Here is a 206,524-nt window from a genome sequence, read left to right on the forward strand (position 1 = left end):
AATACTCACACATGATATACCTGTGTTTGCACATTCATTTAACCTAATCATAAATTTTATTTAATGTCATTAAGGCTAAAAAAAGCATGGTAGATATCCTTGTAATGCTGTATTCTTCCAACAGTTGTGTCAAGAAAAAAATTAGATATCAAGAGAAAGGACTGTTATTTAAAATGAAACATTATATACATACTGCGGAGGACAGGAAGTAGAATAATCAAATAATAAGGGTGAGAGAATCAATTATACAAAACTAAAAAAGAAAAGAAATTTAGGGCATTAACACATTCTGCAAGTATAATGTCTGACAGTAACACTAACATAAAGTTATTAAGGATAAAAATGCACAAAGACCCTCAAAGATCTGAGCAAACAAACTCCACAGATGGATATTTTCAGGTCTAACATCCACTTCACTTTGAGGCAGCTCGACAGCTCAGGTTGCCGCACAGACAGAGAGTAGAAAAAAAGGTGGAATATTTCTTTAAGTGAGATGTAATGAGACCCTGTGGTGTCTAAAGTGAGAGGTGCAGCGCTGCTGTTGGTCAGAGGAGTCTTCTGATACAGATCAATGAAAACAACTGAGACCAGTGGAGCCAGAGACTCCCTGCTGATTCAATTTACCATCTCTGTAATTCACATGATCATGCTGCCTCTCAGCCAACACACACACACACACACACACACACACACACACATGCACGCACACAATGGTGCAATGTTTTGAAGGCAAACACACACAAATATGGTTAAGAGTGGCAGTCTATTGTCATGACTTGAATGGATGTAAAACACAAGTGCACCAAAATGTAATCATCAATAAATAAAATTAACTCAACTTCGCTTTGACTTGGACTGGGACTCAAATGGAGCAGGAGCTCAGTCCATAGGGACTTGGCTTGGGAATTGGAGGGTTGCTACTTCAAGTCCCTGTCTGGACCAAGTATGGAGCGAGGACTGTTAGCTGGAGCCCTTGAACAAGGCACTGAAGCCTCAACTGCTCAGAGTGCAGCTCCCTCACTCTGGGATCTCTCCATTTAATGCATGTACAGTATAAGTCCTGTTCGTGCATGTGTGTGTATTTCAGGTCTGTGTATGTGTGACAACAGAGTGGAAAAAAATTGAATTCCCCCCCAGGGATTAATAAAGTATACCTTCCTTTTCTTCTTCATACAGGGTCCAAACAACCTGAGATCATGCAGACAGGTGAGCCTGAAAACAAGGGGTGTGTCCTGTTTCACTAAAAATCCATCCTTCTTCCTTCCCCTACCTCCTCCTTTCCTTCATCTACATCAAACTGGAACAACCATTGTTAAAAAGAGGAGGTGGTCTGCAACACCGCGTATCACCCACCTACAATGCAGTCTTGGGAGCCCTCCCCAGATGACTTAACACCCATTTACACCTGATGGCGGGATGGGCCAATGACTCACATGTGACCTCAACGACTCCGTAAGGGTCTTGGATGAGAGGTGCAATGTCTTCAAGAAACTCAAGCAAGTGCAGTTGCCTACGATATAGCACTTAAGATCTTTTCCTTTGGCTTCAGCACTGTCACTTTATCATGCAAATCTATCACCAGACAGGTACATCAAAATTAGACAATTCTGCAAAACCCCAGATTACATTTAGTGACAATGTTTAAGGAAATGTTGTGGGTATGGCAATAACTTCTGGTTAGTGTATGATCAGGGTAAGTCAACTCAAGTGAGAAAGATCAGATGGCTTTCCTCTTACTAACACAGCCAGCTGTGTTTCTTGAAACACACAACCTTATTAACCCATGTAATAACATTCTCAAAAATTGTGAAATTTCACGTTTATGTTTGAAGCTTGTATATGCTCACGTGTCACTCTTATTCTCCTGCTCACTTATTCTTATATTATTGATTTTAAGATTCTTTGGAAGTCCATTTCCACATCAGAGAGAGAGAAAGATATGACATCCGTTTAATGGCACTAAAGGATTACAGCACACCAACATCACTTTATCCTGTTGATAAACAATATTCACAATTTGGATTAATTTTTTTGAAAAACGTTTTTGATTCTTTTGATCTGAGGACCCTTACGGACCAAAGGAATATGAATAGCTTACTGGGTAATCAAGGAATGGACACACATTTCTCTTGTTTACCGTGCTGGTACATCTCAGTACATTTCTGTTTTCTTTGTTAATCACTGTTTCAGTAAAATTAACTCAACGACTGAATTGTGGAGAATCTAACTGAGCTAACAATATGTAGCATCTCCATACTGACAAAAGTTTCAATATTCATATTTGTATGTGCAATCAAAGCGGCTAACTAATGTGAGCTCAAGAAGCCAAAAACCCGCTTTTATACACCCAAAGAACTTCTATAAAAATTAACTGCTTGGCAACAGGGCCGGGCGTCTAATTGAGATAGGCGTTGATTTGTCAAACTATGTAGCCACACTGGGCTAGTAAAAGGGACTGGGCCTTTAAAATGAAGTTTTACAGTGTGCATGTATGTCATTATTTTATCTTATGTTTAATACTAACTTATTATATTTGAGAAGGTTTCTCATTATTTTGAGATAATAAATCATAATTTTAATAAAGTGTCTCTTTATAATGACTTAAAGGATCTTAATTCGTCATACTGGCAAAAATTGGCTTCCATAAAATTCAGACACAAATAAAGAAAAAGTTGGTACTGAAGAATCTGTGTCTGTGATTGCTGTATTAAGAACTTGAATTGTTTGTTGAACCTGCGTTATTTGGCTCCTTGGAGGGAAATGCAGCAAGCCATGAACACTACACTGACATAGTAACACCTTATAAAGTTGACAAGGTGGTGGCGGATAATAGTGTCTTATTTACACATCAAGCAGGCATGGAACAATATTATCATGTATTTGGAATTATTTTTTGGTCCATCTGATGAATGTAAGTCCAATATTAACTCTACTTTTAGCTCTGGTTCTCCCTGAGGTAAAATATCTGGCTCTTCAGTTGATAAATGCACCACTATGTTCACCAGCTTGGTGCCAACTGTGCCTGCTGTTTGTTGAGTTTTCTTCATAGCTGCCTGCTGTGGCTGCTCAGGAAGGCGACAGTGGACTTCAATAGTAAAGTTTCAGGCTGGAGAAGGAAAACAATGAGCTGGAAGATGCTAAAATGCTGTGTAGAGCTGAGAGGAACTGAACAGTCGATTCTCTGTGGTCATATTGCACGTAGCCATTTAATCCACTGTTAATATATACCTATTGATCAGAGCGGCTTTAGGTTTGTGATATGGCCACTTCATCTGTAAAAGATGCAGATTTGTGATGGCATGTTCCGTTCACATTCAGGTCTGTCAGTGAGCAGTCTAAGAATAAAAATAAACCAAAATGATAAGACATGCTTTCACAGAACATGTGCCTCTAACGCTGAGTGCAAACAACCCTCTGAAACTGTAACACATGCATCTTGCAGTTTCACTTCTGACTGCGTAAATGTCAATAAAAAACTATAATAGCCTTCATATAAAAATACAAGCAGAGTAGAGTCTCCATTCAATCAGTCCAGCATCAATTATTCATGACTGCTCCTGTCGGCTGTGCTGCTCTTGGGATCGATGCCTCTGTAATGTGGACTGATACGAGCCCCTGGTCGAGTCCTGGCTGCAGCAGGTTAATGGGCCGACTTGATTTCACCCACTGCAGGAGGCACTTCCTGGATAAAACTCTGCGCCACACCCCACTAACACACTCACACACACTCATGGTAAGTTGGTGCAGCAGATATGAGCAGGCTTCATGTGTGTTTATAGTGTAGACTGTACACAGAATATCTGTAAGGTCCGAGCTTGGTGCTCAGCTCTGCTGCTGCTCACCATCTGTTTCCGTTACTGGAGTCAGACGATATCATTTTGGGAAAGAGCTTAGGGGCTCAAGTGGCACAAGGAAGTGACAGTCTTAAAAGATCACAGAATAATCACCGCATTCAGAAAGAACAAGAATTTAAGGGATTATTTAGTCAAAGCCAAGGTCAAGCCCCTGGTAATGCCAAAACCAAGGGGCTATGGGGAATTTCATACACAACAAATCTGGCTACACAGCAAAGCCAATAATAATGTTTTTAAAACTACGGCCTGAGGAAGCCCTCATACCAAAAACTGTGTTGATTTAATCACCTGTTTAAAATGTGGTACACAGTATGTCGGGGAAACCGGAAATACTCTACTACAAAGGTTCACCCAACACCATTACAAGATTATGCGACAAAAGGAGACCCACAATTCTTTGGTCAGCCATTTTTAAATTCAAGGATGGCCATCGGTGCCACAGTCATCCAAAGTGATCCAAACTGGCTGAAAGAGTCTGGATATCTAAATTAGAGACAATGTACCCCAGAGGCTTCTTGAGCCATAAGTAAGCCTGCCTCAGCGGAGGACAGTGACGGCCAGTGCATTGAATTTCAATTCCAATTTCTGATTTCCATACAACCACGTCGGTCACGTGTTCCTACCCTCTGACCCTGTTTACCTCTGGGTGTTAACATTTGTTTTGGGTGATCAGATCACAAATCCTAAATGTCCTTAAAGTCTCCACTCAAAAATGTGTCTTGATTATTGTTACATGTACTGTACTTCATTTGTATTACTCCACTCTGTGAGTAACTATTAGTGGTCTGTTGTATTAATGTTTAATTGGATCGATGCAATTACAGTGCAGCAATTAAGGCTGTGACGGAAGGAAACAAAAGATTAGTAGATTTTTCTTTCCTGTTTTTTTTTTTTTTTTTTAATCATGCTTTAACTTCATGCTGCTTTTGATAAATTAAGTCTTCCGCTTCAGATCAAGTGTCTTTCTCTCGCTGGTTCACCGGACTCTGTGTGTTTCTCTGTGTGTTTTCCTGTTTGTGTGTGTTTGTGTGTGTTTTCCTCCGATCCATTATTCTTCCCAATCAATTTGTGCCGTCGTTCAATGAAGAGGCTGAATGTTTCATGGAGAGTGCGGTAAATGCTGAGTTTCTGAGAATCTGTGAATGACTTGATGGAAGTGTTGCCTAGTAACACTTATCCTTCTCTGATGTAATCGGATTACATGGTGTGTACAGCTGATGATGCAGCAGATGGCTCTTGCAAGATCTGACATGGCCTGCATAAAAAAAAGTTTTGATTTTAAACACCGTTTGTTGTTGTGTGGTTTCATGTTTCGTGGTGTTTCATTTGTGCAACTTTAAGTCCTTCTGCAGAAGATTCCACATATGAGGAGCTGCAAGTGTAAATGCTCGCTTGCCAAACTCTGTACGTGCCCTGTTCTGAGAATGGAGAGCAGAGACATTTTTTTTATTGTTCTTTTTGCTTAATGTACACACATAAATATGCTGCAAGTAGGCCAAGAATAGCTTCGTGAACAAGAGAATGCTAATGAAGATGTTAGCATATAGCACAAAGCACTTTACCTAAGTGCAGCCTCACAGAGCCTCTAGCAAAGATGTAGACGCTGAAGTTTTGTTTTACTTCAAACACTTACATGTCAGAAATTGAGGACCAGATCTAATGGATAAATCATATGAAATCAGGGGTCAGTTTTATCACTTAAACCACTATTTTCTTTGCTCTTCTTCTTTCTTGCTCATTGGTTCCTGATTTCAGTTTTGACTGAACACTTTGAAGGAGCCAAAGTGAGAAGAGACAAAATTTTAATTTGGATTACCCCTGGGGCCTTCAGCCAAAGTTTAGTTTCAGTTTCTTTACTACTTTTTTTTTTTTGGAGGCAGATAAACTGATCTGGTAGTTTGCCAGAACACGTGGCATTATCATCCTGCCGGGCTGCGTGATAATGTGAAGAGCATTAAATATTCAGTTAAGAGGAAGTTGAGTGTCACTACATTATCTGAGATGTCAGGCATTTATTGATGACTATCCTTTATCTGTTAGGGCTTAGAGGACACACACAACATAAAACCACTGGGAGTAATATTATTTGTCTGATAGATGTAGTCTATTTGTTTCATGAATTATAGATCTCCCAAAATGTCGTCCACGCTGCGTGCATGACATCACCTTGACAGATGAGCCCTCTCAGCAGCACTTGCTGGAAGTTTTAACTGGGAAACTCAAAGGTTATTCAATCAATAAGTGGAGCTTTTTAAAATGCTTGGTTGTTTCCTCTACTGGGCTGAATGGTTAATTAGAGAGATTCTGATACGCCGAAGCGGGTGGTGTGTGCAGGCTGCTCGTAAACCTAAGGAGTACAATCTGTTTGTAGTTTGGCATCCTGCACAGACAGACAAACAGATTTAAAGCTCCCCATGAAATGTGCTTTGATGCTTTAAGTTAAGACATGGGCTGCTGATGAAATTAAAACAACTTAAATCTGTGTGTAGAAATAGAATTACAGGCGGAAATAATTCACTTTGAGAATAAAAAAGCACTCTCTGGCTGCTCTGCTTATCTTTTTCTCTTTCTTTTGGGAGATTGAATCTGTCAATGAATGTGTAAAGGAAATGTAGAAGAAAAAAGAGGATGTCTCAGTACCATTAACCTGAAACAAACCTCCCCTTACACCCCTCCCTCCCCTCTCCCAGCTCAAACCCTCTCAACCCTCCACCTCCCTCTCTCCCTCTTCATTCATTCATTCATTCATTCAGACCCGGCCCTGACAGAAGAGGAAACTGCTGCCCCCTCAGGGATTTGGCATCATAATTATATAGGAAGCGGAACAGTCTGCTGTCTGTTAGAGCTGGAGCTGGCTGCAGGCAGGTCACACATGTCCGCTAATGTGCAGTGGCCATAACATGGATGTGGATGTCTGACACTGTTTGGAAGGTAAGATAATCTTCTGCATTAATCTTCAAAGAGTTAATTACAAGTGATTACGAGCATGTGAGGTTAAACCTCCTGCTGCTGCTCACAGGCTGCTCACTTCCATTACATTATTATTCTCAGAGACCATCTCTGCAAACTGCTGCCATCTATCACTGTATGACTGAAGTGTTGAAACTGTAGCCCTGTAGGCAATTTAAGAAAACTTTCCTCTTGAAGCATCTCATGAATGAAGCATGAAATGTTGTCTGGGTACATGTTAAATCTATTTTAGTGTTTGTTTTTTCTATTTTCATCTGCAGGCTGTTTCTGAACTCTGCAGTTTAAATTTGATTTCTTGCCACTGGAGATGATCAGGAAAAAAACTCCACATCAGCCTGTTAGTCTTGTACCAAGTAATTAGATAGCAGTCCTGCACACACAGATTAAAGGAAATCCTGGAAGTGTTCTTTTTTTAGTTGTGGTGTAACTTAAAAGAATCAGATAAATACATTTTTAAGAAGAGGTTAAAAAAATGTCAGGATAAGGAGTCCATCATTGATTTGAAGAGTTATGTTTATAGCACCATTAAGGTCCCAACTAAAATGCATTCACGAGATCAGGAAGAAAAGGACTTTGCAAAGCCTTACAGAAGTAGGATATCATGGCATCTAGCGGTGAGGATTGCAGATTGCAACCAGCTGAAACTTCTCCTGTGAGCCAAACGTTAACTCACGGTTGTCCTCATTGTTCAAGAGGTCTGTACCAGGAGCTGAATTATCTGCAGAGGTGTCTTCCTCTCCTAAAGAAACAGACCTGGTGATTTAAACTGATAAAAACACCGAACAAAGCAGTTTTCACGTTTCTCTCAGACACTATATGGCATGTCCAAGATGGGCCACTAGCCTAGCACCTGCTAATGTGTGCTGAACTTTTTTCTTTTATAATTTCAAATCCAGATGTTCAGTAGGTTTTTACAGGGAGCTGAATTATCTACTGAGGTCTCCTCTTCTTCAAACGACAGACATGGGGTCTCATTTATAAAACAGTGTGTAGGATCCGTACTAAAAATGAATAGTTGGACTAAAGCCAAAAATGGCGCGTGTCAAAAACTACTCAACAATTTTTACAATCATCCTTCCACCTCTTCATCCAGAGGAACCCTCTTGTTGTGAGGCGACAGTGCTAACCACCCCACCACCATGCCGCCCCTGAATAAATCAGTTTTACATTAAATTTTAAATTAAAGTTTTTCCAATGCTGCTCATCACAGAGGGGCTGTGAGCTACAGTGCCCGATGCCAAACGTGAACAGCCCTATCTAGAGCCAGTGTTTTTCCTGGCTACTGTAGAAACATGGCGGTACAACATGGCCGTCTCGATAAACGAGGACCCACTCCTTATGTAGATATAAATGGCTCATTCAAAGGTAACAAAAACACAATGATTCTTAATTTTCAGGTGATTATAAACTAATGAAAACATACATTTTGTATTATATTCCATTTCTGCCAATATATGCTCCTAAATCCTAAATACTGACCCGTTAAAAAATCGTGAAAAATCTGAATTGATTTGAAGAGTTGGAGAACTCTTAAAGGGTGGTTTATGGCACCATTTAGTTCCCGACTTAAATTGTTCTAAAGAGATCACAGAGTGGACTTTGCAAAGTCTTAAATGATATTTACTGATACTTTTGTGCTCTCTGTGGTGAAAAAACAACATAGAAGTTGTTCCTTTTATCAATGGGGCTTTGTACACTGCTCTATTAAAAGCAACTTTTTGATAATAGATGACATATTGTTTCACAGATGATTTGAGACATGGCCCTGAAATACAGTTATGACAAAGACGTCTGTTTTTTAATGCATAACAGAGTAAGAAGAGGAAGCAGCCATGTCAGAGAAGAAGCCACGAGGTTCCGACACACGTCCCAAAAGTGGCCTCCGCAGCTGGAGTGCAGACAGTTATGTCTGGCGGGGGAAGAAACGCTCCCGGAGCTCTCGAAACGGGTCAAGTCCTGGAGGGCTCGAGATGGAGGGGACAGAGGAGCTGGGTGTACGATCAACATCCTGTCCAAGGCGGCGCAGAGAGAGAAAGTGTAGTTGCAACACTCTTGGGGAAGCATTGACATCTGCAGACATTGATGTAGTGTGTCGGAAGGCCTTGACCCGCCGCTCTCTAAGGCAGAAGTTCCAGGATGCTGTGGGCCAGTGTTTTCCACTGCGCTCTCACCATCACCACCATCATCATCACCACCATGCATCGGGCTCCTCGCGACCCTTCTCAGTGCTGTTCTGGACCAAACGCAAGATCCATGTCTCAGAGCTCATGCAGGACAAGTGTCCTTTCTCGCCCAAGTCTGAACTGGCCCGATGTTGGCACCTTATAAAAAATCAGGCTACCCACTCAAATGCCCTCAAGCACATGGAGGCTCCCCTCAAACCCAGTGTCTCCTCCTCCTCTACCTCCCCACCACAGACGCCTCTCTCCTGGGATGACATCTGCTGCTCTCCTGGAACTGGAGGCACTAATCTGGAGGACTGGGACCCTTCTTGTCCTCATGGGGGAGCAGAGGGCAGCTGTGGCCACACTGACTACATCCTGGTACCGGATCTCCTCCAGATCAACAACAGCTCCTGTTACTGGGGTGTGTTGAACCGCTTTGAGGCAGAGGAGCTCCTGGAGGGCAAACCAGAGGGAACATTTTTGCTCCGAGACTCTGCTCAGGATGAGTTCCTCTTCTCAGTCAGCTTCCGTCGCTACAGCCGCTCCCTGCACGCACGCATTGAGCAGAACGAAAAGCGTTTCAGCTTTGATGTGCGTGACCCGTGCATGTACCGGGATCCCAGTGTGACAGGACTACTGCGACACTACAGTGACCCGGCCACCTGCCTCTTCTTTGAGCCCCTTTTATCCCGACCGCTTCCAAGGACCTTCCCTTTCACCCTGCAGCACCTGTGCAGGGCTGTGATCTGCAGCCACACCACCTACCAGGGCATTGACAACCTGCTGCTGCCACCTCAGCTCAGGGACTACCTCCGACAGTATCACATTAAGTGTGGTGGAGCTTGCGCTGTGTGACAGCCCAAAGCCGGATCATGGAAGGCAAAGACCGGACAAGCCAAGGCAGGTTCTCTTGGCATGAGGCAAGAATTGCCACTGAATTCGAGTAACTTTGCAAATCTCTGATGTCTACAAGGTGCAGAACTGGAGAGGTCTATTGTCAAGAGAAAGAACAACTAAATACACAAAGCCTTCTCTAAAGGTCTGAGTCCTGTAAGAACACATGGAGGTAATGTTTCCTCCTTAAGGGCTGGTTTGAAGCTTCCGGCCACCTTGACAGCTACTGGAGTCAAGTCAAGACTTACTGTGCACATATAATTAAGCAAACATGCCCTTGAACATTTGCCTTAATACCCTTTATGGAGTAAGGATCCCCACCAAGAAAACAACATCACTAAGACCACTTGAAATACTGACTCTTAAAGTTGGAGCACTACCCTACTGACTTCAATCTAATCAGAGTTGTCTTATGCGGGTATCTAGTACCTCTAGTGTCCACTAGAGGAATGGCACCTTCCATGGTTTCTTGGTTGAAACCTCCTTTCATGTAGACTGTGGTGCGTTACTTTAGGCCTCATCCTCACACCCAGTGCTGTCAAAGTTGCGAGGCACAGCGACTCCAACTGCATCTAGTAATATCCAGACAATATTAATCCCTCATTAACTCTCCAATTAAACATTTTTGGACCCTTTCCCTCATTGTTGTGAAATAGTACAGAGTGGTCCTTTCATATCACTGTTGTAGTAACTAATTGCAAAATTCAAATCACATCTACTTTCAAAGACTTTGTGTAAAGACAGTTTGTTTTACCTGATGACGAGAGGACTGTTTTCATCTACAACACAAAATGGATTAAATCAGTGTGGGTGAGAGAAAGACATACAAAGTGACAGAAACAGACATTATTGATTGTGTGGTACAAACACTGTAGACGTCACAAACGTCACCCCCTTATGCCTTTCAACAGTTTGTCTTAACAACCATGATTGTCAGTTCTTATGAAGAGGACTTGAAGTCATTCTTCTCTGCAGCCACAAGATGGCGGCACAGCTGCATTGATTCACCTGTCTTTTTTTAGTCAGTTCAGCTGCTTCTTTACTGTTAAGTCTTGGCAGAAACTCCTCTGTAAATTGGTATTTTAACATCAGTTTTGCCTCGACAGTTTACGCATTGGAGCTACGGTGGCCCTGAAGGCTCAATGCAACACAAGAAACACAAACACAGACAAAATACATACAAACTGTATACAGAAATGCTACAAGTTGTAGTACAGAATACAACAGAATGTTTGGCCAAACTTTACATATTTGATTGTACTCACAGGCTGGGGGTAATGAACGGGCTACAACATTTGTTTCTTCCTCTTTGTATAATTTTTACCAACACAGCAGAACAATAATAACACATTCCAGCTGAGGAATACAATAACATCTATTCACTGATTAGCACAAGGTACTCACTCTCTCTTGTGTATCACTCATACCTGTCCCCACAAAACAAGGGCAGGTAGGAACCAATTCGGGAACATAATGATTCTACATAAACACCGTACACAAAAATAAAAATGAAACAATATACAAAGTACTATAAATGACAGTAGCTCAATAATGCTGAATGTAATTACTGCTTAAATATAGGTAATGTACCCATTAATAAATAACACAGTAACTTCAGTAATTAAAATAACACAAAAATGTAATATGAATATAAATATAGTTAATTTCTATAACAAAAACAGTTTCCATTTTGTTCTGTGTGACTTACAACATTTCTGAATTGTCAGTGTTTTTTTTCTTATAAATGCTGCACATGTTGTAAAAGTGATGAGGTTTTCTTGATTTTCTTGTTTTTCGCTCTGCTTTTGTTGTCTTAAGTTTCAGTGCTTTGAGTTGCCACCATACAGAGAGGAGTTCAGTTCACTATAGGACCAAGCAGAAGTCTCAGTCTTCCCCCTCCAGGCACATGTTGTATTCACCACACTGATATACAAACCAATAAATGCCCTTTACACTGCCTCTGTTGTACGACTGTGTCTCAGGTTTTTTTTGTCACTCTCTGTGCCAATTTAATGGTGCAGCTCAAGTCATGCTTATCCATCTATGCCTGCTCATGCTGCAGCCGTGGGCTCGTGTCACAGTCAGACAAGCTAATGGTATGGAAAATGCCGCTTTTGAAGTATCGCTCTGAAAACAATTCATCCCGCTCTCTGCAAAGGACACCTCTAAATGTCAACGCTTGAGCAGAGCAAATGGAGAGATAAGGACATGAAAAAGACAATTTCTCCCCCATAAGTGGGGGGGATTCAGATTTTCTCAGTTGATTCATGTGTCATTCAGCCTCTCTCCAACAAGCAGTGTAAAAGAAAAAAAAATCTGCCCCTGAGGTGACTTGTTTGAATACAAAACAGTGCATGAAATATTCATCATACAGCCATTAGGTTTTCAGGCATGACAAGTTTGTCTTTTCTTCAGCACTTGTCATACAAATATCAACATTTTACTCCTACATGCTCGAGTAAATTGGCCGTTCTGTTGTTCCTTTTTTCCATTTTGTGTTTTCTATCCATCAGAGTTCTCTATTTGCAGTTGTTGCCAATTAAATTCTTAGTTTTTAGGCTGGTAAATTCTTCCATAATATAAAGGTTTTCCATTTTTAAGGGTGGGTCAGGCTAAATGGCTGTGTATTTCTTTGTTAAAAGAAATTAGATTTACCCGAAACAAAGTATATTAGTCCTGCTTAAAGGAGAATACCATGACATATGAAGGTCAGATAACAAGTCATAACAGAAAATCTAAACCAGAAGGTGTGGAGTTTGAAAGACTTGCAGATTTTTCAGGTATGCTCTACATCAGTGGTTCTCAACTGGTCCAGCCATGGGGTCCAGATTTCTCCTTAGTCATTAGGTTAGGGTCCACACAGTTTGATATATTCTGTGTCATACTTGCGTTTGGCCATGTCGTCAAGCTAGTTTGCTGTCTCTGTTAAGCACCTGTCTGTTATTCACTCACTCTACAGCAGGAAATGGTACTTAAAAATAAAAGCTCTGTGCTGGAAATGTATTGTACTCCAAAATAAAGCGTGTTTTTTACAAACTTGACACGTTTTGCAAGTCATTTGTGGTCCATTCAGGATGGACCTGCAAACCACTTTTGCACCACGACCCACACTACATTTATGTTGCATGATGGGAAATGTAAGGATATTTGAGCCTCAGCTGCTTCGATATTTTTAACTATTAAAAAAAGTCCCCCAGCTTTATCAAAGGTCAGTACTAAATTGCAACATTGACAATGAGGAACGCTTGTCAGATTTACGCCACAGACAAAGTCTATTTTTGCTTTTGATCTCTCCATCTGTGTACATGTCAACGCTCAGTCAATGGACAGAGTTCAGGAGCCACATCTATTGATTTTCCTGAACCATATACATGAAATATTAATGTTGTCTTGTATGATCCAGTTAGCCAGCATCATTTTTCAGCACCTCAAACACCAACGTCTTGTGTTACATTAGATCCAGGATACATTTGATATCTAAATCTGAGAAATGAAACACTGGTTTTTACGTTTTGAGTTCATCCAGGACGACTTACAGTCACGTGCAGCCTAAAACACACACATCAGGTCTGTTGTACATGTCCTAATTCTTACACACACTGTTGTATTTCAGTGGTGTGATATTTAGACACCCAGCTGCCTGCCAACAGAGCACTTCCTGTTGCACTAATCAAAGCCTCCCCTGAGAAGCCATTCAAACAGGTGAGTGGAGATTCAGTCAGGTGGTGGCAGGTTGTCTTTGGCAGCCAAGAGGTGCATACAGAGCTTATAAATAATCAAATAATTAAAAGCATGAGTGAATGAACTTAACTTTCTGTTTCATTTAGGTGCTTTGCAATGTAAAAAGTGGTCTGAAATATATGATTTGAGCCCCAGTTGGAGTTAATGTGAGAATGAAGGAATATTAATCAAACCTCAAATAGTTGTTTTTAATGCAGATACACTGAATCTAACTTTTCATACATTTGTATTATTAAAACAAATGAATAACACAATTACTATTCCTACTTTGTCAGACAGAGTACGATGATGGAAGTCAATAAAGTTGCGCCAGAAAACCTACTATGCTACTACAAGAGCTTGAATTGGGACATTTTGCAAATATTGTACCTTTTTACTTCACTATATTTATCTGACCACTTTACTTTACATTAGAATAAGCTCCACATTTACCAGCTGAAACCCAATGAGGACCAACCGAGATTTCAGTGTTAATTTCTAGTTGAAAACTGGTGGATATTGAACATCTAAGATCTCTTTTCACCCTCTTTTCAACCAGCTAAAATGCAGTTACAGCATCAATGTGTCAAAATGACAACTTTGTTTAATTATTTTGATGATTTGTTCAGATGTATGTTAAAGGAGAGGTGATACTGATTGGTGTGTAAGGTATTTCTCCAAATTCATATTGTACAGGTAGATGAAATGTGGTTCACAAAAATAGGTAATTTCAATGCATTTAATGGTTCACATAAAATGTCTGTACATTCTACTTAAGTAGAAAGTTAACTTTAAATTGACATTAATTCATCACTAATTACCATACAGTAATCTAATATACATGAGTCTGAAGCAGACCGTACTTTAACTTTTGGTACTTCAAACTTTTACTAATTAAAAAAATATTATTTCTATGTTGGTTTTATATACTTTTATTATTTTTATTTTACTTTCTCTACTTATCTGTACTAAACCTGGCTGTACTAGTACTCCGGCAACATCTGAATTTTCCCACTGGGGATCAATAAAGGTTTATAGATAGACAGTAGAATTTTGATTGCATGAGTTTTACTTGTAACAGAGTATTTTTACCCTGAAGAATTCATACTAGTAATTAAATATGCTTTTAACTGGTTTTACACTGGTAACTTGTATTCTTACTCTTACCTTTACATAGTTGTAAGAGCGTACAATCAATTGCACCAATTCATTGGAAGAGAAGAATAATTTTCATAATGACTCCATCAAACAAACATCTAAATAAGTAAATATTAGCTTCTGACATGGATTTATAGTTTGTTACAAATTTAATACACTCAAAATAGCATTAAATTGAAATTAAAAACAACTTTTAAAAAGGCATTTAATTAAGGATTTTAGGTTATGACTATAAAATTCCCTGGTAAGATTAAAAAAAGATAACAATGGTTCACAATTTGTTATCATCATATTTAAAATACTTGATAATAATCCAGCCGTGCCTTTTATGACATTCGCTTCCTGCCTCTGACGTGAGAGGAGCTACGTCCGTTGCGTCATGACGTAGCTGGCGGGAGTCGTGACGCAGCGGTTCCTTGTTTTTGACGCAGCGCGGGAGATTCAGGAGAAGAGGATCGACTCAGTGGAGACAGTCAGTCAGCCGGGGAAGTTGTAAGTTGTCATATTAAATCTTTTCTGGAGTCATAACTAGTTAGATAACCTCCTTGTTTAGTCCGAGTTGAACGTGTCAAACCGGAAACACCGTTCATCGATCCATCCGTTGAGTTTGAAATAGCGTAAGTTAGCTAATGACACAGGCTGTATTGTTAGCGTTAGCCCAACTGTTCTGCTAACTGACAACCAGTGATGTGATAATAACTCTGCAGACGATAACTGTTTAAGGTTCACGTACCTTCATGTGTTCGTATGTTTCTGCCTGTCAGTGTGGTGCTTTGTGAAGATGCCGTGTGAGAGGAAGCCGATCCGCTTCGTCCACTCGGAGGGACACACCGAGGTCTGCTTCGATGACTCTGGGAGGTAAGTCAGACATTACAATGCAGGACTGTCACACTCATTTGAGTTCAGGGGCCACATACAGCCCAGTTTGATCTCAAGTGGGCCGGACCAGTAAAACCAGTGCATAATAACCCATAAATAACAACTCCTACAAAGTACATTGATAAATCATCAAGAAAATCAAGAAAAACACATGAGCAAATTCAACAGCATGTCTCAGTGTTTCCACATTCAGTCAGTCTACAACTCACTTTCAGTACATGTGCATTTTTTTTCATAATTGTCCACTAAAGTGAAGCTATTGAAGATGCAGGTGAAGTCATCCCCTGCCTTACAAACCATTTACAGTCTAAAGTTTTGTCAGTGCATTTGCAACAGGGTTTCACTAATATTGTTTTAAGATAGAAGTCTGAACCAGATTCTTTTGTATGAAGCTGCTGGTTGACAATATTTTGCACAATATTCAGTATCTTTAAATACGACCACAGTGAGTATTCATTGTTGTTTCAGCCTGTGCACTGCAAAAACTCAAAATCTTACCAAGAATATTTGTCTCATTTCTTGTCAAAATGTCTTATTTAGGCAAAACAAATCTCATTACACTTAAAATAAGACGTCACCTAAAAAGTAACTCATTACACTTAAAATAAGACTCATCACCTAAAAAGTAACTCATTACACTTAAAATAAGACTCATCACCTAAAAAGTAACTCATTACACTTAAAATAAGACACGTCACCTAAAAAGTAACTCATTACACTTAAAATAAGACACATCACCTAAAAAGTAACTCATTACACTTAAAATAAGACTCATCACCTAAAAAGTAACTCATTACACTTAAAATAAGACACATCATCTAAAAAGTAACTCATTACACATCTACATGGACATGGAGTAAGTTTTTTTTTTGCTTGTAAGAAGAAAAAAACACTTACTCAATGGACACATTTTTCTACTTATTCCAAGTGAAAAATTTGCTTGAAACAAGTGAAAACGTCTAAAAACAAATTACTTTACATGTGATGAGTCTTACTTTAAGTGTAATGAGATTTGTTTTGACTAGAAATGAGACATTTTGTCTAGAAATAAGACAAATATTCTTGGTAAGATATTGCAGTGTGACGCAGTATTTTACATAAAGTATCTGCTCAGTGTTTAACCTGCTGCTGACACCTCTCAGCCTTCACATGAGCATCAATATCAGGAGTACAAAGTCATCTACTTGGCCAGATTGGACCCTTTGGTGGGCTGGTCCTGGCCCCCAGGCAGTATGTTTGACACCCCTGTTATAATGGCTTAATTTATTGTTTACAGTAGTGGAACGATACTAAGTAAATTTACTCAACCACTGTACATACATGCAATTTTGAGGTACTTGTACTTAAGTATTTTCATTTCCTGCTACTGTATACTTCATCTTCACCACACTGTTTATTTGATAACTTAAATTACTTTGCAGATTCTGATTAATAATACAAAATATAATCAATAAATAAATTATAATTTATTATTAGAGGTTAAGGTAAGATAATGCTTTATTGGTCCAGGGGGTAGATACACAAGCTACACATACACAAGCAGAATTTAAAGGAACTAAAATTAGGTCCACCTTAGCTGCAAAATTAAAGATGAACAACAAGAACACCTTAATGCATCAATAATTATAATCCTGTTGTACAATATATGTTAGTCTAAAATACTTTAAGTGTATTTGATGCTAATACTTTTGTACTTTTACCACAGTGAAACTTTTAATGCAGGAAGTTTACTTGTAATAGATTATTTCTACACTATGCTACTGCTATTTCAAGTTAAGCAAAGGACCTCCAGTGTCACCTCTTTACTGTTTGGGAGCACTAACATTGAGATAAATGGGATCTGACACACACTGGAACTCATTTGTCATGTCATGCTCATTCATCACCGTCTCTTTTACAGTATTATTGTTTACTTAACTTAGAAATTCTTATGTTGTGAAAAGACAAAATAATCAGTTGGGGGCTTTGCTACTTTTCCTTCTGCTTCACAATATTGCCCAAATCTGACCACGATGAAATTGTCCTCAGGTTCATTGTAACCTGCGGGAACGATGGAGACGTTCGTATATTTGAGGGTCTGGATGATGACGATCCAAAGTTCATCGCCGTCGGGGAAAAGGCGTACTCTTTTGCACTCAAGGTTGGTCTTCTGTCTTGTGGTTGTTTTGGGATCTTGTGATGTATGATTGATTTCTTAGAGATTTATTGTAATGAATTAGCCGTCAGTGTAGGATTGAGGTGTTTTCTTTTCCCTTCACAGAACGGCAAGCTGGTGACAGCAAGCTCCAACAACACAGTGCAGATCCACACGTTTCCTGACGGTGATCCCGATGGCATCCTGACCCGGTTCACCACCAACGCCACACATGTGACCTTCAACAGCAGCGGCTCCAGAGTTGCTGCCGGATCCAGGTATGATCACCTCAGTAAAACAGAACTGGAAGCAGGAGGAATGTGATTGCGTTGCTTCGTCCAAAGCTGGAAAGATTAATCGATTAGCACCTCTAATATTCGCTAATAGTTAAAGGCTAAAGTGAACAGATGCATATTTAGCTTTCTTTTAAATATATTTAGCAAGCTGGCTTCCCTGATATCTACAGGTAGTGTGTTCCGTAGCTTTGGGGCATAATTGACAAAGGCTGCATCATGAATGCTTAGCTAACCAGCTGCTTTCTGACTGTAGCATCACAGTTATGATTCAGACGTGAGAGTTGTATCAATTTTTTCACCTAACTCCCAACAAATATCTATCTTATCACACCTTTTGAGAGCAGAATGTCACACAGTGCTTCACAGAAGAAATAAGGAACCAACCTATAAACAGGCATAAATACAGTCTCAGGAAAGTCAAAACACCACAGAGATGAAAAGGCCTTTACATACTAGGGGGCATTTTTCTTGTGCAATTAATTGGCATGCCACGTTGTGTGTAATGACAGCTGCTCTGGTACCATTGGAGAACCTCACTGATGTGATACAGTAGGTGAAATTGCACTTTCTTTACCGTATTTCACATTGACAGGTCTAATGAGTGTTGGAGGGGCACAAGTGTCGATATGCAAACACATGTTTAAGGGCGTTTCTACATCTGTTTACAGAGAACTGTGGGTGTTGAAATGACTTATGCATGTGCACCCAGTGCTGCAATGATCAAGACTTACAAAACAGAATCAGGTGTACGCACAGCTTTATAAATCTGACCAAAAAAATGCATATTTCTTTTTTTGTGTGTACACATAGTTTGAGCCATGAATCTACACATTATTCATCTGGCCCCTGGTTGGTGTTAACACAGGCTCCACCCATATGGACCATGATCCTGTGGGAAAACAAATCACATTTTAAAGATATATTCAGTTATGAAGATGTCCAGTTGACTGAACAGACCCGTCGGTTCATCCTGATATTTTGTTCTCACCAGTGATCCCAGAGAGCTGGAAGATGAGCAGATGTCACTTTGACTCAGTCAAACGATGCACGTTGGTTCCGCTCTGGCTTCTCCTGTGGTGGCTGGTGAAGCTGTCGTGCGTAATGCGTCCTGTGTTCAGTATACTATGACTAAACCAGACTGTGATCTCATTAGGTTCAGTGTTGTTGTTCCAGTACAGAATGAGCCGCACGCAGCAGTGTACCTGAATGATATTTCCGCCTCACAGACGGAGCAGAACTTTGGATTGCCTCATGATTAGTCCTGATTGAAGATAAACGTCTGTTTGCTGCCAGAATTGATTTTCCCTAAATGGGTTTATCACAGCATCCAAAGCACAGAGCATGGTGCCCTATTGATGCTGCTATTTTCACACTGGTAATTTCTGTTGAGATATTGATTGTAAAAAATTCAGGCATCTGAGGCAGTTAGGGCGAATTTGGCATCTGTGTTGTGGCGGACGTCGGAGGAAATCAGGATTATTTTGTTCCTTTCATTCATTGATTTAACAATTTGCGCTCGTGTTGGTTAACAGCTGATGTTTCCCCCGTCGCTGCTCGCTGGCAGTCGGTCACGTGTGAGCACAGATTGCCTACATGTGCCTGTTTTCATATATTTATTGTTATTTATTTTTCCGTTTTTATCTAGTGACTTCATGGTGAAGGTGGTGGAGGTGTCAGACAGCAGCCAGCAGAAGACACTGCGGGGCCACGAGGCGCCCGTGCTCAGTGTCGCCTTTGACCCCAAAGATGACTTCCTGGTGGGTAAACCTTTTTCTGTCAGGTGTCAGAAATGCAACACTGAGGTTGCTAGCTGATTGTGTGCTGATGACTAGTATCCACAGTAGTGTCTACTATTGTTGTCACATGTTATTTGACCTGAGCCAACTTGATCAACCTGGATGTCAACAAATACAAAACTTTATCTGCTCTCCTTGTCAGGCATCCGCCAGCTGTGACGGCTCCGTCGTGGTGTGGAATATTGAGGAGCAGGTACGTCGGTGTTTTAGCACCTCAAACTGAAGATTTTCTCAACACAACCTTTGTTTTATTTGTAAAACTTAATATGCTGATCTGCTTTGTGCCCTTTTAGTCTCAGCTGATCAGTTGGCCTCTGCTGCAGAAGACCAACGACGTCAGTAATGCAAAGTCCCTGTGTCGGCTGGCCTGGCAGCCCGGGACGGCAAAGGTCAGTGACATGAGTCTTTGGGCCTGATGTTGATGATTGCATCCCCATTTCATCAGCGCTTCCCCAGTGCAAACCACATGCGTCTGTGCTCAGTTTTTAGCGGTTCCCGTGGAGACGAAGGTGCACCTGTACGAGCGAGGGTCCTGGGATCATGTCAGCACTCTGTCCGATGATCTGCTGACTCAGGTGAGGTCTAGCTGAACATATACTGTGTACATCATCTTGATTAAAGGCCAGTGTGCACTGCTGACACTTGAAGTTGAAAACTGTGTGTCCACTAACGGGCTGTGTCAGAAATATAGAACCAAAACTTGACCCACAAATACAAACCAGCTGTTCAAAACACAGTATAACATGATACAGAACACACTGGTGAGCTAGCATAATGCTAACACTAAAGAGCATATTGACCTCAAACTCATTTTGTCTGTCTTGAGATTTCTCGATGCACAGAAATGCTGCGGCTGTGACCAAAGAGCCGTTTATTGTTCCATTTTCAAGACATAAGAGTGGCGCAGATGTGTCCCAGTCTATCAACTCACCATCTGACTCGCCTCAGATAGTGTGCGAATTTTATTAGACTCCTCACACAGTGTGTACGAGCAATAAGGACACAATCAGACCTTTTAACACTGTCTCCTTTCAGATCTGTTATATTGTTCTAAAGTGGCATTTTTATTTATCAGAGGATTATGAGAGCTCTCAACATGCTTTTTATGATCTTTTTATTCAATACCAAACACATAATTTAATTTCTTGTCACTGCAATACTAATCTCTGTATGTCTGTATGTAACTTGTGGCTCCTGGAAAGTTTCCTTTCAGCAAAATCTTTGTAAATATCAAAAGGTGCTTCGTCCGATCGTCAAATATTTAACAAAGTTAGTATAAAGGTGATTTTTATGTTGTCCCCTGGACTGTTCTGACTTTGTTTTTGCTGGAAGCGACGAGGTGTTGCCTGTTACAACATTATGAGCTTGTACCTCGTGAACTCACTGAACCACAACCTACTGTTGCCGCTGTATTAAATGACTTGGACTCATGCCAGAGCTCATTTGGTGTCGATGGCCTGCTCAGTGTGAAGTAACATTTCACACTGAATTCACTTTGTTCTCATTACCTCCTTTTTTTTTCCTGTTCCCTGTTCCCTTATCATCCTTTATCTGATGTTCAGACATGAGATGCATGAATTTGCTCTGCAGCCTTTCGTCTGATGTAAATTTTCAGGCTAAGTAACTGATACAATCTGAAGGCACTGAAATGACGACTTGTTTGAAATCATCAGCAGTCTGTCAGTGCTTCATTTTGAAATTGTTTCTCCACCCTGTTTTCCCTGCAGCTCATCAACGTGGTGGCCTGGTCTCCATGTGGGCGGTTCCTGGCAGCTGGCAGCGTCGGGGGTTCACTGACGGTGTGGGACGTTAACAGCAAGCTGTGTGTGGAAAGGTATGCAACAAGAACGAGTGCACAAGTTAAGAACAAATTCAAATGTCTGTATTTTGTGATGTTTGTTGAGATTTAAAGCTATAGTGTGTAACTTCTGTCGCCTCCCAGCGGATAATGCCTAATTACAATTAATAGGCCGGCGGCACTTCCATGTACACAGAGTAACACTCGCCAGCCGCCACACACCGTACACAGAGTAACACTCGCCAGTCGCCACACACCGTACACAGAGTAACACTCGCCAGCCGCCACACACCGTACACAGAGTAACACTCGCCAGTCGCCACACACCATGTACACAGAGTAACACTCGCCAGCCGCCACACACCGTACACAGAGTAACACTCGCCAGCCGCCACACACCGTACACAGAGTAACACTCGCCAGTCGCCACACACCGTACACAGAGTAACACTCGCCAGCCGCCACACACCGTACACAGAGTAACACTCGCCAGTCGCCACACACCGTACACAGAGTAACACTCGCCAGTCGCCACACACCATGTACACAGAGTAACACTCGCTTCACACCGTATACACAATGCTACACAATGTGGCGAACACCAGGCTGCTAACATTACATTACGTTCATAGCACCATTTCCAAGAAAATAATAAAGTACTAGGTCCAGTACATGTAACAGCAACACATACTACTCATAATATAATTATAAACCAAGTCACTTACTTATCCAACAGCAGCAAGGCAACATCCGTGTCTGCCCTCAGCCCAATTTCTTCCTTCAGGGCTCTCCACCGAGGAAAAGCGACGCCAATACAAATCCTTGTTTGCCTTCTCCGTCGGTCACTTTCCTTCTTTGCTAATAGACCTTCAGCCGAACGTCCAGGCTTTTTCTTTGTGGTAGGATCCACTTCTGACCTGTGTCTCGGCTGCTTCTCCACCATGTTGCTTTCTCTTTCTACCTGCGCTCTACCTCTTGCTGTGACACTCTCTGCTCTTCCTCCCCCTCCCTTCTTGTTGTGAGGAAGCATTTCCTGTGCGCCAGTGCGAGAATGACGCCTTTCAACACGCAAACTAAAAATGATATATATTGAAAAATACCGCGAGATGTTAGAGGAGCTGATCGGCTTAATCAGCATTGTGTCATCTCCTCTAGTAGTGGCTTGGGTGAAACGGACATTTACGGACCTGTAGAAGTTACGCACTATAGCTTTAAAGGTTGAAATTTGAACTGAATTGAGATATTTTAAGCGCAGTTTAGACCAAAGATTCGCAATGAAACAAAGCCCTTTTAGAATGTTGCAGCGGGGTGAACTGGCCGGTCTGAGCTCAACTCAAGCTGGCTGATGGCAAATACTAACTGCCGCCATTAAGATGAACAGCTAAACTTTAGGAGCAGTAGACGTTCAGGATCACTACAGTTGACGTTGTTTCGTCTCTGCTGCAGGCAGAAGCATGAGAAGGGCTTCACAGTGTGTGGTTTGGCCTGGCATCCGTCAGGCAGCCAGCTCGTCTACACAGACACAGAAGGCGGCCTGTGCCTGCTGGACGGACTCCACACCTCCACATCCAGCACCAACACCACCAAAGTAACCCTCAAATATTACACGTGATATAAATGTTTTCTCCAGCTCAAAAATACCAACTGCAGGGTGGTGATACGTAAGAGGTGGAAAGTATCTCATGGCTTTTTCAGCCTCTCTTCTCTTTTGTGTCACGTTGATGCTAATTAACTGCGTCACCGGACTCTCAGCAGGCACCGGCCAAAAAAACAGCCGGAGATTACGACGACCTGTTTGATGAAGACGATGACAGACTCATGGACGAAGGGCTGAGTGACACCAACTCGCCGGTTAAGAAACCCGTCACCGGGGACGAAGACGATGATGATGATTTCCTCATGCCTGCAACTGGGCGGGTGAGGAACAGAGGGGCGATCCTGGATGATGAGAACTCATTGGGTGAGTGACAGAAGGGTTCAGAGTGAGGGAGGATGAAGATGGGTGATGGATTTAAGTTAAAAAACAACATGAAGTTTGTTTTTAAGATGTCAGGCTGCCCCAGACTAACAGGAAAATTATCAGTGCTTTGTTATAGATTTTTTAAATCTGTGGAAGTTTGGTTGATAAAAAACTCAGTGGGTCTCATCCATGAAACGTGAGCCAAACAAATTTGTGTGTAATCTGGCATTCATCAATATGTTAGTAGCTCCAATCTTTTCATAGGTACAGTTGGAGGGAGACAATGTGGTTTTACACCAGACTTGTTGTTAAACTGAATGGTGGGTTATTGCAGACATTAGACTAGCTGCATTAAGATGTCATGTCGAACCATTTTCATTTAACTTTTGAATGGTTCTTACAACAGAGGACACTCGGGAATCTAACCTCTGGTTGCCCGTACCTACTGTCCAGTTTAACTTCTGCTGCCTTGTTGGGTGTTTTATAGTCTGAGTGTACAGTTCAGATGAATGGAGAGTAGGTGGACTTAACAATTTTTTTTAGTGATTCCATCTTTGTCTTTTATTCAGACACTGGATCACTGAAGCTCGGTCAGGACAGATTCGGGGACAATGATGACACAGGCAGCACCGTGGGTCCTGCAGCTGCCCCGCTGGTGCCCCTGCGTCCTGTCTATGAGGGGCCCATGCCAACACCTCCCCAGAAGGCCTTTCAGCCAGGATCCACCCCTGCACACCTCACACACCGCTTCATGGTAGACTCAAATAAATGCTGCTGGAATCATTTTATATTGTTGTATGACCCAAAAGACTCACTATAGATGAAACTTTACCATTCTGTCTCAGATGTGGAACTCGGTGGGAATCATTCGAGGCTACAATGATGAACAGGACAACGCCATCGATGTGGAGTTTCACGACACAGCTGTGCATCACGCCATGCACCTCACTAACTCGCTGGGTCACACCATGGCTGATCTGTCGCAGGAGGCCGCGTTGCTGGCCTGCCCCGGCACAGACGAGCTTGCCAGGTAAACCTCCCTCCACCCTGTTTGTGTTTCTTTTGGAAATTCCTGCAGTACATCTTTCAACCTGCTCCTTCTGTCCTCTCAGTAAGCTTCAGTGCCTCCACTTCTCGTCATGGGACACTAACAAGGAGTGGATGGTGGACCTGCCGAAGGGCGAGGATGCGAAGGCAGTCTGTCTGGGTCAGGGCTGGGCGGCGGTTGCCACCAGTGCGCTGATGCTCAGACTCTTCTCCATCGGCGGAGTCCAGAGAGAAATCTTCAGCCTGCCGGGGAACGTGGTCTGCATGGCCGCACATGGAGAGCAGCTGCTCATTGTCTACCATCGAGGTTAGACACACACACACACACACACACACACACACACACTCACACCTCTGTGGTATATACCCTGTATGACTGCTGTGTTGAGCTCCTCCTGTGCTGCATTACTCACAGTTTCTTCTGTCATCTTCAAGCTTTGACGAAGCCTCACATTGGTGCATGTGTCTCATTTTATGTCATCAGCTCCTGGTTTTGACGGGGAGCAGGCTCTGGGTGTCCAGCTGCTGCAGTTCGGTCGAAGGAAGAGGCAGCTCATCCACGGGGAACCTCTCCCACTGTCTCACAAATCCCACCTGTCCTGGCTCGGATTCACTGCAGAGGGTTAGTCTTACTGAACTCTGAAAACACCTCTCTGACTTGTTTTTACATATTAAATGAGCAGAAGCAAATATTCCTCACAGAAGTCGCATCTGCCTCTGACTGCACCCACATCTTTGGATTTGTAACATGACAACCTGGTTACATTTTGCCTTTTTTAGGTACCCCTTGCTATGTGGATTCAGAGGGGGTGGTCCGGATGCTGAACCGCTCCCTGGGCAACACATGGACGCCAGTGTGTAACACCAGAGAGACCTGCAAAAGCAAATCAGACCACTACTGGGTGGTCGGAGTACACGAGAACCCTCAGCAGCTCAGGTGAACTCTCTTCTCCACCACTTTTTTCTGTCGTCCTGTCACCTGAGACTTTTACATCTGAGCTGGTTATATGTCGTCTTCTCTTTGAAATATTGAAGTTGGAGTTAGGAAGGAGACAGGCAAACTTTTAGGGTCTGTCTGATTTAAAGACGGCTCAAAAACTAATACAGGACATGCAGGGGATGACATGCAGCAAGGTGCCTTGGGCTGGAATTAAACACACTACAGCAAGGACACTGCCTTTGTACATGGGACGCCCGCTCTCACCACTGAGCTACTGGAACATTAAAGCATATAAACAGGTTCTAGTAGAAATCAAAAATGCAACTATCACCCTGAAAATAAGCATAATAGGTCCCTTTTAAGTACAGTTCCCACTTTCCAGGTAGCTGTTGGTTTTTTCTTTAAACCATGAGCATAAATGTGCAGATTTGAAACTTGCTTGATGGATAATAGGAGAGAATATTTTATTTGGTATGGACGGGAAAAGCTGTGAAATCAGAGATTTGAGAATTAGCTGCTGAAAAAGACCACATGAGGACAAGTAAACTGAAAGCCAAACTCACATTTTGAAGACACACAAAAACAAAACTTGTGGGGAAAAATATGTGAATGTGCTTTAGCTTTCGTAAAGTTGCTGTTCAGCACCTGAACGCACCAGCAGGGACTTCTCTGTTCACAGCGTGATGGTAGCAGCAACAAAACCAGCAGCCAAACTTCAACAGATGGATCAACTCACACAGCAAAGTTTGGGTTTACATCAAAAGACAGCAGGACAATATCTGCATTTAACTTTGGGGATCAATAACATTAAATCTTAAATCTGGTCCATGGTCAGCAGGATAAAACCAGTGTGATGTTTTGATTGTCGTGGCCCTGATCCCTGGAGGATTACTCAAGTTCTTGCTGGTTAATCATTATGTTTCTGATGTTGTTTGTCTTTCCCTGAATCCAGTCTGTTCTTGTCCTGCCAGGTGTATTCCATGTAAAGGCTCCAGGTATCCTCCCACTCTGCCCAGACCTGCTGTGGCCATCCTGCCCTTCAAGCTGCCTCTGTGTCAGACGTCCACAGAGAAAGGACAAATGGAGGTAAACACACCTGAGATGGCCTGCTTTGATCAGACACTGACACAGCAACAGGGTTTCACTCAGACGTTTAGTAGTGGCAGAGCACAGCCAAAGAATAATTAACTACTTCACTAAATATATGCTAAAATATTTACATTAGGGGTGGGCAGTGTGGCCCTGAAATAATATCACGATATGTCAGGGTATTTTTGAGATGACGATATTCTCGCCGATATGATCAATTAGTAAAAATTAATGTTGTATTAATTTAAGAACATAGAATTACAATAAAATATAGTTGATATAGTTTCACAGTTTGCTTCAAATATTCAGTAAAAACTAAACAAACATGATCTCTCATTTCTTTAGTTTGTGAACAACAGTAACTCAGAGTGAGATTCAGATTCTGTTACAATATTAATAGATCAACTAAATAAAATCTACCACAAATTACACATTTAAACAGCTTCCAAATACAATCAATGTCCCCTGGGGTCTATATATATATAAATCAACAGGTGATTTCCTTCTTTTAGTAAAATCCTAAATGACTGAGTTGTTCTTTTGTTTTTCACCTGGACCTTTATGCTCTGCCATTTCTCCTCTAATCATCACGCTGTAACCTGTGATAGGCTGTCACGTATATGTAGTTTTTGTCGAGCGACAAGCGTCACGTAGGTTTACATTACCAAAGGTTTATGACAAAATCGCTTGACGACACCGACTCCGTGTGTGCACAGCGAGAGAGGAGAGGGAGAGACGCTGTGCTGCTGCCAGAGGAGCCGCTGAATGAGTTCCCTCTGAGCGGTAACTCACTAAAAGAGTCTGAGAAGTCCGGGGCTGTTCATAAAACATTCAGGACGCCACAGTTTATTCCACACTATTGAAGCTGCTCCTCTTTTTGGAACCACTGCGGAGTCTGTAATGATATTGCTTTCAGTCATGCTTATTGTTGCTGTGGGTAACAGTATGACGTCAATATATATGTATATTATAGAACGTAGGTGTGACTTTACATTTAAATTTACTAATGGGTTTCTGAATTGCTGGTCCAACTTAATCAAGATGTGTCACATTTTCAGGCCCTCCAATATAGTTACTGTTAATATTGAACTGTCTTTTAGATCAGTGGTTCCCAACTGGTGGTCATGGTCCAACAGTGGCTCGCTGGTCCCTTGTTAATGGACCGCAAGTGACTGGCAAACATGTCAAGTTTGTAAAAAACACACTTTATTTTTAAGTACAGTGAATTTCCAGCACAGAGCTTTTATTTTGAAGTGCTGTTTCCTGCTGTAGAGTGAGAAGTAAAGGACAGCTTTTTGACAACATGGCCAAACGCAAGTATGACGCTGAATGTATTAAACTGTGTGGACCTTGAACTAATGGCTAAGGGGAAATCTGGACCCCGTGGCTGGACCAGTTGGGAACCACTGTTTTAGATGCCATAAAGTAATCCAATCCTCTGTCAGAACAACATGCCTGATGTGGCACATAAAGGGGTAAACACTTGTCTGTAATGTAAGTTGGAAGTACTCAGTCTGTGTCCTCCTCTGTCGTCCTCCAGGAGCAGTTCTTGCGTTCAGTCCTCTTCCACAACCACTACAGCTTCCTGTCGTCCAGTGGCTACGAGATAGACGAGGACGGACAGAGTCAGTCCCAGAAGGAGCAGCAGGAGCTGCTCATGAAGATGTTTGCAGTGAGTGTGACAGCCTGACACTCAGTTTATGTTATGATCATTGGTTTAGGAGTGTGTCTCGTCGTCTGCAGTTGTTTGGACTAGTGTTGCATGGTATACTGGTACCAACGGTAGACTTACACCACTTAGTACACCACGGTACATATGATACCATAATGTTGGAGTACCGTAGTACTACGGTACCTCATGGAACCACTACTGTGGGATAAGTTCAAAATCCAATCGCAAGAGGGTGAGCCGTCCAATAACGGTGCGCGCTGGCCACCTGGCACTCTAGATGCTGCTGCAGTGGTTTGTTTTCCAGTGACATTTCAGGTGTTAGCTAAGCTATTGAGTATCTTTGAGCAGTGAAAGTTATTATTTATTTCCTTTCACTTGTAGGCTAGATTTGTTTATATCAGCTACAGTGATTTGTTTTCCACAGAGCTCTACGGTGCATTTGCAACTAAAAATAGTTTTGTGCGAGCAAAAGAAATCATTCAGGAGCACGCTGTGCGAGTACAGATTTCAACCAGCAGCAGAAACGAAAGGCGAATCCTGCCGGTTGTGGGTTGAACGGGGGTCACAGACAGGAATACAGCGGAGCACTATGGCCACCGCACTGGCGACGAGAAGCCCGGCTCCAGGTCCAATAATGTCCTCTTTGTTGGCGTCATGACTGCCCAGAAGTACCTGAACAGCCGAGTTGTGGCGGCACACAGGTATGTGACGTGTCAGAGGAGAAACGAGCCGTTCACATTTCTCTTTTTGTGGCAGGTAACGGTCCACAAACCTCACCGCACTTTAGGGACTGTTCTTTACTTATGAAGGGACTGTTCTTTACTTGTCAGGGGAGGAGGGTGGCTGGTTGATTTTTATTTTATTTATTTATTATGTTTTGATTCCCCCTATGTTAATCACTTATTGATGCTGTTTTTGAAGTATGAATAAGTCAATAAGTAATTTATTCCATTGAAATATCATTGATGTATTATAGAAAAGTGATTTATCTTTTTATAAATGACAAAAGGCACATCTGCCTCATTTTTGCTGTGGTATCGTGATACTACTCAGAACCATGATACTTTCACTGGTATCGTACCGTGGGTCCCAATTTTGGTACCGTGACAACGCTAGTTCGGACTCTCCTGATGACTGAAATTAATCAACTTCTGTTTTCTTCCAGCTGTCCTGTAAGCTGGAGAGAGAGTTTCGCTGTGTGGAGCTGGCGGAGCTCATGACCCAGAATGTGGTGACTCTGGCCATTCGATACGCGTCCCGATCCAGACGCATGGCCCTCGCCCAGCGGCTCAGTGAGATCGCCCTGGAGAAAGCCAACCAGATCCAGGAGGAAGAGCAAGAGGAGCAGGAGGAGGAGCCAGAATACACCAGCGCCAGACGGCCCTCTGGGTAACGCCAAAATGCATCTCTCCCTTTTGTCCTAGTAAATTATTGCAGCCATTAAGGTTTTACACCAGACTCACATGTACTTACAAGACTTAACTTTGTACCACTGTGGCAGTCTTTTACGAGGTACTGGTTTTGGCCAGTGTGCGAGCCAGTGTCTGTACTCAGTGTGCTGTGAGTGAAGAACCTCAGCACGTGCTTCTGTAGCTGCATTCTTCCAGTTAATCTGTCATCTATATCTTATCAATAATTGAAGATCAAGATCAAGTCAATAGTTTTGAAACTCCAGTTTTTGTGTAAAGTTGCCAATGAAAAATATGGTGTATTAGATATGGTATTTACTGTGGATATCGTCATCTGATCTCAAAGATCGGTATTCAAGGCAGTTTCAGCTTATTGTGATCAGCTGTTCTGAGCTATATAGAGCTTGATCTGATGTAGGAGCTAAGCGCCACCCGCTGGGAAATTCTACACACCATACACGACAGCAAAACACAGCATGAGACTGTTGTTTATGTTGTTTACAGAAGTTATGTGTACTTGTGTCATTTTAGAGTCTCTTCAATTTTGCTGTTATCTATGGCACAATGTGTTTCAACACCCTGCTTGGAAGAGAGACAGACAGCGGTGCAGAGCCTACGACAGCCACACTCACTACACCACTGCAGGCGCAACAAGAGTCCCCGCATGCAAAAAGCCAATAGGAGTAGTTCATTTATGTAATCTATGTACATGATGTAAAAAGTTAACACTTAGTGGAACACAATTCATTCAGGTAATTCAGGCAAAGGACGCACCAAAGAAGCAAACGCTGTAAAATACTTTCTTAAAGTGATCAAGTGAGATGGAGAGGTTTTTTTCTACTCTATGATTATGTAAAAAGAAAAAAGGTAAAGAAACAGTTTGGATTCAGGAATTTCTTTCTTAATGTATTGCAGAGCTTTTGTCAAGCGCATACATTGAATTGGTTTTAACCCTTTGAAACTCGGAGTGACTTCACTTTTCTTGTACTGCTTTCAGACACCTTTTGGAAGTATTTAAACCTTTAAATCCTGAACACATTGGTGTGATATCTTTAAAAAACATGGGAACAAAGGCATTGAGCAACTCAGTAAGAATTGCCCCTTAAATTGCAGGAATAAAAATAGATTTGAAATTTGTTTTTGTTTTTTTAAAGGGATGTTTTTAACCTTCTTACTTTTTCTTTTTTTTGTCTTTTGTTTTATTAATTTTCTTGTTTTAATTTTCTGTTTTTACTAATTTCTTGGTGATTTTTTTGCATCATTCCTTCTTTCGTTGCTCATCACCTTCGTCCCATGTTCTTAAAAGAAATCAAGCCAAGCTGCTCAGGTTTCAAAGGGTTAATAACCTTAGGTACTTTAATATATGCACTGTGCAGCTGTATGATCCAGGAAAATGGAAGTATCGGACTGGGACGTGGTGTCAGCAGATACTCCGTATTAAATGACCTGGATTTGGGACCAGAAAAACTTGATTGGAAATCCCTATTAGCTGTAGCTGTTATTTCCATGTGTGAAATACATATTCTTTAAGCATTTAAGTAAGAACTACCATCGTATCGACTCCATAATAGCAGATATTCAATATTAAAGGGGCCAAAAAACTTTGATCGGGGCATCCCTGATTGTAGATAGAATCGCAGAGCATGTGAAAGATGTGCCCTCTTGTATTTGCTCTAGTAAAGGGGAAGAGAGTGTGATTCACAAGTGTGTTATTTGGACAGGTATGGCCAGAGTGAGGTCACAGCAGGACGTCACAGCAACAGACGTTATCAGGAGGAGGAAGAGGAGCAAGGAGAAGAGCTCAGGGAGGATGAAGAGGAGGATGGGCAGGAGATGGAGATGGAGGAGGCAGCAGAAACCAGAAAACGTCAGTTCCACTTCAGCTCTCTTTACACGTCATGTTCTCAGCACACGATGTCGGTGACTGCAGTGTCTCATGTTCTTGTCTCGTACTTCAGGTGTGAATCCGTTTGCTAAAGAAGCAGATTCACCTGTGACGCCATCTCTGACACCAAGTGAGTGAACACCAGCAGTCCATATATTAAATGTTAACGGTAGAATTGTGTCAGTATAATTGCTGTTGAGCGTTCCACCATACAGATGTGATTAAAATATAGTTAATCTAAACTGGCATCTGATGTCGTTTCTCTTTTTGCAGTTGGCAAAGTAGGACGTGCAAATCCTTTCAAGGTAAGTAAATGTTTTGACAGTTGTTCCGTCCGATTTCTCTAATTAATCAGAAGTGAATATGCAAAAAGAGTTTGTGAGATCAAGAGAGACTCGCATGTTAAGGGGAAGAGTGATCAAGGTTTTGATGGAATACACACAGGTCCTCGGATCAGGGAAGCCCTCGCCTTCGTCGGGTCAGCCTCGAGTGACAAACATCCTGGACAACATGACAACCATTAGGAAGCCATCTCCACTCAGCGGATCTGCAGGGAAACAAAGCAAAGGCCCCGTCCTCAAACCGCTGGCCCCAAGGCCCAAAACAAAGGTATGAATATCTAAGTTTCCAATGTGTCTTATCTGTTTAATACTTTTTGTTAATATTACTTTGGGGTATTTTATTTCCTTCAGTGTGTGTGTGTGTGTGTATGTGTCTGCCCGCAGCTAATGCTCGCAAACTACTGGACCAGACAGTCTGATATTTTCTTTGCACATATATGACTGTATGCTCAAGGTCCTCTCGTGGTTGCTGTGACTCACAGTTGTTGAAACATCTGTTTTATTGACTGTTTTATACCGTCATGAACTGCTGACTCCTCACTCCTGGTAACCGGCCAGTAGGGGCCACAAGTTTTCAGGAAATCAGCTTGGCTAAAACAACAAACCTTACTGTCTGTTGCAGGCCAAATTTTGGCCTTTGTCGTGGCTCGAAAACTGGCATCTATAAAAAAGTTTGATCCCATTTTGAACCGCAGCATCTGCAGATTATTTCCGTACCAGATATATTATAAACCACTAAAGTTAGGCACAACTCGAGATAAATATATCTCCATTTTTCTTTTACTTCACCACCATCTTGACTGTAAGGATGCCGGGAGGGACAGTTTAATCGGGTACAGCTGTGCTGCTTACCAGCTTTAAACCGATTTAAATTGGAAAACAGTTCAACAGATAGCAACGTGCAATTCGTGCAGGTATGTTGCCAGACTCAAGTATAAAACTGCAGCTATTTACTTACATACATACCTATAATTTCTCTAGACTCAGTCCACCTTGCTGCAGATGACTGGCACAAAGACGGCCAGTAAGAAGTCTCAGGAGAACACGGAGCCGGCTGTGGATCAGCAGAAACAACCAGACGTCCCACCTCCAGCTCCACCTGCAGACAACACTGAAAACCAGAGGTGAAAGAAAGAATCATAAACCCTGTGTGTGATGTTACTTTAATGGAAGCTGTAAGTTAGATTAACTTGGTTGTTGTTGACTGCGTCTGTTCAGACCGAAGACGGGCTTCCAGCTGTGGCTAGAGGAGAACAGAAAGAATATCACAGCGGACCACCCAGACCTGGAAGAGACTGATATCATCAAAGAGGCAATGGGACGCTTCAGGACGCTGACAGCAGAGGAGCGACTGGTAAGAAACACTAAGGGGGAGCAGAGAGGAGGGTTGGGGTCATGTGAAGAGATCACATGTGTGATTGTGTCCCAGAAAACTTGTAACTGAGCTCAGAAAGTCCAGAAAAAATGACCAATTTGAGCAAACCTAGTGCAACCTCACAGCCACATGCCACTAAATCCTACACACACACACCCCCTCCACCCAGAGCCCTTGGCCCTCCCTCCCTATAAAAGGCTACAGCCAGTGAGCAATGGCAGCACGTATTTTCAAAGCGAAATGGCAGAGAGCGGAATGAAACGTTCATCTGAAGACGACCAGGATCTGACATTACCTCTTAAGAAACAACGGTTGTTGGCGAAGAAGTTGTCGGATAAAGAAGGGGACAGAACTCGGATTAACATTGGCCTTGCATTTCCAAATTTCCAAGGTGTAGAGCACTGCAAGAGCTAAAGGGGCTACAATCTGACTCGGAGCTAGCTCTTCTTCTCCTGGACAGGTACAACATAAAGTCAAATGTCTGTTTTAATTAGTGTTACAGTAACGTTAAGCACATGTCGCTATGTCGATTCAATTAAATTTAATGTTACAATCGTAGCATGGGTTAATGTCCGGAGCTTGAGTTATTAGCGGCTCGGTCCCAGCAATGGGTCAGGTGTTACGGTTGTGTTAGGTGAGTAGCCCGGCAGCCCAGCTAACATTTGCAGTTAGCATTGTAAAATGTAGCCCGTCGGGCAGCCTGGCGACTGTGTTTAGCTATTCCCCTGCCTACTTCAATGATGATGGTACCTGTAATAAATGTAATATATTTGCTGAGAGGCTCAGTGACAAGAAGAGCTGGTAGAAGCGCTCCATAGCTGTAAGTTAGCCTGGCGGGCTCACGGCTCCGGAGAAGGGTAGGGACGTTAGCGTGGCAGCCGAGTAGTGCTAACGCTAACAGGAAAGCAGGGAAATAGCTAAACACAGCAGAGACTGAGAGTGAGTGAAAGACATCGCTAACTGCTAAACTAAGTTGGCTGTTTAGGTTTTATTTCCTCACCCTTGTAGCGAGTGAATCTGCCTGTAGTGAAACCGGGGCTAACCGGTGCTTCCTCCTCAGGCTCCACTTCACTCAGCTGCCAGCACAGCCAGTTAGCCTCCGCTAGCTTCCCAGCTAACGTTAGCACCGAGCCCTGGTTTGTTATTCAGGTTAATGTGGGAAGAAGCAGCGGGTATATCGGGCAGCTGAGTGAAGTGGAGCCTGCGGAAGAAACACCGGGATCGTCTGGATGTGATAGTCCGTGGAGATGCTGCGGTGCTCGGCTGCACAGACGAGGCGAGTGGGGTGGGGGGTGGAGAGCAGAGGTAGAGGGAGGTGTGGCTCATGACACACTTTGTTTTGGTCTACAGGCAGTGCACAACAGCGAACCTAGCGGTGAAACGATTTCGCCTTTTGCCCCTTTAAAATTTGACCTCAAGCCTTTAACAGAATGGCTGCTACAGGAGAGAGGAGCCGTTTTATTCAAAATGTTCTGTAGTCCTGGATTAATGATATAAATACATATTGAAAATGGATTTTTAGCCAACTGATCAAAACCACAAATTCACCAAATGACAATATAATGAAGTAATAGCATATGATATCACAGCGTTCTTTATCTTCTCCCTCAGAGGAGATGCAGGTGTGTGTACAGCAGTCAGGTGTTTTCAGTTCATGCTGCCTTTGTCTAGTTTGCCCTGAAGAGCAAATTGACCAGTGAACCCATCAATTAGACTCTGAGAGACAGTGGTGATTATCAGCTGCAGATCCTCACTGTGCAACACCAAGACACTCCACGCTCATCTCTGCGCTCACATGTTTGGGTCAAATTCTCTTATATCTCTTAAGTTACAGTTCTATATGTTTTATATTAATAGTCACACATGACGATACCACAAGAGAACAGCAGTTTTGATAGCAGATTAAAAAATTAAACAGACTTCGGATAAATATCTCAGGTTACTGTTGGACTGTCCATCAGTATTTAACCCCGTATTAAAGGTATAGAAAATTTTGGCATTGAGTTGTTTGTGAGTTTTGTTCTGATGTCAGAGGGACAGTTTTTATTAGTCACTGTGTTTAAATGCACTTAAATAACCTGCTGTAACAGGGTTACTGCAGTACATGTAAATCTGATTTCCTGTATAACCTGGTTTATTGTGTGCATGTAAACGTCCTGAGTGACGTCATTAAAATGACTAATGTGCTACAAATTTATTAGTCAACCGAAACCCTAACAACCAGTTGACAAACAGGGTTCTCTCACATCCGACCACTTTATAAACCTCATCCCAGAAACTGAATCTCATTGTGTAACTGCACTAACGAGCACAAGCCTGAAGACCCAAAAAAAAAAGCCCTCTGATGAACCTGGTTGGGACTTTATCACTAGATTTCTACTAATCAGCATTGATGGCATATGGCAGCTATTGATTGACTGATTATTGAATTTTAAAGGCTGATATAATAGTGATTGTTTGGAGCAGGAAAAGGCAGATAGCTCAGTAAATGGCAGAAGTCCACACCCCCAACAAGGGGTTTTAATTTGTAAAAAGACGTCACAGACTCACTAACTTTCGTGTTTATAGGGCTACACCCGCTGTTGTGGTTCAACCTCAAAGTTCATGTAAATACATATTAAAATTGGACACACTCACACAGCAGAAGGGAGCTGCTTTCTCTGAAGCTTAGAGTATCATAAAACTTGCTAGTGGTCATGTGACCTGCAGGCAGCAGAGAGGACAGGAGGACTGATACTGACTGATGTCTGTTACTTATTCTTTATAAACTTCACTCTGTGTTGTGATTTTAGAAATGTGATTTATTTTATTGACATTTTAGATTTGTTTTCAGCCAGATATTGAGTTTATATTGTGACTTTGCTGTTTTAATATTACTGTTTGTCCTCTAGAAATAGCATTTAGCTTTAAAATGTTCAGTTGTATTCCTGCTCTGAATTTATTTTTCTTTTAATAATTCCTTTTAAAATTTACAGTATCAGTTCTCTGAGAATTTCTTTCACGTACTAGCAAAAACTAGTATCTGAAATATTCCCTATCAAATCAAATTGAATTGGAAAGTAAATCGAATCGGGACCTTGTGAATCGAAAACAAATCGTTCCAGGAGATCAGTGGCGATACCCAGCCCTACACACCAATACATCATACAATAAATTGCTCGACCTCTAGCTGCGACTGAATCTATCAGCAGTAGTGACAGTGTTTAAAGCTGTGATGGAGCTGACTGAAACTCGTCTTTTCGACCACAAACACTGGTGCTCTACACCTGAACACGCCTGTAAGAAAGAAAAAAGAATCTCACAGTTTCACTGAAACATATTCACATTTTCAAAACCAGTTTCCACCATCAGCTGTGGTCAGTCGATAGGTGAATAAACGAGGGCGAGTGTGTCAGTAACAACACACCCACCACACAAGTGCTAATAGACGTCAATCTGTGCGTCTGTATAGTAGACTGGTCCTGACCCTGCATACATCAAGACTCTCAGCAGAGAGCTGGATGACACTCGACAGAAACAGAGAAAGAAAGGAAGTGGATGTGAGGCGGAGGAGCGGGGGAGGGGAGGAGGGACGCCTGTTGCCTGGGAACCCTGTTGAGTGTGTTTTGGCAGCGAGGGCACAAAGCATTGATCTTATGATAATACTGTGTGAGAGACAGTGAGCTGGTCAGTCTGCAGGAGAAATGTGTGTGGTGACACAACGTTTGGTTTTAGATGTTTTCTTCTTAAAAAATGATTCATCACTTTTATTTTAATTCAAAGTCGGGGGGGGGGGGGGGCAATATGAAGAAAATCCAATATCATGTATATTTTTGACCAAATACCTTGATATTGAGACGATATTGTAGGGTTGACTGTTGGTGCTTTTACAAAATATTTACACACTGAGATTTTTGATAATTAATCATCAGTAATGTGGAGATAATGTCTGAGTGGGTAAAGACAAATAACAGAAGCTACAACAGTCTCATAAGTTCATAAAATTATATCAGTTTTCTGTAATGCAGCCTTTAAAACTAGGAGAACACAATACGATATTCAAAATCTGACATGATACCCAAACTATTCTCATGTAAGGATATCAATATAATATTAATAAATCGAACACAACAAAAGTGCAGTTTGGTGGAAATGTAACCTCAGGTTCTGACGACATGTTATGTGGCTTGTTTTTAGGATTTTAAAGAGCATTGTGGTATTTTGGGGCGTTAATGTTCATTACTTTTGCACTTTATATTTGCTGGATTGTACAGTGGATGAAAAATGACCAAGATATCGATAAATAAATACATGACTGTATGAAAAAATACAAGAATAAATACATGTATAAATGAATACAGAAATAAATAAACAAGGCATAAATAGATACAGGAATAAATAAATATATAGTTGTGCAACAGTGTGGAAATACATTTTACACATTAATTTAAGAAGAATGATCAATTATTGAAGTTCATTTATTTTTGCATTTATCTATTTATTCCCTTTCTTTTTTACGACACATCTATTTATTTGTTGATTTATTCCTGAATTTATTTATTTATTGATACTTAGGTCATTTTTTGTTTTGGGCTGGATATTGTTTAAAAATTACCATACCAGTAGCAACACCAATACCAATACAGATACCAACAGAGTATTTTATTCAATACCTTTTTTTCCTATTTTATCGGATACCCATCATGTAAATGAAAGTATTTTCAGTTGTGTAAAATGCCGCCAGACGCCACAGACATGAAGTGTAGTTGTAACTTAAACCATTTTGGCGGGATCACGGCTCTGCTAACTTGAATAGCAATAAAATGATTCCATCTTGTGGCTGTAATAGACTTTCCAAATGTTATCAGACTGAATGGATCAAATCCTGATAGTAAAACAAGTCATTTCACGGGTGTTGTGACACTCAAAAAATGTATCCACTGCTTTACAGACGTCTCTTTCACAATGTAAGTCTATGGGAAAAGGTCTGTTTGGGCCATTGGCATCATGTGATGGGCTTGGAAGATGTAATTCCACTGTCCTGGCGCACTTTTCAGGGGCATGGCGAAAGAATTGCTCCCTAACACCTTCTAGTGGACATGAACTCCTTAAATTTGCTTGTTTTATCTGACCTATAATCCAAAACCCAAGTATATTTAATTCATGATTGTATAAAATGGGGAAGAGCAGCAAATAACCACATGTGAGGAGCCAAAACCAGATAATTTTCTTTTAATGAATGACCTAAATTCAGGTATCATAATTCTTGACTGATTTTCCATCCATCACTTAATAGATTTGAGTGTGTCATCACTAATCCTGCCATCGTGGCCTCTGATTCTTTGTACTGGACTTCCTGATCTGATTTCCATCTTCTAACTGTGACCTGTAGCAACTCCCAGACACCAGCGCAGCCTGCTGCAAATTATTTGTTGTAATTGAAATGAAATTCAGTAACTGGCTGAAGCTTTGACCTGCAGCAATGGAAAGTGTGTGTGTGTGTGTGTGTGTGTGTGTGTGTGTGTCCTAATGACATAATTCTGTCCACATACAGTAAAATGACATTTGAATAGCGAGATGTAAGAGCTCGCAGCATCTACCAGCTCTGTAATGGTGGTGTTTGTTTCAGTGTGTGTTTGCGTGTTTGAATATGCATGGGGTTAATGGGCACTGCTTCATCGGGCACTGGAGGTGAAGAGTGTGTGTGTTTATGTGTGTGTGTGGCCTGTGTTGCTGCCAGTCCACTCACCAGGCCTGATGATTCATCCTGGCTCCATTACGTCCAGGAAAGCGCCTCCTTTTGTCTCGGCTCGGAGAGAAAGAGGGTAAAAAAATAAAAGCATGAGGAGGGAAAAGAGGCAGCAGCCTGTCAGTAGTGATTATACATGACAGGATGCAATTTCAAGCTGCACGCCTGAGTGAGTGAGTGAGTGTGTGTGTGTGTGTGTGTGTGTGTGTGTGTTCAGTCATCATCATGTAGGTGTTTGGAGCCTTAATTGAAACTGAAGAACAATACGATTTCAGTTTGTCCTGTTCAGTAATTAACACGTGCATTTCATGTCTTTTTTCTTTTCCATTTTGCTTAGTCGTGGACGGAAAGAGCAAAAGGCCAAAGTGGAGACGCAGCAGATCTGAAGAAGAGGAAGAGAGCTGAAGGAGGAGGTGCAGAAAATGAAAATGGACAGGCGGAAGCAGATGAAAACAGTGCCAAGAAGAAGAAATCTTTGGATCCCTCCTCCAAGCTGTTGGCCTTTGCTTTTAACAAAAACTAAATATTCTGAGAGTTGTTGTTTGTGTGTTCTGGTGCTGATGACGGCGTCGTCCTGTTAAATGTGTTTGCTGTGTTGATAAATATGTTCTCTGAACTTTGAGGCACTTAATCAGAACATTCAAAGCCCTTAAAATGCCTCCAGAGTTGGTGATGGATCAGTGATGTTCATCCATTGTCACTTGTTTTGTGTCTTTTTACATTTGTAACATTTCTAAAAACCCTTTACTGTATTTTATAAATTGAATAAATGTAAATGTTTGTTAGCTCACACTTTTAGTCTTTGATTTCCTTTTCGTGACATCGACTTCACTCACGTGAAGCAGTGAAAAGGGAGAATGCACAGTTGTGGACTCTTCCAAGGATGAGTCTGGTGTTACCGTTAACAAAACAAACCTGTTAGTCCGAATCTCAATACTTTCTGATTTTTCTCTGTGGCTCTCAGCCCATTGGTTTCTACTGAAGACTTTACAAAATGGCTCACAAATATATAGTTTCATTAAAAAAAAGTCAGTGATTTCCTAAAACAGCTGGTCACTGCAGTTTTTATCAAATATGAGCAAACAGTGCATTTGTCAGGGACTATTTTCAGCAGTGGTGTTAAATTCCTCTGACGAGTGATGATGCTCTCAGTCCCGCTCTGATGTGTCGCTGTATTTGCTTTGCAACGACTCCCAATCTGTTTTCCGCCACATTGCCTGCCTTATACTTGTGTTACTTTCGGTAACAGTCCCACCTCGTCGTCGGTCCAAACTAAGAAAACTGGCCGTAGTTTTTAACCACCTCTGTAGTGTTTTCTGAAACTCTGAAACTCAGCAACCAAGCGCAGAGTAGACAGTCTGTTTGTACAGGCAACAGAAAGGTGTTACACACACAGCTTGCGAGTCCTCAAAATGTATCAGTCTCCTTGTATTTTTTTCGGACATGAGTCATGAGTTGTTTTCATTTACAAATTGTTTCATTTGAAGGATTTTTTAGTGGCCTGGGGAGTGTAAAATATGCAGTTTTTGTAGGAAAAAAGCAAAATTACAAATGTTATTTTTCGCTTTTCTTGCCCAGACTTTTCATCATCACTGTTAAAAATCTCCATCTTATCAAGTCATTTCTAGAAGTGAGTATCTGTGACTTGAACAAACAGGAAGAGAGCAGGTTGCTGCTTCAGAGTGAAGAGTGAAAGCTGATTTTTTTTTTAAATTACTAGTAATGGAACACATTGATTTAGATAGAAAACATTAAATATCCTCACTGTACTGTAGTAATAATAATAATAATAGCTTTTTGTAGAGCACTTTTCAAGCTGAAAGCACAAAAGTGACACTGATAAAACATGAGCATATACATACGCCTACACCAACATATACACTTAAACACATATATACCTGTAAGCATGCCCACATATACACATGGCTGCAGATACATACACTCCTATACACACAATAAGTCTATCAACTGTTAGGAAAGTAAGTTTTGAGACGAGATTTAAAGACACGAACAGAGTCAGCTGATCTTTCCAAAGCTGAGGAGCAAGAACTGAAAAGTCTTTAATTAACCTGGACTCTGGAACACTTAGATGACCCAGACTAGCAGACCTGAGGGGCCTGTTTGGGCGGTACTCCCAGATTTCACTTCTTTTAAGAGCGTAATACAACAAGGACTAAAAAACAGCAGTAAGAGGAAGAAAGTTTAAATGATGAGGATGTTTCATAAAAAGTTACGTCATGGGAAGTGTGAAAGATGAAAACCTAGGGTATCTCAGCCTCTGCTGCTTTGACTCTAAAATGTCTTTGTGTGTGAGCAGGAATTTGAGTTTCTGGTACTTTACTCAAGTATTTCCATTCTGAGACTTTCTGCTTTTCCTTCACTGCACCTCAGAGGTAAACATTGTACTTTTTTATTCTCCACTACATTTATCTGATGCTGCATCACAGATAAGATTTGACACAAAAAGCATATGATACAAAGGCATTTAATATGATGCATTATTGGTGATTTAAAATACCAGATAATATATAAAGTAGTTTAAATTTACTTTAACAAGGTCTTTCTACAGCTACAGAAGTATTCTTCCAACACAGGCTACATTATAAACATGACTTCATCCTCAGCTCCTCATCCTCAGAGGATCCCGTCTGTGCAAAAAGACAGTGGTGGAATGTAACTTTCAGTTTTGCAAGTCAATATTGCACTTTATACTGTGACACATGTATTTCATAACTTTACTCACTGATTCAGATTATTGATGAAAAGATTTAAACGAATAAATTATGGTGTAATATAGGTTAAACAACCCTGCAGTAGCTACAGTATCTCACATAAGTGAGTACACTCCTCCCATTTTTGGAAATATTTCATTATATCTTTTCATGGGACAACACTATAGAAATGACACTTTGATATAACTTAAAGTAGTCGGTGTACAGCTTGTATAGTAGTATAGATTTACCTTCCTCTGAAAATTACTCAAAACACAGCCATCAGCATCTAAACAGCTGGCAACATAAGTGAGTACACCCCACAGTGAACATGTCCAAATTGTGCCTAAAGTGTCAATATTTTGTGTGCCATCCATTATCATCTAGCACTGCCTTAACCCTTTTGGGCATGGAATTCACCAGAGCTCACAGGTTGCTTCAGGAATCCTCTCCCACTCCTCCATGATGACATCATGGAGCAGATGGATGTGAAGACACCTTGCACTACCCCACCTTCAGCTTGAGGATGGCCCACAGGTGCACAGGTGAGTTTAGGGCTGGATACATACTTGGCCAGTCCATCACCTTCACCTTCAGCTTCCTCAGCAAGGCGGTTGTCATCTACTAGGTGTGTTTTGGGTCATTATCATGTTGGAAAACTGCATTGCGGCTCAGTTTCTGAAGAGGGACGATCATGCTCTGCTAGGAATTCATGTTTCACTAAATGAACCGAGCTCCCCAGAGTTGGCAGCACTCATGCAGCCCCAAACCATGATGCTGCCACCACTATACTTGACTGTAGACAAAGGACAGTTGTGTTGGTGCTCTTCACCAAGCTTCACACATGCTGAAAGAGCACCAACACAACTGTCCCTGTCCCATGACAAGATATAATGAAATATTTGCAAAAATGGGAGGGGTGTACTCACTTATGTGAGATACTGTATGTAAAGTAATTGAAATCATTTTAATTTAGAAATAAGAATAAATAGCAACATGGTGTTAAATTAAAAGGAAAAAAATAGACAAAAAGGTTCTAGGCTGATGATTCTTAAGCCTGTTATGTTTTTTACTCTGCATTTTCTCATAAATAACTCATTTGCTTCCAATGATACAATATAATAATTTTAATTATACAATAATAATTATAATAATTATTCCCTAACCTTGTTTATATATCTGTTTACCACCTCATGAGCACATTAATGCATCAATAATTAGCCTTTAGTCAGGTTAATTTTGAAATGTAATAGGTTACACATTATTAGTTACCCTGTTAAAAATGGTATGGGTAATGTAACTATTTTAATTAAGTAATGTAACTTATTACAGTTGATTACTTTTTTCATTACTTTTCTTATAAATGTTTTAAACTGTGCAATAAGTCCTAGAAATGTTTAATTTAAACCGGGAGGTGTAAACCTGACACCAGTTTTATTAAAAGTTTTTCAGTATAAAATATATGTATATATATATATATATATATGTATATATATACATATATATATATATATATATATATATATATATATAGATAGATAGATAGATAGATGTAATCCCTTTGTGGTCACCAACATTTTAATCAGTAACTATAATTTAATATACTTATTTTTTCTAAGTAACTGTAACTGACATATAACTAGTTACTCATCAACACAGTTTATAATCCAATTCTGAAATAGGCCATTCTGCAAAATGAGTACTTTTATTTTTGGTACTATAGCTATATTTTGATGCTGATTCTTGTAGACTTTAAGTGAGATGGAGTGCAGACCTGTTACTTGTAACAGATAAGTGATATTTCTTTCTCTGATAGTACTTGGACTGACATGAACTGTTGTCTCCCCCATAGACACTCTCCATATACCTCACATTAATGCACATCTTGCACGTACATCCTTTACTGTAATCTTCTGCACATCCTGCACAAAACTGTACAGTGAATTTATTTTGAAACAGCTATATTGTAGATATTAAGGAACAGTCATATTTTTATTGTAGTTTTTCTGTCTATATTTATGTTCCTGTTGCCTTTTAATATCTTTATTGTGTGTTTGCTCTATGAAACACAAACCAAAGCAGATTCCTGGTCAGTGAATACATGCTCATAAATCTTATTCTGAATCAACTTCGACCACTTGTGGAGGAGATGTTGGCCCCGCCCCTTGGAGCCTGCTAGCCAATAGGATGTGTCCTTGGATTATCCTGCTGTTATAAAGACTGGGATGCCGAGGCTGAAAGAGGAGCGCGCACTTTAACTAAAAACAGAAGTGATCCGTGAAAGAGGAGCAGAAACTGATCCAACAAGTGCTCAGCTGACAGGAAACACACGGTGAACACAGCACAACAAGTGATGGAGCACTCCAAACAGACACAGTACGGCTCTAACGACAAGAAAGACACCGGGGACAGCGGCTCCGTGATGAACGGACACTTTGACGGGATGGTGAAGCGGCCGGCCGGCGGCACCGTGCGCGCCGCCGCTCCTCAGCCTCCGCCGGGCGCCGAGTCCAGCTCGCACCGGCCCGTGATGGAGAGCTGGAGGGAGGAGCGCACCAGGAGCGTGGAGGACAACGAGATGAGCCTGCCGTCCCTGGCCGCGGCTTACACCACCATCCTGCGGGGGCTCGGGGAGGACCCCCAGCGGCAGGGGCTCCTCAAAACCCCCTGGAGGGCCGCCACCGCCATGCAGTTCTTCACCAAGGGCTACCAGGAGAAAATTATCGGTGAGTTTGTAAATCCACAAAGCCGCTCAGAGGCGCTTGGGATTTGTCCTGCGGTCAACAGGTGGCAGCTAAAGGAGGGTCAGCGCCTCCCAAAAATCACTTTACACCCTTTTCATCCTGGGAAAACACTTTTATATGGTCTGATGTGAGGGTAGATGGAAACTCTTTAAACTGACCTGATGGATGTATAGGAATAAGTACTTCCCTTTTTACACTACTTTATTTCAGTGGGAAACAGTGTACCTTTCCATCCACTAAATTCATCTGACAGCTCTAGTTTCTTAGTGCATTTAGATTTTCCATGTCAGATGATCAGTTTAAGAGGGAAGAAGCATTAATCATCATCAATATCATAAAATATGTCTGGTAATCTGGTATAAAAATGATTTAAAACCAGGGTGAGATTTGATTAGACGTTGAACCATAATCCTGTTTAAAATAAGCACAGGTCAGAGTATCTAAAGATTTGAAGCATTGGTACTTGGAGTACTGGAGTATTTCCATTTTCAGAGACTGTCTCCATCTATGCATTTTAGCAGCTGAGGGAGGAGTATTCAGGCTCTTTACTTGGGTAAAAGTACCACCAGAAAGTACCAAAAGTAAAAGTACTCACATACAGACAGAATAATATTATCATATATTGTAAAACTGGATTATAGATAGTGATGACGTAACATAAAAGCAGCATTTTATCTGGTTGTGGAGCTGATTTTAACTGTGTTATATATGTTACAATAGTTTACTTTATATGTTTGCAGAGTAATATCTGCCAAATAAATGTAGTGACACGTCATGAAAGTGGTGAAGCAGAATCATACAGTGGCGTAAAATACCTAACAGTTGTACTTATGTGCACTACTTGAGTAGAAGTACTTAGTTACTTCCAACCACTACATTTCAGAGATAAGTATTGCACTTATGAGCCAGAGGCTGAACAATGACATCACACAAAAAACAGTAAAACAGACATTAAGTGCAAAACAGGCATCTTTTATTTTGATATATAGAGATATATTTCCTTTAAAATAGTGCAGGGTAGTATACTGGTTCATTATGTAATGGTTTAATGAGCTCCTTCCTATGTTGTGTCATATTGTGGGGCCAAGCAAACCCTGTAGTAATCAAAGCCTTCTGTGTGTATATGACAACATTAAAATGTTTTTATGGGTATTTTATGTACTCTTGACAGTAGAATAAGCGACTATAAACCTGTGTGAAGGTCCAATCATAAGAAAAAAGATACAAAGTTTTGGTCTACTGCCTGTACGGCTTTTACATTAAAATCATGCACGTAAAAAAACGCTCGGCATCTGTTAAACTGTAAGAATATCAAAGCAAATTTAACCTTTTGAACCTTGATTAAGGATCATTACATCCCGACAGCTGTGACGCCACACACACACTGTGTCTCTGCTGCTGCTGGATGATGCTCATAATGAAATGAAACAACTCGTCTTTTATGGCTCCTCTGTTACGTCAAGTGCAGATATTGTAGCTGTGTTGTGTCAAGCTGAAACGATTAATCGATTAGCGGATCTGCAGAAATTAAGGTGCTTCTATTTGAATAATCAATTATTGTTTAAGTCATTCAGGCAAATATGAGGAACAGCTTCTCTGGTGTGATGATTTCTCTGTTTTAAATTATAGTAAACTGAATTTTTTGGACTTTGGATCGCTGGTCGGACAAAATGAGCAGTTTTAAGACGTCACTTTGGGCCTCAGGAAATTGCATTTTCTGACATTTTATAGACTAAATTAATAATTTAAGAGACAATATCCAGATGAATCCATAAAAGAATCAACATTAGTTGCAGCTCTGACCTTGTGCATCATTTTATACATATTTCTCCACAATTCTACAAAAGAAACTTTACGACCTGTTTTAAACGTGTGTTTGAACAGTCTAATGATGCAGCAGAAATACAGTGATTAACATCTGATCTCGAGCAGCCGAACACAGCTCTGACATGGAAATCTTTCCTGCATGCCACCCTGTGTTTTCCTCTTGCTTTCATTTTGTGATATTTGATCAGGTGGGTTTAACTGGTCTGCTTGTTGGCTGTGAATCGAGTTGAGAGGGTGAAAGTCCCACACATTAAAATGAGATCGATTTGCCCAAACAGAGCTGTTGCACAGCTGGCAAAACCTGCCTTTCGGAGGTATCTGTGAAATGTATCTGTTGTTCCTTGGGCTCACGTTTGATCCTGCCACACCGGCCGGACTCCTGCTCCGCAGAGTCACATCCAGAGGGGGTTTTGCTGAGTCACCTGCAGCTGTAGAGGGGTTTTGTACGCAATATCAGAGTCCACATGGGCCGGCTTTTCCACGCTATGGCAAGCTGGAGTGGCTGGTGTCGAGGATCTGCCCCCCGTCCTCTCTCTGTGCCTCCTCCAGAACTCCATCTGGAGGTAGTTTGGCTGTTGTGGGTGTTGTTTTGTGTGATCATGTTAAGGAAAGGAATGCAGTGGAGGAAGAGACGAAATATGAAGAGCACCCAGTAATAAAAGGAGATGGTGATTCATGTTTTCACACAGTTACGACCTGACGACTACCACTTTGTTCTTATCCCTGAGCAGCATCTGATGGAGGGTTGTGAAGAGCATGATGATGTACATATATATGTTGCTCTGCAGGCAGTGGCGGTGCTCTGTCTGTCTGCTGATTGGCTGTCGCAGGAGACTCCCCTTTGACTTGCTGGAAAGCAGAGAACACAAAAAACACATGTAGTTTTCAGTGCTGGATGTTTGTGGAGAGTTAAAGCATTTTTAGTGAGTGTCACACTGTTTGATCAGTGTGTGCACGTGTGTGTGTGTAGGTCATGAGTTCAGCTTTCATCACAACATGAGCCTAAAATCCTCTTGTTGTCGAGCACATGACCAACGCAACTGTAATGAGGGAAAGTTATGCAAAGTTTAAACAGGAATTCTAAGCCCGTGATGAGAGAAGTAAAGGATACTTCACTGCAAACCTCCGGGTGTGCTCATATGACATCAGAGAATGTCACAACCTGTCTAGCCAAGCTGTTAACTCAATGACATCACACGTGTGCCACCAAAGCGACTGTCACCAGACTCCACAATAAATGGAAACATACAGGTAAATGTACATGATACAGAGTAGCAGGCCTGTGGTAACGCAGACACACGACGTAACTGTGCGGGAATGTTTATGTGCTTGGCGACATTTCAGTCCCAGTCAAACTGTACAACGGTTTGTGTGGGCGGAGCCAAATAAATCATTCAGTAAGCAAACAAATCATAATTGGTTGTCACTTAACTGTAACTCATAGATGTCACTTGTATATCATCACAGCTGTGATACAGTACACCAGCACTCCCTCTGGTGTGATATTGCTGATATATATGTGTATTTTTTTTTTTTTTTTTGTCTGAAGTTTGGGATGGATGAACTGATCTCCAAAAGGAATTAAGTCAAAGATGAAACATGCTTTTCAACACGTTAGGCATGACTGGTATGTTATTTTTGTTTTGTACAATTTAAGAGTGGAAAAAAAAAACGAAAGGAGCACCATGCAAAAGTTTGGGCACCCGATGACATTTGAACTCTCAGACAACTTTTACCAGGGTCTCAGACCTTAATTAGCTTGTTAGGACTCTAGCTTGTTCACAGTCACCATTAGGAAAGGCCAGGTGATACAAAATTCAAAGCTTTATAAATATTCTGACTCTTGAAACCTTGTCCCAACAATCAGCAGCCATGAGCTCCTCTAAACAGCTGCCTAGCACTCTGAACACTAAAATAACCGATGCCCACAAAGCAGGAGAAGACTATAAGAAGATAGCAAAGTGTTTTCAGGGAGCTGTTTCCTCAGTTCGTAATGTCATTAAGAACTTAGTCCACACCCATTGAGTGCACAGTTGCCCACGTACAGTTTCACATGGTGTGTGTTTGGGATACAGGTCATAGGAAATTGCAGATTAAATAGTCAACTGAACTAGGCTTGTGCCGATTTCCGGTTTAACCGGTTTGGTCCGGTTTAAGAGTTCCACATGGTTTAATTCACGTCAACCGGATAAACTGGAGGAGAGAAGAAGAAAAAAAAAAAAGCTTTTCACATCGGCGGCGTGTCAAGGGACTATATTCAACTTATCTTGCGTTGTAACATGCATTATGACAACTTAATAAGGTTTGTTTGTTTATAAATGAAGTGGAGGAGCCTACAAGTGTTTTGTTTAGTTTGTCTCAGAGGCTTCCTCCGCAGCTTCGCTCCACTTAGCTGTCTGCTGCTGCTGCCAGAGATCAAATTTCATTGGGGGCGGGGAAAAGTGCGTGGGAGTCAGCAGTCATTCAGTTTGTTGCCCTAGTAACCTGTTTCCACTGAAGAAGTTCCTTGTACTATTTGGGGGGCTGGAACTACTGCAGGAACGTCCTCTCGCTTGGCCCTCTCAACCGCTGTGTCTCCACTGAGAGAGCGGAGTCAGAGGAAGGTTCCTTGGTGTCCTTCTGCGTCTTCTTGTTCTTCTTGTGTAACCTTGTGTGTATTGGCAGTTAATACAGCATTACCGCCACCTAGTGGATTGGATTACACCTATAATGGGCTTCTATTGGGAAAAATAGTTCAAATGCGACCCCCAGTGGTAAAATTAGCTATATAATTCGATATATCGGTTCGGTTAGATATTTGGCTTTAAATCAAACCAGTTGGAAAATTTTCAAACCGGCACAAGCCTAAACTGAACCCATTAAGAAGAGCAATGTATTCAGACAGAGCTTTTGTGAATTTGATAGTACGATTGCTTTATTGAAAGTACAGTAGTACCATTGCCAATAGTGGGATAGTTAGTGGGCTAAAACTGTACATTAGTAGTTGAGGTAGCACGTTGAAAGGCAGATAGTTAAAGTATTTATATGTCGTATTGACTTAAAAGTGGGGCGCACTGGTAGTTCACATGGGAAAGGTGCGGCTAGCCCTTGTTGCAGCAGTGGGGGTTGGAATCCAGCCTTCGTTCTTTGCTGCATGTCTTCCTTGCTCTCTCTCTCTCTCCCATCCTTCTTGTCATGCTTCACTGTCCTGTCAAATATAGGCCTAGATATAGGCCTAGATAAAAAAAATTAGCTCTCTGGCGCCCCCATTTTGTTTGATGTGTGGTCATATGCCTACAAAGTTGCGTGGTGATGGGTGAAACCCTTGAGATGTCATACACCTTTATGTGATGAGCCACGCCCTCCGCAATATTCATTGCCTTATAGAAGCTCAGTTTTAGTAAGTTTTCCAACTTTTGCCAAGAGGGAACTTTAGATATTGGTCCTTAGATTATGTTCACCGAGTTTCATGCAGATCGCTCAAACTTCCTCAGAAAACATGGATTTTAAGTGTTTTTCAAAAAATTCAAAATGGTGGAAAATCTATATAATCAGAAGTTATGGGTTCTTGGCGCAAATTTTTTCTTCATGAGGAGAGGCATCTCTGCGCAAAGTTTCATGTCTCTATGACATACAGGGCATGAGATATGCCCATTCAAAGTTTGTAATTTCAATTGGTTGCTATAGCGCCCCCCCCTTTGGCCAATTGATGTAATATTGCTTCATTCATGCTCTTGATTGGTCAGAATTTCCATGTGGGAAAAATCCAGGAAGTAAAGCAAACGTTGAAGAAGAGTACACTTGCAAGACAAATGTGACACTTTCTAATGTCACAATGGAGGGACAACTACGCAGGTTGATTTTAGCGCTGCTCATCGTGGACTATATTGCTGTCATTGTTCATTTTAGTCAAACCATACAGTTTGAAAACGAGGCGCGGCTCCAACTATAAAGCACTGTTTTGATGCATTGGATGTGCTGAATGTGCATATTAAGGCAGTACAGGAGGAGGTGCACATTAATAATCCTCCAGGACTGTAACATGCTCATGTTTAACCCAAACAATGTGTCATGTGACTGCAGTTGGTTCAGATCCAGGTCGGAACACCTTCTCACCATAAATGAACTGCACCAGGGTGTGTTTGGCATCAGAGTGCGTTTGCTGTGTTCACACCTGCCCAAATGAACTGTACTTAGGGGGCAAACGAACTTGAGCTTGATTGAACCGAACCAAACAGGGCAGGTGTGAAAGCACTCTTAGCTGGCTACGAAAGTGTTTAGAAGGTGCGATGCTTGCCAAAGGGGGCGATACACAGTACTGACTATGCAGGGTGCCCAAAATTTTGCTTCAGGCCCTTTTTCTTTTGAAGACTGAACTGTTGATTCAAGTCCCCAAAATTCCATAAAAGGGTGATTTTTGATTTTGGGCTACATAAATAAAACTGACTTGGCTACATGGACTATAGTAGTCTAACATAACCAACCTCTCCATGCTAATGTAGAGGTTGTACATCTGTGCTCATGTACATAAATATGAATGAGGAACAAACAGTTTCCAGTCAGCGGTCCCGAGCTGTACAAGATAACGGCTGTAAAGGTTTCTGCAGACGTTCGTGTTCCTGTCAAGATGAACTGTTGTGACCTTACAGGTAACAGTAATGTCACTGTTTAATTATTACATATTTAAACAAGACACGAGTTGTAATTACAAACCAGTTTCCACAATTCAAACACAGAAACATCCTGCCCTTAAAAGGTCTTTACAACTATGCCATGTAATTTGTTAACACTGACTGATAATCTTCAGCTGATTGGGTGGTTGCCTAGTAACACACGTACATGCATATACACATACACACACAAACCCTGATGTAGCCTCTAACCAAAAGGCATCAGAGAGCATCAGGGAGTCGGATTCAGTCAGTAAATGTCTTTTTAAATAAACAGGGGGAAAAAAGACAATTTCCTGAAACTCAGCAGATCAGAAAATGCCATAAATACTGAATATTATGGGATGTGAAACTGGGATATATATTTAAATTTTTCTGTCTTTTTTTTTTTTTAGATTATATTTGGCATCTCTGCTTTATTTGATAGTGTGAGAGATAGACAGAAAAGGCAGGAGAGACAGGGGATGACCTGCAGCATAGGGCCAAACCCGGGACCTGAACTCGGGACCTGAACCCAGTGAAGACTCGGCCTTAAATGGTGTCCCCTCCCCTATAGTTGTGTCATGGTTGTTGTTGTTGTTGTTGTTGTTGTTGTTCATATAAAGTCAGGGATGTACAGAAGTGACTCATGAATACAGCCCAGGGTTAAGACTATGTATAGGAAATGTGTGTGTGTGTGTGTGCAAGCAGGAGAGAGAAAGACACACACACACTTCTTGCTGCCTAAACAATAAATGAATAACGTTGTTTATTTAGTCATTCAGTCAGCTGTTTCCTGCTTCATTCAGAACGTGTCAACATGTGACCTCTTCACTCTCTCTCTCTCTCTCTCTCTCTCTCACTCTCTCTCACACACACACACACACACACACACACACAGAGGAGCACTATTGAATGAAGAGCTGATGATGAGTAACACTGTCATTACCTGATAACTGCCTCTTCTTTCTGTCACCCAGGGCGTCTCAAACTGGCAGCCCACACCAGCTGCCCTTTATCTTTTATTTAGTTAAGGCTGACTTAAGGTTATTTTCCTTCAGGGTGTGTGTGTGTATGTGTATGTATGCATGAGATGCCACTGTCACTGTAACTGATGTTCAGAAGCTGCAATGAGAGGGAGTATAATGCTTCTTTATTGTAAGAACTTGGGTTTTATTTTGTACTTTTGACCATAATGACATTTTCCTCGCCAAGTTAAAGGGGCTGCAACTAAAGATTATTAATTCAAGTGGCTCTAAATTGTATTTTACTAATGGGACAGTGTTAAGGAGGACATATTATGCTCATTTTCAGGTTCATTGTTGTATTTAAGGTTTTCTTCCAGAAAATGTTTACAGGATTTAATGGTCAAAAAACATTTTATTCTTCCTCATACTGTTTATGCTGGAACCACTGTATTTACCCTCTATCTGAAATGCTCAGTTTTAGCATCTGCCCCACTCCTGAAAAAGCCCAGTCTGCTCTGATTGGTCAGTGTTTCCAGATCTTCCGCATTTCAACATCTCTAAAGTGTCATTGCAGCCAGAGAATGACTGCAACAGAGAACAGCTGCACTTTCAACCATTATAAAAAATGTTCCAGCAGGAATCTGATCCGAAATCGAGGAGAAATAACATCAGCAAGTTCACATGTTTCCCTGACGTTAGCATGTAGCTGCATTTAGCAGTGTAGGCTAAGTAAAGTAATCACTTGCAGTAGCATAGCATAATGTGCAATGTTCATAATGCACGGTGCAAAGTGCCACACATTTCTACAGCATAAAATTTGGTTATTGAAAAATGTGACGATTTCAGTGGCTCCGATAAACTACATGCATTATTTTTTGGACAGGGTTTAACCTTATAGATTAAATTGTGCTCAATTTTGTGTCCTACGTTTAGACTACTCAACCAATCGAAACCTCTCTTTGAATATCAGGGAAATTAGTCGTCAGTACAGTCCCTATACACTACCTGCTCAGGAGCAAACATAGTGGAGCATTTAGAAGCTAAAAAGCCAGATGTTTCACTCAATAGTTGGTGGAGACCAAACACAGAGCTAAAAGAGAGAGAATATTGGACTTAAATCCATCATGTGTAAATAACCTAGCAAGTTCACCATATCAACTTATAAGGTGATTTTATGTCAATCTTGTGACCACAAAATCAGTTACCTCCAGTCCAAAACTCAATGATATTCACTATATTATCCCATGTAAGATGGAAAAAGGAGCAGATCTTTGCAGTTGAGAAGCTGGAACCAGAGTGTGTGGCATTTTTGCTTGACAAATGACTTTAATGATTGTCACAATATCTGTTGTTTAATTAGTTCAGGTTAAGATCTGGAAGCACAACATCTATAAAATCAAAGTCCAATGAGACAACGAACAACAGCAGTCAAAAGATCTCGTTCTAAACAAACCTCCAGGTTACTGAGATGCCAGAATGATAAAGATGACAGGTAATTTTCCCCACATCAGGTGTGTGATTGTCTGACCACCTGCGATTTTTGGCTGTTGGAGTTTGTTGCAGCGGTTGCCGAACCCCAGATCAAGTTATTAGCAGCAAAGTCTTTCTTTCACTTTAACTTTGTTCTTGATTACAAAACTTCAAAAACAGGATTACCACTTTATTACAGTGTTAACCTGAAGGCAAACGGCATCCAGAATCCTTTTGTTTGTGAGGTTAATAAGGTTTATAGTGTGTCCAGAAGCTGATTAAACTTTGGTGTCGATCCAACAAATAGACTTTAGAGAGATGCAATTCTGGAAGCAAGAATGTTCAGAATTTAAAAATGTCTGACTGCCCCCCAGTAGCAGTATCAAAAAAGGCAGACAGCAGACCTGATGCAGTTGTTTCCAAATGTCTTTTGAAGAGGTTAGGTGTGCCACAAGATTCGTTTATCTACATTTTTTTTTTACCACGCAAGTGCTGTGTCTCTCAGCAGTGTCGGTAAGTCGGCCCACCAGTTTAGCTCAGACTTATCAACTATAGGACAGGCAGATATTCATGATCTTCAGAGGATGGATCCCACTGACATTAGTAATCCTTAGTGATACTTTTCTAACTGTAAACAAGTAGTTTTGTTGCCTAAACCTAACCCTCAACCACTTACACAAGTCACATCACATTACTAATGTCAACCACGATTGTTTCCTATCCATATATCAAGTAGTTTTGTCGCCTAAACCTAACTGCCAATCCCTTCTTACCACTGTGTTTGTGCCACGTAAAGCTGGGTGTTCTGTTAGCGACATGTGCGATCTTTTCCTAACCATAACCAAGCAAATTTGTTGTCTAAACCTAACCACTGTCTCCTTCTTACTACTGACCCCTTATGCGTCAGGACACAACTTTAAAGGCTGCTTGCCAGTATCATTTTATTAACGCACTGGGCTTCTGGCCAAGCAGCAAAATATGACGAGTAGAGATAAGATTGTGATGACTATCTCAACATTTACCGATGAGATATTTTCTTAATATTTGGCACAGACTAGACTCACAAGTCAGTCTTTAGACGCTTTGCTTAACTAAAGACTGATGACTTTCTCCCTGATTTTGTGTTTAGATGGGTGGATACAATTTCAGAGTTTAAAAAAACTCCCTACGTTGCAGCACCAATAGTAAATCCGCAGGGCGGTCCTTCGGTGGCGCGCTCGTAGTCCAACTAGAAACACGTGTAGCGGTACAAAATGGCTTAAGTTGCTGTAAGTCCTTCACTTCCACAATCTTGTAGACTGAGCACACGTTTGATAAAACGGAGTTAAATCTCTCGGCATCCATTTTCAAGCTCTCTGTGTGTTTGTTTCCTTGCAGACGAGAAAAGGGGCACATTTCCGGGAGGGCGTGTCCTTTTCAAAAATGCAAGAGGCATTGCTTTGTTGCCGGCAGTTTTTGCCGGTGTGTTAAACACACTTTAGAAAAGAGTGTCCCCAGACTATCAGAAGGTGGAGATCTCTGATTGTCTGGTGGCGAGACTAGGCACAGACAGTCATGGTTCCAAGAAAACAAATCATAATGACTTTAGTGATTGGATTTAACTCTAGTGCTACTCTGAGGTTGAAATATGTGGTTTGCAGTCTTATTATATGTTTCAGACATTAACATTCCATCAGTTCTTCATCAGTATGAAGAACTATAATAACTGTTCACGTAAGTTTTCCACAGTTTGGTTTAGGTCCAAGTTCCTGCAAAACTAATGACATCAACCGCCAGCTAAACTTTGTGTTTTGAGGTGACAAAATGTTAGCAAGCTAACATTGACGTTAGCATTTAGCTCAAAGCACCACTGTGTCTGTAGCTTCACAGCACAGTTAGCATGGCTGTAGACTCTGTTTTATAATATGTAATTACATTTAAAAAACAAGGCTGAATGTGCATTAATAACAGGTTTACATTATATTTTAAAGCATGTCAAATTTTAAAATGCAACCAGGATGAAAACAGCTAACATTGTAACACAACAGTGTGAGTGTTAATCTGCATGGCAGTGAGGAGCAGCAGCTATCAGAACAATCAGTGGAAAGATTTATTGCCGTAAATGGAGCTAAAATGATAACTGATACAGCTGAGTGCTTAACACATCTGAGGTCGAACCTGAGGTGTCAAAGAAAAGCCTTCGACTTCTGGTTTCTCCTGCAGACGTGAAGGTAGATGTCCCAAAACAGAGCACCTCATCTGCAGAGAGAAAGCTGTCAAGTAAGATCAAGAGACATCATGAGACAAAACGCCAATATGTGTGTGTTGGTGGGAAAGATCTTCATGATGAACGGTGACATCGTTCATCATCGTGACTCTGCGTCATAATCAGACAAAACAAAAATGGACAAAAAAAAGAGACTGAATGTGTTAAACGATATCTGTCATTTACACACACACAGAGTCATTCAATAAGCAGCAGAGACTGAAGCAACAAGTCTGCTCCCTGATGTTCCTGTGACACCCCCCGCCCCAACCCCACCACCTCGTTCCCTCCAACAGATAGCCAGTCAGGAAATTAAAAAATGCCGTGCTGAGAGCGAGAGGCGTCTGCGTCGTCACAAACAGATAAAGCGGTTTATTGAACCCACGGCAACTGAAAAATGCAATAAAGCAACAACAGGAAGGAGCGTATGGAAGCAGAGCTATAATTAGACAGCAGTGTTTGTCAAAGAGAAACACCAGTGTTGACGATAAAAAGCTGTGGATCAACGGTGGAGGTGAACTGGGCGTCCCTGGTGGTCTCCAGCTGTCTGTCTGTGAGGGGACAGAAATGGATGCAGGATGATTTTTATATATATTTTATAAAAATCCTGAAGTAAACTCTCACAAAGGACAGAACAAGGCATAAATACAGCACATAAACAAACAGTAGAATACATTTATAGTAAATAAACAACCTCTAATTAATCTGTAAATGATTCCGAAAAGAAAAAAAGTTGATCAAATTAATTAACAAATGCAGTAAATGGACTAAGGTGAAATAAATTAATACAGGAAGACAATGTGGTAGCCAAGTTAGAAGAACTTGTTCCTCTTTTTGGGAATTACAGGAGATTCTTCCCTTTGATTTAATCTCTCCTCCATTTTGTTTTCTCCGCAGACGTGCTCAACGACGCCATCTTCGATGAAGACCACGACGAGATGGTGATTGTCAAAGACATCGACATGTTCTCCATGTGTGAACATCATTTGGTGCCCATCTTTGGCAGGGTGAGCACAGACACGTCTTCCTCCTCTGGTTTAGGAAGGTGGTAGTTGTTCATTTAAAGGTCCAGTATGTAGGATTTAGAAGATTCAAAAGTATGTTTTCATTAATTTATAATCACCTGAAAATAAGAATAGCTTTTGTTACCTTAGATTGAGCCATTTAGAGCAGGTCCTCTTCCACGAAGTCCGCCATGTTGCTGTACAGTAGCCCAGAACGGACAAACCAAACATTGGCGTTTAGAAAGGGCCATTCATGTTTACACATTTGCCCCCAAAGAAGTTTCTGTGCATTGCAATCTGCACCTTCACCACTAGATGCCACTAAATCCTACACACTGGACCTTTAAAATCATTAGTTATTAACTAATGATGAGCTACTCTATCACATTTGATTAGGACTTATTCGAGAGCCAACCATTAACTAATGGTTAGCTTCTTATTCGTTCCTCATTATTTCCTTTAGCCATTAATACTTACCTAATTATTAACTTATGATTAGCTACTGTATGACATTTGATTGGTTTGTAACTCATTCATTCCTTATTAGTTCCATAGTAACTCCTCATTTTTTGTGCTACCAAGAGTTACCAGGAAAACTACTTCAAGTTAAATTAAATTAAATTAAATTAAATAATGGAACTGCCCTTTAAGGACTTTTGAAAACTGTTGCTTTTATATTTTAACCATCAAAAACAAACCCTTGGCAAAGGCAGAATGTTGAACTTAAGTATATAAGCAACTGATTTAGCAACTGTATTTTATTTTTTATTGTGAATGTTTAGAACATGTATAAACAAGAACAAAAACAAGACATAACTACACACAACAGGCCCCCAGACCCACTGACATACGATTAAAAAAAAGACAAAACAATAAAAGGTCGTCATAGAAATAATTCCTATACATGATCCAGATGTATCTCCAGTGTCTATATCCACTGTAACAGAATCGTCAGTATATTGTCACAGTCTGGATGTATAATGATTTTAAAAAGCTTAAATAAACTTTGTATCAGCCCTCACTCAATTGAGCTGCACGGTGCTGGGCTCAGGCCCTCATGCCCCCCTCATGGAGTCTGTTTCTGACAGTGTGGTCAGAAACATGCACACCAGTAGCCTGCTGGAGGTCATTTTGTAGGGCTCTGGCAGTGCTCCTCCTGTTCCTCCTCACACAAAGGAGCAGATACTGGTCCTGCTGCTGGGTTGATGCCCCTCTACGGTCCTGTCCAGCTCTCCTCATGTAACGGCCGGTCTCCTGGTGTCTCCTCAAATCTCTTGAGACTGTGCCAGGAGACACGGCAAAGCTTCTTGTGACTGCACATATTGATGTGCCATCCTGGAGGAGCTGGACGACCTGTGCAGCCTGATTGGGCTACAGGTACCGCCTCATGCTACCAGTAGTGACAAGGACACTAGCAGAAGACCAAACTAGAGAAGAATCAGTGAGGAAGGATAAGGAGAGAGCAACTGTCTGTGGACACCACATGTAAAACCGTTCCCTTTTTGGGGGGGTTGTCTTGCTTTGCCTCTCCAGTGCACCTGTTGTCACTTTCATTTGCACCAAAGCAGCTGAAACTGATTCACAATCACTTGTGCTTCCTAAATGGACAGATTGATATCCCTGAAGTTAAACTGAGAGCAGTGTACATAAACACTACTTTATTGCAGCCGAGCAGCTTTGCTTTCTGGTATAACCAATAAAGGGGATTTTTTTCTAAAGAAAGCTGCAAATCTTCATAATCTAATACAAAGAGTCAGAGACTTCAGAACATAGTAAGAGATGTGTATCTTAAAAAGCCTTTATCTGGAGGCCACTGGTCTAAACAACAGAGAACATGAGAAACAATCAGATTAGCTGAGATCTGTTTATCGTGCGTTTGTTCTGTTGGTTTTAGCCTCCTCCGCCTCCTCCTCGTCCCTGCTGCTGCTTTGACATCATTACTCTCCACTAACAAACCTGATTGGCCTCTTCCCTCTTTCTGATTCTTCTTTCTCTGCTCCCCCATCCCTCCTCCTTCGCCTACAGGTGCATGTCGTTTAACACAATAGTAGCTGGCAGCTGATCCGTTTCCACCGGTGTAAATGGGCTCTGATGACAGCAGTGAATCACACAGACTCTCACCACACCTCCTGCGTTTGTGTGTGTGTGTGGTGGCCATCAGGTGCTGTTTGTGTCCCTAAACCACCTCCCTCCCCTCGTCACCGTCAGCAGCGTTGCCTCTTATCCAGCCTCTGTCATCTCCCTGTGTGTCTGTTGTGTCTCTCAGTGACTCACCACACAGGGAGAGAGACCTCCTCCTCCTCCTCCTCCACATCCTCCTCTATTGTTGGTCAGACAGCGTGCAGGTAGCCACCGGCTGTTTGATAAAGTGTCTCAGTGTCTGCCGCACAAGAGAAGTTTATTACAGCCTGTCTGTATCAACCCTTGAAGATAAAGTACACTGCAAAAAAAAATATTTGGTGTCATGTTCAGCCTCTGAAAGTCCCATAAACTGGTATCAGTATCAGTGGGATGTATTTCCTGGTGAAACAGGTCATTGAAGGGCCACTCTAAAAGTGTAAGTTAGGAACTTTTCAGCCAAGACCGTGTTTTCCAACAGTTTTTTAACTGATCCAGCACTGAGCGAGAGGGCTGCAGCTGGCAGCAACTAGACAGGTTGACATCTCCCTGCTCCTGTTTGCCATTAACAGGCTCAGATTGATTTTATAAGTGTCTAAGAAAAGGTTTGTCTCTGTGGGGGTCCTTTTCATAATGTCAAAGAGTACGATCCTTTGTGTTTTTTCAAAAAAAGACCCAAAGAAAACAAGTGTTCCAGCAGCCATCTTGCTACCACTGTGAGTTCCCCCAGCACAGATGCACAGACTCAGCACTCCGTTTGAACTACTGCCCACTTCACAACAACAAAATCAATCTTCAGCATGGTTCTGTAGCTGCCCGGCTCCTCCAGCATATGTCTCCCAGTCCAATCAGTTTCAACCAAAAACTCAGGCAGTCTCCTTCTCCTTCTTCGGGGCAGCAGTTCTCAATAGCCAGTACACTACTGCATTAAAAAGGGAGAAATGTAATCAGAGCAAACCAGCAGCAGCTGTGTCAATCAACTCACCTGGTACTACTCTCATGAGCCATTCCCCCACACCCGTCCCCTGCAGCTGACGACTAACCACACCCACCTCCACAGTCCCCCTGTCCTCTACCACTGTTTGATGTTTTTTCTGGTTGCCAAGAGCTGAAAAATGTTCAACCTGGGGAAAATGCTGCACTCATCACTGCAGTCCAATCGTAGTGGAAGAAAGGTAGGACAAATAGCCTACCACAAAGATAAACCATCACATCCTCCAACATGTACAAGGGCTGAACAACAACAACCTTGGAGGGGATATTAATAGTTGGCCACGTAGAACACCTGGTCTGTCCTCTCTCCCTGCGTGTTCCAGCCTTCCCTTCATCCAGAGCAGGTCCTCTACCTTGTGCCAACATTTTTACTTCCACGGATATTCCATTTTGTAGCAACCAGACGCAGCCAAAGCGCCGTAGCAGAATAAATGCTGCACCTCCAAAGTGCTCTCAAGCAGCTCTCCGCTGGGCGTTTTCAGAAGACCGTCTTGTATCTCCAGCTTGGAAAAATGCTTTGATGGACGCACAGCCTTCTGAAAGTAACACCAGTGATTGTCCGACCAATAGGACTTTTGATCAGACAAGAGCGTGTCAACCAACCAATCGATCAAACGACCAGGAGTTGTCAGCCCTACTAATGAACCGGGCTGCTAAATGATTCACTTTTTTTAGCAGCTAGTTGCAAACTTTGTCTGTCAGCTGTTTGGTGCTGAACAGGTAGTGTACAGTAGGTGTATCAGATGCTTGTTAACTGGAAACGAACAGTAAATGTGCCTTAAAACCAAAGCTACCATCTAAAAATGGCTACAATTAAAGATTCCTCTCATGCTTTATTATACATTTTTTCTTTGCTCCATTGTCGCTGCCAGTGTGTGCCAGTAAACGTGAATAACGTGAGCAGATAAGTGAACAACCAGCTGTGACAGTCGGTCTGTTTGATGTTGATATGTCAGAGAGGGAGGAAACTGGAAGGAAAAGAGATCTTTGCACGCTTGTTGCCGCTGCCCTTTCTCTCGTCTCGTCAACAAATTGCGTCTGACATTTGAGTGGAGCGCACATGTGTGTGTGTGTATGCGTGTGTGTATGTGAGTGTGTTGCCTGCAGACATCCACAGCAGTGATTCTCCAGCTGATGACTCCGTCTTTTCGTTCTCTCTCGTCTGTTGTTCGTCCACCTGCTCTGCTCTCAGCATTGGCTTCTGCTACCTTCTCTTTGGGTTCTGACATATTAAAACCAACATGTGACAAACCCTCACGTTATACCACAAGAGCTAAAAACTCAAAGCAGTGGCTCCCAAGCTTTTCGCTTAAGAGACTCCCCGTTTCCATCGAGCAGTACGGTACTGTTCAGTTCAGTACGCTTTTTTCCATTTCCACTGTGAAAAGTTGTGGATGGTACCAATAGAATCGTTCCGTACTGTCCCCATGTTTGGTCCCCCCTCTGCTGGGGTACCTAGCACACAGTCTGATTGGTCAGTAGAGGACGGTCACTCTGCTCAGGGCTGAGTTGTGGCTGGTTTTGAGGCTCATGTAACCACTGTTCATACTGTGGAGAATTTTATTAGTAAACTGTAACTATAAAATGAAAGGATGTTTTGCAATCTGAGAAAAATACTTAATTCACTGGGCCGACTGCCGGCAACTTTTAAGGTGGAACGGTAACTTGAAATGTTACTCAATGCATGAGTTGACGTTGTGAATCCATCAGCACACCTTAAATTTCACTGTGACAACTTTGACCATTACTTTAGTTTTTATATGACATACAATTTTACTAATGAGTGGATCTTCAAGTGTTTATATATATTAATTTCGACCAGATTATGTGAAATGCATATATTCCAGTCCTCACTCTGAGAAAAAAAAAAAAAAGCGCTGTGGAGCGTCGTTCCTGTGGGCTCTGGCAACACTAAACCCCTGAGCTTGCCTTAGAAGGACTAAATGCACAAACTCGCTATTTTTAAATATCCCATGGAGAGAGACTCTCACTGCAGCCTGTTTTATTTTGTTCTGAAAATGTCGGCGTGCAGCCTCGTTCTGCGGACGATAAACGAGGTGCAGACTGATAAAGGAGGAAATACAGTGAGTGCTGGACGGAGCAGTGAGTGACAACAACCCCGCCCACATTTAAGAGTACTGTTTGCAGTGGAAACGCTAGGGTCTAGGTACCATGTCTGATGGGTTACTTTTGGCTCCAAAGGTACCATACTGAAAGTGTTTCTTAGCAGCCTTAGTGCTTAGTGTGTTTGTAAAAGTCACAGAGGTTCACAACTGTGGCAGTGTACAAATTCATCTGCTTAATTACTGCATAACCTGTCTCATCTTAAGCAGTGATGCTGCTTAACATTTTATGTGAGCTTGGATCAGATGAGTTGTGCAACAGAGTTTACACCAATAAAACAAGTTTATCTAAAATATTTGACCTTGAATTTTCAACCGTCTGCAGGTTCACATCGGTTACCTCCCCAACAAGAGAGTTCTGGGCCTCAGCAAGCTGGCCAGGTGAGTCAATTTACTCTAATTATGTGTGTGTGTGCGAGAGAGAGAGTGAGCGCTAGTGTGTATTTAAGCTGATTATTAAATGGTGAGTGTGTGTGTGTTTGTGTGTGTACTGGCGTAGAATCTGATCCCACTGACCCCAATACCTTCAGGCTTATCACACTAACACCCTTAACTAACCCGGGACTCGACATGCACACTCTCATTGTGATGAGAACAACTGAAACATTCACATTTTTTAAAACAAAAATAAAGCTCCTGTGAATTGTTTTCCTCTGCTGCACACTGGGTGGCGCTAATTTTAAAGCCTTTAAAATTTGGTTTCTTTCCTTCACGATCTGAGAGGAAGCAAAGAAATACTGCACGGCTACAGGAGTGTTCCAAGGGAAAAGGTGGTTTTATTCAACCTGGGTCTTATTTTAGTAGTTTTTTGGGTGAGATCAGGCGACATGACAGAAGGCAAACGGTAAAATGATCATTGAGACTGTCTGCTGTAAATGTCGCTCACAGTTTACAGACTTACTTCCTGGTTGCTATCATTTCTTAGCACTGACGGTTAATTTAAAGACAAATCCACTCTGCTCATTTTCAGGTTAACTTTCAAATAAATTGATTTTGACATCCATCCATTTTTATATGCTCATCCGGGGCTGGGTCACGGGGGCAGCAGGCAGAGCAAGGTACTCAAGACATCCCTCTCCCCAGCAACACTTTCTAGCTCCTCCAGGGGACCTGAGGCATTCCCAGGCCAGATGAGATATATAATCCCTCCAGCATGTTCTGGGTCTGCCCTGGGGCCTCCTACCAGTGGGAGGCGCCCAGGAGACATCCTGATCAGATGCCTGAACCACCTCAACTGGCTTCTTTCAACGCGAAGTAGCAGTGGCTCTACTCCGAACTCCCTCCATGTTTCTGAGCTCCTCACATGATGTCTGAGGCCTCGGCTTGTATCCAAGATCTCATTCTTTTGGTCACTACCCAAAGCTCGTGACCATGGGTGAGGGTTGGGACATTAACAGTCGGATGGAGACTCCTTTCCATCACCCTAGAATGAACTTTCCCAGGTGGCTGAGCAGTGTGGTACCCCGATAATTAGAACACACTCTTTGGTCCCCTTTTTAAGAATTGCCACCCTAATATTGTGGAGGGATTTGCGTGTCCCTGTGATCCTAGGAGCTGTTTTTTCTAGAGCAAATAGTTCCTAGTTGAGTCCTCCAAAGCTTTCAATTTACTGGTCCATCTACGTCCCAGCCCTCACCTATGGTCATGAGCTCTGGGTAGTGACCAAAAGAGTGAGATCGTGGATACAAGCTGCCGAAATGAGTTTCCTCCGTGGGGTGGCTGGGCTCAGCCTTAGAGATAGGGTAAGGAGCTCGGACATTCAGAGGGAGCTCAGAGTAGAACCGCTGCTCCTTTGCGTCGAAAGAGGTCAGTTGAGGTGGTTTGGGCATCTGATCAGGATGCCTCCTGGGCGCCTTCTGTTTGAAGTGTTCCAGGCACATTGCACTGATAGGAGGCCTCGGGGCAGACCCAGAACACACTGGAGGGATTACATATCTCGTCTGGCCTGGGAACACCTTGAAGTCCCCCAGGAGGAGCTGGAAAGCGTTGCTGGGGAGAGGGATATCTGGGGTGCTTTGCTTGGCCTGCTGCCCCTGCGACCCGGCCCCAGATAAGCAGATGAAAATGGATGGATGGATGGATGAGTCCTCCAAGGCAAAATGGTCCCAGAGGAGGGGCCAGACTAAGAGCGATTCAAGAACCCTGATGACACGGCTACAACACAGCTTGAGTACCTCGCCTTTTACCTGGAAAGCGGGGCCCCTCTCTGGAGCAGTCCCATGGGCCCCCATCCTGCAGGGATAGGCATGTTCAGGTGCAAAGTGTGCTGGGCAACAGGCAGGGGTGGGATCCCAGGCGTGCCGACCCCTGGCATTGCAGACTGGTTCAGATACTCTGGATGAATTGTTGACTTGATTTTCATCTCACTGCTCATTCTTGAATCTTTCCTTTGAGATGAATCTACTTAGTATTTATTGTTGTGAAGAGCTTCATAATCTTTTTTACATCATCTCAATTTGTAAAAACAAATACCTAAAATTACATTAATACAGTGACACACAAAATAAAACACCTACAGTGCCTGAGTATGTACATGAACACAGTCTTTCTTTCTAATGGGGTGGAAAGTGTTAACTAACCAAGGGCACAGTTTTTTCCCCACACATAGAAAAGGAAGAATATACTGTAAAGTCCCTGTGACTTTGATGGGATCAACAAATCCATCTTTAAATTTAGAGCCAGGAAAAAAAATACATGTACATCTGTATGTTTATAGATACATGCAAATATGTGCAGAAAAAATGTTAATTGTGAACCAGGTGAGAGTGGACTTAATCGCACGACTCTGGAGACAGTTGAGGTAAAATAACTGTAACCAACAACTCTTCACTGGTCAAAAGGCAAAATCCAAAAAAACTAAGAATAGGACACTGGGAAACGAAAGGCGGAAACACTAGACACACAAGGAGCTAAGACGAACTGGCAGTGAGAGGAAACAAGTCACACACTAAATACTGTGGTGAGGGGAAGGATAACGAGATACAGGTGAGACTAATCAGGGCGGGACTGACAATCAGACACAGGTGAGGTCATCAAAAGGGAGGAAACACACAGGGGCAGGAAGTGAAGTGATCTGAAATTAATTTCTGTTCAAGACATTTTTAAAAACAAAGTTCACCTCCATTTTCATTTTCCTGTCACACCTTCAAATCAAAGTCCACATGACTGACTGGATGAAGAACATTTTCTTTTCTCTGAAGCAGCTTTTGCTTTCTCCCAGCTGCAGCATCTTGCCTCTCCTTCATGTACATACAGCACGTTCAGCCTCTCCTCGTGCTGTACGTTTGTTCTTGTGACATTTTCTCGGAGGTGGACGAGGGCGAATTTGTCCTAAGAGGTTTTGCTCACAGAGAAGAGCAACAGGTCGAAGGTGAAGACCGGGTCGTTTCTGCACATCTGTTCATTTCCCCTCTGCTCCCTCGTCACATCAGGAAATAGCTTTAAAATGACAGTTTTTTTTCGTTAATGCTTTCTGTTGTGTGTTGCCTTCAAATGGGGTTGGGTTTACCTTGTTCATGAATCCACTTTTGGTGCTGTAGTGAGTGTATGAGGTAGCGGGACAGTGTATGTGTGACTGGGCCAAAATAAACTACAGTGTGTGTGTGTTTGTGGTAATGAAGCACATGTCACCTCGTGCAGCAGTGTGGCTCATTGATGTGTTGTCAACAGTTTGTGGACAGAGACGGAGCTCTGTGGCACCGAGGAATAACTTGTCCCTCTTTCTTTCCCCCTTCAGGATCGTTGAAATCTACAGTCGTCGACTACAAGGTACCGAGTTAAAGTCTGCTGTTACATAAACACAGACTTTCATTTTACTCTGTCATTCTGCATGTTTGTTCTGGCAGACCTGGTACATGTTTGTCCATCTGTCTGTGCGTCCACAGTTCAGGAGAGGTTGACCAAACAAATTGCTGTGGCAATCACCGAGGCGCTGCAGCCCACCGGGGTCGGTGTGGTCATTGAGGCAACGTACGTATGTTTAACTGAACACGTCGAGTTCCTTTCCTTCACCTCATTTCCCCTCTCTTCTCCTTCCATCTCCTCGCCTCCTTTCCTTTTCTTTTCCTTTTCTTTTACCTCATCTTTCTGTTCTTCTTCTTTTTATTCTTTTATCACTTTTACCTCTATTCTTGTGTCATCATGGTACTGGAATTTCTAACTCTGATAAAATACCTCGAAAAAGATTGATATTTGATACCATTTTAGATACTATGGGAAGAAATTGACATTGAAAACTTAGATACCGGCGTATCAGAGCTGTAGAATATGTGTACTGAAACAGTTTCAAATATTAAGAATCGTTATACATTAGTAAATATATCTTTGACACGACTCTGTTCCGTTACTTCGATTTTCAACACCTCATTTCCTTTTTATTCTAAATAAAATTTAAACTCAAAACTTTTGTTTTAACTACCACTTTTAAAAGGTTTAAGTTAAAAATCTAAGACTTTTTATGCACACAATTAATATATTTCTCTCACATTTCGGTCACAAGTTGTGTCAGTGAGCACTTCTCCTTTTCCAAGACAGTCCATCCACCTGACAGGTGTGGCATATCATGGTGCTGATTAAACAGCATCATTACTACACTGGTGTGCCAGTGATCCTGGGAGCTCCAGGGTTTTGTCCAGAGCAAATAGTTCCTGGTAGAGTCCTCCGAGGCAGCGTGGTCCCAGGGGAGGGGCCAGACTTAGAGCAATTCAAGAACCTCAATGACACGGCTACAGCAGAGCTTGAGTGCCTTGTCTGGTACTTGGAAATCAGGCCCCCTTTCTGGAGCCAGACCTCGGGGGGAGCTGGCCGGCCTTAGGTCATGGATAATAAATTACATGGAGCTTCTGTCCTGTTGGCCCACCACCCGCCTCTGGATTGTTAAAATAAAAGGACACTCTAAAAAGTGCAGTTTGATCACACAACACGAGGCCACAAGTGTCTCATGTTTTTAGGGAGTGTGTTAACTGGCATGCTGGCTGCAGGAACGTCCACCAGAGATGTTGCCCTCTTCATTTCCTTACCATAAGCTGTCACAGCCGGGCAAGAGAGCCACCTAGAGTATGGGAGGAGGGTCGTCACAAAGCCTTCGCCAATGTAATTTCCATGCATTTGGCATGGCACACCAGCTCAGGATCTCCACATCCAGTGTCTTCACCTGCAAGATCATCTAAGACCAGCCACCCAAACAGCTGATGCAATAATTGGTTTGCACAACCAAAAAATGTCTGCACAAACCATCAGAAACCGTCTCAGGGAAGCTCATCAGCATGCTCATTGCCCTCACCAGGGTCTTGGCACAACAGCAGTTCATCACCGTAACCAACTAGTGCAGTTGGATTTATGCCTAATTCCATAAAACCACATTGGAGACATCTTATGGTAGTGAACTGAACATTTAGTTTACAGGCAACAGCTCTGGTCGACGTTCCTGCAGTCAGCATGCCAGTGACACACTCTTAAAACTTGAGACGTCTGTCATCGTGTTGTGTGATCAAGTGGCCTTTAATTGTGACTACCCCAAGACACAGCTGTGTAGTAACGATGCTGTTTAATCAGCACCTTGATATGCCGCACCTGTCAGGTGGATGGATTGTCTCGGGAAAGGAAACATGCTCACGAACACTGACTTTAATAAATATCTAACAACAGTTTGAGGGCCATATTTCTATTGACTACATGTAAAATGTCTCGGATCTTTAACTTAAATCTGTGAAAAACAAAAGCGCAACAGTCAGTATATTCAGTCACTCTTTCCAGTTACATCTCCTTCCCCTCACCTCCCTTCTCTTTCTTTCTCCTTCCTGCTCCTTTTTATTTCTTAATGTAATTTTCTCTTTATTTTTATCTTTTTATCGTCACTTCATTTCCTGTCGTTTTAACTCCGCTCTCTTCCTCCCTGCAGTCACATGTGTATGGTGATGCGAGGCGTTCAGAAGATGAACAGTAAAACCGTCACCAGCACCATGTTGGGAGTTTTCAGGGAAGACCCAAAAACCCGCGACGAGTTTCTGACACTGATTAGGAGCTGAGGAGGATGAAGCTCTTCCTCTTCCTCCACCTCCTCCTCCTCCTCCTGTTGCCTGGGGTTACCTCCACCTGCACGGACCAGCCACCGTGCCATCTGTGTGTGTGTGTGTGTGTGTGTGTGTGAGAGAGAGAGAGAAGAGTGTGTGTGTGTTTCCATCTCACCAAAGGCAGTGACAGAGTGCTTACTGTGTTTTCAGTCAACCTCTTTTTATTAGTCAGGTGAGGTCGAGTGTTGCCGTGGTGATTTCTGTGTCAGAGGCCGCGGACTGACATGTTGTTTGCTTTTGTGCGACTGAACAGACTTTACCCCTGTTTGTTCGCGTGAGTTGTACGTGTGTGCATCAATCAAATATTAGTCGTTGGCCCTGAAAGGAGAGTTTAACAGAAAGATAAAATTAATTCACAAAAACCCAATTATTAGTCTTTTGCATTTTGAGATCACATTATTTTAGTTGAAAGGCCCTTTATACACAGTTTGACACAAATAAATAACACACAAAAAAATGAATAATTTGCAGGCAAAATGAAAACCAGCATCAGGTTTACAGTAATAATTTGTTTTTAAGCGGAGTGATGTAAAATATCTGCACAGAACAGTCTGATTTTTTGAACAATACTGTAAATGTGGGACTTAAAAACAGAGATTCTTATAAATAACTTGAGATATATTCAGGAAACATGACGAGGCTAAAGGCGGAAACTATGAATTAAAAAACTGAACATTGAATTTAAAAAATAATGCAAGTGTTTCATCTGAGACTATTTCACAAAGCATTTTCAGCTCCCAAGTCAGAGAAAAGTGTTTATTCACCCTTTTTAAACAGAGATCTCGCAATACTGCCGAGAAGAAGATTCACCATGACACCGTTATAATGCTGCCCCGGTTTTTGACTTTAGATAGCGTGCTGACTCTGCAGAAAAATGCAGTTTGTAACACATTAAATAATCAGTTGCTTTATGTAGAATCATCAGATTACTGGATAAAGATTTGTTTCTTCGACTAGAAATAAAATTCTTAGCATCAACATGCAGATGGTGTTTGATACCAGAAACAAAATAAATAGGATGACTGAGAGAAGACACACTGAGATTTAATAACTGCTGATTATAAGGAACATCTAAAGCTGAAACGATTAGTTGATTGATAGAAAATTACTTGCAGCCATTTAATAATTAAGTCATTGTTTAGGTCATTTGTCAAGGAAACATGTCAAACATTTACAGCTCCTGAATTTTAACTTTTTTATGTTATTTAAATAAAATATCTTTAGGTTTCAGCCTGTTTGAAGATACTTTGGGGCCTTTTTCACTTTTTTTTAGACTAAACAACTTTTTTAATAATTGATTTAAAAACACTGAAAAATAAACTGACTATGAAAATAATTGTTGGCTGCAGCCCTAGATAGAAGTTCTCCCCTATAGCAGATCCATTTCTTTTAAATCTTTTCACACGTGTGTAACACTCTGTCACACCTCAGAAACCTCAGATTACAAACATCTTTTCCTTTTATTCAGGACTTTTTGTTCAGCTGAGATTCTGTCAATTTAAAACTAGAATTAAAGAATTAAATGTTTTTATTACAAATATTTAGAGGTTCAGTGTGTAAGATTTAGGGGAATTTAGTGGCACCTAGCGCCACGAGGAGGACTGCAGATTGTAACAAGCTGAAACTTCTCCCGGTTAGGAATCCTTCAGCGTTTATTGTTCAGTCAGTTCAGTGTTTTACTGGGAGCTGAATTATCCATAGAGGTCTTGTCCTCTCCAAAACAAACAGACCCAGTGATTCAAACCAGTGAAGAACAAAGAGTAAAGCAATTTGACGTTACAAATCAGTGTCACTATAACGCTGTTTGGCATCCTGGAGACGGGCGGCTCACCCACCACCTGCTAATATGAGCTCACCTTTTTTCAGATGCAGAAATCGGTTTCACAAACATCCTTGAGTCTTTTCCTTAACGTTTCCTTAAAATGTTTACTTAACAATTTAAGGTTTTCTCCTCATCTTGGTTCTTGTCCTTAAGGAATTGCTTCAAGTTTGTTAAACTGTTGGACCTTAGCAGCCAAAGTAGGACGGACAACGGGAAAGGCCTGTCTAGAGCCTGTGCTATGTTTGTCCGTTCTGGGCTACCATAGAAACATAGCAGTGCAACATGGCAATCTCCATATGCAAGAACCCATTCCCTATTAGATATGAATTGCTCATTCTAAGGTAACGAAAACACAATGATTCTTATTATCAGGTGATTAAATACTAAAGAAATCATGCTTATATTATAGAATAGAATAGAATAGAATAAGTCTTTATTGTCCACCAGGGTGGAAAATTGTCTTCGGCTCACCAAAATACAGGACGTAGCATAACATAACACATAACAGAGCTAAAATATGAACAAAGCCAAAACACAAGGTAAAAATTCATATAGATAATAGAATTATATTCAATTTCTGCCAATATGTCCGCCTAAATCCTAAACACTGAACCTTTAAATATAAAACATCGTGGAACATTTGCCGCAAAATCATCAGGGTAAAATAAGCAAAACGCATCTGAGAATAAACAGTATTTAGCATCTTATTATTATTAATATTGTTATAAGATCCTGAGCGAGGGTCTGCCTGTACGTGCCAACTCGCCTCTCAATTAAAACCAAAAGATGACTTCACAGTGACGTGACGAGGCAGCCGGAGAGATGCTGAGCTGCAGACTCACCGTCTGAAAACAAACTGATTCTTTTTATTTCCATGAGAGGCAAATTAAATGTGTGTATGTGTGTGTGTGTGTATGTTAATGTGTGTGTGTTCCTCACAGTTTTCATCCCAGCAGATGAACAGTGTGGAGATAAGTGTGTGTGTGTTGTTTAGTGACTTTGTGTTACTCGTGTAGCATTTTTTTTTTTTTTGCATAATGTCCCCAGACAGATTTTGGGAGGTTTTAACTTGTGAAATGTGCTGATGGGAGTTATGTGTGTGTGTGTGTGTGTGTGTGTGTTGGAGGGAAGATGAACACTGACAAACGGCTCTGATGATGTTGTTTTTGTGGCCTTGTTGAGAAGGACGGCCTGTTGTTTGGCCTCTTCACCATCATTGTCACTTTATGTACTGTTTTCATTTCAGATACTTTTTAATCAAAGAAAATAAAACTCTATGTGACAACGATGACCGAGTGTTTCTGACTGTTTCTTCACAGCACACATGAATGACATGTATCCTCACTTCATTTAAAACTGACTCCTGTTATCCTGACTCACTCCAAGATGGCTGCCCCCACACTGCGTTAGCATTTTTGTTGTATTACAAATGTTAAGATTTCCATACAATGTTAGCAATAGTGGCTTTGACGGTAATTTGTTGACACTTCAGTAGGTGTTTTCGAAATCTATCAGAAATTCCAGATATTTCAGACTCTACAGCTAAAAAGCCTGATGTGATCACAGTATAAACATGTTAGTGAGCACACGTTCAGAACCAGTATCAGGGACATAATCAAACCTTGCCTTTAATCAAACCCGCTGTATTAAGGACACAACCTTTGTTCGTGGGGCTATCACTCAACCAGATGAGCTATGGGGGGCAGTGTTGTTTCACCTTTGATTTAAAAATACTTCCACCAAATAAAAAAAACACATCTTGTGATGTTGACTTGGAATTTTTACCTAAATACATGTTTGTTTTGTTATTGGTCTCCAAGCAAGTCCTAATTTGGCTTAAAAAAGTTGTTATTAATGTAACATGATGCGTCTCGTGTTGTTTGTCATGTATGAATGTCATGTAACATAATACGTTACCTTATTGAAATATTGACTTTTGGTTTTACATGGGACACAAACACTGGTCTCCTGGATGACAGTCCTGTGTTTGTTTGACCCATCCACCTATCCTCCGTCCCACCCCAACTGTTCATGTTTCTTGTGCTTTTTCTTAACAAAAATGGTACAAAAAAATAGAGCTTTACATCGATTTTGTCAGAAGCGTTGAATTAGTGAAGGCTCTTGGTGTTCGTAATGTGTTTTAGTTATGCTCTTTATACTATGTCACCTGACTCCCTCCATTGCTCCTGTTGTATCAGTAATGCCACTAAAGGCCGCTGCATAACCATAAACATAAATATGGGCCAACCATATTACCGCAGAGAAAGAAGTGTGCACCCTACGCTAGCTCACTGGGCTAGCTAACCTTGGCTAGCTGCAGGGTTTCTGTGAAGTGCTGTAAAGTTAAGTTAATTCTAAACACACATTAAACATGGCTTAATAGTGACAGTTTCAATAACAAGTACAAAAATCAGCTTCACTATAACTCATTCACAGACAAAGCATTTGTCTCCCAATAAATACAAAAAGCTAACGTTATTAACACAAGCCTATGGCATTTTACATTGTAGAAATTAGCCTAGCAACAAGCGGAGATTTCCTCTATTCATATGAAGCCAGAGACAACAGCAACATTTAACAAAGGTAACGTTACAAAATTATGTTCCATTACAACTCACGAGGCTCACCGACAAAACAACTGTCTTATACTAAACACGTTTTCCAAACAAAGATAGCATGCTAATGTTATTAGCACAAGCTTACGGCATTTTACATTGTATGAATTAGCCTAGCGACTAGTAGAGATTTGAAAATGCTATTTTGTCGAGGCTAAATTGTCTTGACAATTTATTGTTTCTTATCTGTCAAATTAAAGTAAATAAAAGCTTAGTTTCCACTGAGCTTACAAAGATAGACAGGAGGTCTTCAGTAGAAAAAAATAGTTCCTACATGAAACTGTTCCCAACAAGGTCTGTGGATTATTTTGAGTAACCGGGTCATGATTTCTGGACAGAGACATTGCTGTTGAGTTTTTCAAATGTAAATATCATCTAGTTCATCTACATTGAAGAGAAGGCAGACATCTCTACAGCTGATATCTCCAACACTCAGCAACTCAACAAAGAAATCTAGACTGATAAAAAGCACTACAGGTAAGAGGAAGTATGTTTGATTTGGGGGTGTACTGTCCCGTTAAGATAAGAATAAGCTACCTAGCATCATAATAAGTAGTTAAAGTAAGCCCCTTCTTTCCAGCTGTCCATTTCAGAATATTATATCACTCAATGATGAACACATTAATTCATCATTGAGTGATATAATATTCTGAAATGGATCATTCTGCACAAGCACTTTTACTTTTGGTGCTTTAGGGATATTTTGATGCTAATTGTTACAACCTGGCTCTTAGGCTGCAACAAGAATGGGAGATGGGACAAGTTTACAAAGAGTTACAAGCTTATTTATTTTCAAAATAATGTTGAATAACCGAATAAATGTGAAAGTAATCAGTCATGTCTGCATGTGTGGAAATGTCTGTAGAGAAAGCAAAAGAAAAAGGGAAGAAGATGTCTGCTGGAAGGTGGTAAGCGTTTATATCATGAAGCACACTGGCCCAGGTGTGGCTCATGAGGTAAATGACGACCCTCCACCTTGACCCGCATCCTGAAAGATAAAGAGCAGCCAGGAAAACCGTCACACCTAGTGGCGAGGAGGGGTTGTCTCAGATTTTCAACGCATTTTAATCTACCTTTACTCTTCTGGTGAGCACTGAGCTGTAACATGGTGCCAGTGTTCATGAAGTTGGTCTTTCAGCAGGTAAGAAGTTTCCTGTTTGTGTTTATGTTGAAAATAGCGTCTCTATCCTTTAACGAAAAAGAAGAGGATGATGTTACCTTCGTACCTGCTGACTGAAGGTTGGTGCTCAAACCTCTTAACTCTGGAGCCATGCAGCCTTCTGAAACGCACTCTGGAAAATGTAGAAAACCATAAACTAAAAGTGGGAGAAGACAAAACTGGTTCCAAAAGTGGGGCCCACAGCTGGTTTTAGCCCCGGGGCCAATTATAGGGTTAATCTGGCCCTGAGCCCAGAGTGAACAGCAGAGAGGTGGAGCAGATGAGCTGGATGTCTGACAGAGGCATGACTCAGCAGCTCGAGCTTTATGGTTTTGTAACATCAGGTTCATGCATTTAGTTTACCATCATCTCACAGCAGCAGTGAGGCTCTGGGTCTCAATCTGCTTCACCATGTAAAGAGTGTGTTCAACTCTCTAGACTAAATAAGCAGTTTAACAAAAATTTTAAAGTGTGTTTGTGTCTGAAGTATTCTGTTGTAATGGCTAATGATTATTAGATCTGAGCAAGGTTTTCATTAAAGTTGGTTTAGTTACAATTCAGGGCCTCCAAATATTTTTTAAGGTGCGACTTCAATTGCAGGTTTTCTTTCCCATGATGTGAAACAAAGGCATTGAAGTGAAATCTGTTGATCTCCCACAACTGAATTAAGTGCAACATTTTAATCTAAAAAAGATAAAATAAAAACTGTCAAGGCTGTCGAAGCCTGCTTGAATCCTGTTTTACCGACTAACTTTGAATCGCACACACACACAGACACACACAGAGACACACTGGAGGAGTTACAACTTTTCTTTATGTATAACGGGGGCATGCCAAGTCACAGCATTCTGGTACGTCGCCACAAAATTACAGCAAGACACATTGAAAAACACTTGAATGTTTTCACACACTCACTCACTCACTCACTCACACACTCATTCACACATTTTTTGTACAGACCAGAATAATTCATAACTTCATATCAGCATTAAGAAGTACCTATAGAGTACAGAAACAACAGACCGAGTTCACCGCCGCAGGCCTCGTTCAAACCACACGCCTCGACGCTCAATTCAGATTAAACTTTGTGTTTGAATGTTCACGTTTAGTCTTTGAAAGCAGCAGAAATCAGATATGAAGCTGCTTTAATTAGTGACTGCAAAGGTTTAGCAGCTAAAATACATGTAAGTTTCTTTTGAAAATGACTTAAACTTGAACTTGCTCGCTTTCAGCTTCTCCAATGTGAGGATCTGCTGCTTTTTCTTGTCTTATATTGGACAGTTGTTCAATAAAAGACATCACCTGACAGACATTTCACACTATTTTTTTATCTTTTATAGGGCAAAGGATTAATTATTATCAGCAGATTAATTAATGATGATAATAACTGTTAGACGTGGCTCTATATTTGTCAATGATCATCCCAAATAAGGACTTAACAATCACTGTGGGATGATGTTGCAGGCTGCAGCTAAATTTAGAGAGTCTCCACAAATACAAACTAAATTAATGATCTTTAGTTTTTTTGTCCTCCGTGGACGTCAACTGTATCAAACACAAGTGAATATATCTTACACAGTGATCAGTTTTGAGGGCAGGGACAGTTTGGTTGGGGGGTTGGGGTTGGAATCTGAATTAGGACGCCTGTGGCCGCAGTGTGAACGTGACCCGACACAGCTGTTTCATCCTGTAACATTACAGTCTTTAGAGTCTATATAAAACCATTTACATTTGGGGTGAATGTCTCGAGTACAAAAAAGGCACTGCCATTTGTTATTCTAAATATGACTTTCCCAGCCTTGTGCATGCAGTTTTTAAAATATAAATTACACTTTTTTTTTTAACCCCCCCACCCCAAATTTTCTCCTTTTCTTTTTTCTGCATTTTCTTCAATTTTTTGTCTTTTTTGTGTTTTTTTATTATTAAACATACAATATTCTTTTGTCAAATATATACGTAAGCCTGCAGTCAATACAGGACATCGGCTCTTTGATAAAATAAAACTAAATGAAATAAAGGAGCACAGTCAAGCGGTAACACTTTGTTACAGAATGGATGCTGCGGAATTTACAAAAACAAAACAAAACAAAAAAAATAGTCTTGGCATCCCATATCGACATAAACTGACTAAACTGCAGAATCTATGACAAAAATAAAAGATACAAAACAGCATATATGTCTCGACTTAAAGTACATTAAATGTTTTTTTGGAATATCAAGGCGTTATCTAACTGTTAATACTGCAGTGTGCACAGCGTTAGAAGCACTCCTGGACACCCACAGAGCTGATATGCATTTAGAAAAAAAAAACAAAAAAACACACACACAAAAAAAAAATAAAGCATTTGGTTTGAAGAGATGTGTAACAATCCAGACCTCAGAGCTGTAACCTTCCACTGCCCCGTCACAGGTATGTTCTGTGTTCACACGGATGTCTCTTTGACCCAGAGATGCTGCAGGAAACTGGAGGCCTGTTGCGTTGTTTTGAACTCAAACATGTGACTCTGCTCTGCTACGTCACTGAGAAAAATCACATAAACTTCAGGTTATTCAAACGCCGTCAGTCACAGACTAGAGCTAATGTTTTTATGCAATACTGAAAGAAATCTCCTGAACCTTTGTGTCAAGACCTTTATAACTCAAACATGGCAAAGTGATATGAACGTAAATAACAATGCGGCAAAAATACTACAGTTTCAATAATCCCTTTGATTACATCACTGACTGCAGGTTTGTGTTTGAAAGATAAGTCTGATCATAGTCTAGATTTTTCTCGATGTAAACAAATTCCATAGAAAGACCAAAACCAAAATGTATTTAACAAATAATGTTTATGTATATAATCCTCATATATCATTTTCTTCTGTGCCATAGACCTCCATCTTTGTCCCAAAGACACATCAGTGAGACACACCTCTGCACTGAGTGACATGTTCCTTCATTACCACGAACCCACACCGTCCTGCTGACACATATCCTCACTACCGCCTCAAATGTGGATTAATCCACCACTGAAAATAGTCCCCAACAAAGGCACTGTTTCCTCCTGCTTGGTGCACGGTGCTTGCAAACTAAACATTTGCACTTGTAAAGACTTATCGTATCGACAGACGGACTAACACACTGTTGAATTTGGTCTTTTCGTGGAATTTGTTGACAGTAAGAAAAATATAACTAATGCCAGTCTCATTCTTTAAACTAACACACATTCAAACCTGCAGTCGCCACCTCTCCCATCAGGACCATACAGTTAGGTGGTAACACACCCACAGCACCAAGTTCAGACTCCAGATCAGTATGGACAGTCTACTTCCTGGCCTGCCACAGACTACAACAACAACCCCGCCGTTTTGTTTGCTGACACCTCCTCTGACGTGAATTCTGTAACCGAACATGACTCGATGTATCTGTGACGGACCGGCTGCTGCTCTCGGCTGTGCTCCGACAGCGAAGCTTCACAAGAGAAAAAAAAAAAAAAATCTCAACATGACACTGATAGATACAAACACGATTATAGTTCAACAACAGCAACAACAAAACATAAAAAGAAAAACAAAGTCAACAATAACTATGTTAATATTTGAGATGTACGTATGGTCACCAGCCATAACATGTTAATACATATGGTACTTTAAATAATAATACACCTAAATGAGTAAAAGTATCACCTCTGCAAAAATTATGAAAAAAAAAAAAAAAAAAAAAAAAGAATAAATAATTGTATCTACTTTAAGTACTGATTCATATGGCAGTGACACTGAAACAGTCTATGATTAGACACGATGCTGCTTCTCAGCGAGGAGCATCAGAAAAAAAAAAGACGTTTAAAGGTGTAACATCAGTTCATGTCACATTCAGGCTTTGGTGGAATCTTCATCTTCATTCACAAACGTACGCACGACGTCTGCTTGGCTCTTATACACTCAAAGTATAAGAGCAGAAAACGTCACGAACGACACACACTTTATCTGTGGTGTGTGTGTACTGATCCACACTGCAGTTTCAAGCTGCCATCATTGAGTCTGAAGCCACATACAGCCAGTCATAAGGCAGTTTGGGCTCCAGGTGTCACAATAAGGCACCATCATAGATTTCTGCATGTTTTAGTCCCTTTAATATAGATCACACACTGAATGCATCACTGCTGTCTGTTTTTAAAGAGTACTGTAGTGTTATATAGATTCTATGTTTGTCCAGGCTTGTAGGCAGCCAGTGGTTTCTGTTATGGTACGAAACTGAGGTTGCACAAACCTGAAGCTTGCTTGAGAAGCTAGCTTCCCAAATTAAAATACAGTTATTCATCTGTAGGTGCAGATCTTTTAAAAAGGCTGCACTACAGGGCGCCCCAGTAGCTCATGTAGAATAGCTCATACCATTAAGGTTTAGTCCATACTGCAATGGCATGGGTTCGATTGCAGCTCTGTACCCTGCGTTTCCTGTCTCTCTACAGCTTTCACTATCAAATAAAGGCAAAATGCCCCAAAAAACCCAATCAAACAAGTTAAAGAAAGGTTGCTGTGATGGATTAACATTTCTAGGAGATGTTCTGACCATACCAGTTCATTTTAATACCATGACAAAATTACTGGAAGCTTGTCTAGAGATAGATAAGATAAAAATAGCTGGCTGTGAGATTGTAGTAAATGGGCTAAAACATGCACAAACACCGGTGTGGTCCTTAAACTGTGTATGACATGATAACAGAAAAGTGTTCTCAACTCCAACATCTCACCATCAGTCAAACAGAAATCATTTCAGGTCAATGAGAGGCGTCAGGAGCTGTCTCGCATCGCCACCTGTCGTGATTCTACCGCTTGACTCTAGTCCGTCCACCGACGCTGAAGCTCTGCAGTCGAGAGCCAGCGTCAGTCTCATCTCTTCAACCTGCTCCGTTTGATCCGACTCCAAAGCACAAAACCGTCGCTTGAGCCTTGAACATTTGGATTTTAGTGTATCACATTATCTCATTAAGTGCAGGATACAAAAGGAAGCACTATAGAATTGCAACAAACTAATGAAAGAAACTAAACAATAATAATCAATAACCCTCGATGATGACTGCTCAGAGTCAGGACTCTCGGCACACGTGCTCAGATGAAAGCAGCACAGCGGGGAGTTTCCTAACCAGCTTATTTCGATATACATCTTTTCTTATAAAGTCTGTATCCCAGACACAATAAACTGAGGATAAATATTAAGACACAGAATAACCATGAGATTCAGAAAATAAATTCCATGTAGGCCTGCACTGACGGGGCAGACAGAAGACCATGTTACAGGGGTGATCTTTGAGAGCTCCCCAAATAATACTCATAAATGATTTTTCAATGATCCGCCTGTGTGTCCATGGACTTCAGCGTCTGCCCTGCCATGACTGTGTTTGGCCAGCAGGTGGAGGTAAGAGCTAATGAGACAATCTCTGGGAAAACTACCCTTCATGGATTGACAGTGTGTGATTTCTCCAATGTTGCAACACGGTCCGAGTGGAAACCAGATCGACCTCCTGTTTTTTTTTTCCTGCCATCTTTCACACATTTCACAATCTTCCTTTCCTCCAAGAAAGATATTTAGTTGTAACATGCAGCTTTAGCATATCACCCTGCTTTAGAAAAAACATAACTAAACCCAGTATCTGAACATGCAGACAGATCCCACTGACGACATAAATCTCCCATTTACGTGTATAAAAAAACCCCTACATTTTCAATGTATCGTGCCTACAAAGGCTCTGAATTCAAAGAGTTCATACAGTACATGCTGTGGATAAACAATATGTAACTGACCGGTGCGTAACTCACTTCCTCCTACACTCACTCACATGAACAGACTCGCAACATGATCAGACATGACATCATCTTCCTCTGTCATCTTCGGCTGATCAAAGGTCCTGCCTCTGATGTCTTTCTCCTTTAAACATCCGCTTCCCTTTCCGGTATCACCTCAGTTTGATTCTTTCTTCGTCTACTTTCTGTGTCTTTCTCCACTTCCTCCCTCTGACCCCTCTTCACACGTCTGCTCTACCTCCTCCTCCTCTCTGTCACTCTCCTCTCTCTTGGTAAAGCCAACACCTCTTCATTGTTGGCTGCTAAAATAAAGAATAAGCACGTTGGTTGTAAACTAGCGTGATGGCTACTCGTGGGACGTAAAGCTGGTAGACAGCCAAGGCTTTACAGATTACACAATTCATACCTGAAATTCATACATGTTTCTGTACCCTTTGAAAGTAGCATCATTATGTAAACAATAAATACATACAATACAAATAAATGATTTTTTTTTGCCACCCAATACTGAGCAAGAGGCATCCCGAGCTCTACAAGCGTCCTCGCTGGACGCCCAGTCCTCGCTGAAAACACTCAAGGAAATCCCAAACTTCCTTCTGCCTCCCTCTAACTGCTTGTCTCGTCTTGTTTTTGGGTCTGAGGTACTGTTATGGATTTGAAAGATGCCACGAGTGGTGGTCGATGTGCGGGGACCAGAGGGTGTCGGAGAGGGAAAGGGCCTCAGTCTCACTGGGCCCTGATCCACAGGCCGTCTCCCTTCTGCTGGGCTGCAGTGCTGCTTCTGTCCTCCCCGGTTAGGGAGGGGGCGCTGTTCACACACTGTCCAGGCCGTGTTCAATGCTTTTCTCTCTCCTTACCCAGATGCAGGTGACTGTGAGCATGCTGGCGGAGCAGGAAGTGTGTTTTTCCGACCCGATGGACGGTGCCAGTGTGATAGCTTGTGTTAGCCGTTTGGTGGTCGGCTCTCTTGTGTTTCTTGGATCCTGCCCCGATCCTTTGGTTGAGCTCTACCATTGGCTACAGGGAGAGGGGACAGGAGGGCTGGTGACCTCGAGGTGACTTATCATGAGAGAGCCTCGTGAACCCGCGCTGTCCTACTGCTCTCACTCAGGTCCTCATTTCATATTGTTGATGTGCGGTCGGCACCGTCTAGAGCAGAGAAGAAAAGGCATCAGAGTTTAGCTTCATCAGCATCCTCAGACAGAGTTAGGGTTAACACAGTGGGGATGTAGTTTCAGGGGTTCTGATGAAGATAAAATCTAACAGTGAACAGTAAGATACAGCCATGAGTCCTCAAGCTCCTAACACTAACCCTCACTGCTACTATGTCTTTCACCTGGTGCTTTTTTGTAACCCTGAAAAGAAAAAAACGGATCCAGGGATGGATTTCAGATCTTGTGTCTATTTTGCTCTACAACTACAGTATATCCTAAACCCAGATTGGCGTGGTTTTTGCATCATAGCACTGTCCGGCGAGCTCCCTGACTGCCTAAGCCTGTGCTCTGACTGCACATTCATACTTTACATGTAAACCTGTGTACACCTTTGTAACAATGCAAAACAAAAATCCTGAATTGTTTTGGCTGATGAAAATGAGAAGTTGGACTGAGTGGCAAAGTATCGGCTCATTTTATTTCTAAAGCTCAGAAAGTTAGGCAAACTATACTGAATAAAACATGCCACAAGTATGAAGGCATACAGAATGTACTATTGATTTTTTTCTATTTGTATATTTGGTTTCACGCCTATAACAGACTGCCTTATAAGCCTGTTTGGGCTGCAAGATACCCCCCATCCCATCTGAGTAGATTTTTGTGAGTGGACATAATTTAACCCATCCAAATGTCAATATATCCATCCATCCATTTTCAACTGCTCACTCGGGGTCATATTGCGGGGGCAGCAGGCTGAGAAAGGTACTTCAGACACCCCACTCCCCAGCAATGCTTTTCCACTTGTCCTGGGGGATCCCGAGGTGTTCCCAGGCCAGATGAGATATATAATCCCTCCAGTGTGTTCTGGGTCTGCCTTGGGGCCTCCTACCAGTTGGACATGCTCGGAGAATCTCTACAGGCCCTGACACAATAAGTCGACAGTTTGCCGTCTGTCAATGTTGGGTGGTTGGTAAGTGTCGTCGCCCTACTTTTTGTGGCATGTCCCCCAGCGTTGGCCATGGTCAGTGTTTTTTTCAGCTGATTCAGCATGTTCAATCGGCATAGGAGACAGCGGAGCTCGTCAGTGAATGAAATCACTCTGATTGGTGGTGCAGCTCAAAACACGAGAAGAGAAACAGAAGTGAGGAAAGTAAACAAACAGCTAAAGTCAAGAGGGAGTGAGATCAAAAACTAACCTGTTTTATAAGATACGATTATATTTCTTTGGCTATTAAGCTATCTAGCAGAATCATTTAGTAATGGTTTGTGTTGTTCACTGCTGCACGGTAAATATGTTTTGTTCTTTTAACATTTGATTGTGTTGTTAATGCCCTAAATGCCTAACTAGCATCAAGACGGTCTTACGGTTTTTCTTTTTGAAGAACAAATACAGACTACTACTGTCTGCTGATATAGAGTTACTTCCTCTCACGCAGGCATAGACAGTACCTGCTTGTTGGCTGGTGGCTGTAGTTGGTTTTTGTTCGCCGCTAGTTTGTTGATGACGGTTTGGTGTGTCTGGGCCTTAACGCTCTAACGGGAGGCGCCCAGGAGGAAACCTGATCAGAAGTTTGCACCACCTCAACTGGCCCTTTTTGACACAAAGGAGCAGCAGCTCAACTCTGAGCTCCCTCCGCATGTCTGAGCTCCTCACCCTATCTCTATGTCAATATATTTTAGCTCTATTTATTTGTAAATATTTTCCAGGAAACGTTATGATGCTCAATTCGAGAATTTATTGGAGGTCAGGTAACAGTTATATAAAATCTGCAGGGAAGTCTAAAGTTAGTCACAGTTGCAGCCGTACCAGCAGTACAAGGAGCAAAAATCTAGGAGTAAATTGATAATCAAAAACTCATCTCTGAAGTTACAGTTAAGCATGAGGCCTCCTGCAGGTTTAATCTTGGTGTTGAGGCAAAAATAAGGTTAGTTTTTACATTATGGTTTTACTAGTGTATCCAGAAAGTGCCATGATGACCCAATGTGCACTGATGAGAACACTGTGTGATGCTGGACGTTAGGCACCATCCTCGGGTTTTTAAGGAGTTCTTTTTAACTACAGAGAGAGAGGCAGCATTTAGCTTTTATGCCCATCTGTCTTCAGAACAGATTCCCTGCTACTCCTCCAAACTTGCTATAAGGTTTATTTAAAAAAAAAAAAAGAAGCAATTTCAACCACATTTGTCATTCATTTTACTTCTCACATTTATTAACTGTAATTCCCTGTCGACTGCTCTTAAGTCATCTTAGCCTTCTTCTTAATGACTGACTACATTTTTCCTAACCATGTTTCTAATGCTCTTTGGGCAACAGAGTCATTATTATAAGCACTTTATAAATAAAATCTCATGCGATTTGAAGACTAGTAGTGATCAGCTGTTTGTAGAGAAGGCCTGAAGCGTTTTCTGACTTGGTGAACAGTGAGGGGCCAGAGCCCACACTGACATGGTGAGAGAACAACACATCTGTAAAAATACTGATAGAGCCTTTCAGAGGAAAACAACAGTCTGACAGCTGTTGCCTCTGGTGTGGCTGAAGAGGAAAATGTTATCAAACTACACACGAGTGGACAATTTTATTCCATCATGATAGTGAGAGGGCAGGTTAATGTCACTGTGAGCTCTTGTTGAATAACTGAGCAAAATACAGACTATACTGTATAAAAATGTCAACGTCTATTCCTTATACCCATAAAACATTGTGTTTTGGGTCCTTTCCTGTAGCTGGTTCAGATTCAGTTACCAAGTTATGTTTCTGAAGCTTGCCACAGCCGGCTGGGTGTTTGGGTGCGAGAATAGAAAAAGGCGAAACTCTGATTAAGGAGTTTCTCCAGTTAAATGCACTCTTTCGTTCTGCTCTCCACCTAACACACAACCTATTCCTAACACACACACACACACACACACACACACACACACAAAGCAGCACTTGTCCACCGTTCTGCGCAGAGCACTGAGGCCCACTGTCTTCACCTCAGACGAGTTTTGGGATGGGGGGAGTTGGCACTGACTTTAACCCAGACTGAAATTCACTGTACATGGGAATATTCTGCACGAGCCAGGTCACCTACTGACTGACTTGACTGATGTCCACTACAGTATAATGCTGACAGATTTAAACGTGCAAGTGCTTTTAATGACTTTTAAGTCATTTAATTATGTTTCCCATCCATACCAAATGCCAAAAAAATGCTTCTATCTCATCAAGTGAATAATCTGTCTTATTTGGTGTCCTTATCAGATCTTATAACAACACGTCTGAGATTAACAATGGCACATCATTTCCCAAGAGCTAGTCCAAACTAAACATTAAACCAGTCTTTACAAAAATCAAATAGTTTTCAAAAGTTCAATTTTTAATAGTTGTATTTAGGTTTTTTCTCTGACTCCTCCCATTTTATTTCCCTCCTGAGCTGAACTCATCTCGGCTTTTGACAGAATCACTGTCAGATTTCAAACTTGGTGAGTTTTGGACCTATTTGACCAGACTGGACCAACAAATACGACACATCTGAAAACCGTTCGTTGGGCTCCAACCAGTCTGGAGTTATCGATGAGCCAAAATCTCGAGGCTTTAATCTGTTCACACAGCAGGATAATTGACTGAGTGCTGGAATGGACCAGTCAGATCAGTGTCAAGATCAAGAGAAGTGACCTGGCCTGACCGTTGGCTCATCAACTCACTGGCTGATGTGAGTTTTGGACACTTTGGTGTTTGCATTTGGCTTTAAACATAACACAAGTTCTGGTCGAGTCAGATCCAACTGCTGGCCTTTAGAGAAGCTTCCATGACTGAAGCTGTAGGAATGGTGTCCTGCTTACATGTTTATGTTTGGATATGTCAAAGTTATACTCAGATAAGCCTGTAAGACCAGAGTATGCAAGCTGGGTTATTTTAAAAACACAAGACGATACTGCGCCATATAAACTCTATACAATGTTTCTGGAGGCTGTCAGCTACCTATGCAGTGCTGCCAACAACAGCTCTACCTAAACATTGTGATACAACATTTGAATTAATAAGAACTGGGGTGACTTGAGGACAAGCCAAGAGTGCCACAAGAGTTTTTAGAAACTTTATATTGTGCATTTTTAACAATGTTGTGGCTATGACTGGATGACCGTCAGAGCTGAAATCAGCTGTATTCTGTGAGCCATGTGGTTGAAGAGGGAAAATGTGTCAAATGTGGCAATTGTGCCAAAGAATTTAGGAGACAAAACATGCCTCTTTAGTCGGCCAAGATAATGAGTACCTCAAGTGACTACCAGAGGTTAATAAAAAACAGAATCAAGGCATTGAGGTTTCAATTTATGGTTTAGCTAAGTTTCTATTTCTTTGTCTGACTGACTAAAATAGGTCTTTTACTTAATATTGATGCTAATTGAACTTTCGCTAAGCCCCGCCCCTTTGTGATGGGCTGACAAGCTGTTGGACTAACTAACTGCACTCCCTGAAGAAATATTATCTTATTTTTGGACAAATGAAACAGTGATTCCAGAGAGAAGCAGACAGAGGGGTCTACAGTCTGTGTTTGAAGGATATATCCAGGATGTCAAACTGACTCAACAGCAACAACAGGTTAAAAAGACAAAGATAGTTAGAAGCTAAAGCCGAACTATAGGCTACAGATCACAGTGTAAAAGTGAACCACCACATCACTGCTGATCGCCACACAAGACAATGAATATAAAGGGAAACTTTGCTGATATTGAACCAGCTGTGTGGCATCGCAGTGTGCAGATGAACGGTGTTTGGCTTTGCCCCCGTGCTGCTGCCAGCACCTGGACCTCTGCCGCCAGACAGGCAGGAATCTCCGGGGGAAGTCAAACAACGTTCATCTGTGCACAATGTGATGACACACAGCTGGTTGAATATCAGCAAAGTTTCCCTGCTTCCCTTCACTGGTTCCTGTACAGCAGCGTCGGTCTTTGTTTCACTGTTATAATCACTACAAAGCAAAAGCAGCATGTGTATACATTCAGTAGGCTACATTTTCAGTAGCTAGCTAGCTAACCCTACACTTTTCAGGGTTTGATTTTGGTTTTGGAACAGGGAAGAAATGTATATCTTTTTCCAACCTCTCCAGGTAACAAGTATCATTAATACACGACGTGCCCCAGGCACAACATTTAGCTCCAAATCTGCAAAACCAGCCTGCAAATGAAGGAAATCTGAAACGATTGCATTAGATTGCATTAGCTGTGTTGTTGTCGGACCCTGGTCGGAGCTGGCCCGATGCTACGTTATGACTGGCTAGTCTGCGTCCGGGGGCGGGATTTAGTGAAGGGTCAATTCATATACTAGTATGTCACATATTATATATAAAAAATGGGTGGAAAAAAAATCACCATAATAGATTGAAAATCAATGTAATGCTGCCTTTAAAACCAGCCAAAAACACAGATATCTTCAATCTATGGTGATATCTAGTCTCACATATCAATATATTGTCTAGCCCAGTATGGGGATATACGCTTGTTTTTGTTCATAATTCTCGTCTTTCATTCTTGACGACAAAATAAAGAAATCAAATGCACAAAACAGCTTTAAAATCAAACAGCGCCACTGCAGAAACCGAAGTGGATTCATTCTCAACAGCTGAGATAATTCAGCCGGTGCAGAGAAGACAGACAATGATATCTGCAGTGAACATCACTGCCAGACAGTCATCAGAAACCTGGTTGATATGATAATCATGTACATAGGGATTTGAATAACCACATTACTCCATGATCCACTTAAACATCACATCCTGAATATGTCCAAAGGCAGTATAGTGTTCATGTAATGTAAGAGCGAGACTGACTGACAGGAGGGCTGCACTGCATGCTCCTGAACCATGCTTAATTTCTGGAGCAACTGTATCTTTGATTCTTACGTTTAATGGAATAATTATTAGGATTAATTAAAAACTGTGCCTTACCTGCCAAGGCATGCTCTGTCATACTCAGACACAGAGACTCAAGGCGATTGTTGATGTCTGGCTCTGTCACCGGTAACTGAAGATCTGTACAGGAACAAAAACATCAGTGATTAAATTATAGTCATATCAAACAGATAATGTGAATAAAATGTCCTGGTGATGAGGGTCACAGCAGGTATGGTTGATCCTCTCAGAAGAAGGAAATTATGTACAATATCAGTGCCAAATAGTTTCTCATGTTTTGACAAGCTGCATAAAATTTATTTAATGACTTCACACATCTGAGTCAGAGGCCTTTGATCAAAATCAAACGGAATCATAATAATGCTCAAACTTCTTTTCTTGCCTTATTTGTTTTAATAAATTGGCGTCAGATGACAAGTTGGCAAAGAAGCAGAGAAATGAATTCAGATCAGTCCACTGGGACAATGCCGTCCACTCAACCAGAGTGCAGCCTCAATAATCAGATTATACCACACTGTTAACCCCAGCACTGAGACACATGCTACATCAAAACAATGACTGCAGGGGCATGGCGTCTTTTGTCACTTTGAGTGACTGTGTGTGTGTGTGTGTGTGTGTGTGTGTGTGAAGGTGTGGAGACTAGATTGAGGACAAAATTAAATTCACTAATTCAAAATAACATGAAATGTAAGTGATATTTTTTGCTTTTAACTGCATGGTAATATGAAATATTACTATGATAATCTCTCCCTCTAACTGTCATCTCTGTCTTAAAGTCCTCCTAGTAAACACATACTTTTGCATTTAAAAACTGATAATACTGTATGGTGTGTTCAAGTAGCACTGTTTAGAAACAAAACACTGTAGGAGGATTAGTTTTTTTATTTAATGTAAAGCTGAATATCGTTTTGTTTTTGACTGTGGGTTAAACATTAACCAAGCAGCAACCTTGGCTAAAGAATGAAGCCAGCAAGGAAATGCTAAAAACTGCAGTTCATCAAATGGCCACTTCAGGCTGGCCCCAAAAGCATGTCACTCCCCACAGACCCCCCAAGTTAAAATGCCCAACTTTACAGCAGAAATAAACATGTTTACGATCTGGTACAAAAATTTGTTTTGGTCTCCATCACTAATTTCCCCCTTCATGACAACTGTATGCATGATCAATTTTTATTAAACTCACTCGTTTACATTTTATTAAGGCTTAAAGTTACGCATATTTAACGGTGCTTTGAGTGAGTGAGCTTAGGAGTCAGATCCAGCCCTCACTCCTCCACAGCTCTGCCCTCTTGTCAAAATATGGTTACTTTTGGCTCTATTTCCAAGATGGCGACAGTTCAAATGCCAAACTCAAGCCTTGCAAACGGGAGTCCCCAAGCCATTGGGTGATGTCCATTATTTATATAGTCTTTGGACAAGATAAGCAGTATTAAGACGTCACCTTGAGCTTCACACTTCGCAGACTAAGCAATTAACTGAGAAAATAACTGGCAGATTAATCAATTCTGAAAATAATCCCTAATTACAGCCCTCACATCATTAAACCAGTATAGTGATTTAATTATCAGACATACTGCACATCCTGTTGCTACAGTTACTCACTTCCAAGTTTATAAATAGTAACGTTATTTGGATTATGTTAAAGGTTCAGGGTGTAAGATTGAGGGGGATTTAGTGACAACTAACCGCAAAGACTGCAGACTGCAACAAGCTGAAGCTTCTCCTGGCTGGGACTTCTTCAGTGTTTATTGTTCAAGAGGTTTTTTTTTACAGTGAGACAAATTATCTGCAGAGGTCTCTCCCTCAAAACAAAATGAACCAGGTGATTAAAGTAGTAAATAAAGCATTTTCACTTTACAAATCAATTTTTCTCTGATGCTTTTTGGCACGTAGCAGACGGGTGGCTTGCATACTCCATGCTAATGTGCGTTCATCCTTTTTTTCCTGATAACTGAAAGTGTGCTCGCCTTATTTCTGATCCAGGCGTTAAGGAGTTTTTACCATGAGCCAAATTATCTGTAGAAGTATCTTCCTCTCCAAAAGAAATGGTTCCGGTCATTTGAAACAGTATAAACATTGAATAAAGCAATTTCACATACAAATGAGTGTTTCTCCACGTTGTTCAGCATGTTGGCGATGGGCAACTCTCGCACCACAGGTTATAAATCAACATTTTTTCGACACTGCTTGTCACAGATAGAGTTCTAACTATGGTGGCTGATGCGAAAGGCCCTGTCTAGAGGCTGTTTGACTGTTCTGGGCTACTGTAGAAACATGGCAGTGCAACATAGCATGCTCCGTATACAAGGACCCGCTCCCTATGTAGATATAAACAACTCACTCTAAGGCCCTCTATACACTGTGCGATTTTAGCAATCTTACAAGACTACTGCATGACACACTGTGAGACGTGGTTCTAATATACTTTGGTACGACGTCAAGTTTGATGTGTGCAGATTGTACGATGGCTGTTTACTACTGAATCGCAGGTAACGACGTGCGTCAATATGCAACGTCATCAGCGCGCACCGCATCAGTGTACGTCATCCATCTGCGCCACCGTAGGTAGCTTGCTCACCTGGAAGTTGCAGTTCCTCCACAATTGCCTTCAATGCAGCAGGAGGAAACATCAAAGAAACAAGGCTTCTGCTGCCACAGCTCCACCAAACTTTCCTCTTTCTGGGAGTTCCACAGACTTCTTTTTGTTCGTTTTACCTCCACGGCAAGCGATCATTTGTTTGGGTTTAGTGCCGGTGTCGCGGTGACCATTGCGTCATTTCGTGCTGCATTGCTATTGGTTGATTAGTAGACGTAGGTCGTAGCAGCTGTCACACTGTGAGATAGTCATCCTAAATTTCTGACACCGTCAAAATTTTATCTCAGGTTATCTTTGGTCGCAAGACGTTGACAATGGCCGTCCTTGAACCTGCCTCACAGTGCGACGTAAGACCACTGTTTTAGAGCCACGACCAAAGACATCGTTGTTTCTCCCACGATGGTCATCTTTCGTCTGGGACAGCCCCAAATCGCACAGTGTATACCCATAACGTAACTTAAGGTAGCTCATTATGTTTAATTTCTACCAATAAACCCCCCTCAATCCTACACACTGGAAAAACTATAATATTATCAAAGGATTCTCATCACAAAAATATAACTTTAAGGCCCCCTTTATTTTTCTCTAACTCTTAGGTGCTGGTTGCTGTCTCGGCCTAAAGTGTGAGCAAGGTGGAGACTGTTTTGTGGAGGGTTGGGCTGAGGTTTGAGAGGGGAGCGTGTGTGTGTTGAGGGGTAAAGGTGGGGGGTTGTATTTGGGCCACAGTACAGCCTAGCAACCCCTTCCAGCCATTTAGTCCTTAGCTGAGTCTTCAACACAGGCCGGGCGGTGAAAATCCCTTGTGGCCAGAGAGAAAAGCTTAGTTAGGCCCAGTAGTCCACACTGGACTATTTATAGGCTCCAAATCCGCCCCCCACATCCCTCCACCCCCGTACACACAGACTCACAGCGACACAAACACACACTAAAGTAAACTATACACACACTTGTTCCTTCATCCCCTCATTTTCTCTGCTGTGTCTCACTTAATAAGTCTCTTTATACATCTGTTGGCAGAGAGAAAGAAAGATCGCGCATACGTGCAGTCAGTGTGTGTGTGTGTGTGTGTGTGTGTGTGTGTGTGTGTGTGTGTGTGTGTGTGTGTGAAAGAAAGTGTGGGGGGTGTCTAGCCTTTCAAATCAGTTGCTCTGGCCGAGACCCAGCTACAGCCACCCTTGAGGGTGACTGCTATGAGTGCATGACTCTGCAGAGTTGTTTAAGAAGCAGAGATGGAGGGATGAGAGAGAAAGAGGGAGGGGAAGTTAAGAAAGAGAACGAGTCAGGGAGAGAAGGAAGGGAAGGAAAGTGGGCCAGGGAGCCATGTCCTCGCTGCACAAAGAGCCTCATTGTAAGACTCCTCTGACTCTTTCCTCCCTCCCTGCCTCTATCTCTTCCTCTCTCACATACAGTCTCCACTCTCCCTCCAACTTCCCTCCTGCTTTTTTAAAATCTGTTTTTCCTCTTCATTCTAAAAAGAGAACATTTCTAGTGTGTGTGTGTGTGTGTGTGTGTGTGTGTGTGTTTGTGTCTATGTGTGTGTGTGTGTGACAAGAGCAGAGGAAGTCCCAGCTTGTCCTATTACTGTCCATTGTTCCTGTGGGACAAAGTCCAGTCAGCAGAGGCTACTACAGGTCACTCAGCCTGGCGCCGATGGTCACCGTGACCCAACCCTGTGTGAACACTGAGCTGGGGCCTTTCAGGGCGAGACCAGGCTAAAAATGATCTCCATTACCAAGGATGACTTCCTCATGTTTAGATGCAATTTTGTTTATTTTATGTTGAGATGATGCCTCGTCTTGCATGAAGACCAATATTGTCAATTCATAAGAACCGATGTAACCGATATAACCGTCGAAATTCAACACTTTGGTTGACACTTTCATCTGACCAGAACAGGTCAGCTGCAGAGTGGTTTGTGTGTCTGAGGTAAAACGAGACAAGGACTTTAATATTTAATGTTTATTTCAAATATTTACACTTTTAGACCTAAAACCACTGAATGAACACCAAAATGGGTCATAACCCAGCCCAAACATGCCAATACTGTCAGGTCTGAATTTTAAAAAGAGAAGATGATGAAAAAATAAATTAAAATTGACAGTAAGACACTATGGGATACATCACTGCCTTTAAAAGAAGATTTAAGTGTTAAAGGGGGAAAAACTGTTACTGCAAATTTCGGCGGTGTGTCTCATTTCAGATGTTGAAGCAAAAATTTGTCGATAATAAATAGAGAATAAAAAAAAACACTGATTATAAGTATAAACTGGTCACAATAAACAACTCTGAGGATGTTTTCCTATGATTCTTACCTGCTTGTTGGAACATGACCATGGTTTGTGGTGTGGTGTGAACCGGCAGGGAGCGGGTCCTCTGCACGGAGCTGTGGGTCCGACTGGGCATGCTGTTGCTTCCTCCGGGGTTGGCAAACCAGAGACCCTGAGGAGAATATTTAAACAACAGCATTAAATTAACCTCTTGAACATGCAATCTCTGTAGGACTATTACTACTACTACTGTCATTAATATGCTTCAACACTAGTGTTCACTGACAGAACAGTAAGACATACAATTTCTGCTTCTGCTCTCAAAATGAACTAAACTATATAATAATAATATACAAATTCTGCTTGATAACATTTGTAAAATATATCAACATATCAATTGTAAAATGTATCAACTTATCCTGAAGGAGTCACTAAATTATGTAGCTGAGACTTTTAAACTTTTCTATTTTTAAATGTAACTTTTGTTTAAACTGAAGACCAATTCTGTTTTTCTAAAACAGAAATCATCATCAAAATCAATATTTTTCTAGGGTGCATGGTGTATGTTGAATGTTCCTTTATGAACAAATAAAGTTAAACACGATATAGTTTTGGGCTGCATGTAGACTTTAACTTTTGTTACACAGACCAGTCACGATGATTACATTATCAACTTATGGTACTATATGGACACATAAAGTCAATCGTTTTTTTGACCTCAATATTGCCTGTTGTGTTTACATGCCTGTTTGTTTAACATTAAGAATGTCACCAACATTTTAGCCAACATGATGCCAGATCATAACAAGACTTCAGCGCTGCAATACCATCTTTTTTTTCTTCCTTCCTCACCTTCTTGCACAAGTCCGAAGAAAAATAAAACAACACATTAAAGACGACACATCCTATTTTACCAGTAGCCTGCAGCTGCAATTTTAGAGTGAAAGAGGCTCAGTCCTGATAATCGCTAGCTTGCACATCCCCAGCAACAAGCCAAAACCTCCATAGTTTGTACTTTTAACCCTCCAACAACTTCATCTTCCACTCCTTATATCCACCAGCAAACCACCCAGCTTCCGTCCTCAGCCACCAGCGTGTGAATGGGTAAACATGACTCATAGTGTAAAAAGCGCTTTAACCGGTCAAATGACTAGAAAGGCGCTATACAAGTGCAGGTCCAACACCTCAAGTAGGTGGGAAATCTAAAACCTTAGAGAACATAACAAAAGGGTAACCATTTTTCCCGTCTTTCTCAAAGACAATAGTATCTTTAATTTCAATTATATCTGGGACAATATACCATCCAACAAAAGCAATTATCGTGACAGGCCTATTGTTACACAGTTGTAATGTACCACGGACAACATAATAATATATCATTATTCGATGCACAAATTTCATGTTCAAAGATCCTCCTCCGTACATTCATTCCCTGCATCACTGCTTTCACACATTGCTGAAACTTTCACTGATCAAAGAGGAAAATGAAATATGCAAGCTTGAAAGAAGTTGGGTGAAAGATCAAGGCCGCAGCTTCTTCAACATTTTCTCTCCCCACGCTCCTGTCTGGATGTCTGGCCCACACCTAATGACAGTCTCAGACACTCACCACATGAATTCCTCCCTGTAACCTGCCTATTATACCCCCAACACCACTAACCCCCCACCAACCCGCCCCCCCCAACACCTCCCCTCGCAGCCCTTCAGTGCCACGGGCCAGGGAAAAACAGGAAATGCCTGTGCACTGTTCTCACTGCCTCTCTCACTCTCATACACACTCATATAAACTCTCTCGTTGCCCCTCCTCCTCCAACACCACAGCTACCTCTCCCAAACTATGACTCATATATTTCCCTCCCACCCTCCTCCTTCTTCTTTCTCTCTCTCTACACATCCACACTACAGTCCCACACAAGAAGGTCCAGCGTGAGGAGGAGGAACTGAGGTATTTCCTCCCATTGTAAGGGATGAGAGAGAGAGAGAGAGAAGGAGAGAGGTTTCCAATGAACTGGGTCAGCCCAGACCAAAGTGTGCCAGGATGGGCCTGCAACAGCTCCACAGCTCCTCCTGTTTCAGTGTTCGGCACTGACGCAGGGCCTCTGGTATGTGGGGTGACCTGCCTACGAGTTCCATCCACCTCACTTCATTCGCCAAACACCACCGCTGCTCCTCATCCTCACCCCACATTTTTTTTGTCATGGAATAAAAAGTCTATTTCAGGCAGGATACGTGCTGAAGAAGGAATTCTGCTGCCCAGGTCATTGTAAACATCCTGGAATGTATTATTACGCATTTCAAAATCTTCCTCTGTGCAGTCACGAACACCACTGCCATTCAGCATTCCAGTCACTTCACACACCATGATACCATTAGCTCAGCTCTCATTTTTAATAAGAGAATTTTAATTAACAGGCCTTTTAGGAAATAATCTGAACTATCCAGCCTCATCTCATGTCTTTGACCACATCTACTGATACTAGATTAAGTAATAACACTAAATATAAAACTGATGGAGCATATTAATTAGGTTTGAAAATCTCTCAAGATGACCGCTACTCCTCCCACAGTCCAAAGATATGCAGGCTAAGTGAATTGGTGACTCTAAAATGTCCGTAGGTGTGAATGTGAGCGTGAATGTTCTCTGTTTGTCAGCCCTGCGATAGTCTTGCGACCTGTCCAGGGTGAACCCCGCCTCTCGCTCAATGTCAGCTGGGATAGGTTCCAGCCCCCCTGCGACCCCCAACAGGATAAGTGGTTACAAAAAATGAATACATTAATGTATAGTAAAGAAAAACTACTAAATAGGAACACTCTCTGGACACTGAAAGGCTCATCATACCTCTCTCCATACTGTCCACCCTGTAATCTAACTCCCTGTTCTCCCTGCTGGTTTACGCTCACCTCTCCTGTCTGGTTGCTGGTTTCACTCACCTGTCTCCCCTGCTTGGGACCGGTGGGTGTGCTGCTGGAGCTGCGAGGTGTGGGTCCCAGCAGCCCCCCGCTGCCCAGCAGGCCCAGCCTGGCACCTGGCAAGCTCCTGGAGGGCATCTGAAACTGGCGAAGGCTCCTCCTGGCCGACACGCCCCCCGTGCCCCCAACACAGCCAGCGGTGGGGAGAGAGTTGGACTGGCCGAAGCGGCTGCAACAGGACGAGACAAAAAGTAAGATACAGGAAAGCACAGGCAGATGATGACAGGTGTTGAAATTGTATTAATAAAAGAGCAGTTAAGCATTCACCAAGGTTCACAGTAAGGTAAATAGGAGCAAGATAAGTTAAATATATACTCAAATCTTTATTAAAAAAGAAGAAAACAAAGTCAGACATTTTAATAACAAGCAGTGGACATTTTTTTTGCACAACGCCCATCACCACTGCAATTTTTCCTCTGGTTTGGTGAAGCTGTGGTGTTCGGGAGGGGAATGATAATTGTCCTGAACAAAGCTGAACTTGCAGTAATGATTAAAAAAAAAAAAAAAAAAAAAAACCTTTTCAATTTTTAATCCATTTAAGATTAAATTATCATATTCATTTGAATTTTATCTTTACTTTAGCAAAATCTGCCCACTGACTAAAAAACTACTGAATAAATCTTTCTCTAATTTACTTCCATAGAAGCAGAATGAGAGTAGAACTGACACTCCCATTCAAATTAATGTAGCAGGATGATCAAAGCAACGGCTATTTTTTATGTGTACCATTTCAATTGCAACTGTTGTCGCAGGCTAACTTCCATTTAAACTTCCGTATGAACAAACTGACCCCAACCGTAAACTCACCGAGGTGAGGTTTTGCAGTAGTGACCAAACGAACAGTGGAGTAGAAACATTACATTTTCAAACAAGCGATCTGTTACTTTTAAAATATTACAGCGAGTGTTATTTAGCTGGATGTTTAGTTAACATTAATTGCATATGTGTTGAAATACGATGCAACGTTACCTTTGTCTATGTTTAACCTTTTATAATTGTATACATGTCAAGAGGAAGCAGTGAACTTTATTAAAATTTCAATTATATTCTAACCTTTTCTAACATTTCCCACTCATTTCATCATTTAAAGCCAGAAATCTGTGTCTTTTCTGATTGAGATTTTCTGCTTCTTTTATTAAAGTGACTTTGATTAATAGTGTTTTCATCACAGGCAGTGAAACCCAGGAAATGAAAGCCACCGCATGTCTGTACGTTTACCTCCTCTGCGGCCGGTACCCTGCAATGTCAAGGAGGGTTTTCCTCGGAATGGACCGGAACAGCCTCTGGACCTGTTGTTTCCATGACAACAGCCTCTTCTTCTGTGTCTCAGTGAAGGACTGACAGGGAGGGGGGAGGGGAGAACAGAGAGTACGAATCGTGGATGAAATGAAGCACGGCGAAGGATTTTCAGGTACATTGTGTCGCAAAAAATGACCCAAAGTCTGCTTCACATGGGAGTAAATCTAAAACCTGGTACTGCACGAAGTCTACAATATCACAATGAAACAGACAGGCACAGAGTGGTCTGGGTGAGAGCATTTTTAAAGATATTTTTTTGGGCATTTTTGCCTTTATAGATAGGACAGTTAAGCATGAAGGGCGGAGAGAGAGAGGGGTAATGACATGCAGCAAAGGGCCACAGGCTAGAGTCGAACCCGGGCCGCTGCGGCAACAGCCTTGTACATGGGGCGCCTGCTCTATCCACTAAGCCACCGACACCCTGAGCATTCCTCTTTTAACTAGCAGAACTCATCTATGATCTGTGGTATTTCATTTTACTGACACACAACTCAAATTATTGAGTTGATGAATTCTGTCTAAATTTCAATTCTGTGAAAGTTTCTGCAGGGGGCTGAAATGTTAATAATTCAGCTGAAGAAAATTAAGATATTTTGCATATCACTACCCGGGAGGCAGTTCCACGTATGTACATATTTGCTGTATTTAGAATAGACCTATTACATGTTTACCAAATATTACGTGCCGAATCACGGATGCATTAGTGATTATTAGTAGAAAAGCTCTCTTAGGATTTTTTTAAAAAATTAATTAAACTTAAATACATATTATTTGACCATCATTTTGTGCATAGTCATTTCAGGAAGAAGTCAAAACTTAGAACACTGAAAAACATAACTTTGATAATAGGCTATTTACATACAGACATGTTGGCTATTTGAAATTTAAATTCTCACTGACTGATATCACGTCTAAACCTCCTGTACTGTCTGTTCATAGTATATTTGTGCTGTGTGTATTTGTTGTGTTTTTCTATGTTTTTGATTTTTCATTTTGATAAAAAAGTGTGTGGACTACATAAGTGTATTCCAGAGGGAGTGGGTACCTCATGGATAAGGCACTTGTCGATGAGTTGTAGGTAGGAGCTGATGTTGTCCTCGTCTGACCTCGACACCAGTAGCTGGGTACAAACTGAGGAGGAGGCAGAGATGGAAAATAAAACATTAAAACCAAACCCTCCCACAGTCCATGAAAATAATGAGTGCTGGTGCACGCAGCTCACCTTTGCCCATGACACGTGTGAACTGGCCAGGTAGATCCCCCTCGGCGATGACGCTTGCGCCTGACTCAGCCTCCCCTCCGCCTCCGCCAACCCCAGTCAGGTGGGAGCCTGGTGCTGCGCTCTTGCCCTCGTGGCTCAGCAGGGGGCGCTGCAGGGAGGCCTCCTCGCCACCATTGAAAGCTTTGATAGGCGTCATGATCATCTGGTGGAGCTCCTGCAGCGGGGCGCGCAGATTACTGCCCTCCAACACATCCTAGTGGTGGTAAATGACAGCAGAGAAGAGAAGGGAGGGTGTGGGGAGGAGCAGATGATATGACTCAGTAGAATAATAAGGACTTCTATCCGAGTGACAGATCTGGTGTGGCATTTACAATAAAGACGTCAAGAATAAGGCCAAATCCCAACACAACCCTTACCCCTACCACTTAACACTCAGCCCTCTGTTCACATTTACAGGGGTCAGGTGCTGATTCTTGTTGGGACAGTGGGGTAGAGTGAAGTGTTAGGGCTACTTGGCCCTCCAAAGTGAAGCTTTTAAGAGGCACACACCAAAACAAGTGTTATGAGAAATCATGGGCAAGACAGCTGGATGAGCAACAAAAGAAACCCACAAAAACCATTAATGACGGTTAAAAAATTACAGTAACCAGAGTATTATCTTAGTTTAATGTAGTTTCAATGTATTATGGTCCTTTTCTTAACAACAAACATAACAAAAGAAATCGCTAGTATGCCAATGCTTCGGTAGCTAACAAGCTAGCTAGCTAACGTTACAATGTCATGGCAGATTTGTGCATGACAGTCACAAATTTTTTTGTCATATAGCCCCCCTTACTACCTAACGTTAAACCACAGAGCACCACTAGTGGCCTGGTAAGGAAGCAGTGTTCTTTTCTTCTTTTTTTTTTAATGACTAGTTTGAGCTATGCTAGCATGAAACTTAAGTTGGACAAATCCAGACATCCCAACAACTGTAAAGTGCTGCCTACAGCCCACATGAGAAGTCACCACAGCAGAAGACAGCAAATTCACAATGTCCGAACACTTGTCGTGTCTGTTTATCTAAATGCTAGCATTGATGACTACCAGTAACATACCAGGATCTTGAAGGGTTGTCCCATCTCATAGTGGGAGATTTCAACCACTACCCCTTGTAACTCTGTTCTGAGGGGCAAGATGGCAATTGAAAACAAGGGGTAGGGGAAAAAACATAAGAAACGGGTTTGGGGCTAAGTATTGCAGCTTCATCTATCATCGTATTGCACCTCCCTGACACAAATTTTAACATAATCATACAATAAATTTATGTTACTTTCAATGAACATGCTGAATATAAAGACAGAGACAGACACACAGACCAACAGAGGAGACGGATCCCTGACCACACTGCCATGTGATAGAGCAGAGAATAAAGTAAAACCAAAAATACATACATGCGGTTTTCCTTCAGTACTTGTGTCCACATGCACCATATCAGCCTCCCAGCAGTCCTCTACACGAGTCTGTGTAAACCCAAAATACCAAGCAACAGGTGTCTTGTTTCCCCAGCCCTACCAATACAGCGGTAACAAATTTTTAAATGAAGCGTTGGTGAAAAGGTTAAGCCTGAATTTAGCCGGCCCAAGAAGTCCCTCCTGCGGTGTGCCCTTGAGTGCCATTGTCTTGCTTTGAAGGCTGAATGGAGGGGCGAGAGGCAGAAGGGGGGCGGATGAGTTTAAATTCGGAGCCCAAAACTCTCCTTCCTGGATTAGGTGTTCCCTTAGCTGCCATCTCAGATACATAATACCCACTGAGAATGGCCACCCTTCTCACTCTCTCTCTCTCACAAACACACAGGAAGCGAGGTGGAGATGTGGTGGTTAAGGTTACAAGCTCAATCATCGATAACAAATAAATTAACAAAATTTCTGAATTCAAATAATTTCAGGTAGGACTAAAATCTTTGTGAGATTTTTTAAGAGGAGAAAAAGAATAGGACATGGTGTATAGTCACTGACCTTTTCCAAGCTGCGCAGTAGGTTCTGCCTCTCTTTGAGCTTCAGGATGCTGATAACGATCTTGTGTCGTGCTCCTTTAGTGACCTTCTGTTGGGAAAGAATTTTGTGTCAAACAGCTGATACATATTCCTTGAGATAAAGAGATGTGCAGTGTAAAACCAGAATGTGAATGCTCTTTCAAAGGGTCTGCTAGTTTCCTCAATAGTGAGGTTTTTCTGGAAAATTCACAGCAGCCAGTGAAGCTTGGAGAAAAATGACTTATCTCATCTTTGGTTGGGACAGCAGAAACGGTTAAAACTGATTCCAGCTGATTAATTTTAGGTGATACAACTTCTTACATGTCCCATGAAAAACTGATACTGCCAATCTAGATATTTCCAGGTCAAGCCAACAGCAGTAAACTGAATCCATTGTCACACAGGACATCTCTCACTCTGTTGAAGCTCAGCACGTTTCACTGTAGCTGTGCATTATGTTGGGTTCAAATAGAAGAAGTCAGCAGCACCTGGAGGAAGTATACGGCTTCCCGGTGAGCTGTGTTAATTTTAGCTGCATCCTCTTTCAGAATAAACTCCTCTATGTCTTTAAGTACAAGCAAAACAATCGCTCCATTAGTCTTGTACCATTTATTAAAGTATTATGAACCTATCAACTTGACCTGGCTAAAGCTAGTTACAGGAACACATCTGTTTTCTGAACTACGATTGATTATAACTTTTTATCTAATACTAGTTTCTGCCACTTGTGTACTAGACCTGCACCCTGAAATGCAGTCTTTTGAAGTACTGCCTTGCATAAAAATGTCAGTGTCTGAAATGGTGCATTACAATAAGGTTTGTATGCGTTTGATAATGTTGACTCAGAACGGCAGTTGAATCCGATTTGGCTGTTTAATACAAATATTTGCCTATTTGTTCCTCTTTTTTCCCATATAGCCCGCTTCAAAATTGACAACATAAATATTATAAATGGGTCCCTGTGTATTTCCTGTTGGAATTAATGTTAATGCAGTCATTGACAAGAAGTAAAGAGGGACCTGAGTTGTTGCCCTAGCCACAGAATTGTGAATGAATGAAGAGTTTGAATGGGTTTTGGTCGGATGTTCTGGTTAACTGCGATGTTCATGCAATACCGTAAACAAGCCAAGGTCGCACTCTGAGCTAATGCATGCTAACTATGCTAACGATGGATCGGAATCGTGCAACATTTTTTGCCAACAGTAGATATCAAACAAAAGCCAGAGACTATATTGAAAAAAGTGACTGTGTTCTGTAAATTAACCACTTCTAAGCAGTTATCTCGGAGCCTCGGCAAAGCCTCTGTTCCTCGGGGCAGCTGCCCACGTCTCACTCAGACTTACTGGGTCTGAGTCCACAGCTGCCTGTACCAGAGAGCAGCATGAAAGTGAGGTGCGCTCGCTCTGCAGCTAGATGTGGAGATCAAAACGTCCCCAGAAGTACGCTGAACACTGACTGGCGCAATAACAAAACAAAACCAAAAAATCCCGACTGCCCAACTTGAAGAACCTCAGTCGACTGAGGTCTCTAACTGATGATTCAAATCTTCGACTTTCAGGGGGACAGCCCTTACTGACTCAATTGACTTAGTCACACAACTTGTAACAGTGTGTAGAACGAAAGTACACTGCCACAACTTCTTCTTATAAAGTTCTTGGTCCTCCAACAAATTAAACTGAAATGAACTCTGTCCGTCTGTGTGTGTGTGTGTGTGTGTGTGTGTGTGTGTGTGTGTGTATAAACCTGTGCCTCTAGCTGCTCTTCAGTCAGTGACATCATCTCATCGTAGGTCATGGTGGAAAAAAGAGCGGCGTATTTATGGAGACGGAGACTCTTGAGCCACGCAGGAACATCTGTGAGGCAGAAGACAGTTATTTTAATAATAACTCCTTTGGGCAGCTTTAATTCCTACATTATCACTGCTGCAGCCAACATAGAACCTACACAGTTTTTCTTTGTTGTCAATAAAAATTGATCATACATAGGAAATAAAAATAAATACATATTGCATAAAAAAAATCATCTGCAAAAGAGAATAGTGCTGAAATACATTTTTGGATATCAACCTTAACATCATTCCAGATTAAATCAATGTATACAAACATACATTGGTCCCTCAATATATCCTTACATACTGACTGGACCAAATATATAATACCATAGTAAAATATTTTGAAAGTATTCATCATAGATAAAAAATAAAAAGATATATTTTTGACAAATTAGTGTTGTGTTCACATGGTCTACATGTTGGAAAATGTTGTTTTTGTAATGTATAAACTATCTGAGGCAAATGTGCATGTGTGTAATATAAATATGTGAGATTAAATCAAGCTAAAGTATGAGCATTAAGAAAGAAGTGCTGTTGGCAGAATGATCAACTGATTAAATTCTTACTGATCACATGTTTAATTAGACATGGCTTAGTAATGCTCAGCTTGTCCATGCTCATTCAAACCACTGAGAGTGTTTGCTAGCTGCTATTTGGTGAGACATCTTTGTCCTATTTTGCAGTTCAGAGTAAAGCTAGGTGCAGTCTCTTTTTTGCAACTTAGAAGACACTGAATAACCTCTGTGAATGTGCGTTTCTCCTTTGTTTGCTGTATTTACTCATGTTTATGGTATGTTTCTTTTGTTAATCTGCTGCACTATATTCATCTAACGACTCACTTTGACATCTTTGCCGAAGGTCTGACAGCAAACACGGACTTTTATGACTGTGCACCCAGGGACTGGTCTGTCCATCCCACTGTACAAGCAGACCTCCACCTTCCAGTAAAGTAATACAGACTGAGTGTTTGATCACAATTACACCACTGTTTGATTTCAATGAATAATAGATCTTTTCATATAGTTTAAGACCAAATCTGTGATGGATTAAACAAAATATCTAGCCATAGGAGTCCACAAACCCCAACATTAAATCTTAAGAAGTCAGTGCTCTGTAAACCTTATTCCACCTCCTGACACTTGACACCCAGCGCAGAGTCTTCTCTGGCAGTAACAGATAACTGGAATATTCCGTCAATATTTTCCTCTAAAGTAAAAATGACAAATGATAGCTCGTTCTCTTGAACTTGTCGGTGAAGAATGTTAGTTTTGCCTTCCTGTTTAGCTACATGACAACATGAAAAATCTTTCTGAAAGGTAAGACAGAGGCTGCTTGAAGGCTTCAGCTCCAGAGGAGAGAGTGATAGCCTCAGAGTAAGGTCACAGAGGTTAGCAGTTCTGGCCTCTGCTTCCCCTGACAAACTGCTCTGACTGGATAAACAACTTGCCAGAGCCTCTAGGTGAATGCATGTAAAGCAAGGTTCACACTACACCACTTTCAGAGTCGTCAGATTGCTGTACTGCTCACACCACACAACTTGCTCTCTTGTAATCAAGAGTCTCAAAGTCATTTTGGTTTTCATTTTACATGACTGACCAGTGACTCTCCGAAATCTTTCACTGGGAGGAATCCCCAATGAGTGTGTCATGTGAAGCACGAGTCAGCCCCGTAGGTGCTTACTAGGAGATATCACAGGTTCAGGCAGGCGGGTCAAAAAGTGACAATGCAGCGTTCTGAGTAAGTTATTAATAACTTACAGACACACTGCATGCAACAGTCCACCTTCCATCTTCTCTTCCCATCTCTCTGTCATTCTATCTCTTCCTCTCAAACACACAAATGCACACACACACATCTTGTAGAGCACCACAATGCTCAGTCCTTGTCTCTTTCCTCAACCTGTGTCTTGCACTCACATTGGCTGTCCAAAGGCTCAGTCATTTAGCCTGCTAGATATCTGGGGAGCATCTGTGTGATGCATCAGCAAGCCTCTCAGCTCACTTCTTTGAACAGTTCACACATAGCGCTCGAGTGCCGACGTGCAAGCGCCGAGCCAACTCCACTTTGCCTCTGATCTGAGGATTTTGTTGGGGAGCTCCAAAAGCTGTCTGCAGGTGAAAAATCAGGGCCAAAGTGAAGCTTACATCAATGTAGTGAGTTTTTCATTCACCCTGAATCACCCAGAACATCATCAAGCATTACAACGCAGTCTATTCAATAATATCAACACAGTTTGATGCTCCATTTTTAAATATTCACAACAAATGATGTTAATATTTGTTCCCTGTAGCCTGATCCCCTGCTCTCCAGACCACACTGCACTGCAATGTCTGCCTCTATCTAGGTCAGAACATGGTATCTGCAGGTTTTAGAAAGCCAAGTAATTTAAATGGCCCATAAAACAGTTTAAAATAAGATCTATCAACTCTGCATTTATGGATTTAAACACATTTTTTACATCAACTAGAGGTGATATTTTTTATGTTGGAATGACTTCTACAAACATTACACAATTGTTGAATTAACTGTAATAACTTGATATAATTATCAGAAAATAAGACAAGGAAATAAACCACCTGTGGCCTCTACTTTGAGATAGTAGCTGCATGTTGCTCTTTATTGGTGTTTCTTTTCAAGGAAAAGTAGCGACAGTATGTCTGGCCAAAAAGGTGTGTTAAAATGTAGTGACACTGCAACTAAGTCCGTGGCATTCCACGTACGTGGTCATACTCACCCCTCATGCCACTGCCCTCATCATGGAAGGAACTGCGATGCAGACCTGACCCTCCTCCTAAACCAGCCTCCTCCAGATGCTCGCTGCCTCCACTGCCTGAGGAGGCGATGCTGCTCTGGGGTGAGAGCGGTGCGTGGTCTGGGGCTGGGCCTCGAGCGGTCCGAAGGTCCTCCTGGGACAGCCAGACATGGCCCAGAGGCTGGTTGCTGGGGCCACTCATGGGAGGCGTGAGGGACACAGAGCGCTTCAGGGGACTGTGCTGCTGGCTGCCACCTCCACTCGTCAGGACTGAGAGACGACAGCAAGAGCAGTCAGGTAGGTGCAGACTTTTAGAGCTTAGTGATGACTGCAATAAATCATTCTGGAAAATACTGCTGTTCACTCAATCCTTTGTTTTAAACACTGAACACATGAACTCATTTAGCTGTTTCTCCACACATTATCAAAAAACATGTTTACTGCTTTGCAAAAGGTGACTGCACAATCTCTGATCTGCGGCTAACATTACATTTCAACAGCTATACTTGTAAAAGTAGCTCAGATGTGAAATTAAAGCGCAGTATTTGTTTGTGATTTAACCAGAGACAGCTGGAGGGAGGAGGCTGCATCTGCCAGGCAGTGAACCCACAAAACTCTCCTGATATCTAGTTTGTTTGTGACTGCTGACATCCAGATTTTAATAATCTCCATCTCTAAAATGCATTTAGATATTCTTAAATCCATGTGTACTGCAAAATGTCTGCTCAACAGTCAGTCAATTTATCGAGTTTAACATGCGCTGCTAAACGAAACAGCCATATTAACTCACACACACTTGGTCTGGATCTAAATTCTCTCCTTAAGTTGCTTGTTGGTTTTAAGACTCAAACTTGACGCTACAAGCGAAATAACATCCCCCAAGTAAGGTAGAACTATCATTGATGTTTCCTGTACCTACAGCAATGAAATGATTCCATTCCCAAGACATCTGTCTGAATGATAAACCTTTCTTCTTTCTTCTTCTCTGACCTATTTTCTAAATTAATAATTGAATCCTGTGCACTTCAGGATGGATTCATGATGGAGGCTTATGATGGAGGTAACTGTTATTACTGAGATCCTAACATTGTAACCCCAGTAACAGCAGCTCTAACATCTCTGAGTTTTCCTGCCGAAGGAAGTAAACAGAATGAAAAGGTAGAGAGCCAGAGAGCTTTTTGTGTCGCCGCTCTGACGGGGTAAGCTGCCACCAATACTCCAGGCTCTCTCCTCCTCCTCCTATATGCGGTCCTCTTACTGTTGGCGCTATGTATAGGACTTCATGGGCCCTGTTTAAAATAGGTGCCCAGCTAACATTACAAGTTCCAGTCCCTAAATATTAGCCATTTTCCCTAAATACAGTCTCCCACAAAGGCTGCCTTACAAGGGAAAGGATGGGTGGTATGTGCTGCTGTGGCTTGGACTACGGCTGAGAGTATGGGTGGGGGGTCAACAGGATGTGGTGTCAGTGGCACACAGGTTGATGTGGCTGGACAATTATACTCCTGTAATCACCATCATGACCCGATGAACAGTGTTTAGGGAGGGGGGTGTTGGAGACTTGGTGGCTGAATCTGAGTAAAAAAATTTATGTGCTTTAAATTTGCATACCACTGAATATCCACACGTCAATTCTACTGTAATCAACATTTCATTAGTTGAGAAGAGCATCTGCTCATCGTGTCCACCAATCAGGTGCTGGCAGCTGGGGTAACTCTAGTTTATCAGTTGTGAAATCCTGAGGTCTTTTGTGTGGGACTGAAGCTGCTGGCAGTCAAAAATACAAGAGGATCTTTCTTGGAGCAGTGAGCAGGGCTTTAAATGTGTCTTTATTTATAAACCCTCAGCTGTTTCTTTCATCTCCCAGAAAAAAAAAAACACAGAGCCCTTGCATTCTTGTCTGGAAATATCCTGCTCTGACCATAGTTATGTTCAATTTCAACAGCCCTGCCCTCTGTGTGTGTTGTCTTCCACCTCACACAGCCTCTGTAGTTGCTGTGTGGGTTGTTCAGAGTGTATTTACTGTGTTCAGGGTGTATTTAGTGAGTTTGGTAGGTTTGGAGTGCACTTTGTGTCTTTAGATTATCTTTAATGGAGTTATAATGAAACTGGCATTTGAACTGAATTTAAAGATGCATTGTATTCGTTGTTGTGCTGCCAAATGCTATACAGATGTTTTTTGTGCTAAGTGTAATTTCTTAATATCCAATCAAGCACAGCTGATGCTAAAGTAAATTCATACAATCTCAACTTCAACAGAGAGGCTTAGAGACCCTAGTCTGGGCGCGGGTGATCAGGTGGCCACCCCAGACAGAGAGGTTATCATCAGGCCAGCCCAGAGTAGGTGGCTATAATCACTGAGGTGTTCTCAGATGGCGTAGTGGTTTTGACCACCTTGACTTTAGAAGTACAAAAGTCAGTCTGAAGTTAAAAAGCCCATCTCACATCTGAAAAGATAAGGTAATCAAAGGAAATAAAAGTGAGTCGAATAAATGAATTGTGAAAGGGTTCGTGCCCTTGAATCCAAGGTTTTCAAAAGATAGTGTCAGGTGTGTGTAGCCAAAAGTTAAAGCCCTGCTTCACAGAAAAAATGTCTGCACACTGACAACAAAATGATTGACAAGGAGTCAGTTTTTCTCCATGTGCAAAGGGTGACAGTGTGTGAAATAGTGCGACATGTTGGCAATTTTTCTGTGAAGTAGGGCAATCAAAGGAAATAAAGTTGCCATCTTATTCTAATGAATGAAAGGAGCATAATTATTGATGGATTACCTTAAACCTGTGACTAAGGAATCTAAACTGTGGGCAGATGTAAGCGCTAAGATGTTCTCTTATTTGAGGCATTTTTAACAGTCTCTCTTCTCTGTCAAACAAACAGAGTTTGTGTATGGAAAAGGTAAGGAGACAAACTAACCCACTTAGATTTTACTGTTGTTTTATGTCTCTTGTAATTAAATGATTCAGAGGATCCTCCAGTAAAAACCCACCTCTGTTTCCTGCAGCATTGATTCCATTTAACGAAGACAATGGAATAAAAACACATACAGGAAGAGGGAGTGTAACAGAGGAAACCTGGACAGAATACTTAACATTCTCAACGGTGAATCATTTAAAGTATTATTGTTTTTTCATTTTAGTTTAAATCCCTTCACATTATTTTTGAGAAGGTCAACCCCATTTTCATGTTAATAACTTGATAAGTATCAAAAAGGTTGTTTTCAGGGCGATTATACAAGTCAGTCAGATGATAAAATGTATGGAACAAACGGGTAAAAACCTCCCATGGCCAATGGGATGATTCGATTAAGTTTATAGCCCTTCTATCAATCTGTAGTCATGTATGTATGTATCAGTATGCACCTAAAAGTTATCCATATTCAAGCGCTCACATTAAGTCATTATAGAGTACTCGCAAAAAGAAAATGGCCCAAAATGAACACCCATAGGAAATGCGGGTAGGGGTTAGGGTTAGCCTACCTGTACACTGCACAGACTGCAAAGATAAGCTATAATACACAAGTCAAACTTTACACAGCTTGCACTACATATTTTTGTTTTGTGGCTGTCCAAACTTATCATTTTTGCTACATGGATCTGTACAGATATTCATAGGTAACAGTTCCATCACTGCGTCCCAACCGAAAAAATGCACCTTTCTCATATGTCAAACAAATACTGAAGTCCAAATCAAGTACTCGAGTCCTCATGGCCATCCCTAACTCCTTACCTATCCTCCAGGACGCCTGATGAAAACATGACATTTGTATGGATGAGAAAGAACACTGTAGTGGTGGTAAAAAGCAATAAAAATGCCATGATGGACCAGATTTGGAGATGCTGGTGCTCTTTTAATATTTAGATATTTTAAAAGACCACATTTTTTCATTATATGTGTATATTTTTATTATTTTATCACACTTTGAAAAGGTGTTAAGGTAAGTTAACCTGCGCTGTTACATTACATTATCAAGTGTTACACTGTGAGAGCACTGTGAGAAACAACCACGCACGCTGATTTTCTGTATGTGCGGACTCCTGTTAAAGCTCCACATGAATAGAAAGATGCTTAGTGCACTTGAAGGAACACAGGACAGAGGAGACTTCACTTACGAGTGTTACCGCTTCCACCAGTCCCGACCGTGTTGATGGTTGCCGGCACAGAGGATGATGGGTAGAGAAGGAGGTGCCCGTTCTCACAGCCCTGCTGCTGCTGATGCCAGCCTCCACCCAGCCCTGAATCCCTGGAGCTCTGCCACCCATTGAGGCGGTCGTCCGAGCCGTAGCGCTGGTGGTGATGCAAGGAGTAGAGATTGCCTGATGAAGAGGTGTTAGTGGAGGAGGAGGAACCTGATGAGGAGAGGGTGGATGGAGGTGTGGACTGGTGGTGGTGATGGTGCGGTCCAGAAGGAGGAGGCCTTTCCAGTGAGTCTCCCCGGGCAGCCGCCCTCTCCTCCAGGTGGTTCAGCCAAAGTGCGAGGGCAGAGCGGTCTTCCAGGGAGGTGGCGGGGTGGATGAGGGCGTATGACAGGAGCTGGCGCGACTCCTCCAGGTGACGGCCATGCTCGATGGTGTGAGCCAGGATGCGTGGCAGCAGGCGCATGTACTCGCCCTTGGCTTCGACGTTGCCGGGTTTGAGCAGTGGGAGATGGGTGAGGACAAGCGAGATGACCCGCTCCTTAGACTCGCCTTGCCACTGGCTGATCACCCCTGTAGGAGGAGGAAAAAAAAACAATAAGCAATCAAACCAAGGCACCATTTATTTCCAGAGTGCTTGAAAGAAATTATGCAGTGTATGCCTAGTAGGTGTATGAATTCAAATGTCAGTCCTGACAGACCTGACTGGACCAGTCACCAGAGTGATGGAGAGAACATCACGGCTTACATAATCTAAGTTTTCATCTTAACGATATCCAAGGTGGTAGCAAAACTGATAAATGAACAGATTAGTGACACATGTACGGTTAAAAAAAGAGGACACAGAAATGATGTCAGACCCGCTGCACTGTCATCTTTCTATTTTACTCTTTCTCTAAACAGCCAGCTCTGTAGGCTGCTGATAGTGGCTGTACAGCTCTATACATAACCTGGAGGTCATGGAGCTCTATTGTTGTCCGAGTCAGTGGGCTGTTAGGAGCCCATTCCAATCATCTTGGACTAGGTCTATAGATACCAACTGGTCAGGCCGACAGCTTTGGGCAGCCACACAAATAGAGGCAGGACGCAGGACGGCCTCACTTCCTGCTTGGGAGATGTGTCTGTGTGAATTTGACCGCCACAGTCATTCTTAACCTAGAAGGATCTCGTCTCTAAATCTGACATATGAGGTGAAACTAGAAAATACATCTGCTGGCCCTTCTGTCCAAAGATATCCCAATGTCACAGTCTACTTTGTGATGATGTACAGCTCTCTCTGCCCTGTCGAGTGGACAGCTGCAGCTCTGACCGGGCAGATGGACGACCACAGATCCCGAAGCCTTCCAAACAAGGTTCACATTCATGTCATCCCATGAAAGATGACCAGGACTGGAGGATTAAATAATTCAGGCTTGAGCCTACACACAGCATGGAACCAACACACATTTACGTATTCAATCCTACGACCTTCTACTGAGAGAAGGATGGGCAGCATGAGTGTGTTCACCTTGTTGCTGAATTTTAAAAAACAAAACAACACACAAAAAAAACAGAAGACAAAGCACAAAAGGATACTCCTAACTGTTTTTGTCCACTCATTTTAGGTTCATAGGCATTTTATGAAAATGAAAAGGGATTTTGTCATGTATGGGTCACGTCTACCAAGATGAGGCTGGACGAGACAGCAGCTTGTTTCAGCCCCCTTTTTTAAGAAGAGAAATCAGACCCATGTCAGGGAAAATGAATGGGTGACATCAAGGGGCAAGACTGAGTGAACTAGGCCAGGCAGTCCCAAAGTTCAGCAGACAGCCTTCACTAACTGGGAATCCCCACTGGACGCGAGATGTAAGTGAGATGTAAGCAGCACGTAAGCGTTGTGTCATCCAGTCTACGCTGACTCTGTCTTCCGTAAATGCGTCGCCCACCACAACAAACCTGACTGCTGTTCTGGGAAGTACAAACCACTAGCACTGAAGCATTGAAGAAAACAAAATGCAGGAACTTAATAGAGTTGTAGATAGGTTCACAAAATACTTAAAGTAGGAGTTTATGTGATCTTAACAGCTGTTTATGTAGTTTACACTTCACTAACAGCAACACAAATGGACTTTAAAAGTCTTGAAAAATGCTTCTATAAAACACATGCAGTGGGGATTAGCCGTAAGAGTGATATGGAGCACAAGGAGGTGGGGGAAGACTGAGGTAGAAACGGGTTTGAGAGGGAGGAGGAGAAAATAAACTGATGGATGGAGTGAGGTGTGTGAGGGGAGCCAGGAGTTACTCCCCTCTGCTCCAGGGATGATGTAATGCTTCATTCCTCTGAATGAGGCAAGCCTTGGTCCATCCGCGAACAGGAATTGTTCCATGATTAAAACTCACTTATTTCCAAATGACTGGAAACCATTATGATGTGACACAGAAACCCTGATAAATACTTGCTTACAGAAGCAGCGGTGCGCCGCCAGCTTTTAAACGTCACCATTTGAGTGTAAAATGTTTTCTACTTTTACACATTTGTTTGACTGTCTGAGATGAAAGTTTGTCTACTACCACAAGTTACACAGAGAGACCATATAAAGTCCTGACTAAACATCATTTGTCGTCACAGACTCAATAACCGACAGCAACTAAAATGTCTCAAACTAAATAGGGCAAAACTTGACATTACTACTTGTTTATTGTGCATTTGTTTGAAGTAAATCCCTAAAGCAGATGCGTGGCATATTGAAAGTATTTTATAATCAATAAAAAGCATTTTATGTATTAAAAGATTAAACATTCCATTAAAACTAAAAGCTGTAACACCATATCAAACACAATCTTCAATGTAGTTTAATATAAAGAAGTAAAGAAAACACAGTGATCAGAGGAGTTTTCTGTTTGACGGGGGCATGTATATGACTTGTTGTCCTTTCTTCGGTCTCTACATTTAGCAGGGCTCACAGGTGAATGGCAGGGTAAATACAAAAGTCCAGTCATCTCAGAAAGTCTCACTTCGTCCCTCCATACAGCTCCACAAACTCAAAGGTGACTGAATACAGAAAGTCAAAGCCTCACACTCTCCCATGAACTCCTATACCAGGTTGAAAATTCAGGCTAAGATACTTACAGACATCAATAATAATACTTATGTAAAATTCCCATTAGATGCGCCGATCATGAGGTAAAACCTGAACATTTTTTTGAGGTGACTTTATCAATAAAAGTTATGGGTTTTTAATCAGATTATTCTCAGTTAGCTTAGCTAACAATGATGCTCGAATGACTTATGTTATGATGTTGTGAGGTTCATCCCTTTACCAACTGATTTTATCTGCATGTTTGGGCTGTCAGAGCAAACTTTGGGTAACTTACTCGACCTGACTTCACCAGAGCTCAACAATGAGGAGAATAATTGCATCCACAGAGAAACATCATCGGAATAACTTGCGAATAACAGCCATTATTAGTGGCTAACTGGAGCTCTGACAGCCAGGTGAGCCATGGAGCCATCATCAGGCAGCTAACATGACAACAGCTCAATAGCTCATTAGATCTATCCTGCACTTCAAACCGGTAGTCTCTCAGTTTAAAACACACTGCACAGCAATGCAATAAACGAGTACAAACAATCAACTTTCAGTTGTTAAATTGCGTGGGAGCAGTTCCCCTCACAGCCGACAAACACACAGCATCTCTCACCGCTCAAAGAGGGGTCAGAGTTGTTGAACCAGCACAGGTCAAAGGTCAAATGCTAGGAGAAACACTGAGCTACCTATTACACAAATGGACCCAACCAGAGAGAGTGAGTAAGCAGTGAACCAACCTGAGACCAGGTAAATAAATCTTTAATAGTAAATTTATAATTAAGAGAAAATGCAACGAACTCACACCTGAAGAATCCATTAACATTCTTAATCAAAAAAGCCAAATCAAATTCGAAGTGGACAGGATGAGAACCCCCACCCCTTGTTTCTTTGTAGCTTCTGATTCAGAGTATCACAATGGACTTCACTGGAACCAGGAGTCTCTGTTTTACTTTCCCACACCCGCATCTCACCTGACAGAGGGGATGCAGAGGCTGAAAAATATTTGAGTGTGAAGTCAAAATTAAGCATGTGAGTGCCCCACACAATGTGACATGGTCAATATAAACAGTCTAATACAACAAACAATACAATTTAAAGTGAAAGAAAACCAGTGTCAGGTATTCAACGAGACAAAGGATGACAATTTTGTTCTTTCATGCCAGACAGAGAGGCAGGGGCATGCTGGGAACTGATGAATCACATCAGCATCATTGAGAAGAAACACCGAAAAAGAAAGCCTGACATACACAAACACTGAAACCTCAGACAGAGAGAATCATTTGTTCAAGGGCTGACACAGCATTTCCCTGCTGGTGAACTCTGTGCCACTCTGCCCAGGCACTGCCCTCTGACACCCTCTCTGGCACCAAGACAAGGGTGCTGCTTTCAACACAGCCGTGCCTCTCAGAGAGTAGAATTCTCCCTCTGTCAACCTTGCATCAAACCACCCACCATTCCTTGACAACCTGGACACTTTGTCCACACTGAAGAAGTATGAGAGAAACAGAAACCAAACAGATAGATATATATAATACAATATTAACTGAAATAATCATGATTATGATTTTTGCCACATGTGAGCAGCCCTACACTCCCTACAATAAACAATGTTATATGTTATCAAATGGACTGTATCTAAACCCGGCTTTTGCCATTTTCACATCGTAGTGCAGCAAGCATAAAAGCTTGCGTGTGGCATTTAACAAGCTGTTGTCTTCATCTACTCTCACTTGCAAATGTGAGGTGGCGTGTAGGGCAGTGTGTGTGCACGAGAAGCCCCCTGGGCCAGTTGTTTCTGACCTGGTTGGTTTTCTTTAATGGCAGTTTTAGCAATTTGAAAATTGTGCTCTATGACACTACAATCTTTGTTTGAATGCGATAAATCATTCGGCCCTACTGTGCAGGTCCTAATGTTTGGCAAACAGACAGACTAACCTCAGAGTCCTCAAACTCATTTTTGATACTCAGCTTTTTAAGACTATTAAGACATGTAAGCACACTTTGTCCAGCTGGGGAAACACATGACCCATTTGAACTGAAAACAAGACAAGGCCCTGTTTGAGAACTGACTAAGGGGTATGACTCATTTTCTCCTAAAATGTAAAACATCTTGCTCAGCAATATCTATCAATACATCACTGTCCACCTACGTGTACAACCACCGCTGGATGCAGCAAGTTCACTCTCGTTCACTGAAGATGGTTCAACCATATTCTGGGAAGCACTGACGAAAACTAAAGTACAAGTACACAAGTCAGTTCGAGGGAATGCAGGCACTTAGAAGAAAATTAACGCCCTTCTTCACAAAATATGACACCATAACATGACCATGTTACTGAAGATGAACACATCGCTGGAAAACCCAGAGTAATGCAACTGGTTCAACAAAATCAGCAATATATGTGGAAAAGCTGAGCTGTCCTTTACTGACATTTAAAAGACAGAGTTGGGTTTTAAAAGACTTAATAGTACTCACTCTATTTAAACTGGGCTTTTATCATGTAGGGTCAAAAAATATCACAATTGTATACGCAATGAAACTGATGGGAAAAAAAAGGTAAATAAAATGTCAAACAGAATTAAATTATTAAGTGGACAGTAGAAAATAAATATATATAAAAATACAGTTATAAAAATAAATAAATATATATGTTATGGAATAAATCACAGAACACTTAACCTTTGCCAATTGGCTCCAGTCCCTTCCCTGGATTTTATTTTTTACAGATATCTACTTATTGAATAGGATATTGGTTTGATTTGTTGGATAGATGTATGATTGCTTATTGAATTATTTTACTGTCTAATTGTTAAATAAATTTAGATTGATATATTAAAATTTCCTCAAGTTTCTAGATAGCTCCATTTTTAATAATAAAAGAGTGAAAGCGGATGAAAAGTTTACATTATCTACCAAAGACCTGGGGAGGAAATTAGAAGTGTAGTTTAGTAAGGCTGAATCCAAATGCCCGCACTTCATCGCACTTGTAGACTTGCGGACTTTGCAGGGGCGATCCTGGAGTGCTTAGGGCTGTCCAAATCCATAAATCATCTAGTCCACCAGGGGCCTGAAATCTGACTTTCTGCAGACTTCCACAGAGTCAGCTTGGGTGCAGGCTTAACTGATTTAATTGCCCACAATTCACCGCAATACGGGCATGACGTTGAAGTTTTTGTAGCCTATCAAAACTCTACTTGACTCATGTAGGCCAGAAGTAATATTCAACAACATCAAGATAGAGAGGTGATCAAAATGCACTGTATTACTGCAGCCTACTTTGTAGTTTGCGCAGTGTAATGCCAAATATATAGGCTAGAAAACTGTCCGAAACCAACAAAAGATCTTCTGATGTAACTTATAGGCCTACATGATTTTTTTAGTCATAGCCCAGTCCTTATATACGAACATCTCTGTAGCTAAATGTCTACAGTCTATATGTTATACAGACATTTATTTTGTTCACTCACAAAACAACCCTATAAATGAGATTTATATCTTATCTGCAGGGACAGATGAGCAGACGGGTAAAGCAGTCTCAAGGGCTGTCTGTTAGCGGCTTACGGGCTCAGCCCTCGCAGACTTTACATGATGATGGTGAACTCGACTGAAGTCTGTGAGGGCTCAGTCAGCAAGTCCAGAGGGTGGACGTTTGGATGCAGCCTGACAGTGGCTCTGTGGTCATCTTCCTTCTTTCACACGTTTTAATTCCAACACTCAAATAACGCTAAAAAACTAATAAAAATATCTATAATTAATATAAAGCCATTACATCTCCAAGCATATAAGTCCCTCTGGAAATAGGGAGCCAGGAGCCTCAGAGCAGCAGATGCTCATTGGGTTTAACTTTGACCCTGAGCTGGATACAGCGTGTCCTCGTCACATCAGACTGTGTGATCACAAGACACACGTGACAGTGGTGGAAACAATGTGATTGTTTTAGCTCATTTGTTACACATTGGTTATGTGCAAACACAAACCAATGGAGACGGACATGGACACACACATACACACACCCACACACACTTGTGGAGACTGTTGGTTAGACACATGATTCCTCTCGTTCTAAATATAGATAGGTCAACAGCACACAAAGCCACAACAAGGCAGCTAGCACAACAGATAAGACCATATTAGTGGTTAGCAAAGGGACACATTAACTCCCAATCACACTGACAGTGACACACCAGGTTTGTGTGCGTGCATGTGTGTGTGTGTGTATGTGTATGTTCGTGTGTGACAGAGAGAGAGGGAAGAGAGTGAAAGTATGTGAGCGAGACAGTGTGTATCTACACTTGACCTAAACTCACACCTAAAAAAATTCCATATCAGCCACTGTGAAGTTGCATAACCAGAAACCGTGTGTGTGTGTGGGTAGGTGGGTGTGTATTTTGGGAAGGAGATTACTAAATTTAAGTCTAGTGTTTTGAGCTTGAAATAAAGTTTAGATTACAGTTTGGTTAGAGTTAAGATGAAGCTACAGCTCAGGTGTGAGGACTGAATCTGGTCCATGGAAAGTCCTCACAAGTCTCAGTATGTGTGTGTCCTCTAAACCTCTGTGTTTCTGCTGTTAGCAAAACAAACATGAGACTGGCTCACTTTGTCCCACTGCCGGCAACTCGCTATAGCTTTTGTTGATTCAACACCACATCCGACACAGCGTGTTCCTTTTACCAACCGGAGGACGGCAATCCGAGTGAAAGCAAGGGAGAGCTAACCAACAATAAACAGAGCAGGGGGCTTAATTTAGGAAAACTATCTGCAAAGGAGGCTAATATGAGCTGGCTGGAAAACACCAAGAGAGATTGGGAGACATACCGGCAGGGGAGAAAAGGCTGGAGGAGATGGAGGGTGAATTAAATGTCTGTATGGAAGCTCCTAGAACAACACAGTTACACAACATAGACTTACATACAGTCCGTAAAACAAGACGTAATGGTTTAGGACAAAATCCCAGACTGTATGCGGAAAGAATTTGGAAAACATAGTTTAAACAACTTAAAAAAGAGGTTGTGGAAAGAGAAAAAAACGGGACAGGGTCCGGGGTGGGGGTTACTTGAGGAGAACAAAGTTAAGACAGACAGAGTAGTAGATGGGTGGAGTGAGGAGGAGGGGGTGGGAAAGGGTGGAAAGGAAAAGTTCCCGCTCCTGCTTTCCGAGTGGATTCTCCAGCTCAGCAGTGGGGAATGTGCTGGCATACCACAGAGAGCTGCTGCTGAAGAATGCAGTGATTCCTAACGGATCCACAGCCCAGCTCACACTCACACACACACACACAGACCAAGCCCCAGTCCTATCCCTACTCTGTGCTCTGTAGCTTTATTTGACACTAAGTAAAACAGTCTTTTTCACACTGCATGTAATGAGCCACGATATCACACAGTCCAGTTGTTTACACACAACACTGGCCATGCGATGCTGGTCAGTCATGAATGAGTTGATGGTTGATGTCTACATTACACTTGTGACACTTTAACCATTGGGTTTTCAGACCTATACTGTGGCAGATAGTGGAATAAAGATAAAAAAAAATCATGATATGTGGATGCTGGCTGTTGTGAAATAAGCAGATATTTGCAGAGTATATACTTAGATGGCAAATGGCCCTTCACTTGTGTGACACCTTTCTAGTCTTCGACCACGCAAAGCGCTTTTCACACTTTGAGTCACATTCACCCACTCACACACACATTCATAAACTGGTGGCCGAGGCTACTATACAAGGTGCCACCTGCTACTCAGTTTTTAACACACTCACACACCGACAGAGCCGCCATCAGGTACAATTTTGGGTTCAGCATCTTGCTCAAGGATACCTGGGTATGCCAAGTGGAGGAGACGGGACTCCATAAAGAAAAATCTTACTGCATTTTACCAGGTAATGTTTGTTTGTCTTCTCTACTGCACAATTATACAGCATCATCTCCAGTCTATTTGCATAACAAGAATAATTTCAGTGCTTCTGCAGCTGAGTTGCAACAGAAACAGAGATATGTCAGCAACACTTGAGGCAGCACGTGATACTTTTGAAGTGAGAGAACTTTGAGGTGACAAAAATGGCAGCATCCAGTGCCTGAACACAAAGTACCTGCTAAGTATAATTTTAACCTGCTAAAAATACGATGTGTTGTTTCTTCTTTGTGAACCTAACAGAACATGAAGTGACTGTAAACACATTGGAATAATGTAAAAATGCAACATTCTCCAAGTTATCAGGAGCAGAAACATCTGAGGTAGTTTGCAAACTTAATTTATCCACCAAATAACATCTTTTATTGTGACTGGTTGTTGGTGCAGGGCTCAACAGTAAGAATTGCCCAGGGCAAGTAAAATGCCACATGGGGCTGGTAAACTGGTTGGGTGGTAAAGGCAACTCACCGATCGAGCGAGTGATAAAAAAGAATGAGTCAAATTGCTTTTTTCTGAGCTGATGATGGAAGTAAGAAGTGAGCCACCTTGCTTCATTCTCATATCTGTTGAGAGTTTCCTATGCACAGTACCAATCAGGCACCTGTGAGAAAACTGCAGCGGGTAAAGACAAAGTTTATGAGCTGAAGCGCATGTGCATTTAAACTTTCCCAAAAACAGGAATTTGGTTGAGTGGTGTAAGAGGACGTGGGTGAAAACGAGTTTGAGAGCATGGCGGATAAAATGGAGTCATTTTTGATCAATGAAATGATCTGTACAGGCAGGGACAAATAAAAATTGAATCAGGTGAGTACATTTCTGACTCACTTGCCAGAACGACAAAGTGGGAAAAAAAAAACATTAACATAAAACTCTGTGGTGAATCTTTATTTCAGAAGAAGAAAGCATTGCTCTTTGTTTCAGGTTGCAATCTAAAGAATAAGCAAGGTGAACCCTTTACCCAACCCTGCAGCTCTCATTTTCAACCTCCTTGGTCTTTAACGCCAATTCCCACCCACACACCATCCTCAGGCATCAGTGGCCTGGCTCAGGGTGGGACAACTGGACTACAGTAAAAATTGAACACTGAAACAAAGAGTGAAATTACACTTTTTATTGGACCAGCTTTAATCACTTCCCACTAGCTGACATGCACATACTGTATCAACACATTTCAAGGAGCATCTACACTTCACACAGACCCGGGTGTCTTAGGTTGTCCTACAGCAGCAGGGTAGGGTAGTAGTGATAAACAAACTACAAGGAACTGGTTGAAAGATAACATAACCAATGTTAATTGAAGGATCTTGTGAAGGATATATATGAAATGGAAAAAATTACCATGAGAGTTAGAAATCACTTGCATATTTTTGAAGAAAGATGGGAAAAAGGTTGAGATATATAAAAGATGATGTTCCCAATGATCTTGAGATTGATAGCATAGAAGTGTTGTCTTGTTCTTTATCGTTCACATGAATGTGTGGGTAAATATGTGTCCATGTTTGGGCACACACACATTCATGGGTGCGAGCATGTATGATTCGGCACGTGGGTACTATGTGTGTTGTTGCTAGATGTTATGTAATGCATCCTCTAACTTAAACTTAAATTTATGAGTTTATTTAACTTCATCCTATGAAAAAATGTATAAGTAATTTGCTTTTTTTTTAAAAAATGTATTATCATTATATTATTGATGCTGAGTGTTAGAGAAAGAGTAAGAAAACACAAAACAAAAAGTAGACAAACAAACAAATAAAATGACTGAACAAATAAAGTGAAAGAAATCAAGATGACGAAATAAAAGAGAAATAGGCCACAAGACAAGACCAAAGAAGCAAAAACAAACAAAATTTAAAATGAGCAAAAAGGAAAATAGCAAAAAACAAACAAACACAGGAAACAAATATTAGTGAAAAAGACACGCCAAAGAGAAAGAATGCAAAGAAACAAACAAATTAAGACAAGCAAAAAAAAAAAAAAAAAAAAAAAAAAAAAACAAAGCACAGAGAGTGCAAGAAAGAGGAGAAAGTGAGGAGCTGGTGTGACTGTATATGGTGAGAGGTGTGGTACACAAAAATATACGATGGAAATGATCTAATGCTACACACTGCATCGCCCCACCCAGAGAAAGAGTCCATGTCCTGACAAGAAGTGCAGGCAGGCTCCCACAGGCCCTAACGCAAGCTTTGGGGCCCCATACATACAAACACACACACACACACACACACACACACACACACACACACACACACACACAGGGATCAGGGAGGTAAGAAGGAGGGGGGTGGATACGAAAGACAGACTGGAAAGTTCACCGGTGTCAACAGGTTCCAACTGGAGGGGGAGAAGAGGGAGAAGACTGCAAAGTAAACAAGACGGGACAATAACACACACGCAATAAACAAGAGGAGGGAAAAAGTCCAAAGAGAAAAAGAGGAGGATGAAGAAAGAGAAACAGAAAGAGAAGCAGACAGAGACTGTTTGAGAGAGAAAGTCAGTGTTGTGGGATCAGCCTGACCTTGGCCTCAGCCTGACCTACTGACACATAACTGACTGAGGAGGGAAGAGGAGGAGGAGGAGCTCTGTTTACTCCTGTCTTGTCTAGTTTTTTTTCTTACACTAAGTAAAGTTCAGCCAGTTTCCAGATACCCGTAAGGGACATTTTTAATGGCTGCAACACCACTGAAAGGCTGTTGTATTTGGATATAGCTTCAGCCGATAGACCAAGTCTTTGTCCCATGACCCGAGCTGTAACACACCCTTGTCCTCTGCTGTGAAATTACACACTGCAAAAGAAGAAATGACGATTTGACTATCAATTACTTGTAAAACGAATAATTTGGTGCAGCTCTTATGGAGAAAATATTTGGTATCAATCTAAATTACAACAGATTTTAACCTGGCAAAACTGAAATTTTCCCTTAAGAACACTGTACATACACCACCAGCAGTCTGCTAAGAGAGAGGTGAACTGAGGAAGAGGTGAGCAGAGAGAGAAAATATCCCCCTGTTCATCTAAATATTCAGTGTGTCAGTCATCATGTCAGACAGGTGAAGCTGAGTGAGAGGAAACAGACAGTCAAGCTGTCAGGAAACCAGTCAGCAGGTGATTTACACTGCTCTCATCGGCTGACACTCTGTTGCACACATGCTGCTCTGATCTGGATATCTGGACAATGGGCCGTTTTAAATAAACATGACTGACATACATCCGTTTTGTGTTAACATGCAGTGCGTGCACATGTTTAAATGAGAACCCTGGTTTCCTTCAATCAAAAGAGACAAAAGTATATGTCAACAAGACAACCTGTGGGGATGATTAAGATGTCGAGGTCGCAACACAGAAGATGGAACCACGACATGTGGACTGTGGATGTTCAAAACATCATATTAATGCACAGAGCTGTGCCAGCATCTGATCATTTTGCTGACTTTGGTAGGTTTCAGCACTAAAGCAGCGAGCAGGAAGGAAGGACAAACAGAGCACTCAGCGAGCTGCTCTGCTGACACCAATGCTCTGCATCACTCTGTCCCATGTTTCCATCAACCATCTCTATATCTAATATAGTCAGGTTTACAGTTTAGTGACTGTGAGACAGGATTATGTCTGAAAAGGTGCATAGTCTGCTGTGTCATTTTCCTGTGTTGCTTTATGTATAATGACACAGCTACAAAGCTAAATTTAGGGCTGCCCCCTTAGTCAACCAAACGTTAGTCAACCAGAAAGGTTATTAGTCAGTAAGATTGCATTGGTCGCCTAGTCGCAGAAAGAAAAAAGACAAACTCTATAAGGAGCTGCACCTCCCCAAAATAAATCAAAACCTATATGACTGGACCTTGCGGGAATTTAATTTGAAAGGACAGACACAGGAAGTGTACACGCTTAGCAATCAGACAGGAGTCACATTACAAACCAATCACAGCCGACAGATATCTTTCCCTTCTTTTGTAAATATTCAGTCTGATAAATATGGAAAAGTTGATCATGTTAGTGCAGGGCTACCCAGAGCTTTACATCTGTCCCACGGATGATAGGCCTACACACTTATGAACAGCTTCTGGAAGAAGGATTTCAGGTAAATAGGCTATATGGTGCTTGTTCAGGTTGCTTAGCAACCTCAGATGCAACCTGCCGCCATGCTCTTGAAAGCTGGCACAAAAAAAGCACAAGATTAGCGCCAAGTGCCCGACCTGGTACCTGCGGTTATTCCACAGGCTAGTTAATAACATGTCGGGCAGGAAATCCAAAGTGTGGGATCATTTTGAGAAGGTGAAGGACGAACCCAAGGTGATATGTAAACTCATCTTCATTGGTCGACTACAAACGTGATGTATCATCTGAAACATGGAAGTAGCTACATGTCCATTAGCCCACAGCGTCATTAACAGGCGGCTCGCTCAGTGTGTGACGTGCACTTGTAGATAAAATATAGGCCTATATTAATGAAGGTTCATTAGTACGGTTTTGTATTTCTCTGTAATGTAGCACAGTGTTAACAATGTTACTGATACTATTCTTTCTCACACCTTCAACTCAAACCATTGTGTTGCCCCGCCCAAAATATATCATTTAATAATTAAATTAATATCGTAAACATGTGGGCGACTAGTCGACTAATGGCCCTAAATGACAACTGTTGGTTGACTAGGAAAATTCTGAGTCGGTGGCAGCCCTAGATAAATTGATTAAAAAATTAAAAAATAAAAAGGAAAAAGAGTCTGATGACTTGACTTGCAATTTGAGCTTTGAACTGGGAGCGCCTCGACTGATGATTCAAATCATCAACATTTAGGGGGCAGCCCTACTGTTTTTACTGGTCATCATCCAAACCCAACTGGTCGGCCCATGCATTCCTGCCACATCACTCTTCTCTCATAATGGAAACCAGGAGACACTATCGAAAATACTGTGGGCTATAAAACACTCCTTCATGGAAACCAGAGGATCATGAAGAAAGTCAAAAATAATTTGCAGCGTCTTTTATCACAGAAAATGTCTTTGATGCTCTAATTAAAAGAAACAAGGAAAACTGTAAAATGGTTAAATATGGAAACTGGACCATTACCTCATTTCCACAGGAAATACTGTAGTAAAAAGGTGTACGACCCCTGCTGGGTTCAGACCACAGGAGTTACTTTTCTGAATGGAATCAGTGAAAGATCAATCAGCGTCTCCAGGGGCACTTCAACAAACAGAGACAGATTCCTGTGACCCACAACAGAAGAGAGGAACACCTTTTCATAGCAGACTTGCATCATCACAGCCGGGATACCTGATCAATTTATAGAACATTATAAAAAGCAAAGCTCTCATCTGGTTTTCACATTGTGTGTGAGTGTGTGCGAGTGTGTGTGTGCGTGCAGCAGTGTCTGTGTACAGTAGGTGTAAAGTAGGTCTTTTCCTCTTGGGCGCTTATTTATTTATACTGTGTAATGTTTTAAACAGTGGCCAAGATGAGTGTGTGTGCGTGTGTGTGATTACACTTGTAAAGTGGGAAGCACCTGTCTGACTATGAGTTGAACACGTTTGCCAGTGTTTGTGCGTCTGTGTGTCTCCCTTCCCCAGGAAAAGGAAAAGCATCATCATGGCTTCTGTGTGCGGCAGCATCCAGCTTTATTTGTTTCATTGGACTTAAGTGCTTTTCACAATGTCTGACATCATTCCACATCCACTCTGGACCTCATTCAAACCACGTCTGCCAAGTCAAGAAATCCAGGTGGTATCATTAGTTTAAAATTTGCTGCTGCATCAACACAAACCCCCATTAGAGAGTTCCTCCTCTGCATACAAAGTGTTCATCCTTTAGTGGAGAGACGTGAAGCATATTGATTAATTTGGGCACCATATTTTATGCATCTAGTTTTAAAGAAAATCAAATATGTTCAAAATCATCGACTGACTCAAACAAGTGTTTGAGCCTTTACGTCATTTACTCAACTTTACAGAAATTTCCGAGGCCCATGCAAACCCTGCACACCTCAGCTGTTGTTGCACCAATGCAGGTTGCAGTAAATGATTAAGACTAAACAACAAGTATAAAGTATTTGTCTCTTCCTCATAAACAGTTATCAACCAATATATAGGTCATAGAAGGTCATAGAAGTTCACAGGTAAAATTCCTATATGCCTTAAGAGGGTGAATACCAGAGACTATTTTTTACTAAAATGTTAAAGGTCAAACATCATGGCTTGAGTTTGGATTTAACTTCAACATGAAGATATCTATAGTTGTCTAAAGCACCTATATTGTTTCAATCATTCTGTCCTGACCACTTGTTGCAGGCTACCACACATATCATATATTAGCCTGTGCGTTTTGGGTGAGAGAAGAGACCAGATGATTGCTTCTTATTGTCTCATCTTTTTCCCAGCAGTGGGGGAGGTTGCCTAGTAGGACAAGGCTGCTGTGTGAATGGAGAACAATTCTTTGCTATCCTTTACTCCAACCCCCCTCCCTTCCCACTTCCTCTCGAGTCTTTCATCAACATCCCCTCTTCTCCCCTGCTGCAGCACTAACTGGTGGTTGGGGGTCTGAAGGAAGCAGGGTGGGGGTCTGAGAGCTGGGTGAATGATTTGCAGTCTACCTGTGGAAACGTACGCAGCGCTCCAGTGTTGGGGAGGCTCTGAATGTGGCAGTCGTAGCTATGCTGGGAATGCAAGCCTCCGCTCTGCCAGGGTTGGACCGGAGAAGCCCACAACTCTATTTAAGGAAATGGCAGTCAGGGGCCAATCAGCCGCTTTCCCTGCCTCTCCATTTCTCTGTCTGTCTCCCGCTCTGCTCAAAGCCCCCCTTCCTTCCTTTAACAAGAATGATAATTATTTTCCTTTGTGGAAGAAAGGTTTATTTCCGTACCTGCTGGGAAGAGGGAGAGCACACAAACACACACAAAGAGAAAAGTCTGTGCGCGCTCACACACACACACACACACACACACACAGCAGTGTATTGGTGGTGTGGTTTAGGTAATTGTTTCCGGTACATTTGTGAGCTTAATAGGGATGTGTCTTTGTAAACTACTTAATAGCTGCGGTCTGCCAAACAACAACAACAACACAAACAACAACATGCCAGTTAAAGAGAGGAAAGTTTGAATGAAGGTGAAAGTTTCTGCCTACTTAAAGATGGTACACAGTCGGTGTACAGGCCTGTTTTACTGCTAACTGCTTGAGTTCAATGGTTAAACACACACAGAAACTATTAAATATGTAGCACTGTCCTGGCCATTATACCAAATAACAAAGGAAACAATGCTTTTACACACGGGTCAGAAATCAGGGTTGCACTAAGTATCTGCCATCTGATGTCAACGTTCTCCACTTCTGATCATATTAATGTTCCTCCCTATCACAACAGGTCTTTCATTTATTCATACCACTGAAAGTAGTTGTGGGTCACCCTGCATTGTGTTAGGAGCTGTAAACCCTAAACATAATTAATTAGACATGCTTTTGGTTTTCTGTCAAACAATGGTCTAGTCTTTTGATGACAGACCCAAACTACGAGGCCTGTTAACATTTTCATCTACATGTGCTGAATACTGCTGCAAAATCTGTCTCCATTATCAGAGTAAGTGTTTTGGTACTGGTCTTCTAAATCTGCTGCGTATGACACATAAACACTTCAACTAATGGACAGATGGTAACAACACATAAAGCACTTAACTAACTGGTCTGACCACAACAGTGCACCGACTGTCTACAGCCCAGTCAGCGTCTTTCAGGCTACACTGGTCGCTCCTGCAGTGAGTGTGTGTCTGCAACAAAGCGTGTGCATCTCGCTGCAGCTTGTGATGCACATTTGAGTGTCATGTGGAATGTGGAGTGAGGCTCTGCGAGTGCGAGACAGAGTTTACCCAGCATCCTCAGCAATCCACGGCCTGAGGGACATAGCTTCAGCATCCGGCTGTAGCGCCGTGTGACTAGACACAGCGCAAACACACACAGGGACCCATTCAGAAAAACACAACATCATGACAACAGCCGGAGGCGACGAGAGCTCTACTCTATGTTTACTAAAGGTGATCAGTGGTTAAAAATGGCATTCGGATGGCTGGACATCAGATTATGTTATTCTCTGAAATGTCAAAATTCGGCTAGAACTTATAAATTCAAGGTGGCTTTTACACTGTGGGAAAAGCAAAGAACTGCAGACAACTATTCAAAACTCAAGAGAATTTAGCAGCAAACCCAGTGATCTAGATATTTATCTTTGCTAATATAAAGCCACAGGTTTTCAGTTATTTTACCTATATATTTAGGTGCTGTGGGAAAACAATGAGAAGGGTGTAATTAATCATTTGATCAGGTTTGTAACCATCCATCCATCCATTTTCATCCGCTTATCTGGGGCCGGTTCGTGGGGACAGCAGGCCAAGCAAAGCACCCCAGCAACATTTTGTGGTGTGTGCCAGACAGCAAGTTTGTAACCTTTAACAAAATTTCAACTTATGTTTTTTCACCATCTACTTAGCGTTACAAGTTTTAAAGAGTGAGGTTGGTTTCTCAGTTTCGTTTATGAAAAGTGATTGATAAATGATGAGTTCTACACCAACACACGGCTTGGAAATGAGCATCTTGGTAAGTCTGGAAGCAGACGGTGAACACAGCTTCCTGGAGGAGTCTGGTTTGGATGAGGTCATTTCCACCCACCGGGGATTCAAAGACTCCTGTTGTATGGCCGTCACGGCAACCGTTGCCATGGGGCTCTCTCTCCGGCCAGTTTCTGCTGATGTCACTCTGTCCGTCGTAGCCAACAGCGTGTCAACCAATCAGAGGTAAACGAGTGTTGCCGGCGGCGGCGCCTTGCTGTGTCTCCACTGTCAGCGTCCATTCATGTGAGGACAGAGAGGACAGTCAGAGACACAGCTGAGACTGAAGCCGAGTCCCACGTCAAGGTTTTGGCTCAGCTGCCGTGAGCTAGGGACCTAAAAACACCCCTGAATAATCATTGTTTCAGGCAATATTAGGATGACCTCAGCCTTTTTTGACATTATTTCATGAGTAATAGGGGTTCTTGTTAATAAAGACTTAAGCAATGGAGGGTTCTTAGTTCGTAGATACATTAGGAGGGCGATGTTGCCAATGATGGCTCATCATTTATTATCTATATCTTTACGTAGTATTAATGGTTTCATTTTCTTGTACTTACTATTACTGTCATCTTTGAAAGTAGAGTTTAATAATCTATTACAAAATACACTATATGGCCACTTTATTGGGTATACCTGTAAAATCTACTTCAGTCCAGTACAACAGCCCAGCCTTTAATTTGACCTTGATAAAGATAAAAATGTTCCGCTTTGATTGACACGGTTAGAAATACATTAATTTAACTCTATGTTTATTATTGAGGTCTACACTTTAGATCCATTGATCACTGAGCACAGCTAATGACTATAAGGTAAGTTACTGGGTGACTTGGTGCGATCAGAGCAGGTCCAGCATCTTCCGTGTTGTGAAGTCAGACTTATGTTATTTTGTGTGCTGCCTTGTCTGTACAGATCTGTGCAGTACAGGCTGGATGTCTCCCGAGCTGAAACAGCCTCTTTACACAAGAAGTGTACTGTATAGCACAGCCAGCTGCCTGAGAGCGGGGCGGGGACAGGGGAAGGGCTGGGCTGGGCTGAGGGTCTGTGGGGGCTATATGAGGAAACATTATACGCCTGTATGTCTGGTCTGGTCAGGACGAGACTGCCTGGTCATCTATGAGACAGACTGGTATCCCTCACCTGTTCTCACCCTCTCTCCTTCTCTCTTACACACTCTTGCTCTCTTTCTCAGACCAACACACACACACACACACACACACACACACACACACACACACACACACAACTATTAGAGAATGGAAATAAAGCTGGAGTTTTCAACTTATTATATTTGTAGTCAGGCTTGTACTGAATTATTATTACATTTTAATTATTCAGACACACGCACTTGTCTCCTAATCATCATAATTCACTAAGGGTGTAACTGCACATGTAAAGACTTTCACTGATATGCAACTTGTTATGCTTGGATGCACCCTGACAACTAAATCATTCCACTCTCCCCAGTCCAATATGAGGCATTTTCGTACCAAACACATCTGGGGACTCCCTGAGAGAAACTGCCCACTGGGGAGCTTCCAAGAACTGCATTCTTTAAAGGGCTTTTTTCTGTTTGCATTTACACTACCGCTAGGAACACTGAAGTGACATACTGTAAGCCAGCTGGCGGTTGGTATAACACCTTCATTTTTGCTTTGACAAGTCAAAATTGTGTTGTACATCCACTGCCGCATACATGCTCAGTGAAGCCTGGATTTCACTGTCAGTCCATTTGTCCCTGATTTCTTCAGTTTTTTTAAAAATGTTTTTAAAAGGGCAGCTGCAAATTTTTCTGTTTTTCAAAGTTGCAAATGTTGCTTTGGCTGTGTTCAACCAATTAACATACACTTACTTTGGGGTTGCAACGGTATGAGATTTTCACAATATAATAACCATCTTAGAAAATATCTTAGTATCATGGTATCACAGTTCTACAGAAATATTATTACTATCAGTATATCTGAATCAATCACCATACACGTACATCACTCAAGATTCTTCTAGTGGTGGGAGCATACTCTGAAATAGGAGCTAAAACAGTCCCTCAAAATGTCGATCTAAGAACTATACCTGTTCCTAGATCTTTCAGTGTGGACACAACAAAAAAATGGGGCACTTAGAACTAAGTTCTTAAAACTAGGGCTGTACCCGACTCAGAATTATGTCAGTCGAATCAGATTTGGCTGTTCAATAAGAATGTCCGTTTTTGAAGTTTGAACAGCGTTCATCAGGACGTTAAGCATGACAGCGGCATTCACTTAACTTAGTAAACAAGCTAACTTAGCTGACGACGAATTGGAAGTGTGCAACAACATTTTTTGCCGACACTAAATTATCAAACAAAATCCAGATTGTGTCATATTAAGTTGCTGTGAGCTGTAAATTCACCACTTCTAAGCAGAAGAGAAAGGATAATGTTTTCTCTTAGCCTTATGGTGCAAAGTCGCAAAGTCTCTCCCTCTCCGTGCTGCTGCATCGTCCACAGCTGCTTGCACGAAAGAATAGCGTGCAACTCAAGAGCGCTCACTCTGCAACAAAATCTGGGGACCAAATGTCCCCAGAAGTAGCATTCACTGGTCACTGACCAGCAAATGAAAAACTTGAAGCAATCTCGGTCAACGAGGGGGGCTCCAACTGGGCACCCCTACTTAGATCTTTGAAAATGTTCCTCCCGTCTAAAACGCACAGTCTTTTAACAGCGAACATAATAAGTTAAGTTAAAGCTCTGAAGGTTTGTTGTCTGTTGTGGTCTGTTAGCTTAACCATGCAAGTCAAGTTAGCCCAGCCTGTACAGGGGTAGAGGCAAGGCTACTTTTCATACTGTAAGTGTAAATGAGAAGCCAGGGCTCAAAGCCTTTCTCATATTATTTAGATGTTCTGTTTGAAGCATTACAGTTTCCCAATAAAATGTAGCAACACTGGACAGTGTTCAGTGAGAAGTAGTGGACCACATTGAGGGTTTGTGTCAACAAGATTCCCAGACCAAGTCAAGCAACAGACGTCTACGGAAATAGCAACATCAAACATGCGATTCATTTGCAATGCAAGTGGAAGGCTTAAACAGACAGAGGGAGTAGTCCTTAACCCCAAAATGTTGAACCAGCCCCTCAGTGAAGATTCAGATGGGGCCAAACTAACGACCAACACTGTGGGGGTGTTTATTGCTGCCTCCATACCCGGATCAGAGTGGTTGAGCCCTGCTATAATGTTCTTTCATGTGTGCATAGTTTTGAAATTAGGTCAGAGCAACACTGACATATTACTTGTGTTTTCTATTTAAATACTTAGTGACCATTTGTAACTGTTTCCATATCTTGGCGAGAATTATGGCCCATGAGTGACTGTTAAGTTGAGCAAAATTGTTGTCTTTTTGTCCCCTGCTGTACCAAAAACATCCAAAACCCCATCAGACCCAAAAGCCACAGTATAGCTCAATCCATTCATTCTGTGTAACTTTAAGATCATCTAATCCACCTGCAGAGAATGTATTTAATGTGTGTTTTGTCTGTTCGAAACCCATCCTTAATTCTAGTAGACTTGTTACTCAATCATATCTGATGATAGTATGTCTTTTAATTTGAAGCAGGGTGTAAACATACACAGATACACACATGGCACAGTAATCCAACTTGCTGGGGAAAGCAAAGCTGGGATCAGAGTTATAAAGAAGCACAGAAGGGTTTGGTGAGAAACTAAACCTCAAGGATTTATGAAGCGCTTGATTGCATAATCCCTGCTATCAATGACACCTTGTCCGCCTCTCTCAGAGATAATATCAAGAGCCTGACATGTCTGAGGCTTTGAGTAGCTTCCATCAGCGTGGAGTCCTTTCGGCAGCTAGTCCTGAGCCCCAGTTTCTGTCCATCCTCGGTTCACTCACTCACCCACATGCTCAAAAAAAAAAACAAAACAAAAAAACAAAAAAAAAAAAAAAAAAAAAAACAAGAAACAAACACACACACACACACACACCTGGAAGCAAGAACTGAAAAGTAAAGGCCTTTGCTGTAGGGGCAGAGGGGAAAAGACGAGCTTTATTTCGTTTTCCCCTCTGGTCGTTTTGGCAGGTTGTCTGTCCCCATTCCTGAGGTTCAGTACGAGTTCACAGAACACGCCGTCAACTTCCAGAAATAAACTGTTTGCTCATGCGTGGGTGCGATGAAATAGTTTGGCGCCCAAACCAGAGACAAGACTTTTCTCTCTCTCTATGTCTTTCTCTCCATGACAGAATGACCAATGAGAGAGAAAGGCACAAAGGATGTTGACAAATGGAAAAAGTGTGTGAAAAATCCCATCAGATCACTTCCACTTTAAAACTTTTATCTCTATGGGGCCCAGTATTTATAGACACTCTGTTGGTAGAGCAACTCAACTACATCAGATTCAGGTTAAAGGGTAATACCTGTGTTTTTTTAAATCATAAAGCCTTAATTTGGTTAATGGGTGGCTTCTTTCAATGGGTGTTGGCCAGGACACCATAAAATCTGGACTTTCAAAAGCAAGTAAATATTTAAAACTTTAAAAAAAACTCATGGAAAGTTAGAGCAGGCAGAGAAAGGAGTGAATGAGCTTCAGCTGTAAATAGCACCAGTATTCTCTGAGTCTTCATCTTTTCCCTTCCTCGCCCCACCCGTCCCTCCACCTCCTCTCACCCCCCTCCTTCCATACCGCGGTGTACTCAGGAGACCTTAGCTCCACTGAAGGTGGAATCAGTTTTCCTTTTCCACTGTGTCTTTTTCCCCCCACACTGGAAAAGCCCCCATCCAACTCTCGCTGAGCGCCTGACTCAAGTGTGCTCCGACGTGCCCACATTCCTAGACAGTATCCCCAACACCGGAACCGTTTACCGCCTAAGCCAGGAATGCTGATTTCCAGCCCAGGTTTTCATCAGACCTAGTTTAGGCAGAGAGTGCAACAGGAATTCACTGAGTAATACTAGCCATTATACAACGCAGACTTTCCCTCCATGTCAATCATCTTCGACACAGACAAATGCAGGAGTATGCTTTTTCTCTTTCTACAATATCAGATGCAAAGCAAGTGCCGGCAGCTCCTATGAAAAGTAATTTTTTAGCTTGAAGTCATATTTTGACCTAGATTCCAACAGCCTTTCAAATTCTGCACTGAGGTTAAACCCCCCCAGCCACCCCCCACCTCTTGTATAATCCTGGCATTTCTGAGGATCTGGTGCTTCCAGGTGTAAATAAAGATGCTTTTCCATGTATGTGCTTTGGCAAATCCTTTCATGATACCAAAAAAAGACAAATCCCAAACTCATCTTTCTCACCATTTCCAGCACACTCATCATTTACAAATTGTACATTCAGAAAGACCATGTGCGGACGATAACATTGAAATCTACTGCTAACTGTTCTGAAAACCTTTTTATGAACATTATTATTGACAGGTAATCAGGCCTTTTTATTGCAGGGTTGCTCTTTTTCTATGATTTTTCCACAACAAAGTTCAATGTATTCATTAAAAATTCTTACAATTACATTGACACCCTCATTGAAAAATCCAGAATCTATAAATACGCACATCACAAAACTGTGCTTGCATGTCCACATTTTACAGTGAGATTTAAAAGGAATATTTTGACTACAAAACGGCCATTTGTAAATCAAGTAGTCATGCTGTATTACCTTAAATTCGTAAATAAACTTGTTTTTTTCCCCAAGCCTCCATGGAAAACAGCAAACATACTGATTTATTGATTAATTGGGGACCAGCTTTGACAACAGCAAAACTATATTAAAAGATCTGTCACAGACTGTCACACAATTCCTGCAGTATAATCCAAGTCCCCTTTATTCAGTTGTACGCTCAGTGCTTCCCAAACACAGGCATTTTCGCTAAAACCTTACTATTTTAAACTGAACTGAAAGTGAAACCTATCTGCTATTTTTCAAGCCAGACTCCAATACTATGGGTTTTATAGCAAAAATTTGTGAGTGGGAAGTACTGAGCATACAACTAAAGAAATAAGACTTCAATTATACTGCACATGTTTTGTGAAAGTTGGCTAACAGCTGTTTTGATATAGTTTTGCTGCTGTTAAACATATCTTCAATCAATCAGTAAATCAATACCCTTACTGTTTTTCATGGAGGCATGTGAGAAAAATGTTTTCTTCACAAATGCCAGGAAACACAACATGACTAACTGATATACAACAGGTTATTCTTTCCTTTAAGGAAATTCCTGAGGATTCCTGAGCACAGAGAAACTTTCCCCTTCACTACATGAATGTGAAAACAGCCTTCTTCTATCACATTGTGCACAGACATCACTGTGTGCAGTGAGGCTCAATCAGTACAAAATCAACCACAGCACAAAGCATTTTACCAACAGAGATGGACACCAAATCAGAAAGAATTGGGATTAGCAAATTGAAATGGATGAATTCTCAATGTAGAAAAGTCAATCAGAAACACAATTTTCAACACTGAGGTTGCCTGTAACAATTCTGTAATAACAGGCTATATGTTTCTTACAGCTGAACCTATTGGTGAAATATAACAAACATAAAATGTGCATCACTGTGTCGTGTTTACATTCTTTATGACTGAACCATATGGATGATAAAACATACAGGCATAGACATGTGGAATCATTACAAACACAGTAAGAAAAAATAAATCCAATATAGAAATCAATAATTTTGATGCAATCATAATTGTTAAATTATCACATCATGGCCTTTTGAATGGGAATCGTACCCCGAGGTGGCTCAAGATTCCCATCCCAATCTATCACCTTTAAGTTCTTCAACACAGATGCTTGTTCATATCGAGTACCTGTCTGCCTTCTTCCAGCTCAAACAGCGTGGCAGGCGAGGTCAGCAGTACCACACCACCCTAAAATGAAGTTAGTCATTCAGAACACCAGGCCCACTGTCCTGTCCTAACCCCACCCCTTACACTAACCCTACACCCTGTGTGTGTGTGTGTGTGTGTGTGTGTGTGTGTCTTCCTTCAGACAGCACTCCACTTGCTGCTCATGTCCTCTCAACTTGATTCGATATTGTCCCTCTTGGGATTGTCTCAAAAGAAGTTTTGTTCTCCTTACGGGGGGAGGAAAAACAGGAAGTTACATTCCTTAATAAGCACAACTGAAACGCTGCAGGCTACACATTACTCCCGTCAAAAATCACAGAAGAAAACCAGGACTTAAACTTTCACTCTGTAGTCTCTCCTTCTAAAACAGTCAAATCCGTGGGGTGATTTCAAAGGCATGAGTATAGATGGCATCTCCCTTGTTGACTCAGGGTTAGGTCTGAACTCACATCTGTACTGAGCTGTTCAGATAGAAATGCCGAGGCTTGAAAATGCACAAACCACTGAAAGTAACCAATTCAAAGAGATCGTCATCTAAAAATAACATGAAAAACTACAATAAAAATAAATCCTGTGTGATGCAACTCCGCCTGTCTTTCAGTCAGATAGTGACCCCATTGACTACGACTGCATCTCAAGTCGCAAATAATGTCGCATCACTCGCTGGGTCCCAAAACAAGGCCGCCTCTCAGCCGCTCAGAGAAGTAGGTCACTGAGGATTCCATTCATTTGTACACCGCTTTCCAAATAGTTGCGCTTTTCCACTCAGCCCAAGACTTCCAGCTGCATGTTAACCCTTTATTAGCCAGCGGGTCTCATTTCTGCACCAGCAGCAAATCACACTGCACTTACTATCAGTCAGTTAGTAGAGTAACAATTGTGCATGAGGGGCTCGTGGTGAATGAGGAAAGCTCTTTGAACCTGTGAGTGATTTGTGGTTGTGCTGTTAAACTCACTGTGGTTCATTAACAATCACAGGCAGATACTAAAATGTTGCCTGTGTAGCTTTTTAAATAGCTATTTTTAGACTTATAGTGCCAACAGTGTGTCTTTTAAAACTGATCAGGTGTCCAGTGTTTTATTTCTATTCTTTAAAAAAAGGCAGCTTTTTAAAGAAAGGTGAGCCTTTTAATGAAGATTTCCAAGCCAACTGTACAACCACACACACACACACACACACACACACACAGAAATATGCCTCAAATGTGCCCTGTATCTGTGGTAAGTAAAAACTTCACACTGGAAAATACTCTATAATCAATACAAGATCTGGATCAGCCCAGTAAAAAACCAGACCAATGTATCTGCCTTACTCCAGCACATAAGCACTCAAACAAGCTACCACAACATACCAGAGGGATCACGTAACCAGACAACCTTCTCGATCTCCCTCTTTTCAGCAGCATGTGTCCTGACGTTAAGTCTACAGCGCTGAAACAGGCCTGCTGATTCCATCTGACTTAGCTGAATCAGTGGACGGGAAGTGACCACAAGCTGACACAGGTGGGAGAAAACTCAAGGGCGTGGCCCAAAATTTAAATCTGGAGGTAGAAGTCCATTAAAATCTCCTTTAGCATGAGTCCACTGGGACAGAGCTTGTTGCAAAGAATATCTGGAGCCAGTATGTGCAGAAGTTACACAGCCATGATTGTTGAAAATAGGGAAATATACACACAGATATTCGGTAACACTCTGCATGATGTCCAGTTCTGAAAACACAGTAGGCTATCTTTACTGGGGAAAGATTTTTACCATTACCATGTAATTTAATGACCAATTGGGCCTTTGTATTAACAATATATTGAAGTGTAACAAGACTTAAAGCAACACAACTTATTAAACTGACTGATGTGACTATGTCTATGTGATAAAGAGCATGAGGAAAAAAGCAAACCAACACATGGTTAAAGCTGTAGTTTGTAAGTTTTATGAAAATAAGTTTTTAATATTTGCTGAAACTGTCGCTATATTCACACAGCACTAAATGAGACATATAATCTGAAAAAAAATGAACTCCTCTACCTACTCTATTGCCTTATAGCATTTTAAATGGCCTTACTGTATGTTAGGGATGTAACGATTACCGATATTACGGTAAATTTCGGTTAATTTTTACACGGTAAGAATGACCATTTATGTTTAAATTAACTGCATTATCGCTGTGGATTATCAGGATATGTAATAACAGCCTCATTCAAGTCTCGCGATGCAGGCGCTGCGTGAATGCATAGCATGTGTAAACACAAAGAATGAAAACATGGCGGAAGGTGGTAATAGCGGCACTCAGGACATTGCCCCCCCCCCAACTAAATGCACAAAGTCTGAGGTCTGGGCGTACTTTGGGTTTCTGAAGAATGCCGAGGGACAGCTGGTGGAGGACAACTATCCTGTGTGCAGAACATGCAGAAAGAAAGTTGCTGAGAAGGGTAGCAACACTACAAATCTGCTGGCTCATCTCCGTGACCATCATCCACAGCTTTACAGCCAATGCAAGTTATGCTATGCAAACGTCATTTATTGTGTGAGGGACTTCGGTTTTACTAAAATTATCATAATGTGTAACTCTCGACGTATATGGGACATTTGAGCCGTATCTGTCCTCCTAAACGGCGACTAGGTTTTCCGTTTTCGTTTAAGACACTAGCTGATTAGCTAATAGCCGTATTAGCAGCTACGTTGCTAACGTTAAGTGTTTCAAAACGAAACAGAGCTGAAAACACTGAGCGGAGCCGACAGAATATAAACCGACATAATGTTGATTGAATCACTGTGATTATGGTTATTGTATGGCGAGCTTGAATCGATATAGACGGCCAGTTATGCTTTCTTGACATAAGCTCAAGGAAACAACATAAAACGCTGCCGTGTTAACCTTTGACCGAGAGCATGCACTCCTTTTCTCATACAGATAATCCTCTGACTCACATGCACACTTCTCATGTGTTAAGTATTCTGTGTAATGATGACCATTGCCCTTAGGGTTTTTTGGTTTCTCCTGCACATTTGTGATATCTATTCTATATATTGTATGTCTTTTGTTCTACTCTTGCATTGTTTTTTTTATATATATATTTTTCCTCTCATGCTAAGAAATAAATAATATATAAATTGTTAACATATTTTGCTGACTGTTCAAATTCACCAGACAAATAAGCTTTGCTCCTGCAATGTGTTTACATATTTTGTTAATTAAAAATAAAATTTTCTGTTGCTGTGCCAATCCCTTGCCCCTTTAATGTGAAAGTTTCATTTAAATATAAGATTTTGGCTGTTAACATTTTAGTATGATAAGGAAGTTACAAGATTTAGTGAAGTTATTTCAATGTATCTATTTTTTGGACATTTTACAGCGCTTAAAAAAATATCGCAATATTATCGTTTTCCGTGATAATTTGGTCACTATAATCGAGATATCAAATTTTCCATATTGTTACATCCCTACTGTATGTAAACAACAACCAATCAGAGCCAAGAAGTCTCTAATGCAGCTGTCCATCATGTCATCAGAATCTGTGCCAAGTCCTCAGCGAGGGCGCGTTGTAGATGGGAGGTGCCAGGCGCAAAAGTGGATTCATTCATTTTAGGGCCATATTGCCACCCCTAATGTCAATCACTGTTTGCTAACTGCGGTCAATCTGTCAAACCAGGCAGTGCTGATCAAATATGAATCAAGATTCTGTTACTACGTTGTCAATTTTATCATCTGAAATGTTTTCAGAAACATATTTTAGAGTACTGCCTAGCTGTAAAAAAAAAAAAAAAAAAAAAACAAGAATACAAAGCACCGCCCACCAACTGTACCACCTTTCCATTTTCCAGCAAACTAGTACACTAAAACATGTTTCTGAAAACACCTGAGTCGAGGCAATGCAGTTACGGAATCTTGATTCATATTTGATCAGCGCTGTTAGTCCAACCATTTGATTGCAGTTCAGGGAGTGACTGACATTACTGACAGCTGCGTTAGACACTCCTCACCTGCATCAGAGACTCCTCCGCTCTGATTGCTTGTTGCTGACCACACCGCAGTCTGATTCTAGCAAATGCCATAGAAGACAGCAGGAGAGGAGACAGGACATGATTTTCTTTTCACAGACTGACTCATGTACCTCTTTCAGAATATATTGACAGTTTTAGCAAATATGACATCAAGTTATTTTCTTAAAAGTTACCAACTGTATCTTTAAGGCAAAATAGCTACTGGTAGTATTCTCAGTTTCAGACAAAACTGACTGTAATTGTCATGAAGTTTTGCCCCTCCACTACACTACACTGTTTGCTTTGTACCGGCATCTTCACCTTTGACAGAAAATGAATGACAGCTACAGATTGGACAAAAAATTCAATGTGTTCCAACAACTGTAAAGACTGAAAGAAAAATCCAGGTGCGTTGACGTGTATGTGCATACTGTTATTATAACCTTACCTGACTTAATCAGACTGAAGCATTATGTAGAGAATTTTCTTGAGGTACAACCGTACATACTTATTCGTATAAATGTAGCCAGTGATTGTAAGCCACAAGGTTACCTCACATTGTAAATCCCTGGACTGATGACACAGAGAGACCAGGCTATCATCATCAGTCTGTTCAAGACACAAAGCTTGGGCAGTGAATTTCTCAGTGATCTAATCAGGTCATTATATTTGGGGAAAACCTTCACACTGTACAAAGTAATCTAAAAATAACACAAGCTCTTATGCTCAACCAGACTGATTTTAAGGCACTGAATCAACTGAAAAATGATTCTGTTTGTTTGGGAATAATCTGTCTTCAGCCAAACATAATTTACAGAAAAGCAAGTTAGAAATCACTTAAAAACTTTACAATTACAAAAGGGAAATTGGTTCATCATTTATAATAAAATGAGGCCACAGAACGTGCTGAGTGCACAACAAAACGAAAAAAGGAATAGCATTACTTAGGTCTAATCACATTTGCTGCATAAATGTTTGCTAATATGTTCATATTTCTTTGCTCTGCTACAGTGCACTTAACTTTCAGAGAGCCACAGTGCTTATGTTGAACACAGTATTCATAAATTAAGGTCAATTAAAACTAAATCAGTATCATCTTCAAGGCAAATGCGATAAAATACTGCGATGTGGATTACAGGCCTTCCTGTTCAGCCCCTCACTCTTGATGACAAATGCCTCTATTTCCACAACCATCCAGCCTGTTCAGTGGACATGTACATTGTGCCAATCACCAAATACCTGTCACATGCTACAAGTGAAATTATTTTTTAACTCACAGACCTTTTCATTGTGTTATCTTTCACAAACAACCAAAACAAGCCTCTTCCAAAAGCATTCCCCTCATCATTTCCACCTTGACTATAAATCAGAGTCTTGCTAGCTGAGATTCACACAGAATATAAGAGTAGGACTGTGACTCAAGTTTCAACACAAAGATCCCAAGACAGCGTCTCTTTGACTTACACATGATGCGCTGTATTCTGAAACATAACCTAAGAGATAAAAACCTGTTGTTGAGTTGTAAGAAGATGTCACCCCCCTCCACTGTCTCCCCATGACTCCCATCTGCTTTGATCTCTGACAGTATGAACCAGCCTGACTTTGGGAGCGGTCGACTAGGGAACTTCATGTAGTGTGCTTTGATGTCTCCAGCTTCATATTAAACAATAACAAAGACCAGCCTGCATTAACTGCAGCCACTGCCCATTGTAAAACCCTGATGGAAACTCTATGCCATATGTGTAAGTGTCACTGCAGGGCAGGGCCATTATGTCACCCCAGTGTACGCCAGCAGATGTGTTACTGCATGCAGATGTTGCCATAGGTACACACAGACGCCTGCTCTCCATCGCAGCTGCAGCAGCACTTCTTTCTATTTTTCATGAGCCCAGTTGGTTGCCAAGGTTTTTGTTTCCATGGCCACGCTGCAGTCTGATGCAACAAATCCCAGCCAGAACCCCCCTTGGGTGCCTTGGCGTGATACCAACCCAGAGAGAGCTACAGCGCTATAGGCTGGCACACTGACTGACTGAATGACTGACATCTCCAGCCAGCCACAGTGCCAGCTGAGCTAACACTATACACGACCCAAACCTCCTTCCACAGTCATTTACTGGCTGGCTACAGTTCAGCGCAACACTTTGCACAGTTTCATACCATCAGTGATTCAGCTATTTATTACTCTTGATGGATCTGCAGGAATGTTTTGGACAGGAATGATCTTCTAATGCTTGTGTGGAGCCTGTATGTGTTTGTTCCAGGGTCAGGAACTACAGTCCTTTGGGAAAACATGCCCTTGAAATCCCTCTGAATTTTTAAATGAGTTGGCAAGAGAAAGAAAAGAGTAGGAAGATTTGTGAATTTGAAAACTGTGTCTCTATTTCTGACCAGAAAATAAATGAGTACACAGCTTGAAGCAGACGTAATGTGACGTAAGTGCTGCATCATTGATGAATTTCAACTGAAACACAACTACTGTAGTGCAGGAGATGTATTGCTTGAACCTTACTATTTAAAACACTTTCACATAAACAGTCTCACACAACGACGAGCCTGCATTGTTTATGTGGACATGTTTTAAATAGTAGGGTTTTAGCAAAATGCATGTGTTTGGGAAGTAGTGAGCACATAACTGGATGAATGAGACTTGGATTATACTGCACGAGTTGTGTGAGAGTTTACCAATGGATGTTTTGTTTCGGTTTTGCTGTTGTTAAACACCATGACTTCAATTCATCAAGAATTGTCTGCATTTTTTGACTCTTCATTTACTGGACTCACGTGAGAAAAACAAAGACTTACAAATAGTCATTTAGACAGGGTGAAGTATTTCTTAGATGACTCTGGTCTGTCAGTGCCTGTAAATGTATCTTCATTATGTTTTAGTGGATGACGTCGCAGATGACAGTGTCTGAGGTCCCGTTTATACAACAACGATTTCAACTGAAAACAGTAAACTTAAGCTGAATGTCCTACCTGGGTTGTTTGCCTCTCCCTCCAGGACCTGGAGTTCGGTGCACTCAGCCAGAGAGTGCTCCAGACAGAGCTGCAGGAAGCGGGCCTGGGTCCGGCTCACCCTCTTCAGCAGGGACAGCAGAGCCACAGTCTGCTCGCACTCATTCCACCCCTTGAACCAGCTGGCTAGCACGCCCACCTGATCGCGAAACATCATGGTCTGCGTGGCGGGGGTAAGGCAGGCTGACTGTGGTGGTGCCGGGGCTGGGCTGAGAGGAGCAACCTCCCCCAAAGTTTACACTGATGGTCTGGGGTAAAACTGATGGAGGATGACGCTGGTCTTATCAGCTGTTTGTTTGTTGTTTGTCCCTACACACAGGGAGGGGTCAGTCAGTCGGTGAGGTTCAGCTGAACCACTGTGATGCCATTCTTAGCTTTGTTGTTGCAGTTACTGTTAGACCTTCTGGTGCCAAAAATTGTTTCGCCCGCAGCCACTGCTGGATATATTCCTGCTGGAGGGGGGTTTCTGCACCGTCTTCTCCTCTCTGATAATCTCCTTTGGTGTGTATGTGTGTGTATAGGGGGGTAAGGCTCTCTTCTAGCTAGGCATTAGGTGATATGAGCTGCTCTCTGCTGCTTAGTCGCTCCCAGAGGGATTGATATTTGATGAGTCAGCTTTCTTCCAGCACACGCTGTGTCACATCAGCCTCAGCCTCACTGGCATTTTTCTTCAGGGAATCCCTCTTAAGCCTGCAGGAGGATGTTAGAAGTTAGGGGAGGAAAAAAGCATATTTATAACAGACAAAGCTCTCTGTAGCTCTTTGTACACGCCTCTCCCTCTCTTTCATACATATGCAATGACTTTTACAGTGCACTGGAGAAGACAGCCTCACTAGAAATGCGACAGTGTCCCTGTTGCTTCAGCTCTGCAGACTTTGTGCTGCTGCTGCTGCAATGGGGGGGTGAAACAGCCTTCAAAAACTCATACATGCATTTATAGGTCGCCTCCTCGCCATCGCCTATGCGCATAGGCTTGTGGCATTCACCGCCGAGACAAAAATAAATAATTTTCGCTTTTGGTATCCACCCATTCCTAAAAATACAGCTGTCGGTACTACTGGCGCTGCATCCCGGAATTTTCCAAAGGACGGACGCCGGGTTACCGACGGCGGCCGTTGGCAGTGGCTGTGTGCTGCTGTATGGACGTTAGCAGTGACTTCCCTCCGTTATTTTAATGACAGGTTAGTCCTATGAAGCTGTATTTTAAAACCGAGGACTGGCTGTAGTGGTGAGTTTGAGCCAGAGGAGAAGAAACACGGAGGAGTAACCTAGGAGCAGGCTGAGCGTTAGCCGCTGTCTAAAACTGTCACTTTGCTTCATCAGCACACAGGGAATGACCGTTGGCGGATATGTATATGTGTGTGTGTGTGTGTGTGTGTGTGTGTGTGTGTGTGAGAGAGAGAGAGAGAGAGAGAGAGAGAGAAAGAGAGAGAGAGAGAGAGCAGTTGTTAAAAGAATAAATATAAAGTTAAATTTCTCCCTCCATTTTACCTTCTGGAACTTTCAAACGGACGAACCGTGTAACTTTAACGCAAGTTAACGTTCGTAAAGTTGTAATACGGAGCACCGTTAGCAAAGCGACCAACATTAACGGCTATGGATTCACAAATGACAAAGCGTTAACTAGTCAACTGGTATAATTACGTGATTTTAACATAAAGTCTGACTCTAATATAAGGTAAAGGTAGTATTTTTGGATAAATACTGAAGCCGAAAAGGAGAGAGGACAAAACAACGACAAAAAGCAGATTCAGAAACTTCAGTTTGAATGTTTGAATAGTCGGAGAACGCTTAACCGACCTCACCTCCTGGAGCCGTTAGCATCGTTGGGTTTGTCTCAGGACGGGCGGCAGGCTCTGCTTCTTTTTTCGGGGAGCGGTGCCCCTTCACTCCGGGTCTGTGGGATTTGCCATCTTGACTAACTTTTCCTCTGTCTCTCTCCCCAGCAGACGGGCTGCTCTGCTGCTCTGGACTAAAGCACCCACGACCACGGTCAAGATGAACGGAAGCTGTGCGTGACTTCCGGTTACGGCTTTCAAAGTAAAGTACTGCAGTGCGGCGAAGCCAAACAAAAGTCCATTGAGAATTTAAAACGAAGGCACATCTGTTTTCACACTGGTGCCTAGGAGAGTTTATAGGATACAGCCTTGGTAGGATGGAGTGTAATTTAACTATAGTCTGGTATACTTTATGTAATATTTACTCTGTGACATTGTGGAGGCTTTGTTGCATTTATTATCAAGTTTACTCTCGTGTATTAATACTTATCCTTGTTCATGTTTAATGAACCTTCAAGATTTGAATATGTATTTTTTTTTTTTTAGAAAATGCAAGTTAACAATTAGACCTCAAGCATTTATTCTCAATAACATAACGTTACCTGTCCAATGTTCAGAGGTAGGGAGTCACCACTTGAATCAGGGTCTTCTCTGGTGTTCATGGTTTCAGTGAAATGAAATGAACTGGGGTAACAATGTGTAGCATCTCCATATTGACAAAAGTTAATTGCTAACTACTGTTAGCTCAATTGGGTAGTCAACAATACATCTAATTGAGACAGGCCTTTATTGGTCAAAATGTGTAGCTACGCCCGGCTAGTAAAAGAGACTGGGTGTTTAATTGGGACTAGGCTTTTAATTTAAGTTCTATGGTGGCTGTGATTATGATGCAGTATTTTTTAAGCTAAGACAGAACTTTATGTATCCCGAGGGATATGGTTGTGCAGCCCTTTCCAGTATAGCAGGAACATGTGCAAATAGAAAATATATGAAGATAAAATATAAACAGGTTAACAATAATAGTAATAAAATATTAACAGGACAACAGTAGGGTTCAGTCTTGGTGGGATGCATATAGATGAAGGGGCCATGTAGCTTTGTATGCACAATTTCAAATATAAAATACAATCAAGTGTGTGTTGTTAATCAGAATCAGGTTTATAGCCAAGTACGTTTTCACATACAATGAATTTGCTTTGGTGTTTTGGTGCATAACAATCAACAAAAGACAAGATGAAAGCAGTACCATATTAATTAAGAAACATAAATAAAACAGAAAAAAACTGACTATTGATGACAACTATGACTTATAGTACTGCAGGCATTGTGCTATAACTGGACAGCTGTGGCATTAGGAATCAACCATAACTGAGGACTTTTTCATGATGAGTTATAGTTGAGCTTTGTTCATCTATGTAATTTTTATTTCTATTTTATTTCATTTATTTACTTATTTTTATTTCATTTTAATTTTTTTTTTTTTTTTTGAAGAAGAAGAAGAAGGAGAGGATATACCTTATTAATCCTCAAGGGCAAATTTTTTTCACTTTGTTGTCATACACACATAGCCGAAATGACACACACACATGCACAAACAGTACCTACACATTTAATGGAGAGATGTCAGGGGGAATGCCCATGGACAGCCCCAGGCAGTTGGGGATTTTTGCTCAGGGGCACATCGGTGGTGCCCAGGAGGTGAACTGGCACTTCTCTAGCTACTAGTCCACACTCCAACTCCATATTTGGTCTGGACAGGGATTTAAACCAATGACCCTCTGGTTTCCAATCCAAGTCCCTAATGGACTGAGCTATGGACCCCTATGGATCGCCCACAAGTTGTGCCACATAGTTATGCCAACACAAAATGAATTCATGCAGTTAATATCACTATTTTGGTGTTTCTTCTTGTTTGTAACCTCCAACAATCCTTTGACAAATGCCAGTGGCTATTGTTTTGAAGGCAGGTCCATGTCAACTTCCGGCTACGTTTCGGACGCCTTGACGCAGGGAGGCTCGAGCTGCTCGTTTCCACATGCTAATCATTAACAGCGGAGCATTACGTCAGGGGCTTGGCAGCGCGAGGAAGCACCAAAATAGAGAGAGAGCGGAGAGGGAGTGTGTGTGTGTGTGTGTGTGTGTGTGACGACACTACAAGAAAAGGTAAGAATAAAGACATAATAAAGTTCAGTCAGACATGAAGCTGAAGGTTTAAATAACACACACTGAGATATACAGATATGGACAGTACACTGTGAGGTGATATACTTTATATGCCTTCTCCTGCTTCACTACATTTCACAGCTACAGTTACTTCTTTACAGATTATAATTTCACATAGGCTGGAGCATACGATGAATTTCAGGGGTGAAAAGTAACTAAATAGTTACATATACTGAAGTACTGTGGGCCTACTTAAAGGGATAGTTCAGATTTTTTGAAGTGGGGTTGTCTGAGGTTTTATCCATAGTTAAACAGGATTTATACTTGTGTACCAGCTCTGTAGGCAGAGCTTATGCCGTGGCCTACGTTGTTGTGATGTGGTGGTGTGTCTGTGTCACTCTGCAGTCACACCTCCACAACACTAGTCACTAGTGGGGTTTCTGTAAAGTGCTGTAAAGTTTAGTTGATTCAAAACACACATTAAACACACATTAAACATGGCATAACAGCGACAATTTCAATTCACAGACAAAGCATTTGTCTTTATTTGGACACATTTTCCTCACAAATATAACATGCTAACGTTATTAGCGCAAACCTATGGCATTTTACATTGTATAAATTTGCCTAGCGACTAGTGAAGATTTCCTCTACCCATAAGAAGCCAGGATAAATCACACACAAGACTTGAAAATGCGTCGCTGCCATGTGTATTTCTGGGGAGGTGCATGACAGGCTACAGCATAGGGTACAGCATAGGCTCTATGTCAACGCAGAGCCTAGGTCTGGCATTGATTCGACGCAGAAGTATAAATCCCGCTTCAGTGTATTACCTACTGTAAATGTCTATCATCATGCCCCCAGTTTGGAGAAAGGGCCAGAGTGCCCAAACAGAAGCTAAGAAGTGAACTGTTGTGGAGGGGGGTCAGGAACAAAATGTAATTTTAGCCAACTAAAAAAACTCCTATCTGAAACAATAAATAGCTTAAGTGTGTCAGTTTAAGTGAATGCTATATTGAGAGTATATTTACCGCTTTACCCCTCCATCAGACAGCCCATTCAGGGAATGGGACAGGGAAGCAGTTGACGGCTTCACTTCCACATCTGTGCTCTCTTTAATGCCACGGGACTCCACTGACACAAACAGTAATTTTGGCTCCCTGAACACAGAAGCTGCTGGTCTACTACTGCCTCGATCAGTTAGTTAGTGTTATTGTGTGACTTTAAATGCCAAAGTCACACAATAACATAGTGGTAGTAGATCAGCAGCTCCTGTGTTCAGCCATGTTTAATCATTTTTGTCAGTGGAGTCTGACCTTAATCAAAGAGGTATAAGGGCTTCAGTTTCACATTGTAAATCTCTATCTGGCGGAAAGCAGCAAAAATATTGACAATATACTGTACACTTAAACTGATATTATTTGTTATTTAGGTGGAACTTTTTGTAGGTGGCTAAAATACGTTAATTGCTGACCCCATCCACAACAGCGCATTGCTTAGCTTTCATGAGGGCGTACTGACTGACATGTACTGTATAGGTAATATATTGACTATGGATTAGTTCCTCATACAACCACAATTCAAAAAATCCGGACTATCGCTTAAAGTATACAATTTGCCATACTTGTACTTTACTGGAATATTTCCATTTTAAATTACCCTATTCTTCTACTCCACAACATTTCAGAAGGGAAATATTGTAGTTTTTACTGCACTACATTTAAAGCTTTTGGTTACTAGTTTCTTTTCAGATTAAAATTATGAATACAACATATAATCAACAATTTAATTTTTGTTTAGGATATTGTTATAAATTAACCTAGCTGTATATAAATGGATTACAATTAGATCCACCTTTAACAGCTGCATTATTAAGATGATGTTTACAAATGAATACATCAATAATCCAGTAATATAATTCTTAAACTGGCCTTTCTACATATGCAAACAAACTAATTTTATACTTTTATCCAAGTCAGATTTTGAATGCTGGAATTTTTCTTGGAGTATTTGTACACTGCATTATCGCTACTTTTATAGTCGCTAAATAAAAGATCTGAATACTTCTTCCACCTCTGATGAGTTCATGAAATATGTCACTATGTAAAAGATTTAAGCCCTCTGCACTCAAAAAGTGTTTGGCCTACTGTTACTTCACTTGGATGATGGAGCAGAAGAAGTATCAGATCCTTTACTTGAGCACAAGTACTACTACCACGTTATAAAAATACTTGATTACAAGTAGGCCTAAATGTGCTCTTCCTTTATGTGTTGATAATTTAAGATAAATAAACTCTTTAAAAACCCTCTTGGATCAGCTGGAAAATTCATCATCACAAAGCTGAAAACAGGGTTGTTTTTCTGACACAATGAAAAGTTGACAGGACAGACATATGATTATTTTATAGGATATGATGCATTGCTGTAGATTAAACTACACTATGGTATATAAAGGAATTGAGATAAACACAACCTTAAACATCTACAGCAGCGAAATGCACCGTACACATTAATGTAGCAGTAATATTAATCCAAACCATCATGTGTAATAATAAAACACAGATAGAGAAAATTTTACTGCATAAATGAGTATTTTTACTTTCTCTTTTTAAAGTCTAGTACATTTTGTTGATGAGTTTATTTCAGTGGGATGTCCCTTTAAGTGTAAAGGTACATAAATCCGTGTCGTATAGCTCCACTGTGTGGCTGCCTCTGGTATTACATCACAGAGACGTCACATACTTGAAACTGAACTGCACATAAACATATAAAAATAAATTTAAATGTCATAAAACAGGAGAAAATTATATTGAGTTTGATAATCAGCAGGTTTGTAGACACTTTAAAAACATAATAACATTTTACAAAATTAGCGAACTCACATTATCCTGTCGTGAAATAACGCCGCAGGCTATAAGTTTGTAAAATGTTCGTTTGTTTCGTTTTAGGCCTATTAAAAACATGTATAATTAATTGCATTTTAAAATATATATTTTTTGATATTTTTTCGATGCATAAATTCTGTTTTAGTGTATTATAATAAATGAAGAAAGTAGGCTTCATGGTTTCACTCGGAGAGTTTTAAGAGCGAACAGGAAGAAAATTCACTTCCAGTTTAAAATAAATAAATAAATAAATAAATAAAAACAGATATCCGGTCATTGTGTTTACATGTGAGCACAGTGAGAGTTACAGTGAGTGTGACAACGTGTGAGTAACGCAGCTGATCAACAAGTCACGTATTACACGTAGCGGACTGGAAATGAGGAAGTGGCAGGAAGCAGCACTTCACATGAGCTCACCTCCTCTCACCGCTCACAGCCTCATTCTGCTGTTAAACTACTGAAGTGAAGCTTTCCTCTTTTATACATATATATATATATAGGGTAGTTTAAAACAGAGGAGAGGCGGATATGAAGCTGGTGGTCCTCCTGCTCCTCCTCCAGGTGACCGGATGTGCAGACAGCAGGTGCTTCTGTCAGGTGAGCGACACTTAAATAACCTGGTATTTGTTTTTAGTCATCGGAACCAGCATCCTGCTTGTAGCTTCTGTTGTAATGGAACTTTTACACTCTTTAATACATCTGTGTGTTGATTTGAAAGACATCCACGTGCGAAAGTAATTAAAAGGTACGTGTAGAGTAAATTATAGCCTACAGGCTTTTTTAAAGTGTATATAACAGGCCTATAGGTGTCAGGGGAACGTAGATAATTGTAGGAATCCTTGAACTGACTTGAACTTGTGTATTTCCATTTTATGTCATTAATAGTTGTACATCACTACATTTTAGAGGGCAATATTTGCTCCACTACATTTATGTGACAGCTTAAGTTACTGTAAATATTCTTATTATTAAACCACAATATAAATCAGCTAATAAAGTAAGATGTATTATAGCTTAAGATACTCAGCAGTATATAAAGTAGTTAAAATGACCTCCACCCTTTGTGGTTGCATCATAAAGTGATGAACAAATCAATGCATCATACATGTGATTCAGAAATGCCCCTCCCTGCACAGTGAGTACTTTTACTTTTGGTACTTTAAGTATATTTTGATGCGTATGTTTTTGTACTTCTAGTTGAGTAAGATTATGAATGCAGTAGAGTATTTATTCACTGCAGTGTGGCTACTTTTACTCAAGTAAAATATATGAATACTTCCTCTACCGCTGACATCTGTGTAGTCAGAGTTATTAGTCACCCCAAGATCACTATGTTAGATTATTAATACTGATGAATCAATGTGTAAGCAGTGGTCAGTGCAGCTGGTTTTAACTGGTTTCAACAGTAAAGTGTGGTAGTTTAGTCCAGTGGTTCCCAGCCTGGGGGTTAGGGCACTCTAAATGGTCACTAGATAAATCCGAGGGTCGTGAGATGATAAATGAGAGAGGAAAGAAGGAAAAACAAAGTTCTGATGCACAAATACATATATTCAGTTTTTTCCACTCATATTTGATTTTTATGTGAATGCTGTAAGATTTGATCTCTTTGGGAATCAAACAGTTGTTTAGATAAAATCAACTGAGAAGTTAAGAGGAGAAAAGTCTTATCAACACCTCAAAGATGTCTGTGACATGACAATGGGGCCAAGCTAGATCAACCACTGGTTTAGTCTTTAACACACTGTATTTTTTTTCCTTCTTTTTTTAACTTAGTGACTTATTTTTATCATGTCAGCTGGGAATACGACCCATAATTGGTCTTGTAATGCTGTCCATTTAGTCCAGCGTTTTTCATGGATCCCTGCTTTAGTCCTTAGATAGTGAGTCAATTTTTCCATGGAGTATAATTCCTCTACGATGTCCAGCCACTGCTCTAATGTTGGAGGGTCACCCTTCAACCAGCTCCCTGTAATGGCCTTTTTACATGCAAGTGTCAAGATTTTGAAGAGATGCATGTCCTCCTTTAGAATTATGTCACCTGGTATCAAACAATCCGGAGATCCTTAGGAATCTTGTATCATAAAATATCCTCGAGAATCTGAGTAACCCTGTCTCAGAATGGCTGTATTTTTATACATGACCAGAAAATATGTGAATGATTGGCATTCAACTGCCCGCATTGTCTCCAGCATTGCTGCTGTGTGCCCACTTGTTTATTTTTTTATGTATGGTGTGGTAAAAAAGCGGATTAAATTCTTCCACCCAAATTCCCTCCATCTTTTAGAAGCTGTACATTTTTTAATGTAAATGTTAATGTAGTAATACATGGAACCCAAAAACAGACTCAAAAGGCAGAATAAGAGTTCACTGAGCTTATGAGTAGCACAAGGTGCTGGCACAAGGCTTAATGATCAAGGCTGAGTAAATGGAGGCTGTAGACAGGTTGAAGAGTCCTCTCTGAACTGGTCGTTGGAGTGTACTGACATGAGGAGAAGACACTGGCAAAAATCTAAACACAAGGAGGAATCACGTTAGAAAAATCTAACTAACAACACTTAGGATAAATAAATATTCAAACTATTAATAGTTCTATTAATAGTGGAGGTGAAGCTTGGGCTCTTGTACTGAGGCTGATGAAGTTCAGCCAGGTGCTTGACTGCAGTAGCCCTGCCCTCCAGAGACAGGCACATATACACACAGAGACAGAAAGGGGAGGGGGGCAGGGAAACACTAGGGAAATGGGAAAACACTATGTTCACAGCCAGAGCTGTGACCGTAAAATCTTAATTTGAAAAGTAACTACAGTTACAGTCATCATCTCAGAGGATAAGAAGCTGTTTGTGTTTCCCCTCTATCTATCTAACAAAGGTCACAGGAGACCTGGACGACTGCACGTGTGATGTGGAGACCATCGATGGCTTTAACAACGACAAGCTGTTCCCCAAACTTCAAACTCTTCTGGAGTCGGACTATTTCAGGTTCTACAAGGTGAGGTGACCTGATGGATAACACACACACACACACACACACACACACACACACACACACATACATACATATAGATTTACTGTGTGTTGCTGAGGACTTGTGTTGATCCTCTGCAGGTGAACCTGAACAAGGAGTGTCCGTTCTGGACGTCGAGCAGTCAGTGTGGTCTAAAGCACTGTGCTGTGAAGCCCTGCTCTCCTGTGAGTTCCTCCCTCTCACCTCTTCTACCTGCTGTAAACACTCACCTGTATTCACATCAGACTCATTAAACTCTTGTGTGTCCACAGAATGAAGTGCCAGAAGGGATCAGGTCCTCCCCACACCACAAGGTGAGTCAGTCAGGATGTGTTCATTTTTTAAAACCATAATTTAAGTATTTGAGGAAAGATTTTTCTATAGCACTCATTAGTGGCCCCAAATCCTCAAATGCCTAAACCAGATTTTGATATCCATATATAAAATATCATAAATTATGCGATTGTGTTTGTTTGTATTTGTGTGTGTGTGTATATTCAGTATTCAGCAGAAGTAAATGAGCAGCCAGTTGATTGTGAGCAGGCGGAGCATCTCGGAGCTGTGGATGTTTCTTTAAGGTGGGTCAAGATATTAAACAGTATGAGATCGCTGTGCAAACATTAAGATAATATACATATTCACACTGTTATTGATACTGGGTCTTGTTGAAGTTTGTGTGTAATATAATACAATAATTGAGCTGACCAGGTGAAGTTGAACTAACAGATGTCTCTGTTTTCATGTCCAGTGACGAGACCAGAAAGGCTCTGCTCAACTGGAGCAAACACGACGATGAGGCCGAACGCTTCTGCGTGGTTGACGGTACGTTTCAATCCATCAGCAGAGCAAATGTCTTACTGACCAAACAAAAACAAACTTTTATGCATTTTTATTTAGTAAATTAGATGTTGGGCAGCATGGTGATGTGGTGGTTAGCACTGTCGCTTCACAGCAAGAGGGTTGCCGGTTCGATCCCGGGTGTGGGAGCCCCTTCTGTGCGGAGTTTGCATGTTCTCCCTGTGTCAGCGTGGGTTCTCTCCGGGCACTCCGGCTTCCTCCCACAGTCCAAAGACATGCAGATTGGGGACCAGGTTAATTGATAACTCTGAATTGTCCGTAGGTGTGAATGTGAGCGTGAATGGTTGTTTGTCTCTATGTGTCAGCCCTGCGATAGTCTGGCGACCTGTCCAGGGTGTACCCTGCCTCTCGTCTGATGTCAGCTGGGATAGGCTCCAGCTCCCCCGCGACCCTCAAGAGGATGAAGCGGTTAGAAGATGAATGAAATTAGATGTCATATTCCATATATGATAGAATAGTTAATTACAAATAAAAAACACAGACCAACTGATTGACACATGGCAGTGTCTTTTTAGGTTTACATATTCCAAGAAGTTATCCTCTGTATTTGCTGTTATCAGCATACGTAGTGGTTTTGATATGCAAATTAAAAAAGAATAGGGAATATGATGGTAAAACTACACCATGTGTTAATGAAATTAATGTTAAGACTTAAGAATAAAGGAAGAATAGAATAGACTGTTTTGTAGGGATTGTAAAGGATGAAAATTTACGGGGCATCAGTGGTTTAGTGGTAGAGCAGGCGCCCCATGTACAAGGCTGTTGCCGCAGGGGCCTGGGTTCGACTCCAGCCTGTGGCCATTTCCTGCATGTCACTCCCCCTCTCTCTCTCTCCCCCTTTTACACTTGTCTGTCCTGTCAATTAAAGGCTAAAATGCCCCCCCCCCCCAAAAAAAATTCTAAGGATGAAAATTTACAATATTTTTGGGAACACAATGTAAACAATTCATAAATTTTAGGGACCACAATTAGAAGATTGAAAAATGTTTCGGAAACATAATGGAAATTCAGAGAACATAGTGTGAGGAATATTTTTAGGGAACATATAGCATTATTAGGGAACATAACTGAAGGAATATAATCTTTTTAAGGGAACATAATGATAAAATACATCTTTTTTTAAATATGAATAAAAAGGAAAACATCTGAAGGGAGAAAAACATGTTTTGTTAACATATTGTAAAGCATATTTTTAGGGAACATGATGAAAAGTATATTGAATTATTAGGGAATCAAAAGAATATAAACCATTTTTGAAACATAAGGATAATATATTTGTTTTTGGAAATGTAGGGAAGGAAACAAATATATTTTTAGGGAACATGAAGATAACATTGAGCTTTGTCATTCTTAGAAAACATAACAGCATATTGTGAAGAGTATTTTCAGGGAACATGATGTAAAGGATGTGTAAGTAACAAGCAACACCAGAGAATGTATAAGTACTTCATGTCATTTAATGCAACACAGATCAGTTTCTTTGTATTTAGATTTCTTAAAACTATTTCAGTTCAATCATTACTGTCTGACCTTGGTGGGTTATTGTTAGTGTGCCACACAGGTGTCTGCTAGTGTCTCCACCCTTTACTTTAGTTTTATTTGTTTGGGATCAAACTTGGGTGAGAAAAAGTCGTCGTTATAGTGTCTTACAGCTGACTGAAGTGTTGCTGTTTTCTAGACGAGGAGTCACCGGACTCTCAGCATGTCGACCTGCTGCTGAACCCGGAGCGCTACACGGGCTACAAAGGACCAGAGACCTGGCAGATCTGGAACAGCATCTATGAGGAGAACTGCTTCAAGTAAACACTCACAGGATGATGCAATACATACAGCTCAGAATAGTGGATGATCTTTAGATTTTGACTTCTTGTATCTAACATAAGAAACTTCCACCCTAAAACACAGATAAAACAAGACTAAGTCTTTATTTTGATGAATAATGAAATAAACTTGATTAGCTTCAGTTGTTTTTACTTGAATAATTAAGTGTAATACAACACAATTGTAATGTTTTAATAAAAATGCATGTGTGTGTGAAGTACTGAACACACAACTGGATAAATAAGACTTTGATTATACTTCATGAGTTGTGTGAAATGAATGAATGCATGAATGAATCACGCTTCATCACTGTCTCTCTTTTACTTCCCCCTCACAGACCATACACCATCAAGCGACCTCTGATTCCCAACTCGTTCCACAGCAGCTCAGGAAATGAAGGTAAGGGGCCTTTAGTGTCTCATTGCACCATGATCCACTTTATTTGGACTGTAGTTTTGTGCCTGTGTGTGTCTGACAAGTTACAACAACATTGTGTTTACTTATTTACAGCAAAGACCTTCTACAGCTGGCTGGAAGGTGAGCTGACATCTTCATCTGAACAGCGGAAAACTGTTTTGTTTTTTGTTTTTGTTTTTTTTTTTGTCCAGTTTTTGTCAGCTCTGTGTGTTTGTGTCTCTCTTTCTCTCAGGTCAGTGTGTAGAGAAGAGGGCTTTCTACCGGCTTGTCTCCGGCCTCCATGCCAGCATCAACATACACCTGAGCGCCAGATACCTCTTGGATGGTGAGAACACTGTCACAAACCCTCACTGACTCATTCAGTCATTCTACCTTTTGATTCATGAGGAAAACAATAAGTCAGCAGCGAGGACAGAGACGGAGTGAATGTCAGTCAAAATATTATCAATTACTCCCTGCATGTTTCCTTAAATTTGTGACGAAAACTTTAAGGAAATCTTTATTTTTCTTGCATGCCTCCATATGGAACGGAGAATCCAAAAAAGGTAAACTCTCTCTCTGTTAATTCCTTTTTTCCTTCAGACAGCTGGTTCCAGAAGAAGTGGGGTCACAACGTGTCGGAGTTCAGACAGCGTTTTGATTCAGAGCTGACGGCCGGCGAGGGGCCCAAGAGGCTCCGCAACCTCTACTTCCTGTTCCTGATCGAGCTGCGGGCGCTGGCCAAAGTTCTGCCTTTCTTCCAGCAGCCGTCCTTCCAGCTGTACACCGGCAGACCGGAGGAGGACCAGAGACACAAAGAGCTGCTGCTGGAGATCCTGCAGCTGGCCCGGTCAGTCTGAGGCAACAGATACAAACTGGGCACACACACTGTAATAAAAACAGTAAGGTTGTTAAATAGTATAGTCAGTCAGCTTGAACTGGAGGGTTTTGAGATGGGATTTGAAGGATGTTATGTTGTCAGACTGTCGGATGTATGGGGGTAGGGAGTTCCAGTTCCTGGGGGCGGTGCAGCTGAAAGCCCTGGCACCTGGTGTTGAGGCGTGAGGTGGGAATGCTCAGGAGACCAGCAGAGGAAGAGCACAGGCAGTGGGAGGCGGTGTATTCCTGGAGAAGGTCAGAGAGATAGGTGGGGGCTAGGTTGTGGAGGGCTTTGAAGGTGAGCAGAAGGTTTTTGTAGTCAACTTGCTATTGAACAGAGAGCCGGTGTAGTCGGATGATTTGGTTAGAGTTTTGAATGATTAGAAGCCTGTTAATGAGTTTGGTAGGATGGCCAGAGAGAGCTGTGTTACAAAAGTCAAGTCTACGGATGCTAAATCCAAAAAAGTAAAAGTCTCAGAATGAAATAGAGACTTTAGTCATGCTTGGACAGATTTGTTTGCTGTCACTGCCAGCTCTGCAAAGTTCGAGTACCAAATGATCATAAAGAGTGTCCTGCAGTATCGCCACCTTGTGGTAAATGAATGAATGTTCATTTAGACTGTTAGTAGAGCCTGATTTGGACTTCACGGGCTGTTTTACCTTTATTAAAAGCCTCAGATATGTATTGCAGTTCCACACAGATTTTTTTTATCATTATTTTTAGTCAAAAATGGCTCTTTTGATAGTAAAAGTTGCCAACCCCTGCCTTACACCACCTGACGTTGATAGGAAACATAATGAAACATGCAATTGTAACATATCCGTGGTTTGCAGAGATGTGTAATGGCAACGTTTTCCTCTGGTGACTGGGCTGGAGGGTTAGTTGTTGCAGCAGCACAAGATGGAAATAAGTACAGATGAACAGAGAAAGTAAAACTCAAATAGCAGCCCATTATGTCCAGTGACATTTCTTTACTTCTCATTAGTGTTGTTTCCTGTGCTGCTGTCACATTCACTGTATAACCAGACTTCCCTCTCCAGATCTTTCCCTCTGCACTTCGATGAGACGTCTTTATTTGCTGGGGATGAAAAGGAAGGTGCCAAACTGAAGGTCAGCAACCATTTCAGACCTCTTTTTGGATAATTCCCAGATTCTTTAACATGGACAGCAGGTCTTTGTGGGCATGAGAAGAATATTTAAGACTGTGTAGAGACTCCTCTTAAATGACGATGAAGGACTTGTTCACACTCTAATTAAAATCAAGTCATTATCTACACCCCCCAGTTTTGTTATTATCTTATAAACCAGTTTTTCTTTGGTCATTAAAGTGACATGAGTGTGTTTCCTTCAGGAGGACATCCGACTGGCCTTCCTCAACATCTCCAGGATCATGGACTGTGTGGGCTGCTTCAAGTGTCGACTGTGGGGCAAACTGCAGGCGAGTCATTATTACAGCAGTTATATTAATGATGTTCAGCATGAGGAGTAGTATGATCTGCAGTGGTGGAGTGTAACTAAGTTACATTTACTCAGGTACTGTACTGAAGTACAAATCTGAGGTACATGTACTTTATTTGAGTCTTTTATGTCTTCATGTCACTTTATACTTCAACTTCCACAACATCCACAGGGAAATATTGTACTTTTTATTTCACTACATTTTTTAGGTACTGTATAAATTAAGATTTCTGTATACAACACACATCAAGGGTGTATAAAATATTTTGTTGTTGATATTTGATTAGGAATTTTAAATGACTCCAGCTTCACAAATGTGAAGATTGGCTGATTTTCCTTTTATCATTTCAATTTTTTTTTTTTTTTATATAGTCTTAAGGTTCGGACACATTGTGAAGGTGTCACTGTGGGCTTTGGGTAATTGTGACGGCATTTCTCACAGTTTTCTGAATTCATACAAACCAGTGGAGAAAAATATCAGCAGATGAATCCATGACATAAAAATGATGATTAGTTAATAGTCTAACATGAGCTCCTCTTCAGCCAACTACAACAAGCAATGTACTGTACGAAGCAATGTACTGTACGAAGCAATGTACTGCTGTCAACACAGGAAGCAGCAAAATGTATTCTAGCCACCTAAAAATATCTATATTATATCATAGTTTCTTTTTTTTTCTTTTTTAAATGTTATTTATTTATTAATTATTTAATATTTATTTATTTATTTATATTATTTATTGTTTTAAATTGAACGATAAATAGAATGCTACATTTTACCTGTAAATATAAAATTTTGCAAACGTGTCTTTTTCTATATATGTGTGACAACTCAGCCTTTAGGGTTTTTTTGTTTTTGGATTTTTGACTTGTTTAACTTTGAAAATCCCAAAAAAAACAGAGTTGGAAAAAAAAAATCAGTATCAGTTCAAGTGTACACTATATTAGAAATGTGTCACTGCTTTACCTTACTGTCAGTTAGCCCTTTTCAACAGTGAACTGAAGCTGTTATCTATACTCACTTCAAAGTCACCAGACTCCATTGACAAAAACAGTAATTTTACCTCACAGACAACATGAGCTGCTGGTCTACCGCTGCCTCGAATGGTTAATAAGTTTGTGTTATTGTGTGACTTTGGTGAATCTTAACTAACCCTTTAAAACACCAAAGTCACACAATAACACAAACAGACTAACCAATCAAGGCAGCAGCTGATCAGCAACTCTTTTGTTAAGGGGCGTAAAATTACTGTTTTTGTCAAAGGAGTCTAGCTCTGAAGAGAGTGTAGATAATGGCTTCAGTTCCCCTGTCGTTAAAGGCTGTGTGACAGCAGGGTAAAACGGGGAAAATATCATAAATATAGTGTACAATTAGACTGATGTTGATTTTTTGTAGCTGGCTAAAATACATTTTGCTGCCGTCCCACTCACACAGCAGAACATTGGTCAGCTTCTGTGGTGCTACTGCTACCTGCTGTTTCAAACTGAGGGCATGCTGACTGCCACCTACTGTGGGACTGTGGCACTTCAAAAAATTCTCAACTACCCACATACTTACATAATTTTACTTAAGTACATTTCCAGTGCAGGACTTTAACTGGTAACTGTTTTTACAGTGCAGTGTCAGTACTTCCTCCACCACTGCTGATCTGTGTATAAATGTTAAATGATGCGTTCAGGCCATTGTATGTGTCTTACACTACAATTGTGATTTGCTGCCTTGTTTTGATCTCTGTCTCTCTCTCGTCATCAGACCCAGGGATTAGGAACATCGCTAAAGATTTTGTTTTCAGAGCGACAGATTGAAGCTCTGCCCACATCCAGCGTCCAGCGACCCAGTTTCCAGCTCAGCCGACAAGAGATTGTCTCCCTGTTCAATGCCATTGGAAGGTGAGAGTGTCTGTCTGCATCATATATCAGGATTTAAGATTATTTGATTTGTCCTCAGGGAAATTTGTCTTGGATTTTAAAGCTGCCACATGAACATACACATTGCAGAAAGACACATAAAGTGCATTCAAGTACAATATACACATGCTCACCATAAGAAGGGCATCATCATTGTCCATATTCAATCATTATTCCATTCAGCAAATTCAGTTTTCCACGCTGATACTTCATGCTTTCACGACAGGCTTACATAACACAGTCAAACAGTTTGCTTCCCATTCCACACATGATTTCCACTACCTGGAGCTTACCTATTTGTACTCCACACATGAATACTCCATCCTGTATTCAGTTTAACAACTGCACGTGTATATTTATATCTACCTTGTGTTTAGATAAGGATAAAATGAACAAACTAAAACTATATTATGGCTCCAATGCAGCCCCTGAAATATGAACACTGCAGATTTTCGGAGCCTAAATTTACATTTCATTAAAGTTTTCTCCATGAATCGTCCCACAGGATTTCCACAAGCATCAGAGAGCTGAAGAACTTCAGATCGCTGTTAGCGGAGGAGCTGTGATGGTGTGGGGAGCCACTCTTCTGCCTGAATCCTGCTGAAATACTGTTTAAACTACCGTCAGAGTTTAACATGAATAGAGATCAGCTTCAGCTCCTTAGCTCTTAGCTGAGTCTCAGTGGTGGAAGAAGTATCCTGGTCTATTACTTGAGTAATTGTAGTGATACCACAGTGTAGAAATACCTGCCAAGTAAAAGTTCTGCATTCAGAATCATAGTTAAGGAAAAGTACAATAATGATAACATGAAAATATAGTAAATATAGTAAAGTAACAAAAGTACTCATTATGCAAAATGGCCCATTTCATAATAAAAAATATATATCACTAGATTATAGTTATTGATGCATTCATGAGTTCACCACTTTAATGTTGCAGCTGGTAAATGTTGGAATAATTTTGATTGTTTTATATGCTGCTGGGTAGCTAAACCTATAATAATATATCATAATTTATTAGGTGATTTATATTTGTTTTATTATGGAGAAAAAGCACAATATTTGCTTCCAACATGTAATGGAGTAGAAATATAAAGCAGCCAAAAATGTAAATACTCAAGTAAAGTACAAGTAACTCAAAACTGTACTTAAGTATGTTTAGTTACATTCCACCACTGCACTGCTGAGAGGAGACTGAGATTATTTTTCTATGAAGAATTAAGTCCTTTTTCTTGAATTAAAAATAAATTTGTAATTTTGACATGTTACACCACTGGCTATATTTGATATTTTGTATTATATTAATGTAGCTTAAAGTTTTTTGTTGAGTGAAACTGTAATAATTCCAGCTATTATGAGAGACTGAAGAGATGATTTGAAAATGTGCTTTCACCAATATTACACTTCACTTGCAGTGTTTTTGTGATTATGCTGGTGTCCTGAGGGTGGCGCTGTTTGTAAAGCAAATTTTTATCTATGAATACAAAATCTAATTGCTTTGGAAAGTCTTAATTTAATGTAAACAAGAGGAATATGCCGTGTGTTGAGATGAAGAACTGTACGGGTGTGAGAATGATATATTTTAATTTAATTTCCAGACTGATGCATTTCATTAAAATCATACATTTTCTGTGACCTATTAACCTGTGTGTGTGTGTGTGTGTCTGTGTGTGTGTGTGTGTGTCTGTGTGTGTGTCTGTGTGTGTGTCTGTGTGTCTGTGTGTGTGTGGCAGAGAACATTAACCCAGTTCCATCGGCGGTGGGTCCCGGTTAATGGTGCCTTCAAGTACCCCTCGAGAACTCAGACTTCCATTGTTTAGCGTGTTGGTTGAAATGTATTTAAGATTTTGTATTTAAATCACAAATAATATTAAACTTGAAAACACGTAGACCTACATGAAATCAAAAATTAAGACAGGTGTACCGGTGATGTGTGTTGCAATTCTTTGTGACTTTGCTGTTTGCTGTAGATAACTGACTAATGTTCAGAAATATACTGGCTTAATGTAAATGTGTTTTCTGACTGAAAATAATAAAAGGAAATAAAATTATTTTTAAGAAATATTTTTAAACAATTATTTTACTTATATTATATTTAGTTTGAATGTAAAGGGAGGTATTTTTTCAGTGTACAAGCCTATTCATCTTGCAAGCATGAGATAAGACAGGCTGAGTGGCAGTATGTGTGGCCTACTGGAAGCAGTGTTGGTTGTGTAAAATGAATTGTCTTGTAAATAAAATCAGATTTAAATATCCACTGATAATAAAAATGTAAAATATAATTTTGTTTGGAGGTTTATATAGTTAATTCCTTTATTTACAAGCCAATTTATCTTGCAAACATGATATGAATAGGCTTGTATAATAACTATGTGTTTAAATAATCACTGTTAATAACAGCTTTAATGATACTATGTTTGAAGGTAATAGGGCAGGAAGATTATATATTTGTTACTTTTTCTAAGGAGCCCATTTATCTAACAAGCATTCAAAAGCTTGGCTTAAAAATTAAAATATTTTTTAAATACCCACTTGTAATAATAGCATTAACCATATTATTTTTGGTTTGGAGAAAGAGGAACGTTGTAAAGCTTAATTTTTACAACTGACATGATGCATCGAAAATATATTTTTAATCATCTACCATTAATCATGATTTAAAGTAGGCTGTGTTTAGAGGTAAAAGGAGATTATAAGGATTTTTTATTTTAATTTTTTTATTTTTAGTTTGCACATCTAAATATTGACAAGTAATAATTTTAGCTATACTTTGGAGTATTTTTTTAATTATTATATATCTACTTTTAATAATAATGTGAACTACACTATTTTTTGGAGGTTTATTTTTTTTAACTAATTTTAATTTTTTAGTTTAATTTTTACAATTTACAAACTAATTTACAGGCATACAGCATATTACATTGACAATCAACAATTTTTAATCATCTACCATTAATAATAATTTAAAGTATGCTATGTTTAGAAGTAAAAGGTTTTTCAAATTACAGGCAAATTTATTTTGCACATCTAAATATTGACTAATAATAATTTTAACTGTACTTTGATGATGATGCAAACTATACTATTTTTGGTTTAGAGGTAAAGGAACATTGTGAAGTTTATTTTTTACACACCACATAATGCACTGAAAACAAACATTTTTGTTTTATCATCTACCATTAATAATTTAAAGTATGCTATGTTTAAAGATAAAGGGATTTTATTTTTATTTTTTTACAGGTAAATTAATTTTTTTATTTAGCACATGTAAATATTCACTAAATTAATTTTAGCTAGACTTTGGAGGATTATTTTTAAAACATATTTTATATACCTACTCTTAATAATAATGCAAACTGTACTATTTTTGGTTTGAATGTAGAGGGAAATATTAATTTATTTATTTATTTTACAATTAACAAGCCAAGTCATCTTACAAGCATAACATAAATTGACTTTGAAAATAAATGTAGGATTAAATATCAACTAATGAAAATATTTTTAACTATTCTATGCTTAGAGATAAAGGTCCATTAAATTTATTTTTTTCTCTAAAAAATTATTTGAATTTTTATGTATGTATTCATTTACTCTATCAGATACAGTAATGCTCAAGTGAGGAGTTTTTTTTTTTTTTTTTTTTGTTCTTTGTTTACAGTTCCGGTTTTTCCGACGGTCCTGTAAGGCACCATAAAGCCGTGCACAGACAGTGAAGGGTTAAACAGTGTAATAGGATGAATGGATATTGTGGTGAGCAGCATCTGATTACACGGAGACGCCAGTAGGCATCGGAGGGGGGAAGACACTCAATTATCTACCAGCCGAAGCTGCTCCTCAGTCCGCTCCGGAGCACAAACACTTTTTATCTCCATACTTCACCGAGGAACTTTACTTTATTACACCGAGCAGAAACACCGAGGCGACGGGTATCTGGAGGTGAATGTGTCGCAGCTTCTCACGGTATAAATGGCTGAGAGGGACCGACGTGTGACTGCGGAGTAAACTTGCAACATGTCGCAGTCGGTGCTGGAGGCTTGAAGAGGACTAACCGCCGTGTTTTAACGAGGACACTCGTCAGGAGAGGCGGTCAGAGCGGGGAGGAGAGTGGCTGCTGCTCGGAGGTGGGAGCCAAACAACAGGTAGGAGACCTCACCTGTGTGCAGCAGCACATGTTGACACCCTTTGGTCACATAATCCTGTGTAACGTCTATATTTATATATTACTGTGGACGTAACGTCGGTACTTTACCCACTGTACCGTGTTTTAAACACCGAGGATCAATAACTGTCATATTCTGATAGTTGGTAACTAAGCTAGCGTTAGCTTGTGGCTAAAAGTACTTTGAGTGGTGGAAAGTAACTGAGTATTTTTACTTAAAAGTACTGTACTTGAGTACAGTTTTTAGGTACTTATTGCCCACTTTACTTGAGTATTTAAATTTCCCGCCAACTTACTTTATACTTTAACTTACTTTATATTACTACTCCATTACTGCTAATGATGTAGCTTAATGTTTTAGATTAAAACTGTAATGATCCCCAAAGGGAAAAACAAACACTACTCAGCAGATAAAAGTATGTAATGTGATTTAAATGATCTCCTGACCAGCTTCAAGTACTGTACTTAAGTACAGTTTTGAAATACTTGTAGCCTACTTTACTTGAGTATTTAAAACGTCCTCTAACTAACTTAATATTTCTACACCATTACAGACTAATGATGTAGCTTAATGTTTTAGATCAATACTTTATTGATCTCCTGGGGAAAATCAAACACTACTCAGCAGATAAAAGTATATCATGTGATTTAAATGATCTCCTTACCAGCTTCAACATTAAAGTGATGTACACATTAATGCATCAATAGTTTTATTCCAATAATATAATATACATTATTGTGAAATAATGTATTCTGCAAAATAAGTACTTTTACTTTCGGTATTTTAAGTATATTTTGATGCTGATACAAAGTAAACATTTTAATGTAGGACTTTTACTTGTAACAGAGTATTTCTACACTGATGTGCCGATGTATAACAGCATATTTGGTTGATAACTGATACCAATAAAGATAAATTCGCTTTTTTCCCTATCTGATTTTAGTGATCATCAAGTCTCTTCTGTAGTGGAGTTAACATCATATTATACACGGGTGTGGCGGCATGGTGGTTCAATGGTTAGCATTGTTGCCTCATAGCAAGAGTGTTCCTGGTTCGAACCTGGGGTGCAGACCTGGAGTTTGCATGTTCTGCCCATGTCAGCGTGGGTTTTCTCCAGGTACTCCAGCTTCCTCCCACAGTCCAAAGACATGCAGGTTAATTGGTGACTCTAAATTGGCCATTGTGATATGTGTCAGCCCTGTGATAGTCTGGTGACCTGTCCAGGGTGTACCCTGTCTCTTGCCCAGTGTCAGCTGGGATAGGCTCCAGCACATCCGGGACCCCTAACATTATAAATGGTTACGGAAAATGAATGAAGGAATGAATATGCATGCATGCTCGTGATGGCCCAGCAGCATAAAATACAGTACTTTCCAATGTATGCATGTATTCATTCAATCATTGTGCAAAATAAGAAAAAACATGCTGGCCGATACTGATGACGTGCCGATATTATTGCGCATCCCTACTGAAGCTCAAAGTACTTCCTCTACCTCTGGTGCTTTGCCAGATTCTTGTCAGCTCATTTGAATTTGGCATGTTGATTACACTTCTTCCGTTTTTATGTAATAGTATAACATTTGCTTCAAAAGTAGCCCTCATTGATTTGTATTTATTCATTCATTCATTTGGATTTAGAGTCACCAGTTAACCTGCATGTCTTTGGACTGTGGGAGGAAGCCAGAGTACCCGGAGAAAACCCACTCGAGGAGAACATGCAAATTCGAACCCCTACCCTGGATCCGCGCCAGCAACCCTCTTACTGCGAGGTGACAGTGCTAACCCATCTATTTATCTGATATGTTAAAGTCATACTATTATCAAAATGCGACACCGATGTGACACAGATACAGGAAATGACTTTAAAATGAGCAATCTAAGTTAATTAATGGTCTTTGATTATGATGTTAGCTTTAGGTGTGGCTGCTAGCTTAGCATAGGTCGCTGCTCAAGTCTGTACAGAGTAGACTGCCATTAACTTTCTGTTATCCAAATACATAAATAATAGAAACATCAATATTCAAATTTTGTGCATAGAAGGAATAAAAAAGTATACAGAATGTAAAGTTTTTAAAGTATTTTTTGTTAAGTTGAGGGCAGAAAAACTACAAAACAAACTGGCTGAGGCACAGCCCCTGCATATCGTTGTTATTTGGCTGAATATAGTCATTTAAATTGTCGGTTTGTCACAGGGTACCGTTGAGCTTACAGTCAAGCTGTTTGTTTTTTTGCATCATTGCAAATAAACACAATTAATGCAAAGGTTATTAAAATGCGTGGGAATGAGTTGGGAGATAATTATTTGTGGGTGTGACACTTCGAGTAACCTTTCTCTATCACACATGGTCATGTTAATCAATTTATATTAGATATAAAAACACATATGTGTGGCTTGCGGTCTGTTGGCTGGTAGAAATCACATGGGGGAGTTTTGGGAGTCCTTGGCAAGCAGCAGTATTATAGTAGAGTCCATGGAGGGGCGGGGCAGGCAGGCTGAAACTTTCCCCCAGCTTCAGGCTTCAGATCCTGCCAAGCAAGTGGAATTTCATGCAAACATGAAATATGTCAACGCAGAATGTGAACTCCCACCCAGTCTGACAGCTGTCCTCTGGTTGGCTAAGGTATCTGCTTATGCTTTTAACTTTAATTTAACCTTGAGAAAGTGACACCAGACGTCAAAAACTGAAGAGTGTCAATAAAACTGGCTTTTGCTTTTGTCAGATCAACTGTCTCAAAGATATTCAGCATACTATAATGTAAAGGAAAAGCACCAAATCCTCACATTTAAGAACCTGTAACCATTATTTGGCATTTTTGCTTGAAAAACAATTTAAAAGATTTAACAAAGTAGTTGCAGATTTTGTTAATCAACCAATTGTTCCAGCTCTATTTTTAATAAACCTGCAGTCAGGATCTTTTTGTTAAAGCTGTATTTAGTCAGAGAATGTGAATCCTTTTGTGTTGCATTTTAAACAGCGAGGCTTCATGCACTCACAGTGGAGTCAAATGTGAACAGCAGGCGAAGCAGGTTCTGGGTTAATCTTTGCAACGTGCAACAGATTGTACCAAGCCAGCCCCAGCCAGCATCCCAAGGTTTTCAAGCTGCAGCGCTTTTTGCAGAGCTAGGGAAGCTGGTGTGGAGGCGTGTTCCGGGCCAACATGGCCTCAGTGATGTGGTCCTGGTTAAAAATGAGCTGGGAGAACAGCTGTGTGTGTGGGAACAAGGCTGAGTTGTCCTTTTTTCTTTCAGTCTGCAGTACTCCGCCTCTCTGTTTGTGATCTGCTTTCGGTTTGCCTTCTGTCCTCACCTCTTCCAGGGAGCTGTCACATGGTTTGTTGTCAGAGCCTCGGGCTGTCAAACGTTACAAGAATGAGATCATCACATGAGTGGGAGTGTGAAATGTTGAATTAGCCTAATTGCTTAAAAGATCTGATTCAAAACTTAAAGTTCAAATGTCGCTGCATGTTTTACAACAATACAGATACCTTCAATAACGTGATACTCAAGAAGACAAAAAAATTAAAGTTAGCAGAATTACGTTATGAAACATGATTCCTTATTTTCAGCAGGTTGATGCAGCAATATAATGAATCACCATCATTCACAAAACTGCATTACTGCTGTGAACGAGGCATTAACATGAAGGATGTTGCTCTGCTTTTGGTTTTCTTTGAACAGGCCTGTCTTCGTGCCACGCTCACTGTTTCTCTAATATCTAACCTCGTGTCATGAAGCAGCTTGTATGTGGTTTGGCATTATTTGATGTTCATTACTAACCAATTGAATTTATTGTTTGTGTTCAAAGTGAAAAGGGTTGGGCTCTCGGCTCTTGGCACTGGTGCGTGAAACATTCAAAAGTGAAACTCTGGTGTCAAATTTGAGCAGTTATCCAATCATCACAATGGGTCAGACTCAGATGAGCAGTCTTGGTTTACCAGGAGGTTGAGGCACTGTTCAGCTCTCACTTGGGTTTTAAGTTAAAGGGAAACGTCAGTATTTTTCAACCTGGACTCTGTTTTCCCACGTTTTTGTGTCTAAGTGACTAATGGAGACAACAATTTTTTGAAATTGGTCCAGTATTGAGAGAGACCGCTGTGGCCACATCGAAAAAAGGCTGCAGCGTAATCTCTACAGGCAACTGTGCACTGTCAATTTACGTCCATTAAAGGTCCTTGTTTTTGCCATTGACAGGCTCAGATTGTTAGAAGCGTCTCAAACATTACAGAAAAGACCCTGCTGAGAACCTCTTCCCTCTTACTGGTCTGTTTTTTCATTGTGACCAAGTCTCGCTAAAGAGAAGTATCATTCTGAAATCTCACAAGAGATGACTTGTTGCAGGAAAAACAACAGTGGAAACATTATTGAGAGCTGGAGAAAGGAATGCTGGGAAGAGTTTGCTTTTGATTTCACAACGAGGCGAGGTGACATGCAACTACATGAAATACGCTGTTCTGCAACGTTATAAAAATCTGCTGGTTCACACCAATGCAACTAGATGAGATGGTGTATCATCTCTATGCAACAACTCTCTGTACTTCCGTTCTGATTTACAGCTTTTCAGGCTTTTTCTGTGGCTGAATATAATTTGTAGCCTCTTAAAATATGAATGAGGATAGTGATAGTAAGATACTGGCCACAGTTGCATTTGTAGTAGTGATGAAACAGCAACAAGAACATCAGATGGACTGTATTCATAATAAATACGCCACAATAATATAAGTAAGCAGCGCCAATGAGTTAGTCAATGAGAATGTGTGTGCGTGGGGGAGCATAAGCACATACAGCGAGCAGCAGCAGCTACCCACCATCCGACACCGCCACACTATGAGGACAACAACAGTGCTCAGAGTGCTCAGTAGGTACGGAGCACCTGCCGCAGCAAGCTGACACACCGTCTGTGGTCATTTGGACTTGACCATCGAACTTCACTACAAGCTGACTGGCTGTATAAACAGGTGACATGCCTTACGTTCTAAAACCAGCCACCAGTGATTTGACCAGCTGAGTTGTAGGTGACACCATCAGCCAGCTTGAGTCGAGCTCAGACTGGCCAGTTCACTCAGTTGCAACTTTTCTCTGCAACGTTCTAAAACGGTTTTGTTTTGTCGCAGATCTTTGGTCTGGACTTGGCTTAGTGTTATCGGAAAAAAATTTAGTGTCATGGTTGAATATTTAGCTGATTTTGACAGTTTGGAAAAATCCGCAAGATTTCAGAAGAAGACTTTTCCTTTAGGAAGACTTGGACACAAAACAGACTGGCTTAGTGAAGGGTAAAGAAAATCTTTTATTTCTGAGTCTGTCAGTGGCAAAAACAAGCACTTCTAATAGACGCACACTGACGGTGCACAATTGCCCATTGGGATTAAATTGCAGCCTGTTTGCAGGACCAGTTTCAAAAATAGTGGTCTACATGAGTAAGTTTAGCTTCCAGTGGAATTTTGAATCCTTTAAGTATAACTTGAATGTCTAAAAAAGGCCTTTTGTTATTGTAGTTTAAATCTAAATGATATGATGTTTCACTTTATGTGATCAAAAGTACTTTAAAGTGATTTGTAGTTAATCAGCTCATGGAAAAATCACTGGTGTGGTCTCTTTTAAAGCCTGACACTCCCTTCCCAACTCATTGCCCAGGCAGGTAATTTTAGAGGTGTGAGCTAACTGCTCTGACCTCCTCTTATAGGGGGCCGCTGGTCCTCTGGCTGTTTCATTATTCGTCCACTACAGGCTCCATGTGTGGCATTTCACCACGACACCCAGAATGTGCCACCTTCCACCCAACACCGAGCCATATAACGGGCAGCTCATCCAGCCCCATCAAAACACTGCTGGGATCTAACTGCATGCTGCTCTGCTGTCTAACAAACTTCTCTGTGTGTTTTCCCTTTGCTGTTGCATCTGCTCCCAACGGACCTTCCTCTCTCCGTCTGTCCCTTTTTTGTCTCTCAGGCCCGTGGAGACAAAGACTGTCTTCTGTTTGGACATCTGTCCGTCTCTGTTTTCGTCTCTGATAAGGTAAGTTCTGCTGTCACTCTGGGCCTGCCTGCCTGCGTTGTTTTGAGCCTGTGCAATATGTGGTTTGTGTGCTGTTGCTGTTTGTAATCATGCTAACTATGCTCCTAACACCAGTGCTGGAAAATAACTAAGCACATTTACCACTTCATATGAGTATTTTGATTTTATCCTATGTTATACTTCTACTGCACTGTATTTTAGAGTTTAAATATTTAGATATTTTTCTCAGTCATCACTGAATGTTGACACCGAAAGTTTCCTGAGTAATGATGCCTATTTAACATCATCACAACCTGCTTGAAGGTGGTCGGGTACACCTTAATCCGACTCCAGAAATATGGTCCATCATGTACATTTTTAAATTGGTAATGGAAACTCAAATCAACATTGACTCCGCAAGGCCATCATAAATCTGAAAGTAACTGGTAGCTAAAGCTGTTAATTAAATGTAGTGGAGTAAAAAGTACAATACTGGCCCATGACATTTAGTGGAGTAGAAGTGTAAAGTAGCAGAAAATGGAAACACCCAAGCACCATAAGTACAAGTACCTTTGAATTTTCACTTAAGTACAGTACTTGAGTAAAAGTACTCCACATTTCATCACTGGTTTACGGTGACACCCACACAGCTGTTTAAGCCTGTGACTTTCTACAGCTACTTTTAGTCTTTTCAGTATTTTGATTTGCTGAGTAAGTCGATGGTATCTTTGCCTCACAGATGATATCTCTTGAGTTTATACTTTGAAATGTGATTGAGCCTGACCAGATACCTATCAGATCAGCCAATGAAGTAAGAGGATTTTCTAGCTTTTCACATGACTTCCCACTTGACACAAAATGTCTGAACATTGTGAAAAACAGTTTAAAATCATTGTTAAAGATATAAAATAATGCACTACTAAAATCAGAGGCAAAAGCAGTGAAACCTTGGGGAGTTTTGTGCTGTGAGAGAAGTTCATGTCTGAGTGACTAAGAGTCAGTCACCTGTTGTCCTTTAAATGACATCTTTCCCAAGCCACAAACATTATCACATGCTGTTGTCTTTAATGTTGTTTGATTGGACTAATTTCAATCGAGTTGTACCGTGACAAATCAAAATGTCGTGTGGTTCTTTTGTGACCTTCATATTTCTAAATTAACTTCAATTTAGTGAAAGGAATAATTAGAAATGTGGGAAATATTTTTGCTTTCTTGCTGCGTTCCATTTACATCAGAAGTCAGAGGTCAGACCTGGGAATGGTGTCATACCTGAGTTGACCACATTCCACAACAACAAGTCAGAAAACCAAGATTTTTTTTTTTGCAATACCAGTCCTAGCCCGGCTGGCCATTGTTAGCAATACCAGTTGATAAGAAGGTGTTTCGCTGCATTTTGTGCTAGGGCTGCCACGATTAGTCGACTAATCGATGACTAATCGACTATTAAAATAATCGGTGACTATTTTAGTAGTCGACTAATTGGTTTGAGTCATTTTTCATAGAAAAGTACTATAAAAGTACCCCAAAATTCTCTTCTAACAGCTTCTTACGTTCAGATATTGGCAGCTTTACACACTCTCCCGTGACAGTGAACTAAAACCCTTTGGCGTGAATATGAAAGAAGACATTAGATGACGGGGTTTGGGCAAGACAGGCCGACATTTTTCAACATTTTAACACATTTTTCGATGAAATGATTAGTCGACTAATCGAAGAAATAATCGACAGATTAGTCGACAATGAAAATAATCGTTAGTGGCAGCCCTATTTTGTGCATGAAAACACCAAAGCAACGTGCACGTACAGAAGTTGGACGAGATTGTGTGTATGACTGTTTTAATGAGACATAAATAAGACAAAAGTGCTAAGAAGCAGCAAGTTAATACAGCTGGATCTTACCCTTTCTCCAAGCTTCTCTCAATACTGTCTCCTTGGTTGTGAACTCCTGGAAGTTTATAATAATAGGCCTCGGAGGGGCTTTGGGTTGGGGTTTGTTCGCCAGGGAACGATGAGAGTTTCTCAACAAACTAGTGTTGCACGGTATACCGGTACTTAAATAGTACCGTGGTACTAGAGTATTCCAAATGGTACTATACTGCATTTGGAAAATACCGGTACTTTGAAATTGATGCAATTCATTAATTTAGTTAATTTATTTTACTCATTTATGCACACAAACGCCTTTCTTGTTCCTATTGGAGCACAGATTGCACAAGTGGTGTGTATGACAACACCTGTATCAACATTCGCAGCTGGCGCACGTGAAAAAAGACAAGAGAAAGTCTGCCTCGCAAAGGGAGACAACACAAGACAACACAAACTTGGTGGAACATTTGAGTTACCAAACCACGACGTCCGTACCGAGGTACTTACTGAACCATGATTTTTTTGGTACCCCTACTATTTATTGTTCTAAAGGTTTGTATCCAAAAGGACTTTTCCTTAGGAGAAGTACCGAAGAGTATCGAAAAGTATCGAAATTCATATTGGTATTGGTACCGAAACAAAGATTTTGGTATCGTGACAACACTACAACAAACTGTAGTACCGAATTTCCTTCCTCTCCCACTGCCACTCCAAAGATGTGTATATTGTTTCTTCTGGACAGCGACTCAAGGTCCGTAAGTTTCTGCTGCAGGACTCTTTGCTGCTCCAGGCAGGTGCAGAGCACCTTGGTCGCCTCCGCCGCCCATCCCTCCACCTGTTCCACACGGGTTTCCCCTTCTCCAACTCGGTCAGTCAGACTCTGCATCTCTGTGGCAAGGTTGTCGAGTTTGCCATTGATTTCTTGTCCCAAGTTATTAATTTCTTGTGTAAGGCGTTCATTGTTCCCCTTGAGATCAGTTTTTAGCTCCTTTATCACCTTAATTACATCTTCAGGGTCAGTGCTCGTTCCGGGGCTCCTGTGACCTTCAGCGGCTTCACTACGGGTGCTAGCTATATCTGCTTTGGTGTTGCTAGCTTTCGCCGCCGAGGCACTTTTATCTTGAGGTCTCAGTATTTTTTCTTCTTTTCTTTGGCCTTTAGTGTTTCTTCTCCCACTCATTTACCCATTTCACTAATAAAATTCAAGTTTTCGAGTTATTTGGTGGGTGAACTGCAATTAACCCGGGTGCGCGGTTTCATCATGCGTCTAACTACTCCATCGGCAAACTGGAAGTTCCCTGCAGGACATTTTGTTTTTTAGTCTGGAAGCTTGTCAACATTCACGGACAGCAGTTGAGGCCACTGAGAATTCAGAGTGTTAATGGATTACTTTTTATTCCATCCTCTGGCTTTTAAAGTGTGCAAACAGAAACATACCTTTATATTGTTCTTCGATTTAGTAGTGAGTATATTTGCGTGTGGTTGCATTGCTGTATTTGACAGCAGTCTGACAATATTTACTAATGACGTTTTTGTCTGGAACATGTTGCTGTTACAGGATATGAAGCTGCTGAAGGACTTCTTTCTTCTTACATTCTCATAAGCCATTTTTACACTGCCTGCTCAAGGTGGGAAATTTGTGCTGTTATTCTGCCTTGTTGGTCTTTATATAAGGCACAATCGCAGAATGAGGGGACAGAGTTGTCTCTCCTTAAGGCTGCTGGTGGAGGTACTAACAGTGCCAAATTCACATCTGTGTGAAAGGGACAGCTGGCAGAAAAGGATGGGTCTGATGTTTTGATAAGATGTGCAATAATGTGCGCAACCCACCATAGGGAGACTTAAAAAGCAGCTAGAAACAGTTAGCAGCTAATTCGAAGAAGAGGAAACAGCAGCTGAAAATGTCCCCAAATTGGGGAGACAATGAGGTACGGGGGTTTCTTATCCTCTGAGCAGAGGACGAGCTCAGCTGCCATATAACAGGGACGGTAAGTTATTGTCATTACTGTGTACTATTGTTATTGTTTAGAGAGCGTTGCTCACATGTACTGTATGTTGTTTGTCACACTAGAGGTCGATGCTGTTGTGTTACATGTCATGCCTGCGTCATGATGCTGGCATGCTGTCTAAAATCACACACTGGGTTGGCACGATGGTGCAGTTGTTTGGTTCTGTATAAAAAAGCATAGACAACATAAAGAGGGGACTTTGTAGACGCCCTATAGCACAATCTCTGTGTGAGAAGGGTGATAGTCTTCACTCCTCACTCAGCATGTGTGTGCTAACTTGGCAGTTGTGACGACACCGGGGCCAGAGGAGCAGTGAGAATCAAGTCCTCCTGTTGGCATTTTAATTCAGCTTCAGTTACAGCCGAGCCACACACTGTGCGGTGGGTTGTAACATGGAAACGAAACAAGGCTAATAAAACAGCTTGAGGACAAGTTAATCCAAGAAGTGATTCACTGCAAAACACTACATTTACAAACTTCTGACCTACCTCTGTTGTTTTTCAAGCGGCAGATTGTCGAAACAAAGCAGGGTGGCTTTCAGAGTAACCCATAATGTGCTTTATTTTTGCCAGCAGCAATCATTTTGTGATCATTGTGAGCATGGTTATCATTTTCTTTCTTTACACAGTGAGTCTTTCATTTGGGACAGCAGCGCTCTGGCACACAGCTGTTTCCCAGGCTCTGATATACAGCCAGCTGCTGGCAGAGAAACAGCAGCTGGAGCAAAAAAGTATCTCAAAAGGCATTTCTGTTTATAGATGTTTGAAGCCTCCAGGCCCCGATGGTTACCTACTGTACATACTCTCACATACTCTGCTGGAATGCAGACATAATAGAGCAGCTTACAGACTAAAACTCATACAGGCCTCCACATGCTTCATATGTAGAAGCATATAGACACAGCCTGGCTGCAGGGAAACTGTTGGTGTACATTAATCAGATTAATGACTGCGAGTTTTTCCAGTGGAGCTTATGAGGTCTGGACCTGCCTCTCTATCCGTCACTCCCTCCTCCTCATCCCTCCCTCAGCTGGTCTCTCCCCTCCTCCTCCTCCTCTTCACTGGCCTGACCCATTTCTCTATAAACCAACAACCAGAATCTCTTTCTGTCTCCCATGACTCTCTGCTACCATCACCCACCTTTTTGGCACGCCTGTATTGGATCCAGATATCTCTGTATTGTGTATTTAAGATCTACTGTGCAGGAACTGTTGGTTACTGTGTGTAAACAAGACATTCAAACTTGGCCCCTCCTTCCTACACTGCTTATGAATACTGCAAACTACTGTACTTTTAATGGATAAGACGATACTTAAGCAAGCTGGCTAAGCCAACCACTGGCACCTACCTGCCCATCAGAAAACAGGCCAACTCATAGCTCTTCATCCTCATCCTCACCTTCAGTACCCGCCAGCAAAAGTGAAAGTAAAAGCCAACCCCGTTTTTACTCTCGTTTTGGAACAAGCTTTGTCCGCTTAACATTTCGTCTCGTTATATTTGTGTTGTTTCGGTGCTTCGTCCGCATTTTTCATAGCTTCCTCTTGGATGTGTGCTGCTGCCAGTCTTGCACTTGGTCACTACCTTTGTATAAAGTCCCAACCTCACCTGTGTGTGGGCTGGAGTAGCATTTACAGTTGAACTTACACCAGCACTGGTTGGTTCTGGTTCCTGGAATTTGGTACCCAATGATACCTTTTTTCGGTACTTTACTTTTTCTGTAACAACAAAAATTTTAGTTTTGAACAAGCTGCGGGGATGATATAGTAGTTTAAACCCAATTCTGCTCCTCTGCTTTAGTCTCATCACACATAGAGCATAGATCTTCTGTCTCTGTCTGTTTGTATGTGTGTGTGCGTATGTGTGGATATGTGTCTGCTCATCTAGCAGTGATACTGGCTATTACTAAAATAATCTAGAAAAAGAAAAGTACACCCTACGGAAAGCCAATGGAGCTCCGCAGTAGTCCTCTGGGGTTGGGAGAGCTTTGCAGCACTTCTGCCTCTTATCTAAACCCAGCATCCTCATCCAAATGAGCTCTTGGGTACCACCCCTCCTCCACTGTGATTGAATGTTTGGTTAAAAAGTGACAGTGATAAGCACCTGCAGCGTTTTACCCAAAGTTGAATATTTTTCAAGGCTCGGTGACAAGTAAAAAAAAACTGCAAGTGGCAAATGTGCATTGCTCAGCTGGCATTTATATCATGGTTTAAATACGTGGTGCTCCCAGGGGAAAAAAAGTGAGCAAAGCTGTTGTGTTGGTGGCTTGCTATTCCCTGCAGTTGGCTTGTCAATAGTGCGCAATATTGCAGTTATCAGAGCAGCCCTCCCCTGCAAGAAGCATCTCGAACACTGCAAAATGCAGAAAATAAAAAAATACATAGGGCAGAGTCTCTGCAGATAATTACATGGCGACACACTTCTAGTGGATCATTAATGATGATTGAGAGAGATTACTGTTGTATGAGTCTATACATTGCTTTTTAGAATACCTTTATTGACATGACTGACGGAGTTTGATCTCTCTGATCCTCTTTATGCTCATGGACTGTAAAAGAAGTTTAAACTAAGACATAAAAGTGAAGTAAATCACACTGTGCTTTGATTGGGAAATGACTGAATCAGCTTTTGATTTTTTTGTTTATTGTTATTTATCTGACAGTAGCATCCACCCAGCCAATGGTGTTGTACTGGGAACAGAAACAAGTGGTTTTTGATGTGGTAGTTTGGGTGACAGATCTGTAGCTATACCACTGATTTGCAACCATAAAGGCCTTTAAAAGATGTCCTAACTCCACAAAATGGTTTTAAGTTGTGTTGCAAGTAGAGCCCTAAAGCAAAAACACACAAGGCAGACCATGACGTTTTAAGAAAAACTGCACTGATAATCTTGGATTCAGCTTGGATTTACAGCAGTTGTGAATAGGTTCACACAGAAACCCAGAGTCATGACATCAAAACTTGAGTAGAATATAAACTGCTAATAGTGTACTCCCAGTAAAGCTTTTTGAGATCCCCTGACTTTTCATCTCATGCCATCATCAGGTCAAAATTCTCTTGTTGGCTGACATGGAAGCTGTGGTAGCGTTTGTGGAGTGGTTCATTTCAATGACAGATATAAGGCAGATTTGAGAATTGTTGTTTCAATAAGTAAAGTTTTGTAAGTCAGCTCATAAGGTGCTTATCGTCATTTTCATAGCACAGTCTCGCCACATTTTTTGGCCAAGACAGATGATTTTGTCTGCATTTAATCCCACTATTAAAACTCTGATTGGCTGAGTTGTTGTTTCCAACCAGGCCCTGCAAAATATTGGAGATATGAGGAACAATCAGAGGTCTTGAACCAGGCTAAATGTCAGACAAAAGATTGGGCAGTCTTTAAAAATACAGACCTACAAGCTAAAGTGACTGGTGAGACAGCCCCGCCTCAGTACTGTACACCAGCACAAAGAGAAGTAGAGGTGTAGAATTCCCTTGTTTATGTCATTTGATAGCTGAGTCATTTATTTGGCTGCATTCGTATTTTGTACACACTTCTCCTTCATGGATGTGAGCTCGACAAACCAGCTCCATGTGTCCTTTTAATCTGTTTCTGTGATACAGAAACCACATCAGAAGATGCTTGTGTGTTGTTGTGCTATCAAACCTCCTCCTCCTCTTCCTCACTGCCCCGCTGTGTCTCTTCAGCTCGTAAACTTCCGTCTCTATTTCACATTACTTTTCCACACAGAGGTGGCGAGCAACACTTGGCTCATCCCTCACGGAGTTTGTGTTCTCCTGCACGTCCCTCGTCACAAGGTCTACTCTCTTATTCCTCTCGTCTTTCAGTGTTCCTTCCAACACTTTCACCCTCTTTCAACGGTCCTCCTGTTCTCTGTCGCTCAGGCCTGACAGTCTGCTGCCCAGCTTTGGATTGAGGACCAACCTGTAGTTTTTGGACGCTTTTAGATGATTAAGGGACTAAATGGAAATGAAACCAGGGGCTGTATTGACGCAAACATTCCTGAGACAAAAGCAGAACTGATGATGAAGTTTTAAGTGATTCCTGAGGTCATAGAAGCCCCGTCATAATTTGTAACAGAAATACAGGGCAAATAAAACAGCTTGTGGGCCCCAGTCACCATTTTAAGTGACAGTTCTTCTCTATAATTCAAACACTACAGTGTGTATATGTCTGGAGGAGAGAGATGATTTATAACCTGGGTGCTTGAAAACCTGGAGAGCAGATGTGTAAAGGAAAAGTTTGATATTTTGGGAAATTCACCTATTCACCTTCTTGATGAGAGGTAGAGAAGTTTGAATATGCTTTCAAGTTTGTATGGCACTTATGGATCCACTGCCAACAGCCAGTTAGCTTAGCTTAGCATAAAGATTGGAAACAGGGGGAAAAGGCTAGTCTGGCTCTGTCCAAAAGGAATAATATCCACATTCCAGCTCATGGCAAGCTCACGAAATAACATCTTATATCTCATTTGGTCAATCTGTACCAAAGCAGAGGCGTACAAACGTTATGTAAGACATCATATCTTGCCAAAGCCAAGAAATAGTTTGTGACATAATCCCCCACAAAATGGCAAATTCTCTTTTTTACACTTTGTTTTTTGTACAAATTAAACAAACAAGATATGACATGTTAATTAATGAGCTTTCAAGGTACTGGTAGGTGGATTTTGTTACCTTTGGATGGAGCCAAGATGGCTGTTTCCCCATATTTCTTGTCTCTATGCTTAACCTAAGTGAGCTGGCTGCTGGCAGTAGCTTCATGCTTAGCGTACAGACACGAGCCTGGTATCAGTCTTCTTATTTAACTCTTGGCAAGAAAGTGTAAGTGTATTTCCCAGAATGTCAAACTCATCCTTAAACTGGACATCTCAATCCTCGCTACTTGCTGCCAAATCTGCATTTCGCCTCTAAAATGACAAGTCAGTGAATTATGTTTAACATTCATCAAGATGTTGCTGCGGTGTGTTTTACAGCTCAATAAAAGGGAGCAGCAGCAGTGTTACGTTACTTGGTCATTTTGTAATTTATTAAATACTCGGCAAATTATGAGTTGTGTTTTTACTGTCATAAACTAAGGGTATTTGGATGGTTTGTTAATAACTTTATTTTATTATGACTGTATATTGTGAAGTGGAAAAAAAGTGGTTCTCTTGTCTGTTCTGCAGTATTTTCAACATCTTGATAAAACTTTGGCCTCTTCTAAATGTGAGTCCTAGAAATAGGGTAGAGGATGAGAGACAGACAGTATGAATCTGAAACCTCCTTAATGACAAACCAGCAAAACTAACAGGCATATGGATTGTTTAAAAATGAAAGAATGAAAGAGTAGACACTTTTTTATTACCATCCAAGCTCATGTGTGAGTTTCTAGAAATGGCAGCCTGTCCTTAACAGATCCATCATCTTCAAATCCTCTGTCACATGATAATTGATCAACTTTAGATCATCACATTGGCTCATATGCCTCGTACAATCTCTCCTTTCCCCTCTCCACACTCTGACCATACTGCCTAGAGCTCCAGGAGGTCCTTGACCACCAGGATGGTCTGAGGCCTGGGGTGGCGTGTGTGTGTCCGTGTAGACTGTGGGTGGTTAAGCAGAGGGGATTGAACCCAAGTTCATGATCAGTGTTTGAGGAATGTAAACACACACAGAAAAGCTCACACACACACACAGAGCCATGGGAGAGATGATGGGGGTCATGGACACAAACCAAACAGCACTTTTAACTGACCGTCTGACCTTCTGCCTCCTCTTAGGGCCCATGGAGGAAATAATAACAAAATATTAGTGATTAATATCGGTATTTCCAGGGACCGAGACCACCTCCCTGTCCCTAGTTTAAGTATTCAGTACCAGCTGAGTCATGCCAGTCCAGTGAACTGTGGCGGGTACACTCAGACTGAAACTATACACGTCACAGTTTATGGGACTGTCGTGACTCAAGACAGTTGATACCCTATAACCAGCTCTTTATGTGCTTAACGAGAAATCATAATTTCATTGTCTTTGCAGTATGAACATGCGCAGTCAACGTACGCAGAAGACTACCAGAGACAAGGTGAATAGAAAAAATAATTTTATTTACACCGGTCCAAAAAAGTGCAGAATGTGGTATATTTTCCGTTTAGAGTAAATCTCAGAAGCCAGACTGGTGGGTACTGAAATGATTTGTCATGAAATCAGAAACGATTCATTTTGGTGTCATTTTTGGTCGTGCTGCGTCTGTCCCGTAGGATCTGTCTTTGAGTGCATTCTGAATCGCATACTTTTTCTTTTTACTTTTAGTACGTACTGCAGCTGCCCTTAAAAAGTACATAGTGTTGTATGCAGTATGCACACAATCGGGACATAGTACTTTCTCATAACATTACGCCCTTAATTTTGAAGCTCTTGCTTTTATATCCGTTACCTTGTCGATAAAACAAACGCCAGTCACTGGATGTAGTAGGACCGGATCGGATGTAGTAGAACATCCTGGTATTTTTGGCATACTGCATTTGACATACTATGTATTGGGACATAGTAAATATTTTTCTGGCACACTATATAGTATGAGTTTGACACTCACACAGGAACAGGGACTTCATGGTGCATTCAAGTGCACCTTGTAAACTCACTAATGTACTGGTATACTTGAATGGCCATGAAGATGCCTTTGTTGAAATATGAAGACCTACATCTGTCATTACTTTCTTGTTTTTATTGCAGCATTTTTAAGAATTAGACACTAAAATCATAACAATAACCTATTACTTTCTGCATAGACAGATTTTAAAAGTTGTATATAAAAAAAAATGTTCTCAGCAAAATCCACAATATTCTTGAACAACAGGTGCTCAGGTACCCTTTTCCAGTTGTTTTACTGCTGCATTTTTATTAATTAATCACTGAAGTCATACCCAATATGCATACACTTTGGCAAGTAGAATATGCATGTGTAAAATATTGTATTTCTTTTTTTCAGTCGATATAGGCTATTCAGTGTTTGGGATGTTAGCAGTGTACGTGTTAAAGCAGAAAGATCTGTATAGCTGTTTATTTGTCATAGTCATATCGGCATCAATTGAACAACATTATTGCACATCTTAGATTTTCCTCACATCGTGCAACCGTAGTGTACAATGTTATAACTAAATTCAGGCAGAAACTAGACCTGGTTTTAGTACCATGAGAGAGGTGGCTCGGTGCTGTTACAGTTTGTCTTGACTTGTACATCTGCATGTCTTCTGTACAGTGAGTTTTTAGCCGAGGCAGCATTGGTGTTATCATTATGAACATATTAGAAATACTAGAATAAATACTGTTAATTTTAATGGGCAGGCCCCAGCTCTTGTAATGCAGTGCTGTTGGTGTTTGAATGTCGTCGACCATCACAGTGGTTTGTTGTGAAATTGTGGCTGAGTTTTCTGGTTTGTATAAAGCAAGTTGTGGTGAACGGTAGCTCTCTGTTGACTTTTAAGCTGCTTATTTCTTTTGTCAGCGTCTGCACACCTCCACCAGGTACAGAGGTAATACAAGTGTAAGCAGCCAAACCTACTTGCTTTCAGTGAGCCGCACCCAGATACTCACACAAACACACACACACATACACACACACACACTGCTGTCCTGTAGGATATAGCAGCAGTAATTGGTGATCCATAGCGAAGTCAGTTTTCTCATTCTCACTCATGTTCCAGCATGCTGGTGGCAGATACCACCGCTGCTAGCATACTTATCATTCACCTGTGACACCCGCAGACGCACACACGACTGTCCTTCTGTTGCCTCCACCTGTGCAGTGTTCACAGTGTGGACAGAAAATTAGAGCTCAGCTGTCTGAATGGGATTAGCTGCAGTGTCTGAGAGGTGCGATGTTGTGTTGTTGTGTTGTTGAACGTCAGCATTTGGCTAATCTTCAATGCCGCTTGTCTCCTGAGAGACACAACAGACACACCTACACATACATATTAAGCCTGATCTCTTTTATTCAAGGCTCAGTCTGGCGTTAGCATGTAGCACAAGTAAGTGCAAGTCCTTCCTCTGGAGTCTGAGCTAACTGTAGAGTTTACTTAGACTCACTCCCACATTGTTCCCTGCAGAGCTCACCAAGGCTACTGTTGTACCCAGCATCTAATTTAGCGCCAGCCTGCTCCCAGTGCACATCTACAGCCACTGCTGTTATTTTGGGAGTCATTTACAGTTAGAGAACATTATCAATTACAGAGAGGAGGAAAAATAACCAGGAACTTCTCACTGTCTTGTCAAGTCGAGCCTTGTTGCTGTAGAACAAAGTGCTTTAGAGTGATTAAACTGTCAAATTAGCTCACAACATAGGTTTAGTCTACTGTGTCATGACACTCCTCTGATAACTCCTCTGGAAGAGTCCACCATAAAAACTTGAGGGCTTACTGTAGTGTACACTTTTGGTGTCAGGAGAGGTTGTAATTTATAGATACAAATGTTTTGTCTCCTAAATGTACAATATGTAATTTTAGGTTGCTGGAGGTCTCTTTCAAAACAACAACAAAATATAGATGCTGAAAACTACAGATCACAGTGTAGCAGATTTTGACTTCTAGATACAAATAAACATTTGTTTTTCTCTCTTAAACGTACAGTATGTGATTCTCTGTCACTAAGATAACAGTCGAAACAATAACAAAACACAGAGTGGTGTTGTCATAAGAGTCAGTTTCTCCCAGTTAGGATTCCTTCAGTGTTCATCGTTCAGGAGGCGAGTTATCTGCAGAGGTTTCTTCCTCTCCAAAACAAACAGGCCAGGTGATTAAAACCTGTGAAAACACTGAATAAATCAGTTTCACATTTCAAATCAGTGTTTCTCTTCGGGTTGTTTTGGAGGGGCTGCTAGTCCAGCTCTTTGCGAATATGTGCTCACCCTTTTTTCTCTGATAACTTAAGATCCAGACGTTCAGGAGTAGGAATATCTCCAGAGGTCTCCTCCTCTCCAAAACAAACCATCCCGGTGATTAAAACTGGTTAAAAACACTGAATAAAGCAGTTTCACTGTAAAAATGTGTGTTTCTCAGACGCTGTTTGGCATGATGGGCTGATGCTAAGCTGCCACTAACATTTGCTTAGCTTGTTTGTCTGATAATTTGAGACCTAGATGTCTGATGATTGGAATCCTTCATCCAGTTAAAACATGTTGGAAAAAACAATCAAGATCTGTATCTCAAAAATATTTCTTAAAGCTGGATAAAAAGTCAATTCATAACAGCATCTGGAGGACAAACATAACCCTGACACATGCGCAGTGGGGATATGATGCCACTGAAAAGCGCTGACAACCAAATGACACAGACAGCATCTGATAGAGATTTCTCTGGGTGTTGTTGGAAACGTTCTGGATAGTGTTAGTACTGAACAAAATAGCAGTGTTCTAGTGCTGTAGATCTGTTTTTCTTTAAGTGGGACCATGTTTTGTTTATCTCATGCACAAAGATGTACAGCCCCCCTGCCTGCCACCCAGCACACAACACACCCATTCCCAATGCCAGTCCTTGCAGGTGGTAGGCCCACAGGGTGGCGGCTCCATGTTATTCACTCAGGCTGAACCTGACCGGGCAACGTGGTCCAAGGCCCGGCCACCAGACGCTCGCTGGCAAGCTCCCCACTCCCAGGTCTGGGTCCAGTGGGGGGCTCTAGTGTCCCCATACCAGGCGAGGTAGACTGTGTCTGAATGTGCCATTTAAGATATCTGGAGGGAGCTCTGAGTAAAGTCACAGCACCTTAAAGGGCAGGTTAAGGTGGTACGGGCATCAGATCAGGATGCCTGGTTTCGCACGTTTCCACTTATCTACAGGTGGTGGTAGTAAGTTAATATATGCAGGTATGTACCAACGTAGGCAGGGAAGAAGAAGAAGACAGGTAGCAAGTAAACATGAATGTAAACAATGCAGGGCATAATATACTTTACATATCAGCATTGCTAATCTTGTAGGAGGAAGAAAATGCATTTAATACATTTGTTAGACCTCAGAGATACACCCGAAGAGTTCTGGTGAACTGTACTGGTGGTGAACACCGAATGTTAACATAGCTTTTGTTTGTCTTCAAGAAACTCTGCAGGGCACCTTTAAGTTACAGCACAGGTGTGTGTCTTGTCCCTCGTTCTGGCAGTTTGAGTCTTGGTTTTGTTGAAGATGAAGAGGCAGAGACATTACACAGTTAAAATAATTTGTAGCTGTGAGTTATTATCAGACGGTTCAATACAAATGTTTGTGGGTCTTCTCTCTGATGAAAGAGATCCATTGTGGATGGACAAACTGGCTGACACAGATTCCTGTCTTGGTAACAGAGCGGATGTGTGTGTGTGTGTGTGTGTGTGTGTGTGTGTGTGTGTGTGTGTGTGTGTGTGTGTGTGTGTGTGTGTGTGTGTGTGACGGGGCGTCAGTGTTTGTAGGACACACACAGTCTGGTTGTGTGTGTAGGAGAAATTGGGCAGCGACGTGGAGCAAACAGCCCTGTGTGCAGCGAGTGGTGAAGAGTCTTTAGCTTTCTGTGTCGACTGACGTGGAGCTGCAGTTTGACGGAGGCTGAAACTGTAGAGCTGCGTACAGTGAAGCAGTGAGACTGGAAGGTCACGGGTTTGATGCCCGAAACAGAGGACAAGTTTTTTTAGTTGACCCCTCTACATAAACAATGCATGTTTTTATATTTTCTTTTCATTTATTTCACATGAACTATGTTTAGATTTAGTTTTTTTTTCTTTTTCAAAGTTGTTTTTAAGATTTTATTAGTTATACAATACAGTACAGCACACTGAAATGTAGTTGCAGACCCCTCCACACTACACACGAAAATGTATGAAAAGGTATTCAACTATCTAAATAAAACTAGATTAGAAACAGAGACAATGTTTACATGCACAGAATAGTCAGGTTTTTTTTTTTGGCATTTTGCCTTTAATGGACAGGACAGGTAAGCGTGAAAGGGGGCGAGAGAGAAGGGGGGATGACATGCAGCAAAGGGCCACAGGCTGGATTCGAACCCGGGCCGCTGCGGCAACAGCCTTGTACATGGGGCGCCTGCTCTACCACTAAGCCACCGACGCCCCAGAATAGTCAGGTTTTTACTGTTATTCAGAAAAGACAACATCCCTATTAAACTACTTACATGGTTAATGAAAATGAATATTCCACTATTATTTGCGTTTACATGCAGCTGTGCATACTCCGATTAATGTGCCCAAACATATTTTTCACGACAAAATATGGAGCAGTGGAACAGCTGGAGCTGCTCGTCATTTTCCTTCTTTGCATCAAAATGCATTTTTTCAAAGTTTCCACTAAGTGGTGGACTTGTTGGACTGTGCAAACACAGCCTCCCTCTTTCGGTCCTTTCTCCTTTATGAAAAAGTCAGCATTATGACATCTCTGCATATCCAAAAACGTGTTTATCAAAGTCTTTCATAATGTTTAAAAGTAGATGTTTTTCATCCTCTGACAACAGATGTTGGCTTTTCTTTTGAGCATTCATCTCCAGCCCAGCCTTGCTGCTAAATTTGAAACAAGGCCTAATTCAGAATATCCAAACAGAATATACTTTTTACATTACACATATCAAATTCAGTATATTATATTGGAATATTAGTGTGAATACAAACAACGGCAATGAAATAAAAGTAATTATATAGAAGAAGCACTAAAGAAAAAAGTTAAACTGTATAAAGTAAAGTGTAAATAAAAAAAACTTTTTATAGTAAAATAACTAGAATTCTAGCTATTTGAATCCAAATTTCTAAAGCACTTAAAGGACGACCTCCTTGTTTTAAAAATTTAATTTCAAAGTCTTGATCTCAACAAAAATGCATAGATGTTGGTGTACTTCCATCTGGGTCAAGATAAATCTGAATTACTACAAAAAATCACCATCAGTAACAGCTCTGATTATCACTTCAAATCAGCTTCATGTATTAAATGGTATTCTTTGTCTCTCTTTCTCTGCAGTATTTTCTGAAGCCGCCATCATTCTGTGCTGTAAGACCGACCCCAAAATGTCTTCCAATGGGGACCTCAGCGACCTGGGAAGCTCAGACAGCTTCTGGGAGGTACAGTAGGAACAAACACACACACACACACACACACACACACATTTCCAACATTAAGAGAAACCTCAAGGACTGGTCTGGACTGGACTGGTAATATTAGCTCACACATTAATGGCTACATTTATAGAGCTGTTTTATCCAAAGTGCTTTACATCTTACCTCTCAGTCACACACTCACACCAGTGGCAGCGAACTAACCATGGTGCTAACATGCTGGGAGCAATTTGGGGTTTAGTAACTTGCCCAAGGACACTTGGACATGTGGGCAGGAGGAGCTGGGGAAAATGAACCACCAACCCTGTGATTAGTGGACGTCCCGCTCTATGTACTGAGCCACAGCACCTCAAAATCAGTTACTCACTTAACAGACAGGAGACATTATGATCTCTGTGCTTATTAAACCAGATCAGATACAGCATTAGTCAATAAAATCCTAAATATTTCTGCTCATGAGACAGAAAACCTGGAGAATCCATGTGTTGCGTACTTGATGATTGTGTACTATGGGAGCAGCTGAGAGGAGCAGCCGGAGGTGGTGTTTAGATAGAGACACAGACACATAATGAGTCCCTGCTGACTGACTGCCGGCTTCACAGCCCTCCATCTGGAAAAACTACATACCTTCAACCTTCCACTCACTCTCTGCTCTGTCCTCCTCCTTTCACTCTTCTCATTTAGTCTCTATTTTAGTCTTGTGTACATCATCACTGGTCTTCTAAACATCCTGCCGTGTAAACATTTTGCCGCACTAATATTAGCATGTAGGTGAGGGGCGTTGAACTGATTGACCTACTGATATAACAGCAGAAAATGATTTTAAGAGCCCCACAGCAGTTTATTCTTATTCTGTTTCCTCACTCATTGTGTGTGTTTTTACTGTATCTGTGTGCTCTATTCCTCTGCAGCCGGGGAACTACAAAAGAACGGTGAAGCGGATAGACGATGGTCACCGGCTGTGTAATGAGTTGGTCAGCTGCTTCCAGGAGAGGGCAAAGATAGAGAAGAGCTACGCTCTGCAGCTGAGCGACTGGGCCAAGAGGTGGAGGGGTGTCGTGGAGAAAGGTAAGTTGAAAACACTGATCATGTGGGGTGAAAAATTACACCAAAAACTGTGTTTAATGTTTTACCTTTGCTGTTTTTGGGAACGTTTGGTCTTTTCACTGCAAGGGTCTGCAAACAAGTCACTTAATCTCTGAATTAATTATTAACACGAGAAACATTTGGTTTGGGACACCATGAAAATAATTTAAGGAAAGACTTGAAGCTTTGGTACATTGATTTGTCCTTTAATTAGCCAGCACCCTAAAGAAAAATATCTGCTGTGTTTGAGCAAACAAGCTTTTTTATTAGTTTATTTAATGTTTATTAAGTATAGGGACAAGTATGTAGCATAAATCGATGCCACACACCACAGCATTTACAGCCTAAGCTAATTTGCAGTGTCCTTTCCTAGCCTTTAAAATACATAAAACTCAGCAACAAATATGCAGGGATTTTACAAAACACAAACTTTACTTTGCTTCACATTAACCTGTAGTATGGCAAAACACTACGTTTACCACAATTATTAACTTTGATGCAAACATCACACATTCACTCAATTTTAGACAGGACAGGGAAAGTACTTAAAAGCATTGACTGAAATACTGGGTAACACATTCTATGAAGAGCACATCTATAATGCATTATAGGGGCATTCATATTAAATTGTAATGCATTTATAATGCTCTATGACTACCCCCATAAACACACATAATGCTTACTGGTGCACTATATCAACAGTCATAGAACATTATAGATGCGTCTAATAATGAATTATAAGTATCAAGTGTCTTATGGATGCTCGACGAGTTATAAACTGGGTAACGTTAGCTTATGAGCAGCATTGTTTGAAATGGGGACAGTGATTAGCTAGCTAGCTAACTATAGCATAAAGCATACTCCCTTGCAGTCTTGAAGGCTGCAACAATTTTTTTGAAATCTTGCAAACAGTCTTGCAAATAGTGACACTGCAAGAAACCTAGTTTTTGCAAAATCTGCTTCTGTGACTAAAAACTCTCTGACAGATGAGACATTGTCTTTAAATGTGAGTGAATAGATGCATCAGTATGAACGTCACTTTACTTAACACATACAATGATAACTTGTGAAACTGCATAGACTATTACAGCATACTATGAGTCCTTATTACAGTTGATTGTTGATACAGTTGATATTTATAGGTGAGTATAGGTATTCATAATGCATCATAAGCCCCATTAGTCAACCTCTAGTTTATAACTAGTTAAGAGCATCCATAAGACACTTATAATTCATTATAAGTCACATCTGTAATGTTCTATGACTTGATAAAGTGCATCAGTAAGCATTACATGTGTTTATGAGTGTAGTCATAGGGAATTATAAATGCATTATAATTCGCTATGAATGCCCCTATAATACATTATAGATGTGGTCTTAATAGAAGGTGTTACCAAAAATTCTTGGTAACACTGTCAAATTGGGATCTTCACCAAATCAAACAGCAATCTTTTTCTTTTCTTTTTTTTGTTTCCCCCTAAATGTGATGGTGTTTCTCCTCTCCCCTCAGGTCCTCAGTACGGTACACTGGAGAAAGCGTGGCACGCCTTTATGCAGGCAGCCGATCGGATCAGCGAGCTGCATCTGGAGCTGCGGGAGCGGCTGGCGGGCGAGGACACTGAGAAGGTGCGCAGCTGGCAGAAGGATGCCTTCCACAAGCAGATGATGGGAGGCTTCAGAGAGACCAAGGATGCAGACGACGGCTTCCGCAAAGCACAGAAACCCTGGGTCCGCAAACTGAAGGAGGTGAGGGCTGTCTGAGTGGTTTCTGATGTCAGTGGAGCTGCATTTATACCTGACCCAAGGAGTTAATGGGAGTCCCGCTGTAGGTACCAACAGCATAGGTTTTAATTATGGTTAAGTAACACGTTGTCAACTGTTAAGTAATCGGTAATTAATCTGAGAATCAATCAGTCAGGAAACAAACTGCAATTCGGGAAAGATAATGAGGTGTGGTGAATGCTAGAGAAGCTGTTTTCATCACAACAGCAAATCATAGTGTGTCATTGTGTGTGTGTGTGTGTCAAGGTGGAAGCCAGTAAGAAGAGCTACCATCAGGCAAGGAAGGAGGAGTGGACAGCGGTTACCAGGGAAACACACGCCAAAGCCGACCCGACCAAGTCACAGGAGGAAGTTCGCAAATTCACGACCCGGGCAGAGCGCTGCAGCCAGGAGGCTGACAAAGTACAAAGCTTACACACAAACACTTACACACACACATTTAGAGATAGTCCCATGCGTAGCTCCACTTGCTCCAGTCTGGGTGTGTCAGTGAGTCCAGAAAAACATACCTGTGTGTGTGTTTTTGAGTTTTGAAACATGACCGGGCTTGTCTCCGCTGTTCTCTGCTCTACACAAAAACCCCACTGCACAAAAAAAAGCTTCAGGTCCTGGAGAAGGAAATGATCGACCAGAAACAGGGAAATCCTGAGACAAAAGACAGGACAAGGAAATGAAATCCAATATCATGGCTCAGTTGTATAGTTTGGGGAAAAATGCCTGAAGTAGCCCGTAGACTTAAGTCATTTGTTGACACGTACTACCAGTACAACATGTCGATCACTGTTGACCTGTCTGAGGGGTTCAGAGGTGATCACAATAGGTAATTTGTTATTTGTCACCAATCACACCTAAATGTCCTACAGCAGCGTCATGGTTGTATTTGCTGTATTAGGTTACTGTTAATGCTAAGCTAAATTGATCACTTCCTGCTGCTATTCATCCACACTAACAGTTTCCCACAGTTGATCACATGAAGCCTTTAATTTGAAGAGGCTGTATTCATTACAGGATTCGGCACATGCTGTTGTTGAGTCCAACTTTGTGTAAGTAATATGATTTATGAGATTTTTTTTCATAGGATCAGTTTATATAATGTAAGGAGGAATAGTAGAAGAAAACACAGCCACACTGAGCAGGATGTATGAAAAGCTGCAGACGACAGGCTGCAGTGCAAACCACCACACCTCCAACACGTCACCTAGGTAAACAACACTTAACATGCCATCCTGTTAGATGGAAAACCTTACGCCTCATATGGAACGAGCGTCCCAATCCTGACAAAGACCATTATGACATGCTGCCTCTTAAATCCTTGACGTCAAGCTTTTTCTTTTTAAATTTATAGGAGTTGAGAGAAGTAAAACATCCAACTCACCCATATGAATATGGATCTGGGATAGGGTTGGATTGAAAGTACTCTTTTAATTTGGAATACTTTTGTAATAAAGGAGAGGTGAATACTGTACCTCAGCAAGTCAAGTAATTAAACAGCAGCTTAAGCCGACCAAAGTGCTGTACTAAAAATACACCACTGTCTTTTCTTGACAGTGCTGTTGTCTGTTCTTCTTGTTGTGCAGTGTTGGCACCAGTCAGTCCTTGTCGACTGTTTCTGGACGATTCAGCATGTTGAATCAGTGTTGGAGATGGCTGAGCCCTTTGCTGAATAAAAATCATTTTGGCTGGATAGTTCAGTGCACAAGAAGAGAAACGGAAGTGAGGAGAGCAAACAGATGATTAAAGTCAAGAATGGAAACAAACTTGTTATATTAGGAAAGCTAGCTAGCTCACAGTAAATATCCTTTGTTCTTTCAGCATCGGGTTGTGTTGTTAATGTGGTTAACTACGGCTTGAATCCATCCTGTGTGTCTTCTGGTTTCTCTTAAATGTCCATACCTGCTTTACTGAAGTGCAAGTCCCCAATACTTCTGTCACACACTCTATGGATGAGGGAAGTCCTTCATTTTGTCAAACTGGAAAGAATCAGGTGTGTCATGACAGGCTCCCTGAGGAAATTATGTATGATGTCGGATCCCTTTTTCGAGTATGTACAAGAGCTGGACTTTCCAGATATTTGTGAATGATTGATCATCTATTTTACAGACATTAAATCGTGATGTGACAGACAGTTGTCCAGCCAACAACCATTAGATTATGTTTTAGTATTTAGTGTTATTTTCATCTCATCACCTGCTGGTATGGACATTTATTTCCTCTCACGCCCAAGTGCTATTTGGCCTTTGGCTTTGGTCTTTGGGGTGTTCAAGTTCAACTTTTTGGCTGAGACACAGGCGATGTGACGTGACGCAACAGTCGGCGTTCATTGCCACTGGTTCTTTGATGTTTGTTTGGTGTGTGTTGGCCTTTAGACCCTCAGTTTGAATAAGGGATACCCAAAAAAACTTTTTAACGGGAAAAAATGGAGGAAACCTCAGGAAGAGCAACAGAGGTGGGATGCCTCTTCCAGGACAGACAGATGTACAACATTAATGTGGTTTGGTCAATTCAGCTGTCTTTTAGTATTTATAGCAGTCTTGAGCACACATGGACTCACAGGCGCACTGATCCAGGAGCACATGCTAAAAATGCAGTTTTTTTTCCATATGAAACATTTAGCAAAAGATCCTGAGATATTAATTCCTGTGGTTCAACACTATTCAACACCTCTCAGCTGCACATCATTACATATAGTCGATACAGTCACAGCCTCTCACCAGCAGCTGTAATAGAATGACACTTGAACTACATCTCTCACAGTGTGTACGCTGCCCACTAACGGAGCAGCCATCAATCCTTTGGTTTAATGTTTGAAAATTTAGACTCCATCCTAACTGCTGACACAAAGGCACTTAAGCTTCTCTTCATCTTTCTGATAAATGTGTGGTGACAAAGGGTTGTACAGTAGCTCAGTATGTACTCTGCTTGTGTGCTCTGTGTGTGTGCTGCAGATGAAGGAGCGCTACTCAAAGGCCCTGGAGGATCTGAACCGCTGTAACCCTCGCTACATGGAGGACATGGAGCAGGTGTTCGACCTCACCCAGGAGGCCGAGCGTAGGAGGCTGCGCTTCTTTAAAGACATGCTGCTGGACATCCACAAACACCTCGACCTGTCCGCCAAAGAAGGGTAGGACACACACGCATGCATACACATACATGCATAGACACACACACATCCTGAGAGGAAACAGGAGTAAGGTGATTCATGATCCATGACTCAGAACGAAGGCATGCAGAACTGTCGAGGTTTCAATGTGTGTTTGAACATGTGTGTATGTGCACAGGAGTTAATAGAAAACTCACAGTGTTGTCCATTAACTATTGACCTCTCATTCTGTTTAAACAAGGCACCGTTTCCACAGTAACCACGATTGGTTAAGTCCAACAAGGTCTTTGTCCAAACATTGAAGAAAAACTTTATCTTTAATTAACTCTGTGAAGAGGAAGTGATGAGATTTGACCAGAGAAAATCCAGCTGGTGACTTTATTTATATTCAAATATTTGTCTTTTGTTTGGTAAAGGTTTACTTCACAGTTAAGTGGTTTAGTCCCCAAAATTAAAGTCTGCAGTTCAAGTTGAAGCACAGAAAGACTGTTCAGGTTCCTAATGAGAGACCACCTGTCCTCCTACACTGACCTCGGTCCAAACCCACAGTCCAGACTCACAGACTGAACTCTTTCATTACCTGAACTGAACTACCATAAATGAAGGCACTCAGGGGGCAGTGCTTACAACGTTTTTGGCTTGTGACCCCCCATCCCTTTTTTTTGTAATTTACGGCACAAAGTTAGTAAAAAAATGTAATTTCAGCAACTAGTTACATCTGAATATCACCATGCCAATCACAACACATAGAGGGGGGTAGAGACATACGTGTTCAAAGCCCTAGAGACACCTTAACGCAAAGCACCCGGGATGTGTTGGGAAGCTAAAGAATATTTCTTGAGGAAAAAGGACGGGTTTCAGGCACAACAGACCACACACCTTTTTTGTCTTGATATTGAGAGGGTGTTCCTCAGAAAGTTTTTAACAATCACATGTGGACCTTAAGTTAAAGAGTTGGTTCATGCTTCTTAAAGTAGGCTATGTCTTAAACCAACTCTCACAGGCTCATGTGTACATTTAAACTGTTCTTGGTTGCTGTAATCATTCTTCTCATCCAAACTGACTGTAAAGAGATCTCTTTTTTTTAATATAACTCCAGTGTAATTGTAGGGGAATTTAATCCAAAGTTTTTTCGGTATTACGTGCTCTCAATTTTAGCTAATATGAGGCTCGCCAACCAAATTAAATGGCAATTAGGTAGTTATGTACCAAATTACCTCTTTTCTTACAGCAAAGAGGGAATTTATTACAAAAATGCTCTAACTTTGGAAGAAACCATTTTCCTTTGTCTAACTCCTACTGCTGTAGCCTTATTCGCTACAGCTAAACATCAGGATGTATTTTTACACCAAACAAAGACTGACTTTGTCCTCCATCACTTACTTTGAAGTTAAAAGAGGGAGGATGATGCAGCGACAAAAAGCTGCTGACTCAGTGTACATGTGGAAAGTATTATGTCATGACAAGCTTGGAAAAATATAATCTTAAACTTTTAAATGAAGCAGTGTCCACCTGCATGTGTTTAAAAGTTGAATGGCTCCACCAAAGTGAGACTTTGTCCTCTAAATCGTCCTGTGTTATGTTGAATTAATGAAGAAAATTTTTTCTCGCATGCCTCCACAGTGAACGGGGAATTCAAAAAGGCAAACATTCTTCATAAATTGAAGTAAAGGGGTCCATATTTATCAAAATATCATTTTTTTTAACTCACACAACTTGTGCAGTATAATCCAAGTCTTAGTTATCCAGTCGTATGCTCAGTACTAAACAAAAAGCTGTTTCCAACAAGGAACTGAACAGAAAGTGAAACGTGTCTATGCTCTCTTTAAAGCCAGACTCCATTGATAAAAAGAAGTAATTTTACTGGTCTGCTCCTGCTCCTTGTTGTTTAAAAGTTTTTAAAAATGTATTTTAAGAGTAGTTGCCTCTGGTCTGTTCTCTGTTGAATTCAGTATACAGACTTAAGTGGAAGTTCAATGTTCAAACAGCCTTCAGACATTTACCTGCAGGTACTGGGAAGGTTGGATTCAGATGAACAGATGCAGGTTTTTCCTTCATATCATCTCTGAATGTTACCAAACAAACACAGAGCTGATAATACTGACCACAAATTATGCACTTATAATAGTCTTATCTGGAATTCCACCTGTTAAATGGAGACTTCAGGAATGTAAACGCCCAGCCCTCAGAATACAGTGTAAATAGTAATTGTAAAATACAGTGTGTGAGCACTGTAATTATGTATGTAATATTCAGAGCAGGAAAGTGTAAAGTGTTTAAAGTGTCTTGTCTTCTAGTTGTCTTAAAAGCTGCACCAATAAATATCTTACTAGTCTCCGACCGTGTCTGTCTGCTGTTTGCTGCTGAGCAGTTAATGCACAGTGAAGTTTTAGAGCACTGTTGGCGCTATGAGAGCTGTGAAAGTGAAGCCAAAAAGTAAAGTTGAGGGCCAGACAGATAAACAGTGAGCTGAAACTCACTACAAAGCTCTGTAAACCCAAGGCAAGCTGCAGATTCAGGTGATAATTTGCTGCAGGTTTATCACCTTGAGCGAACCCTTTCACGTCGTTGCATTGTTTTCATATTATCATTGTCACTCTGTCAATATAAAAACATGGATTACAGCAGCTTTAAGTCTGATAATTCATCAGAGGCAACCCAGTCTCACTCCACCTCTTCAGATAGATGCCTTTTAGTGGCCATACAAGTCAGATGCCAATGCACTAAGGCAACCACGATTGCTGTAGTATAAAGAACGCATGTCTGTGAAGATTCTCAGTCATCCAGGTCATGGTAATCTTAAGTGCTATATTGTAGCAGAGCTCGCATATGACCTCAATGACTCCAAGTCTTCATGCCCACACAGAGTTTAAAGCCTTCGACTCCGCACCAGTCTGTTAGAACTGAAGAAACCTCTTGGATGAGAGGTGAAATGTCTTCAAGAAACTCAAGCAAGTCCAGCTGCCTACGATATAGCACTTAACATTATAAAGAGCGCAAAAAGTCCACTTGTGATGGGTGGGAGGGGAGATAGATCAACCAAACAAACTCCAGACTCTACCCCTGGTTGATCACTGTTAGCCTTCCATGTAAAACCAAAAGCCAGTTGAGGTATTGTAATAACACCATAGTCCACTAGTATGTGTAGCACACTATTTCCTGTGAGAACAGAAGTTTATTTTGAAAAGACACAAAGCATATAACAAGCGCAAATTGACAAGCTGTTCCTCTGCATGCAAAACTGATGCTGGAGGGGTACCTAGAATGTCATACACGACAGACCACTGACCAAGTGTCGCTATTTAATGACTTTGGAATTAGAGTGTGTTGTCAGGGGAGTTCTGTGTTAACAGGGGAAAGTCATAAATAACACTGAAGTTATAAGGCCAAAAAATGTAACTGAAATAAATATCTGCATTAACAAACTAAGCCTTAATCTGGTCAGTACCTAATTAGGCAGACCTGATAACATGCATCTGTGAACGAGAGGCTTTTAAAAAATGTTATCATAGAACACAAAGTCAGACAGAAGAATGTTAAACTGTGACAGACTTTAAAATCTCTACTGACAGAATTTTAAAGGAGGAGGAGGAGGAGGAGGAGGATGAGGGTGTACAGTAGATGTGATGACTGACAGTCACTTTGTCCAATAGGTTCAAAGTCCTGTACCGGGATCTGGGTCAGACCATCCAAGCAGCCAATGACACCGAAGATCTGAGATGGTGGAGGAACACCCACGGACCGGGCATGAGCATGAACTGGCCACAGTTTGAGGTGTGGACGGACACACACACACACACACACTTCACACACAAGCCTACACTCTATTTTAATCCACTCTTGGGATTATTTATATAACTTCATTCATTCATTTTTTTTCTTCCAACATCTTGATGAAAACACGAGTGCTGTGCAGGACTGCTGCAGTTGTTCAGTGTGTGTTTCAGAGAAACAGACTGAATATTAAACAGGCCTCCAGTGAAAGCCTTGTTGTGTGACTAAGACCTCTGAGTGGGGTCAAGAATGTCTGAATGCACACAAACACACTCACACACAGATACATGTTAAGTTGTTGGTGGAAAGCTACAGATTTCAGCTCTGCAGGCTGGGCCACTGAGGACAAACAAATATTTACAAGTATGAAAAAACAGAAGTACAAATGATTGCCTCCTCTCAGAGTTTAAAGGAAAAGTTCTACATTTTAGGATAAATGCTGGTTTCCTTTTCCAGATGAAAAGATGAAAGGATTGGTACCACTCTCATGTCTTTACAGTAAATATAGCCTGGCTCCATCTGCAGATAACAAAGTCAGCCAGCCAACTCCTGTAAAGCTCACTAGCTAACATTTTATATTTAATTTGTTTAATCTATAGAAAACTGTCCTGTAAAAACAGCTTTCTTTTTACATCTGGATAGAGCCAGGCAAGCTGTTTCCCCCTGTTTCCAGTCTTTATGCTCAGCTAAGTTATCCAAACTGGAGAGCCTATTTGGTGCCGGAAGAAAAACTGTGACAAAGATATCAGTTGTGGCAACTTTTGCTTTCAAAAAGCCTTTTTATTCACAAACTACAAAATAGAAGAACAGTGACACATCTATCATTTCTTTCTTGAATCAAGTTTAGAGCTTGACAGTATCAGTTGCCAAGTGGCCATTGACGACCATTTTGGGAAATTGGCAACCAAGTCTTGGCCTTTGGTTTCCACCAGTGGCAACTGCTTTTTAACATAATGCATAGAGATGGCAGTCAGAACTGGAACAGTGCTGCACCATAGCAAAGTTGCACGTGCACTGGTGCGTTTACACACAGGCATCTGTTTTAGAGACAATGGTGAAGCCAATTAAGTTGCACTTCAGTTTCAAATTCAGTAAGGTGTCAGATAAAACACAAATACAGGGTGCCCGGTGGCTTGGTGGGCGGAGTGGGCATCCCATGTGCAGGGACGATGTCCTTGCTTTGGTGGCTGTGGGTTTGGTTCTGACCTGTGGCTCTTTGCTTTGTGTCCTCCCCTCTCTTTCCCACTTGCACGCTTGGACTGTCCTGTCAAATAAAGGCAAAAAACAAAATACAAATACAACGAATTTTGTTTGGTGACAGTGACAAAGCTTTAAAAGATTATTTTATGCCAGATTTTCATTATTAAAATGACGTATTAACTGCATTGTATCTTAATTATTCCTATTACAAGGTGACTAAAAAAGACAATCATTTTCTCAGTTTCAGCAACAAAAGCTGATGCCTGTTGCCAATCTGGCAACCACTTTTTAAAGTTAAGGCTCAGACGTACTTTCCACATTGGATGTACATGGACGCAATTCTATTCATAGTACAATTGAGGATGCATGAGTTTACCGTCATCCTACTGCCTATGTCAGGTGAAACTGAAACAAGGAAAACACTGCTGCTGCGTTTAAACTTAAAACTAACTTCACTACGGTGCAGTGGCTGCTGCTGTCTGGACCGCAGTGTTATGGACTGGACTGGAGTGTGGAGCATGTGCAGTCGGCGTGCTTGCTATGCATACAGTCCACATGGTCACAAAAAAAGGGCTGCACGCAGACATCTGCATCACACTTGCAGATATATGTGGATGACGAAATTAACGTCACATGAACCAAAGCAAACCCTTGTGGACACACAGAAACTATGAATTGGTCTTTAGTGTTGCGCCCTACAAGCTCTTTCCTGAGAGGTTTTGTGAATCCAGCCTGAGGATGATATAACAGATTGGGATCAATTACACGCAGGAATTTCCACACCCACTTAAGTCTCTGTTCCCTGATTCACAATGAAGGAATCGTTGTATTGTTCTGTTTTCTGTCTGTGAAAAGATCTGCAGACCCAATTGTCAAGTCAGAATAGAGATACAATCACCTGGATTCCTGCCCTCCACTTTTATTTTTGGCAGCTACACTCTGACTCTGTGTGTGTGGGGGTGCGCTGTTCCAGACCTGGATCCTCGAATTTCAAATCATACAAAGGAGTCAACATACAATACTTGAAAATGCAGCAACTGGACCACAGAAAGTCTGTTTGAAGATTGCAGATTTCGTTAAATCCATCTCTCTGTTTTCTGCATTAGATGTCTGAAAATCACACTTAACTCCTTGAGTGAAGATTATGCCATTAGGCCATGTTAAAACAAAGCCTGTCCAGTGGCAGCATGATGCTGAACATAATGCAGTCAGCTCAGAGCAGCGTTGTTCATGTAAGGTTAAATGAGTGCAGTAAAACATCCCAAAACACACAAGCTTTTATGGGCCCAAAGAGGCAGATTCTGACATATGAAAACCAGACTTTCCACATGTTTTAAAAGCTCAGCAGAATAAAATTAAGTCTGCATTGATTCAGCAGTTCCTCTATCTGTTATTAACTGCTGTAAATACCAAATAAAAGACTGTATCTCATTTATTTCAATGAGGGTAGACAATATGAGAAATACCTCTTGGTATAAGGCAGTCAAATTCAATAGTAGCACAAATTACATCCTCTAAAACAGGACCAGCAGCTCTCAGAAACAGTCTCAACAAAAACTGAATGTTATACAGTCTAACCCTAACCCTATGATAGTAGGAGTTATTGCAGGACTGTTGTATTGGACTACATTAGTTGTAGCTAGGTGGACCAAAGCCTCTAATCTGGCTAGATAAGAGGTCAACCACTGCTGCCATAAATTAGATTTTCTGCTCCTTTATATAAAAAGGATTTAAAAAAAAAAAAAGTCTTCGGGTTGACTTTGAGCTATTTCACACACTTTTTTACTTGAGTTGGACATGCTAACATTTTCCGAATCAGGGGCTGCAGGAATTGCTTTTTAATCTTAGAAGGACTTCTTCCAGCTTTCAAGTGTTTATTTGTATTTTTCCACATTACTACTATCACACACTTTTACGCAGTGGGTCTGTTTGGCCATATTGTAAGCACACGTGTACACTGGCCTGTGTGTGTGTGTGTGGTCTAATCTGCAGGAATCTATAAGCTGATTTGAAAAGTATGTTTCTGAAGAATGCTATGAATTCAGAGGCAGTTTTTGACACCCGATACTTCTTTCAGGGGTAACACTTTAAGTCTCCCTGTTCAGCTCTGATAAACAGATTATAAACATTTAACAAATATTTATATCACACTTTTATTTGTCCACAGTTTAAGAGTATTTTATAGTATTACGATTGTCATCCATTATATGCAGCAGCCTCCGCTTACAGGTGTGCACAGGAGGAGTTATATTTGTTAACAAATACACAGAGTTCTGCAGGGGTGACATTTATTTGCTGGCCAGCCTGGAAGTTAGTGTCCATCTTGTTCCCTTGACAAAAGGCCAACTGAATATTTCCTTTGGATTTTAGAGTATTGCAGAAAAATAAAACAAGTTTATGATCCTTACACATTTTGTTCAGTGAGATAATCTTCACAAATGAACACCACTTTCATGATTTTTAATGGGTAAATGCAATCGCCTGAAGTGAATAGCTAACGTTAGTCTATAAACAAACTACACTACGGTTGCATGACTTAATATAGCCACCACAACAACCCTGTAAAGCTGTGTTTGGCATGATGGCGTTCAGTAGTCTCATTTAGCCACTTGTTAGCAACCGCCTATTTTTTGCATCACGGGTGATTAAAAGACCAGGAGTATCTGGATAAGATAAATCAGGTAAAATAACATTACATTTGTGCATGCGACATAGCTAAGCAGCTAGCTAGCTGATGTTCATGACATGTACTGTGGAGATGAGTTGTAGTTCAATGAGTGGTTTTGCACAAAACTCAACAGTACCCTAAGTAATTGAGGTCAGTTCAGTTCCTTTTTTTCTTCAGTTTCAGTAATTGTAAAATGGTCTTAAATTTTATTCAGAGCGGCATTAAAAAGTCTTACAAAGTCTTAAATCTAACTTGCCTTTAGCTGTAGGAGCCCTGCATTAAATGCTTATATTGTATACTGTCCATGAACGCTAAACAGGGGGAATTAAAGTGAAGTGCTACTATTTTTGGTACCAGTGTAACAATAAAGAATGACAGCTGAGTCCTGGACAGTTAGTTCAGTACTGCACAAACAGCTTAAAGTATAATTCAGTTGTTTTTGTCATGAAGTCAGGTGACAGTCAGGTGATTATTTGGGTTCAGACTAATGTACAGTGTTGAGATCAGGAAGTCAGTGTAATAGTAAAGAGTTTGACACTTAGTGTAAAATTTGAAACCGCAACAAATACATGAGCTTTTCTTCTCACTTGAGGAGGATTTGGAAATTTCCTCATGTTCTGAGAATCAGTGCTGTAATTACAAACTGAACACTATTTATCATCTCCAGTTTTTCCAGAATAGAAAAATAAGTGTGGACAGAGGTTGGCAGAAAGAAATGGATCTCTTGTGTCCTCTGAGGAATCTCCTGGCGTTCCCACAGCGCCGCTGACACGCAAACAGAGAGCCATTGTCCCAACACACATACACACACACACGCATTTGCATTTCTGTATTTCTGAAGACTTTCTGTTGACTACATTCATTCATAACTCCAATTGTATCTCATCCGCTGCACGCATACACCTGAAACATTCATTGTATGTTTGGTGTTAATTCTGTGCCTGTGAGGACATTTGGTTCTCACACACACAAACACACACACACACACACCTCCTGTAGTGCTGATAGTTTGGAGGTTGTTCTGTGCTCCACTGAGACTGTAAATACCTGTAACTGTATCCCCAGCCACCTACTTCTGTCAGCACCCTGTTATTATGCCCAAAGTGTGTCTGTCTGTGTGTTTGTGTGTGTGTGTGTGTGTCTGGGTGTGATCAGATCAGACTCCACTGATTATCTTCTGCAGGGCAAGAGCGATCATTAACTGGACACTAAGACATAAAAACACATTTGATTTTGCATTTATATTAGCAACATATTTCAAGACCAGAATCTATTTGTTTTTTCACAACAGGTGTTTTTGTTTTCATTGAAATACGTATTAACTTTCATTTATTATAATTTTCCACGAATACTCTTACAAGAATTTTATTATTTTCTACATCAGAAAATGTTGCAGTTTACCACAGGATTATTAATCCTCTGAGTGGAATATAAATACCAGAGAGAACTCATTAAAATTAATTAATGGGCTGGAGCATTTTGTAGTGTTATTGCACTGGAGTTCCCAGGGCAAACCCAGAACATACTGGAGGGATTATATATCTCATCTCATCTGGCCTGGGTACGCCTTTGGGCCCCCAGGAGGAGCTAGAAAGTGTTGCTGGGTAGAGGGATGTCTGGGATGCTTTGCTTGGCCTGCTGCCCCCATGACATACAAGAAGGGTTGGTTGGATGGTTGGTTGGGTGGGTGGTTGACTGGGTGGTTGGTTGGTTGGTTGGTTGGTTGGTTGGACACTTTTTAAATATTGTAGCGTTTGCATGTTTGAGATGGGAGAGATCAACATCTGTGAAGTTCCTCCTCACGTGCGTGATGCAATCCAATTTCAAAATCGGTCAGGACTTTAAAACTCCTGTAGACTGAGCCTGACTTAAGAAATGAAGTTGGGCTCTGTCACCACAACTTTGAATTTTGTAATCTGAATTTTCAGAATTTTAAAACTAAATTTGCTGAAAAGCGGCCACGTGGCCACAGAGGACTTGTCCATGATTGACTGACAGTGTAGAAGTTAGCAAACTGACTCAGTAATGTCAGTCCACATCAGTATCTATTGGAGGTTTGCTTATACTGTATGTCCACCATATGCAAGTCGTCATACCAGACCTATTGAAAAGCACTGAGAGTATGGAGTTGATGTGTTTTTTTGCTTATGAATTTAACTTTTCATCTGTGTGTGTGTGTGTGTGTGTGTGTGTGTGTGTGTGTGTCTGTGTGTCTGTGCAGGAGTGGTCTCCAGAGGCGAGTCGCTCCATCAGCAGGAAGGAGCGAGGTGGACACTCTGAGGAAAACGTGGTCACCCTCACCAACATCGTCTCCTCAGGTGGAGATGACGTCCCTCCGAGTCCCATCACCCTGGACACCAGCAGGTAGGAAGACACCTCCACGTTTGCTGCAGACTAGTTACAGCAATCATTATTATCATGTGTCATTATGGGACTCGATTTCAGTTTTATTCCTACTGAAAATGGTTGCTCTGTTTTTGGAGTTTATTGAAGATGCGTGAAGTGTTAACAAAACTCTGAGTGAAGCTTCTACAATTTTTCCAGTTTCTTGTACATACACACAGAGATGCACAACATACATTTGTGTGTGTGTGTGTGTGTGTGTGTGTGTTAGAAACAGATATAGAGGCAGCATGTAGTTTAGCTTGTTATCTTGTAGTCACCCTGAGGAGTTACTATCCTGTACATAATGAACTCTAATTAGAAGCTAGAAAGCTGTGTGTTTGTGTGTGTGTGTGTGTGTGTGTCTTGCTCTGCCTCTTTGTCTAATCCGGTCATATACAGAAATAAACTCACCGTGGTGTCTGAACCTCCAACACTCAGACATTTTCACACACTCTTGTTCTTTACTGGACATCCACGATGACGACAGCTGTGGTTGCTAGGAGACATGTGACGTAGCTCCTCTGTTAGCTTATTTACAACAGCTCGTCAGGGTACATTAAGTTTAAAGGAGTACATGTGATGAACGGTAACCTGGGGAGATTTGGGGGGGGGGGGGGTTACCAAAAATGTAGGAATGTGGCTGCAGCCAGATATGGTTGAGGATATTTTAGAGCCAGTTTTAGATATTTTGTATACAGCTTGGTAGATTGCTGGTATAGTATGACATCATATATATTTTTTATTTAAAAAGGAACTATTAGTGTCAAATAAATTATGGGAGTAAAAAGCACTAAATTTACCTCCAAGTTGTAGAGGAGTAGACATTTTTACAGTATTTTTACATTACTTGTGATGTTGCATTCAGGTGCTGGGGAAACAACATAATTTTCTGTCATCCAGACTCTGTATTTTTGGTGTGTCCTCACTCAGGGTGAAAGATTATTCGTCGGACTGGTCAGACGAGGAGAGTCCTAAGAAGGTGCTGGCGTTGAACGGCGTGGGGGAGGCGGAGGACGAGGAGGATCAGGTAGAGGGGGTGCGAGTCCGAGCGCTCTATGATTACACGGGCCAGGAGGCCGATGAGCTCAGCTTTAAAGCAGGTATTAACACTTACTAATGCTCACAGACGGGGAGGCATCACAGGGGAGAGTGATGATGTTTTGGTTTTAGTTTTACATCTGCTGTCGTTTCATAAAATGTGCAAAACATAAAACTATGAAAAAATCTTCAGCTGCAATAAACATGTCAAGTACAAAACCAACCGGCACCTGCAGAGGCTGAAACAGAGCCGATACTTAAATGCCAAAAACTATTTTTTACTATTACTTATTTGTAAGATGGCATTTTGTACATGTTCTCAATATGAGTCCAAGATATTTATCTGAATTTAACGAGAGAACAAATTCCTTTATATTTGCAAGTGATTTGCACATTTTTTTAAGGCTTACATGAATATAAGAACACGTACTGTATTTATACATAAATATATATACATCCGAGTTTTAATTTTAGATCCTGAAAATGTCTAAAAAGATTTAAAAAACATATCCTTTTTGTCCTCCTGTGATGCCTCATCTTAACACATTTACACTCATGTCAAACACATTGTTACAGACATGTGTACTGATGATCAAATGCAGTAAGACTAATGGGGAAAAAACACCTGTTACATCTTACCTCAGTCTGCATGTCAGTCAGCTCTGTGACCTGTTGAGCCGGTCGCTCTAAGTTCATGGATCTTGCATTAATGATTCAGAGTCACAGAGACTTTGAAAAGCAGAAAATGAAAGCTGCCTCCTTATTTACTTACCATCTGTGTTTAGATCAAAGAATGGTAAATGGATGCATTTATATGCCATCTTTTAGTTTTTGTGACCACTCAAAGTGCTTTACAGGCACCATTTACCCATTCACACACTGGTGGCCGAGGCTACAACACAAGGTGCCACCTGCTCATTAGATAAACATTCACACACACACTGACACACCAATAAAAAAGCCATCGTGAGCAGTTTGGGTTTCAGTATCTTGCCCAATGACACTTCGACATGTAGACTGCAGGGCCAAGGGATCACACCTCCGACCTTCAGATTGGTGGATGACTGCTCTAACTCCCACCACCGCCCAATAAAATGACCACATAATTTGTTAAACTGAAATAAATGAGACTCTTAAGACACTTATAAGACAAATTATACATCATATCTAAGATATAAATCTGGCTAATTTCTGTGACTTGAATTGAATCATTATTGCAAAGGTTAGAAACGTAAATCCGCTGATAACATGAGAACTGTGTGTTTTTGCTGCATGATGTGTGACAGATGTGAAGTGTGAGCAGCTTCACATCACCTGTTGTGTGTGGAAGTAAAAGCATTTCAAAACAGTCGGTCAGAGGATCGATGCTTTTATTTTGAAGGAACAGCTTGCTGCTAAAGTTTTCTCTTTTAGTGTGAAAGTAAAAACTCTGCTTTATTAAATATGAACACTGTTATTATTCTTGTTGGAAATAAAACCCTTTCTGAGTGGTTTTATCTTCCTGACCCACTCGATGTTTTGACGTCTGTCTGAATATCAAGAACACTAATTATGTGTTTATCCTAACTTGAGGGGTTATCAATAGAATAATCTGATCAGTAACCACACACTCATGTCAGGTAAGTTAAATAAAGTCACCTTTTTTAAAAAAGGACTTTATAAATAACGCAGTAGATCTGAAGTCCTTCAAACGAAAAGTGATTAACGGAGCAAGAGGAGAGACTTCATGGTATTGAGGTACTTTGCTGTTTGATGGATCACTGTCATTAACTGTGTATATATGAAGTGTTTACAGTCAGATACACAGATCTGTTTTTCTGTTCAGTGCAAATGAGCTCTTTAATTAAATGACCTTTATGACAAGAGTATTGTTAACAGGTGCTCTGTGTGTACTGTGTGCATATTCTGATGCTTAGAAAATTAATATTCTCCTGTTTTTAAAGAGTAACTCGTAGCTGCAAACTTGACGTCTTTTGGTCAAATTTGCTACTTGGAGTAAAAAATATGTCAAGTTGTGTCTGTTATGTACTCAGTCATAGGCCACTTCTTTAAGTCTTCCTCCCATCACTCCATAGTAGAAGGCAGAGTTATGATGACATTGACTTGTGTCAGGTGTTACAGCCTGCACCAAAGCACATGGAGGAAGAGAAAGGAATAAATGGAGGTCACATAGGACTCTGAATAATGAGTGTTCGTTTTTGTTGTGTTTATTGTCTTACTCGGTGAGACAAAAACTAATTTTCTGCTCTGGTAGGACATTAAAAGTTCTATTTTACTGCTGAAAACAGGATTGATTTGTTGAGTTGTCCTTGTAATAAAGTAATGAGAAAGCAGGGGTAAATCGACAACAGCAGCGACCTTCATGTCAAATTTTAGCCTCCTAGGCCAAAAACTGGCAGCCAGAGGGCGGGGAAACATTCGTGGACACAAGAGCGAGCTACAGAGCTGCTGGGTAAAAAATGAGACTGAACCATGATGAGCCGTGAAACCAAACATGAGCTAACAGAGGCTAAAACGCTCTGTGGAGCTGCAGAGCTGGTGATGAAACTCTCGGGTCTGAATGTAATGTTGCCCTGGTTGGCCGTGGTTAACCAGGCCACTCTGTGGAGCTTTAGTCCGTCCTCTGCAGGCGGTCGTGCCTCGTGGGGGGTCAGAGGGACGCTGAGTTAATGAAACCTGATAGGACCACAGAGAGAGCGATCTTAGTTTGGAAAAGCTTAGCTGAGCTCAGCTCAGCTCTGCTTATCCTGAACCAGACCTAGATCACTAATAAACAGAGACAGGCGGCCTGCCCTACTCCAGTGTTATCTTTATTATGAATGAATGCGTCCTCCGACCTTCAGGTTCATTATTTAAACACAACGCCTTTAAACTAACATGTCTGACCATCATCTTCCTCCAGGCGAGGAGCTGCTGAAGATGGGAGAAGAGGACGAGCAGGGCTGGTGTAAAGGACAGCTGAGCAGCGGCCAGGTCGGCCTCTACCCCGCCAACTACGTCCAGGTCGTCGCCTCCTGATGGCCCACCCTCTCTGGTCACCCAGCCAATGGTACAACTAGACTCACGATGCAAGGACCAATCAGAAGCTAGTAGTGCTGACATGTAGACAGTGAAACCACCAGACAGTTTTTGTTACCGACTGTAAAACTCGACTCTGAGTTTGCTTTTTTTTTCCTGTTGTTTGAGCTGCGATTTTGAAACTCAGCCAGTGGAAAAAGTCCACTTGTTGTGACAGGCTGTTTACTCAGCTCAAGGTCAACGACATTGTTGTTTTAAAGAGGTCTCCGAAGGCCTGCCAACATCAACAGACATTTGTAGAAAAACACGGACGCAAGTTATCAAACTGGAGTTTTGGTTTTCTGCTCGCTGCCATCTTTTTCAGTTTCTAGAGTCAGAAAATCCACATTTAATCAAAGAGGAAGAAGCCAGGGTGGAACAGCAGTGAGAGCAGCCACCATGCCTGACTGTGATTGGCTGAAACACCTGTCAGTCAGTCAAACAAACTACTAAACATGCCTCTTATTATAGAAATAATTTGACATTTGAGGAAAAGGCTTAACTTGCTCTCCTACAGAGTAAGATGAGAAGATGGATACTCTCATATCTCTCATGAGACTAAAGCCAGCAGCCCGTTAGCTTAGCTTAGCATAAAGACAAGAAGGTTTACTGACTTTGATCTGGAAGTAGAAGTTCCATTCTTTGTTGTTGTTATTATGTGAACAATTCTACAGCTTTAGGATTACAACATCAGTATAAAAGATTAATAGAAAACAGTCTAACTTTTGTACAAAATAAATTTGAGGTTCAAAATAAATACAACTGGCAGAGTTATTACAGTTTTGTAATATTCATTCCTTTTTAGTATTATTTGATTTTATTTTTTATTTTTTTTCAATTCAGTTTGATTGTAGTTAGTTTCCAAAGTGGGTTTGCTTGTTTCAGGTTAGTGTTTATTGTTTAAATGTTAAATTTTAGTCAAGATTTTATTATCTTCAGTATTAGTTTTAGGTTTTTATGCCTCTGTGTTGATGATAGCAGCCAGAGGCATTATGTTTTCGGGTTGTCACAGATGAGCAACCGATCCATGTCTGTTTTCACATATATAGATGTAACCTGTAACTGCAACTTGACTGATGGGCGGGGACATACAATCGCTAGGTGGTAATTCTAGTTTATTATAATATATTTGTCAGGGGCAATATTTAAGAAGGTTAGAATAGAAATACAAATCAAACAACACTTTGTGAGGGCAGTTGATTCACAGTCATAAAGACATCCCTGTCTTAATAAACATAAGCACAAATGCCTCATTATACCAAATTAACAAAGACTAAAACTAAAAGCTTTTCCTTTATTTTAGTTAGTTTTGTGAGTACAAAATATTGTTTCAGTTAGTTTCCAATTTTTTATTGTTTATTTAAGTTAATGAACATCTTTTCACACCTAGTTTTAGTTGTTAGTATTTTTTTTTTTTAATTTAACCATAATAACCTTGCTCCCAAGGTACATTTCGGCAAGAAACAACCATATTAAGAGCTTAAAACTCTAAATGCTAATTGCAGGTGGAAGATTAAAGTGTTGAGAAAGGTCTGCTATGGTCGTTGGATTTTTGTTACTTTCGGACAGAGCCAGGTCAGCTGTTTTCCCCCCATTTCCAGTCTTTATGCTAAGCTAGGCTAACTGGCTGCTGGAGTCTTAAATGAGAGTGATATCGATCCTCGCATCTAAATCTCTGCAAGAAAATGAGTAAGCGTATTTTCCAAAATGTCAAACATTTTTTAAAGCCTTGGTATTCTCATCATTACATAAAATCGACTTCTTTGTGGGGTAAAAATAATTTTAATATAGACTTTGGGACTGTTCTTCAGTAGATTTCAGCCTGTGATCCAGCATCTAGTGGCCGTTAGTGGAACTGCAGCTGGAGGCACCTCTTCATCTTCATCATCCTCTCTGCTCAGCTGTGGTTTCTGCTTGACTAGAAGAGCTGAAACAAACCCAATGAAAGACTGTCAGTGCCTTAGTCAATTGAGGCTAGAAATGTCAGCGCCGCCCTGCTGTGTGAGCAAGGAACTACAGCCGTCTGCTGAGTGACGACCAGTCTGATCCCAGTAGAAACCAGCAGAATCTCCTGTGACCTGGACTTTAAAACGCTTCACTTGATTGGTTCATTCATCTCGACATCAGCATGCTTCAGTTATTTTGTAGATTTTTTAGGTTGTGACACTGAATTCACTTTCTTTCCTTCATTGATTTTTCTTTTTTATCTGATAGCTACATGTTTATATAAAGTCAACTGATTTTGAGTATGGACGGTTTAAACTGTTGCTACCTGTTTATTTTTTAAGAATAGCATTTTTACAGTCAACGTCTTTACTTTATAATTTATTCTCCTCTTTATTTTAGCAATCGTTCTTCATTTTAGGGCTGACGAAGGTGAGAGTGAAGTTGACTGTTTAGATTTGGGTCATTTAACCTGTGGAAGGTGGTTTGTTGCTAGTTTTGTTTTGCTGTGCTGCGATCACGAAGCACCTCAAACATCTGAAATCATAAGTGATAATATTCTGTCCGGTTTTTGGGTTTATCTTGTTTAAGTTTGTGGTTTGTGTCTGAGGGAGCCTCCTCCTCCTCCTCGTCTGTCCTGCTGACCCGAGCATCGCTACAGCTAACCCACGTAGACGTCTGAATAATAAGAGAGGTCATAGAGGATATTAATGCTACTGTGCTGCTCCTTCATTCTTTCCTTTTATTTACAAAATTATAACATGTACAGACAATAAAGTGGGAAGCAACAATAAAGAGCTTTCTGCAGATGGAACTTTCTTTTGTCCTCATATTGATTTCATAGTGTATTAATGGATAGAGTATGCTGCAGAGATTCCAAGTAAGTACTGAGAGGAGATATTTTCCTGGTTCAGGAAGTACAAGTCTCACTCAATTCTTTCATTTGTCAGGTTACGTGACTCACAGGTGGAGAAGTTTTACATCTCAGTTCACCATGAAACTCACAATCATCAGATTAGAGAAACGGTTCACCCCAAAATCCAAAATAAATTTTTTTCCCTCTTACCTGTTGTGCCAAGATTGTTTCAGTGTGAGCTGCTGAGCGTTGGAGATAGCAGCCATAGAGATGTCTGCCCTCTCTCCAATATAACAGAAGTAGTAGCAGCCCTGCTATTAGACAACTCTTTATCAATACTTATTTAGCTTAATGTTATTGTAATTATAAATCTGTTACTTTATTAAGACAGAAAATGTCAATTATGACAGTTCCCATCAAAAAGTAATGGAACCCAGACACTCAAAGAAATCAATATTATTGTGTCCTGTGACCTTTATCAGGATGACAGAGGGTCACCAGGGTGTCTACAGGTCCTTAAAAGGTCTTAGTGTCTTAAAGGGATAGTGCACCCAAAAATGAAAATTCAGCCATTATCTACTCACCCATATGCCGAGGGAGGATCAGGTGAAGTTTTAGAGTCCTCACATCCCTTGCGGAGATCCCAGGGGAGAGTGGGTAGCAACACAACTCCACCTAATGGAGGCTTACGGTGCCCCAGATTCAAACGTCCAAAACCACATAATTGAAACAAACTGAAAGTGTTGTGAGGACTCTAGAACTTCACCTGAGCCTCCCTCAGCATATGGGTGAGTAGATAATGACTGAATTTTCATTTTTGGGTGCACTATCCCTTTAAATTTAATTTATATATAACATTAGGCCTTAAAAGTAATTTCAGTCAGGACCACTTTAGAAAGCAAAGAAAAAGAAAACTTTATTTCCATTTGGCAGTATGGCTCTATTATGGGGCCTCTGCCTACACAGAAAGCCTCTTCCATGCGCCTATGTGGACAGTCTAAGGCAGAGAGAGTATGAAAAGGAGAAGCTGGAGTGGAGGCGGGTTGCAGAGGAAGCATAAACAGTAGGCAGGTAAGTCTAAAATAAGTCTAGCTGTCCCGTGTGATAGTCCACATTTCTGATGTTACAAATCTTTATACCTACCACTGAACCTAGTACTCTCTCTTTTTACTTCGTACTTTCAGCTGCCTGTTGGCAAAATGTAGATTAACCTATCTCACAACATAAAATCTACCTCTGCACAGGGCCACATGTATATACTGTTTACCTTTATACTTGCCTGCAATGCTTGAATAAGAAAAAGATGATTTGTCCAAAAAGAAGTCTTGAATTTGGTTAAAATGATCTTGAAAATATCTTTAAAAGCATTACATTCAAGTGATAATCTGATCACCTGTTAAACTGATGCGTGTTTGTGCTGGGGTGTGTCAGCAGGTGGTGTGTTTGGGCCAGAGAGTTTGAGATCTGCTTCCTTTAAATGACAGTAGTGCCACCTG

The 206,524-nt window shown here is 41.1% G+C and overlaps 6 protein-coding genes across 13 annotated transcripts; 5 read left to right on the plus strand and 1 right to left on the minus strand.

The window, feature by feature from the left end:
- The first annotated feature begins 6,704 nt into the window (after window positions 1-6,704).
- socs4 (suppressor of cytokine signaling 4) lies at window positions 6,705-12,100 on the plus strand. Its single transcript, XM_033630262.2, has 2 exons — window positions 6,705-6,785; window positions 8,637-12,100. The coding sequence occupies exon 2, from the start codon at window positions 8,657-8,659 to the stop codon at window positions 9,842-9,844; it is 1,188 nt and encodes a 395-aa protein (XP_033486153.2). The 5' UTR covers window positions 6,705-6,785; window positions 8,637-8,656; the 3' UTR covers window positions 9,845-12,100.
- A 3,055-nt stretch (window positions 12,101-15,155) lies between these two features.
- wdhd1 (WD repeat and HMG-box DNA binding protein 1) lies at window positions 15,156-39,902 on the plus strand. Of its 3 annotated transcripts, none has more exons than XM_033637878.2 (26): window positions 15,156-15,253; window positions 15,526-15,619; window positions 17,669-17,780; window positions 17,901-18,052; window positions 19,716-19,827; window positions 20,009-20,059; window positions 20,160-20,255; window positions 20,349-20,441; window positions 21,594-21,700; window positions 23,111-23,252; window positions 23,417-23,624; window positions 24,194-24,378; window positions 24,470-24,654; window positions 24,737-24,978; window positions 25,156-25,293; window positions 25,452-25,608; window positions 26,583-26,697; window positions 28,241-28,372; window positions 29,538-29,761; window positions 31,503-31,648; window positions 31,740-31,796; window positions 31,940-31,971; window positions 32,111-32,275; window positions 32,989-33,131; window positions 33,226-33,361; window positions 39,448-39,902. In XM_033637878.2, the coding sequence occupies exons 2-26, from the start codon at window positions 15,543-15,545 to the stop codon at window positions 39,631-39,633; spliced, it is 3,393 nt and encodes a 1,130-aa protein (XP_033493769.1). In that variant the 5' UTR covers window positions 15,156-15,253; window positions 15,526-15,542; the 3' UTR covers window positions 39,634-39,902. The 3 variants fall into 3 exon arrangements, with proteins under 3 accessions (XP_033493769.1, XP_033493920.1, XP_033493847.1); XM_033638029.2 differs by having other exon boundaries at window positions 23,420-23,624; XM_033637956.2 differs by having other exon boundaries at window positions 15,244-15,378.
- A 4,154-nt stretch (window positions 39,903-44,056) lies between these two features.
- gch1 (GTP cyclohydrolase 1) lies at window positions 44,057-71,125 on the plus strand. The gene is made up of 6 exons (XM_033632993.2): window positions 44,057-44,547; window positions 56,601-56,710; window positions 62,267-62,322; window positions 65,678-65,709; window positions 65,826-65,910; window positions 67,841-71,125. Exons 1-6 carry the CDS (start codon window positions 44,175-44,177, stop codon window positions 67,965-67,967), a joined length of 783 nt encoding a protein of 260 aa, XP_033488884.2. The 5' UTR covers window positions 44,057-44,174; the 3' UTR covers window positions 67,968-71,125.
- Window positions 71,126-74,400: 3,275 nt separating this feature from the next.
- samd4a (sterile alpha motif domain containing 4A) lies at window positions 74,401-140,917 on the minus strand. 5 transcript variants are annotated; one of them, XM_078173885.1, is made up of 14 exons: window positions 140,720-140,917; window positions 138,876-139,604; window positions 107,494-108,090; window positions 103,366-103,653; window positions 101,471-101,569; window positions 100,544-100,653; window positions 98,784-98,867; window positions 96,787-97,039; window positions 96,610-96,695; window positions 95,484-95,602; window positions 94,227-94,434; window positions 91,341-91,467; window positions 86,469-86,552; window positions 74,401-80,540 (listed from the first exon to the last, which is right to left on the minus strand). In XM_078173885.1, exons 2-14 carry the CDS (start codon window positions 139,069-139,071, stop codon window positions 80,512-80,514), a joined length of 2,280 nt encoding a protein of 759 aa, XP_078030011.1. In that variant the 5' UTR covers window positions 139,072-139,604; window positions 140,720-140,917; the 3' UTR covers window positions 74,401-80,511. The 5 variants fall into 5 exon arrangements, with proteins under 5 accessions (XP_078030011.1, XP_078030007.1, XP_078030010.1 ...); XM_078173881.1 differs by having other exon boundaries at window positions 98,784-98,870; XM_078173884.1 differs by having other exon boundaries at window positions 98,784-98,870; window positions 140,715-140,917.
- Window positions 140,918-146,080: 5,163 nt separating this feature from the next.
- On the plus strand, window positions 146,081-158,114 carry ero1a (endoplasmic reticulum oxidoreductase 1 alpha). The gene is made up of 15 exons (XM_033636105.2): window positions 146,081-146,337; window positions 148,609-148,728; window positions 148,845-148,928; window positions 149,016-149,057; window positions 149,245-149,321; window positions 149,492-149,565; window positions 151,280-151,400; window positions 151,760-151,821; window positions 151,933-151,959; window positions 152,072-152,164; window positions 152,422-152,668; window positions 153,739-153,808; window positions 154,050-154,136; window positions 155,910-156,046; window positions 156,570-158,114. The coding sequence occupies exons 1-15, from the start codon at window positions 146,269-146,271 to the stop codon at window positions 156,628-156,630; spliced, it is 1,371 nt and encodes a 456-aa protein (XP_033491996.1). The 5' UTR covers window positions 146,081-146,268; the 3' UTR covers window positions 156,631-158,114.
- A 1,720-nt stretch (window positions 158,115-159,834) lies between these two features.
- On the plus strand, window positions 159,835-202,893 carry pacsin3 (protein kinase C and casein kinase substrate in neurons 3). Of its 2 annotated transcripts, XM_033623327.2 has the most exons (11): window positions 159,835-160,202; window positions 166,171-166,236; window positions 182,044-182,144; window positions 183,050-183,206; window positions 184,735-184,970; window positions 185,253-185,408; window positions 187,952-188,127; window positions 191,760-191,880; window positions 197,970-198,112; window positions 199,064-199,233; window positions 202,074-202,893. In XM_033623327.2, exons 3-11 carry the CDS (start codon window positions 182,091-182,093, stop codon window positions 202,187-202,189), a joined length of 1,329 nt encoding a protein of 442 aa, XP_033479218.1. In that variant the 5' UTR covers window positions 159,835-160,202; window positions 166,171-166,236; window positions 182,044-182,090; the 3' UTR covers window positions 202,190-202,893. The 2 variants fall into 2 exon arrangements, with proteins under 2 accessions (XP_033479218.1, XP_033479226.1); XM_033623335.2 differs by lacking the exon at window positions 166,171-166,236 and having other exon boundaries at window positions 160,064-160,202; window positions 202,074-202,323.
- The last annotated feature ends 3,631 nt before the right edge of the window (window positions 202,894-206,524 follow it).

The sequence above is a fragment of the Epinephelus lanceolatus genome, chromosome 2 (assembly GCF_041903045.1).
Source record: "Epinephelus lanceolatus isolate andai-2023 chromosome 2, ASM4190304v1, whole genome shotgun sequence".
Taxonomy (NCBI): Eukaryota; Metazoa; Chordata; class Actinopteri; order Perciformes; family Serranidae; genus Epinephelus; species Epinephelus lanceolatus.

Coding starts and splice junctions, on each gene's coding strand:
- socs4 (XM_033630262.2), top strand. CDS start 8,657: ATGTCAGAGAAGAAGCCACGAGGTTCCGACACACGTCCCAAAAGTGGC.
- gch1 (XM_033632993.2), top strand. CDS start 44,175: ATGGAGCACTCCAAACAGACACAGTACGGCTCTAACGACAAGAAAGAC. Junction 62,323..65,677: donor GGCCTCAGCAAGCTGGCCAG/GTGAGTCAATTT, acceptor TTCCCCCTTCAG/GATCGTTGAAATCTACAGTC. Junction 65,710..65,825: donor CTACAGTCGTCGACTACAAG/GTACCGAGTTAA, acceptor GTGCGTCCACAG/TTCAGGAGAGGTTGACCAAA.
- ero1a (XM_033636105.2), top strand. CDS start 146,269: ATGAAGCTGGTGGTCCTCCTGCTCCTCCTCCAGGTGACCGGATGTGCA. Junction 152,669..153,738: donor GAGATCCTGCAGCTGGCCCG/GTCAGTCTGAGG, acceptor TTCCCTCTCCAG/ATCTTTCCCTCTGCACTTCG. Junction 153,809..154,049: donor AGGAAGGTGCCAAACTGAAG/GTCAGCAACCAT, acceptor TGTTTCCTTCAG/GAGGACATCCGACTGGCCTT.
- wdhd1 (XM_033637878.2), top strand. CDS start 15,543: ATGCCGTGTGAGAGGAAGCCGATCCGCTTCGTCCACTCGGAGGGACAC. Junction 23,253..23,416: donor CCAGCACCAACACCACCAAA/GTAACCCTCAAA, acceptor CCGGACTCTCAG/CAGGCACCGGCCAAAAAAAC. Junction 33,362..39,447: donor TGACAGCAGAGGAGCGACTG/GTAAGAAACACT, acceptor CATTTTGCTTAG/TCGTGGACGGAAAGAGCAAA.
- samd4a (XM_078173881.1), bottom strand. CDS start 139,071: ATGATGTTTCGCGATCAGGTGGGCGTGCTAGCCAGCTGGTTCAAGGGG. Junction 98,871..100,543: donor AAGAGCAGCTAGAGGCACAG/GTTTATACACAC, acceptor CTTTCCCAACAG/AAGGTCACTAAAGGAGCACG. Junction 94,435..95,483: donor GGGTACCGGCCGCAGAGGAG/GTAAACGTACAG, acceptor GTCCTGTTGCAG/CCGCTTCGGCCAGTCCAACT.
- pacsin3 (XM_033623327.2), top strand. CDS start 182,091: ATGTCTTCCAATGGGGACCTCAGCGACCTGGGAAGCTCAGACAGCTTC. Junction 185,409..187,951: donor GCAGCCAGGAGGCTGACAAA/GTACAAAGCTTA, acceptor TGTGTGCTGCAG/ATGAAGGAGCGCTACTCAAA. Junction 199,234..202,073: donor TGAGCTCAGCTTTAAAGCAG/GTATTAACACTT, acceptor ATCTTCCTCCAG/GCGAGGAGCTGCTGAAGATG.